Source organism: Oncorhynchus masou, chromosome 5 (assembly GCF_036934945.1).
Source record: "Oncorhynchus masou masou isolate Uvic2021 chromosome 5, UVic_Omas_1.1, whole genome shotgun sequence".
NCBI lineage: Eukaryota > Metazoa > Chordata > Actinopteri > Salmoniformes > Salmonidae > Oncorhynchus > Oncorhynchus masou.
In genome coordinates, this window is record NC_088216.1 from 29,445,706 (window position 1) to 29,706,023 (window position 260,318).

The window sequence follows — 260,318 nt, forward strand, 5'->3', positions numbered from 1 at the left end:
GAGATTAGTCTGTATAATGAAAAGCGCTTTACAAATGTCATGAATTATTATTAAACCAACTGGATAGACAGACCCCTGCCTCAGGAAGCCTATCATATTGTGGTATGATTCTGAAAAGTACTGCCCACTTTCACACTATTGACACAATGTTGTGAATAATTCACACTAAATTAATATATTTATTAAGTTCCTTTCCTGAGCTTGAAATGTGAACACCACTTATAGTGCCTTGAGAAAGTATTCATACCACTGGACTTATTCCATTGATTAAATATATTATTTAATACCCCATATATTTTTAAATATTTTTGAACCTTTATTTAACTATGCTGGGACAATTGTGCATTGCCCAATCACAGCCAGTTGTGATACAGCCTGGAGTTGAACCAGGGTCCATAGTGACGCATCTAGCACTGAGATACAGTGCTTTAAAGTGCTGCGCCACTCAGGAGCCCACTAAATATATTTTTTTTCACTCTGCATTCAGGTTAATATTGTACAGTAACTACAATGTTGTTGATCCATCCTTGATCCAGCCAATAAACTCTGTAGCTGTTTTAAAGTCTCCATTGGCACATGGTGAAATCCCTGAACGGTTTCCTTCCACTCCGGCAACTGAGTTGGGAAGGACGCCTATCTTTGTAGTGACTGGGTGTATTGATACACCATCCAAAGTGTAATTAATAACTTCACCATGCTCAAAGGGATACCCAATGTCTTCTTCTTCTTTTTTTACACATCTACCAATAGGTGCCCTTCTTTGCAATGCATTGGAAAACCTCCCTGGTCTTTGTGGTTGAATCTGTGGTTGAAATTCACTGCTCGACTGAGGGACCTTACAGATAATTGTATATGTGAGGTACAGAGATGAGGTAGTGATTGAAAAATCATGTTAATCACTATTATTGCAGTCCATGCAACTTGCTATTTCCACCATTGGTGTGCCAGGACAGAGAAAATCTTTGACTGGGCTCTACGTGAGCTGACCCCCATAGGAGTGGGAGGGCCAAGAGACCAGAGGTGGCATAATGGAGTGCTCGTGTTGAGGTGTAGGGTTTGAGCATTGGCTGAAAGTGGGGAGGGGCAGTTCCACTTGCTGCTCCATAGGCAAGTAAAGAAAGGGGTCTTGAAGTGGATGCAAGATTCTACTGGGGTTTGATGGCAAAAGCGGGGAGCCCAGCCAACAGAGATTTGCAGTAGTCCATACAGGAGATGACAAGTGCCTGGATTAGGACCTTGGATTTGAATGGTGAACAAAGAATTTAGCAGCATGTTGCTGCTGACAACTAGGCTGAAACAATGAATGAATTGGGTAGGCCTAATCTCCATGTATTGACTCTAGTTTACCAGCAGATGTCACTAGGACATTACTGTTCAATATTTGGTTTCATTCCCACAGTTCATTGCTTTGAAAGATTTCCCTGAGAAATACATACAACTCATGTAGGTCAGTGATTTTCCTGCTCCGGGGAGAGGCTGCCACTAAGCGCTGGCCTAGGATCAGATTACCCCAACACAGTCTAAACCTTAACAGCTTGAAAATTAAACATGGCCTGTATCAGCTCAGAGAGGAGACCAAGTATGAAATAATGAAAATAATAATGAATAAAACAGGGTTGAAGAGGCATCCAAGAATTTACAGGATCCTAAAGTACTCATTCAAGTAATGTAGGGCAAATATCAACAGTACTGATCAAGCCTCCATCAATAACAACCTTGTCATCTTTATGATGAAGCTGTGTCTCCAATAAACTGCCTACGAAGAGACTGCCTGAGAACTCATTTGATCACTTTTATAAGCATGAGGTTTAAAGTTATATGGAGAATGAGAAATCAATTGTGAGTGTGACCATGCAAATCGTAATGAATCCACTCTTTGTCACCCTGAACTGAAATGATCTGAGATCCACAGACAGACTGAAGATGAAACCACGTCCAGCACTCTCATCAAACACACAGGTGAGAGCTTGAGTCCAACCCATGCCCATTGTCCACTGTGGGCCACAAGTATTGCGTAACATGACTTCATGTGAGAATGTGCTGTTCTGAGCTGGATCTTTATGTAGCCATAGTCCTACATACAGGGCTATTGTGTGTGTTGAGAAGGTCATATATCTGACATAGAGCCTAATACCCTTTCTAATAAAAAACAGACATTATTCGAATGTTGGAGTTACATCATTATTGTAATGTTGGTCAAACTACAGACTAGATCACATGAAAAGCTATTCTGTGTCCCAAATGGCATCCTGTCCCCTGTATAGTGCACTACTTTTGACCAGGGCCCATAGGGCTCTTGTCAAAAGTTGTGCAGTATGTAGGGAATGGGGTGCCATTTGCGACACAGGCATTGTTCTTGTCCATTGAACCAAATTGTCACGAAGCCCTTTTGACATTGGAACTTGGAATAAAATCCTAAAAGATTCATAAAACCAAGTCATATTTAATGAAACATGCAACTGGTTCATTTATTTCAATTCTTATTGCTTGATCAGTTTGCCCTCTATTTTAAAATGTTTATTTATCCTTTATTTAACTAGGCAAGTCAGTTAAGAACAAATTTGTATTTACAATGACGGCCTACCAAAAGTTCAAAGGTCTCCTTTGGGGACAGGGGCTGGGATTAAAAATAAATTAAATAAAAATATAGGACAAAACACACATCACGACAAGAGAGACAACACAACACTACATAAAGAGAGACGTAAGACAACAACATAGCATGGCAGCAACACATAACAACACAGCATGGTAGCAACACAACATGACAACAACATGGTAGCAACACAACATGGCAGCAGACAACATGGTAGCAGCACAAAACAGGGTACAAACATTATTGGGCACAGACAACAGAGACAACAATACATCACGCAAAGCAGCCACAACTGTCAGTAAGAGTGTACATGATTGAGTCTTTGAATGAAGAGATTGAGATAAAACTGTCCAGCTTGAGTGTTTGTGACAGCTTGTTCCAGTCGCTAGCTGCAGTGAACTGAAGAGACGAGCGACCCAGGGATGTGTGTGCTTTGGGGACCTTTAACAGAATGTGACTGGCAGAACGGGTGTTGTATGTGAAGGATGAGGGCTGCAGTAAATATCTCAGATAGGGGGGAGTGAGGCCTAAGAGGGTTTTATAAATAAGCATAAACCAGTGGGTCTTGCGATGGGTATAAGGAGATGACCAGTTTACAGAATAATATAGAGTGCAGTGATGTGTCCTTTAAGGAGCATTGGTGGCAAATCTGATGGCCGAATGGTAAAGAATATCTAGCCGCTCGAGTGCACCCTTACCTGTCGATCTATAAATTAGGTCTCCATAATCTAGCATGGGTAGGATGGTCATCTGAATCAGGGTTAGTTGGCAGCTGGGGTGAAAGAGGAGCGATTACGATAGAGGAAACCAAGTCTAGATTTAACTTTAGCCTACAGCTTTGATGTGTGCTGAGAGAAGGACAGTGTATTGTCTAGCCATACTCCCAAATACTCCTCAAGCACTAAACCCTCAGAGATAGTAATCACACCTGTGGGGAGAGGGGCATTCTTCTTACCAAACCATATATCTTTTGTTTTGGAGGTGTTCAGAACAAGGTTAAGGGCAGAGAAATCTTGTTGTAGAGCGTTTAACACAAAATCCGGGGAGGGGCCAGCTGTGTATAAGACTATCATCTGCATATTTGTATCGGATAGAACTGCCAAAGGGGGAGGAGTTGCAGTCTACTGCAGAGATAGCCTGCAAAGTAATGTCATACTTTCCAGGTCCATACCCAAACAGTTCGAACTACTAATTCTGAAAATTACTCTCTCCAGAAATAAGTCGCTCACTGTTGCCGCCTGCTACCGACCCCCCTCAGCTCCCAGCTGTGCCCTGGACACCATTTGTGAATTGATTGCCCCCCATCTAGCTTCAGAGTTTGTTCTGTTAGGTGACCTAAACTGGGATATGCTTAACACCCCGGCAGTCCTACAATCTAAGCTAGATGCCCTCAATCTCACACAAATCATCAAGGAACCCACCAGGTACAACCCTAACTCTGTAAGCAAGGGCACCCTCATAGACGTCATCCTGACCAACTGGCCCTCCAAATACACCTCCGCTGTCTTCAATCAGGATCTCAGCGACCACTGCCTCATTGCCTGTATCCGCTACGGAGCCGCAGTCAAACGACCACCCCTCATCACTGTCAAACGCTCCCTAAAACACTTCTGTGAGCAGGCCTTTCTAATCGACCTGGAAGGACATTGACCTCATCCCGTCAGTTGAGGATGCCTGGTCATTCTTTAAGAGTAACTTCCTCACCATTTTAGATAAGCACGCTCCGTTCAAAAAATGCAGAACTAAGAACAGATATAGCCCTTGGTTCACTCCAGACCTGACTGCCCTCGACCAGCACAAAAACATCCTGTGGCGGACTGCAATAGCATCGAACAGTCCCCGCGATATGCAACTGTTCAGGGAAGTCCGGAACCAATACACGCAGTCAGTCAGGAAAGCTAAGGCCAGCTTCTTCAGGCAGAAGTTTGCATCCTGTAGCTCCAACTCCAAAAAGTTCTGGGACACTGTGAAGTATATGGAGAACAAGAGCACCTCCTCCCAGCTGCCCACTGCACTGAGGCTAGGGAACACGGTCACCACCGACAAATCCATGATTATTGAAAACTTCAACAAGCATTTCTCAACGGCTGGCCATGCCTTCCGCCTGGCTACTCCAACCTCGACCAACAGCTCCTGCCACCCCGCAGCTCCTCGCCCAAGCCTCTCCAGGTTCTCCTTTACCCAAATCCAGATAGCAGATGTTCTGAAAGAGCTGCAAAACCTGGACCCGTATAAATCAGCTGGGCTTGACAATCTGGACCCTCTATTTCTGAAACCATCCGCCGCCATTGTCGCAACCCCTATTACCAGCCTGTTCAACCTCTCTTTCATATCGTCTGAGATCCCCAAGGATTGGAAAGCTGCCGCAGTCATCCCCCTCTTCAAAGGGGGAGACACCCTGGACCCAAACTGTTACAGACCTATATCCATTCTGCCTTGCCTATCTAAGGTCTTCGAAAGCCAAGTCAACAAACAGGTCACTGACCATCTCGAATCCCACCGTACCTTCTCCGCTATGCAATCTGGTTTCCGAGCCGGTCACGGGTGCACCTCAGCCACACTCAAGGTACTAAACGACATCATAACCGCCATCGATAAAAGACAGTACTGTGCAGCCGTCTTCATCGACCTTGCCAAGGCTTTCGACTCTGTCAATCACCATATTCTTATCGGCAGACTCAGTAGCCTCTGTTTTTCGGATGACTGCCTTGCCTGGTTCACCAATTACTTTGCAGACAGAGTTCAGTGTGTCAAATTGGAGGGCATGCTGCCCGGTCCTCTGGCAGTCTCTATGGGGGTGCCACAGTGTTCAATTCTCGGGCCGACTCTTTTCTCTGTATATATCAATGATGTTGCTCTTGCTGCGGGCGATTCCCTGATCCACCTCTACGCAGACGACACCATTCTATATACTTTCGGCCCGTCATTGGACACTGTGCTATCCAACCTCCAAATGAGCTTCAATGCCATACAACACTCCTTCCGTGGCCTCCAACTGCTCTTAAACGCTAGTAAAACCAAATGCATGCTTTTCAACCGATCGCTGCCTGCACCCGCTTGCCCGACTAGCATCACCACACTGGATGGTTCTGACCTTGAATATGTGGACACCTATAAGTACCTAGGTGTCTGGCTAGACTGCAAACTCTCCTTCCAGACCCATATCAAACATCTCCAATCGAAAATCAAATCAAGAGTCGGCTTTCTATTCCGTAACAAAGCCTCCTTCACTCACGCTGCCAAGCTTACCCTAGTAAAACTGACTATCCTACCGATCCTCGACTTCGGCGATGTCATCTACAAAATTGCTTCCAACACTCTTCTCAGCAAACTGGATGCAGTTTATCACAGTGCCATCCGTTTTGTCACTAAAGCACCTTATACTACCCACCACTGCGACTTGTATGCTCTAGTCGGCTAGCCCTCGCTACATATTCGTCGCAAGACCCACTGGCTCCAGGTCGTCTACAAGGCCATGCTAGGTAAAGCTCCGCCTTATGTCAGTTCACTGGTCACGATGGCAACACCCATCCGTAGCACGCGCTCCAGCAGGTGTATCTCACTGATCATCCCTAAAGCCAACACCTCATTCGGCCGCCTTTTGTTCCAGTACTCTGCTGCCTGTGACTGGAACGAATTGCAAAAATCGCTGAAGTTGGAGACCTTTGTCTCCCTCACCAACTTCAAACATCAGCTATCTGAGCAGCTAACCGATCGCTGCAGCTGTACATAATCTATTGGTAAATAGCCCACCCTTTTTCACCTACCTCATCCCCACAGTTTTTATTTATTTACTTTTCTGCTCTTTTGCACACCAATATCTCTACCTGTACATGATCATTTATCAATCCAGTGTTAATCTGCAATATTGTAATTATTCGCCTACCTCCTCATGCCTTTTGCACACATTGTATATAGACTCCCCTTTTTTTCTACTGTGTTATTGACTTGTTAATTGTTTACTCCATGTGTAACTCTGTGTTGTCTGTTCACACTGCTATGCTTTATCTTGGCCAGGTCGCAGTTGTAAATGAGAACTTGTTCTTAACTAGCCTACCTGGTTAAATAAAGGTGAAATAAAATAAAATAAAAATAAATAAATGGATGAGAGAGCTTCCAACTGCCTGAGCTATATTGTTGATGTAAATTGAGAAGAGCGTGGGGCCTATGATCAAGCCTTGGGGTACACCCTTGGTGACAGGCAGTGGCTGACACAGCAGATGTTCTGACTTTATGCACTGCACTCTTTGAGAGAGGTACCAAGCCAAAGACCCCTCATGGTCTACCGTATCAAAAGATTTGGCCAAGTCAATAAATTGCTTAGAATCAAGTGCAATGGCGACATCATCATCATCATCACAGCATCGTTGCGGTGACACATCCATAACCTGAGCGGAAACCAAATTGCACACCAGAGAAAATACTATAGACATTATTATTGGTAATTCTGTCACCATAGTTTTGTTGGAGAATAGCCTGTAGGCTAAGTAAATTATTTGTATCGGTTATTATTATTTATTTAATTCCAATTTAACCTAGGTTTTTAAGAAAAGCATTTGATTTGATCTGTATTTTTTTGTGCCTACATCTCTGTCATAAGGCTTATAACACTGTTATGGCCAAGTCAGGGCAAAGAGCTATGAACAGGCAGTCTATGGATGATGGACACAAGAGTAATCAAAAACCGCTATTTGGGCCTAGGTAAAATAACACATGCTACTCAGGCTGCATAGTCGACTCATGTAGCCCAGTCTCTTGACGTGGTTGCATGCACTTTCTAGGCAAGAGAATAGTTCAGGGTTGAATAGAACCCGAGACAATGCAAGGGAGAGTGAACTCTGTGGTGCTTGCTTTCACGCTCCTTGTTTCCTGTCCGCGTGGTTTGTGTTGGCTGCATGTTTCCGTGGCAGCGACAAAGTAGCTCGTCGTTGCATTGAGTGAGAAACGACAGTCAAAGGGAGAGCCCGTAGCATTTGCTTACATTTTTTTCACATCCTAAGAGAGGACACCGCAACATTAAGCTAAGCCTTATTAAAGGAGACTGGTATGTGTAGGAACACAGAAGCGTGAGGAACAGCACATTTTCGCCTAGTAGCCTAAGCAAGGACAGACTTGACCCTCGCTTCTTTTTTTTTGTATAGATAAACCTCGTTTTTTTGTTTGTTTTGGTTTGAGAAAGCTGCAGTTTAAGCAATTTCACCGTTTTGTTACCGCCCACTCCTGAAAGCAACATCTGGTTGGCAGATTTTCAATCGAATCTCACGTATTTCGGTGAGGGCATATCCTAGTTAGGTCCTGTTTTATGCTTTTCTTTTACCCACGTCCTGTCCCAAATAAAAAAGGAGCGGCTAGTTTTTGAACGCTGCTCGTGAGAAATTCCTAGTTAAGATTCCATTCGTTCCGATGTGACAAGACAACTCACAGTAGTCATCTGTTTTCAAGGCAATCCACATGCATTTCCAAATTCTGCGTTTTTATTAGCTAAAGCTTTGGCGGTCATACATTGTTAGACAGGCTACATTGTAAACAAAGAAGAAGAAGAGACTTATCAAAGATGTTGCTTAAGGAGTACAGGATATGCATGCCGCTGACTGTTGAGGAGGTAAGTGTATAAACATTTTTGTCTAACATTGTAACGTTAGCATGTAGTTATCTATCATTGCCATTGTTTGATGATGTTTAATATTTATTTAGACTTAATGAGATCTTGTCAAACAACATGCAACTTGACTGTCAGCTAACTTTCTCGTGTGAGAAAAGAACAGATGGGAAGGGCAGGGTGTAACATTTTAGAAAAAAATATATGTTTTGTCTTACTGTAAGCCCGCCTAACCGATCCACCCATAGCCTTTATCGTCAGTCTATTTGGAAGTAAATTCCATGTCCATATGTCATAGGTGCCATGTGTGATGAACACCCACAAATATCTTCTTATTAGACGGACACCTGAGAAAAACGATAGCCTTTAAATGCATCACTTATAATCTGCGATGAACATATAAACACCTACTTGTGTTTTCAGGAATCCAAAGGCAATTGACTCAAACTTTATATTAAATAGTATATGAGTTTTGAGAGACGACTGTTATTTGTCAATAGCTTTGATACTGTACCACTGGATGGGGCTGTTGTAACTACCGTTTTATAGCGTATAGCCTAGTAATGTGTGGTGAATTAAAATCAATAAATCAAGAATGATGACACTGTAATATTGCACCATAACCATAATCTTATAGGCCACTGTTATGAACATTCTTAATAATAGGTTGCTATCATTTGTGAACTATTTTGTAGGCCTAATGCTGTTTTAGGTTGCTGGTCTAGCATCATTCTGCTCCTCCTCGAGCACTGTTTGGTGCACAATGCTCGTCTTTATTCAAAGGAATGAGCAGCACCTCCCCTAAGAATCTGTTCAGTTACACTTAATTCTCAGCCAGTCATCCCTGCATGCTTGTAGGTCTCGGTGACATGGGGGAATCATTCATCTCTGATCGGTCAATGTGCCAGTTTGTCCCCCACTCCCACCGTTGCCAAGATAATATAGTTCTAGGCCTGCATAGCTGTCATGCCCGTGAGGTCTTCAATGTAAATTGTGGTCATAACACCTTATGTTGTTGTCACTCATGTTGATTGCATTTCTGCATTCCTCCTGGCTTCATCATTGCCACATTGTCCGTTAGAAATGCTTGAGTGTTGATCGGTTTTCTTAGAACACTGCTATTCCATTGCCTTTTTAGTTCAACACAATACAAGCCTCCGGTCTTCTCAGAATTACAACCCAATGGAACTCGGGCCTCATAAAAAAACATGTACTTTCAATAAACTCCCTCAACATTTAATTACGAGTATCTGCCAAAACACTTTATTTGGTATCAGCAGTTTCATAACAGAAGGACAGGTTCATAGGTTCATTGACTGAGGGCTCAATTTCTCAGTTTGGCGTTAAGCAAGACTTTGTCTTCCAGCATGGGTTCAAATCAGCACCCACTTAGTCATTTCAACAGTCACTTTGACCTAGAGTATGGTCAAAGTTAAGACAGTGACTGAATCTTTTTTTGTGTGTGTGAGTCTGGGAAGAGATTAAAAAGATAGGCTTGTGTGTTTTCTCTTCAATGATCTATTTATTACATCAGACACTAATAGCTTGCTGACTAATGTGCAAAATAGTGTCACTGAAGGCACTCAAGGTATGAAGGAGTACCTATTCCTAATAGGCCATTAGGACACGGAGCAGCACAACCGCAAGGTGTAAAAAAGTAACATATTTTTTTATACTTGCTTCTGAACTTTGTGTGTATGGCTCAACTAACATTGAGCCTGTCTATGATATGTAAGGGCAGAGATAATATAAAGAGAGAGCTATCTTTGTCTCGTGAAGTTTTCTTGTCCCAGAGTCAACACATGTGAAGGAGTCATTTGGAAGGGCACATAACGTTGTCAACAATGACAGTTGGCACCCATTGTTACTACCATTCAGTTCTCACCTTGGCGTCAAGAAGATTGCTTTCTTTCCTTCTCTCATTCAAATAAAATGTGCTTATCGTGACTGCGTATTGAGTTTGGAGTCGTCCGTGTCCCCGATAACATGAATGGCTGCTTCCTGACCGGGGGAGGGGTGTATTCGCTTGGGGAGGAAGTGTCTTCAGGCCAGATATCTTCTCCGGCCAAGTCTGTTTTGTCTGAAAACCCCAGGGCCACTGGGTTAATGAAGTGTGTGTGTGTGTGTGTGTGTGTGTGTGTGGGGGGGGGGGGGGGGGTGTAATGGGGACATGCGAGATCACCCCTCTCTTTGCATTGTCTCTTTCTGGGATGTGATTGGCCTGGCTCTGGCCTCTAGTGACATGTTACCTCAGCATAATGCAAATGGTAACACTGGAAATGTGACAAATTATTATTGTGGAATTTTACAACTTGTTTTTACAGCATGTTTCAATTCACGAAAGCATGTATGTCCATGTGTTACTACTGTGGGTTGAAAATGTTTGGATAACATATAAGAAAAGTTCTGTGAACCCCAACTCCTATCTTATCCCCCATACCAATCAGCTCCTGTCATCCATAGACACAGATCTTGGATCAGCTTACCCACCCCAAATCCTAACTTTAACCATTAGGGAGGAAATGTAAAATTGACCTTGGCTCATATTCTAGGCCGTTCACGTCATGCTTTGCCATTTCCCATAGTAATTTATCAGCAACCACGCCTGTTTATTCCAGTCAGAGGATGGAATAGTGATTCATTTCAGAGAACACAGACCGACTAATGAACTATCTCTCAAGATGTCACTCCTCCCATCTAGTTCCTACAGATCTGTTGGCATTTAAAAGGGTGATGATTCATTCATCATTATTACCTAGGGCAACACACCTGATTTTCACCATTACTCAACACTTGCTAATGTTGCAGATATGTGATACTTGTGGGTGTATGATCTTAGGCATTTAGGCAAAATTCACCAAACGGTGTCTCTTATTTCCTGAATCATTAGGAAATAAGATTAACTGACCTTAGAGCAGTGTCTAGGGCCAACTTCCACCTACGCCAGAAACCTGTTTCCTTTACCCTGAACAGTGATTTAGGATCATGGACAGCTTTAGAAAGACATGCTATGCACCCCAAACAGTATAGGGAATAGGATGCCATTTGTGATGCATCCGCAGTGAATCATTCAAACACACCTTGTGACCTCATAGCAGCCTGTTTCCTCTCCCGTTGTGAAGGTTTTAAAATAGCCGAGATGCAGTGTTCTCTATCCATTTCGGGGGGGGTGAAAAATTAAATACGTTTTGCCGTGCTTGAAATTTCTCTGCTTTCCAGCTTCGGCAATAACTGAAGGGATTATAGCGCTGGTCTGACGGAAAAGCTTATAATCCTTACTAATGCTAAGGCTGTGGATGGTATTCATTGCAACAACAAAAAATAGAATCCAATTCCCTTTTTCTGGTTTTGGGACATAAGCTCGTATTCAGGACCATCTGTGTGAGTAGATGTGAGTAAAGCCCAAAGGTGTAACAACTGTCTATTTCTACCCCCAAGTGTCTATTTCTTCCCCCAACTGTCTATTTCTACCCCCAACTGTCTATTTCTACCCCCAACTGTCTATTTCTTCCCCCAACTGTCTATTTCTACCCCCAACTGTCTATTTCTTCCCCCAACTGTCTATTTCTACCCCCAACTGTCTATTTCTTCCCCCAACTGTCTATTTCTACCCCCAACTGTCTATTTCTTCCCCCAACTGTCTATTTCTACCCCCAACTGTCTATTTCTACCCCCAACTGTCTATTTCTTCTGTCTATTTCTTCCCCCAACTGTCTATTTCTTCCCCCAACTGTCTATTTCTTCCCCCAACTGTCTATTTCTACCCCCAAATGTCTATTTCTACCCCCAACTGTCTATTTCTACTCTTTGGCAGAGAAGGCTATTTCAGGTCGTGGACTATATCTGTTGGAATTTGAATATGGATGGCTGCTAGCCATCACAGGGAATGTACTCTATAGAAGTGGATGATAGAAGCTCATTTGTTTTTGTGTATGTTATGTTATGTTAGTTGATGTGATATTCCCGAAACAGTGATATAGAACGCATCTGTGCCTGTCAATTAGCAAAGGCAATTGTAATGTTGATGAAATTCTCTGCTGACCCTTTGAGAGGTCATCTGTCTTTCTGCTTTAGTGACACACACACACGCACGCGTTCACAATCGCTCACTCCGTCAGTGTTGTGGGTAGGGCTGTGTGATCAAACATCATCCACGCGTGTTAGCTTGTCTTCCGACGATTCATCATTAGCAGTCATTTATGCAAAGTGATTTACAGTTCACACATCAAGTAAATATGTGACCCATGTGGGAATCAAACCTCGTAACTTCTGGAAGAGCTACAGTCCAATCTTCAGAGCCAACAGAACCAATGCATTCCCGCTATGCATTTCCGTATGCCCTAATGAACATGACCCTGGCTTCATTTAAACTAACATCCCCTGAAATTAGCAAGGGGATTTCAGCTGGCTCCCAGTCGGTGTGTCAAACGCTGCTCTCTGTGCCCCATCTGCTGTCTACGTTGAGTTCATCAGTCGCTCCTTTATCTGCTGTCTGAATTGGGATTTAGCCTCCCTCTCGGCAAGCTGCTGCATTTGCCTGATTGCGGTCTTGTCCCAGCGTGGCGTAGAATACTACTCCCCTGGGCATTGCCAATCAGCCCTGTGCTGATAACTAGCCACCACCGTTGCGGTAATGTGAAACAAGTGTTATGTGTTCCAATGGTGCAATGTTACTGAACAAATTAAAAAGGAGTGTATTGTAGGCATACAGTATTTTTATACAGTTACCTCAAGGGACTACTTTGTCCAATGAGGCCCATGAGGGGGGGGGGGGGTTAATGTCTGGAAAGTAGTTCCGTGGCCTCAAGTTGCCTCATCATGATGTGCCTCCCTCCACATCAAGTTTCTGTAAAGACTTTGTTCAACTTCCTTTAAAGGCTCGTTAACTCGATGGCTTGCCATTGTTAGATCCCCCAGCCTGTTTCCATGACGCCGGGAGTTCATTTCACATCTTGCTGCGATGCTGCCGCTCCAAAGAGGCAAACAATAATAGAAACAGACATGAGGAGAGAGAGAGAGCGAGACAGGGATAAGGAGACAATGGTCGACAGAGAGCGACAGCAAGAGGCAGAGAGAGAGGATCGTATTGAAATGGAAGTCAGTCTCTTTCATGGCTGTCGTCAGTTTACGGCTCAAACTTGAAAAATATTATTCCCGTGGGTGTTTACTTTCAGGGTGAGATGAGAATAGCGAGGTGTTGTCAAGCGTGTTCAGAAGTGTAAGAACCAAATTACCCCACCCCCCACTACTCAAAATAGGTTGTCTGTCTTTCTCGCTGCTTTTTGGGAGTGTTTTATTTTTTTATTTAACCTTTATTTAACCAAGTAGGAAGTTGAGAACAAGTTCTCATTTACAACTGTGACCTGGAGAAGATAAAGCAAAGCAGTGCGACAAAAACAACAATACAGAGTTACACATAAGCAAATGTACACAACACAATAGCAGAATCTATGTACAGTGTGTGCAAATGTACAAACGTAGAAGATTAAGGAGGTAGGAAATAAATAGGCCATAGAGGTTAAATAATTACAATTTAGCATTAACACTGGAGTGATAGATGTGCAGATGATGATGAGCACATAGAGATACTGGGGTGCAAAAAAGCAATAGGATAAATAATATGAGGATGAGGAAGTTGGGTGTGCTAGTTACAGATTCGCTGTGTACAGGTACAGTGATCGGTAAGCTGCTCTGATAGCTGATGCTTAATGTTAGAGAGGGAGATATAAGACTCCAGCTTCAGTGATTTTTGCTATTCGTTCCAGTCATTGGCAGCAGAGAACTGGAAGGAAAGGCAGCCAAAGGAAGTGTTGGCTTTTCAGTGAAATATACCTGCTGGAGTGCGTGCTACAGGTGGGTGTTGCAATGAAACCATTGTATGTCCACTCTGATGTTGCCCTTCTCTTGACCTAGTATATGACCTATAGGCTCACTCCACTCCGTGAGTTTGTCCACGAGGGGGTGTATTTGAGATGGGAGTATCTAGAATTGACAATTGATATATGCCATTGGATGAGGTAATGTTTTGGTACTATGAAGTACCAAGAAGGAGATTAGTACCTCGTTTAGGAGACCAAACTGAACGATAATTTATAGCGAATGCTGTCTGGCTATGGGATACTCCTCTCTCAAGTAAAATTATTTCTTTGTGAACAGTTCCTATTATCTGTGGTTTGTCATGTCGACTAGGGGGTGGATCTTTGCTATAAAAGATCTCAGTTGCCATTATGTTGACCACTCTCAACTTTTCATTAGAGATACTGAAATGTTGAAAGTCAAATGCTATTGTGTGGCGGCAGGGTAGCCTAGTGGTTAGAGCGTTGGACTAGTAACTGGAAGGTTGCAAGTTCAAACCCCTGAGCTGACAAGGTACAAATCTGTCGTTCTGCCCCTGAACAGGCAGTTAACGCACTGTTCCTAGGCTGTCATTGAAAATAAGAATTTGTTATAGATATATTTTTCAACCATTTTTCATTCCTGAAAATGTGGCATCAGCAAAGACTTTGATTTCTGGTCACACAGATGGAAAAAGGGTCTTAAAAGACTTAAACTAGATTAAGTCTTAAGGTATACTGAATAAAAATATGAACGCAACATGCACCAATTTCAAAGGTTTTACTGAGTTACAGTTCATAGAAGGAAATCAGTCAATTGAAATACACGCATTAGGCATTAATCTATGGATTCCACATGACTGGGTAGGGGTGCAGCCATGGGTGGGCCTGGGAGGGCATAGGCCCACCCACTGGGGAGCCGGGCCCAGACAATCAGAATTATTATTTTTCCCCACAAAAGGGCTTTATTACAGACAGAAATAATCCTCAGCACCCCCCCCCTCCTCAGACGACCCCGAAGGTGAAGAAGCCAGATGTGGAAGTCCTGGGCTGGCGTGGTTAAACGTGGTCTGTGTTTGTGAAGCAGGTTGGATGTACTGCCAAATATTCAAATTCTTATTAAATTCTCTGTTGGAGATTCCTGCAGTCGGCATGCCAATTGCATGCTCCCCAAAAACCTGAGACATCTGTGGCGTATTGTTGTTACAAAACTGCACATTTTAGAGTGGCCTTTTATTGTCCCCAGCACACGGTGCACCTATGTAATGATCATGCTGTTTCATCAGCATTAATTATCTTGGCGAAGGAGAAATGCTCACTAACAGGGATGTAAACAAATTTGTTGACAAAATCTGAGAGAAATAAGCTTTTTGTGAGTATGGACCATTTCTGGGATCTTTTATTTCAGCTCATGTTGTGTTTTTATATTTTTGTTCTGTATAGAAATACATCAAAACTCAATAATGTTGATAAAGGCTCCTGCCAACATTTTATATTTAATTTTGCAGAAATAGTTTGCTTTCTGTAAGTTGGAGAAATATTGCCTCGTATCTTGTCATTCTGTTACCAAAAACCCACACATCTTTAAGATATTTTCTAATCCTTCTCCCTCATGAGGAGGGAGGATGATGAAAGTTCACAGAAGTAACAAGGAAAGGTAGACCTACCCATTAATTATAGTGTTATATACTGATATAATTATGTTTATGAATTATTAAGTGTTTAAAACACATCACTCCAAATCGGTAACAGTGAACGAAAATCTGTAACAGAATGACTGCAATTGAATTAACCACAATGGAGAAATCATAGTAGTCACAAACCACAGTTGCAGTAGAGTACAGTAGAGCAAGTAGAGTACAGTAGAGTAGTTTTGTAGAGGTGTGGGAGGCTGCCACACTGGGTGCCTGGAGAGATGTTCTTGTGGAAGGATACGTGCATTTCTCAAGGGCACAATGACAGGCAACGGCATCTAGGATTTGAACTGGCAAACCATCCGGTTGCTGGCTCGCCTCTCGAACCGCTAGGCTACCTGCTGCCCCCTGTACTGGGCTGTGCGGAACTGTACCCCCCGGTGCTCTACTGTGAAGTCCAAACTTGTGAAACATAGACGTCTATGATTGGTACAGATTTGGTCTTGTCTGAACCAAACAAATTTGGACTTGTTTGGGTCAGAGCTCATTAGAATAAGGAGGATATTGCATTTTTCTACCTTTTGTGTACATAATTAGGATACATCACCATGAAGAGAGTGACATTCATAATTGTGCATTTCTGTTTAGTACAGATCAAGGACCCATGTCATTCTGTTACCGGGTGTTGATCCACTTCACTGACTGTAGTTCAACTCAAGTCATAGAGGACACCACATTCTGCAGACATTTTATTTTATTTTTATTTCACCTTTATTTAACCAGGTAGGCTAGTTGAGAACAAGTTCTCATTTGCAACTGCGACCTGGTCAAGATAAAGCATAGCAGTGTGAACAGACAACACAGAGTTACACACAGAGTAAACAATAAACAAGTCAATAACACAGTAGAAAAAAAAGAGTCTATATACATTGTGTGCAGAAGGCATGAGGAGGTAGGCAAATAATTACAATTTTGCAGATTAACACTGGAGTGATAAATGATCAGATGGTCATGTACAGGTATTGGTGTGCAAGAGAGCAGAAAAGTAAATAAATAAAAACAGTGTGGGGATGAGGTAGGTAAAATTGGGTGGGCTATTTACCAATAAGACTATGTACAGCTGCAGCGATCGGTTAGCTGCTCAGATAGCAGATGTTTGAAGTTGGTGAGGGAGATATAAGTCTCCAACTTCAGCGATTTTTGCAATTCGTTCCAGTCACTGGCAGCAGAGAACTGGAAGGAAAGGCGGCCAAATGAGGTGTTGGCTTTAGGGATGATCAGTGAGATACACCTGCTGGAGCGCGTGCTACGGGTGGGTGTTGCCATCGTGACCAGTGAACTGAGATAAGGCGGAGCTTTACCAAGCATGGACTTGTAGATGACCTGGAACCAGTGGGTTTGGCGACGAATATGTAGCGAGGGCCTGCCGACTAGAGCATACAAGTCGCAGTGGTGGGTGGTATAAGGTGCTTTCGTGACAAAACGGATGGCACTGTGATAAACTGCATCCAGTTTGCTGAGTAGAGTGTTGGAAGCTATTTTGTAGATGACGTCGCCGAAGTCGAGGATCGGTAGGATAGTCAGTTTTACTAGGGTAAGTTTGGAGGCGTGAGTGAAGGAGGCTTTGTTGCCGACTCTGGATTTGATTTTCGATTGGAGATGTTTGATATGAGTCTGGAAGGAGAGTTTACAGTCTAGCCAGACACCTAGGTACTTATAGATGTCCACATATTCAAGGTCGGAACCATCCAGGGTGGTGATACTAGTCAGGGAAAAGGCAGCGAACGGTTGAAAAGCATGCATTTGGTTTTTACTAGCGTTTAAGAGCAGTTGGAGGCCACGGAAGGAGTGTTGTATGGCATTGAAGCTTGTTTGGAGATTAGATAGCAGAGTGTCCAAGGACAGGCCGGAAGTATATAGAATGGTGTCGTCTGCATAGAGGTGGATCAGGGAATCGCCTGCAGCAAGAGCAACATCATTGATATATACAGAGAAAAGAGTCGGCCCGAGAATTAAACCCTGTCTTTGAATCATAATTCAAAGTAGATATTTAACAGAGTTTTTGGAAAACGTGGTCACACAAAAAACTGAGGTAGATTTGGTGTTTTATTGACATTTTCAGTGGCAATTGTTAAAAGTAGACTTCTGCATTTAAGTGTTCAACTTTGTAATCAATGGTGTTTCCTTGGCATACATTTTAAAGTGAAAAAGTGAGTTTCACTATCACTCCGTTACCATGGAATTGCCCTGATTTTAAGATCAGTTTGGCCTTTTAGATCATAATGAATAAGATTAAATGGACAGGGAGGGACCTGATCCTAGATCAGCACTCCTACTCTGAGACGCTTGACACATACAGCGCCTAGTTTGAAATTGTCCATTAATAGTTAATTGTGGATACTCAATGTTGTGTTGATGATGAGGAAATGGACCTAACATTTTTCCATGGGTGGATTGGTGCAAGACACAGCTGTCATCTGGTGTAGATGACAGTGTTGTGATTTGATAAGATGGCATTTGTTGCTATTTGCTGCTCCAGCAGCAGTACCATCATGGCTTTTGATAGACCGTTATCCACGGATGAGGCCTCCTCTCATTTCTTCGATGGTGTGTGTGAGCGTAGCCTACGGAAGGCTGTTCCATAACCCCACTGCAACATGAGTTCTTCACATATTGCTGACAGTCACTCTATCTTCCTTGGACAGAAGCCATTTCAATTAACTGGAGAGCGAACACACACACACACACACACACACACACACACACACACACACACACACACACACACACACACACACACACACACACACACACACACACACGCATACTATCACGAATGTATGCAATCTGTACACATGTGAATGCACGAGTGGCCATACTATAACGTAGCAGACACACTGCACACACACATGTGCACACACACACACACATTCCATAACCCCACTGAAACATGAGATCGTCACGCATTGCTGACAGTCACTCTCTCTTCCTTGGACAGAAGCCATTTAAATTAACTGGAGAGCGAACACACTCTCACACACACAGTCTCTCACACACACACTCTTTCACACACACCCTCTCTCTCTCTCTCTCTCTCTCTCACACACACACACACACACACACACACACACACACACACACACACACACACACACACACACACACACACACACACACACACACACGCACGTATATTTGTACTTCAGTTTATTTAGTAAATACTTTCTTAACACTTATTTTTCTTAAAACTGCCTTGTTGGTTAAGGGATTGTAAGTAAGCTTTTCACTGTAAGGTTGTATTCGGCGCATGTGACAAATTCGATTTGATTTGATTCTCACAGATGCACATTATTGTGGTTTCCCTACTCTGCACATTCATCCTACAGTAGCTGTGGTCTGTCTTTAGTGTTTCCCTACTCTGTCCATTCATCCTACAGTAGCTGTGGTCTGTCTTTAGCGTTTCCCTACATTCATCCTACAGTAGCTGTCCTTTAGATTCTACTCTGCATTCATCCTACAGTAGCTGTGGTCTGTCTTTAGTTTCCCTACTCTGCCCATTCATCCTACAGTAGCTGTGGTCTGTCTTTAGCGTTTCCCTACTCTGCCCATTCATCCTACAGTAGCTGTGGTCTGTCTTTAGCGTTTCCCTACTCTGCCCATTCATCCTACAGTAGCTGTGGTCTGTCTTTAGCGTTTCCCTACTCTGCCCATTCATCCTACAGTAGCTGTGGTCTGTCTTTAGCGTTTCCCTACTCTGCCCATTCATCCTACAGTAGCTGTGGTCTGTCTTTAGCGTTTCCCTACTCTGCCCATTCATCCTACAGTAGCTGTGGTCTGTCTTTAGCGTTTCCCTACTCTGTCCATTCATCCTACAGTAGCTGTGGTCTGTCTTTAGCGTTTCCCTCTGCCCATTCTGTAGCCTGTCATTCATCTGCTTCATCCTACAGTAGCTGTGGTCTGTCTTTATCATTTCCCTACTCTGCCCATTCATCCTACAGTAGCTGTGGTCTGTCTTTAGCTTTCCCTACTCTGCCCATTCATCCTACAGTAGCTGTGGTCTGTCTTTACAGTAGCGTTTCCCTACTCTGCCCAATCATCCTACAGTAGCTGTGGTCTGTCTTTAGCGTTTCCCTACTCTGCCCAATCATCCTACAGTAGCTGTCGTCTGTCTTTAGCGTTTCCCTACTCTGCCCAATCATCCTACAGTAGCTGTGGTCTGTCTTTAGCGTTTCCCTACTCTGCCCAATCATCCTACAGTAGCTGTCCTGTCTTTAGCGTTTCCCTACTCTGCCCATTCATCCTACAGTAGCTGTGGTCTGTCTTTAGCGTTTCCCTACTCTGCCCATTCATCCTACAGTAGCTGTGGTCTGTCTTTAGCGTTTCCCTACTCTGCCCATTCATCCTACAGTAGCTGTGGTCTGTCTTTAGCGTTTCCCTACTCTGCCCATTCATCCTACAGTAGCTGTGGTCTGTCTTTAGCGTTTCCCTACTCTGCCCATTCATCCTACAGTAGCTGTGGTCTGTCTTTAGCGTTTCCCTACTCTGCCCATTCATCCTACAGTAGCTGTGGTCTGTCTTTAGGTCTGTCCATTCATCCTACAGTAGCTGTGGTCTGTCTTTAGCCCCTACTCTGCCCATTCATCCTACAGTAGCTGTGGTCTGTCTTTAGCGTTTCCCTACTCTGCCCATTCATCCTACAGTAGCTGTGGTCTGTCTTTAGCGTTTCCCTACTCTGCCCATTCATCCTACAGTAGCTGTGGTCTGTCTTTAGCGTTTCCATTACAGGTCTCCCTTTCACTCCCGCAGCCTTTCCTGTCAGACTTTCATATAAAAATGACTTTATTATCAACCCCAATACAAATATCACATCATTCACATTTATAATTCAGCACTCTTGTATTGCCTAAAGACAATCAAGCAGCAAACCAAGCTGTTATTTTACTTTACCTAAAATAACAGTCCACTTTGACGAGCCATCTGATTTCCTTGTAATATTAAATGGGTCATACCATGCCCAATTTCATTATTTGTGCACCATGGTGAATTTTAACTGCCAACTTTCCCTAATGAATTATTGAGAAGAGTTTATAAGGGAGCTGGGAACTGAACAAGTAAACACACAGACACACAGACACACACACACCCCCCACACACACACACACACACACACACACACACAGGTTGAATCCGTTGCTTTGGGATTGAAATGAATAGAATTTGAGAAGACAAATGTATAAACATGTCCTCGTTCTGAGAAATGTTGGCCCCAACTCGTAGCCATTGGCAGTGTAATTACAGTCGGGTTAAAGCCACATCTTCAAAGAGTATTTAGGACAGGAGGGATGGGCCCTTTGGCTTGATGAGTTCATTTGGAGCTTCCATTTTGCCATTGTTGCCTCTCTGTTCACTTGTTTTTCTTCCTGTTCTCTCTCTCTGTCTGTCTGTCTCTTCTCGCTCATTTCTCCTTTTCTCCCTGTCTTTCTCTGCTCTTCTTTTAGGGCTGAACCCCATTTAGTCTATTTTTTTGGTCGATATGCTGATGGTCGACCAAGATGTTAAAAGAATTGGTACGCTAGACTCCTGTCTGATTTGCGCCTATCTAATGATTTGCGTCTATCTAGTGAACTAATCAATTGCGGAGGCCGAGACTAATCCGTGGAGATTGCACAGTCCAAGAAGGAGTGGAGTGTGGCTGTTAGGCACAATGCATCTCTCTCTCCAGGATGCGCTCTCTCCCGCCAATTTGGGCACATTCATTGTTTCATAACTTCATAGTGTGAATTGTTTGATTGTTAGTGTCTATCAATTCCCCATTACATATATCACCAGTATTTTTTTAACATTTAAGTTAACCTTTTATTTAACTAGACAAGTCAGTTAAGAACAAATTCTTATTTACAATGACTGCCTACCTCGGCCAAACCCGGACGACGCTGGGACAATTGTGTGCCGCCCTATGGGACTCCGAATCACAGCCGGATGTGATACAACCTGGAATCAAACCAGTGACTGTAGTGATGCCACTTGCACAGAGATGCAGCGCCTTAGACCGTTGTGCCACTTGGGAGCCCAGTAGTACATTTACCGTGAATTCATATAATTTCTAATGTACAATATTTGTTTGGTTCATATCAATGTTGAGTAAGGACACACGCATGATTACTTATAGAAGTAGGACTATAGGCTACCTGGCCTGCACGCAAATGTAGGCATATAAATATGCCCATATGGGGATCTGATAGCATTTCTGGTAAAACAGACTCTGCACCACCAGTAACGAGAAGTGGAGCTTCTCCAAGTAATGTTTTCTTCATCTCAAACAACAAGCAAACAGAGTCTATTTTACTTCTGTTGAAAATGACAATAGATCCTCAATGTATTTGAAAAATCTTTCCAGCTCTTTCCCTTTTGATAACCACTCAGAGTGAAAGGGGAAAAAATGTCATGCTCTGATCTAGTGGAAACGTCATAAAATACCTGATGATCTCACATCTCTTGCACAAATAGCCGACAGCTGTGTATGTCCTGAGCTCATATATAAATATAGGATATTTATTTATTTTTCTCATGGTATTTTGTACCTGCAGGCTGCAATGTTTTTATTTGTTGCCTTTTGTAGGCTATTTTTGCATAGTTGGCAAAGGTAATAGAAGTGTACTTTTTAGGTTTGTATCATTTTCATTTAGATTTGGATAGAATTTTGATTAACCACAGCACAATAATCTTGAGATATGAAGACATTGTTATAAAAATAAATGAAACTGTTCCACGAAAATGTGCATATGAAAACCATAACTGGCACGCAGATCGGTAGAAATGGGAAGATAAATTCCCATTCCACATGAGAAAGGTGTCAGACTCCTCGTGTAGCCTATTACAGGCAACTTCAGGAGAGTGATGGCAGAATCTGCCGAAGCCAGCAGGGGCGGAAGGAGGATGGTCGGGTCAGGTTGTCTTCTTTTGTCTGGTTATCTTGATCTCTGGGTCCCTCTTGAGTCATGTGTGTTTTATTTCATCACACAGTGAGCTTAACATCAGACAGGCTCGATGCATATAGTTGATTTTATTAAACAGACGACTTCCGGTCGACCAATATTATTTTTTTCGGTGACATCCCTATTTTCTTTTCCCTCCCTTTCTCTATCACCCACTTTCTATCACTCTCAATTTGCTTTTTCTCTCACACACTTTCTACATCACATCTCTCGTCTTTCTTATTCTCTCTCTCTCTCTCGCTTTCTCTCACTCACTTCCCCATCTTTCCCTCCACCTGAGCTCTCTCCATATCCATTGTCCCCTTCCTGTGTCCCAATCACACACATACACACAAGGTGACCCATGGCTCCAGAGAGGCTGAATCCCCAAGGCTTGGTTTGGAGGACTGCTCTCCTGCTGCTGTATTGTCCTGGTTAAGCTTCTCCCCACCGTTTCTCGAGGACTGTACTTGTATCTAGACCTAAGGACAGAGGGGTTATTGTTCCCCAGCTCTGGTGGAACTCAGCCCAGACCCAACCCCCCACCCCTCCTCTGGATCTTGAAGGCTAAACCCTTTAGAGTCAAGCACGGGGCTGTGTATTGTCATTGAGGCATCTTCTGGGAGATAGCCTCGCTACCCTTTCCCGTGTCGGGCTTTCATCGTGCGCGCGTGTGGTGTGTGTAAGCTTTGTCACAGTCATCCAGTGTTCGACCTTCAGTTGGGGGCGGTGAGAAATTGTTATCACGCTGCCCACTTGAACGAAACAAAACTTGGCGTAGACTGTAGCATAATACCACCATTATTCAACAACAAATGTCACATTGATCATTCGATTGCCTCAGTCAACCCGAACCCATGCTTGGTCTTCTCTTCTATTTTGACACGGTGTTGACGTCAGGCTACTTGTTATGGAGTGAAGGCTACTGACTCCATTTGGTCCCCTGTTCTATCATCACCTTTATTACCCAGTCGATTTAAAATCCCGTGGTGATGGGTGTTTTGAAAGTGAAATGGGCGTGTGTTCCCCAGACTTAATGGGATTGAGAGAATCGTTGGTGTTTTTGTAAGCCTCGCTGATAGCTGTTGGTCTCTCGTTTAACCTATGGAGGGAGGGAGAGAGCGCGAGGTTGTCACACCCTGACCATAGTTTGCTTTGTACGTTTCTATGTTTTGGTTGGTCAGGGTGTGAGCTGAGTGGGCGTTCTATGTTACATGTCTAGTTTGTCTAGTTCTATGTTTGGCCTGATATGGTTCTCAATCAGAGGCAGGTGTTAGTCATTGTCTCTGATTGGGAACCATATTTAGGTAGCCTGTTTGGTGTTGGGTTTTGGTGGGTGATTGTCCTTGTCCCTGTTCCTGTGTTAGTTTGCACCAGTATAGGCTGTTTCGGTTTTCATGTTACGTTTATTGTATTGATTCGTGTTTCCTTTGTTTCATTAAAACATGAATCTAAATAGCCACGCCACATTTTGGTCCGACTCTCCTTCGCATGAAGAAAACCGTTACAGAATCACCCACCACAACAGGACCAAGCGGCGTGACAACAAGCAGCGGCAGCGGGAGAGGCTGCATTATTTGGAAGACTGGACATGGGAGGATGAGTTGGACGGTAAAGGACCCTGGGTACAGCCTGAAGAATATCACCGCTCCAAAGAAGAGCTGGAGGCAGAGAAGGCGGAGAGGCGCTGGTATGAGGAGGCAGCACGGCGGCGTGGATGGAAGCCCGAGAGTCAGCCCCAAAAATGTATTGGGGGGGGCTCACAGGAAGTATGGCAAAGCCAGGTAGGAGACCTGCGTCAACTTCCTGTGGTTACCAGGGGGCTAGAGAGACCGGGCAGGCACCGTGTTATGCTGTGAAGGGCACGGTGTCCCCAGTGCGGGTGCATAGCCCGGTGCGATACATTCCAGCTCCGCGTATCGGCCGGGCTAGAGTGGACATCGAGCCAAGTGCCATGAAGCCGGCTCTATGCATCTGGTCTCCAGTGCTTCTCCTTGGGCCAGCTTACATGGCACCAGCCTTGCGCATGGTGTCCCCGGTTCGCCTGCATAGCCCAGTGCGGGCTATTCCACCTTGCCGCACTGGCAGGGCGACCGGGAGCATGCAACCAGGTAGGGTTGGGCAGGCTCGGTGCTCAAGAGCTCCAGTGTGCCTGCACGGTCCGGTCTATCCGTCACCACCTCCACGCACCAGCCCTCCGGTGGCAGCCCCCCGCACCAGGCTGTCTCTCCGGCTCATCCGTACAGGTGCTCCCGTCTGTCCAGTGCTGCCTGAGTCTCCCTCCTCTCCAGTGCTGCTGGAGCCTCCCGCCTGTCCGGCGCTGCTGCCGGAGCCTCCCGCCTGTCCGGCGCTGCTGCCGGAGTCTCCCGCCTGTCCGGCGCTGCTGCCGGAGCCTCCCGCCTGTCCGGCGCTGCTGCCGGAGCCTCCCGCCTGTCCGGCGCTGCTGCCGGAGCCTCCCGCCTGTCCGGCGCTGCTGCCGGAGCCTCCCGCCTGTCCGGCGCTGCTGCCGGAGCCTCCCGCCTGTCCGGTGCTGCTGCCGGAGCCTCTGTCCCGAGCAGCTGTCCCTCTGTCCCGAGCTGCCCCTCTGTCCCAAGCTGCCCCTCTGTCCCAAGCTGCCCCTCTGCCCCAAGCTGCCCCTCAGTCCAGTGGGGTCATTAAGTAGGGTCGATGTGGTTTGGAGACCACGGAAGCGGACAAGGTGGGGGACTAAAACTAAGGTGAAGTGGGGGCCACGTCCAGCACCAGAGCCGCCACCGCGGACAGATGCCCACCCAGACCCTCCCCAATAGGTTCAGGTTTTGCGGCCGGAGTCCGCACCTTGGGGAAGGGGGGTACTGTCACACCCTGACCATAGTTTGCTTTGTAAGTTTCTATGTTTTGGTTGGTCAGGGTGTGAGCTGAGTGTGCATTCTATGTTACATGTCTAGTTTGTCTAGGTCTATGTTTGGCCTGATATGGTTCTCAATCAGAGGCAGATGTTAGTCATTGTCTCTGATTGGGAACCATATTTAGGTAGCCTGTTTGGTGTTGGGTTTTGGTGGGTGATTGTCCTTGTCCTTGTTCCTGTGTTAGTTTGCACCAGTATAGGCTGTTTCGGTTTTCGTGTTACGTTTATTGTTTTTTGTTTTTGTATTGATTTGTGTTTCCTTTGATTCATTAAAACATGAATCTAAATAGCCACGCCGCATTTTGGTCCGATTCTCCTTCGCATGAAGAAAACCGTTAGAGGTAGAGGGGAAGGGGATTGGTTGCCTGCATTTCAGCTACCCTCTGTGGCTTTTCCTGCTTTCTAATCTCGCTGTCGAGAGAGGAAAATGGAGGGATTTAAGCAGATGCTCTCTAGTCTATAGAGAGACTGACAGAAGAAGGGAGGACGAGAGGGGGAGAGACAGATTGAGAGAGAATTTTGCAGATGCTGTCATAAATGTCGATTTACACAGAGAGAGAGAGAAAAGGAGAGTGAGAGAGAGAAAGAGGGTGAGAGAGAGGAAGATGCAGAGAATAAGCAGCAGTAAAAGGAGGTATTGAGCCCCAGAGCTTGGAGTGGAATGTTTGACGTATTCACCTGCCCACAGGCCCCGTATCAGCTGTAAAGAACATCATCTGGCCTCTACTAGCAGCAGATGGGTCTGGCAGAGTGGCCATTAAACCAAATTGAAGCATAATTGCGAGAATGTTTCTCTGCACTCCGCTAGTGTGATGTTAACAACTGTAATGGACTCTGAGACGGTCTGTGTTTGCATGTGCCGTTGGTGCATGTTTGCGTGTGTGCGCCTGTGCAGGTTTGGGCCCTGGTCAAAAGTAGTACACTATATGGGGAAAAGGGTACCGTTTGGGTCGCAGTCAGAGTCAAGCACACACAAACATACGTATGAACACGCATACACACACATGACATGCTACTCTGATATGCTTCAAACCAATATCTACAGTTGAAGTCGGAAGTTTACATACACTTCGGTTGGAGTCATTAAAACCCGTTTTTGAACCACTCCACAAATGTATTGTTAATAAACTATAGTTTTGGCAAGTCGGTTAGGATATCTACTTTGTGCATGACACAAGTAATTTTTCCAACAATTGTTTACAGACAGATTATTACACTGAAAATTCACTGCATCACAATTCCAGTGGGTCTGAAGTTCACATACACTAAGTTGACTTTGCCATTAAACAGCTTGGAAAATTCCATAAAATTATGTAATGGCTTTAGAAGCTTCTGATAGGCTAATTGAGATCATTTGAGTCAATTGAAGGTGTACCTGTGGATGTATTTCAAGGCCTACCTTCATACTCCGTATCTCCTTGCGTGACATCAGGTGGAAATCCAAAGAAATCAGCCAACATTTTTTTGTAGTCCTCCACAAGTCTGGTTCATCCTTGGGAGCAATTTCCAAATGCCTGAAGGTACCACGTTCATCTGTACAAACATAGTACGCGAGTATAAACACCATGAGACCACGCAGCTGTCATACCGCTCAGGAAGGAGACACGTTCTGTCTCCTAGAGATGAACGGACTTGGGTGCAAAAAGTGCAAATCAATCTCAGAACAACAAAGGACCTTGTGAAGATGCTGGAGGAAACAGGTACAAAAGTATCTACATCCACAGTAAAACTAGTCCTATATTGACATAACCTGAAAGGCCGCTCAGCAAGGAAGAAGCCACTGCTCCAAAACCGCCATAAAAAAGCCTGACTACTGTTTACAATTGCACATGGGGACGAAGATCGTACTTTTTTGGAGAAATGTCCTCTGGTCTGATGAAACAAAAATAGAACTGTTTGGCCATAATTATCATCGTTGTGTTTGGAGGAGAAAAGGGGAGGCTTGCGAGCCGAAGATCACCATTCCAACCGGGAAACACAGGGGTTGGCAGCATCATGTTGTTGGGGGTGCTTTGCTGCAGGAGGGACTGGTGCACTTCACAAAATAGATGGCATCATGCAGAAGGAAAATTATGTGGCTATATTGAAGCAACATCAAGACATCAGTCAGGAAGTTAAAGCTTGGTCGCAAAAGGGTCTTCAAAATGGACAATGGCCCCCAAGCATACTTCCAAAGTTCTGGCAAAATAGCTTAAAGACAACAAAGCCAAGATATTGGCCATCACAAAGCCCTTGACCTCAATCCAGGTCTGAAAAAGCATGTGCGAGCAAGGAGGCCTACAATCCTGACTCAGTTACTCCTGCTCTGTCAGGAGGAATGGGCCAAAATTCACCCAACTTATTGTGGGAAGCTTGTGGAAGGCTACCCGAAACGTTTGACCCAAGTTAAACAATTGAAAGGCAATGCTACCAAATACTATTTGAGTGTATTTAAACCTCTGACCCACTGGGAATGTGTTTAAAGAAATCAAAGCTGAAATAAGTAATTCTCTCTACTATTATTCTGACATTACACATTCTTAAAATAAAGGGGTGATCCTAACTGACCTAAGATAGGGAATTTTTATTAGGATTTAATGTCAGGAATTGTGAAAAACTGAGTTTAAATGTATTTGGCAAATGTAACTTCCAATTTCAACTGTAGGTGCATTTGGACAGCAACATTAGGTCAACCCACACCACAGACAGACGGGCTATACATAGCTACTGTCTATGTTGCCTGGATCTGTTACCATCATTGCCGTTTCTATGGCAACCATCAGACGTTTATCCATTCCAAGAGTAGATGATAGGATTACACAGTTGATCATTTAAGACCATTTCAGGGCTGTCAAATAATGAGATATTTAATAGTCTTACATTCCCCAAAGGCCAGGATTTAGTAGGGAGCTCTACTCTCCAGTGGGGAGACTTGGATACAGAGTGAAATCCAACACTGTACCAGGTGGATCATGGAAGAGAACAGTGTTACTTATGGGTAAATTGTTGTTCACATACAGAGTTTTTGGCTCCTTCCACTCACGTTCTACAAAATATACATTTGTTAAAAAAAAAAAATATGTATGAATTTGTCAGTATCCCCAAATACCCCATATGCTATCCAGTTTCATGATTGCCCCATGTGTATGTGTGCTTTTTAAATAAAACAGTACAATTTAGTTGAAGTGTTTCATTAACTTCATCCGTTTGTGTTTGCTCTACGGGATGTTAGCGATAATATCATACTGCTAGCACTATGATTCCCTATCCTTCCAAGAAAAGTCCTTCCTAGAAAAGTCCTTGCATTTCCGATTACAGCCCCATTCCTTTCAAGCGACTGTAATCCCACAGTAGCCCAGAGGTTGATGGGTAAAATGGACATCGCCACTGCAATCCCAAGTCCCTGGTTGGCTGGAGTCGTTGCCGTGTCCTGGACCCCTCTCCTGATAGGAGGGCATGTATAGGAGCTTGTTAGTGCCACTGCCTGCCTTCACAGCAGGGGCCAGCGAACCGTGTGTGTGTATGTGTGTGTGTGTGTGTGTGTGTGTGTGTGTGTGTGTCGTCACCCAGTCCCTAATGTCTTTGACAGCCAAGTGGTAGATTTTAGCTTCGTATCTTACACCTGAACTGCTACTGCAAGTAGTCCATGATGGAGGTCTTGAGAATGAAATGCATCCATGCCACATCTCATCCTTTAAAAAATATCAATCTTATAACATTTGAACAGTGAATGTTACGTAAAAAATGCTCCCAGTCCCAAATATATGCTACTTTGTCACAAACAAAAAATGACTGAGATTGGTTAGGACTAGAAATCATTCCATCAATAGCTACAATTCATATTCCAATTCATACTCAACCCCTCATCTCCTAAAATAATGCACACTAGCTTTCTGAACAGACGGGAGCTACAGGGGACCACTCCCACTTGTGCTTTTCAGTCAGGCTTCCTACAGAGAAATCAAGCCAAATTGAGTCTTACAATAACGTCAAAAGGAAAAAGTTATGCCTTTTGCTCTCGCTCTCGCCCACCTACTGTGTAGCAATTAGCGTCACAGCAGTGGTACATTTATTTAGTGCGACGCTACAAAGCCGCCCAAAGCTCAATCGGTAAACAACTTTTGAGGACATGAGCAGTTGATGTGCTTGGATGTTTGTTGGCTCTGGGGGTAGTTTGTCAGGGTAAATATTTCCATTAGTCAGCTTATGGATGTCCTGATTTGTTCGCGGCAAAGATTGATGTATTTCGCTACACTGCCAAGCGTTTGGCTTAGATTCTTTCACAAGGTCGCGGGGTAAAGCATTAGATAGAGATAGATAGAGATCTCTGTAGCTGTGATAGACGCTTGGAAGGACATTTGATACAGACTGGAAGGAGAATTGGAAATGAATGGGAAAAATACGCAGGCACTGACTAAAATGATTACATTAGACAGTCCCTATCTTTCCCATTCATTTGTGATTGAAACATATAGCTCGATATACATATGGCTGGGACATGGACTCATCTCAGTATAACCACCTTTTAAGGTCTGGGCACGTTTGTCAAACGTTGATTTTGGAGTTAACTATCCCTTTTGACTTAGCTGTGGTTCATTAGCTGTGGTTCATTCAACTTAGGAGCGTTAACAACATCATCATCTTCCTACATCCGTCCTGTCAGCCTCCTCAAATGGAGCTAATAGACTGTTAGTCTTAATTACTGCATAGCCAGGGTCACTGCATAGCCGGTCTCTGTGTGTGTGTGTGTGTGTGTGTGTGTGTGTGTGTGTGTGTGTGTGTGTGTGTGTGTGTGTGTGTGTGTGTGGTGTGCTCTCCCCTTAAGTGTCTGTGTGCATGTTTTCATGCTTGTCGGTCCATGTCCTCTCTGGCTGACTCAGCTGAATCCTTGTCTGATTGGGAGTGTGATTTAGAGGATTAGGGAGTGAAAACGCCTGCTAAGATTTATCGACTGGGAGGGAAGCAGAGAGCAAGGGAGCAGTGCCTGTTTATTTATTCAGAAAAGAGGGGGATAGAGGTCTCGCTAAGAAAGGTTAACTGTAAACTCTGTAGTGATCCTCTCCTTTAGAATAGTAATTAACTATTTGTTTTGTATTTTGTACTTTATTAGGATCCCCGATCCTTGCGAAAGTAGCAGCTACTCTTTGTGGGGCAAAACACGAAACATGACGTAATACAGAACGTTAATAGACAACAACAGTACAGGGACAGAACTACATCAGTTTAAAAATGGCACACGCGTAGCTTCGATATCAATACAGACACACAAACTATCTAGGTCAAATAGGGGAGAGGCGGTGTGCCACGAGGTGTTGTTTTATCGATTCTTTGAAACCCAGGTTTACTGTTAATTTGCGCAATATGAGCTGAAAGGGGGACTTGTCCGAGCCAGAACGGCCAATAGGACTGGAGCATTTCTCCTATTTCTGTAGCACGAGGCAGCTTGCTGTACAAGAACCAACCCCTGGACGCTGGTCCTGAGTATAGTCCATTTAAAAAGAGCACAGTCTTCTATTGAGAACGGTTGTGTGATAAATGTTTCAAGTCCTTGATTGGTTCAATGAGGTGCCATTCCAAAGTCTTTACAACACCTTAATAAAGGCTACCTTTAAATAAAGTGGTACCCAATTGTCTCAAGTACTGACTGAGGCAGTTACTCTCTGGGGGCTTCGCTTTGAAATGGGAAGGTCAATGTCATTCCCCTGAAAGGCTTGGTAACCAGGTTCCCATGGTAATGAAGCCCCCAAAAAAGTGGCTTGGGTGAATGTTTCCAGGAATTGGTCCATGTTTCAAAGACATAATCAACTTTGCGTGAGTGTGTATGCGTGCATGTTTCTGACGAATGTGGAAGAGGGCTGACGTTGTCCTATCTGGTCACGCTTGTTTGGGTTTGATGGATCCTTGTTGGTTCGTGGAGGAAGGATGTGCAGGCAGGAACACACACTGTAGGGGAGAATGGGGTAAGTTGAGCCTCCCTTCTTTCTAGGAAACCGTACACAAAATGTATCATTTGACCAAATATTTAGGAAAAAGGCATGATTTCATGGAGTCTGTGAAGGGTCAAACTACATGTAAAAAGTGGTAAGAAAGTTAAGTCCAAAAAACAGATTTAAGATTGTTATGTGCTTCAGTTGGGTTCTCTATAAGCTTCAATATGAGGTCCTAAAGCCAACATGAAAGTGCATCCTTGTAGCTGTGTGGGATAATATATAGTCAGAATGTTTGCCTTGTGCAAAGCCACTGTGCAAAGTTGTCATTAAGGCAAAGGGTGGCTAGTTTGAAGAATCTCAAATCTCAAATATATTTTGGTTTGACTTTTTTGGTTACTACATGATTCCATATGTGTTATTTCATAGTGTTGACGTCTTCACTATTATTCCACAATGTAGAAAATAGTCAAAATAAAGAAAAACCATTGAATGAGTAGATGTGTCCAAACTTTTGACTGGTACTGTAGATATCTTTGTTAGAAAGAAAACTATATTTCCCTTGATGGAGTGATGCTGATTGTAAAAAACAAAATGGCTCAACTTACCCCACTCTCCCCTACTGTAGAACATGCCTGGGGTGTCTATTATTCCATCCCACTTGAGTCAGTTCAGACCAGATGAACTGCAGTACATCAGACAGGAGAAGAAGACTTGAATCGGTATTAGTAAACTTAGTTAACTGACAAACTGGTCAGCATACAATAGACCTATCCCATCCACTGGTAGGTCCCAGTCTGTATAGAAGGTCAGAAGCAAAGAGGGAGCCTTAAGCATTGCCCAGATGGCATTGGGCCTAGATTGTGCCTTGATTGAGCCTTTCATTGTGCTTCCCATTGATCCTCTCGTTGAGGCTTTTTACAAAGCTAATGAATGAAGATCCCCTATTAGTATGATGTGTGTATCATGGCTTGTTAGGAGTGAATGAGACCATGGATGACAGGAGGTGGGGGTTGGTTGATTAGTTGGTGGGCAGCTTTGAGTGGAATCATGATTGACAGGTAGAACATGCTTGGGTAGAACATGCTCATTAAAACCCAAACCCAATTAAAACCCAATTCATTCGGTCAGTCTAATTCAGGACACATGCACGTATGCACATGCATACACTTGCTTGCTCGTACACACACACGCACACACACACACGCAGACAAGAGAGACAATGGCCCGGACTGACAACATTGGGGTTAGAGAGTTTGACCTCTTAACTCTCTACGGCCCTGGAAAGGCAAACAGGTGCCGCAACTGCTTAAATAGACTGCGAGAGGTCATCAATGAGGAGCATTCAACTCAAATTAGAGTCATGCTGCCCCTCGCAATGCCCTCACACAATAGGGCCGCTTCAGACTGGGCTGGAGAAGAGACAAGGGGACATAATGCCAGACAGGACAGGCAGCCTTATCGTACCGACAAACAGGCAGAGACACACACAGACAGACACTCACTGAACACACCCACCAGACATACGGGACGGTGATGATTGTGACGTGGATGGGTTGTAGTTATAGAGTAAAGATTGTTGCCCTCACATGTTTTTTTATGTGGTCACTGATATTGTTTGAGCAGAGGTTGAACGTGCCTCAGCAAACCTGCTCTTAACTCCGTCTGAGATCACAGTGAATGGCCAAAGACGACAGTTAAAAACTCTTGTTGCTGCTATCACGACGCAGACCGGTCTTTAGACTTTCAAACCCACTGGATTTGTTACCTCATTCCAGTTGACCTCAGGTAAACGCACGCGTACGCCCGCATATAAGCACTCTCACGCTATCTCTCTCACACACCAGCACGCACACTCACTCACTCACTCACTCACTCACACACACACACTCACTCACTCACTCTCTCACACAGTCACACACACACACTGATAAGACTGTAATCTGTGGTGTGCGGTTCCCTGCTCGATAGCATTTGAGATCCAAATCACTCGACAAACATTCACAGAGCTACGGGAAAAGGCCTCAATGCTTTGTGACGCACAAGTTAAGCCTTCTAAAGCGCCTCTCAGCTCCTCTCTCTACGTGGGCCGTCTTGATTTGAGCTGCTTTGTGTTCCGATTCCGATTTACTACTGTCTGTATGTATAAGAATTATATGTTATGTTATATTATATGACAGATGCAGGGTTGCGGGTTGGAATGATAATGTGATCCAATATAGAGGTCCTGATGTACCAGTGTATTGACACAGCATGATGACTCATTAAACATTGATTATTCGGTGCGGTTTCCCGGTGCTCTCTGACCCCAAATGTATAGTTTTTGGACAATTTATTCCCTCCAGGGAGACGCTGGTATTTAAAGCCCTTGGCTCCCTGCCCAGCATGCTCTGGGGGCGTTGACCCCTCCCCCTTCTGCTTGATTACAGCCCAGCTCTCCGCTGTGTGAGCGTCGTCGTGACTACCTCAGTGACAGGCTAGCTAGCCTCCCTCCCAGACTCTCTCTCTGCAGATGTCAGCTGGGTCTTGCCACCCCCCCCCACCTGCTTTGTGGCAAGTGTGTGTGGGCAGTGGGTGCACACACAGGCACGCACATATACATGTACGGACACACACAGGGCTGTAATTATGATCCAATGGAGGGGTTTGGACACATCTCTCGCTGCCCACTTCACTCCCTCTTATTAGGGGTTGCAGGGTGGCATTGGGTACACAGCTGTGGAGCCCATCAACACCCTCAGCCTTCCAACTGAGCCCCCACACCCATTTAACTTGTACAGAGGAGCCAATCCGCCCATTCTAACCCTTCATTTTGTGTGGCTGCTAGACGTCCTCAATGGATCTCAGCCATTGGGCCCTCTGGAGAAGAGTAGGTAGACGATGCCCCTAACCAGTAACCACAGAGCCTAGATCAGATTACCCTGGTTTGATCCTTGTGTACATCCTTATGGTTCACATGTAAGCACTTTTATGGACTTTGATCTACCAGACATCAGTGTCCATGTGTCTGTGTTCTGCAGTATGTCTGTGTGTCTGGGATGTGTGTCTATTTAAACCTGGCGAATAAAACACATGAGTCAGCGCTATAGAAAACATCCCCTATGATCAATGGCCGGCTTTAGAGGATCTCATCCTTTGTCAATATTTACTACACTCTCCCATTGTCTCTGTCGTAGCGTGTGTTTGTTTGTGTGTGTGCTAGCTCCACTCAACTTTGCCCCTCTCAAATTTATCAGTCCTGACGTCCTGTCTAGTTCTGTCTGTTTCCGTCTTGTCCTTGGAAATTGTTGCTGAGAGAGAGAGAGAGAGAGAGAGAGAGAGAGAGAGAGAGAGAGAAAGAAGAGAGAGAGAGAGAGAAAGAGAGAGAGAGACAGAGAGACAGGGAGAGAAAGAGAGAGAGAGAGAGATAAAATAATGGTGTTCCAAAAAAGGTCCAGTCACCAGGACCACAAATACAAATTCCATCTAGACACTGTTGCCCTAGAGCACACAAAAAACTATACATACCTTGGCCTAAACATCAGCGCCACAGGTAACTTCCACAAAGCTGTGAACGATCTGAGAGACAAGGCAAGAAGGGCATTCTATGCCATCAAAAGGAACATAAATTTCAACATACCAATTAGGATTTGGCTAAAAATACTTGAATCAGTCATAGAGCCCATTGCCCTTTATGGTTGTGAGGTCTGGGGTCCGCTCACCAACCAAGACTTCACAAAATGGGACAAACACCAAATTGAGACTCTGCACGCAGAATTCTGCAAAAATATCCTCAGTGTACAACGTAGAACACCAAATAATGCATGCAGAGCAGAATTAGGCCGATACCCACTAATTATCAAAATCCAGAAAAGAGCTGTTAAATTCTATAACCACCTAAAAGGAAGCGATTCCCAAACCTTCCACAACAAAGCCATCACCTACAGAGAGATGAACCTGGAGAAGAGTCCCCTAACGAAGCTGGTCCTGGGGCTCTGTTGACAAACACACCCTACAGAGCCCCATGACAGCAGCACAATTAGACCCAACCAAATCATGAGAAAACAAAAAGATAATTACTTGACACATTGGAAAGAATTAACAAAAAAACAGAGCAAACTAGAATGCTATTTGGCCCTACACAGAGAGTACACAGCGGCAGAATACCTGACCACTGTGACTGACCCAAAATTAAGGAAAGCTTTGACTATGTACAGACTCAGCGAGCATAGCCTTGCTATTGAGAAAGGCCGCCGTAGGCAGACATGGCTCTCAAGAGAAGACAGGCTATGTGCTCACTGCCCACAAAATGAGGTGGAAACTGAGCTGCACTTCCTAACCTCCTGCCCAATGTATGACCATATTAGAGAGACATATTTCCCTCAGATTACACAGATCCACAAAGAATTCGAATACAACTCCAATTTTGAAAAACTCCCATATCTACTGGGTGAAATACCACAGTGTGCCATCAGAGCAGCAAGATTTGTGACCTGTTGCCACGAGAAAAGGGCAACCAGTGAAGAACACGCACCATTGTAAATACAACCCATATCTATGCTTATTTATTTTATCTTGTGTCCTTTACCATTTGCACATTGTAAAAACACTGTATATATATATATATATAATACGACATTTGTAATGTCTTTATTGTTTTGAAACTTCTGTATGTGTGATGTCTACTGTTAATTTTTATTGTTTATTTCACTTTATATATTATATACCTTACTTGCTTTGGCAATGTTAACACATGTTTCCCATGCCAATAAAGCCCCTTGAATTGAATTGTATTGAGATAGAGAGAGTGAAAGAGAGAGAGAGAGAGAGAGGGAAGAGAGAGAGAGAGGAGAGAGAGAGAGAGAGAGAGAGAGAGAGAGAGAGAAGAGAGAGCGAGAGAGAGAGAGAGAGATAGGAGAGAAGAGAGAGAGCTCAGGGCTTTGACTGTTGACTTCATAACTGCCGGGTTCTTTTCTCCCTGACCGTTTCCAAACCAGGAATGTTTTGCTTGGTAATTAATAAGAGCTGGCTTGCTCTCCAAACAGACTCTCCCCCGCTTCCTTCCCCTGCGAACGCCGTGACGCCATCACTCCCGAGCCCGTCCAAGAAAAGCACACACCCGCGCACACAAACTCACATGTGGCGACACACAGATACACACACGTAGGGACACACAGACACACACAGGGATTGTGGACAAGAGTTAACCTTCTCAGAGGACGTTTAAGTAGGGTGTTCTACTCATGTGTGGTCAGTCTGGGTTTTGACGTCAGAGACAAACGAGACTGGACTGAAAAACCCTTCTTGGAGCCGTGTGTGTGTGCGTGTGTGTGCCTGCATACTTGGAGGGTTTCTATGTGTTTTTGGCTGGTTTGAGTTGAAGGTGAAGGGCCAGAGGGTATTTGACTGGCGTGACTGAATGAGTGAATTGTGAATCCCTCGCCTTTTAAATGCCAACACGGTCGGTTTGTGTAAGGCCCAGCTGTTGTTTGCGTAGACTGGCATTCCATTGGACATACCTGACCTAATGCAGAAAACGTGTGTGTGTGTCTGTGTGCGTGCCTATATGTATGTGCATGCCTGTGTGTGTTCTTGGATTTGTGTGTATGTGCGTCTGTCCCTGACCCGGTCAAGATGTGCGAAAAGCACACTTGGCTCGGTGTTTGCGATCGATGACGCAAGCAACCGGTTTAGGAAGTGGGAACTGGAGCTGTGAGCAGAGCCTTGTGTTACTAGTGGACATTAGTTTATGTTCTCCTGTGTGACATCACTGTTCCAAAGGGGAGTTTGTTGTTTTAAGTTATTCTTCCTGCTATTTTGATGACGAAGATTGTTAATTTGATGACGATGAACAAATAGGAGAGAGGGCACTGAAGATGGAGTCTCTCTCTCTCTGTGTGTGTGTGTGTGTGTGTGTGTGTGTGTGTGTGTGTGTGTGTGCCCAGTCATTCCACTTTTAATACTTTCCATTATTCTTGGCCAAAGACCCTACAGCAGCTACAGTAACTGTAACCAGGCCCATCATATCACCTTGTTGACCACTGGGAAGGGAACCAGGCCTGCATTCCAAATGGCACCCTATTCCGTATATAGTGCACTGCTTTTGACTAGGGCCCACCAAGGCTTTGCTCAAATGTAGTGCTTTAAATAAGGAATAGGGTGCCATTTGGGACACACTTCAGGACTAGACAACCAAGACCACGTAAAACACCATAGACACAGAGACTCAACACCAAGGCCAGACTCCTCTTGGCTTATAGGCTCTATTTTAGAGTGAAGGGTACAGTTGGCTTGTTTTTATGCACAAAGTTAACCGCGTAGTGGGTGAATTTCCGCAACAACTAATAGCTTTGAAGTGCGAAGCTAAACTTCCCTGCTGTTTTGGTCCCGTACCTAGCACACCGTAACAGCGTGAAGTGAACCCGTGCACATGCGCAGATACTGTGTGTGACTGAGAGCGGAGCCTTGCATCACTTGCTCATCACAATATCTGCGGTGCGCCTCGTGGTAAAGTCATTTCGCTGAGTCTACCTTTTAAAAGTTTAGTACCATTGTCAGTTTTTTTTCATGCTCGAGGCTTTAACATCAATCTTAAGCAAACATTAGTGGTCATACAGATTTATTTCAAATCTGGCCATTAAACAGAACTCCCATATAGCCTATCTGTTTGTGCTAGCGCAGCATGGCTAGCCTCCTTTGAAGCTCTATTTGTTTAGCTTAATGACGCACCATAAAGCGCTGAATTGGCTCCCCATCATGGAAAATGAGCAGACTGCTTTGTACATCTGGCTGCCTCTGTCTCACCCACGTTACCTCAGCTTTTGGATACTTAGGTATTGAGTTATTGTACTGCACTGCGCATTTGCCCTAAAACACAGATCTAGGATCAGATTACCTCACCCCCGAGTTTACCTTTACACATTGGGTGGACGAAAAAATATCTGACCCTGTATCAGTATCCTGACTTCCTTTCTCAGCATGGTTGCCATTTTGTTTTAGATGTATTTTTTCCCCACAGTAAACCCAGTTAGCTCTAAAGTGGGGTTGGATCTAAGATGTTATACATTTTTCGTCTCAAAATAAATGTTTACCTTTTATATCCATCGGTAATGCATCATTGACACATGCCACAGCGATAGTGATGAGCGAATAACCCGAAGTCGCCACGGTTATATCCCCGGGGCGGGCGGGTTTAGGGTCATGAAATATTGTGTGGATGAAGAGCGAGTTGAAAAAAGAGAAAACAGTGCATTAAAAAAAGGACGTATTCTTGTGCAATTCATATCTATAGGCTACAGGTTTTTCATTGTGTTTATCTGTCATTAGTGCATAAGCCTAAACGTTAGGGCCTAACTGTGCGCGAGTCCACTGAAACGTGATGCTACTCTGTGCTGCGAAAGAAAGGAAGACAAAGTAGGCAATTATAGCCTCAAAGCTGGACAGTGGGTACTTTGATTTTAAAAATGTTATTTTGATTTATATGCTGGTATAGGCGGTCTGCCTACAAGAGGTCCATTTTATTGTTTCACATTTTCTTTAGTTTCAGCTAAACTTGAGGCTTCTGTTCAATAGGCCTAAATATTTTTTTATTTATTTTACTAGGCAAGTCAGTTAAGAACATAATCTTATTTTCAATGACAGCCTAGGAACAGTGGGTTAACTGCCTGTTCAGGGGCAGAACAACAGATTTGTACCTTGTCAGCTCGGGGATTCAAACTTGCAACCTTTCGGTTACTAGTCCAACACTCTAACCATTAGGCTACCCTGCCGCCACAATCAATAAGTGAATAAATGTCAAAGATAAACGTCATTGTTCAATAAATGTTCAAGAGAGAAAAGGGAAGTGTTCGGCACATTTAGGGTCGGGTGCGGTCCTCAGATGTTCACTTCATCACACATCTAGTCGGACAGTTGCGGATGGGCTATTAGCAATTGCGGGTGGGTGCGGGTGAACCCACCCTGCAGCACGACACAGCGAGTCTAAAACAGGCTACAAACGTCCAGGATGCTAAACTGGAGCCAGCGGTCTCTTTTATTGTTTACTTGTCTAGAAGTATGCAAGGGAAATAGGTCCAGTGTACTTGGGCTTGCAGTAAACAGACTTTCCTCCCCTCCGGTTGATCCATTGTTTTATCTTAGAGGGCGATGACAGCGTCCTGGCTTGATGATGCAGCAGGCTTGTGGCGTGTTTGTGGAAGGGGGTGCAAATCATGGCGTGTGTGTGTTGCGTGGGCGGCTGTTTAGAGTTGCAGTCGTCTGCGGCGGTTGTTGTTTTGAATAAAAGTACATATTTCAAGGTCACTAATCTAAAAAGGCATGTGTTGTTATGGTAAAATGCATCAAACCGGTCTTGAAAGCAGAGTCGGACAATTGTGTTTCATTCAAAACACTTTTGAAATATTTTTTACTACATCCACTTACTTTACCTGCTTGCCGCCTGACCTTTTCAGAGAATCTGTTTTGCCTTTGCTTAACGGTAGCTCTCATCTGGAGTGTTTTGGAAACATTCTTGCCTATTCTGCCGTTTAGCCCTAGACAGAAGCCCTTTCAGTCTTATTTGGTCTGTCAACACGGCAGGGGCAGAGGTTGGACTGTTTCATGTTTAGATGGTCCACAGTAGAGGGGTAAAGGGCAGGTGACTCGGCTGTACAGTGCTTGTAGCGCCAACACAGCTGGCTAACTCAGGTGGAGGTGCTTGAAGCATAGTGCTCGTCATTCAGAAGTAAATAGAGGGTAGACTCTCTCCCTCTGGCTCTGCCTCTCTCCATCTCTCTCCCTCCTCTCTTTCTCCCTGTGCAGCTCCCGGCTTTCTCTCTCTCTCTTTCTCTCTATCTCTCTCCTCTCTTCCTTCCCTCTTCTCTCTCTCTTCCTCTCTGAAAGGGCCACAGAGACAAAGCTGATATTTGCATTTGATCTCAGTGCACATTTATTAATAGTTTTATTTTGTTTCCTGTAACTTGAATTGCGCCATGATGTTATTTTAAATTCTTAATTCGACAGTACAAGCAGAAAATCAATGAAAAGATGTTAAGATTCTGAACAGCGTACACACCCGGTGCAGCATGGACTGTTATTCACGTGTTAAAATACTTCAACCCTAAATGTACCTTTGGCAATGTATACTAATGTCTTGTAAGCATCTTATATAAAACAACCCAAAAGCAAGCGAGGATTGAGTAATGTCTAGTACTGTACTTCAGTTTGTCGTGTGCAGCATTCGACAGGCAGACATATTAGTTAGAACGCCATGGCAGCTCCGAGCCGTAGCGGGTCACGACAGAGCATGGTTCACCTGTGTTTCTGGTAATCACAAACAGGAAAAGGAAACTGATGAAACGTGACGTTAACCCGGAGAGACGAGTGTGACTGCTACTGTGTACGTGTGCTTGTGTCCTACAGAAAATAGCATTTCATTGACAGCTGTAGAGCAACAGGAAATGTATTGTAAAGCTTTGTGGGTGACAGTTACAAGGTACAACCAGTGCCAATACCATGTTTAGAATATTTACAATGTGCAGGGGGATACTGGAGTGGTAGGGTTAGATATGTATAGGAGTAAGGTGACTAGGCATCAGGATATATGATCAACAGAGTATATGTGGGCTCCCGAGTGGCGCAGTGATCTAAGGTACTGCTTCTCAGTGCATGTGTTGTCACTACAGTCCCAGGTTCAAATCTAGGCTGAATCACATATGGCTGTGATTGGGATTCCCATAGGGTTACGTCCAGGTTTGGCCAGGGTAGGCCGTCATTGTAAATAAGAATTTGTTCTTAACTGACTTGATTAGTTTAATAGAGGTTAAAAAAAAGGGATTGTAAATGTGTGTGTGTGAGAGCCTAGAGTCAGTGCCAAAATCTAAAATGAAATAGAAGGGTCAATGCAAATAGTCTGTGTAGCTATTTAGCAGTCTGAAAGAAGAAGCTGTTCAGAATCCTGTTGGTGTCAGACTTGCCGTGCGGAAGCAGAGAGAACAGTCTGTGGCTGGAGTCTTTAACTATTTTCACACCACGTGATATAGAGGTCATGGATGGCAGGGAGCTCGGGCCCCAGTGATGTACTGCATGCAGGGCAGTGGACCGCCTGGCTACGAGGTTAATATGGGTTAGATGTAGTCAGTCACACAGGCAAGGCCAAAACATACACGTTTGTATACACACACACACACACACACACAGTGTAAAGGTGAAAGAAAATGGCTGTGTGAGAATGGAACTCCACGAATCTGTGAGGAAAGGAGGAGGAAGAAAGAGAGGAAGAGGGGGATTGAGCTAGAAGAGGAGAGAATCGGTGGTTTCAGATCATTGGCCATGGAGGAAAGGAGGCAAGGAGAGGATGCTCTACAATACTTTTTCAGAGTGAATGGTCCACTTGTGTCAGTCATGCTGTGTGGCCAGTCTTCTCAAGAGGAAACAGCGGAGATTATTGAGGATCTCTCATCAGTTTTCACTCTGGGCAGCTGAGGGATCTGTGTACAAAATACACCCTGCACACACACACTCAATCCCACCCAAATGTTACCGCACACACGCATGGAAGCACGCACGCACACACACTCAATCCCACCCAAATGTTACACCATGCATGCACGCATGCACACACACACACACACACACTGAAAGCCTAAATGATACCCAACCCGGCCCAATTGAATACAATAAATTGTGACTCGGCTCACTGTCAGGCCTCCCACAGTGTTACATGCCCCATAGTGGACGTACTAACATGTTGTTAACCGAGACCACAGCCAAAATCAATGAGTCATAGTCCTTCCACAGAGGCAACTGATGTCCTAGGAGAAAACGCACGTCATGTAAGCATGTAAGGTGGCTCGTTCGAATCCTCCGTGTCCTTGAGCAATGCACTTATTCCTCCCGGGTTGCCATTGTTAATGGTAGATCCTGGCCATGACCACACACTCTGAGGATGTCTCAGAGAGAGTGGGATATGCAACAACAACAAAACATTTACAATTCACAATGCGTAATGAAGGTAGACTCAGCGATATGACACGGATGCAGAAAGTAAACATCATAGTGAGTGAATTTACACAACAACTAAGAGCGCTGAGGCTAAACTTCTCCGCTGTTTTGGGTCCCGTGGCTTCCACGGTGTGAACGGCGTGAAGCGGAACCTGTGCACATGCGAGGATACTGTGTGAGAGCGAGGTCTTGCATCTCACTTATCTCATTATCTGGGTGCTGAACGTGGCACACACACACCGCCTGTTCCAGATTTATCAGAGGTCTGACAGTTCTACCACCATAGTTTCCTCTACTCCAGGCTCCTTAGGGCAGCTGTGATTGAGGCTGAGGTGGTGTATCGATTGGTGCAGGTAGAGCTGGAAGAGTAGTATTACTCCACTAACCAACTCCTCTCCGCAGCCATTCTGGCTCTGCAGCTGGCCAGTTGCACAGACGGGGTGGCCCACAGAATGCATGTGACTGAAACTGACAGAGAGCACATGAGGAATTTCACAAGGGAATCCAGCTGCTTGGCATTCTTGACACACTCAAGCTCACTGTCACGAATTTGCTGGCTGGGGGGGTGTATGGTTCTAGTGCTGTGCGTGCATGCGTGCGTGTGTGTGCACTTGCATGTGCGTGATTGCATGTATGCCTGTACATGTTTGTGTGTGTGTGCACGGAGCTGAATGTGTGTGAATGTGAATGGTGGTATTGTTTGATAATGGGCTGGGCAAGGTAATGGGGCCTGAAATGAGATGACACTGGATGTCTATCACATCCCTCATCTGTCTCCAGCACTGAAGTCATTGTATCAATTTTCCATCCCTTAACTTCACACACGTGGTCGATTTGGGAAAAGGAAATTGACTGTTAGATGGTATTTCATTCCTTTCATGTGGTTCTTGTCGTTTTCGGCTGAGGAACTCTCTCTAATTCTCTCTCTGTCTTTCTTTCTCTGTCTGTTGTCGAAGGACAGATGAATAAGGAACTATTTTCAGTCTGGGCACAACACATTTTGAGAGCCATGTGTTTTTTGCTCGGATGTGGAAATTGATGATTGCATTTAAACCGTATGGATCCTCTCAGTCTAGGCCGGTGGCTTATTTTGTTTAGATTGTTGCTATTGAGTCAGTCCTTGGCTTTTCAGGAGAACAATTTCCTCTCTGCATCAGTAACATTATACTCCAGAGATTAATTTAATGACCATATGCGCTAATTGGCAAATTAGCCTTAGCTTCATTTGTGGCCCTGCGATGATAGATTTGCCGTGTCAGAGAGAGGTACAGGCTTAAACGTGTCGTCCATTGACTGAACTCAGACCTGTTCTTAGAATCACCTAAGAGTGACTCCATCGGAACCATTCTGAACTCAGAACAGTTATACGTGTCCCTTTTTAGTGTCACTTGTGTATTCAGGGTCGGTTTCAATTGTACTTAAAGTAGCACTTGTTTTCTGTTCTGACACTCCGGTCCGTATTTTGATTAAAAAGGGGATTTCAGACAATACGGAATCTAGACATCTAAAACCATAGAATGACAAAGAGGTTATGGCAAAAAATGGGCCGACTCTCGCTATCATAGCCATGCCACCCGGGATTGACTTTTTTATGTTCTTCCCAAGGGAAGAATGCTCCAGTGACGGGAAAGTTGACATATTTGTTCTGTCTCTGTTCTTCCCAGCGTGAGTTCCCAGATGGGGAGGTGAACTCTTGCCCTTTGACCAGTTCCCCTCTAAAGACCTCACCTATTTCTGGTTTCACCCATTCTCAGCGAAGGGAAACTGCTGGGATTTCCCTGCACATCCGTAGGGAATGGCAGAGGCACTAAAGAAAGACTGGGCACTTTTTGATGCATTAGGATAAGACCTATTCTGAACAAGCCTACCACACACACACACACACACACACACACACACACACACACACACACACACACACACACACACACACACACACACACACACACACACACACACACACACACACACACACACACACACACACACAGTGTCTGTGAGCCAATGAGTGAGTGTCCCACCCCTTGTTTCCTGTTTAATGGAAAGCATCCAACGGCCACATGACCCAGCCCATCATCACTGTGCAGGGAAGCACTGTCAGAGGATAACCCCAACATTCACACAGATACACACACGCCGGCCAACCATCATGGTCACCAACATGTCACCGCTCTCTACCACAAACTCTCAATGGTTGGCCTAAACCAGGAAGTGAAAATGGCTAATGATTTTAGCAGTTAGCGGCCAACACGCTAACTCCTAGCGTCAAAGAGAGGCTAAGTAAGGCCGAACTCTCGGCTACCTGACCAAAAGTTACTAAAGTATTTAATTCTCTCTGCTCTTTAATTCATTGCTATTTTCCTTACCTCACCTTTAAAATAATCATTATCTAGTCATTAGCATGAGTCAAGGTCGCACACTTGTTAGCTGTAATGACCACGGCTTATTAATTTAATCTCTTGGCTTTTCAATCAAATCCAGGTTGTAAAACGGCAGGATGCCATTACGAGGGAAAGAGAGACAGGGAAAGAGAGGGAAAGGTAAATAATAATAATAATTGAGGCTTTTTATGTCAGTGATCTTGGCCTTGGTCCACAGGACAGCTCACCCTGGCTCAGGCCATTTTATTGTTGTGGTATATATTGAGCTGCATAAAATGGCCTCCAGTATAGCTGCTTGCAGTGATAGGGGGGAAGAATGAAGTTGGCCTGAGACCTAAGGTCAGGTTTAAGATTTTCCCTGCCAATGGTCAGGATTGTGACTATAAGCAATGTCTATCTGGAGCAGGGTTATGACGACTAGCTTAGTTTATGCTTATCCAAGGCAAAGTTATGTTAATAGAAGCAAAGTACAGCTCATTGTACAGTGTAAAATGTCACTGCAGGGGTTTGGGATGGGGGGGGAGTGAAAATGCGATGAAGTGAGGCTTGGAAGAAGGTATTGTATGTAGAGGGATGAAGTGAGACAGTGAAGTAGTGGGTGAGAGAGAGAGTCAGTAAGGGAAAGGAGGAGAGAAATAAAGGAGGATGGTGAAAGGGAGGGTGACAGTAGCGTAACAAGCCAGAGTCTAGCGCAACAACGCTCGAACATAAGACAGCCTAGACTCAGCAATAATGAATGAGTTCTATGGTGTTCCAGCATCAGTGGTACACACACACCTATCTATTAAAGGGATACTTCAGGATTTTGACAATGAGGACCTTTATCTACTTCCCCAGAGTTAGATACCATTGTTTGTGGATACCATTTTTATGTCTCTGTGTCCAGTATCAAAGAGAGGAAGTTTGAGCTAATTTTGTGAGCCAGTGCTAACTAGCGTTAGCACAATGACTGGAATTCTATGGGTATCTGCAGCAATTGCGCTAGCTAGCAACTTCCTTCAAACTGAATGCCGAGACATAAAAATAGTATCCATGAGTTAATCTGACTCGGGGGAAGTAGATAAAGGGACATCCCAAAGAATCCCTTTAAAAGTTTTACACGTACCAACCACGGGTGTGATCATTCCACAGTGGTCCCTGCATGCTCAAACAGTGTGATTAGAACGCTGATTTAGAACGTCCAGTTTTGATCCACGCAACAGTCAGTGTTTTGATCTGGTCACACTTTTTTTTCACAGAAACATTTTGCACAAACACAGTCCTTACAATGTCATGTTCTGTGACCAGTGTTCAGACATTCACAGAAGTAGAGATGGCATAACACAATTATCCAAACTGGAAAATGTAGGCTACATTAGACATATCAGCTAATAGCAATTACTATTTACAATTCATCGCATCACGGGTGAGCTCACCATTGGTTGAGATAATTGAGTAAAACACTTTCTAAAAATGGAACGTAATCCGATGATGGGTAGTCTGTGTGCTCCGCCATGTTTTTTTGTTTGTTGTTGTTGCGTCAAACATAAGAAGAGGAGACAAGATGACTTAGGTCTGTTTGCAGTGTGCAGGTTGAAGGGTATGTCTTCTACCATCATTCACTTCCTTTCATTCACTTCCAGAAGTTTACTCGAAAGATGAGGGAACCATCCCTTCACCTCTTTTTGTTATAACATCTTTGGTCTGACAGACGTTTACGTGATACCCAGAATGCATTTTACACTGTCAACAAACACGGTGCCACACATAGTTCAAAAAAGTATTTTACACACATCATATGTAATGCATGATTTGTCACCAGCACTTGAAAACGTGAATAAAACAGTAAATATATTACCGTCCATGCTACAGTAGAAACGACAACACGATATACAGAAAATAAGGCACTTACTTTATTAGGAACGCGCACATTTCTCCAAAGTTATTAGCTATTTGTAAGAAAAACAACAATGAAGGTAATGAAAGCGCCATGCAGAAAATGTGCCAGGGGAAAAACATTTGTGCAAGACCGCGCAAATGTCTGCATACTTGATCTGCAGAAACACTAGGGAAGTGCTTGGGCTCTCCTCGAAGAGAGAAGTTTGTCAGGCTCAGTAAAGCCTCAAACATAAATTGTCCACAACAGTGAAATGGGCTACTTCTATGTGAATTAATGAGGAGGCGGAACACAACAACAACAACCCCATTTTAGAACAGCGAGTGCATTCGGACATCCCACTCATAAAAAATCTGGCGCTGGGCCAACCATTGGAGATATTTAGAACTCACACGTGAATAGGTTAAGAATCCCAAGGTACATGCCTGCGTGCCAGAGCCCTTTCTCATGTATCACATATCTCTTAGTATCATTAGAGACCCAAGGTGAGTTATCACTGCCTAATCATGTTGCCATACACACACACGCGCACACACACACACACACACACACACCATAAGAGGTAACCACCAGTCACAGCTCTGACTGAGTTCAATGTGTTGCTATCTAAATGGCCCGTTCGTACAATACACAATGTTTTTTTGTTGATGTTTTTTTTGTGGGGGGGGAAGTATTATTGGGTGTACAGTATGTGAATGCTGTGTTTGTACATCAAAGAAGATAGAACAAGGTAGAATTGAATAGAGAGGATTACACTACGTAAGAGGAGGAATGTAGGCTGTGCGCCGTTGGACATGATCATTTGTTGAGAAACCTGTTGACCTCTTGTAAAATGTGTAAGAAATGTGTTCATTACAAGTGTGTAGTCGCTAGCATGTAATATTCACAGCTTGCTAGTAAAACAATATAAATATTCTATCTGTAAATGTTTAATGAAAGGTATAAAAACACACATTGACATGTAATTATTTGATAAATCATTAGTAGATATGTAAATAATATACAGTTACAGTATGTTTCAAACATTTTGTACATTACTGTACCAGTGACCGCAATTACTGTAATGTTACGACCATATACCATGTCTGCTGGGTGGAGATCTCGTTGGGAGATGTTAATGTCAACAGACCATAAATCATGTTCGCTGGGTGGAGATCATGTTGGGAGATGTTAATGTCAACAGACCATAGGCCATGTCTGCTGGGTGGAGATCACGTTGGGAGACGTTAATGTCAACAGACCATAAATCATGTTCGCTGGGTGGAGATCATGTTGGGAGATGTTAATGTCAACAGACCATAGGCCATGTCTGCTGGGTGGAGATCACGTTGGGAGACGTTAATGTCAACAGACCATAAATCATGTTCGCTGGGTGGAGATCATGTTGGGAGATGTTAATGTCAACAGACCATAGGCCATGTCTGCTGGGTGGAGATCACGTTGGGAGATGTTAATGTCAACAGACCATAAATCATGTTCGCTGGGCGGAAAACACGTTGGGAGATGTTAATGTCAACAGACCATAAATCATGTCCGCTGGGCGGAGATCACGTTGGGAGACGTTAATGTCAACAGACCATAAATCATGTCCGCTGGGCGGAAAACACGTTGGGAGACGTTAATGTCAACAGACCATAAATCATGTCCGCTGGGCGGAAAACACGTCCTGGAGATAGTTGTATTGTAGGGTCGTTTCTGGTCATGGTCAAGAGTGTTGACCGTAGTTGGCGGGAACTCTGCCACCACACCTGTCTGTATTTTAGACCTACACCACCTCATAGGGTAAGGCAGAGTGGGTCGTGGGAAAGAGGAGACAGGAGTGTGTGTGTGTGTGTGTGAGAGAGAGAGAGAGAGAGTGTGTGTGTGTGTGTGTGTGTGTGTGTGTGTGTGTGTGTGTGTGTGTGTGTGTGTGTGTGTGTGTGTGTGTGTGTGTGTGTGTGTGTGTGTGTGTGTGACGGAATACACTTTAATGTCCGTGTGTAGAGGGAGTCTTGTGACTGTCCGTGCCATCTTATGATGGAGAGACAGTTAAACGTCGCCCACCAGGCTAAAAATAGCATCAGCCCCTGACCTCTCCTTGATTAATACAGCCCTTTGAGTCACACACACACACACACACACACACCCTTGGGGATTTCCATCAAAGCTGCCTTCATTGACCTTTCCCTTATACTTATGCATACACAATTTATAGCACTGACACACAAACACACACACTGTCAAATACATTCATACACACAGACTCTTACACAGCCTCGTAAACACACATTCTCAGTCAAAGTCAAACACATACACCTACGCACAATATAAGCAATCTTTAGTGTTGAGGATGAGCCTTCTCCACCATGTCGGGACGTTCCCAATGTGAGAATCTTCACTACTTAAGTAATATTTATTGTTTTATTTATTTAATGATGTCATGTTTTTCCATTCGCCAGCACCGAGCATGCCCTCAGGGTTAGGACAGAGTTCTTTAGTGTTGCTCCCTCCCTACCAGCCACTTAAGCCTGCGTCCCAAATATCACCCTATTCCCTATATAGGACACTACTTTTGACCAGGGCTCATAGGGTTCTGGTCAAAAGTTGTCCACTATGTAGGGAAAAGTTTGCCATTTGGCATGCAACCCCCTAAATGAAGTCCAGAGTGGTGTTATGAAGATGTTATGGGACGCTGCGGATTGTGATGTTTCTGACGTCTCTGTCTGTAAAGTACTGGCAAACCTAATGGAAACAGTTCAAGAATTGTGTGAGTGTGTGGAGAGGGAGGGAGGGAGAGAGGGAGGGTAGGAGAAAGAGTTAAGGCTAAAGGGGCAGGGGCAGGGGAACAAGAGAAAGTGGTGGAGCTCTGTGGGTGCAAAGTGAGACCTATGATTTTGACAAGATCTCTTGCAGTATGCCGTCACTGTTTCTTTACTGCCTTATGGTACTTTGTGTGTGGCTGTTGTCTGTAAGCGGCATGAATTTGACACAACACCAGGGTATCTCAGGTTGCTGTCGTGGTGTACTTTCATCACTGTTTTCTGTGGCTGTTTGTGCTAACATTTTCACTGCCTCATTGGTGACACCTCTGAATCCAATAGCAGGGGTGAATTCTGTAGCTTAGTGCTGACCACAGTGACACATAGGGGCGTTAAAATAGCAGTTTGGTCACTTGTTTGTTTCGGCTCTGTATTCCGCTCTCACAACAGAGATAGTGGAGAGAGAGAGCGAAAGCGAGAGAGAACATGCAAGGTGAGATATACGAATGCTTCCTTACATCTATGTCCTTGACTAACTTTGGCCCGCTCTTGAAAAGACTCACATGATATTTCCCTTATGTTGTGGTGTCCAAGCCCCGATCACGATGTTTCCCTTATGTTGTGGTGTCCAAGCCCCATCACGATGTTTCCCTTATGTTGTGTTGTCCAAGCCCCTATTACGATGTTTCCCTTATGTTGTGGTGTCCAAGCCCCATCACAATGTTTCCCTTATGTTGTGGTGTCCAAGCCCCATCATGATGTTTCCTTTATGTTGTGTTGTCCAAGCCCCTATCACAATGTTTCCTTTATGTTGTGGTGTCCAAGCCCCATCATGATGTTTCCTTTATGTTGTGGTGTCCAAGCCCCATCATGATGTTTCCTTTATGTTGTGGTGTCCAAGCCCCATGTTTCCTGGGAATTGATGGGAAAGGATGTAAAATATATCACTAGCCACTTTAAACAATGCTACCTAATATAATGTTTACATACCCTACATTATTCATCTCATATGTATACGTATATACTGTACTCTATCATCTACTGCATCCTTATGTAATACATGTATCACTAGCCAATTTAACTATGCCACTTTGTTTACATACTCATCTCATATGTATATACTGTACTCGATACCATCTACTGTATCTTGCCTATGCTGCTCTGCACCATCACTCATTCATATCTTTATGTACATATTATTTATCCCCTTACACTTGTGTATAAGATATTAGTTTTGGAATTGTTAGTTAGATTACTTGTTGGTTATTACTGCATTGTCGGAACTGGAAGCACAAGCATTTCGCTACACTCGCATTAACATCTGCTAACCATGTGTATGTGACAAATAAAATTTGATTTGATTTGATGTTGTGGTGTCCAATGCCCCTATCACAATGTTTCCCTTATGTTGTGATGTCCAAGCCCCATCCTGATGTTTCCTTTATGTTGTGGTGTCCAAGCCCCATCATGATGTTTCCTTTATGTTGTGGTGTCCAAGCCCCATCATGATGTTTCCTTTATGTTGTGGTGTCCAAGCCCCATCATGATGTTTCCTTTATGTTGTGGTGCCCAAGCCCCATCATGATGTTTCCTTTATGTTGTGGTGTCCAAGCCCCATCCTGATGTTTCATTTATGTTGTGATGTCCAAGCCCCATCCTGATGTTTCCTTTATGTTGTGATGTCCAAGCCCCATCCTGATGTTTCCTTTATGTTGTGATGTCCAAGCCCCATCCTGATGTTTCCTTTATGTTGTGGTGTCCAAGCCCCATCATGATGTTTCCTTTATGTTGTGGTGTCCAAGCCCCATCATGATGTTTCCTTTATGTTGTGGTGTCCAAGCCCCATCACGCTATGTTTGCAGTAGTGCACAGTACATGGGATTTCAAGGTATGGCTTAAACCCTGTGGGAAAAGTGCTATGGACTCACACACACATATAAACCACTTTACAGTCCACACAAAAACACACACATACAAACATACACACTCCCCCACCCCCTCGTTCTCTATTCTCTATTCTTTCTCTTTCTTTCTTTCAAACACACACAAACCATGTTTTTCTCTCTAGCGAGGAAAGATGGCTGGGTCTCAGGTGTGAAACAGGAGACTCGCGCGAGTGTCCCACTGTCCCCCTCTCTCCTCTGGGGAACACAGAGCTGCTATTCAGCAGCCATTATCCTCCATGATGAGAGATAAAAATGAGCTTCCTGATGACAATTGCCAGAGGAGCAAACTAGAGGGAAAGAGTGGCTGAGAAAGAAAGAGGGAATGGATGTGAGAATGAGAATAAATGAGAGTGTAGGAGGAGAGAGAAAGAGAATGAAATAAGGAGAGAATGTGAGAGGCAGAGAATTCCGAATGAATCAACGGTGAAGGAGGATGAGGGGAAAGCGAGATAATGGTAGAGAGTGGAAGCGGGGGAGAAGAAAAGAATGAAAGAACCAGAGGACAAGAGAAGGGAAAAGAGACAGTGAATAGGTTTGAAGGAAAAATGAACGAGGAAGAGAGAGAGATGGTGAAAGACAGTGGAGGGAAGGAAAGTGAGACTGAGAAGACAGGACAGCCCTGTCTAGTGTAATCCCAATGCAACAGGTATTAGAGTGTCCCTGTGACACAGTGGACACGCTGGTCCTCACAATGCTTTAGGGCTTTTTAATGGGACTTTGTGTCCCACTAAGCGACCGGAGCATTGTCCTCGTAAATCAACCGCTTTTTGTTTAAAGATGCAGAGGCAGTCAGCGACAGGAATGTGTTGCTACTACATTTCTGTGAGGTGAATGGGTTTAGCAGCGTTTGCGTCATTGAGTAGAAAGTCAAACAGAATGTCCTTTCCGTTTTAATAAATTCACTCATTCTATTTTTACTTTTAGCGGATTTCATTGTCAATGACATCATTGGGCTTCATCGTGTGCTACCTGATCCGACTGCAAGATGCATTGACCGACTGGTCCGTTTTGACAAAGCTCTTGAAAGAAAATGAGAGTGAAAAGGAGAATGGAATGGACTGAATCTACATGTCTATTTATCCTACTTTTTTTTTTTTACAAAGAAATGGCAATGATTTTGCAGAATGAATAAGCTCATAAACTTACTTAACGACAGTAATATATTTTCAAAGCCTTAGCTACTTATTTTGTTAATTCACTCGTTGCCTAATGCAGAGTATTTCGGTCATGTTTTGGCTAACACAGATCAAGCCTAGTCATGGATTCAAAAGCATGCCCAATGGAGAATCGCAATTGAGTTTGCTTTTTAGTCCAGGACTAGACTTAGTCTAATCTGAATCCGGGAACCCAGCCCTTAGAGTTTAATTGTATGACTAAATATGAAGAGAGTTGTGTGCATGACAGTTGTACCTTCAAAATATTCCAACTTCCACAATGATTAAATCTCTCTACAGCATAGCAGCATAGTAAACAACAATAATTTTGTGACCCAGTTGGCTTTAGTCCCTTTTGGCTCCTAGGTTCATGCTGAGGTCACCGCCATAGGTTCATGCTGAGGTCACTGCCGCTAACTAGGTTCATGTATTTTTCATCCTTCCAAATAAGTAATGTTTTGAAGCAACGTTTCATTTGTTGTTTTCATGCACGGGATAGACTTTAGGATGTAAGAATATTTAAATATATCCAGAAAGTCTATATTATATAAATTAAATAATATTATGTTAATGCCTCTTAATCTCTTTTGAAAGAATATTGAAATGTGTATGTGCAGTATTAGGTATTAAGTTAGTTTGTACAATTAGTATTACAGTACAGTTAGTGGTACAGTTAGTGGTACAGTGCAGTTAGTGGTACAGTACAGTTAGTGGTACAGTACAGTTAATGGTACAGTTAGTGGTACAGTACAGTTAGTGGTACAGTTAGTGGTACAGTGCAGTTAGTGGTACAGTTAGTGTTACAGTGCAATTAGTGGTACATTACAGTACAGTTGGTGTTACAGTACAGTTAGTGGTACAGTACAGTTTGTGTTACAGTACAGTTAGTGGTACAGTAGAGTTAGTGGTACAGTTAGTAGTACATTTAGTGTTACAGTACAGTTAGTGGTACAGTTAGTGGTACAGTACAGTTAGTGGTACAGTACAGTTAGTGGTACAGTTAGTGGTACAGTACAGTTAGTGGTACAGTACAGTTAGTGGTACAGTGCAGTACAGTTAGGTTTACAGTACAGTTAGTTGTACAATACAGTTAGTGGTACAGTTAGTGTTACAGTACAGTTAGTGGTACAGTATAGTTAGTGGTACAGTACAGTTAGTGTTACAGTACAGTTAGTGTTACAGTACAGTTAGTGGTACAGTAGAGTTAGTGGTACAGTTAGTAGTACATTTAGTGTTACAGTACAGTTAGTGGTACAGTTAGTGGTACAGTACAGTTAGTGGTACAGTACAGTTAGTGGTACAGTTAGTGTTACAGTACAGTTAGTGGTACAGTACAGTTAGTGGTACAGTGCAGTACAGTTAGGTTTACAGTACAGTTAGTTGTACAATACAGTTAGTGGTACAGTTAGTGTTACAGTACAGTTAGTGGTACAGTATAGTTAGTGGTACAGTACAGTTAGTGTTACAGTACAGATAGTGGTACAGTACAGTTAGTGGTACAGTGCAGTTAGCATTACAGTACAGTTTGTGGTACAGTACAGTTAGGGGTGCAGTTAGTATTACAGTGCAGTTAGTGGTATAGCACAGTTAGTGGTACAGTTAGTGGTACGGAACAGTTTGGTATGGTACAGTTCGTGGTACAGTGCAGTTAGTGTTGCAGTGCAGTTAGTGTTACAGTTAGGGGTAGAGTTAGTGGTGCAGCTAGTATTACAGTGCAGTTAGTATTACAGTTAGTATTATAGTACAGTTAGTGGTACAGTTAGGGGCACAGTACAGTTAGTGGTGCAGTTAGTATTACAGTACTTTGTTTACCTCCTCTCAGGTTTCTGGGGATTTACAGTCCCAGGGCCAGCTCCCTCCCCCAGTCCTTTACTCAGTCCTAGCCGTGTCTGAAATCTGGCTTAAAAAGGCCACCAAAAATTCTGAAATTTCAATCCCCCATTACAACATTTTCCGTTAAGATAGAACTGCCAAAAGGGGCGGCCCTCGCTACACATTCGTTGCCATTCCCACTGGCTCCAGGTCATCTATAAGTCTTTGCTAGGTAAAGCCTCGCCTTATCTCAGCTCACTGGTCACCATAGCAACACCCACCCGTAGCACGCGCTCCAGCAAGTATATTTCACTGGTCATCCCCAAAGCCAACACCTAATTTGGCCTCCTTTCCTTCCAGTTCTTTGCTGCATCTCCCTCACTAACTTCAAGCATTGGCTGTCAGAGCAGCTTACCGATCACTGCAGTTATACACAGCCCATCTGTAAATAGCCCATCCAACCAACTACGTACCTCATCCCCATATTTGTTTTTTTCTGTTCTTTTGCACACCAGTATTTATACTTGCACATCCACATCTGCACATCACTCCAGTGTTAATTGCTAAATTGTAAATACTTTGCCACTTGTTGTTTATGGCCTATTTATTGCCTTACCTTACTTGATTTGCACACACTGTATACCGATTTGCTATTGTGTTATTGACTGTACGTTTGTTTATCCAATGTGTTGTTGTTTTTGTCGCACTGCTTTGCTTAATCTTGGCCAAGTTGCAGTTGTAAAAGAGAACTTGTTCTCAACTGGCCTACCTGGTTAAATATTACAGTACAGTTAGTGGTACAGTACAGTTAGTATTACAGTACAGTACAGTTAGGTTTACAGTGCAGTTAGTGGTACAGTTAGTATTACAGTTATTGGTACAGTGCAGTTAGTGGTACAGTGCAGTTAGTGGCACAGTGCAGTTAGTATTACAGTACAGTACAGTTAGGTTTACAGTGCAGTTAGTGTTACAGTACAGTTAGTTTTACAGCGTGGGTAGTGGTACAGTTAGTATTACAGTACAGTTAGTTGTACAGTGCAGTTGGTGGTACAGTGCAGTTAGTTTTACAGTGCAGTTAGTGTTACAGTGCAGTTAGTGGTACAGGCCGTTAGTGGTACAGTTAGTATTACAGTGCAGCTAGTGGTACAGTTAGTATTAAAGTGCAGTTAGTGGTACAGTTAGCATTAGAGTGCAGTTAGTAATACAGTATACAGTGCAGTTAGTGGTACAGTTAGTTGTATAGTGCAGTTAGTTGTACAGTTAGTGGTACAGTGCAGTTAGTGGTACAGTTAGCATTACAGTGCAGTCAGTGGTACAGTTAGCATTACAGTGCAGTCAGTGGTACAGTTAGCATTACAGTGCAGTCAGTGGTACAGTTAGTGGTACCGTGCAGTTAGTGGTACAGTGAGTATTACAGTGCAGTTAGTGTCACAGTGCAATTAGTAACACAGTGGAGTTAGTATTACAGTACAGTTAGGTTTACAGTGCAGTTAGTGATACAGTTAGCATTAGAGTGCAGTTACATTTACATTACATTTAAGTCATTTAGTTAGTGATACAGTGCAGTTAGTGATACAGTGCAGTTAGTAATACAGTTTTACAGTGCAGTTAGTGGTACAGTGTAGTTAGTTGTACAGTTAGTATTAAAGTGCAATCAGTGGTACAGTTAGCATTACAGTGCAGTCAGTGGCACAGTTAGCATTACAGTGCAGTCAGTGGTATAGTTAGTGGTATAGTGCAGTTAGTGGTACAGTGAGTATTACAGTGCAATTAGTGGCACAGTGCAGTTAGTGGCACAGTGCAATTAGTGGTACAGATAGTATTACTGTTAGTGGTACAGGCTGTTAGTGGTACAGTTAGCATTAGAGTGCAGTTAGTGATACAGTGCAGTTAGTAATACAATTTTACAGTGCAGTTAGTGGTACAGTTAGTTGTATAGTGCAGTTAGTGGTACAGTTAGCATTACAATGCAGTCAGTGGCACAGTTAGCATTACAGTGCGGTCAGTGGTACAGTTAGTGGTACAGTGCAGTTAGTGGTTTAGTGAGTATTACAGTGCAGTTAGTGGCACAGTGCAGTTAGTATTACAGTACAGTTAGTGTTACAGTTAGTTTTACAGTACAGATAGTTTTACAGTGTAGTTAGTGGTACAGTTGGTATTACAGTGCGGTTAGTGGCACAGTGCGGTTAGTGGTACAGTACAGTTAGTATTACAGTGCAGTTAGTGGTACAGTACAGTTAGTGGTACAGTTGGTTTTACAGTGCAGTTAGTGGCACAGTGCAGTTAGTGGTACAGTGCAGTTAGTGGTATAGTTAGTATTACAGTACATTTAGTATTATAGTGCAGTTAGTGGTACAGTGTAGTTAGTGGTACAGTTTGTATTACAGTTCAGTTAGTGGTACAGTGCAGTTAGTGGTACAGTTAGCATTAGAGTGCAGTTAGTGATACAGTGCAGTTAGTAATACAGTTTACAGTGCAGTTAGTGGTACAGTTAGTTGTACAGTTAGTGGTACAGTTAGTATTACAGTTAGTGGTACAGTGCAGTTAGTGGTACAGTTAGCATCACAGTGCAGTCAGTGGTACAGTTAGCATTACAGTGCAGTCAGTGGTACAGTTAGTGGTACAGTGACTATGACATTGCAGTTAGTGGCACAGTGCAGTTAGTATTACAGTACAGTTAGTGTTACAGTTAGTGTTACAGTACAGTTAGTTTTACAGTGCAAGTAGTAGTACAGTTAGTTTTACAGTGCAGTTAGTTTTACAGTGCAGTTAGTGGCACAGTGCAGTTAGTGTTACAGTTAGCATTAGAGTGCAATTAGTGATACAGTGCAGTTAGTAATACAGTTTTACAGTGCAGTTAGTGGTACAGTTAGTTATACAGTGCAGTTAGTGTTACAGTGCAATTAGTGGTACAGATAGTATTACTGTTAATGGTACAGGCCGTTAATGGTACAGTTAGTATTACAGTGCAGTTAGTGGTACAGTTAGCATTAGAGTGCAGTTAGTGAACAGTGAAGTTAGTAATACAGTTTTACAATGCAGTTAGTGGTACAGTTAGTTGTATAGTGCAGTTAGTTGTACAGTTAGTGGTACAGATAGTGGTACAGTGCAGTTAGTGGTACAGTTAGCATTACAGTGCAGTCAGTGGTACAGTTAGCATTACAGTGCAGTCAGTGGTACAGTTAGTGGTACAGTGCAGTTAGTGGTATAGTTAGTATTACAGTACAGTTAGTATTACAGTGCAGTTAGTAGTACAGTTTGTATTACAGTTCAGTTAGTTGTACAGTGCAGTTAGTGGTACAGTTAGCATTAGAGTGCAGTTAGTGATACAGTGCAGTTAGTAATACAGCTTTACAGTGCAGTTAGTTGTACAGTTAGTTGTATAGTGCAGCTAGTTGTTCAGTTAGTGGTACAGTTAGTGGTACAGTGCAGTTAGTGGTACAGTTAGCATTACAGTGCAGTCAGTGGTACAGTGAGTATTACAGTGCATTTAGTGGCACCGTGCAGTTAGTGGCACAGTGCAGTTAGAATTACAGTACAGTTAGTGTTACAGTACCGTTAGTTTTACAATGTAGTTAGTGGTACAGTTGGTATTACAGTGCAGTTAGTGGCACAGTGCAGTTAGTGGTACAGTACAGTTAGTATTACAGTGCAGTTAGTGGTACAGTACAGTTAGTGGTACAGTTGGTATTACAGTGCAGTTAGTGGCACAGTGCAGTTAGTGGTACAGTGCAGTTAGTGGTATAGTTAGTATTACAGTGCAGTTAGTGGTACAGTGTAGTTAGTAATATAGTTTTACAGTGCAGTTAGTGGTACAGTTGGTATTACAGTGCAGTTAGTGGCACAGTGCAGTTAGTGGTACAGTGCATTTAGTGGTATAGTTAGTATTACAGTGCAGTTAGTGGTACAGTGTAGTTAGTAATATAGTTTTACAGTGCAGTTAGTGGTACAGTTGGTATTACAGTGCAGTTAGTGGCACAGTGCAGTTAGTGGTACAGTGCATTTAGTGGTATAGTTAGTATTACAGTGCAGTTAGTGGTACAGTGTAGTTAGTAATATAGTTTTACAGTGCAGTTAGTGGTACAGTGAGTATTACAGTGCAGTTAGTGGCACAGTGCAGTTAGTGGTACAGTACAGTTCGTGGTACAGTTGGTATTACAGTGCAGTTAGTTGCACAGTGCAGTTAGTGGTATAGTTAGTATTACTGTACAGTTAGTGGTACAGTTAGTATTACAGTGCAGTTAGTGGTACAGTGCAGTTAGGGGTACAGTACAGTTAGTGGTACAGTTAGTATTACAGGGCAGTTAGTATTACAGGGCAGTTAGTGGTGCAGTTAGTGGTACAGTGCAGTTAGTGGTACAGTACAGTTAGTATTACAGTGCAGTTAGTGGTACAGTGCAGTTCGTGTTACAGTGCAGTTAGTGTTACAATACATTACAGTTAGTATTACTGTCCAGTTAGTGGTACAGTGCAGTTAGTATTATAGTGCAGTTAGTGGTCCAGTTGGTGTTACTGTGCAGGTGGTGTTACTTTGCAGTTGGTGTTACTGTGCTGTTGGTGGTACTGTACAGTTACTGCCTCATCCTCCTGCTGTGTGTAATGGATGGATGCCACAATGGGAGGCGAGGTGAGGAGAGCAGGGCCTGCTAATGCTTTGTTTACCTCCTCTCAGGTTTCTGGGGATTTACAGTTCCAGGGCCAGCTCCCATCCCCAGTCCATTACTCTCTTGTTCTTTCTCTCTTTCGTTCTAGAACTCTGTCTCTCACTCACTCTCATTCTCCTCATCCCTCTCTTGTTCTCCCTGTTCTCGGTTTCAATTTGGTTCCCTCTCCCCTTCCGGCCCTCCACCCAAGTCTCTCTCTCCCTTTCTCCCTCGCTAAGAGTGATGGGCTTTTTATTGCCGTCTATCCACCTCCACTGTTGCTCTCCAAGCAAACATAACTTCTCCTGCTTCCCTCCATCCCCAGTCCTATTTCTTCCTTTAATGTGCTCTGGGCTCAGCTCTCCTTCTTTCTCCTGCTTCCCTCACTCTCCTCCTGTGTTGTTAAACTTCAACCCAGCACAAAATTAGGCCCCTCTTTTCACGTCTTGTAATCTTTCGAGAGGTTATGAATAATTTTGACACCCCTCGTTCCTTCCCTGGGTGTGTCAACTTGTGTAGCGGTGTGTGTAATTAAGTTTCGTGTGACGGTGTTACAACAAAATGTGTCCCCTGTCCTTTCCTGTCTGTCTGCCCTTTTTAAAAGGGTAATGTTAAGGCATTTATGAGGATGTGAGCTCACGAACACAAAGCATAATTGGATGTTGAGACGTCTATTCAGCTTCGACATTAGGCAGATTCTTTTAATAGTGCTCTTAAGATTTATAAGGCCTGACAGTTTCAAAAGAAAGGAATGGAAAGTATGCATTTGCTCTTCATGAAATGGTTCTGAAATATCAATAAACAGTGAATAAATGTGAGGACAAAAGTACAAAGAGAGGAATGGTGGAGGTTGAACACATTCCTGTCAGAGAGGTGCATTAGGGGTCATTGACTGATTCAAATCCAAAGCACTGAGGTAAAACCACACCGAGGTATTGATTTAGACATTGTTGTGACAAGTGCCATGTGGACGTGTGTGTTCTGAGGCAGAACGAAGGAGTGTGTGTTAAACAATGAATGAACAAGACCATTAGAGGAAGACACTTTCTGACACAGATACACACACACACTCCCCACCTCTCAACACACATCCAAGAGAAAGAGAATAGACTGAGTGCATGTGTCAGGGCCTCTCCCGCAGTGCGGCGCCATGTTTCAGATTGCTCTTCACACTGCTCCTGTGCGCCCAACACACCGGCCTCAACAGCTGTGGGCGTGAATTTGCAATTCATATACGCTCACTGTGACCTTCTCCTCAATGTCGACATGACAGCCACTGCTGAGAAATATGCTTCTGATGCCTATCTGTAGAGGGTGCGTACCAAATAGCCCCTATTCACTATGTAGTGCACTACTTTTGACCAGATCTCTATGGGCCTGGTTCTAGTCAAAAGTAGTGCACTATAATGGGAATAGGGTTCCATTTGAAACGTATCCCGTGATGGGCTGCCTGGATGTATCCTCACCTTCCCTCCTGTCATTCACGTACGTAGTAATCTCCCTTCACAGGGTGCTTATCTAATGCAGCAATAGGTTTATGGCTAAGTGGAGGCTATGCTGGTTTGATGAATGGAGTTTTTACAACCTTTGTTTTGCACTCTCTCTCTCGCTCTCTTAACTACATAATTCTATCCCTCCATCTCTTCCCCCTGTTCCATCATCCCATTAGAATGACCATGGCCTTCGTCACAGGAAGTCATCCATCCCAGAATGCCCCTCTCCACTGACTCAGGACGGGCTCAGCCGCTGGCGTCCCCTGGGCGCACGTATGATGACGAATAGTCAACGCTGTGACGATGAATAGTGATTACGGTGGTGATATGTGTTCTGGGCGTGCGATTCAGCTGGGATGCTTGCCACTTAATCAGATTTAGGCCAATTAAGCGTGTGGAAAGTGTCAAGGCTTAGGCCCGGGGCGGATCCTAGGCAGCAGGTAGACAAGTTCGGCCCTGTTTGTCTCACTCCAGCCCAGACAAGGCCATAGCCTGGTCCCACTCCACTTCTATCCTCCATATTCCTGGGGGTATCAGCTGTCGTCAATTTCATGGACTGTCGGTAAGGCCTGACCAAAGTGCATGTACTGGTGTCAGAAACTGTGTGTGTGCATGTGTGCGTGCGTGCATCCGTCCATCTGGTGGGTTAACCCATATAAATAACCATGTCAAAGAACATGAAGCATGTCTGGAAAGGACACTATTGGCCCGCTGAGCCAGAGGGATGAATTATGGGTAGTGGAGTCATTATAGCATTCAGTGACACTGATGTATAATGATGTCAATCCACCTTCTGTGAAGCATCTGTTGAGGCAGACTTCAGAGCCGGGTAGACTGTAAATCCATATGAAGAGAACTACAGGTAATACATGCTAAATGCTCTTTTCAAACATGGGTGCTACCGTGATGTGTGATTCAGGTGATTTGCTTGCTGTTCCTATCCGGCTCGAAGGACCATGAAAAAGAGCTATAGAGTCGGAGTGGCCGACTGAGTGGGTTGTATACACAGGAAGTGAATTTGGGGTGGTTGTACTCTTGCAACACCAGGGTTGTGGGTTCGATTCTCATGTGTGCCATTATGTTCCATTGGATATGCTAACTGTGAGTGGCTTTGGATAAAAGTGCCTCGTTATGTTGTATGCTAATGGCTGCTTTGGCTTCCGAAACAGAGACCAAAGGCATATTCAAAACCCCATTTTAATAATTAATATTGGTTTCTCTGTGTTTGCATTCATCATAGACCAATTATCATCTCTCTCTCTCTCCTCTGTATTTCCTCACTCATTCTCTCTCTCCTCTCTCCCTCTGTATCCATCCCCCCCTCCTCTCTATCTCTCTTTCTTTGAGAGGAGAGCAGGCAGCCCAGTGGTGGTAGTGTTACATGAACTGCTGGCTCAGGCCCTAATCTTGTCCGGTCATTGTGTCTGTGCTGAGGCTCATGGGATGTGTGGGCAGAGAAACCATGGAGAACGACTCTCAGTGCAGTTATGTTGAGTACATGAGAAAAGGGAAATGCTGTACTTCTTTCTCTCTCTCATTCACTCCCTTCCTCACAAACTTAATCAAGCCTTCATCTGGCTCAGAGCCCCCTCCCTACCGACATGTTATCACACTAATGATACCCTGATTTACACACACACACACTAATTGAGCCCCCTGCACCTATTGACTCAGAAGCACACAGGGATAATCGTATCTTGAGAGAGCAGGACCCCCTGCGCGCTGCACAATTGATTAAATGTGCACATCAATGGGGAAGTGTATGGAATATATTGCCCATCTGAGTGAATGAGGCTGTTAGGGAGTGATGGGGCCATAGCTGAGACAGCAGTATCAGGAGGCGGAGGGTGGGAGGTGGGAGGAGGGGGGGGTTACGGTATAGCATGTCGTAAAGGGACTATCAGTGTAATCCTAGCCAGGCATTCTCCACAGAGAATAATGGGTATTTGATGCAAGCCACGCCGGTTCAATGGTGTGTTGATCTCTGTGGTCAGCATGATCTATACTGTGTGTATGGAAGGGGAGGGTGTGTGTTGGGGGGGTACATGTGTGTGTTGTTCCAATCTGTGAGAGTGTATAGATGTGTGTGCTCTGCCACTGCCTCTCCCTCTGCAGTGGGAGCTGAGAACAGATCTCTATCAGGTTAGGGTTATCTTCCCTGAGCCGGCTATATTCTCACCATGCCTTCTTTTTTCAACGGAGGTAGGCTATTACAGGCAATCTGATCTAAACATGTAGCCTATCCCCCCTCTTATGGTGTCTCCCATTATGGCTTTGCTAATCCATCAGTTTAATTGTTGGCAGTGCTCATTGTTGTCTTTTGGAGGGGGGTTTAAGAGGCCCATAAAGAATAAAATGAGCCGTACATTGTTTGTAGATTATCTCTTGGCAGTGTTAGACTACTCTGAAAGAGAACACAAGGATTGAACTGGTTCTGATGCCTACCTTTTGGAATGTACGCTGCACCTGGAATCTCCTACACTCTCATATTCTCTCTCTCTCTCTACCTGCTCTCCCTCTTGCGAACAGAGACCCATTCAAGCCTTAATGGAGATGAGAAAACTTGAGAAATGGGAAAACAGAAATGAATAAGGAGCTAATTCATATGAACTGTCTGCCTTTGGGGCAGGGGAGAGATTTCTTTTGACATTCTCTCTCTTTTGTCGAAGCAAATTCTCTGGTTGGGAGCGTGTCTTTTTTGCTACCTGCCAGGGCGTAGCGGTCGCGGTAATGGATTCTCCCCGTGGTTGCTATGGAGCTCCTCGGGGGTCGACACTAATGTCTGGTTCAGGAGGTGGAACAGCACAATTAGCGTAGCTATTAGCGTAGCTATTAGCGTTAGCGTGAACCAGAGGGGCGCAGACTAGAGGTGTAGGTAGCGTGAGGATAATTGGGTTAGAGGCGAGAAGGTTCACTGATCGTCTACTTTGTAGTCTAGGCTAGCCTTCCAGTGCTTTCCGTGACTTTCGGCAATGTACACACACAGACAGATACATATTCATTGGTATTCAGCAACTGTATGACGCCATCTTTTGCTATGTCAACAATGACACAAGCAACTCTTTATTGCCTTCTTGTGTAGGCTATTCTAGATGCATCACAAATGTGCCTTACAGCTATTGTGTTGTTTAAACATATTGGTGCACAATGTCGCCCTTTCATCTTGAGCCCCAATATGAATCTCACTCGGTGTTTATTTTTATCCATTAAAACAACTAGATTTTCAGAAACGGGCAAGAAGACGAGTTTGGCTCTGGGCCAAGCGTCGGTTTCTACACCCAATTAAAAACAAGCCGCTAGCGCTTTTAGCACGTCTATTTGTGAAGAAGCATTAGACCTGGAGGCCCGTGTGTTTGATGAGCAACGTCCAAATAGAATAACGAGTGGAAATAATCTCTGGGTAGAATTCCATCCCTCTTTTACCGCCCTCAGCCTCTCATTTCCCTCTCTCCGAACGAGGCGAAGGGAAGGACAGATGGAGGGGCTTGCACAGTGATATACGCACCATTCCGTCTGCCTCCGGGCTCATCATAAATCGCCTCCCTTTCACTTCCTTGGCGATGCGTGTCGCATCGACCGTACATCATCGCCCGGGGAAGTCGGACACTAGCCACCATCGATTGTTGAGGCTTTAATGCAGCTTTTGTTTATTCATATCTTCTCTGTCCACTCGGACTGTGGTTGTCTGAGAAGTAGTATAGGCCACACGACCAGACAGTTTTTCCTGGTCAAGTTGTCAGGAACACTTCTGGTTAGCCCTTAGCCCGATGGCTAACGTCATACTGTACTCCATAACCCGATCCCATAGTTTTTCCTATTCGGGTCACCCTGAACATAACCTGACCTCTACTAACACACTGTCTATACCAAGGTATGGTCTAGGCCTAGAGATATTGCCCAGCTGGTTGTTTTTGAATCCATGGTATTGACCGAGCAGCTGCGTTTTAATCTGTAGTCATATTGATAAAGTTGTTGTTCAGTGACAGAGACTAATGGGCCCAGTGCTCTCAGTTGCATTGTCATCAGGCAAATTGCATAAGCAGGGTTGCTGGTTGTGGCTCTTCTGCTTATTGAAGCTTTGATTCATCTTTATTGTTTACATCTCCTAAGACTGCACAGATGCCACAGAAACTAGGGTTGAATTCCAAATGACAACCTATTCCCTATATAGTGCACTACCTGTGACCATGACCCATTGGGTACACTATAGGGAAAAGGGTGCCATTTGGGATGCATCCTAGATGAAGTTGGTTTGATCAAGTAGCATATGTTTTCACACAGATTCTGTAGACTATTGAAGCGCTCCATTTTTATTGACAGACAGAATGATGATATTCAAATGATCAACGCCAAACGTTGTTTGTCCTGGAAACAGTTCCAACTAGCCTGCGAACACCACTGCTTTTCTCAGTTAATAATTCAAACCAGTGGTGGCTGGTGGGCGGAGATATCGCAGGAGCGGTATCAAACATATGGAAGCCACGTGTTTTATGTTTTTGACACCTTTCCATCTATTCCCTTCCAGACTGTCCTACTGTAGCTCTCCCACCAGCCTCCTCTGGTGCAACATTGATCCCCTGCCCCTCATCACTGTTTCAAATGAGAACGTGGACAATGGCTTATTCAACCAATACAGATACTGTATGCTCACTCTCTCCATATTTAGAAACTGCTGCCCCTCGTCAACAAAGATTATGAGGAAGTGAATGAAAGAGGCTGTGTCATTTCCAAAACACGACACATTTGTTTTCAGACCCTTTGTGACTCTCTGTCATCACTAGGACTGTTGCGGTGACCTTATTACCGTCACACCAGTCATGACTGCAGTAAAATTCCACGTGACCGTTGAATCACGGTAATATCCTCTTATGCACTCTGGACATGCCTAGGTAGTACCCAACTTGCTAATGATCATCAGGTCACTGATGGGCTGGTTCTCAGGGCTCTGTTGTCCCTCTAACCACTTCATGAAATGGGTTTCCATGGCCAAGCAGCCGCACACAAGCCTAGGATCACCATGTGCAATGCCAAGCGTTGGCTAGAGCAGTGGAAACCCCTTCTCTGGAGTGATGAATCATGCTTCACCATCTGGCAATCCGACAGACAAATCTGGGTTTGGTGGATGGAAGGAGAACACTGCCTGACCAATGCATAGTGCCAACTGTAAAGCTCGGTGGAGGAGGAATAATGGTCTGTGCATACAGAAAAGGTTTGTCAAGATCGGTGTAGATGAACTTGACTGGCCTGTACAGAGCCTTGACCTCAACCCCATCGGACACCTTTGGGATGAATTGGAACGCTGAGTGCGAGTCAGGCCTAATCGCCCAACATCAGTGCCCGACGTGATTAATCCTCTTGTGGCTGATTGGAAGCAAGTCCCCGCAGCAATGTTCCAAAATCTAGTGGAAAGCCTTCCCGGAAGAGTGGAGACTGTTATAGCATCAAAGGGGGGGACTAACTCCATTTTAATGCCCATGATTTTGGAATGAGATGTTCAACGAGCAGGTGAGAGAGAGAGAGAGAGAGAGAGAGAGACCACACTTAATGCCCCATAGATTGCAGTATATACACTGCTAAAAAAAAGGGAACACTAAAATAACACATCCTAGATCTGAATGAATGGAATATTCTTATTAAATACTTTTGTCTTTACATAGTTGAATGTGCTGACAACAAAATCACACAAAAATGATCAATGGAAATCAAATTTATCAACCCTTGGAGGTCTGGATTTAGAGTCAAAATTAAAGTGGAACACCACAATACAGGCTGATCCAACTTTGATGTAATGTCCTTAAAACAAGTCAAAATGAGGCTCAGTAGTGTGTGTGGCCTCCACGTGCCTGTATGACCTCCCTACAACGCCTGGGCATGCTCCTCATGAGGTGGCGGATGGTCTCCTGAGGGATCTCCTCCCAGACCTGGACTAAAGCATCTGCCAACTCCTGCACAGTCTGTGGTTCAACGTGGCGTTGGTGGATGGAGCGAGACATGATGTCCCAGATGTGCTCAATTGGATTCAGGTCTGGGGAACGGGCGGGCCAGTCCATAGCATCAATGCCTTCCTCTTGCAGGAACTGCTGACACACTCCAGCCACATGAGGTCTAGCATTGTCTTGCATTAGGAGGAACCCAGGGCCAAGCGCCCCAGCATATGGTCTCACAAGGGGTCTGAGGATCTCATCTCGGTACCTAATGGCAGTCAGGCTACCTCTGGCGAGCACATGGAGGGCTGTGCGGACCCCAAAGAAATGCCACCCCACACCATGACTGACCCACCGCCAAACCGGTCATGCTGGAGGGTGTTGCAGGCAGCAGAACGTTCTCCACAGCGTCTCCAGACTCTGTCACATCTGTCACATGTGCTCAGTGTGAACCTGCTTTCATCTGTGAAGAGCACAGGGCGCCAGTGGCGAATTTGCCAATCTTGGTGTTCTCTGGCAAATGCCAAATGTCCTGCACAGTTTTGGGCTGTAAGCACAACCCCCACCTGTGGACGTCGGGCCCTCATACCACCCTCATGGAGTCTGTTTCTGATCGTTTGAGCAGACACATGCACATTTGTGGCCTGCTGGAGGTCATTTTGCAAGGCTCCGGCAGTGCTCCTCCTTGCACAAAGGCAGAGGTAGCGGTTCTGCTGCTGGGTTGTTGCCCTCCAATGGCCTCCTCCACGTCTCCTGATGTACTGGCCTGTCTCCTGGTAGCGCCTCCATGCTCTGGACACTACGCTGACAGACACAGCAAACCTTCTTGCCACAGCTCGCATTGATGTGCCATCCTGGATGAGCTGCACTACCTGAGCCACTTGTGTTGGTTGTAGACTCCGTCTCATGCTACCACTAGAGTGAAAGCACCGCCAGCATTCAAAAGTGACCAAAACATCAGCCAGGAAGCATAGGAACTGAGAGGTGGTCTGTGGTCACCACCTGCAGAACCACTCTTTTATTGGGGGTGTCTTGCTAATTGCCTATAATTTCCACCTGTTGTATATTAAAATCACAGAAGTGTGATTGACTTCGAGTTACATTGTGTTGTTTAAGTGTTCCCTTTATTTGTTTGAGCGGTGTACTAAGCTTACAAATGGAATTGTTTTAAGACGGTCATTTAATGAATCATTTGTCCATTTGATTTTGAATTTTAAGGCCCCTGGAGCCTTTACTGCTATAGCCCATAGAAGCATATTGAATATAGCACATTTGTACAAAACAGACAATCCAAAAAATAAATAATAAGGAATAAGATGTTGAAGTGTCTGTCCTATATCTGAGAGATATAAGAACTCAGAGATTTTATTCTTTACCCATGTTTGGTCACGTTTTTCATGGCACATTTGACCCCTTATTCACTTTTTGCCATTTTTCCAGCCAGGTACTGAGTTACCTTCAGAGGACTCCCCTGATACTTGTCTACGTCGTAAAGCAGAACAACCGACACATTGGTGTTCGTGAGACTCTTCCCCTTTCGATGGTGGTGACTACTATTAGTTTAGCTCACACGGTTTGATTTTTACAGCCAATTTCGTGATGGTTTTCTTGTCCGGATCTTCTCGTGTGTAGAAAAAGACCGCTTTCACAAGCCCCGTGTTATGGAATAAGCGCAAACTTTATATTGGCAGAAAGAGGGGATTGAACTAAAGCCATAACGGTACGTCTGTAACTTAAACACGCGGGAAACTCTTCAATATTCAAAATGATGTCACCATGTGATGCAGGGGTGTGTCGGTCGACTCATTCAGATGAAGGACAGCCTCTCCGAGGATTCTCTCTGTTCCTGTCAGACATCCAGCCAGGACTGCTTCCCTGCTTCCCACCCCGCCGAAGGGACACTCCTGGCCCTGGATGATGACATTGCAGTGTCTCTTTCCGCCCCGTCCGCCCTGTCTGTGTGACAAGTCTCGCCCACGCGGGCACACCGTTCTTAATAATTGATTGCGTCTCGGGCTGCAATGTGCAGAAATGTGCTACTCTAGGTGGTTCCTGGGTGCACTTTTGTGCTGAGGCATACATTTCTGACACAAGCCCATTCTCCAAAGCCCTGGGAGACATTGGGTTCCGGCTGGTGAGGAATGACTGAGTCACTCAGTGAGTGAGTCACTCAAAAAAGGCAGTTTCCATTTTTTGTAAGTTTAAAGGAGCAATCAGCTGACTGTGGAGGACACGGAATGGAGGGTGGGAAGTGGTTGTAGTTTAAAGAGCTGTACAAAGTGGCCTCTACAACTCAATGTAACAAACTTTCAGATTATTCCTATTGGGCAGTGTGTGTCCTGAAATCTGTGACACTCGAGGACCCTTGCAGATCCTTGACACCATTTTGGGCTTTGGGGGTCAACATGAGGTCAATCCTTCACAGTTTCCCCCGAAGTCACTTAAAATCTTAAGAGCCAAGGCTGATGGAAAAGTTAGAAACATCAACCCCCCCCCCCACACTTCTTCCACTGCACCCCCACCCCCTCTCCTCCTCTTCCATTTCCCCTTCTTCCCCCACTCCTCTCCTCTTCTCCAAAGCTTTATTTTGCAGCAGCCTGGCAGGTCATGCGTGGAGGATGAGTGGAGAGAGGGGTGCGGTAGAGGAGTGACTCAGCAGGGGATGAGTAGAGGGCTTCACTTGTTCTCAGCTGGCCAGGGATAAGAAGATTAGCGTCGTTCAGTATCATTGCAGCATGACCTCTACCTCTCCCCCTCTTTTTCTCGTGCTACCGCTCTCCAGCTTCTCCCTCACTTTTCCCTTGCTCTCCTGAATAATGTTCTCTTATCTCTCTTTCCCTCCATTTCTCATCCTCTCTCTGCCTATCCTGGTTCTACATTGATCCTCTCTCTGCTTATCCTGGTTCTACATTGATCCTCTCTCTCTGCCGATCCTGGTTCTACATTGATCTTCTCTCTCTGCCTATCGTGGTTCTACATTGATCCTCTCTCTCTGCTTATCCTGGTTCTACATTGATCCTCTCTCTCTGCCGATCCTAGTTCTACATTGATCTTCTCTCTCTGCCTATCCTGGTTCTACATTGATTCTCTCTCTCTACCTATCCTGGTTCTTCATTCATCCTCTCTCTCTCTCTCTCTCTGCCTATCCTGGTTCTACATTCATCCTCTCTCTCTCTCTGCCTATCCTGGTTCTTCATTCATCCTCTCTCTCTTACTCTCCCAGCTCTCTTTTTCTCAATCCTCTCTCCCTCTTTATCTTTCCCCTCTGGCTTTCTAATGCATTCCCTCTTCTCCCAACCTCTCTCTGCCCCCTCTCTTTCCCTCTGTATCTTTCCACTCTTTTTCCCAGCCCCACCCTCCCTCTCGCTCTCTCTGGCTGTCCTTTCGATCTCTCCCCTCTCTCTCTGCCTCTCTCTCTCTCCCTACCTCCTCCCACCTCCTCTTCTCTTTCCATCCTTTGTCTCTTGCTCTGGGACAGCAGCTTAACTCTGGTCAAAAGCCAGTCTGTGTGGATTAACCTTGAATGATTAAAGCCTCAATAGATTGGTCAGGAAGTCTCAGAAGCACTTCCCTGGTGGTCTTTCTTTCTAGTCGTCTTCAAAGGAAAGGGCAAGAGCCCTGAAAACAGTGACTTCAAAATGTTGGTGGTGACATCCTGTAGGGTGAAATGAAATCTACCTCAAACTCAACTGTTTAATCAAGCATTTGTGACAGATAAAGCTCATACAAAATAATCTGTCATTTATCTGGTGTTGACGTGTCATAGGAGATGACTGTGGTTCACTTTTGCATTGCTGTGTGGTTGTCGTTTGAACTCTTTTTGCTTCCGCTGCGGGCTAACCCATCTCTGGTCTGGTCCCCCTTTCTGTTCCCTCCAGACAAATCCACTTTTCAGCAGGACAATAACATAAAACTCAAGGCCAAATATACACTGGAGTTGCTCACCAAGTGGCCTAGTTACAGTTTTGACTTAAATCGCCTTAAAAATATATGGCTCGACTTGAAAATGGCTTGAATGTTGTTGTTTTTTAAAGAATAATGGCCAAATATTGTACAATCCAGGTTTACAAAACTCTCGCAGACTTACTCAGCAAGAAACAACTGTATCGCTGAAAAAAGGTGATTCTCACATGCATTGACTCGGGGGTTGAATACTTATCTAATCAAAATATATCCGTGTTTATGTATTTTTATTAAACAGTATTTTGTGTAGATCGTTGACACACAAAAAAAGAAAGACAATTAAATCAGTGTTAATCCCACTTTACAACACAAACCAACGTGGGAAAAGTAAAGGGGTGTGAATGATTTGTGAAGGTGCTGTACATAGAGTCATATGTGTTCTTCCTGTTCTTCCTGTGCTTGTTAATGTTTGGGTTCATGTTGCAGTCATGGTCGGGTCCACCTCTCTGTTCCCTCCACCTCTCTGTTCCCTCCATTACAGGACTGATCAGTGTTCAGTTCCCTCCATTACAGATGTTGCGGTCTGTTCCCCATCCATCAGGACCTGTTGATCAGTGTTCATGTTGCGGTCATGGTCGGGTCCACCTCTCTGTTCCCTCCATTACAGGACTGATCAGTGTTCATGTTGCGGTCATGGTCGGGTCCACCTCTCTGTTTCCTCCATTACAGGACTGATCAGTGTTCATGTTGCGGTCATCATGTTGGACTGATCAGTGTTCATGTTGCGGTCATGGTCGGGTCCACCTCTCTGTTCCCTCCATTACAGGACTGATCAGTGTTCATGTTGCGGTCATGGTCGGGTCCACCTCTCTGTTCCCTCCATTACAGGACTGATCAGTGTTCATGTTGCGGTCATGGTCGGGTCCACCTATTACAGGACTGATCAGTGTTCATGTTGCGGTCATGGTCTCCACCTGTTTCCTCCATTACAGGACTGATCAGTGTTCATGTTGCGGTCATGTTCCACCTCTCTGTTCAGGACTGACAGTGTTCATGTTGGCCAGCTCCATTACAGGACTATCATGTTCATGTTGCATGGTCGGGTCAAGGACTGATCAGTGTTCCATGGTCGGGTCCACCTCTCTGTTCATTACAGGACTGTGACCGCGGTGATCAGTGTTCATGTTGCGGTCATGGGGGACTGTGGAGGTGGTCCACCTCTCTGTTTCCTCCATTACAGGACTGATCAGTGTTCATGTTGCAGTCATGGTCGGGTCCACCTTGTTCCCTCCATTACAGGACTGATCCATGTTGCGCTCAAACATCCTGGTCTTGTCTCTCTCTGTTCTCTCCAGTACAGGATTGGCCAGTTCACAAGCACAGCCATGAGCAGAGTGACGTGTGGAGGTGGTCTGAACCTTTGAGGACCCCGCTCACGGTCAGGGCCAGTTCACCGAGAAACGTGTCTACCTCAACAGGTGAGTGAGTGACCATCATCCACCCATGTTAAAGGTACAATCTGGGATCTGTCCAATGGTTGTACACCAAAACAAGATGCTGGGCTGCTGTTTTACTGAATATAAAATCCCAGATTGTAGATTTAACTCTTCCACTTTTACATTATCTGTAGGTTTAGTGCACTATATAGGGAATAGGGTGCCTTTTGGAACGCAGGCAAAGGGTTGTTCCTCACACACTCGACGCTTCGCATGGCAGACTGCTGCTGTCATGTTGCCCCGAGTTACTTCGCCCTCACAGCTGTGCAACACACAATACTCCACCCCCTCACGTCTTGGCTCTCAGCCGTGGGTGTGTGTGTGTGACCTCTCCCAGCGCATCTCTGAGCATCCAAGGACAGAAACTTCCTAAGTCGGCAATATCTAGAGAGAGAGGGACAGAGAGAGCTAGATTTCATCACAAATGCTTGCGTCAGCGATCGGGATGCCCGGGACCTAAAGGTGCTGAGTCAGCAGGGTCTGCCCTGCCGTATCGCTAATCATTGAGAGAGAGAGAGACAGAGAGAGAGAGCCGGGAGGAAGGAGGGGAACAGAGGAGAGAGTGAATGGGAGGGAGGGAGTGCAAGAGGGAGCGAGAGAGAGCCGAGGGGAACAGAGGGACACAGAGGAGAGAGTGAAGGGGAAGGAGGGAGTGCGAGAAAGAGAGCAAAAGAGGGAAAGAGAGACAGGCATATTCAGAAGGAGACATAGTTTCACATTATCAAAAAAACCTGCTGCGGGCTCTTCAAAACAACAGATCTTGGATCAGGTTTTATCACAGTCCCTTCCACTTGAATCTGTCATGGAATACATTATGTTTTTTTTGAATAAGGACTGGCTATATAATAACAAATGTCACTACCCAACTCCCATTAGGGAAACTGTCACCATTCATTATTGTAAGAGAAGATGTGGACACAGTTCATCAGAGGACACAGTATGACGATGAGGGAATTATATAGTGAGGTTGAGCAACAGCAGGGACACTGTGTTTTTGCAAATGTGCGTGTGTGTTTGTGTGCATATGTTAACTCGCCACTCGTTGTGCAACCACGGCTACAGTCACCTAAGCCCCTACCACCTCTTAAACACACTCCCGCTGCTCTAGTTCTTCACAGCAGATGGGTGCCTCTCAGCCGTGTGTGTGTGTGTGTGTGTGTGTGTGTGTGTGTGTGTGTGTGTGTGTGTGTGTGTGTGTGTGTGTGTGTGTGTGTGTGTGTGTGTGTGTGTGTGTGTGTGTGTGTGTGTGTGTGTGTGTGTGTGTGTGTCCATCTGACTACTACAAGTACAACCTCTCCATAAACATCCATCTCAGGTTTAGTGAACCTGGTGTCTGCCTTATGTAAGGATTGAGAGGGGGCAGAAAATAAAGAGAGGGGGAGGAGGAGAGAGGGAGACTACTCCAAGACACAGTGAATCCGCCAGCTCTTCTCAACCTTCCGTGTAAACCAAGGCCTTTCTGTCGTGAAAATATAAATGTCATGAAAATAATGAGAAGAACATTGTTAATGTAATAGAATAGATGTAGTTTGGGGCCAGTTATGTATCATGCGTCACAACAGAACAGGACAAATAGGATTTATTTAATACAAATACATTGGCCGTAATATTCCAAAGCAAGCAGGAAATTGAAGCCAGTGAGCATTGTGTCATGGTCCCCAGCACTCAATCACCTTTCTGATTCACTGGATTATTGTTCTAGTGCTGAATAGCTTGAATAACCTCTGAATTTAAACATTCATTAGGAATTCATTATTTCAAGGGTCTTCATGACACATCGACTCGGATGGTTTATTTTGTGATGGAATAAAGTACTTTGCGGACACGCAAACACCACACACACATACTAGTCCACACTTTCAGAACTTTAGCGCAGATGAATGGTTTCTCTGCCAGAGTCTTTTATTGCTTTAGGAATTTGTGAGGTGTGAAAAGTGTGGGATGGAGAAACCTTACCACCGCCTACAGAGCTTGGCGGGTGCAGTGTGAAGTCCTTTAGTGTATCAATGCGTACCACAGTGTGTCAATGCGTACCACAGTGTGTCAATGCGTACCACAGTGTGTCAATGCATACCACAGTGTGTCAATGCGTACCACAGTGTGGCAATGCGTACCACAGTGTGGCAATGCGTACCACTGTGTGTCAATGCGTACCACAGTGTGTCAATGCGTGCCACAGTGTGTCAATGCTTGCCACAGGGTGTCAATGCGTGCCACAGGGTGTCAATGTGTACCACAGTGTGTCAATGCGTACCACAGTGTGTCAATGCGTACCACAGTGTGTCAATGCGTACCACAGTGTGTCAATGCGTACCACAGTGTGTCAATGCGTACCACAGTGTTTCAATGCGTACCACTGTGTGTCAATGCGTACCACAGTGTGTCAATGCGTACCACAGTGTGTCAATGTGTACCACAGTGTGTCAATGCGTACCACAGTGTGTCAATGCGTACCACAGTGTTTCAATGCGTACCACTGTGTGTCAATGCGTACCACAGTGTGTCAATGCGTGCCACAGGGTGTCAATGCGTACCACAGGGTGTCAATGTGTACCACAGTATGTCAATGCGTGCCACAGTGTGTCAATGCGTACCGATGTGTTGACGAGCATGAAGGATTGATTGAAAGAAGAATGAGAGATGTTGAGCAGATGGAGGAGTGTCTGTCATTTGCTTTTTGGGGGATAGGCTGTGAAAAGTTGGCCTGTCAACATTTTCACAAGGTTTCTTTGGCGTATCGGTTTATTTGTATATCAGCTGTCACCATGCGTTCACAGTCATGTAGCTAACTTCTTTATCAATGTGTGATCAAAGAAAATTGAATATCTAAACGTGTATCAGATATTAGAGACTTACATGCACGCACACACACACACACACCAATCTCTATGCTACACTGCAGACACGCACACGTTTATATGCACTGTTATACTCACTAGAGCCTTTGAGTAAATGTCCCTTCAGCTTTCTCTGCCAAGGCTAGTGTGTATCTGTTTCGGTGCACCTGTGTGTAGAAGAGCTCTCAACCTCTCCAACAAAACCTTGCGGTTGTAATCAAAAACACAAACCCATTGAGGTCGTGTTGCGAGGCTACAGACGGCTCTTTTAAGTGCTGCTCTCTCTTATCTTTTTCAGTGTTCTTTATTTCATTTTCAAGTTTATTTTTTAACCGCCTTCAATGGCCAGGACTTTTAAACATGCCCACTCACCTTGAGAAGGAAGGAAGGAAGGAAGGAAGGAAGGAAGGAAGGAAGGAAGGAAGGAAGGAAGGAAGGAAGGAAGGAAGGAAGGAAGGAAGGAAGGAAGGAAGGAAGGAAGGAAGGAAGGAAGGAAGGAAAATGACTCAAACTTTAGAAATTATTAATCAGACCAATTACTCAGACATGATGTATCTCTTTCATCTCCCTTCTTCCTTTTCATTTCTCCTCTTTCTCTCTCTCCATCTCTCTCTCTCTCTCTCTCTCTCTCTCTCTCTCTCTCTCTGTTTCCTCTCTCTCACCCTCTCTCTTTTTACAGTAAATTGCCCAGCTGGGCTCGAGCAGTGGTGCCCAACATCTTCTACGTAACAGAGAAGGCCTGGAACTACTACCCTTATACCATAACAGGTGAACACACACACACACACACACACACTCACCGATGTGTTATTGTAGAACCAGGATCCATTCATACCAGGCACCACAGATGGTTGTGTGCGGTCAGAAATGAGCTCTGTCCACGTATCGACCATAACCCTAGTGGAAAAGTACCAGGCTAACCTCAACCTAATCTAGTTACTGTGACACAGTTCATAGCATAGCCATGCTAGCTGAGTCACGTTATGCTATAGTGCACATAGCTGACCAAAACAAAACGTTCCGAGAACATTCTGGCAACGTTTCTGTCTGTTTATGTAAGACTATCAGTTCAGTCAGCATCAGTTCCCAGAAATGCTTCTTCAAAAGTCAATGGAAAATGTTCAGCAACATTCCGGATGTGGGAGCTGTGTTGTTTCTCGTGTCACGTTGTGCTCCTTCCCGTTGTATCACACCGTAACCTGTTTCTGTTTCTTCTGTGTTGTTGCGTTATTGAAGCCCTAACTGTGGTGTGTTTTCTCCCCTCTGCTCCGAACGCGTCCCCCTGGGCCTGCCTCTGTAGAGTACACCGTAAGTATCTCTTCCATTTCCTTTATCGATCACAGAGCTGTGAAGAGAGCCACCGCAGTTCAACAATCTACAGGGTGTCAGGATGCATTTAGTGCAGCAACACGGAAGGACCAGGAAAGGACCACTGGTTGTTTTAGTTAGACGTTACCTAAGGAGTCAGTGTTTTGGGAAATGTGTGTATAGAAGGCTTTGGGTTGTGTCGTTTTTTTTTTGTGCATATTTATTGTGTCATTTTGGATTTATATCAAATGTAAGTGGCTCTGTTAGAATGACGCTTCCCCCTATGGCTATCCATAGCAACAGCTTAGCGTCAGTGTGGTGGCGCGCTTGTGCATTTCCGTGTGTGTCTTCTGAATGGCAGCTCTCTTCATGCTGGTGTATGTCTGTAGCTAGGCATGCGCTCTCCAGAGATAAAGACATATCCATTCCCTTGTTTCACGCACGAGAAGCGTCATACATTTTTACTGCCCTGAGGATTCAACTGCCTTTGAGGTGTCAAATGATGTCTGGAGCTGTCTTAAATACTTTCCTCTGGAACTTTCTTAAATACTTTCCTCTGGAACTTTCTTAAATACTTTCCTCTGGAACTTTCTTAAATACTTTTCTCTGGAGCTGTCTTAAATACTTTCCTCTGGAACTTTCTTAAATACTTTCCTCTGGAACTTTCTTAAATACTTTTCTCTGGAGCTGTCTTAAATACTTTCCTCTGGAACTTTCTTAAATACTTTTCTCTGGAGCTGTCTTAAATACTTTTCTCTGGAGCTGTCTTAAATACTTTTCTCTGGAGCTGTCTTAAATACTTTTCTCTGGAGCTGTCTAAAATACTTTTCTCTTGAGCTGTCTAAAATACTTTTCTCTGGAGCTTTCTTAAATACTTTTCTTATGAGCTTTCTTAAATACTTTTCTCTGGAGCTTTCTTAAATACTTTTCTCTGGAGCTGTCTTAAATACTTTTCTCTGGAGCTGTCTTAAATACTTTTCTCTGGAACTTTCTTAAATACTTTTCTTTGGAGCTGTCTTATACTTTTCTCTGGAGCTGTCTTATACTTTTCTCTGGAGCTGTCTTATACTTTTCTCTGGAGCTGTCTTAAATATTTTTTACTTAGTATTAAATGCTTTTAAAGCTGCAATGTGTCACTTTTTGGGCGACCCGACCAAATTCACATAGAAATGTGAGTTATACATCTGTCATTCTCATTGAAAGCAAGTCTAAGTAGCGGTGCTTGTTTTGTCACATAAACTGAAATTAGGATAACTATTGGAATTTTAGCAACCAGGAAATGGTGGAGCGATTTCTGCCTAGTTCACCTTTAAGTAAGGTATTTTCACATGTCCATATCTTTTTTAGGTTTAGGTTCTGTAATGAATGCATTTGTAATGTTTTTTTCTTAAATTGTATAACTGTATAATTTTGCCAGACCCCAGGAGAGTAGCTGCTGCCTTTGGGATCCATAATATATACAAATACAAATAATGCTTTATACACTGGTAGTTCACAGCAAGTGTTTCCAATAACTCTTTACAACCGGCATCAGTCTCAACGCCATTATCAAAACATTACTGTAGCAGTGTTTTATGCCAAAGGGTTCAAGATTGATGACAGTCTTGGAAACCTGCCGGTGCCCCCTGTAACATACTGTCTGAATCTTCTAAAGCCCTTTGAGCTGTGGCATTTTGAAATTCTCCGAAAGTGATAAATGCCACCACAGTGAGTCATATGGCTTTATATAGAGAGGAGCAGCGAGGAGCGGATGGAGGAGAGGAGGGAAAGGGGGATGAGGGGGAGACATGGCTTTGACAGTGACAGAGTTTCGGGCTCGATAAAAGGCTGTGTGTGAGTCATAGGAGGGGTACATGCACGCACGTGCGCACACACACACACAGGACGCAGACACACACAGACCACACACACACACAGACACGAGCACACGGACATGCATACAGAGCATACTCCCATTCATTCATCTCCCCTTTCTGAACAAAGCCCCAAACACATCAGTTGGTGGGTATACTGGTACAAGAAGTCTAGAGACTAAATGTCTCGATGACACAACAATTACAATTATAAAACTAAACACCCGTTTCAGGTGAAAGAGGTTGTTTTTCCACCATTTTCAAATGTCTCACCTGATACATCTCACCTGTTTTTGTTTTGCAGTGTTCTTTCTTGCCCAAGTTCTCCATTCACATAGAGACGAAATACGAGGACAACAAAGGCAGCAATGACAACGTGAGTAAAGACCGTGTGTGTGTGTGTGTGTGTGTGTGTGTGTGTGTGTGTGTGTGTGTGTGTGTGTGTGTGTGTGTGTGTGTGTGTGTGTGTTGCACTGAGGCCTTCAGTATGATAAAGTAATTCCATAATAGGGGCCTTATGGCCCCTCAGTGTCAGCCAAGTGCAGCTCTGCTAATTGAAGAGCCCATTTAATTTATACTCTGGCCTTCTCTCTCTCCCAATTCACAAACTCGTTTCTCTACAGAATAATAGTTCTACTACTGTGTTAGCATAATAATATGTTAGGATGAAGGGTGTGTGTGTGAGGAGTTGTCAGTCTTTGTCTTAGAAAAGTCCACTCTCTCTTAATGTCGTAAGAGAGAGTAGATGGGCATCAACCTGTCTGGTCATTATCATGGTGTGTGTGTGTGAGAGACTGGCTTCCATGGCCAGACAATGTTAGTGAAAGTCCTGCAGATGTAAAAAGAGAGGTTGTTATATCAGACTGAATATAAAGGAGAGGATATTATATGAGACTGAATATAAAGGAGAGGATATTATATCAGACTGAATATAAAGGAGAGGATATTATATCAGACTGAATATAAAGGAGAGGATATTATATCAGACTGAATATAAAGGAGAGGATATTATATCAGACTGAATATAAAGGAGAGGATATTATATCAGACTGAATGTAAAGGAGAGGATATTATATCAGACTGAATATAAAGGAGAGGATATTATATCAGACTGAATGTAAAGGAGAGGATATTATATCAGACTGAATGTAAAGGAGAGGATGTTATATCAGACTGAATATAAAGGAGAGGATGTTATATCAGACTGAATATAAAGGAGAGGATATTATATCAGACTGAATGTAAAGAGAGGATGTTATATCAGACTGAATATAAAGAGAGGATATTATATCAGACTGAATGTAAAGGAGAGGATATTATATCAGACTGAATGTAAAGGAGAGGATATTATATCAGACTGAATGTAAAGGAGAGGATGTTATATCAGACTGAATATAAAGGAGAGGATATTATATCAGACTGAATGTAAAGAGAGGATATTATATCAGACTGAATATAAAGGAGAGGATGTTATATCAGACTGAATATAAAGGAGAGGATGTTATATCAGACTGAATGTAAAGGAGAGGATGTTATATCAGACTGAATATAAAGGAGAGGATGTTATATCAGACTGAATATAAAGGAGAGGATATTATATCAGACTGAATTTAAAGGAGAGGATATTATATCAGACTGAATATAAAGGAGAGGATATTATATCAGACTGAATTTAAAGGAGAGGATATTATATCAGACTGAATTTAAAGGAGAGGATATTATATCAGACTGAATATAAAGGAGAGGATATTATATCAGACTGAATTTAAAGGAGAGGATGTTATATCAGACTGAATATAAAGGAGAGGATGTTATATCAGACTGAATATAAAGGAGAGGATATTATATCAGACTGAATTTAAAGGAGAGGATATTATATCAGACTGAATATAAAGGAGAGGATATTATATCAGACTGAATTTAAAGGAGAGGATATTATATCAGACTGAATTTAAAGGAGAGGATATTATATCAGACTGAATATAAAGGAGAGGATATTATATCAGACTGAATTTAAAGGAGAGGATATTATATCAGACTGAATGTAAAGGAGAGGTTGTTATATCAGACTGAATGTAAAGGAGAGGTTGTTATATCAGACTGAATGTAAAGGAGAGGATATTATATCAGACTGAATGTAAAGGAGAGGATATTATATCAGACTGAATGTAAAGGAGAGGATGTTATATCAGACTGAATATAAAGGAGAGGATATTATATCAGACTGAATATAAAGGAGAGGATATTATATCAGACTGAATATAAAGGAGAGGATATTATATCAGACTGAATTTAAAGGAGAGGATATTATATCAGACTGAATATAAAGGAGAGGATATTATATCAGACTGAATATAAAGGAGAGGATATTATATCAGACTGAATATAAAGGAGAGGATATTATATCAGACTGAATTTAAAGGAGAGGATATTATATCAGACTGAATATAAAGGAGAGGATATTATATCAGACTGAATATAAAGGAGAGGATATTATATCAGACTGAATATAAAGGAGAGGATATTATATCAGACTGAATATAAAGGAGAGGATATTATATCAGACTGAATTTAAAGGAGAGGATATTATATCAGACTGAATGTAAAGGAGAGGATATTATATCAGACTGAATGTAAAGGAGAGGATGTTATATCAGACTGAATATAAAGGAGAGGATATTATATCAGACTGAATTTAAAGGAGAGGATATTATATCAGACTGAATTTAAAGGAGAGGATATTATATCAGACTGAATATAAAGGAGAGGATATTATATCAGACTGAATATAAAGGAGAGGATATTATATCAGACTGAATGTAAAGGAGAGGATATTATATCAGACTGAATTTAAAGGAGAGGATATTATATCAGACTGAATATAAAGGAGAGGATATTATATCAGACTGAATGTAAAGGAGAGGATGTTATATCAGACTGAATATAAAGGAGAGGATATTATATCAGACTGAATATAAAGGAGAGGATATTATATCAGACTGAATGTAAAGGAGAGGATGTTAAATCAGACTGAATATAAAAGGCAGCCTCACTCTGGTCTCTACATCTGTAATCCAACTCCAGCCCATCTCTCTTTTCTAACAACTGCTGTGGCCAGTGTCCCTGTGCATGCACACACACAACACACACATGCGCGCTTGGAGTCATATCACACACACACACACACACACACACACACACACACACACACACACATATCACATACACATTTGTTGTTGCGTACAGACACCAGGATGCAGACACACAAGTTCCACTAAAAAGCTCCCATGTGAATCTATCCGCCGACACTGCAGCTTCAGGGCTGACCAGCACAAGCTCTGGTCTTTTACAGCCCTGTATAATCTGGTCCAAATTTCAGAGTCTCCTTTGCCAAGATACTGTACGTTGTGAAGTAATATGCAGCCCAGTGTTTCTGTGCTCACCATGATATGAAAGATAATGTCAGGTTGTAAAAACGTGTTTTCACGCTCGCAGTCCTGTTTCCTGACAGAGAAGGGGTTAAATGTCTGAATGTAATGTGTGTGTCTGCCTGTGTGTACATCCATACAATGAAGTGTGTGTGTGTGTGTGTGTGTGTGTGTGTGTGTGTGTGTGTGTGTGTGTGTGTGTGTGTGTGTGTGTGTGTGTGTGTGTGTGTGTGTGTGTGTGTGTGTGTGTGTGTGTGTGTGTGTGTGTGTGTGTGTGTGTGTGTGTGTGTGTGTGTGTGTGAGCAGACTACATATTCTGTCTGAATGAATGGGTGGAGGGTGTGGTTAGATGATGTGATTGACAATTCCACAGTCGTATCAGGTAGCAGACCATGACAGGGCAGACCTGCTGTTAGGTTTGGAGAAGAGCCAAATCCTGTCCCAAATGGTTCATGATTGTCATAATCTCTCTCGCTCTCTCTCGTTCTCTCTCTCTCTCTCTCTCTCTCTCTCTCTCTCTCTCTCTATCTGTGTCTCCTTTAGACCTCACCATTAGACAGTTGCAAAGTTTCTTTCTCTCCCTCTGCCTCTTACTTGCTCGTTTTCGTTCTCCCTCTCTCATTCTTGCACGCTCTCTTTCTTCTTCCCTCCATCTTCCTTGTCCTTTCTCCTTCTCTCTCTTTCTTCTCCCCTCTTCCTAATGTTCATACTCTCTCCCCTCATTATTTATTACACAACTCTCATTCTCTCTCCTCTTTCCTCATTATTTATGACACGTTCTCCCTCTCTCATTCTCTCTCTTCCCTCATTATTTATGACACGTTCTCCCTCTCTCATTCTCTCTCCTCTTCCCTCATTATTTCTGACATGTTCTCCCTCTCTCATTCTCTCTCCTCTTCCCTCATTATTTATTACACTTTCTCCCTCTCTCATTCTCTCTCCTCTTCCCTCAATATTTATGACACTTTCTCCCTCTCTCATTCTCTCTCCTCTTCCCTCATTATTTATGACACGTTCTCCCTCTCTCATTTTCTCTCCTCTCCCCTCATTATTTATGGCACGTCCTCCCTCTCCCATTCTCTCTCCTCTTCCCTCATTATTCATGACACGTTCTCTCTCTCTCATTCTCTCTCTTCTTCCCTCATTATTTATGGCATGTTCTCCCTCTCTCATTCTCTCTCTTCTTCCCTCATTATTTATGGCACGTTCTCCCTCTCTTTCTCTCTCCTCTTCCCTCATTATTTATGTCATGTTCTCCCTCTCATTCTTTCTCCTCTTCCCTCATTATTTATGGCATGTTCTCCCTCTCTCATTCTCTCTCTTCTTCCCTCATTATTTATGGCATGTTCTCCCTCTCTTTCTCTCTCCTCTTCCCTCATTATTTATGACATGTTCTCCCTCTCTCATTCTCTCTCCTCTTCCTTCATTATTCATGACATGTTCTCCCTCTCTCATTCTCTCTCCTCTTCCCTCATTATTTACGGCACGTTCTCCCTCTCTCATTCTCTCTCTTCTTCCCTCATTATTTATGACATGTTCTCCCTCTCTCATATTCTCTCCTCTTTCCTCATTATTTATGACTTGTTCTCCCTCTCGTTCTCTCTCCTCTTCCCTCATTATTTATGACATGTTCTCCCTCTCTCATTCTCTCTCCTCTCCCCTCATTATTTATGACATGTTCTCCCTCTCATTCTTTCTCCTCTTCCCTCATTATTTATGACACGTTCTCCCTCTCGTTCTCTCTCCTCTTCCCTCATTATTCATGACACGTTCTCCCTCTCTCATTCTCCCTGCTCTTCCCTCATTATTTATGGCACGTTCTCCCTCTCTCATTCTCTCTCTTCTTCCCTCATTATTTATGACATGTTCTCCCTCTCTCATATTCTCTCCTCTTTCCTCATTATTTTTGACACATTCTCCCTCTCGTTCTCTCTCCTCTTCCCTCATTATTTATGACATGTTCTCCCTCTCTCATTCTCTCTCCTCTTCCCTCATTACTTATGACATGTTCTCCCTCTCATTCTTTCTCCTCTTCCCTCATTATTTATGACACGTTCTCCCTCTCGTTCTCTCTCCTCTTCCCTCATTATTCATGACACGTTCTCCCTCTCTCATTCTCCCTGCTCTTCCCTCATTATTTATGGCACGTTCTCCCTCTCTCATTCTCTCTCTTCTTCCCTCATTATTTATGACATGTTGTCCCTCTCTCATATTCTCTCCTCTTTCCTCATTATTTATGACATGTTCTCCCTCTCGTTCTCTCTCCTCTTCCCTCATTATTTATGACATGTTCTCCCTCTACCTTTCTCTCTCTTCTTCCCACATTATGTTCTCCTCCCTTCTCCCTCTCTCATTATTTATGACATCTCCCTCCTTCTCCCTCATTATTTATGACATGTTCTCCCTCTCTCATTCTCTCTCCTCTTCCCTCATTATTTATGACATGTTCTCCCTCTCTCATTCTCTCTCTTCTTCCCTCATTATTTATGACACGTTCTCCCTCTCTCATTCTCTCTCCTCTTCCCTCATTATTTCTGACATGTTCTCCCTCTCTCATTCTCTCTCCTCTTCCCTCATTATTTATTACACTTTCTCCCTCTCTCATTCTCTCTCCCCTTCCCTCATTATTTATGGCACATCCTCCCTCTTCCATTCTCTCCTCTTCCCTCATTATTTATGACACGTTCTCCCTCTCTCTCATTCTCTCTCTTCTTCCCTCATTATTTATGGCATGTTCTCCCTCTCTCATTCTCTCCTTTTCTTCCCTCATTATTTTTATGACACGTTCTCCCTTCTCTCTTCTTCTCTCCTCTTCCCTCATTATTTATGACATGTTCTCCCTCTCTCATTCTTTTTCTCCTCTTCCCTCATTATTTATGACACGTTCTCCCTCTCTCATTCTCTCTCCTCTTCCCTCATTATTTATGACACGTTCTCCCTCTCTCATTCTCTCTCCCCTCTCCCCTCATTATTTATGACATGTTCTCCTCTCTCATTCTCTCTCTTCTTCCCTCATTATTTATGGCACGTTCTCCCTCTTTCATTCTCTCTCCTCTTCCCTCATTATTTATGACACGTTCTCCCTCTCATTCTTTCTCCTCTTCCCTCATTATTTATGACATGTTCTCCCTCTCGTTCTCTCTCCTCTTCCCTCATTATTTATGACATGTTCTCCCTCTCCCTTTCTCTCTCTTCTTCCCTCATTATTCATGACACGTTCTCCCTCTCTCATTCTCTCTCCTCTTCCCTCATTATTTACGGTACGTTCTCCCTCTCTCATTCTCTCTCTTCTTCCCTCATTATTTATGACATGTTCTCCCTCTCTCATATTCTCTCTCCTCTTTCCTCATTATTTATGACATGTTCTCCCTCTCGTTCTCTCTCCTCTTCCCTCATTATTTATGACACGTTCTCCCTCTCTCATTCTCTCTCCTCTTCCCTCATTATTTATGACATGTTCTCCCTCTCATTCTTTCTCCTCTTCCCTCATTATTTATGACACGTTCTCCCTCTCTTCATGACACATTCTCTCTCTCCTCTTCCCTCATTATTTATGACACATTCTCCCTCTCTCATTCTCTCTCTCTTCCCTCATTATTTATGACATGTTCTCCCTCTCTCATTCTCTCTCTCTCTTCCCTCATTATTTATGACATGTTCTCCCTCTCTCATATTCTCTCCTCTTTCCTCATTATTTATGACACGTTCTCCCTCTCGTTCTCTCTCCTCTTCCCTCATTATTTATGACACGTTCTCCCTCTCTCATTCTCTCCCTCCCTCATTATTTATGACATGTTCTCCCTCTCATTCTTTCTCCTCTTCCCTCATTATTTATGACACGTTCTCCCTCTCGTTCTCTCTCCTCTTCCCTCATTATTTATGACACGTTCTCCCTCTCTCATTCTCCCTGCTCTTCCCTCATTATTTATGGCACGTTCTCCCTCTCTCATTCTCTCTCTTCTTCCCTCATTATTTATGACATGTTCTCCCTCTCTCATATTCTCTCCTCTTTCCTCATTATTTATGACATGTTCTCCCTCTCGTTCTCTCTCCTCTTCCCTCATTATTTATGACATGTTCTCCCTCTCCCTTTCTCTCTCTTCTTCCCTCATTATTTATGACACGTTCTCCCTCTCTCATTCTCTCTCCTCTTCCCTCATTATTTATGACACGTTCTCCCTCTCTCATTCTCTCTCTTCTTCCCTCATTATTTATGACACGTTCTCCCTCTCTCATTATTTATGACACGTTCTCCCTCTTTCCTCATTATTTATGACACGTTCTCCCTCTCTTCTCCCTCTCTCATTTCTCTCCTCTCCCTCATTATTTATGACATGTTCTCCCTCTCTCATTCCTCATTATTTATGACACGTTCTCCCTCTCTCATTCTCTCTCCTCTTCCCTCATTATTTATGACACGTTCTCCCTCTCTCATTCTCTCTCTTCCCCTCATTATTTATGACATGTTCTCCCTCTCTCATTTTCTCTCCTCTCCCCTCATTATTTATGGCACGTTCTCCCTCTCTTTCTCCTCTCATTATTTATGACATTCTCCCTCTCCCTCTCCTCTTCCTCATTATTTATGGCACATCCTCCCTCTCCCTCTCTCCCTCTTCTCTCTCATTATTTATGACCTCCCTCTCATTATTTATGACACTCCCTCTCTCATTCTCTCTCCTCTTCCCTCATTATTTATGACATGTTCTCCCTCTCATTCATTCTCTCTCCTCTTCCCTCATTATTTATGACATGTTCTCCCTCTCTCATTCTCTCTCCCTCATCCCCTCATTATTTATGACATTCTTTCTCCTCTTCCCCTCATTATTTATGTTCTCCCTCTCTCATTCTCTCTCTTCTTCCCTCATTATTTATGACACGTTCTCCCTCTCCCTCATTATTTATGACACGTTCTCTCTCCTCTCCCTCATTATTTATGACACGTTCTCCCTCTCTCATTCTCTCCTCTTCTCCCCCTCATTATTTATGACATGTTCTCCCTCTCATTTCTCTCCTCTTTCCTCATTATTTATGACACGTTCTCCCTCTCTTTCTCTCTCTTCCCTCATTATTTATGACATGTTCTCCCTCTCTCTTTCCTCTCATTATTTATGACACGTTCTCCCTCTCATTCTCTCTCCTCTTCCCTCATTATTTATGACATGTTCTCCCTCTCTCATTCTCTCTCTTCTTCCCTCATTATTTATGGCACGTTCTCCCTCTCATCTCTCCTCTTCCCTCATTATTTATGACATTATTTATGACATGTTCTCCCTCTCTTCATATTCTCTCCTCTTTCCTCATTATTTATGACACGTTCTCCCTCTCGTTCTCTCTCCTCTTCCCTCATTATTTATGACATGTTCTCCCTCTCATTCTCTCTCTTCTTCCCTCATTATTTATGACACGTTCTCCCTCTCGTTCTCTCTCCTCTTTCCTCATTATTTATGACACATTCTCCCTCTCTCGTTCTCTCTCTTCTTCCCTCATTATTTATGACACGTTCTCCCTCTCTCGTTCTCTCTCTTCTTCCCTCATTATTTATGACACGTTCTCCCTCTCGTTTTGTCTCCTCTTCCCTCATTATTTATGACAAGTTCTGCCTCTCTCATTCTCCCTCCTCTTCCCTCATTATTTACGGCACGTTCTCCCTCTTTCATTCTCTCTCTTCTTCCCTCATTATTTACGGCACGTTCTCCCTCTTTCATTCTCTATCTTCTCCCCTCATTATTTATGGCACGTTCTCCCTCTTTCATTCTCTCTCTTCTTCCCTCATTATTTATGACACATTTTCCCTCTCGTTCTCTCTCCCCTTCCCTCATTATTTATGACATGTTCTCCCTCTCTCATTCTCTCTCCTCTTCCCTCATTATTTATGACATGTTCTCCCTCTCTCATTCTCTCTCTTCTTCCCTCATTATTTATGACATGTTCTCCCTCTCTCATATTCTCTCCTCTTTCCTCATTATTTATGACACGTTCTCCCTCTCGTTCTCTCTCCTCTTCCCTCATTATTTATGACATGTTCTCCCTCTCTCATTCTCTCTCCTCTTCCCTCATTATTTATGACAAGTTCTCCCTCTCTCATTCTCCCTCCTCTTCCCTCATTATTTATGACGTTCTCCCTCTCTCATTCTCCCTCCTCTTCCCTCATTATTTACGGCACGTTCTCCCTCTCTCATTCTCTCTCTTCTTCCCTCATTATTTATGGCACGTTCTCCCTCTTTCATTCTCTCTCTTCTTCCCTCATTATTTATGACACGTTCTCCCTCTCGTTCTCTCTCCCCTTCCCTCATTATTTATGACACGTTCTCCCTCTCTCATTTTCTCTCCTCTCCCCTCATTATTTATGGCACGTTCTCCCTCTCTCATTCACTCTCTTCTTCCCTCATTATTTATGGCACGTTCTCCCTCTCATTCTCTCTCTTCTTCTCTCATTATTTATGACACGTTCTCCCTCTCGTTCTCTCTCCTCTTCCCTCATTATTTATGACACGTTCTCCCTCTCTCTTCTCTCCCTCTTCCCTCATTATTCTCTCTCCTCTTCCCTCTTCCCTCATTATTTATGACACGTTCTCCCTCTCATTCTTCTCTCCTCTTCCCTCATTATTTATGACACGTTCTCCCTCTCTCCTTCTTCATTATTTATGACCTCTTCCCTCCTCATTATTTATGACACGTTCTCCCTCTCTCATATTCTCTCCTCTCCCCTCATTATTTATAGCACGTTCTCCGTCTTTCATTCTCTCTCTTCTTCCCTCATTATTTATGACATGTTCTCCCTCTCGTTCTCTCTCCCCTTCCCTCATTATTTATGACATGTTCTCCCTCTCTCATTCTCTCTCCTCTTCCCTCATTATTTCTGATATGTTCTCCCTCTTTCATTCTCTCTCTTCTTCCCTCATTATTTATGACACGTTCTCCGTCTCGTTCTCTCTCCTCTTCCCTCATTATTTATGACATGTTCTCCCTCTCCCGTTCTCTCTCTTCTTCCCTCATTATTCATGACACGTTCTCCCTCTCTCATTCTCTCTCCTCTTCCCTCATTATTTGTGGCATGTTCTCCCTCTCTCATTCTCTCTCTTCTACCCTCATTATTTATGACATGTTCTCCCTCTCGTTCTTTCTCCTCTTCCCTCATTATTTATGACATGTTCTCCCTCTCCCGTTCTCTCTCTTCTTCCCTCATTATTTATGACATGTTCTCCCTCTCGTTCTCTCTCCTCTTCCCTCATTATTTATGACATGTTCTCCCTCTCCCGTTCTCTCTCTTCTTCCCTCATTATTCATGACACGTTCTCCCTCTCTCATTCTCTCTCCTCTTCCCTCATTATTTACGGCACGTTCTCCCTCTCTCATTCTCTCTCTTCTTCCCTCATTATTTATGACATGTTCTCCCTCTCTCATATTCTCTACTCTTTCCTCATTATTTATGACATGTTCTCCCTCTCTCATATTCTCTCATCTTCCCTCATTATTACACTTTCTTCTTCTTACTACTCCCTCCCTCTTTTCTCTGTCCCTTGGCTGCACTCATCCATGATGGCATGTCACCCCCAATGTGCCAGCAGGACTATTTCACACAGCTTGTGGCAGAAGGGCCCCTTGGAGGGAGAGGGAGAGAGGTGAGAAGAAGAGAGAGGTGAGGAAGTAAAAGAGAGGACACGGAAGGAAGAGATGAGGGGGTGATGAAGATAGGAGATGGAGAGAAGAAAGGAAGATGAGAGTGAAAAAGAGAACAGAGATGGACAAGAAGATGGAGAAAAAGAGAAAGACGACAGGAGACAGATTGAAAGGGGGAGCAAATTTGCATGTCCATGTCTCTCTGTCTGTAATCACTGAACCTGAGGATGTCGACCTCCCACCTCTTGACATTGAGCACAGCACTGCAGCTTCACACCCTGCTATATGTCACAGAGGGCAACCAGGCAGCAGTCAGAGTCCACACCTCAGTCGACTGTATTGATTGGAGAAACGTGTGTCTGGCCCCAAGGGAGGGAAGGAGGGAGGGAGAGGGGGGGGGGCACTTTACCAACCCATAAGGCATCTTGATGTTTTGGCATTTGAGACTAGTCCAAATATAGCACATGAGCTGAACAATCTACGGTTCATATTGCTTCCTAATATGATTTTTAATTTACGTTGTCATACAACATCATTTGACATTTTTCTTAATGTAGATATTATACATCAATAAATAAGTTGGAAATATATTATAAATGTGGCACCATCACAGCCACTTTGCTCTCGTTGGACTCCTTTTCATAATCATATTTGGCAGCAAGGCATACAATATTAATCCATCGCTACGAGCACGAAGCCTTACATATCTCTCTTAGGTTGTGGTCCGTGGTGTGGAGTGCTCTTTTTAATGTTACTTCTTGACATTCGTGCAATATTTATCCGTACGCTGCAGTTTCAATACATCCGCCGGTAGCTCGAAGCATGATGTGTAACGTAGACGTTAAAACACACTTTGAAATGTTGCACTCTGCCCTGGCTGAGGATTCGTTCACTCATCTACTGAGGCCTAGCGTAATGGAGTATTCCTCTCTATAACCGAGCCTATCTCTCACTCACACACACACACACACACACACACACACACACACACACACACACACACACACACACACACACACACACACACACACACACACACCTCTAGCTCCTTAGATGGAAACAGAGAGTGGCTAATGCTATTGGTGTCTGTTTGCCCTACGGCTATATATGAGGTCTGTCTGTCTGCCTGTCTGTGAGTGTGAATGGGAGATTATGACAGTGAGAGTACTGTACAGTGGAAGTCAATCAACACAAGCTTAGAGCTCTCCCTTCTGGCTGCATTGCGCAATGACGTGTCTCTGCAGTAGCCTCATGGAGTAGCTAAGTCTAAGTGGTCCATAATCAAAGATCTAAGATCAGGGCCTGTATGTATCAAGCGTCTCAGAGTAGGAGTGCTGATCTAGGATCAGACCCCCTCTGTCCAAGTAATCGTACACATTATGATCTAAAAGGCTAAACTGATCCTGGATCATCACTATGGTTATGAGCTGCTTAGTGACTACAGGCCCTGCTAAATCAAATCAAATATATGACCCTGTGGATATTCTGACCACTCTGGCTGAAATAGAAAGGACATTGACTAGCTTCTGTCAAATATCAAACAGTTGACAAATGTCTGTAAATGAAGGGCCTCGAATTATAACACAAAGAAGATACTTTGGGAGGCCCAATCAATATCATTGAGCTGTGTAGTTTTGTAAAGAGAGGATATTGTTGATGCCTGAAGTGATAGATGACTAACTGCACCTTTGGGAATTTTTGTTTGTTTTCAGATCTTCTCAGACAGTGAAAATAAAGACCAGGAAAGGGAAGTGTGTTTTGTGGATATCGCCTACGACGAGATCCCTGAGAGATACTATAAAGAGTCTGAGGTGAGTGAGTGCGTGCGTGCATGTATCTGCATCTCTGTGCATGTGTGTGTGTGTGTGTGTGTGTGTGTGTGTGTGTGTGTGTGTGTGTGTGTGTGTGTGTGTGTGTGTGTGTCTGTTGTTTCATTAAAGCTAATGGGGCCCAGGGGTTAATGTTGGGGTTATTGTAGCCACAGGCTGTCTCTGTAGTCGAACACTGGTGATTAGAGTCTTATTATTAGTCTAAAAATAGAACCAGCAACATGGTTCAGACATAACAATGACAGTGGATACAAGGACATTCACCGATACTGATTGATACTCAGCGATACTCAGTGATACTTATTGATACTCAGCGATACTCAGTGATACTTATTGATACTCAGCGATACTCAGTGATACTTAGTGATACTCAGCGATACTCAGCGATGCTCAGCGATACTCAGCGATACTCATTGATACTCAGTGATACTCAGTGATACTTAGTGATACTCAGCGATACTCAGCGATACTCAGTGATACTCAGTGATACTCAGTGATACTCAACGATACTCATTGATACAATCATACAACAGACGGACACCATTTCAGTCTATTGGTTTTGCCCTAAGCATCATAGTCATCCAAAATATTTCATTGGGTTGGAATTTTATTCAATTAAGTTTACGTTTAGTTATATTCCCGAATTGAGTTTGTATTGCAGATAAACCCACAAAACACTCTGCAATTACAGCTCTGACCAGATAATGCTAGCTAAGCTAACTCTAGCATCACCTTCTGATTCTCTCCCCATACACCTCTTCCTTATCTAACTTTCAGTGTTAGAAATTAGCATGTTAGCATATAGGGTCTGTGTAAGTATAGTTAGACTGTTAAGTATAGCAGATGCAGTAAGCGGTGGTTGAATGATAAATTGCCTCAGCCCCTGAGATTTAGCAAAGAGTCTCTGGAGGGAAAGATTCCTATTTAACGTTAGTGTTCCATTTTTAGCTTTCCCGTAATGCATTTCTCTCAGGGCACGGAGGTTTGGATTAATTACTGAGATCTACGTGTGTGTGTGTGTGTGTGTGTGTGTGTGTGTGTGTGTGTGTGTGTGTGTGTGTGTGTGTGTGTGTGTGTGTGTGTGTGTGTGTGTGTGTGTGTGTGTGTGTGTGTGTGTGTGTGTGTGTGTGTGCGTGCATGTGCGTGTGCATGTGCGTGTGTGTGTGTTCACCCCAACAGGACCTGCGGTACTTCAAGTCAGAGAAGACGTCAAGGGGCATGCTGCAGGAGGGCTGGAGGGACACCCAGGAGCCCATCATGTGCTCCTACAAGCTGGTCACCGTCAAGTTTGAAGTGTGGGGCCTGCAGACGCGCGTAGAGCAGTTTGTACACAAGGTCAGAGGTCACTCACACACGTACACACAGCCATTCTGTCCTCCACTAAACCCGCAAAAGGCTTTATACGCAGTGCGTGAGTAGTATGTGACTTAGTGTTCACTATTTAAATCGCAAATAGCAGCCACTTACTCTATAGAAAGTGCTGGTACATTTTTGTAGATCTGCTCTGAGATCAGTGTTCTCTGACCCCCTCTACTGTCTCTCCCAATAGGTGGTGCGTGACGTGCTGCTCCTGGGCCACAGGCAGGCTTTTGCCTGGGTGGATGAGTGGATCGGTAGGTCGACAAGCATTGCTCTATTGGTCCTCTCACTAACTAATCACTGGGTAGTGTTCAGTAGGGCAATTTTTTTATGCGTTGAAGGTTATAATGAGTGTTTATTATTGGACAAGTATAGGTAGTCCCTCCCAGTTTATTCTGTACCTAATGAACACTCCCCAAGTTTAACACTGGGACCTATGAAGTCACTCTTTCCTTAGAATGGTATCAATAAGAAAGGACTTCCATTTCGATTTTACTCCTTTTGTGAGTTAAGTAGTTACTGTTGATGCTGTCTCTAATCTACTGTCTGTATCATTGTGTGTAATAGAACTAAATAAGGCATGTGAACCCCTAAACACCATCCAATTCCCCATCACTGCATCTAACCCCGCTCTATCTTATACGCTGGGTGACCTCTCAGACATCAATAATCCGACTTAGAACACGTAACCAAGGGGGCAGATTCTAAGCCCAGTTCTGGAGAATCTCCATTGAAAGTCCCTTTTAGTCCAGCAATAGGCATAATCTGTGTCTGGGAAAATCTCCCCCTAGAAGTACTGTCATGTCCAGGGTTGGTCTGTGTTCACTAGTTCACTAATTCAGTCATACACAGACAGCAGCCCCTGGACTGCAGTTCCTTCCATGTTTATCTGTAAAACCAATTCCTGCAATTCTGTGTTGGCGTTCAATCAAACAATATCCCTCCTGTACACTGGTCTGTTTCTTCTTGTGTCAGCAATATTTGTCATTCTTTTTGGCATCAAGGCTTGTAAGATGTTGGCATCAATGGCTCTATTTGCAACAATTTCCTAACAAAGGAATTGCAATTGCTGAAATATCAGGAGATATTACACAGAAGATATTGCACTCATTGGATCATGAAAGCTGTGTGTATGTGGGTCGTGAATGCATGGCAATAAGAGCAGCAGCAGTAGCAGTAATACTAGCAGGACTCTTATTAGCACTCAGCTTTTTCCATGGCTGCAGGGTAAGTCCATAACAAGCCATTACTGCTGTAATGGGACACCGCTACTCACTCTCTCCCTTCTCCTCTACCTCTGGGGGGAAAAAAATAACTTTCCCTCCTATGCACTATTTGGATGATTCCCCTTCACCCAACTCCTCCTGACGTATTTGGGATGACCTTGCCTAAGACTGTTCTTTGGGAATGTATTTTTTTCCGGCGATGCTCCCAACCCTTCCCGTCTGACTTGGAGGGTTCTGGATCATTTGTTCTCTCTCTCTTCTCCTTTCCCTTCTCCCTCTATCCCTCCCTTTCTTCCTCTTCCTAACCCAGCTTTGGCCTGACTAGCTCTCTCCTCTCGACACCAACTCTTTTCGGTCGTGGTGAAGCTAGCTCTGCCCTCTCCACCTCCTATTGATTGTGCTTGAACTTTGACCTTTCAGCCCCTCCCAAAAGCACTAATCACCACCCAGCGCTCTCTACTCACCCACGGCGTGCCCCTCCTCACTTAACCCCTCCTCTACCTTCGTCTTGAGTGTCCTAACGGGAAGACGCCAACATCTCCACCTCCCTCCTCCCCTCTTTGCAGATATGAACTTGGATGACGTGCGGGAATACGAGAAAAGTATGCATGAACAAACCAACATTAAAGTTTGCCATGAGCAGCAAGAGCATTCCACGAACTCCCCATCACTGGATGACATAGAGATTCATGACAAAGTCAGCGTATGTCTCGTTTCATTTCCTCTTGTTCTGTTTCATATTGACGTGTTCTGTTGTTCATGTCGACATGACTCAGGAGGGAACCAATCACTCTTTTTCTATGCAAAATGTTTTCTGAAATAAGTGGTTCCTGCAAGCTTTAGTTGTTTCTATATATCGGGGAAACATGAAGTACAAAAATATTCACATCTTGAGAAAATATCAAATGACTTTTGATTTGAAAATGTTTGATAATTTTGATTATGACATAACTAGTAGTGATGCCAGGCTAAGATTAGAAAGAAGCATTAGAATGCTTTGGAGTGCTGTCTCCCCCCTCATTCTCTCTCTCCGTGCAGACATGACGATGGATGAGGTGAGAGAGTATGAGCGCACCATCCAGGAAGCCACCAACGAGAAGATTGGGATTTTCCCCCCGTCGATCTCCATCAGCGAGATGCCCCTGTCCTCCTGCACCCTCTCCGGACCCGCCAGTGCCCCCACCACCCCCCTCTGCACTGATGCGCCCGAGTTCCTCTCCGTCCCCAAGGACCGAGCCCGCAAGAAGTCCGCCCCTGAGACCCTCACCCTGCCCGACTCCGCTACCCAGAACCAGAGTGGAGTCCCCCAGGGCTCTATGCTGGTGCCAGTTCCAAATCAAAATCACTCCCCCTGGCCCTCCTCTGACTCTGACCAGGCTGAGTTAGGGGGGGAATAGGAGGGACGGGATGTTCTTTTCCCCCATATGCCCCACCACCTCACTGTCTTAGTAGCCCAGCAAGACTAGCCTCTACGCCCCAGTGCCCAGTCCTCCAGGCCCAACTAACCATATCCCAGAGTTCAGTGCTTCTTACACATATCACCAGAGGTCAAAGGTCTAACCACCAGTTTCCAATCTCCTACATCCTCAACACAAGTCGGTTTTGTCAGCCTTCAATGGATGGCTTCCTCTTCCTGAGATCTAGCCAATCAGATGTCTGACCGACTGTGACAACCACCTAAGCTGTCCATCAAGAGAACATATCCACAAGGGTTTTTGTGTCCTGTCCTCAATTAGCGATCCCTGTGTTCGTCTTAAAATACATTATTGATAAAATGCCAGATGGATTCTCTTTTTTTTATATATATCAGGTCAGCTGATGATCCTTATGTAATGTAAATGTAGTTGCCATAACACCACGAAATTAGAGATACAATGATATTAATATTGTTTTGTGAACATCTTTCCATGGACTTCTCAGCCTACAAATATATCGAAATATAATTTGGACCTTGAAATAAATACACTTTTTAAATTAACAAAATGGAAGTAGGAGTACTGTAGTATAGTTAGATTTTATAAATACATTGACACCACCTTTCACCTGGACAGAGGACAGACCATTCAAAACTGAACCCAGATCTGTGTATGTTCACGTCTCCACTCCACACTCCTACTGAAACAGATGCAAGATCAGTACAATCACAGAAAGAGATCCCTTCTCAGGTCTCCAGAGCTCTGCCTCAGCCCTCTTTAGGAAGGGCAGGGAACGTAACCATTCTCTCCTTGCTTTAAAACACCATTTTTATACCTGCACAGATATATCTATATACTATATCTATACTCACCTGTCTACTTAACTAACCTTTGGAACGTTTACACAACATTAGATAAGCCATGATAAAATACATATTGGGTATCAAGTTTGACATTGAGGAGTGATGCAGTCCGTTTAATCAAATTGGTATAGCAACAGAACAGATATGACGAGGGAAAAGGACATTTGGGGGATATGCTGTAAATGTAAGTGAACATTGAGCACAGTGGAGTTGATAAGAAATTCCATGCTTTCGCAGGGCACTCGCTTCAAGCTGGCCTTATTCTATGTACTTGGTTATCTTTGCGTTGTGCGCATTGTGTTTTTAGGAATACCGATAATGTTGCTTGCCAATGTTGATTCTGTACCAGTTTTGGTGGGATCGGAAAGTTATTTTGACGCAACAACGTTAGCGGCGGCCATCTTTTTTCCCCTGCGCTAGCCTCACCACTGTGTCATCAGAAACTTTTGGAGGGGGGGGAGAGAAACATTGAAGGTTTCTCTTTATGTAATGCCCTAGCTACTGTTTTATACAATCACATAAATGCATAAAGGGGTCTCATATGCCGCATGAAATGTTCACAAACATGTATACATATGTGAAGTATATGTGTATATAAATGGCAGGATATATTGTTGATGCGAAATTGTGGAGAAAGCGAATGTGCCGTTGTCCTAGGCTCTGTAGTGTAACCATTGTAGCGGCGTTTTAGCAGAGACTGAAACGGAGCATGTTCTGAGAAGACAACTCTCTACTCAGTGCCTCTGCATGCAAAAGTCTCTAATGTCTCGACTGAATACAAATCCAAAACATTTCAATGAAGAAAAAACATCCCCTTTTGTTGTGATGTTAAAGGGCAATTGCACCACTTTTCAACCTCATTTTCATTATCTCCAGCACAATACCAGTGTCTGCATATGTGAAAATGGCGCAGTTCTACATTTTGTAGAAAGAAATATAAAGTTACAAAAGTTCTACCCAATGACATCATCAACCATTTTTTTTTAAACAGATTTTCAAACACTATGAGATTCACGGTGACGTGGAGCAATAAAATACCCTCCCTCTGGCTTGAAACTTGTTTCAGGTTTTGAAAATCACAGTTTTTCATCCTTTTAATCCTACCTTGTAATGTCATTGAGAAGCATTTAGAACCTTATCTTTGCAACCACAGATCATAGAAACACACCTTTTCACATATCTAGAGACCCGTATGGTGCTGGAGATAATGAAAATGAGGTTGAAAAGTGGCGGAATGGCCCTTTTAAGCCTACTATTCAATTTATTGCAATTTCAAAACATTGATTTGAAATACAGATTCATGTTAGTTGCTTTCATCATCAAAATGTATAAGATTTTGAGAGAAATAGCTGAAGTTTGTAGTACCTGTTGACCATTGTTTTGTCCTGAAGACGTCACATTACATTACATATGTGGGCATTTGCACTTTGTGATGAGAAAGCGAAATTAGCCGTTAACAAACATACTGACTGTTATATCTCTGTTTTTCGGGTTTTGTTGGACCGAAGTTATACAAGCCGACTTGTTGGTCAGATATAGACCACTCTACACTATAGACCACTCTACACTATAGACCACTATAGACCACACTACACTATAGACCACTCTACACTATAGACCACTATAGACCACTCTACACTATAGACCACTATAGACCACTCTACACTATAGACCACTATAGACCACTCTACACTATAGACCACCATAGACCACTCTACACTATAGACCACTGTAGACCACTCTACACTATAGACCACCATAGACCACTCTACACTATAGACCACCATAGACCACTCTACACTATAGACCACTATAGACCCCTCTACACTATAGACCACCATAGACCACTCTACAGTGTCTAACCCCAAAATGCCTCATCTTTACACAAGATGCTCACTATCATTCTAAACTGTACTCGTCTTTGCTGTTCAATTTCCTGTGGGATACATGTGTTAAATGATATTGACTATCAGGAATAAAAAAAGTTCCAGGGATATGTTTGAGTGCCAGTAAACTAATGGCTATATCAAAACGAACGCAACATGAAAATGCATAACATCCAGGGTCAGTTAATTTTCGGAGAGAAGGTCGAGGTTTTATAAATAGTCAACTCTTTCACTGTCGGTTGCATGCTCCACGTAAGTTCATGAAGCCTTTTTGAGTGAGCTTATCTGGAGCATGGAACCGAAAGTGAATGAGTTTACTATTTACGGAACCTAGTCCTTCACTCTGGAAAAATAACCAACCCTTGAGATTATACTTGTCATTTTCCGTTTCGTTTAGAGAGTGCAAAAGTTTGGTTTGAATCTACAACATTGAAGGTGCAACGTCCCATTTGTTAGTTCTCTTTATCAAGCTGTTGAAAAATCCACAGTAGAAAAGACCATTGTAACTACATACTGTACGTTACAACCCTATGTGCAAAATACATTTCAATTTTTTATTTTTGGTTGAAAGGACATTGAAAATAGGTATTTTTCAACATATTTTGCTCACTGTGAAAAGATTTACTTTGAATTTGCAACCTCCCCATTGTAGTGTGCATCATCGACGCTCTTTGACATAATGACACATGATCTATGAAAACAATATTTGAATCCATCTTTTTTTAATTTCTATTGGGGGGGACTGTGTTTACTTTTGAATCTTTACAATATACCTTGACTCGGAGGTTGGTTTTCTGTTATAAGTTTCACAAGTGCTGTAGTTTGATTTTGTGGTTTGCTGTATTTCAAATGGCATCTGTTCATTCTAAGAAAAGGACCAAGCTTTCGTTGTGTCCCTCCTGGTGCGGCTTGCCAGGCTGTCGTGCTGTCTCCCTAGCTCTGGTCCAGGTTGTCACTGCTGCTTCCTGACCCTGAGCCTCTTAAGCAGGACGAGCGTTAGCAATCCACACTAACACCCTGGACCAGAGCTACTGTCTCCCTATCTGAAGTGCCATCCTTGTTCGGCTACTGGAAGTCGCTCTGGGTTCTTCCACTGATTATACTTGTTATATTTTTACTGCCCTCCTTGAGGTACATTTTGGTTCTCTGTTGTAATTATTGTTTCACTTTTTTCTTAATTCTTGTAGTAAATAAAGTTTACTTGCTACTGCATTTTGCCATTGTTGGTTGTCAGATGTGGTGCCTCTGAAAGTTTGTGTGTGTGTGTGTGTGTGTGTGTGTGTGTGCATGCGCATGTTGGTGTGTGATTGCATGGGGGTTTGTGTGTGTGAGAGAGAGTGAAAGATAAAGAGCAAGGGGAATGAACATTTTGCTCTATACACTACATGACCAAAGGTCTGTGGACACCTGCTCGTTGAACATCTCATTCCAAAATCATGGGTATTAATATTATGTTGGTCTCCCCTTTGCTGCTATAACAGCCTCCACTCTTCTGAGAGGGCTTTCCACTAGATGTTGGAACATTGATGCGGGGACTTGCTTCCATTCAGCCACAAGAGCATTAGTGAGGTCATGCAGTGATGTTGGACGATTAGGCCTGGCTCACACTCTGCATTCCAATTCATCCCAAAGGTGTTCTATGGGGTTGAGTTCAGGTCTCTGTGCAGGCCAGTCAAATTCTTTCACACCGATCTCGACAAACCATTTATTTATGGGCCTTGCTTTATGCATGGGGGCATTGTTATGCTGAAACGGGAAAGGACCTTCCCCAAACTGTTGCCACGAAGTTGGAAGCAGAGAATCGTCTAAAATGTAATTGTATGCTGTAGTGTTACGATTTCCCTTCACTGGAACTAAGGGGCCTAGCCGAACCATGAAAATAGTCCCAGAACATTATTCCTCCACCACCAAACATTACAGTTGGCGCTATTCATTAGGGAAGATAGCGTGCTCCTGACATCCACCAAACCCAGATTCGTCTGCCGGACTGCCAGATGGTGAAGCTTAGTTCATTACTCCAGAGAACGCGTTTCCACTCCGCTCCAGAGTCCAATGGTGATGAGCTTTACACAACTCCAGCCGACACTTGGCATTGTGCATGGTGATCTTAGGCTTGTGTGCGACTGCTCGGCCATGGAAACCCATTTCATGAAGCTCCACTAAACAGTTATTGTGCTGACGTTGCTTCCAGAGGCAATTTGGAGCTCAGTAGTGAGTGTTGCAACTGAGGACAGACAATCGGTCTCGTTCTGTGAGTTTGTGTCGCCTACCATTTCGCGGCTGAGCCGTTGTTGCTCCTAGATATTTCCACTTCGCAATAAAAGCACTTACAGTTGACCGGGGCAGTTCTAGAAGGGCAATTATTTTACGAACTGACTCGTTGGAAAGGTGGCACCCTATGACGGTGCCACTTTGAAAGTCACTGAGCTCTTCAGTAAGGCCATTCTACTGCCAATGTTTTCCTATGGAGATTGCATGGCTGTGTGCTCGATTTTATACATGTGGCTGAAATAGCTGAATCCACTCATTTGAAGGGGTGTCCACATCCTTTGTATAAATAGTGTATATTGAATACAACCACAGGGGCACACACCGCTACAGGCATCACACAACATTACCACAACTCAATATGAAATACCATAAACTAGTCACAGGGGGGCGCTGTCTGATCTTACCGAAGTTGTTCATCTTTAAACCAGACACTGAATACTCTATGGTAGCCATGCGTAAGTCTCGCGAGGTTTGCACTTCCTATTTTCTTCATCCAGCATGGCCACGCTGTTTGAGGGATTCACGTTGTGCGGACTTGTACAAACGCCAAGTGCTTCAGATTCGGCAATTCAGGGAATTGAACTGGATGGAGACAGTGACCATGTCATCGTCACCGATTCTACGAGAGCTGTCACTTTATACAAGGTAATGTTGACCAAAACAAGTGGCTGGAATGATGAACCAGCTCAGCCGATGGGATGATGGCACACTCGTGTCCATTGACATTGCAGTAGGGGATCCGACGCGTTTCAAAATATAGCTACATATAAAAATAGAAATTGCTCACTTTTACTAGTATTGCAATGGTGTTCATCAACGATCTAGCTAGAAGTCTGCGTATTCATAAGGTTTACTTGAATCAATCGACGTGCACATTATCACACGTACTGTTTCAATGAGAACAGTAACGTTACTACTAGATAGCTGCTTGGCGTGGGTTTGTTTGGTTACTGACGTTGGTGCCACTGTCAAAAAGGTAGTCACACTCGTCTTCTTCTTGAATATGAACTTAACGTACCTTTTTAATATGACCATGGTTGTGTTTCTGTTGAAAAAAAGGCATGTGGTGTTTACGTATGAGGTGCTGTGTTGACAGGTTTCAGACCAGAAGCCTCTGGGTAGCTGGACGGTGAAACAGGGACAGTTGTTGACTTGTCCTGCAGTGTTCAACTTTCAGACCAAGGAATATGTAGTGGTCTCTGACAACAAGGTAAAACTTGTGGATAAGTCCCACAAACATATAAACTAAACACATTTAAAACATCTGGATTTGACAGTTGGACTTGATTCTTAAAATAAAGTTTTTGTCTTCATGTTGTTCATGGTCAATAAATGTTTACTCACTAGGTCATCAGAGTTTGGAAAGAAGACGACCTCAATTTAGACAAAGCATTTAAAGCAACTGTAAGAATGAGCTCTCTCTTGCTGCTTCTCACACACATACAATTTCAATCTCATCTGCTTTGACTTTGTCAATTATGGTGACATACTCTGCAAATTAACATGACCTGTGCCAGCGAAGTCATTGTACCATAATTGAAAACAATTATGCCATATACATAAATCTTAGGCTTCCCTCTGACTTTGCAGTCATTTTGCGAAGTCTCACAGTTATTGGTCTGAACTACTTCTGTGTCTGCGTGTCTCTTAGGTATCTGCTGATTTATGGAGGGTCCACTCTGCCCCAGGGGGAGAGCCTGTGGTGCTGTTTCAGAGAGGGGCAGTCAGACTCCTGGACTCCCTCCTGTCTGCCCCCCAGCAGCCCATAGAGGACATCCTGTCAGTGGAGGAGAAAGAGGTCATAAGGTCAGACAATGGACACTAGTCTGGATTAGCGATCCATAACCTTCGGGTTGGTTGGCTTTAGTTCCATCACTATAGAGGCCGGTTGGCTTATTCTCTTACAGAGCCATGGATATATAAAAAAATGTAAATGTAGTCTAAAAAAAACTTGCTACCATATTAATTTACAGTGAGTCAGAGGCAATGATAATGCTGTCAGTACTTGGCTCTTTTGGGTAACAATAGTTTGTGTGAGAAGCACACAGTTGACAAATGTCTTCATGTTACCTCATAGGTGGAGCACCAACATCGTGGCTGAGAAACAACACTTTGTACTCTTCACGACAGAGCAGGTAGAATATCCTTTCCTTGCGGTACACCAGTACACTGAATAGCCGTGTGCTCAATGACCTGCCAATGAGCAGGCATAAACCTGGTGCCATTTGCAACGTGCTATATTTTGTGCAAGTATGAATTCGGTGCCACATTGTCGTGCTTAACATGGCTTCCCTGTTGTCCGTCACAGAAAGGGGAGCACTTCCTGTATGTGCAGAGGCTCAACCCCAACACCCTACAGAAGTATAGACTTGAGAGAGAAGACTCTGGAGCTCCCCCATTGAGTTTCTCTGCCTCTCTCCGGGACAAACACATCAACTTGCTCTACCTGTGTGAGTACGGCCGTCACTTCCCTGCCGAAGTAGTATGTTATAAATGTTAGTGATGTTAATTCAGATTTTAAGATGCATTATGCAGAAATTGTTCTGGCATTTCCTGGTTGTTAAAATTCTAATAGTTATTTTCAGTTTGTGACAAAACAAACAATGTATCGTGTAGAGAATCAATGTACCATGTCAAATGCTGTGAAATGTATTTTAAATAACCACAAATATTGTATTTTCAGCTGTTTGAAGCTGGTGTACAAAACCAAAAGTAAAAGACGCAAAAACGAACCTTAAGAACGGAGAGCATAGAAATATCACACACAGAACATATGTACCACTTCTTAGACTTGTTTTCAATGAGTGACAGATCTATAACTCACATTTCTGTGTGAATTTGGTCATGTCGCCCAAAACGTTATATATTTCAGCTTTAATCGTGTGTCGTCGTTCCTCCCCCCCCCAGATAAGCAAAATACTGTTGAAATGGTAGTGCATTCGATATCAATTAAGCACTTCACAAACAATGAAAAACGGTTGTTGATCATCTTAGCTCCAGTCTCATGATAGCACTTACGGTTTTCCTGAGAAACTTGCTCTCTCAATTATGTGATGGTGTCATAAGGCTATGATTGACCTGACTTGCGTCTCTGTCTTCTATCTCACTCTCTTTTCTCCAGACCCTAACGGCTGTGTGTACCAGAGTGTGGTGGCAGTGCGGGGGCCTGTGGGGCTGGAAGGGGTGCAGGCCCTGCCTCGTAGCCTGCGCCTGAGGCTGCCCGTTGGGGAGGGGGAGCTGGGCGCTGCCTCGGCCGTGGCCCTGGATGAAGCTCATGTGGCTGTGGTGGGGATGCCCCATCCCTCCGCCAGGACTGGCAAAGGTAAATATCAGGGTTGGGATCAATGCCATGTCAATTCAGGAGCGAAACTCAAATGTCGATTTTCCTCATGTGGGAAATTGGAAGTGTAGTTTACTTCATGAATTTGATTGAATTATGATTCTCACAAACATTCACACAATCCAACATTAACACTTTTCGAAGTTCAGATTTGATGCATGTAAACAACGTGGGATATCTTCCCCTTGTATGCTTGGGAGCTTTCACCATATTGCTGACATCCATCCAATCCTTTTTTTATTTCAGATTTCCTCTGCATCTGGAATACTAATTTCCAGACTCTTCAGGCTGGCAAGGAGATGGTGGGAAGAATCTGTGGACAGGTAGGAATACTCAGAATTTTGAATTTTTGCCTCACAACTCTATACTTGTATCTTGCACTAAATAAGACCCGCTTCACTCCTATTTATATCAATGATCATTCCTTCGTTTCCCCTCAGGTCTGGTGTTATTTAGGGAAGCTGTTTGTCCCTCATGGCAAGGCCCTCTCGGTCATTCCCTACGAGTGTCAGAAGTCCTCCCTGGCCTCGGCCCTGGGGAAACTACGACACCCTGGGATCGCAGGTCACATGGCATCTTCTCAGTAAAACAGTCACCAGAGAGGCGTTAGTCGTCCTTGACAGTGTCTAAAATGGCACACTATTCCCTATATAGTGCACTGCTTTTAATACCATCCCTAGTGTCCCAGGTCAAAAGTAGTGAATAGGAAATAGGAAGCCATTTTGGATGAAGCTATGTCATTCCTGTTATACTTTATTGCATATTTTTCCCTCGCCTATCTAATGTACTTAATCTGTCAATTACTGTTGAAATTATCTGAATTGCATCCCTTGAAATGTTATTATAAACTAACAGTTTAGTGACTAGGATTTTTATTTCATTTGCGTTTTTTTAGTGTCCAAATCATCAGTGGCTATCCCCTCTTGGAACACCCTACTCCATGGGGATCAGCCACAGGGGCCCACCAAAATAGTGGATACCAGGAAGAGTGTAAGTTAACCTGACTTCCAGAATTGATTGACCCTAACCCTAATACTTTACTACCAGAATGGATTCATGTTAATTTCACCTGTTCGGATTGGTCCTCCCTTGTACAGAAGCTGAGACGGAAGAGCCAATCAGCGCCTGCCCTCACAGTGGACCAAGTACTGGAGCTTATCAAGGTATCTTAGATCAACTGTTCATTTTGCTCTTCTGTTTTAGTCTCAAACAGGTTTTGATGTTGTACATTGTGAGTGACTCACAAATGACCAGTCCCTTTCATAGTATATTTATATCAACTATAATTGTCCTCGAGGAAATGTTAAGTTAGGTGTTGACTGTGGTCCATCTCCAACCCCTCCAGACTTGTCCAGTGGAGGAGGTCCAGAGGGAGGTGGAGGCCCTGGTCTCCAGAGGCGATGCCCAGGACCTGCAGCTCTCAGTGGGCCGGCTGGCCTGCCAGCTGGTGGCCCGAAGCCAGGTCGAGACGGCCTTCTACGCTCCCGGGGCCTTGGCACGGCTAGTGCAAACACAGTGCCTTTGCCACAGGTGAGGGTGGCATTGGGTTGACTGGACCTCCTATGGCACGGGAGTATTGGTCCTTTGGACAGGGAGGTTATCAGAATGATGGGCGTGACAGGTTAATGATGCTGAAAGGACAACAATCGTAATACCAGCACACGTAGGAGAGTGGCCCTTTTCCAAAAAGTACAGTGGTGTAGTAGGTGTTGCGTATACTCCCTTAATCCCCACTGATGCAAAGTAGTGTAGTGGATCTACTTATGACGTATCAATTATGTAGTACAATAGAGAAATCATGCACAAAGTAGCCTACACAATCGCGAAGCACGCAAAAAATATTAATATGTGCACCCATAGCCTAGTTTCAGCAGAATATCATTGGCAGGCAGCGAGAGCACACAGTTCTCAACTGGTTTTGGCATGGAGCAGCTCAGAAGAATGACGCCGGTAGGGTAGGTAGGAAGGATGTTTCAAAGTATGATCTATACCAGTAAATGGCAACACTGGGGATGCAAACCATGTATTGGTCTAAAGTCTTGGTTAGTAGGCTATTTGTGATGCGCAGTTCAATCATCATGCCCTGTTTGCCTCGGGAGTGTGGGCCTGGGTGGACACAGGCCCACCCAATCAGATTGAACACAAAAATAATACATTATTTTTACAAATATATACTCCTCAGTACCCCCCACAAATATAAATAAATACAGTTGAAGTCGAACGTTTACAGACACTTATGTGGAGTGGTGACTCTAACCTATTTCTTGTTAACACACTTTAGTTTTGACATCTACTCTGCAGGACACAAGTAATTATTCCAACAATTGTTTACAGACAGTGAATTATCAGTGAAATAATCATCTGTATTACAATTCCAGTGGGATAGAAGTTTACATACACTAAGTTGACTGTGCCTTCAAAAAGCTTAGAAAATTCCAGAAAATTCTGTCATGGCTTTAGAAGTTTCTGATAGGCTAATTGACATAATTTGAGTCAATTGGAGGTGTACCTGTGGATGTATTTCAAGGCCTACCTTCAAACTCAGTGCCTCTTTGCGTGACATGGGAGAATCAAAAGAAATCAGCCAAGACCTCCACAAGTCTGGTTCATCCTTGGGAGGAATTTCCAAACGCCTGAAGGTACCATGTTCATCTGTACAAACAATAGTATGCAAATATAAACACCATGGGACCACGCAGCCGTCATACCGCTCAGGAAGGAGACGCGTTCTGTCTCCTAGAGATGAACGTACTTTGGTGCGAAAAGTGCAAATCAATCCCAGAACAACAGCAAAGGACCTTGTGAAGATGGAGGAAACCGGTACAAAATGATCTATATCTGCAGTAAAATGAGTCATATCGACATAACCTGAAAGGCCACTCAGCAATGAAGAAGCCACTGCTCCAAAACCGCCATAAAAAAGCCAGACTGCGGTTTTCAACTGCACTTGGGGACAAAGGTCATACTTTTCAGTGGACAAATGTCCTCTGGTCTGATGAAACAAAAATAGAACTGTTTGACCATAATGACCGTCGTTATGTGTGGAGGAAAAGGGTGGAGGCTTGCAAGCCGAAGATCACCATCCCAACCATGAAGCACGGGGGTGGCAGCATCATGTTGTGGCAATGCTCCCAAATACTAATTGAGTGCATGTAATCTTCTGACCCACTGGGAATGTGATGAAAGAAATTAAAGCTAAAATTAATCATTCTCTCTACTTTTATTCTGACATTTCACATTCTTAAAATAATATGGTGATCCTAACTGACCTAAGACAGGGAATGTTTACTAGGATTAAATGTCAGGAATTGTGAAACTATTTGGCTAAGGTGTATGTAAACTTCCGACTTCAACTGTGTGTGTGTGTATATATTTTTTTGTATTTCTCCCAAACCTCCAAAATGGTAATTTTATAACATTTTATAATAGAAAAACAAAAATGTGATGTTCAGGAGACCATTTTGGAGGTCTGGGAGAAATACAAAAAAATATATAATTGTTTTTTGTTTTGTTTTTTTGGTTCTCATCTGAAAAATATATAGGAAAACAGGATTTTTCACACAGGGTACCTTTCCTTCGCTGGGCAGGCCCCTTGGGCTTTTTCTTTAGCAAAATGTGAGTATACCCACTACCAGGCACCACTACACCACTGCATAGGGCCGATGGAAAGACGGCATAATGTTAAAGGATAAGCCGTCTATAAACTTGGACAGAATAAGCCAGTAGGTCCCAATCATGAGAATAGGAAAAACACAACCATTACGCTAATGTACAACTATTACTCCCCATTGCATTAAATATTTCATGTTTAGCACACAAAGTAACCGGTGACCAAATGTTTAAATGCAACAATATTTCACACCTTATTTTGAAAGAGATTGCTAACAGCAATAGTGGTGCAATAAAAAAAAAAACTAATTTCCACTCACCAGATGATCATTTGAAACTTAACCTCTTGTTGAAAGTTATTCTTGAAAAGGGAGAAGCTAACAGCCTCTGCAAACTGGTCTGCAACAAAAGATGTTACCATGTGTTTTTTAGTTTTTTTAGCATAAATGTCCCAGCTATTACACAAGTCAATTTGATTGGTTGATTAGGGTTACCCTAACCCAACTGTCACTCCAAAATGTTACCCTAATACAGTTGAATGACAAATGCCTTCTATCTAGCTTATGATGGCCTAGCCAATGGCTGTCTTAGCTATCTAGATTTCTCTCCCAACAGACCACCCAAAAAAATCTTGATTGCATCTTTTTTTCTCTTCAGTGTTCACCTTTCCTTACCAACAAAATCGGAAGAGATTCAATCAGAACATAATTGAAAAGAACAATGTAATTTATTAAATAATTATAACAATAATTATAAATTATCTGAAGTTGTAGAAGGCCCTCATTGTTCTCCACTGACTTGGGTTTAGTAATAATTTGTCGTGTCTCTATTTTCTCTCAGGTTGCATTTTTTTTCACTATTCTGAAAGTCTAAAGAATCCATATGTTGTTCTGAGATATGAATACTGAAATGCTGGATATGTTGAACTCATTATTATGGTAGCCTTATGACAAAATTACAATCATGGTCTTGAATTGGACTTTTTCGGGGCTCGGTCTTGACTCTGTCTCAGACCTCCCACCCCATCTGGTTTTGGTCTTGAGTTTGACACTCTTTTCTCCGGTCTTGAATTGGTCTCAAACACTGCCAGACATCATAGGTGAAGACATGTTGGGTGGGTACCTATCCTATTTCTTTGGCTATCAGTAGCAATGAAGGAAAGGAGACTGGGAAAGGAAGCTTTTTGTTCTAGTATTTTCACACAGACTGTTGTTGAGACCCTTGGTTTGGTTCTGACCTGTTCTGTCTTTCTGCAGCATGTGTCCCGACCTCCTGCTGCTGGCTCTGGAGCACAAGGACTACTTCCTGTGTCAGCTCTGCCTGCAGCTCTTCCCAGACATCCCTGAGGTGGTCACGTGTGCCTGCCTCAAAACCTTCATCGGGTCAGTCTAACTCGATGGTTGTATGGGGCGTCTTTTGTAACGAGCTATACGTTGTGGATAAGATCCATTCTGGTGAAGTTCAGGATAGTGTTTCCTGCCAGTGCTGGAGCTTGATTATGTATTTGTTGGCCTAATTGTTTTGATGGTTGAAGTTTCTACTCATTGTGTACAATGCATATTCTTTCCACCACATTGTAAACCAAGCGGTCTCTTTGTGGCTGTGTATTGCTTTTTAAATGGTTTATTTTGAAGTTCTTTATTTCTAGAACTTGTTTTGTTTGAACCATTTCCAATGCTTCCAAGTGTTGTTACGGCAAATACATAGTTTGTCAATTCATATAAATAGCCTGAAATCAGGATCGTTGTTGTAACGGCTGTGTGTCGCTCTCCCTCCTCCAAGTGTGCCAGACGGCGATGTGGAGATGGTGAGCCTGGAGCCGGACAGCGTGTCCTTCATGGAGGGCCTGGTGGCGGCAGGGGCCCGGGGGGGCCAACAGAACGGCTTCAGCCCCCCTCTGTTTGAGGAGGACAGCTGTGACCCCCACCACCAGCCCAAACCTCCCCAGCACCAGGATAAGAAGAACCCCACACTGCAGCTGGAGGTCTGCCCCGTGGGTCTACACAAGGCTGTGCTACTGTATCCTTGTGTGTAGTCTGGACAACCAATACCCTAAACACTGTTCCATTGCAAGACTACAGTAATATCTGATAATGTCATTGATGATTAAACAGTCTATTTGATAGAATTATCAATAGTCAGATGGATTGAACCAACACAAGGCTGTGTCACTGTATCCTCTCGCTATAGGTTTGTTGAATTGGTTGATTTGTTCATTAATAGGGATAGATACAATGACACATTTCATTGTCAACAGTCTGCTGCAATGCACCATAATGTTTACCTTGCGCTAATATCAGTCCATAGAAATGACTCTTAGACATGTGTGGAGGTGTTATAACTTAACTGTGCTGCCATAGTAATGAGGTCCTGCAGACACCGTACAGTGACAACCTCCTCGTCCCCCACCTGAAGGACCTCAATGCTCCACAGGTTATTGTGAGTAGCTACCTGTCTCTCATCTCCTTGACAATATGCCATAGTTGGGATCAATTCCATTTCATTCAAGTCGATTCAGGAAGTAAATTCCAATCTTCGTCATTGAAGAACAATAACATTTTGTTTACTTCCTGAATTGAATTGGAATTGACTGTAATCCTGCAATATACCATAGTGGGATTTATCTATTGACTTCCAATTTATAAACTGCAGTTAGCTATGAGGATATGTTGAAAGACTGGTTGCATCCTTCTATTTCCTTTCCTCTCCTAGCTCTTTCTTCAGTACCTCCAGTTCATCTATTTGAAATATTCCCAAGACGTCTACACACAAACGCCAGTTTTGAGATCGCCCACAATGACACAGGTTGGTACATGGAAGCATTAAAGTTATACAAAATGTGAATGCATGTAATTATATTGCATAGCATTAACTTAATGTGTGTGTTCTGAATTTCCATTTTCTTTTCTAGATCATTGACTGGGTGTGCTTGTTGTTGGATGCTCATTTCACAGTCTTGGTCATGGCTCCTGATGCCAAAGGATTGCTGTCAAATCTCCAAAGCTTTGTCAAGTCCCAGGTATGTGCTTTCTCTTTGGTCCTCACTGCAAATGATAGTTGAGCATTTTTGTCATAATGGTTCCCTTGATAACAACTAGTGTCATTTGTTTTTATTGCTGTGATAATGAAACTCATTTGAGGCACCCAGGGGGGAATGTTTACCTCTTCAGTGGTTCAAACAGGAAAAGCAAGTGGTGTTGCCATTATAAATGCTAGCCGTTATCTGTCACGAGCAGCATCAACAATATTAGGATGAACACGATGCACGACTGTGCTCTCACACAGTCACACAGGGTGTCTGCGGATGTGCAGTGGTTCGCTCCACTCTGCTAAACCGTGCCTGCTACTGAACCAACCCAGCGGAGGAGTTTAGCCAAACGCTTCAACACTCTTTTTGTTGTGTAAATTGGCACACTACTGCTATTTACTTTGCATCTCTTTCATCTCGCTGATGCACATACTGTATGTATATGGCTCTTTGTTGTACGGGTTGATTTAACATCTCCCCGTCTACCCATTCCAGGTGAAACTATTTTCTGAACTGGGGAAGATCGAGGGCAGCCTTCAAGAGCTCCACAAAATGAAACCGTCGAAGGACATCAGCCAGTACTCCATAGAAGTCATTGAGCTTTTTTAGACCATATTTACAGATTATTTCTAATAAAACTCTGCCATTGACCTTTTCCTCATTATTCTCTTGGTCAGTTGCATCGTTGTTCCACTTTGTATTTGGTATGCTACCGAAAGGTTCATGGTTCAACTGCTATATCATACCAATCTACTGTAGATGCATACGCTGGTCCCAGGTCTGCTTGTGCTTTCAACGATGAGTGCCCAAACAGATCTGGGATCAGTCAAGTTGATTCCCAGATGTGTAGAGAAAATGATTCTCAAGTTCTGAATACTGAGGCCGAGGTCCCTATAGCCATGTGATTTGTATTTCTCTGTATAATCTGAGGGCGTGTGTAGTAGAAATATTTGCTCATATGAATTATGTAGAAAACTATAGTCCCATGATATTTCATCGTGGCATACTTTTAACCTATGGAACATACTGCCCCTTTTTTATAGGAATATACTGACATGTCTAAAAATAGAAATGGGTCTCAACCTTCCATAAGGTTGACAATCTTGTGGTTGAATGTTGTATTTCATGAAGGCGATTTGGACAGTGAATAACGTCTCCCAATCACATTAGTCGCACATGTTTTCTATAGTTACATTTTGCGTTGCATTCTAACAAAGTCAATTCTGAATTCATATGACAGTATTTGTATTAAAAATAGCCTATGCACAAAATGAAACTGGCCTTTGTCCCATCATGATGAGTTGTATGGTTATCATATGTATGTTTAAGTTAAGATTACATGGGACCATATACAAAAGTATGTGGACACCCCTTCAAAGTAGTGGATTTGGTTATTTCAGCCACACCTGTTGCTGATGGGCACGGGCACAAGTTAGGTTTTAAAAGTAGGTGGGGATCATATATTTTTTTTTTTATCCAGTCAGACTCCAAACGGCCTACCCAACCACTGAAGCGTGTAAAAATCCTCTGTCCTCTGTTTTAACATTATCAAGTTCCAAACTGCCTCTGGGAGCAACGTCAGCACAAGAACTGTTCGTTGGGAGCTTCATGAAATGGGGTTCCATTAACAAGCAGCCGTGCACATAAGCCTAAAATCACCATGCTCAATGCCAAGTTTCGGCTGGAGTGGTGTACAGCTCGCTGCCATTGGTCTCTGGAGCAGTGGAAACGTATTCTCTGGAGTGATGAATCACACATCACCATCTGGCAGTCCATGGACAAATATGGGCTTTGGTGGATGTCAGAACGCTACCTGCCCCAATGCGTAGTGTCAACTGTAAAGTTTGGTGGATGAGGAATAATGGCCTGGGGCTGTTTTTCATGGTTCGGGCTTGGCCCCAAAGTTCAAGTGAAGGAATATCTTAATGCTACATAAATTGTATTTGTCACATGCGCAGAATACAACCTTACAGTGAAATGCTTACTTACAAACCCTAACCAACAAGGCAGTTTTAAGAGAAAATGTGTTAAGTAAAAAATAGGTCAATTCAAAATAAATGTAACAAATAGTTAAAGAGCAGCAGTAAAATAGCAATAGCGAGGGGGTACCGGTTAGTTGAGGTAATTGAGGTAATATGTACATGTAGGTAGAGTTAAAGTGACTATACATAGATAATAAATAGAGGGTAGCAGTAGCATCAAAGTCTGGGTAGCCATTTGATTAGCTGTTCAGGAGTCTTATGGCTTGGGGGTAGAAGTCTTTTGGACATAGACTTGGTGCTCGGGCTCCGCTTGCCGTGCGGTAGCAGAGATAACAGTCTATGAATACAATGACATTCTAGACGATTCTGTGCTTTTCACTTTGTGGCAACAGTTTGGGGAATGCCCTTTCCTTTTTCAGCACGAAAATTCCGCCGTGCACAAAACGAGGTCCATGCAGAAATGGTTTGTCGAGATCGGTGTGGAAGATCTTGACTGACTTCAAGCCCATCGAACACCTTTGGGATGAATTGGGACGCAGTTGGAAACCAGGCCTAATCTCCCAACATCAGTGCCCAACCTCATTTGTTGGATATTCGCGCTTTCAAACCACTTGAGCCACAGACTTGAAAATAAGTGTCATGATGTTGGGAAAAATTGCTCACAACATTGCATATCATTTTTTCACGATTTGGACATGAATTCACTTTCCAAAGCTGATAAACTTGTGGAAGTGTGAGCAGCATTTTGGATTCGTAGTTGAATTAGTTAGGGAGCGTAAACAAAGTACAAATGTCAATAGCTCCTTGGTCATCAAACCTACTTGACTCAAACAAGGTTCAGAATGTCCACTCAGTGGGCCTACAAATTGTATACATTTCAGTTTGCCATTTTCATCTCACATGTTTTTACATAAAATTTTCAAACTTTAACGTTTCAATAGCTCCTTGGTCATATGTGACCTACTGACTTCAAACAAGGTTCAGAATGTACGCTCAGTGGCCCTACACAATTAGCTAGAACCACTTTTGAACATTTTAGGAGAAATTTAAATTTGAAAAATTGTATTTGTCACTATGTTAACGGTCCCTAACTGCTGTTGGTGGACGTAAAGAAAACTACAGGGGAATATCCGTCGAATATCCAACCTGAAACTGTTTTTACCTCGGTGAGTGGAGGCTGTTATAGCAGCAAAGGGGGGGACAAGCTCCATATTAATGCTCATGATTTTGGAATGAGATGTTCGACGAGAAGCTGTCCACATACATTTGGTCATGTAGTGTATGTAATGTAGATATCTACATCAATATTTTTTGCAATACCGCTAAAGGCTACATGGAACATGCAACCAGTAATTAAGTATTTATTTTTTAACACTTGGAGGTGCCCTTTTCCATTGTGTTGGACCACCTTTTGCATGAAGACTGTAGGTAATATCAAGACATTAACTACATTCGAATTTACGTAACAAATGTATAGTTGAATGATTTTGGGATTAGAAGGACTACCCTTTAAAGTGAAAATTCACATGATATTATTACGTCGTCAAAAGATATCGTTGTCGGCAGGATTCGAACCTGCGCGGGAAGATCCCAATGGATTTCTAGTCCATCGCCTTAACCACTCGGCCACGACAACTTGATATTTAAAGATGAAATTATTCTCAATTTAACCTATGTCCAATGAAACCTGCTGCTATTTATCATTTTGAAGACTATTAGCTATTTCTTCAACTACCATTCACTATGCTGGCTGCTTCTATTGAGAATGTAGCTATAACATCGAAATAATTAGACTTCTGCCTGCTAGACTTAATAACCTCAAACTGTTCCACTAAACACCGGAAATAATCATAGGGAGCTGTGTTGTGCTTGCTTTAAAGAGAAAAGCCTTGGCATAGACATACTGCAGAGAGCAGGCATCAACCAGTAGTATACTAGACATAGTAGGCCTTGTCTAAATAGGCTACATTTGAGAACATAAACCACAGACTGTAATTAAACATCATGTAGCTAGGCCCTATCATAAGATTGGGATTTAGGCAACATTGTAGCAACAAAGAGAAAAAAAAGAAACAGTATTGCACCACAACTGCTGCATTGGTAGGTTTTGTCACCATCATTCATTCCATGGTGATGGAACTGTTCTGATGTTTAACGTTCTGATCGAGAATGTTGAATGATCTCTTCATAATATCGACTGTGTGCATCAATAAGTAAACACAATGTTTGAATGTATAAATGCATACAATTTTCCAATGCAATACACAATGAGTATTTTTTGCCATTAAAATAAGTTAATCGAATAACTGCATCAAAATTACAAACGGAGTCTCTTTGATAACAACAAATCAACTACCAATAGCTACATGATTTAAATGTTGACATATAGTGAACTCCTGCCTAATATGTGATAATATTTGCTCTAACTCTGAAACAACAACTTGGTTTCATGATTCTGAGCTTTCCTGTGTCCGACTACGTATTGCTTGCTTACATTCTGGCTAGAATGACGACGTCAGCTGCAAATTGACAATGCTGTTACATTGTAATAAATCGATATGTTCTTGATTTATGTGAATTGGCATGACAAGTGAACGTAAATAAACAATCGTGGGGGCATCACGTTTGCATGGATAACACATTTTATGAACTAAATGCGTCTACTGTAGAATAGTGGTCACGTGACCTCCATACAGGGCCTGCTGTCTGTTTTCAGTGGAGGGAGATATCCGAAGAAAAATGGCGACTGCAGGCGACCTAAAGCGGGACGCCGGCCATTCTATTTGAACATTCTACAAAAAATTGAGCCCGGGGCTTGGTGGGGCTAATTGTGACTATCGCAACGTTGGTTAGGGTTTCCGAGGTTGCCCGGTTTCTCGGGTTTGTGTGGACTAGTCGCGCGCTAAAATTGAAATTAAAAATAATACATCTGCTACAATGCGAGGGAGAAGAGGAAGGCCGCCCAAACAGGCAGCGGAGATGCAGGAGGTTTCCCCTGGGCCAGTTCGCGGTTCAAGAGGGAGAGGGAGAGGTAACCGTGGTAGGGGAAGGGGCCGAGGACGTGGCCGCGGACGGGGTTCGGTGGTGGATACCAGCGATACAGAAATTAATCGGAGAGAAAACTACCATTCGTCCAGGGGCCGGAGGAAAGTTGGAGCAGCGACGACATCGCGGGGCAGAGGAAGAGGCAGGGGTTCGAGAGGTGGTCGCGGCAGCAGGGGGAGACGGCCACTGTGCAAGGTGGTCTACGATGACAACAGCGACGAGGAAGAGGATAATATTAGTTTGAGGTCGGAGGAAGACGAACTTTTACACGAGAATCCTTCCTCAGACTACGAAGAGGAGGCCGTGGGCAATGAGTCCGATTTTCTGGAAGAATTACCAGATGAGGATGATGCTAGCTTCTGTACAGATAGCAGCTTTCGGAGCCATGATAGCACGCAGGGCAGCACTCCAGGTACGTTTGCTTGCAAATGCAATTTAGAAGCATTTTTCAAATGCACGCCAAAGTGTTAGTTTTATTTAGCACATTTGGGAAGTAAGCTGCATTGTTCAAAATGGAGATTGCACTCATAAACAGGCCTTTGTTTAGGAGCTCTGGTGATCGTTTGCTAGTTCGCGCACAGTGAACAATACTGTCACCTCGCATGTTTTCTGTTATAAAAAATCAGCAACTATTGGCAAAAATTAACACGAATTTGACGATGGGGATTATTGTAATGTGGAATTGTTCATTTGCATAATTGCACCATTTTGCATGCAACATATTAGACGTTAGTTCCAGATAAACATTTAGCTACTTTCCATTCATTCATTTAGCAATTATCGTCAACAAGCTTGCCATGCTGCATCTGGCTACAAAATATCACGATAAGATTTATACCTTTTTTGTTTTAGAACTGCGCGTGCGTTTTTGATACTTTGTCGCCTTGCATGGTATGAATATACTGTTATATAGTTCCTGTAGTAGATGTAAACAATAAAGGGTCAGTTTCATCAACTAGTTGTAATTTATCCCCCTCCTCCTCCTCCTCCTCCTCCCTCAGTTTAAACATTTTTTTCCTTCAGAAAATCAAGTGTTGCGATGGATTTCGTGAGATTGTGGTCAAATCAGCTTGACAGGACATCATCGCGCGGCCCTTTGTTTTGAAAAGAGGCGCTCTAATTTCACCTGTTGCAGCTTGAACTCATTATAATATCACGTACTAAATTGTGCGGTAACCATAGCAAAGCCAATCTGTCAATGTAAACGAACAAGAGCAAAGGTAACCTTCTTTGAAAAATAATTGTTGAACTGTAAATTCAATAGTTTTGATCTTGTATAATGTCAAAACATGAGTGAAAGTGACATTGATGTCATTCATGTCCTTTGGACTTCATGTAGTCAATTTTTAAGACATTTATGCAATATTAAGGAACCATTTTGTATTTTTCAGGATTATGCATAATATTAGTATACATTATAGTACATTTTCTGATATCTTTTGGTGTTCAGTAAAATCTTAAATTATCATAATTCCACATGTTCCTGTAGACCTGGAATGGATCTGCTGATTCATAATGCAATGCAGAATAATATTTCCATGAAATTACAGATTTATTCATATGTTATGTGTCCTAAAATGGCTGTGAATGTGTTTCATAACTTGCCCCACATCTCATAAGCACAGATGTGTACAGCTGAGACAACATGGTATTTCTTGATTCATAATTCTATCTCTCCATTGCACCCCAGTGACTGACTACGCAAATAACCTCCTACCCCAAACAGGCCCGTTTAACAAGTGAATATGGCTGAATTGTTCAAGGAGTGGTTTATGTGCCATTCATATGACCTATAATCACATACACACTCATTTTATCACACTGAGTCACAAATACATGCTTACACATACACAGAGACTCTGTGCATAGGGTGGGAGGAATGAAGGCAGAGGTTTTTGTACACAGCCCTCACCGGGGGCACACGCTCAGGGGAGAGGTGCTTGTTGGTCATTTTTAATCTCACCTCATCTATGTCTACTCTTAATGTCTAATGTTTGAAATCTAATTTATAACTATAGTATTTCAGTTGTTATACCTACCTACTCTAGCTGATATCAGAGGGTGTGGATCCCTGGCTTTATGTTTCAGATTCTGAACTTGATCAGGGTCCATATTCATAAAAAGTGCTGATCTAGGATCAGTTAAGCCTTTTTGATCATAATGAATAAGATTACATGGACAAGGGGAGCTGACCCTAGATCAGCACCCCATACTCTGGCCCAGGGTAGAGTGAGTGAAGGAAGGCCAAATTCTCCACTGCACAGTGAATACTCAAGTACCAGGTGCTAGGTCGGCTTATTTAAATTTAAGACTTTTTTTATTTTTTTTATTTTTTTACGTACTGAGTAAATCAAAAGTTCTCTTTCCAAAGGGAGAAATTCTGTTTATGGAAGAGATTCAGACTTTATATACGCCATGGATTTATGGAAGGGTAAAAAAATACAAGTTGGTTATAACCAATACGCTGTACTTAAAAGTTGATACAGCGAAAGTAATGCATACATTCACAGAGCTGTTATCCAGAAACAGTAACAAAATAGTTAGACACTCAAATGTGTTGAATAAGAAGCCCTGCCTGTTTGATAGAAACATCGACAGCTGTTATGGTTGATGCAAATTGCGCTGCCTGCTTTGGCTCATTCACTATGTATCTAGTTTTGTCTTTGTTTCTTCACCTGTTTTTGTTGTGTTTCTCAAGAGTCCAGCACTCAGTATTAAAGGGACTTTTTTTCCTGACCCCATTTTATGTCTCCTGATTGATTTGAATTATTTACATCATTTATAGCCCTCTCTCTCTCTTCATCCCTCTCTGTCTCAGGCCGGAGGGGCAGACACCCGCACCGGCCCCGCTCGCCCATCTTCGAGGCCAAGGAGGTGCCCTCCCTGGAGCTGCCCAAGTCCTCAGAGGACTTGCTGGTGCCGGCCAATCAGCTCCTCAACGTCTCGGCCGTCTATGAGGTGCTGCGCAACTTCGGCTCGGTCCTGCGCCTCTCGCCGTTCCGCTTCGAGGACTTTTGTGCGGCGCTGGCAGGCCAGGAGCAGTGCACCCTGCTGGCTGAGACCCACACCGCCCTGCTCAAGGCCATCCTGCGCGAGGAGGACACGTCCAACACTACGTTCGGTCCTGCCGACCTCAAGGACAGCGTCAACTCCACACTCTACTTCATCGACGGCATGACCTGGCCCGAGATGGTGCGCGCCTACTGCGAGAGTGACCCAGAGTACCGGCAGGTGCTCCCTTTACTGGAGGGCGAGGAGTACCCCTACGATCCCCTCGAGAGCAAAATTAAGGTCCTTCAATTCCTTGTGGACCAGTTCCTGGCCACCAACTTGGCTAGAGAAGAGTTAATGTCGGAGGGGGTGGTGGCGTACGACGACCACTGCAGGGTGTGCCACCGGCTGGGAGACCTCCTCTGCTGCGAGACGTGCTCTGCCGTCTACCACCTGGAGTGCGTGAAACCGCCGCTGGTGGAGGTACCCGAGGACGAGTGGCAATGCGAGGTGTGCGTGGCACACAAGGTGCCTGGCGTGGTGGACTGTGTGACGGAGGCGCAGAAGAGCAGGCCATATATCCGCCAGCTGCCAATCGGCTATGACCGCCACCGCCGCAAGTACTGGTTCCTGGACCGTCGAGTCGTGGTGTAAGTAGACAACAACAAACAAACGTTCACTCACTCCAAAATTATACTCAACAAAAATATAAACGCAACATGCAATAATTTGAAAGATTTTACTGAGTTACAGTTCATATAAGGAAATCAGTCATTTTAAAAAAGGTCATTAGACCCTAATCTATTGATTTCACATGATTGGGCAGGGGACATTCCTGCAGTTAGCATGACAATTGCATGCTCCCTCAAAACTGGAGACATCTGTTGCTCCCTCAAAACATCTGTTGCATTGTGTTGTGTGACACAACTTCACATTTTAGAGGCCTTTTATTGTCCCCAGCCCAAGGTGCACCTGTGTAATTACCATCCTGTTTAATCAGCTTCTTGATATGCCACATCTGTCAGGTGGATCGATTATCATGGCAAAGGAGAAATGCTCACTAATAGAGATGTAAACAAATTTCTGTTCAACATTTGATAGAAATAAGCTTTTTGTGCTTATGTAACATTTCTGGGATCTTTTATTTCAGCTCATGAAACATGAAACTAACACTTTACATATGGGAGATTTAGTTCCCGGTTTCAACTGTACAGGGCAAATGGCAGACAGTGTGTATGTTTCAGCATGATAATGCACGGCCTCATGTCGCAAGGATCTGTACACAATTCCTGGAAGCTGAAAATGTCCCAGCCTGCATACACATCAGACATATTTTGGATACTCTGGATCTACATGTACGTCATTGTGTTCCACTTCCCACCAATATGAAGAGGAGTGATGATCACACCAGATACTGACTGGCTTTCTGATCCACGCCTCTACCTTTTTTTTGAAGGTATTTGTGACCAACAGATGCATATCTGTATTCCCAGTCATGTGAAATCTATAGATTAGGGCCTTTCAACTGCCCGAGAGGAATCCCTTTGACAGTTATATCTGCCCTACAATCAATAAGGCCTTTCAATTCACTGATTTCCTTATGTAACGCAGTAAAATCTTTGAAATTGTTGCATATTGCGTTTATATCTTTGTTCAGTGGAATAAATAGTTATTTCAACTTCCTATTCTACCTGGCAGATAATTGTGTCTGTTCTAGACAATATATTTATATCTGAGTGTTCTGTAATGTTATATCCCCCTGGACATCCCTTTTCAAGCAATTGATTAGTTGGATCAGGTGTGATAGGACAAAAAATTGCTAGGGGCCTTGGAGGAACGGATTGGGAAACACAGGGTTATGGGTTAGGTTGGGGGGATGGGATGGGATGATGGGCCAGGGCTGTTGTCTCACCTGGGGCTGTTGTGCAGGATTGGGCCTGGTCTATCATGTCCCTGCCTAAAACACCTCAGTCTTTGAAGGGATGCTGTTGTGTTAAACGTTTGCTGTCCTGACACTCGGAGGAACATGAAAACCATTGTCATCACAATGTGAAATGAAGACTAAACTGAACTATACTAAACTGAGTATAGTGTCCAAACTCCTTTTTAAAAGGAAAGGATGAGTGTTGAAGGCAACTGCTAATGGCTACCTCAGTCTTTCCATAGAAAGGTCCTTTGGAGGAAGAATGTGGGGCATATATTTGACACTTTTGTCTAAACCAGTGTTTCTTAGGTAGCCTAGCAGTTAGGGGGTTGGACCACTAACTGAAGGGTCCCTGGTTTGAATACCTGAGCCGATAAGGTGAAAAATCTGTCTGTGCCCTTTGAGCAAGGCACTAAACTCTAATCTGCTCCAGGGGTGATGTACTACTATGGTTGACCTTTTACCTGGTCCTGGGGACATTTTTGTTTTTGGCCTTGCACTACACAGCTGAGTCAAAGGATCAACTCATCAAGCTTTGGTGATTTCAATCAGATGTGTAGTGCTTAGGCAAAAACAAAAATGTGCACCCCTTTGGGCCCCCAGGAACAGGGTTAAGAAACACTGATCTTAACATTATTTACAAATTACACATGTTGGTGTTTACCTTCGGGGTATCTCAGCCTGTCACATTTTCAACAGTGTACTTAGGTCAGCTACAAGATACAAAATAAAAAATAAACATTTTTGGAGAGAAGACGTGCAACATGTACATGTATAATGGCAATATGAAGACTAATACATTTGGCAGTGCTGACAAAGATTGGGCCAGGATTGATTCGCCTTGCTACCCTATAGGCATGCAACAGGGATTTGAATTTGATGCACACTGCTAATGGGAGCCAGTGGAGAGTGTGAAGGAGTTTTATACAGTCTGGTAAGGGGCCATAATGGAGTTGTTAACTGTGACAGAGGTATTTGAGCAGGCAGGCTTTGCCGGGGAGGAAGAGCAGCTTCTCTTGTCAATGTTAAGCTTTGAGTTGGTGGGCTAGAATCTAATAACTCTGTGTGATTGGGAAAGTCGAGTCTCAAACCATTCCCTAACCCTCCCCTTGGCCCTAACCATTTGTTTCTGCAGATCTGTAAGGTGTGAGATCCATCATTGCACTGCTTATAGCCTACCTTCCCAGACCATACAGGTCTGCAAACATCGAGGGGTTAGGGCTATCCGGGGGACAGAGCAATTTAGCACTGGCCTTTTTACCAAGCATTTAGATCGAACTTTCTTGCCTGGTCTTTGAGATATCTTGGGTTTTTAATCCAGTGGACAATGATATAATGCACATTGCTCTGACATAACCAGAAAGTACATGTTAGGACTAGTCCACAAAATATGTTGACATGTAATAAATTAACTGCCAGTTGGTAGATGCAAAGATGATCTTTAGCTGACTCAAAGGTGTCTCCATTTTAGGAAATAAATCTCCCACTGACAAATGTAGGTGGCTAGCTAGCTAGGATCATTCTATTATTTTAGCTAACATCGCATTAATGAAATAAGCATTCGTTATCCAACTTGCTAGCTAGCAAGCTAGGTGAAAGAGTTGTTTTATACATTGGCTAAAAACTAGCTTTTACATTTCATTTAGCTATACAAGCAAGCTAAAACTGCACAGCTCTGTGAAGAAGCTATGTCGACCAGCTGACAGCTTATTATGCTAGCTAGCTGATTCAAGGGTGAGTGAGGGTGAGCCGAGAGACATCCGCAAGAGTGCAGCCATCTCCACAGGCGTGTTCACAACTAGCTAACAGGCTCTCGGCTAATGCAGCAATCGCTATGCTAACATATAAACAGCTAACTCTTGCCGTTCCACCCTGTTGCTAAAGCTACCCCACACTGACTAGCTAGCCAGCCCCGACAGAAGCGTCAAACAATCAGTAATATATTATTATAAGTGATCATTACTTATTTATTCATGTGTACAGTGTCAATTTCAATCAGGCACTGAGGTTATCCACGCAAGAAACACTGTTAACCCAGAATCAAAATTGAAGCAGAAGTGCAAGCAATTGACCCGTGATCATGTTCAAACTGTGAGCTTTTTTTACATGACAGATGGCACTCTTCAATCTTCGCTTTTATCCAGAGCGGCTTACATCACTTTTGTAGCTTCTCTGGTAAGGTACAGAAAGGCCAATGCCTCACTTGTTTGAAGGATAATGACAATGTAAACACATAAATATTAGTAAGCGATAGCATATACGCCAGCTATTAAGCACAAGTCACAGATGGTGTGGAAGCAGACTCCTTTAACCTGAGAGGAGAGTGTCACACACTCATGTACACGAGCACAGACACACACCTGAACAGAGGGATTCGGGGGGTCGCCTTCACTGTCTCATTGCCGCTCCCACTCAAGAAGGTGGCCTTCACTGGTTGCAGTGTAATCGATCTTCACCATCCCCATAAGAGAGAGAGAGAAAGAGTGTGTGTGTGTCTCGAGTGGGTGGTTGCATCCTGAGAGGATGCTGACTAGATTGCTGGAATACTGCCTAAGGCTAGTGAGACTCAGGCCTAGACCCTGCTGTGCACAAAGCTGTCCATTTGTTGATATTTGATGTGGGCCTATGTGTTATGCATGCCTAGAGCGCTCAAAGGTCTTACAACTTTAATTTCCCAATAATCATGTTTTCCTTGATTGCAGCTAAGGCCATGTTAAAACGTAAAGGTGCAATTCCACCGCTTCTCAACTTCATTTTCATTCTCTCCAGCAATGGGGCAGCAGGGTAGCCTAGTGGTTAGAGCGTTGGACGAGTAACCGGAAGGTTGCAAGTTCAAATCCCCGAGCTGACAATGTACAAATCTGTCGTTCTGCCCCTGAACAGGCAGTTAAACCCACTGTTCCTAGGCTGTCATTGAAAATAAGATTTTTTTCTGGTTAAATAAAGGTAAAATAAAATAAAAAATACCAGTGTCTACATACAGTGTATGTGAAAACGGCGCATTTTCTGCGTTCTACCCGATGACGTAATCAAAAGTTAAAACATTTTAAAAACTGTGATTTTTCAAACACATTGAGATTCACGGTGATGTGGAGCAATAAAATACCCTCCCTCTGGCTTGAAACTTTTTTTCAGGTTTTGAAAATCACAGTTTTTCTTCCTTTTAATCCTACCTTGTAATGTCATAGAGAAGCATTTAGAACCTTATATTTGCAACCACAGATCATAGAAACACACCTTTTTCACATATCTAGACACCCGTATGGTGCTAGAGATAATGAATATGAGTTTGTAAAGTGGCGGAATGGCTTTTAAGGAAAACTTGCACCATAGAAGACACATGTATTAAATAGTTGTCAGTACTATGTCCTTACAATGGACAATTTACAATGGCAGGTGTCTGCTTAAATGTTCTTCATTCTACTGCTCGTCATTTGATGATGGCATCAATTAATCAAAGACATTGATCTCTTTCTCCCTTATACTATCCTTCTCCGTCTCCCATATTCTCTCCTTCCATGTCCCTTCCATCTCCCTCTTATCTCTCTCCCCTCCTCTTTTTCTCTCCACCCCCTCCACCGGTGTCTCGCTCACTTCCTCCACCCCAGTGAGGAGGACGGCGAGCAGGAGGACAAGACCATCTGGTACTACAGCACCAAGGTGCAGCTGGCTGAGCTGATTGACTGCCTGGACAAGGGCTACTGGGAGGCCGACCTGTACGCCACGCTGGAGGAGATCAGGGACGAGGTGCACACGCACATGGACATCACCGAGGAGCTCACCAACAAGGCCCGCGGCGTCAACAAGTGCTTCCTCACCGCTGCCAACGGTAAGAGATGTGGACACGTTCAGATGGATGTAGGTTATGTAGAACAAACATGCCCTATCTGACGTGTTGAATAAAAATCTCTATTAATGACATTTCTGCAACGTTTACCTACTGAACGAGGCCTAGGGAACACACACAGGTTTTGGGATTTTTTTTCTTATTTATTATAGGTAGAGGTTGACCGATTATGATTTTTTTTTTTTTTTTTCCGCCAATACCGATTATTGGAGGACCAAAAAAGCCGATACCGATTAATCGGACGGGTTTTTTTGTGTGTGTTTTTTTTAAACATTTATTTATAATAATGACAATTACAACAATACTGAATGAACACTTATTTTAACTTAATATAATACATCAATAAAATCAATTTGGCCTCAAGTAAATAATGATCAATTTCAATTTGGTTTAAATAATGCAAAAACAAAGTGTTGGAGAAGAAAGTAAAGTGCAATATGTGCTATGTAAGAAAGCTAACGTTTCAGTTCCTTGCTCAGAACATGAGAACATATGAAAGCTGGTGGTTCCTTTTAACATGAGTCTTCAATATTCCCAAGTAAGAGGTTTTAGGTTGTTGTTATTATAGGAATTATAGGACTATTTCCCTCTATACCATTTGTATTTCATTAACCTTTGACTATTGGATGTTCCTATAGGTACTGCCAGTGTAACAGTATAGCTTCCGTCCCTGTAGTTAGTGCGAGCTAACTAGCTAGCCATTTTACTTCGGTTACACCAGCCTCGTCTCGGGAGTTGATAGGCTTGAAGTCAAAAACAGCGCAATGCTTAACGCACAACGAAGAGCTGCTGGCAAAACGCACGAAAGTGCTGTTTGAATGAATGTTTTACACGCCTGCTTCTGCCTGCCACCGCTCAGTCAGATTATATGCAACGCAGGACACGCTAGATAATATCTAGTAATATGATCAACCATGTGTAGTTAACTAGTGATTATGATTGATTGTTTTTTATAAGATAAGTTTAATGCTAGCTAGCAACTTACCTTGGCTTACTGCATTTGCATAACAGGCAGTCTCCTTGTGGAGTGCAATGAGAGAGAGGCAGGTCGTTATTGCATTAGTTAACTGTAAGGTTGCAAGATTGGATCCCCTGAGCTGACAAGGTGAAAATCTGTCGTTCTGCCCCTGAACAAGGCAGTTAACCCACCGTTCCAAGGCCATAATTGAAAATGAGAATGTGTTCTTAACTGACTTGCCTAGTTAAATAAAGTTTTTTTTTTTTTTTTAAATCAGAGCCCTAAAATACCGATTTCCGATTGTTATGAAAACTTAAAATCAGGCCTAATTAATCGGCCATTCCGATTAATCGGTTGACCTCTAATTCTAGGACTAGTATTGTCATTTACAGTCATTTCACAAGAAGGTTTTACCAGTTCTTTGCGTAGTTGTTTACTATTAAACTACCGGTATTACATACTGACAACGTGTCTATTGAATGCAGCTCTCTGTACGTTGTTAGATAACTAACCTTACATTCCCCATAGTACACATCCTATTGTTTCCTTCCTTTTGAAGTCTATCATTGTGTTACTATCATTGGATGGGTGAAAGCTTTACATTGAATCTATTGAGACCCCAGTGAATTTTCAGCACAGTTTAGTAGGGTAAAGTATGTATTTGTTTTTACATTATAAAGTAAGTTTGGGCTTTTTATTCAAATAAGACTGTTTGGTTGTGTCCTAAATGACACCCTATTCCCTATGTAGTGCACTACTTTTGACCAGGCCCCATAGGACTCTGGTCAAAGAAGTGCACTATAAAGATAATAGGATGCCATTTGGGATGCACACTTAGTCAAGAGCGACTACCTCCAGTAATTAGCGTTTGACTCTGACAAATAAAATCAATGATTGGTTGTTTGACTGTTGCCCGTCTGAGGGAAAGGAGCACAATTACAGCAATGCCTGCCTTAATGGAATAGATTATCAATCTCTCTGAATTGGGCCACTCTGTCATTTCCATCAGTCATTGGTTTTGCCTCTTGACAATGCTCAGTGGTTTGGAGAGAACTACTAGTCTATTACTCTATTCCCCTTTCAGTTCTTCCCCTATGGTGAATGAATGGTGTTAAGTGATGAGCAAACACTTACTCTGACTGTGTCCCAAAATGGCAAATGTAGTGCACTACTTTTGACCGGGTACCTTTTGGGACGCAGATACGCTCTGTCTTTTGTTGATATTCATTTTTGGCATCATTTCCTCTGTTCGGTTTGTTCTAACGAGGCTGCAGATTGCCTCCTGCCCACGTCTGCACCTCTCAATATCTCTGTGTTGGTGATGTGACGGCACTGATCAGCACGGCAGCATACACACACACACACACACACACACACACACACACACACACACACACACACACACACACACTCTTACTCAGTTCAAATCCATGGTATTGGGTGTGTGTATGGGTTTTACAATTATGACTCATGAAAGTTGTGCACATTAGCATTGTGTGTGTGTGCATGTTAGGAGGGACGTGCACATGCACATCGTGTAAGGCTCTAGATATAGTAGTCCATGTATGGTAGTCTTGTGGGTAATTTTTCACCATGTCAGTTCCATTATTTGAATTCCAATTTGTTCAGTTTTTTTCTGTGAGCTCAAATTGCACATTGCGTTTCAGTTTCTCTAGAGATAAATCACATCATGAGCAAACTGCGATGAAGATGGGAGTTGTAGATTCCAATAGGCCAATGTTCAACATAGTTTAGCGCAGACAAAATTGTAATGAACTACGATGGCCATAATCCATTGCACAACTACTTGTCCTGTCTGTTCCTTTTACCACATGCTACAGAAGAGACGGAAGAAAATACATGATCTAAGTGATTGATAGTTGGTATTCAGCAGTCATAAAACTTATGCCTTATTTACTTTGAAGAACTACTAAAATAATTATTTTGTCAGACCGCATAGGTAGCAGTTTTATAGAGATGAGATGATAACTGAATTAAATAATAAAGTTGTAATATACACAATATAAATATTTTATTAATGTAATGTGAACAGCTGATGGTTAATAAGTAATTGGCAGTCACTTTCATCGTGGGACTTTATTCATTGTTTTATTCTGTTACAGCATTCAACACACATGCATTTAATGTTTTAAAAAATAATTGAAAGGAAAAAATCTTTTTAAAAATGTGCTAATCGAACCGACCTCAAAAAGCACTAATCGCTCAGCACTAATGTATGTGACTAGCATACTGCTGTCCCTCTCCCACCCGCCTCTTGTCAGATTATCATAGTGGATTTACCACTGCCACCCCAAAGCAATATCCTAAATATTTCCAAACCCCTCCTATTTGGGTAAGTAGGCCTTAATCAGTGGGGCAGTAGCAGGTTGGCTGGCTGGTTGTGTTTGAGTGCCTCTATCTCCTCCTGTGCTGGCTTGGCCTGGCTGTAGGCTCTGGGGGCTGTGGCACTGCACTAGCAGGCTTCACTGGGAGGAGGTCCAAGATGGCAGGACTGAATGCCTCTGAGGCAGAGAGAGGGGGTAAGGGGGGGGGGTCAGATAGAGAGGCAATAGTCATTGGTGGGGTGGGGTTGAGGAACAGTGGAAGAATATGGAGGCGAAAGGGGACGAAAGAGGTGGAGAAAGTGGCGGAGATAGAGGATAGAGAAATGTAAGAAAGAGAGAGAGATGGAAGACGAGGGGGGGCATGGCTGTGCTGGGTGTCCTCCTGTCTTCTATACATAGCCAAGATAGTCCAGCTGAGCCAAAGGTCCCTGGCTCTGAGAGTGTGAGGCGCTCCATTGTCTAACACCAGAGAGCCTGCCAATGACTCCTCCTCTGCCCAGTCCGTCTCCCTCTCCGTCTATCTCTCTTTATCCTGCTTGCTCTCTTTCTCTCTGCCCTTCTTTCTCTCATCTCTTATTCTCCCTCGATCTCTCTTGCTCGCTTGCTCTCCCTCTCTCGCTCTCTTTCCCCCTTCCTCCCTCTCGCCCTCCCCCCAGTTAAGTGAATACTACTCAGTCATGTTGAAGGGCCATAGGAACCAGTACAGCCATTCCATGGTAACTTTAATCTCCAGTCCCAGTTTGGCTGGGCTCCAAACAGTTTCCTTCTCTCCTTCATGACAACTGATCAGATGAAAGAACAAATGGGAGGGTTGAATGTGATAGGGTGTTAAGGCTATCCGATCCTTTTACCTATCAGTGGTCTTGAGGTGACGACAATAATAGGAAGCTGTTCTAACAGCTATTCGGCTATGTATGCTATTGCTGAGGCTTTTTAGATTGGGACTTGTATCTGTAGCCTGGTCCAAGATCTGTTTGTTTGACATGGCAATGACTGTAGGACTGTGTTAGAGAGTATAAACAGATCTGGGACCAGGCTATTGTAACTGTGCAATTGTGATGGACTCGGATACAGGCTGAGATCCAGTTCTCTGTTGGCGTGCCCCCCATTGAGAATGAATGGTTTGAAATCTCACCAGTGAGTCTACTTACGACCGGCTCCTGCACTGTGGAAGTCGCATTATGTCTGAAAGAGCATTTTACACACTTTCTCTCTCACATGCACATAGACAAACACACCACACACACACACACACACTCCATAAGACACTGACATTGGGAGCGCAATCCCAGACTGGGCCCCCTACGAAGACACTTTAGGCTGCTGTCAAGGTTTCTCCACCACCCACACATACATGCTGTCAAGTGACAAATGACAGAGGAAGTAGGCTATTTCTGATGCCTGCAACAACCTGTTTTTCTTTGTCACCATTCCATCCTTCCCCCCGAAATATTAAATAACCTGCTTCATTACAGAGTACGACTGAAATTTCTCCGCATGTGGTCCTGCCATAGAGTGGAAGTCACACATTAATACAGGCTAATTTCTTTGTTTTTACCGCATTGAGCAGTTGTATTAAGACGTGACAATTTCTCGCTATGCGGCTATCACTTCAGATAAGTCTCATTTTGAGGCGGTGTTCAATACAAAGCACAGCTGGGTGCTAATGTGCTCATTCCCAGACAGACTATACAGTGCCTTGCGAAAGTATTCGGCCCCCTTGAACTTTGCGACCTTTTGCCACATTTCAGGCTTGACCTAAATGACTAATGATGATAAATACAATCCACCTGTGTGTAATCAAGTCTCCGTATAAATGCACCTGCACTGTGATAGTCTCAGAGGTCCGTTAAAAGCGCAGAGAGCATCATGAAGAACAAGGAACACACCAGGCAGGTCCGAGATACTGTTGTGAAGAAGTTTAAAGCCGGATTTGGATACAAAAAGACTTCCCAAGCTGTAAACATCCCAAGGAGCACTGTGCAAGCGATAATATTGAAATGGAAGGAATATCAGACCACTGCAAATCTACCAAGACCTGGCCGTGCCTCTAAACTTTCAGCTCATACAAGGAGAAGACTGATCAGAGATGCAGCCAAGAGGCCCATGATCACTCTGGATGAACTGCAGAGATCTACAGCTGAGGTGGGAGACTCTGTCCATAGGACAACAATCAGTCGTATATTGCACAAATCTGGCCTTTATGGAAGAGTGGCAAAAGGAAGCCATTTCTTAAAGATATCCATAAAAAGTGTCGTTTAAAGTTTGCCACAAGCCACCTGGGAGACACACCAAACATGTGGAAGAAGGTGCTCTGGTCAGATGAAACCAAAATTAAACTTTTTGGCAACAATGCAAAACGTTATGTTTGGCGTAAAAGCAACACAGCTCATCACCCTGAACACACCATACCCACTGTCAAACATGGTGGTGGCAGCATCATGGTTTGGGCCTGCTTTTCTTCAGCAGGGACGGGGAAAAATTGATGGGAAGATGGATGGAGCCAAATACAGGACCATTCTGGAAGAAAACCTGATGGAGTCTGCAAAAGACCTGAGACTGGGACGGAGATTTGTCTTCCAACAAGACAATGATCCAAAACATAAAGCACAATCTACAATGGAATGGTTCAAAAATAAACATATCCAGGTGTTAGAATGGCAAAGTCAAAGTCCAGACCTGAATCCAATCGAGAATCTGTGGGAAGAACTGAAAACTGCTGTTCACAAATGCTCTCCATCCAACCTCACTGAGCTCGAGCTGTTTTGCAAGGAGGAATGGGAAAAAATTTCAGTCTCTCGATGTGCAAAACTGATAGAGACATACCCCAAGCGACTTACAGCTGTAATCGCAGCAAAAGGTGGCGCTACAAAGTATTAACTTAAGGGGGCTGAATAATTTTGCACGCCCAATTTTTCAGTTTTTGATTTGTTAAAAGAGTTTGAAATATCCAATAAATGTCGTTCCACTTCATGATTGTAAAGTGGCTGTTCCACTGGATGTCATAAGGTGAATTCACCAATTTGTAAGTCGCTCTGGATAAGAGCGTCTGCCAAATGACTTAAATGTAAATGTAAATGATTGTGTCCCACTTGTTGTTGATTCTTCACAAAATAATACAGTTTTATATCTTTATGTTTGAAGCCTGAAATGTGGCAAAAGGTCGCAAAGTTCAAGGGGGCCGAATACTTTCGCAAGGCACTGTATGACCATTCCTATAGTATAACCCAGAGAAACGCACAGTCAATAGCAAGCTAACAAGCACAGGTTTGAGTGTTTGATTTAGAAGTCGACCGATTAATCGGAATGGCCGATTTAATTAGGTCATAACAATCGGTAATCTGCATTTTTGGACACCGAATATGGCCGACTACATTGCACTCCATGAGGAGACTGCGTGGCAGGCTGACTACCTGTTACATGAGTGCAGCAAGGAGCCAAGGTAAGGTGCTAGCTAGCATTAAACGTATCTTATAAAAAACAATCCATCTTAACATAATCACTCGTTAACTACATATGGTTGATAATACTAGTTCATCTAGCTTGTCCTGCGTTGCATATAATCGATGCAGTACCTGTTAATTTATCATCGAATCACACCCTACTTCGCCAAATGGGTGATGATTTAACAAGCGCATTCATGAAAAAAGCACTGCCGTTGCACCAATGTGTACCTAACCATAAACATCAATGCCTTTCTTAAAATCAATACACAAATATATATATTTTTAAACCTGCATATTTAGTTAATATTGCCTGCCAACATGAATTTCTTTAAACTAGGGAAATTGTGTCACTTCTCTTGCGTTCTGTGCAAGCAGAGTCATGGTATATTAAGCAATTTGGGCCGCCCGGCTCGTTGCGAACTGTGTGAAGACCATTTCTTTCTAACCAAGACCGTTATTAATTTGCCAGATTTGTACATAATTATGACATAACATTGAAGGTAGTGCAATGTAACAGCATATTTAGACTTAGGGATGCCACCCGTTAGATAAAATATGGAACAGTTCCGTATTTCACTGAAAGAATAAACCTTTTTGTTTTCTGGATTCGACCATATTAATGACCAATGGCTCGTATTTCTGTGTGTTATTATATTATTATTATTATTATTATATGATTTGATAGAGCAGTCTGACTGAGCGGTGGTAGACAGCAGCAGGCTCGTAGGCATTCAAACAGCACTTTCCTGCATTTGCCAGCAGTTCTTCGCTGTGCTTCAAGCATTGCGCTGTTTATGACTTCAAGCCTATCAACTCCCGAGATTAGGCTGGCAATACTAACGTGCCTATAAGAACATCCAATAGTCCAAGGTATATGAAATACAAATGGTATAGAGAAAAATAGTTCTATAATTACTACAACCTAAAACTTCTTACCTGGAAATATTGAAGACTCATGTTAAAAGGAACCACCAGCTTTCATATGTTCTGATTAAGGAACTTAAACGTTAGCTTTTTTACATGGCAAATATTGCACTTTTACTTTCTTTTCCAACACTTTGTTTTTGCATTATTTAAACCAAATTGAACATGTTTCATTATTTATTTGAGACTAAATCAATTTTATTGATGTATTATATTAAGTTAAAATAAGTGTTCATTCAGTATTGTTGTAATTGTCATTATTACAAATATATATATATAAATATATATATATATATATATATAAAACATTGTCCGATTAATCGGTATCGGCATTTTTTGGTCCTCCAATAATCTGTATCGGGGTTGAAAAATCATAATCGGTCGACCTCTAGTTTGATTCTTCTGGCAGAATTGCGTCGTGGTCAATTCAGAAGATGTATTGATTTTAGCGTTCTCTGTCATTGTGGGATGAAGCTATAGCGAATGCATACGCTGACTGACTCTACTCACTATCGCTTGCTGGCGAGAATACGAAAAATGCTTTGAGTTATAACTGTTTTATAGGCTAGTCAATAAAACGGTAGTTTATGCTCAGACCGTATATGAGACCATCAAGGTGTAGCTCAGGGGTGCATAACTCAGCACCTTGATTTTCTGCTGTCCCGTTGGTTTCAAATTCTACCTGACTGATCACCATTCTCTAATAACTCAGATTTTATTGTGTTGTCCTTGATAGTGTTTAGTTTATATACTGCTAGTTATTTTATATTTTTGGCTAAATGTTTTAAAGATGTTTAGTTTTCCCACAATTTTTTTTAGACATACATAATATGTATTTTAATTGTAATTATCTAATCAATCAATCTGTGTCCTCTCCCTTCTCCAGAGGAGATCCTGGACCGGCTGAGGGCCAAGCAGGAGGAGGTGAAGCGCCGGGCGGCCGAGGAGAGGGAGAAGGCGGAGGCGCAGAAAACTCTCCGGAAGGAGGAGGAGACGGAGGGGGGAGAGCCCAAGGAGAAAACTGATGAACTCGAGAAGAAGGGAGATGAGGGAGCAGGGGAGGGTAAGGCTGAGAAGGACAATGACCATGCGACCAAGGAGGGGACCACCGTTACAGGTAAGAGACACACACACACACACCATCTAACTACAGCTACTGCTACATCGTGGTCCTACAGGCTCTACGGCCTGTTTGATATTACTGTGTCTTGATATAGAGCGATGAAGGCCTAATTAATTATTGATCCGTTTCCCACAGCTCTCTTCTCTTTCTGAGCCAATTAGAAATCTCTTGTGTTGCTTGTCAACACATCGGAGACCACTTTGTCATCTTAAAAACAATGACTTCAGCAATACTGCTGATAACTCCTCTGTAATAAGCGTACTCACAAGTTTTACACAATGCCTGCTAGTCTTTATTACAATACAGCATCTTCTATATACACAAGCTGGAAGTGCTTGTTGTGCGTATTCCACACAGTCTGATACATACACTTTGACCAACTCTGTTTGAAATGTGTAATTTTATTGGCTGCCATCTTGGCACCAAAAGTTCCAAGATAATTACATTCTGGTGAGAATGCACATTTGAATGGAGTTAGAATGTTTTCAAAATGTAGCATAGTTTGCCAAATTCTGAATATCTGCGACTCTGGTTGTAGCTGAGCTGGCTCCCTCTACTGGTGATGGCTCCATCCCTGAGGGAAGTAAGCCTGATCTTCTGGCTCCACAACCCACCCTCCCCGCAACAGAGGCCCCCAGCCCTGCCGTGGGGGGGCAAGACCTCCCTACCGGGGCCCGAGAGTCTGGGGACGAGGCCCTAACCAACATGGAGGGAAGGCAGGAGGCTGAAGGTACCAAGGGGGTGGTGTCACTGTGAACTTTGAACCCCATTCATCAATCCCCTCCTTTAACTCCCTGTGCTTGGGTTGTTCCTCTCCTCACATCCTGCCTTACCCTTGTCGGACCGCTCTACCATTGGTCGCTGTCCCTCCTGCATCCATCATTTCATTGGCTGTCAAGCACCTCAATAATTTAATCCCTTTCAAACACCTGAATTTCAGCCTCGTTACTGAACGCTTGTCGCAACTCTGCTGAATACCTGCTTTTATTTCATTCCAAAATAACGCTTAAAGCTAATTGCTTTGATATGCAATCAGACTGAATAGCTTGGCATGAATCACAATGACTTTCAGAGATAGCGTTTGATTCTGAGCCTTGCGGGCGCTATTTAACCAGTCAGCAGAAGTGCTTCACTTCTGGCTTGCCGGCTTGTTATCATTATCATCACTGTTGGATGCTTACCCTTAGAGAACATGTCTCATTGTGAAGGCAGTCATGATGGTTAAACATGATTCAATATCCATCTTCATGTGTTGCATTTTAATAAAGAGCTTTACCTTTACTGTACTACTGGTATAAAACAAGGTGTGTTGGGTTTGGCCATATGTTGCATTCCTGTCATGTTGACACTGTACCTTCAATCTTTCATTGGATTGGTGTTTTATCTGTGGACATCCATATTCACAGCTGGGTAGACGTTGACCTTAAGCTCAGATCTACAATCAGCCTTACCCCTCTCTCACCATTTTTGGAGGGAAACTCAGAACTGACCTTGGATCAATGTCTAGGGGTGATTGGTCATGCCTTTAATGCATGGGTCCAGATCATTACTATGAATCATCATACCTCTATTGGCTGTGTAAAAGGCTGTGTGGGCGCTACAGGAATGACACGCATGCTGATTCATGACACCAGAGGGAGCTATTTCATGTCATTTGAACTTTGAAGGGACTGCCTGTTGGGTCTTCTCTTGAGAAGTCCACGTCCCAGGCAAACAAAAATATGTATATTTGATTACATGCCACAATCCAAAATGAATGAAAAGGGTAGGCACCGTATAATTTCCTAATTCCCTGGTGGTTATTCGTTCGTTTGGGTCGAGGCATATAGTTGGATCTACATACATGATTGCGTACCAGCAGATAGGATGTGGACTCATCTTGACATATGACTAACTTTGACGTCTGGAAAATATGTGTCAAACTTGGATTTTGCCGTATAACATCCCTTTAAAGCATGATTTTAAATAGAGACTTATGTTGTGATTTTTTTTGTGGTTGGCAGATAAGGCAGGTTCTGTGTCTAGCTCTCCCAGGGGAGAGGGGGTCCCCAGCCTGAGCCAGCTCTCTCAGCCCGGTGGTGAGGAGAACAGCAACAGCAGCACCATTGCCAGGGAGGCCCCCAGGGTCCCGGAGGAGCCCGACCTAGCCGACAGATCCTCTCAGTCTTCTATCAACAGCCAGGACGACCAGGGGGTGAACGGCGAGACTAGTGGCAAGAGGACGGTTGTCACTCCGGGCGGCCGCATGGTGACCCGCCTGCGTAACCCGGAGAGTAAGCTGAGCCAGCTGAAGAGCAAGAAGGTGGAGGAAGCCGTTCACGAGGCCAACAAGGGCTACAAGGAGGGCAAAGAGGTGATCACTATTCATATACAAAAAAAATACTGATTAGCCATTGCATTCCTAGCTATCCTTATGTTGTTGCCCGGTGTACCAAACTTTGTTTGAGATGACTTTATATTTTTCGTTATCGTGGATCACATTCTTTTCTTCTAAGAATATCATGCATTTATTTCAAGTGTCTCTCGTCTGTTATCGAAATATAATGTATTTGATTTACCTTTGATTTGACCCCCCTCTCCTCACTCAAGGTGCTGGTGGTGACCCCGGCGGGCGATGTGTCGCGCCTCAGCACGCGCAGCCTAACAAGCAAGGAGGTGGTGATGAAGGGCACAAACAGCCACTGCTTCAAGCTGGGCCAGGAGGGCAAGTTCCGCGTCTACCACAACCAATACAGCGGAAATACGCTGGCCCTCAACAAGCCCCAGCACCGGGAGGACCTGGACAAGCGGCGACACCTCTCGCACAAGGTAGACTTTAAGATAACTTTAGCTTGTGCACAACTGAAGCAGTCAACAGAAACTTGAGCAGATAGACACTTGCGATAAGTTTTAAGTTCAACTGTTTAAAGGGATACTTTGAGATTTTGGCTATGAAGCCCTTTATCTACTTCCCTAGAGTCCGATGAACTCGTGGATACCGTTTATGCCTCTGCGTTCAATATAAAGGAAGTTAGAGGTAGTTTTGCGAGCCAATGCTGACTAGCGCAATGACTGGAAGTCTACAGGATAGCAATTGCGCTAGTTAGCAACTTTCTTCAAACCGCACGCAGAGACATAAGAATGGTATCCATGAGTTGTCTGACTGTAGGGGAAGTAGATATAGGGCTTCATTGCCAAAAACTCTGAAGTATCCCTTTAAGTCTATGATGCCTCCTTTCAATCGTGTTTATATCTTGTACGGTACTGGTCCTACATCCCTTGTTTAATTTTAGCTGGTGTTTTTTCCATCTATTTTTCTAATTGTTGCTCCTGAACACATTTTTAATTTAGTTTTAGATGTATAGTGCTTTGTGATTTCCCCGTGTAATGAAAAGCTCTCTATATATAAAACTGTTATTTTATTACTCAGTTTTGCATGACGCCGGCAGGCGACTTCAAGTGGAACGGCTCCATCCACGGCTCTAAAGTGCTGACCATCTCCACGCTGCGTCTCACCATCATCCAGCTGGAGACCAACGTGCCCGCACCCTTCATGCACCCCAACTGGGCCTCACACAGGTACGGATGGAATGGGTGAATGTGAGATCCTAGTTGGTTGATTTGTATGTTTTGAAAAAATAATATCAAAATGTTCTTAACCCGTAAGAGTCTAAGCCAGGGGAGGGGGTTCTACTAAGTTATATGGAATTGTTTTAAGAAGGTCATATCAAGGATCATTTAGCTATTTGATTTAGAATTTTAAGACCCCTTGAAGTATACATATTTTTGGGGGGAATGATTAAAAAATGTTGCTTTACTGCTGTAGGCCCATACAAATGTGTTGAATAACATATTCGCTACATTGAACAACAGTCCCCCCAAACTATCAAAGGGAAGTTTGTTTTGAAGTGTCTGTCCTATATCTGAGAGATATAAGAAAGATCAGGAACATACCATTTTTTTTTGCATTTATTTAACCCCTTATTTTTGGCATTAAACAGTCTCCATATAAACTTCCATAAATGTTTTCAACTGGTACCGGGGGACCTTCAAACAAATCTTGTGAGGCCTGTGGATGTCCTAGAACAATACAACCGACATGTATATGTTCGTGAGAGTCTCACCTTTCCACAGAGGCCTCATGAGTTTTGTTGCCCAAACTGTTCCGACGCTACAGACAGAAGTTGAAGATCTGCTGTACCGACTTCAGACGAGTCCCAAGATGCTTGTGGGGGTCGTAGAGCAAAACGAAGAACGCCATCGTGTTTTTGGGAGTCATCTTTCCATAGTTTTGTAGGTCAAACTGTTTAGATGCTACAGAGGATTTTGTGAAAAGACCGATTTTCGGGATGTCTCATGGTCTGACAAACACCGCTCTAGCTCTTTCACTGCAGATGCAAAGGTGCGACATAGGCGGATGAGGTCGATTTGAGGCGGGTTGATTGCAAAAAACTCTAGCTTAAACTGTTTTTTTTTTTTTTTGTATTTTTTATTATGCTAATTAGATTCATGCAGGGTGCGTGGACCTCGACCTTAGGGGGTTAAGTGTTCGTTTAACCATTGTGTGCTCTTCCTCGTGAGGGGAGGGGGGCACAGGCTATTATTCAGAAACGAATTTGTGACATTATTTGGTGATAACATATTTGTTTTTACATGTTCATTGACATTAGCGTGCTCTGCTCTTGTTCAGTTCTGACCCCAGCAGTCCCAGGTGACAAATAGTCGCACTGTCATGATTTACGTGTTGTTGTCTGTTCACACTGCTATGCTTTATCTTGGCCAGGTCGCAGTTGTAAATGAGAACTTGTTCTCAACTAGCCTACCTGGTTAAATAAAGGTGAAATAAATAAAAATGTGATGTCACCATACTTCCATATGATGGATAACACCATTGTCTGACTCCCTTTGGCTTTGTTTTGGTTTTCATCAGGAACAACTGGATTAAGGCGGTGCAGATGTGCAGTAAGGCCAGGGAGTTTGCCCTAGCCATGGCCATCTTGGAGTGTGCCATCAAACCTGTGGCCCTGCTCCCTGTCTGGAAGGACTCTCTGGGACACACCAGGCGAGTAGACTCAAAGCGCACACACACACACAGCCACACCTTTCACTTGAAATTGCATCGTCTTCAAGAGAACCTATTTTACCGTGTTATGTCATCCTTACATGTCATTACCACTTCAAATAACACCTTAATACCATTTAATCATACAAGTCTGCAGCCACTTCCAAGTCTGACTTCTTAGAACAAGTGTAAACCCTAGACCAGTGGCGGCTGCTGACTACCCGGGGCGCTGGGTGGTTGGAGATGTCAACAAAGCAGAGTGACAGAAATATAATGGCAAGTTTTTTGAACGAACGGTCGTTTCTTTGAGAAGATGCTGTATATCTGTGTGTTTTGAACAGCAGCAGAAATACACCTATTTCACTTTTTCATGTAAAAAACAAAAACAAATGACTACTGCTGAACATGCTGCCACTGTTTTGAACAAATCAGATTATACTATTTATAATCAGCAGCCGGCTCACAAACAAAGTGCACCAGGAAGAACGCAACAAGCATGCAGATGCAATAAGTGAAAACACATTATCTAACTGGGGATAACTAGCTAACTGGGGATAACTAGCTACCATAATGTTACAAAGAAATAAGTGAAGACATATTGTCGATAGTTACCGGAGTTGTAACTCCAGTTCTATGAGTGGAGCTCCGCCCCATAAGGGAGCTCTGCTCCTAGTGGTTTGCCTGGGCAGCGAATAGCCTGAGAAAAAATGATGCACACACCTGCAGCCAATAGGAGTACAGGTTCCCCCTCAATCAGCCACCCGAGAAATGATCTTCAGCGAGACTGGGGGATCGGAAGGGCCTTAAGTCCTATGGGGCTTCGCTCCACTCATAGAACTGGAGTTACAACTCTGGTAACTAATTGTTCTATATCGTGAAGCTCTGCTCCTAGTGGTTTAAGGCGGAGCGTAACACTCTAAAATGTACTCCCTGCCTAACCTAACATTTCCCAACTTAATGAAAAGGCCTGTTCCATCAATGGCTGCGACCAAATCCTGCAGTACTGTAACACACTGTGAAAATAGACTGTCACAATGTACTGCGTCATCGGTCTAATCCGCCCTACTCAGTCCCGAGGCACCGGCAATGACTAGTGGGCAGATAATACAGAACTAATCTGTACAAGCAGATAATGAACTCAACACTCTGTCGGTATTAAAGATGGGTCAAATAGTACTGTAACACAAGTTATAGAAACTATATCCCTAATCCTTCCGCCCAAACACAGCCATAGACCTGTGGGCAGGATAAAATACATGATTCTACTGTGCCACCCCAGCCAGGAGTCATGTCATGTAGTCCTTCTAATAGGAGAAAGCGGACCTAATGGAAACCCTGTCCATTGATCCTGCATTTCCCTCCTTGATTCTAGCCTTCCCATCAGCAAAGCTGAGTACAGGCTGAACCAATTTAGAAGGCCTACTCACTGATTCCTCAGTGTAACTCGCCACACTTAATCCATAGGCAAAGCCAATGATTTGTGGGCAGATTAACAGAATATGGGCCAGCTACTCTACCTCAGCAGATAGATAGATACCTCAATATTCCATCAATTTCAGTGATCGGTCTAATAGTAAAGCAACACTAGTTACAGCACTATTTCCCTCATCACGCCGCCCCTACACAGTGATACACTGGTGGGCGGTCTAGACATTCCCTGCTGTACTGACAGTGTCAAACAAAGGTCATGTCACACGTGTCTTACTCTCTGACAACTAAGAGAGCGGACCTAATGGGAACCCTGCCCAATAGTCCTGCATCTCTTATTAACTCAAGTTCTCCCTTCAGCCAAGCCGAGTACAGAACGTGCTAGAGAGTTAGACGACATGTCTAACAGGTAGAATCAGATAAAAGCAGATGGTGATGACCAAGACGCTGCTGCACAAGTATCCTCTACCCCTGTTCCTCTGAAAAGGACCGTAGACGCCACTACTCCACGAGTGCGGTCGCCCTGCCGCCTCATAAGCCGCCTCAATGCCTTCGCAAAAAAAACAATGAGACAGCTGCTGTTTTGAAAGTTGTCTACCAAGTGTGCTAGCGCCGTGACACACAAACAACTGAGGCGATGACCTAACCATTGCCGTGCGCTGCACCGGGCACAGGCAATGAAGCCTCTCCGCATGAGGAGGGGGGGAGAAAGCCCACAGCACAGCGGTCTGTGACCTATATGAGCTCTTATTAAACTTCGGCATAACTGCCGGGTTAAGACACCGCCCTGCTCAAGTCGCCATTGATGGCAAGGCAGCCGGGTCTCGTCGAAAGAGCACACAAATCACTGATGCGCTTGGCTGTAGTCAAGGCAAGCAACAGTGCCGCCTTCAGAGACAAGATCTTGAATGGTATGGTATGATCGAATGGTATGATTTACTGCCCTCCTGATCTCACGCTGGCTAGCAGTGGGAGAATGCAGCACAGCGGTGGAAATGTGTACAGGAGAACATCTGGCCACTGGTGCGTAAAGGCGTCTATCCCTCGTGGAGGTTCATCCTGGGCTCGTAGGGAAAACCATTGGCGACAGTGCGTTCACGCGTGACGCGAACAGGTCTACCTACCTCTGCTCTCCCATATCGTTACCATATTTGGAGAACAATGTCGGGGTGCAGCTGCCAGTCGTTGTCTCGGGACCCCCTCGAGACACGAGGACTGGTCCGACAGTCTGACAGCCTGGAATGTGTGCAGCTGTCAACGAGCGGAGGTGATCGTGAGCCCACAGCCACAATTCCTCTGCCAGCCGGTGGAGTGCAGGAGACCTGACTCCTCTTTAGCGATTTATGTAGGATACTGTGGTTCGGTTGTCCGACCAGACCAATACGCAGTGTCCCCGTAGGGTAGACACGAAGTGGGTCAGAACCAGTAGAACTGTCTCCAAATCCAGGAGGTTGATGTGGCGCCCGAGCCTGACATGTCCTTCCCCATCCAGTCAAACAAGTGTCTGTGAACACTGGAATGTAGGAGGACACTCTGCCCATTGGGACCCCTTGTGTCAGAATGCACGGGTCTCTCCAATAGTTCAGGTCCGCTCTGAGCAAGAGGGGAACTACCAACGTTGGTGCCATAGTTGGGAAAACCATCGCTTTGTTCTGCGCATTTGCAGAAGTCCCAGCGGAACCACAGAGTGGGAGGACGACATGAGTCCCAAGAGTGTCATGATGGAATGCGCTATCCATGTGATTCAGATGAAACCTTCGTAAGGCTAGCAACAAGGCAGCCCGCCGAGGGTCCGAAATTTGAGCCTTCATAGTCAGTGTCTAGCTGTAATCCCAGGTAGACAATTAGATGACTGGGCCAGGGTGTGCTCTTTTCCCAATTCACAGCGAATCACTGTCTGTGTTGTGTGTGTGTGAGATCGCCAGCTCTGCTGACGGGGCAAGAACCAGTAGGTAGGCTAGTAGCCTTATCCCTTATTTGGAAAAGGTGCCAGGGCGTACCCAAATGGCATCCTCATATACTCGTACGCCACCCCTTGGAAGGCGAAACGGAGAAACTTCCTGTGACGCGGATGCATTTGCACATGAAAGTATGCGTCCTTTAGGTCTAGGCTTACACAAAAGTCCTTGTTGTGGATACATTCCATTAGATGTTTTATCATAAGCATTCGAAAGGGCGATTTGCTACGCTCTCGTTGAGAGTGAGTAAATCCAATATCGGCCTCCTTCCCCCATCTTCTTTGGCACTCGGAAGTAGGGCGAATATAGCCCGCTGTTCCTTTGCTCTTGGGGAACGACTGTGACCGCCTCCTTCGCCCAAAGTTCCGTAATCTCTTTAACAAGAGTGGCTACATTCTCTGGCGTCTTCATCACCGAAAACGGGGGAGGAGTTCGGTGAAATTGGATGGCAAAACCCTTCTCCAGCTTCCAACTTAGCCAGGAAGAGAGGGTGCAGCTTTGCTGAGTAATGCCCTGAAAGGGGGAGAGCGCCAAGCTGTGGTACAGTCAGAAGGAAGGACCTGTATTCCTCTATGGCCCAAGCCCCGCTGTCCCTTGACACTGAAGTGGTGGGACAGCCCAGGGTGGACCCCCCTCGAAAGGGGGAGTAAATATTGGCCCGTTCTGTGAGAAACGGGGGCACCAACACTTTGGTAATATGTGTAACCTAGTGATTCCAGCCCTCTGTGAACACAGCACGGGTCTGAGCTGCACTGACTGAGACTCCTGCCTGAGTCGGTGCACCGTCCCCCAACAGCGATTCTGTCATCGGCCCAACATGGGGCTGTGTACGCAAGATGTTCCTCAAACCCTTATCCACATTACTCCTCAGTGTGTGTGTGGTGTAGCGTTGGGATTATTAGCGCATTCTGTGAGAAACGGGGGAGACGCCACTTTGGTTATACATGAAACCTTGTGGTTCCAGCCCTCCATGAACGCAGCACAGGTCTGAGCTACACTAACTGAGGTGCTCGCCTGTGTTAGTGTGCCCTCTCCCAATAGTGATTGCATCATTTGCCCAACATGAGTCTGTGTACGCTAGTTGTTCTTTAAACCCTTAACCACATTACTCCTGTGAGTGTGTGGTACAGGTTTCTTATGAGGTATAGCATGGTGGCTCATCAAGAGCATCCGCTTTGCTGCCCTCATGTCATTTTCCTTCAACATCCTTGTGTGTGCTCAGATTCGCACCCCTGGTGGGCTGTGCTACACACAGGTTGGTGAGCGATGGAGAGAAGGAACATAAACGGTCTCGAGTTTGTTATGGAAAAGAGGTTCTCTTGTGACAAAGTCAGATGGAACACATTCTTTATGAACAAAGGACACATTAGCTCCTCCAACCATTTGCAGGGGTGGAGGATGAACAGTGGGCGATGTCATGCGAGGTGCTGCGCTCTCTCCCGTCATGGTCTTCGTCTCTTCTGGCAGCCCCTAGGCCACCAGGGCGACGAGATGAAGACCTCTCCTGCCGGTGAGGCAGCTGTCTTCTAAGGTGCTGCCAGAGGGGCAGGTCCCGCTCTTGGTGCACCAGATGCTCTGCGACCACCAAAGTGGCCATGGACCTCCCCGCCGCATACAGCCGACGCCTGTATGAGATGGAGGATGGCGCCGGAAATTCTCAACGCTTCCTCTATCTCCTCTCCCAATAGCTCAGTCTTACCCGTGTTGAGACGGGAGGGCAATATTGTTAGCTGCTGCTACAGCTTGCACTCCTAGAGTGAATGACTTCCCTGCCAGCTGGACTGTAATTCTGTCCTTCGTCCTGGGTAATGTGGGTTTCTTGGATGACGGCCAGGAGCTCGAACCTGGGACCAGGTACACAGCCAGGACGTCCTCGAGCCTAGGGATCTCCTGAGGTGGTTCACCATCCATTCTGGTGAATGGGATGTACGCCTTCATCAGCGCTCTGGCTGTTAAAGGCGATTCCCATGCACCTTCCGCAGACTTCGGACTAGATTAATGGCCTCCTCCGGGTTGGGGGGAATGGGGGGCAGTACAATCTCTAGGCTACTCGCGGCCTGCTCAATGAGGCTTGTAAAATCAGAGCGCAGAGAGGCCGTTGCGTAGGAGGGGGCTGCTGAAAACTCAGAGTCCGTCTCTTCCTCACCCACAGATGTGAAATTCCCCTTGCTCTTCTTAGGGAGGGGGGTCATCTCAGCATTGGTCGGTAGACTGGGCTTTTCCCAGCATCCTCGCCATCTCCGGAGACGCCATCGTCATATGCTGCCTCAGAATCTGAGGCTAGCACAGACATGGCGTCTTCCAGAGGGAGATCTCCCTTGAAAAATGCCCACCGCTGTTTCCTTTCCTTGAAAGAAAGCAGGATGCATCTATGGCATTCCGGGGGATCTGTGAAGCCGCCCTAGCGTGCTGCGAACCCAAACACACAAACCATAAGTTTGTGTGGGTCCGTAGCCACCATAGTGGAGCAACGACCCTGAGCTCCTAAAAAGAGATTTGGGGGGTGGAAAATGCGTGCTCAGTGAAGCATGACGTCGAGACCAGGAAATCTACGGCCTATGTCGCTCTGTCGTTGCTCATCCATATATTTACATATACATATTCTCTTTCACCCCTTTTAGATTTGTGTGTATCAGTTAGTTGTTGTGGAATTGTTAGATATTGCTGCACTGTCGGAAACAGAAATACAAGCATTTCGCTACACTCGCAATAACTTCTGCTAACCATGTGTATGTAACCGATTTGACATTATCTAACTGGGGATAACTAGCTAACATGTCACAAAGCATAGTGCGCAAGGCAATAAACTTTCATTCTGAAATAACCTCATATTTTCCGAGTTAGTCAAATATTAGTTTTGAAAGACTTGAAATTGGCGTCGGAGCTAGCTAGCTGCTTATCATACTGATTAATTTGACTGATTAAACCGTCTGGTGCGAGACATTTGAACCGTGTATCGGTGAATCGTTACATCCATGGTGGGCTTCCAGAGTGGCGCAGCGGTCTAAGGCACTGCATTGCCGTGCTAGAGGCGTCACTACAGACCCGGGTTCGATCCCTAGCTGTATCTCAACGAGCTGTGATCAGGAGTCCCATAGGGTGGCACACAATTGGCCCAGCGTCGTCCGGTTTGGGGTGGGGGGGCTTTACAAGTAGGCCGTCTTGGTAAATAAGAATTTGTTCTTAGCTGACTTGCCTAGTTAAATAAAAAGTAAAAAATCGTATGAAGCAATGCATTCAGTATGCACTCAAAGGGATATGCTTGTATAAACATTGGAATATAGTGCCTTCCAAATGGAATCCTATTCCCTATATAGTGTACTACAAAAGCAGTGCACTACATAGGGTATAGTGTGCCATATGGAACGTTACCCCACTCTAGCAGCTCCTCTGGCCCCTCCCGTCCCACTAAGACCAGTTTACCCAGAGGTGATCAGCAGCAGACCCAATGGCCCACCCCCGGCGTGTAGCGCAATATTTATATGCTGCTCTACTGATGGGTAAAGACCGCAAATCTCCTCCTCTTTAAAAGACTTGATTATGTTATAGTAAGGGTGGGTATGTGGGTGTGCAGAGTCAGTCAAGGGGCTCACATCGTTTGTGTGTGTGTTGCTCGGAGCCTTGCCAAGAGCAACGAGGGAGTTACCCTCCTCTACTTTATGATCCGGGCTACCCCAGACCTTTCACTCACACCAGAGTGCATCGAAGGAAGCCGCTTTCGAACTGACTGTGTTTTGACTTTCTCTCTCTCTCATCCCCCTTTCTGTGCCACCATGCAGGCTACACCGTATGACGTCCATGGAGCGGGAGGAGAAAGAGAAGGTGAAGAAGAGGGAGAAGAAGCTGGAGGACGAGGAGACCATGCAGCAGGCCACCTGGGTCAAGTACACCTTCCCCATCAAGCACCAGGTATTACACACAATCACACCCATACACACACACACCTGCACACACACACAGTTAATTAAGGGCTGTTCCACATGCACAGACACATACACCCTTTTCATTTGGCCCTTTTTACTGAGCGAACTCAGGCCCTTTTAAGTCGAAGCTCTACCACTCTATTTATGACCGGGCCGTTCACCACCACCGCTAATCGCTAAGACGTGTTTAATTGCAACTTCCTGCCTGCCAGAATGGCGACCGGTGCTAAAAAGCCCTTTGATGAGGCGTGAGTGTCAGAGTTCCGGTGCGAGTGTCATCTTTCACATAGTGGCCCTGCTAGATGTGTTTACTTAATGGTGGGTGTGAATACCCTCAGGCCCTCTCATTTCTCTCTCTCTCTCCCGTCCCTTCTCTCACTCCTGTCCGCTTCCTTTATCTCTCTCTTTCTCTCTCTGCCTGCTTTCTTCATCCCATACCCTCTCTCTCTTCCATCATTCCGCTCTTTCCATCTCTCTCATGTGAAGGTGTGGAAGCAGAAGGGAGAGGAGTATCGTGTGACGGGCTGGGGCGGCTGGAGCTGGATCAGCAAGACCCACGTGCACTGCTTCCTGACCAAGCTGCCCGGCAACACCAACGCCAACTACCGCGCTGAGCTGGAAGGTCAGCAGGAGCGTTATAGTTTGTGTCCTCTTCATAGAGATGGATAGAGCTCTCATCTTTGTATCTGTGCCTTTATTGCATCTGTGACAGCACTGGCAATGTCAATGCAAAATATTTATTATATCCAAATAGAGATCTTTATCCATCTCTGATTTGGTTTGAAGGAAATCAAGGAATTCAGTGGACAAATGTACACGTAGCTGTCAAACTCCTCCTCTTCCTTCTTAATTGCCGAAAGTTGTGAGAAATGTGCGATCAATTGTTAAGTCACATGGGATAATGTCCCCTGTGAAATTGACTCAACTAATGTAAATGTGTCAATGGTAACTCAAACCTGTATGTTTTCTTCTTTCACAGCTGCCAGACGTGGTGAGAAATGCAACTTGCTGGACTTGGGTCCGAGGCCAAGGTTGTTCAAAACAACTGTAGCTGCAGAACCCCAGGGAAGCAGAAGACCCGTAGAGAAAGATGGGGGTGCTGCCACCACCACCACGACCACCCCAGAGCCCTCAGCAGACCGCCTGTCGGGAGAGAAGACGAAGGAAAAGCTAGAGGAGGGAAAGAAAGATGAGAGTGATGGGCGAGCGAAAGTGAAGTTGCAAGACTCCACTGCAGAGGAGGCTGCTGACAAGATGGAGGTGGACCCTAGCCTCTCAGACTCAGGACAAGATGATGAAAAAGGTTAGCGCTTTTATAGACTGTCATTGACTCCCTTATTGATTGTTAGCTTTAACTTCGCTAAATAACACATGCAGTATCAGTCACACGTATTATTGAATCCATCAGATCTTATACTGCTCTACAATGCCAATGTGAATGGTGTCTCATATACTTCCATACTTGGGCACTAAGCTTCTTTACCATTGTTCTGATGAGAGAGAATAAGAATAATGATCCAGTAACTTGTGTCCATTTTGTTTTTCTCTCAGGAACCAGCAGCAGCCCAGGGACCGAGACGACGGAGACGACGTGCGTGAAGCAGGAGCCCGGTGAGGGGAACGCAAGGCCCTTTAACTACGACGTGGTGGACGTGGCCCAGGGCTTCCTGACGCGTGTGGCCTACAAGAAGAAGGTCAAGGCCTCCAAGCTGGATGGTCTGCTGGAGCGCCGCGTCAGGCAGCACGCCCTGGAGGAGAAGCAGAGAGCTCAGGGCGCCCTGGCCAAGCCTACCCCAGTAAAGACCACCGCGGTCCTGCCACAGACCCCACTCCAGACCCAGAGTCCCACAGTGAAATTGGAGTTCAGCACCCCTTCGGTGCCACCTGCACTTGCTCCATTGTCAGTCAAAGGGGAGGTGCAGGCGGACCCTTCAAAGACCGCTGAGGGGGTCCCTCAACCAGCCCCAGCGACCCCAGCTGAAGCATCCCCACGAACACAAAACCAAATGACCCCCCAGAAACAGGAGGGAGACCTCCCTGAGAGGACTATAAGACCCACAGGGGTTGGTTCAGGGCAGGAGGGCTACACTGGCAGACCATCAGAGTCTACCAGTGCCAAGCCCGCTTCCACCGAGGGTGCAGGACCTGAAGTTGCCATTTTTAAATCCCACTCCAAAATGATACCTCCAAGCACTATAACCCAGGAGAGCAGCCATAGTGCAGCTACCGTTCCTAAACCCCCCCAGCAAAGCACAGGGAAGAACGGGAAGGGGCCTGAGGAGAGGCAGGACAACGGACAGTGCAGCATCGAGGCCATCGCCACTGGGTCCCAGCCCTCCTCTCTACCTCAGATCAATGGAAATGACAGTGTGGAGGCTAAAGCCTTGACCAACTCTTTACCAACTCCAAATGAGGCCTCCAATACTCTCACTAACAGCTCTGAGGTCAAAGTGAACAGCCTAGGCAAGGCGGAGGGAGAGGGTCAAGTAGTCTTGCCCCTAAAGCCCCTGCTCAACGGCAATGTGGCCCCTGTAGCCGAGAGGACCGAGCCGGACAGCGCGGAACCAAGACCAGCTCCAAGGGTAGAGTTGGAGAGCAAGATCATAGTGTCGGAGCAGGACTACCAGCCCCCGGTGAAGGTGGCCAGGTTGGAAAACAACGTGGAGGCGCTCGGGTCTACGACCACTCAAAGCACCCAGCAGCTCATCAACACCCAGCCCATGGAAGTTAAGCCCGATGCTACCACGACCAACAAAATGCCCCCCTTGTCGGTGTGCTCTGCAGAGAAGAGCAGCAACAGTGGGGTGGGATCTCTCTGTAACACCATACTCACCCAGGTAACCACCACAACAACCACCACCACGGTATCCTCAGAGTCTCGGCTAACGGCGGGCGTATCAAGCTCTTCGGGGACGACGGCCGCGCCCATTGTCTCAACCACCGAGAGCAGCGCGGTGTCCACACTCACCACCATGACCAAAACCACTGTGACCAAAATGCGCTCACCCACGCCCGACAGCCAATCGGACGAGAGCCAGAGCGAAACGGTGACCGAGTACAAGACTGCACTCCTCGCCACCTGCAAGGAGTCCTCTCGTTCAACCTCCTCTGTTTCGGGGGACATTACCTCGTCGACCTCCACCAAGGGCCGCGTTCACCTCCTCAAGTTCTCGCGCACCAAGAAGACGCGCTCAGGAACCGCCTTGCCATCCTATCGCAAGTTTGTTACTAAGAGCCAGCGTAAGAGCATCTTTGTCCTGCCCAACAATGACCTGAAGAAGCTGGCACGGCGGGGTGGCATCCGTGAGGTGTCCATCTTCAGCTACAACGCCAAGCCGGCCCAGGACATCTGGCCCTACCCCTCGCCCAGGCCCACCTATGGCATCACATGGAGGTGAGAACACAGTTTTTAAGATTTCTCATTGGCGCCCCTGTTTTCAACGGGCTAGCGCCTTAGCTAGCTGCATTATTTGATATGATTAGGGCCCTGAGTTTTTCCAGACTACCTGGCTAGAGAAAAGTCAGGGCTTTAAATATATGTGTTTTCTAATGCTTCATCTGATTTATGATTAGCGTAAGTTTCAGCCTTGCACTCCATCAAATCTGAGCTATGATACAGTCACTGCACCACAATAACTGAAACCTCTCGAGCATTAATGCTCCGGCGAACAATATTCACGTCTTGTCCCGGTGATTTGTTGGTTATGCCTTCTGTTTACCGTTAGTGGGTTTGGTTTGGCCCCTGTGGCTCTCAGACCTCAGGCTATTTTGACCACTGCCTTTTACTGCCTTTTTACTGCTAGACATGAATCATATTGGCGGTCTGCAAGTGTCAGGATATTCGCGTTGTGCTTTAACCGCTCCGAGGATGTTTTCCCTGCCTGTGGTTAAGTCAGTCACTCTGGGAAAGGGGGAATGGCTTTCTCTGTTTGTATCCCAAATGGCACCCTGTTCCCTACTACTTTTGACCACGGCCCTATGGTATAGTAGTGCACTCTATTGGGATTTGAGTGCCATTTGGGACAGACACCTAGACTGTCCCCTTTTTAAATGGCCAATAGAGCCATTTAATGCTGTGGAAGCATACCAAAGAGTCAGGTTCATAGCCAACCTCGGAAACTAGGAAGTAACACGGTCATTTTACCAGGCTGCCAGGGTTGACTTATAAACTTCCTGAACTCTCTGTATGTGTGTGCGTGCGTGCGTCGTCTATTTTCCATCGGTGACCCCAGACACTAGTGTGCGGATGTCAATATGTGTGTGTGTGTGTGTGTGTGTGTGTGTGTGTGTGTGTGTGTGTGTGCGCGCTTGTGCTCCTGCGTGTGTGTGGTAACCTATTTGTCTGTCTCTGCAGGTACCGTCTCCAGACAGTGAAGTCCCTGGCAGGGGTCAGTCTGATGCTGAGGCTACTGTGGGCCTGTCTGAGGTGGGACGACATGGCCGTCAAGCCCTCCACCGCTGTAGGCACCACACGCACAGGTAGACCATCCTTTCTCTTCAAGTATCTCTTCACCCACACACCCATACACACTGTAGGGGAAGTGTACCAGTTTGATGTAGTCATTGCGTGCTGAGAATATGGAATCAAATACTAAACGTTTTACCACACATATGAGGGCATTTGTCCAAATAGTTATGACACATTTTAATTGGGGGACAAGATACATAGTGTTTGAATTTCTAAACCGTAAAATGGATACAGTACCTTCTGAAAGTATTTACACCCCTTGACTTTTCCCACATTTTGTTGTGTTACAGCCTGAATTTAAAATTGATTCAATTGAGATTTTTGTGTCACTGGCCTACACACAATACCCCATAGTGTCAAAGTGAAATTGTGTTTTTCAACATTTTTACAAATTAAACAAAAAAAATAGTTGAAATGTCTTGAGTCTGCCGCAGTGTTCTAGGGCACTGCATCGCAGCGCTAGCTGTGCCACCAGAGACTCTGGGTTCGCGCCCAGGCTCTGCAACCGGGGCGTCCTTGGGGCGACGCACAATTGGCCTAGCGTCGTCCGGGTTGGGGAGGGTTTGGCCGGGAGGGATATCCTTGTCTCATCACGCACTAGCGACTCCTGTGGTGGGCCGGGCGCAGTGCACGCTAACCAGGTCGCCAGGTGCACGGTGTTTCCTCCGACACATTGGTGCGGCTGGCTTCCAGGTTGGATGCGCGCTTGGTTGTTTCGGAGGACGCATGACTTTCGACCTTTGTCTCTCCCGATCCTGTACGGGAGTTGAAGCGATGAGACAAGATAGTAACTACTAACGGTTGGATGCTGCGAAATTGGGGAGAACAGGGGATAAAATAAATAAATAAAAGGCACTTTTTAAAATATTTTTTATCATTTTTATTTATTTATTTATTTTATCCCCTGTTATCTTTGTTATTTATTTTTTTCTCTCCCCAATTTCGTGGTATCCAATTGTTGTAGTAGCTACTATCTTGTCTCATTGCTACAACTTCTGCATGGGCTCAGGAGAGACGAAGGTTGAAAGTCATGCGTCTCCGATACATAACCCAACCAGCTTCTTAACACCGCGCACATCCAACCCAGAAGCACCAATGTGCCGGAGGAAACACCGTGAACCTGGCAACCTTGGTTGGCGCGCACTGCGCCCGTCCCACCACAGGAGTTGCTGGTGCACGATGAGACAAGGACATCCCTACCGACCAAGCCCTCCTTAACTCGGACGACCTACCGGTCGCGGCCGGTTATGACAGAGCCTGGGCGTGAACCCAGAGTCTCTGATGGCACAGCTGATGCTGCAGTACAGTGCCCTTAACCACTGCGCCACCCGGGATGCCCCATCCTCTTTGTTATTATAAGCCTAAATAAGTTCAGGAGTAAAAATGTGTTGCCCATTCGTTTGTAGCTCGAACGGTTCAGTTGCTACCAAACAAATCACATCTACGGTACCGATTTCCCAAACCTTTCGGACGCTACAGACGTTTACATAAGAAGAATGATTTTCTGGATGTCTCATGGTCTGACAAACACTGCTCTAGTTCGGCCACCTTTCACCTCCAATGTGGAAGTGAGACACTGGCAGGAAAAAAAAGCAGACATTGAATATCCCTTTGAACATGGTGAAGTTATTAATTACACTTTGGATGGTATATCAAGACACCCAGTCACTAAAAAGATACAGGCGTCCTTCCTAACTCAGTTGCCGGAGAGGAAGGAAACTGCTCAGGGATTTCACCATAAAGCCAATAGTGATTTTAAAACAGTTGAAGAATTTAATGGTCGCGATAAGATATAACTGAGGATGGATCAACAACATTGTAGTTACTCCACAATACTAACCTGTACAGAATAAAACATATTCCAAAGCATGCATCCTGTTTGGTAACCAGGCACACAAGTAAAACTGCAAAAAAATGAGGCAAAGTAAGGAACTTTGTTAATGTTAAGTTTGGGGCAAATGCATTACATGGTGGCTGCATCATGTTATGGGTATGCTTGTAATCATTAAGGACTGGGGAGTTTTTCAGGATAAAAAAAATAACGGATTGAGGCTAAGCACCGGCAAAATCCAAGAGGAGAACCTGATTTTCTGCTTTCCATCAGACACTGGGGGATGAATTCACCTTTCAGCAAGGCAATAGCCCAAAACACAAGGCCAAATCTACACTGGGGGTGGCTTATCAAGAAGACTGTGAATGTTCCTGAGTGGCCGAGTTACAGTTTTGACTTAAATCTGCTTAGAAATCTATGGCAAGACCTGAAACGTGTTGTTTATCAATGATCAACAACCAATTTGACAGAGCTTGCGTGGAAGCTCTTAGAGACTTACCTAGAAACACTCACAGCTGTAATCGCTGCCAAAGGTGCTTCTACAAGGTATTGACTCAAGGGTGTGAGTATATATATTTTCAGTTTTTTTAAATTCAGGCTGTAACACAACAAAATGTAGAATAAGTTTTAGTTTTACTGTTGAAATAAATACGTAGGGGAGTGTATATACTTAAATATCCACTATGAAGCCTATTTCCTCTGCTACTCTTTTTTTGAATGGCAGCGTATTAAGTCGTTACTGTGTCATGTCTTGGGAGTTGTTCTCTGCATCTTCCTCCTCCTTCATCCTACACCAACCCAGCCCTATCCCCACTCATTGCCACAGAGACCTCCGAGACGGAGATCACTACCACAGAGATTATCAAGCGCCGCGACGTGGGGCCCTACGGCATCCGCTCGGAATACTGCATCCGCAAGATCATCTGCCCCCTCGGGGCTCCCGAGACCCCGAAAGGTGAGGGAGCAGCAGCCGGCTAGAATAAAACTTCACATGGAATGTAAAAGAGAGGATAGTGTTATTTTTTTGTCACGGTGGTTCATTTTATGCCATTGTTGACTCAGTCTCTTTCTCTCTTATTCTTCTCACTCCTTCACCCTCTACTTTTGTTTTCTTGCTCGACCCTTACCCCCCTTATCTCTTGGATCCATTCCACACACACACATACAGAGACCCACACGCCACAGAGGAAAGGCCTGCGCTCCAGCAACCTGCGGCCCAAGAAGCCAGAGCCCAAGAAGGAAACTGGGCCGGTGGTGATTGAGTCCTGGGTTGCCGAGGAGGAATTGGACCTCTGGGAGATCAGGGCCTTCTCTGAGAGGTCAGAGTGCAAAGGGCACGAGTTCTAGGGGGCATAGTAACTGCTTACTCCATGCTATTGGATTGAACTGTCAATATATTATGTTATGAACCCACTTCGACTCTCTTAGACTAATTATTTTTTTAAACAATTCCCTAAATTTGCTTTACTATACTTTTTGTATAGCTAATTGCATTCATTTGGGGGGGAAAATAGTTATGTTCTAACTCTTTTCTCTGGTTTGTGTATGATGCATCTTCTTTTGTCTTCAAAGGGTTGAGAAAGAGAAAGCCCAGGCGGTGGAACAGGCCAAGGTGAGTAGGACCACCAGCTGTGTGAAAAATAGGGATATTTTGTTGTGTTTCCAAATTATTTCACGGTTTCTCTTGTTCTAGAAGCGTCTGGACCAGAAAACTGGTGCTGGCTCTATCATCGTCACCACCCCGGGGAGCCCAGCCACCCCCGCTTCCACCCCCAAGGTAGTGACCCTATCGGGCCAGGCCACCCCCGGAACCAAAGTGGTACTGGCCACCAAGATGGGCACCCCCGTCACCTTCCAACAGAACAAGAACTTCCAGCAGTCATTTGCTTCCTGGGTCAAGCAGGGGCAGCCCAGTGGAGGTATGTCAAAGGTCGTATGTCCTTTTCTATGTTCACAAGCCAGGAGATTGGTAAAGAGAATAACCTCATTGAATCTCAATAAAATGTGTCCTGATTTAATTTATACTCAAGTGATGTTATTTTTTACTTAGTAGGGAATTCTTGCAAATAGAAAGTAGTAGTGGTTGGTGTATGAATCAACCCCTATCAAACTAAATGTAATGTTTGAGTCACCGCTAGCAACTGTGCTTGTTTAGCAGCGGTTGTTGTTTGACTCTCGAGCGGAGCCTCATTTGCATATTTCCCTGTAGCCTCGCCGGGCACGGTAGCCACGTCAGCCGGACAGACTTTCCAGATCACGGGCACGTCCATGGGGGGCAAGGTCCTCACCGCCAAGCTGCCGCTGCCCGCCAACAGCAAGATTGTCACTGTCAACGTGCCAACCACTCAAGGAGGTACAGTAACTCCCCTGTGCCCACACCTGAGACACAGCGAGTGAGAGGTTTCGCTTGAAAAATATATATTTTGACTTCAATGGGACAACCTGGTAAAATAAGGTTAAATTAAACGAGAGAGGTCCTGTTTTAATGCTGTTCAAATGCATCCTTCATTCCTCCCTTTTTTCCATGATGACAAGGAATGATGACTGAAAGAAAAATGTTTCTATACCAACCGCCGTCTTCTCCAACCACTAACTTAACTTACCGCTATTGACAGAAGCACTGTCTCACACAACTGATGTGGCACAACACTGTGGTAAGGTCTGTCCTCTTGACCAGGCTAGTGGTGCGGTGCCCACTCGATGCCAACCCCATTGTGGTGCTCCGTCACCCGCCAACCCGTGAGTCAGTGGCTCAGTCTGGAGTGGCACATGCACATCACGTCTAGTTGTGCCCTGTCGGCATGGTAATGGAATAGAACGTTGTTATTTTAGGTGGGACAGAACGGTAGACTGTGTAGTCTAAGAAGTAGCATGCTAGCTAATTTAGAAGTCAATATTGACCCATCGGATGAGGTGATGAATCATATTTTTAGCACCACCGTCCCGTTTGATTTCACCTTTAATAGTGGGTTGATGACGAGTGTACAACACTGTTTAAAGACACAAACCTTCATTTGTTTATTCAGCCAAATGGCAATTCATTGAAATTCCAATTGGATATCTGTAAGTGTTAGATGCTTCGCGATGACGGACCTATACTAATACTTGGTTGTTAGTGTGTGAGTGATTGTAGGTGAGGTAGTTTTCTAGTGTCTAAAAAGGTCAGATACCGAAGATAAGCTTGTAGACTTATCTGTGCCCAAACGTTGTCTTACTTCAATAAGGCTTAGCTTTTTCACCATTATTACTAGAACATATACAATGCAAAAACATGACCTTGTCCTGAACCCGTTTGTGCCTCCCAAATTTCACAAAATCTTTCCTGTTTCCAGTTATCTATATAAAAGGGTGGTCAGGCTCATGCCTACACTCCTTGAATACATATCTCTCTATATATATATATCCACACACACACACACATGCTCTCTCATTCACACACACAACACATCCATGTTTCAAGCGGGTAGGCTAAATTACTCAACAAACAAACAGCGCTCCTGTCTAGTGACACCAGTGTTTCATCCTGTCGACCAGGGAGGGAGAGAGAGAGAGCTGGTATTAAGGGGCAGTAGTATATTTTTCCAGCGTGACTGTTTCAATGCCTGTTTGTTTTGGAGCGTGCTAAGGAAGCAGAGCAGGAAAACAAGTTTACCTTGAGGTCTGCTTCATCAGACAGGGAACCCGCTATAGAGAGGTGGAGGATGGAAGGATTTCCACCCCCCTACTTCTTTCAGTTTCGCTTACTCGCTAGCTCACCGACTCTCCAAACAGCTACACTTATGAAGTGGGCGTTTGATGTCGGTGCCAGAACTGAAACTCCCCAGTCTTCTACTGTAGCTGGTTTAACCTCCGCTTTTTGAAGAGGGAAACCATTGATGTTGAGCTTTACCTGATCGGTTTTGTGGTCAGATAAAAGGCACAAAAAAATACACAGAGAGAGATGGTGAAGAGAGAGAAAAAGACGACAATTTAACATCGTTTGAGGAAACGCGTTTTCATTTGGGTTGCCGTCCTGTGTCCAAAATATTGAAGCGCGACCAAAGTAACAAATATGAAACACTCGCTTTGTCGGAGGAAAATAAAAATGTATGAATTCAAGGAAAATACATACATAATTTATGAGTGGGTCATACGTGATGGATTCAAACCAACATACCCCGTTTGAAGATAGTTTTGATGTTGTTTACTTGCTGGGTTAATATTTACTGTGGTCAAGATCAGAGAGGTAATTTATAGAGTGACATATTGATACATCATGAACCGTGCAGAATGGATAGTTTGTTTCTATACCTGATGAAGTGAAACTGGTAGCATTGAGGGGACATTTCAGTTTTCTTCATTGCCAAAAGACAAAAGTGAATAACTAGATTAGGGATATCGATTTTTCCAGATGTTGGTGAATTTTGAGTGGATTCATTTCTGTCTTTAAAAGTCAAGCATTTGATAATCAAAAGTCAGAATAACACACAAGTATAGTATTCTGAATATTGAATATTCTGAATATAGATTTTCTCCTTAATGCTAATGTTATGGTGATATAAATCAAATCACATTTTAGTTGTCACATGCATCATAAACAACAGGAGTAATCTAACAGTGAAATGCTTACTTACAGGTCCTTTTTCAACAATGCAGAGTATTAGATAAGTACCAATCCTGTCTGTTCACAGTAATACTATGTCCTCTCCTCTCCCCAGGTATGATTCAGAAGCAGGTGCTGGGCATCATTCCCACAAGCCAAGCTGGCGGCGCCCAGACCTTCGCCTCGTTCCAGCCTCGCACCACAACCATCAACATCAGGCCAGGCATGCCTGGCTCACCACAGCAGGTAACACCCCATGGAACATCTTTCCCCATCTGTCAGTCAATCAATCACATCTATTCATAAAACCCTATTTACACCATCAGTTGTCACAAAGGGCTTTACGGTAACCCCGCCTTGATCTTCAGATTCCCCCTTCCTTACCGACATCCACCCTTCCCCCTTGTCACTTCTTCTCCCCACAGCCCTCTAAAACAGGTCATTAGCAGGAACACGTGATTGACACGTTATTGAAAGAATTCCCCATGAACTATTAACAGCAACCCTTCACTGGAGTCAGTGTCGTCCCTGTGGTATAAGGGGAAGTCCCAGTGTTTCTGATCTTGGCTGTGTTTCTAGGTGCTCACCGCTGGAGGCCAGATCCGTCCGGGGATGACCGTGATCCGCACGCCCATCCATCAGACAGGCACCATGGGTAAGACCCTCCTCCAGACACCCCTCATGGTGCAGCAAGGTAGGGTGTTTCAATTTACCCACTCAATTTTAGCTTGATAGGCCAGTTAGAATAGTCTCTCACTAACATGTGGGTTCATGCAAGTTCTGATCCTCTGTGTGTGTGTGTGTGTGTGTGTGTGTGTGTGTGTGTGTGTGTGTGTGTGTGTACACACGTGTGTGCGTCCACTTATGTGTGTGTGTTTTCCTCCTCCAGGTCAGGCTGGCCAGCAGGTGGTGACCCAGATCATCCGTGGGCAGGCTGTGTCCACAGCCATCTCAGGTGCCAGCCCCGTCACCACCGTGGCCGGGCAGAGGGTGGGCAGTGCCCCCAAAACCCCGGGCCAGCCCAACACGGCCCAGACACCCCAGCAGCGGGCACAGCAGGGCCAGGTCAAACTCACCCTGGCACAACTCACCCAGCTCACCCAGGTAACATCAGCTACCTCATAATAACCCTTCTACTGATGTTAGGCAACAGTAGGACTACAGGCTTCTGCTCTGCCCACCTAGTGTATCATAATTCTGCAGCTTTCAAAACAACTTTGTTTTGATTTTAGTCCTATTCAACCAGAATAACTCCCTTTCATGTCCCTGTTAGTATATCTATATGTGCTAGTTTCAACACGGTCTGTTTTTTTTTTTTTTTTTAAAGTAGTGCACCCTTGCCTAATCCAGATCAGTTTGTTGAGCCAACTCCTATGGTCGTTGTAATATATTGCATGACAAACCGATCTGGGACCAGGCTACCGTTGTACTTCTAAACTACCTCCAAAGACATCACCCCTCCCTCATCTCTCTGTCTCTCCCCCCATCAGAAGCAGCAGAGCCAGGCAGTAGAGCGGCCAGGCGGCGGGGCCCAGGGCCTGACGGTGATGATCCAGGGCCAGGGCCAGGCCACGGGCCAGCTGCAGGTCATCCCCCAGGGGGTCACGGTCATCCCCGGGCCCGGTCAGCAGCTCATGCAGGCGGCCATGCCCAACGGCCAGGTCCAACGCTTCCTCTTCACCCCCATGGCCCCTGCCGCTACCCCAACCTCCACAGGTAGTCAAAGGAGCTGACAATCGTGTGTATTATTAACACGGATACGGACACACACGGTCGCCATCATCCACTGCAGGGTTGTGTTCAGTTGACACAAAAGGGGGAAATGTTTTCAAACAAACCGTGAGAGGTTACGGCCGTACGTCAAAAGTGTTTTATCCTGTTTAGTGCCCACTGAACAGGACCCAGAACCCACCAGCAGTCACACACACACTCGCAGATCATTGTTTTACCTTTCAAATATTTACCTGTATAAACTATTCATAGCCTGTGTGTCTTCTAAAGGTCTGCCCATCCTCTTTCTCTGCTCCCTTCAGCCCCCACCGCCCCGGGTCAGACCACCAAGGCCCCTGCCCAGCCCGCCCAGCAGGCTGCAGCTCCCATCCAGGCCGGGGCCGCCCTGGCCACCAGCACCCCCCCATCCGCCACCCCCCAGAGCCAACTCCCCTCCCAGACCCAGGCCCACATGCCCATCCAATCCCCAACCCCCCTCCAGGTCAAGTCCCTCAAACACCCCCCCGGCACCCCCATGGGCCGGCCCCAGCAGACCCTCCAGCTCCAGGGCTCCCCCCACCAGCTCATCACCGTCCCGGGCCTCCAGCAACAGGTCCAGGTCCTGGCTCAGCTCCAGGCCCAACAGGGGACCTCCGGAGGCGCTCTCCCCCAGCAGATCAAGCTCCAGCTTCCCATCCAGATACAGCAACCCGGGGTCGGTGGAGCCCAGCCTGGAGGTTCGATCCAGAACGTGGTGACCATCCAGACAGCCAGCGTGCAGGAGCAGCTCCAGAGGATCCAGCAGCTGAGGGAGCAGCAGCAGCAGAAGAAGAGGCTGGCGGCCGAGGCCAAGCGGGAGCAGGCGCTGGCGGCAGCCAGTCAGAGCCACATCATCCAGAAACAGGTGGTCAATATCAGAAATGTGTACTTACGTGTGTGCGTATGTCTGTGTGTTTGGATGATGGGGAGGTGTGTGTGTGTTCAGGCAGCCAGCCAGACACAGATGGTGTAACACTATAATAGCCCCGTCTCTCTCTGACATCGGCACATAAACAGTCCTCTCATAAAGCCTGCTCCCACGACGGGTTTATTTTCCAAGCTGTCCCCCGCCACCGTCTTTGTCTATTTTAAATGCTACCTCTGTGTGTGTGTGTGTGTGTGTGTGTGTGGGGGGGTGTAAATCTGCATGTGTGTGTGTACGTTTGTGGCTTGCATGCGCCCCTAGTCTAGTGCATACACACTATTGTACCTCTGAAATGGCACCCTATTCCCTATATAGTGCACTACTTTTGACCAGAGCCCTATGAGGCCGTGTCAAAAGTAGTGGGATAGGATGCCATTTGGGAAGTAACCAATGTATATGTGTCTGCGTTCTACAATTCGTGTATTTTACCTGTGGTGTAAGAAACACCTGCTTCCTGTATATTTCACGTCTTTGACATTTCTCTGTTCTTTCTCTGTGTGAGGCCTGAGATGGAATGCTCCCTAAATGGTACCCTATGCCCTATATAGTAAACTACATTTGACCAGAACTCTATGGAACCTGGTCCAAAGTAGTGCACGACAGAGGGAATCGGGTGCCATTTGGGACAGAAACGTGTGAGTTGACCTCTGTCTCCTCTGTGACAGGTGGTGATGAAGCAGAACGCAGTGATCGAGCACCTCAAGCAGAAGAAGCCCATGTCCCCCGCCGAGAGAGAGGAGAACCAGAGGTGAGGGACAAGGAGCTAGCTAGCGCTGTTGCCATGACGATCAGACCTTGTGTTGACCTGCCGTGTGTGTGGAGGTGTCATCCTCTCCCTCCCTATGGAGAAAGCCAGGGGTTATATTTAACGTGTCTGGGTCATGGGAAAGGTTACCACAGACAGACCATGTGTTGTGTCCTCCTCACTGGGTTTAAACCAGACCTACAGTCCTGGAGCAGGGCAAATCCGGGCACTGTGGCTGTGTGTCCCAAATGGCATCCTGTTGTAGGGTACCACTTTTGACCAGAGCTCCCCAGTGTCTGGGAACCATGGTTGACCGTGACCTCCAGCTTGTGTGTGTGTGTGTGTGAGAAAGAGAGAGAGAGCAGACTAGCAATAGGAAGCCACTATCTTTCCATCGCTCTCTGGCCCCACCTCTAAATAAACACGGGGAACTAAAACACTCTTGACATCTGTCACATGTGACCTTGTGGCATGGCTACCGATTGGCTTACAGTGTTTTGTTTCGTAGTGTGAGGTAGCGGGTGATGGAAGGGTTTATGATGTATGGAAACATTATACATTACATTTCCTTCAAGTCAGTTTATATTTGATCATTTGAATAACCCCCCAAAATATATTCACTTCAAAATGTCCTTAAATGGATGAAAATGAGCTTCATAGCTAACTATCCTGTTACATCGATGGGAACACTGAAAAGAAGACTGTACATTGTCCCTTCCCTCGGGATGATTGGGTTCCTGTTGGTATTCATCTTTATAAATGGCTATAAGCATGTATGAGTCTTTACAATATCTCATAACAAGTATTACGTCTATCCCCCTCCCCCCAGGATGTTGTGTGGCTGGCAGTATAATGCTAAACTTGTTATAAGCGTATAGGAGCCTTTATAATGTCTTATAAGGCTTATAACATGTTGTCTCTCTCCCCTTCCACCCAGGATGATTGTGTGCAACCAGGTGATGAAGTTCATCCTGGACAAGATCGACAAGGACGAGAAGCAGGCGGTCAAGAAGAGGAAGAAGGAGGAAGCAGGCGAGCAGAAGAGGACCAAGGCCAATGCCACCAAGCTGTCGTCGCTGCTCTGCCGGCACAAGGAGACACTCAAGGCCGAGATCCTCAAGAAGAGAGCCCTACTGGACAAGGAGCTGCAGCTGGAGACGCAGGTCAGACACACACACACACACACACACACACACACGGCGTTTTCCCATGAAGATACTGTACTCACGATGGACACATGGTAGCAGAGCTGCGCACAGATGTCCAACTCTCACACATACACTTTTTGATCTTACTTTCTACCCTTATCTCCTTCCACAGGATGAGCTGAGGAGGGACCTCGCCAAGCTGCGGCGGGACAAGGAAAGGGCCCAGGCCGCCGCCCACCAGGCGGCCGCCGCCGCGCACACGCATCATGCCCTCGCACACACCTCCCAACTCAACCCGGCGGCCTTCGTCCACAAGCGGAAGCGAGAGGAGGAGAGGGACGCGGCGTCAACGGCTAACGCCAAGAAGAAGAAGATGATCACCACCACTACCTCAGACAGCAAGAAGGAGATCAAGCTGTACTGTGTCTGCAGAACGCCCTACGACGAGTCCAAGTAAGAGACCAGCTGTGTTTTAAATGGCACCCTATTCCCCAACCAGGGCCCTGGTGAAAAGCAGTACACTATACTGGAATTAGGGTGTCCATTGGGTTGTAGTCAAAAGTAGTGCACTAGGGAATATGCGCCATTTGGGACATACATAGAGCCTCAATACATGTTCAAACACGTTAAATGTATAGTAAGCTACCGCCGATGCCTCTCTGAAGAGACGGTCAAAATGTATACCATTAACCATTTACTCGGAAGCTCAAACATTATCAGAAGTGAAGATCAATTTCACCTGAAACTATTGCGGTGTGTTGGGAATTTAACAGGTGACTCTCCATTATTTATCTTCCTGAAATGTCATCAACCAGGAAGTTGAAACACTATGGCAACACACAAATGGCATTCAACACATTCCTAACAAACGCACCTGAAACCATGGTGGTTACGATGACCTCACATGACCCCATAGTGATTTGGCATTCTTTCACGTCCTGTGTTCTCCCAGGTTCTACATTGGCTGTGACCTGTGCACCAACTGGTACCACGGCGAGTGTGTGGGCGTCACCGAGAAGGACGCCAAGAAGATGGACGACTACATCTGCAGCGAGTGCAAGCGGGCCCAGGAGGGAAAGACCGAGGAGCTCTACTGCATCTGCCGAACGCCCTACGACGAAGCACAGTAAGTGCATAGGACTGTGTGTGTGTGTTTTTGTCTGTATGGTTCCTCATGGGCGAAAACGTATAATAGTGTCTATTAGATGGTGATATCGGTTGAGCTTTTGTTTAGTTTCAGTTATAGATTGTATTGTTTCATATTTCCTTTGATGTCTAAGGTTGAAGGTTGTTCTATGTAACAGCTTGAATTCCTTCTGTCTAGGCGTTGGCCGTGTCCGAAATCTGTCTTGCCCACCACTGATTGAAACTACTTACTGTGTGCTAATCGTACTACGTGCGATTTGCAATGCACTGTTTACTAAAAACAACCTTCCAAGCAACAAATATCAGCATTCCAGGCTCATCCATACTGAGACTGCATCTAATGCAAATGCGTCGATTCCCGACATTTGTTAATTTTGGTAGAGCTCATTCCCTATTCCACTATACACATGGGACTCGAAAGACTATCCTCTCCTCCAATAGTGTGCAGTGAATTCTACTAGATGTAAACCTGAAATGAGTATGTCTACATCACCCTGGCTTTGAAAGCATACACATTTTCTGAAATGTTACTTACTATAACAATGTATTAATTTCACATACCCAAAATGCCACCTATTTAGAATGCGACTAGGGTATTCAGACACGCCAGAGTCTATTTCTTCAATCAGACTTGGAACAGAAACCAGGGTCCTGTTCATCAAGCACAATGAACGTGACCCACCCCTGCCACCCTCCTCCTCGCCCCCGCTCAGGTTCTACATTGGCTGCGACCGCTGCCAGAACTGGTACCACGGCCGTTGCGTGGGCATCCTGCAGAGCGAAGCCAACCACATCGACCAGTACGTGTGTCCGCAGTGCCAGTCCACAGAGGACGCCATGACAGTGCTCACGCCGCTCACCGACAAGGATAACGAGGGGTTAAGGAGAATCCTGCGCTCCTTACAGGTATGCCACCCCTTCCTTCCCTCCTCCCTTCCCTCTCTACCTAGCGTAGCATCGGGACGGTACAAAACAAAGCCTTCCTCTGTTCTCATCTCTTATCTGATCTGTACGCTGGTCCCCTGGGCGGCACTTGGACAACTGCCCTGGCTACAGGGGTTTTTCCACCCTCTTCCTTCTCTCTTCTCTCTTCTTCCCCTCCTCCTCTGTGTCCGCATGGCACGGACATAGACGGAGCACATCTGTGTTGAACCAGCTGCTTCCAATGCAATTTTCAAACTCTGTTTGTTTTCCTTCTTTTTCTGCACGTCTCTCAAGTGTCTCCTCTCTCTTTCTCCCTCTCTCTCCCTACCTCTCTCAGGCTCACAAAATGGCGTGGCCGTTCCTGGAGCCGGTGGACCCGAACGACGCCCCAGACTACTACGGAGTCATTAAGGAACCAATGGGTGAGTGGGGGGAGAGTTCTGCTGGTTTGCATTGATTCAACATTGTAAAAAGATGTGCTGTTGTCATAAGTGGAATAGTCATCACAAGGGACTCCTAAGTTGTTACACACAAACATACACACACACCCCATCGCCCTGCTCGAGAGGAAAGGCCTCCAACTCAGATCAAACTGCCCATGAAAAAGGCGGACTTGTGTCAACAGGACCTTTTTGAACTTCCACACAAACAAACCATTAATGAGCTGGCGGAAAAACCCCAGAGACTTCTACACTTGGACACTACAGTAGCCCCCTTCTACACTACAGTGCATTCTACTTGGGCCTGGAAACTCTAGTCCACCGCCCGCAAAAAAGAAACCTTTTCACCCTGCAGAAAGAAAAGCCAAATCTAGCCACGACGGTCCGGGCGGCGTAAGTTTGGGGTTTGTAGATGAAGTCTGATGACGGAGAAGAAGGCCCTCTTTGATATGGGCACGGGGGGGTCGGTCTGCTGACTGGGTGGGGGGTGAGGGAAGGTTAAGAATCGGATATGTTTGTTTAAAATGGAGCCCTGGGGCGCGACACGGAGAAAACCACTGCTGCCCTTTGGGGATTTATGAAGGACCAGGCTTGTTGCTAGCTTACCTCGCTACCTATCGTAATAATTGAGGGTCAACTTTCAACTTCTTTCAAAGGCAAATGTCATAACGATGACAGCATGTTGCTAGAATTGACTGGTCGGCCGCTCGGTTACATCCCGTGTAATTCACTTTGAAAGGGCCGAGCCAGAGTTTGAGGCTTGAATCTGGCGTTGAGCTGGGATTTCTGACAGTCAAGTTGATGTACAAGTGATGTATTGCGCTTTCAGACTCATACTTGAATATCTATCAAACATTCACACCACAAAAACTGCAATTACTTTTGAAGCAACTATGCGAGATGCTGGAGAAGAGTCGTCCGAGGTGATTCATGTTCTGTTGTCTTCCTCCCTTCTAGATCTTTCTACGATGGAGGAGCGGTTGCAGAAGCGCTACTACATCAAGCTGACAGAATTCGTGGCGGACATGACCAAAGTCTTTGACAACTGCCGTTACTACAACCCCAGCGACTCGCCGTTCTACCAGAGCGCCGAGGTCCTTGAGAACTTCTTCGTCCAGAAGCTCAAAGGGTTCAAAGCCAGCAGGTAAGACCTCGTCAGTCAACTCTGACCTTTTTAACTCTGAGCTCATCCCACCCTTTTCACTTTAGAGCTGTCCAATCCATGCTCAATGTCCTTAGCATCCCATCTCCTGTCTTTTGCACGTAGTTTTGCATCTATACCTCCTCCCCACCGCCTGCATTGTGTGTTTGTGTGCTTATGGTCATGTGCTTCCACCTGCATGTGTTTATGTCATCCATTCTCTCTCCCTCTCTTACAGATTGTGATGTCATAAGTCTGGCCTTGTAGTTGGAATCTGAGCTGGGTGCCGGGGTCACTCTAAAAAAAAAAAAAAAAACATTAGGCTATCCTGGACCTTGCTGTTTTTATGTCTTTAAAAACAGCATCAAACTATTTGTAAGAAAGTATATTTACAGTATAAACCACACCGTAGGTGTGTTTTTTTGTATTTTTTAGAAGGAAAGACACTTTAAAAATATTTATCCATTTTGATAATGGCAGCCATGTTGGTCACAAACAGCAATCAAGGGAAACATCTGTTAGGTTTTTTTACATTCATTTCAAAGACGACAGATATTCGATGGAAGTTGAGTTCATTTCTGTTTATCTCAATCTGGTGATGTGTGAGGCACAATATCAAGTATCGAAAAGGTTAGTTCACAAAATGGTTGTGATTAGATTTTGCTAAAATGTTAAGTCATTTCTCACACATGTAATGTTGTATTCAACTCAGTTCCACATGTGCAGATGACCTATCATTTAATTGAATGGAGTACATTTATTGTGTCGATGAAGTGCAAAGATTGTATCTCCTCTTAGCTGGCCATTTTTAAAAGATTAACAACATTTATCAGTTAGTCTTTTATCTGAATTATTAATGTATAATGTTATTGTTTTATGTGCATATTATATCCTTTTGTGAAGGAGTATTGTATGTTCAAAAAGAAAAATAATGGTATTTGGGTCATAGTTTTTTGTGTAGCTTTGCAGTTCATTTCTGGTGAACTCGACTGTCCCATATTTACATGGTATGTTTTCACTGTATATACAAGCCATATAGAACATTAAACGAACATTACACCAACATGGCTGCTCTCTCTGCTCAAACGTCTGACCCCACTGGCATCCAATAACTGTTTTTGTATTCCCTCGTGCATATTTTGTGATTTGTCAAGCTTTTAATAAAAAAAAAAACACGTCAATCGATCACATCAACTGTTTCCCCTTCTCTCTGCGTTCTGTAGGTCTCATAACAACAAACTGCAGTCTACAGCATCTTAGAATACACAGTCGGCACTCCTTCTAAAGCTTACTGTCAAAATGGCTGCCGATGTGGTTCCCCCTGAACACTCATACTCCAATGGGGAAGCCAGGCTACTTCTTACGTGTCCACACACATACCACCACACCTGTCGGACTTGGGAGTGGGAGTTACACCCCCGTTTAAAACCAGCACACACTCCTCGAAGATCGTAGCCGACGCATGCTTCAGGCCGAACGGCCTTGTTACCAAACCGTATGAGCCCTCGCCACTCCTCAACCACCTCTAAGGCCGTGGAAAGAGAAGAGACTGGCAGTGGAAGGTTCCATTATCCAAACCCTTAGTATTCATGATGGGAGATACCACATCTCCAACAGACGGGGGGAGGGAGGCTCAGACTTTCAGTTCACAGCCTGTTTCCTTCCTTCAAAGCACTTCCGATCTGGTGGATGAAATGGAGGGATGGCGGGAGAAAACCCCCCTGAAGTCAATAAGCTAATGGGCCGTTCAAGGGCAGTACGAAACAAGGCAGCAGTAGACTCTTTTCAAGTTGTTTATTCCGTAACTAATCTCACATCTCTTTTGTATCAGCTATTCTTCCTTCCCTGGGGGTCAACTCCCATTTCAGACTGTGTATGTCCCAAATGTTACCATATTCCCTATATAGTGCACTACTTTTGACCAGAGCCATATGGGCCCTGGTTCAAAAGTAGTGCTCTATAAAGGGAATAGGGTTCCATTTGGGATGACAACCACTGACACTTTCCAGCTGTCTCTGCTTTCTCATCTCGTGATCCCTCATTCGAAATGGGTCTAAATGGCACACACCTGTTTGGCTGCTTGTGTTTGGAACGAGCTGATCCTAGATCATCGTGAACTCACTTGGTGCCACCTTGAAGATGTATGTGCCCTGACCTCCAAACAGGCCATGGAGAGTCCCAAGTGACCATTTCTATGTCATGTCTCACTGTGGAAATGCTATCCTGTTTGTAAAAAAATCTTTTTTTCTGACGTTGAACCTCTGTTTTCCTTTTTCTTTGTTACCACCTAAGATGGGAATATTGGTGTATATAAAACAGCCGACAGAGAAAACAAGCTCTATTTCTTGCCATGTAGAGGCTTCTCTAACATTTTTAATTGAAGACATTCATCCGATGAAAACAAGAAAAGCACTCCGAAGTCCTTCCACAGGAAAATAACCGAGGATGGACTTGGAGAATGTGAAAACCGTTAAAGGGCATATTTAACCTAAGTGTACTGACCATCCACACCGCAACCTCCCCTCTCTCCCCCAATGTTTTGTCAAGAAGGTTGGATCACATGCATCTCGCAACTCATAGGCCCCCTATAAAGGATTAAGTCAAATGCTTTTGAGTTTTCCACTGCATCAAGTAAACATGTTGTGGTCTAGAACAGTAAATCAGAAAGTCAAAGTTGAGGAATCTTTATTTTAAATTGGGGTTTGTATGAAGATTTTTTTTAGGAACTTGCATTTTTATCATATTTGGAACTCTTCTAAACTGTAATAATTGTGTCGAGGCAGTACTGTTTGTTGGGGGGGGAGAACATTTTTAGAGTTGTCACTGGTGCTCTTAGTTAATATCTCTTAAAGATCAACTTAATAGTAGGGGGAGCCTTAGGTTTGAAGAGGGGTTGGGGTAAATTTCATTTCAGTTTTGGAAGTGAACTGAAATTTCCATTTTCAATGGAGTTTTAGTTTACTTCCTGAATTGAAATGGGGATAACCGAAACCCTGGTTTGAAGTGCCAACAACTTTTTCGGAGGTGGACTGAGTTGAGAGATGAGGTGACCGAAGCCTGTTTGTCAGTCCTATTCACAGACCTGTTTGCATTTCAAACCATGCACTCCAGTTTCTATTCTTACATGCATCGTCCACCATTTGTATTTCATATTGTATAATATGGCTGTCAATATACAAAGAGATTTTAGAGGTTTTTAGAGCATTAGTACTTTTATTTTTGTCCATTTTTAACCAGCAACTAAGCCTACCTGTACATTCAATAGATATTCTCTATCTTTTGTCAAAGTGAACTCTACATTTAGGTAAAATTGCCCTTTATATTAAAAGTGCTGCATATTGTGTGCATATTGATTTAAAACGGGGTGGAGAATGTTGACTCTTCTTGAAGATTTTCTTTTTTAAAGAACCAACCAGTTCTACACATCTCTTAATAACTTCATCACAATATCTGTTTTTATTTATTCATATTGCTGAAAATATTACATTTTTTAGTAAATGTAAGAGGAAACATAACTGGGGAAAAATACTATGTTTTTAACAGATTGTGGCAACTCTTAAGAGATCCTTTTTTGTACTTGATAGGACATTTCATCCAAGATAATAAAGTCATGTTTTTGACATTGATTGTCCAATGTGCTGTCTTCTTTGGTTTTGTGTACTTATGTTGTCATTCATTTGTGTTTAAGGGCCAGGAGTTTTGTCCGGACTTGTTCATCCTGTCAGGACACGTGGTCAGGAACGTATAATATAATGAATACTAAGTAGTTTGTACCTTTTTCATCCCTTTCCACGGTGGAGTTGAATTAAGTTGCCTCAGACACTGTTCTAGAGTCAGCTTCCCTGCATTTCCCCCTGTAATGTTTCAGGTATTTTGGTATTTATTAGGATCCCCATTAGCCTCTGAAAAAGCAGCAACTACTCTTCCTGGAGTCCACAAAAGGTAAGACATTTGTGGAGGATTAGCTGACCCAAGATCTGTGCCTAGATGCAACTTCTACCCAGACCAGAGCAGGGGTTGATGCCTGAGGGCAGCACTTATACTTTGGGTACCCCCACACACACATTGTATTTCCCCTGTATAGAGGAGTGTTGAACACAAGTCACCGCTGTCATTAAATAAAACACCCCAAAAAATTTTGGGGGGTATTTGTTTCATTCGTTCATTGTTGATATAGTCCCGTATCATGCATTTTGCGTCATATGATTCTGCGTTTTTTATCATGTGATGCAAAATGCATCATACGGGCCACATTTCTGTATTTTCAGTTACATATCTTAAACTTTATTGCTGACATGAAAAACCTTTTGGGACTATATCAACAATGGACTAATGAAACAAATACCAAGAGAGTTTTCCTTTAACCTTCCCCTCTCACCGAAGACACACACACCCCTCCCTCTCTCTCCTTCACGCTCCCCCTTCACTCCAAACCCCTAACTGAATCCAGAGCTTTGCATGGACACCAAATGGACTACAGATGACCACAAGTCCCATCAATTCCTCTCACTGTGGCTTGGGGGCTGGAACTCTCTCTCTCTCTCTCTCTGTCACACAGGAAGGAACTAGGACAAATTCCCACCTCTTCCCCCATCCCAACCCACTATCCCTATTCCTCTCCATAAGGAATGTTGTCCCACTGTGATGGTAGCCGAGATGCGAGCGAGCTCCCGTTTCCTGCCCGACTGCATCTGTTCTCTCCAGCTCTGTTCCCAGATGGACTTCAAAGCATGGGAACGGCTTGGTTCGAAAATCATTCCCGGGCCCCTATTACACCCCAATTATGACCCTGTTTTTGGGCACTTTATCGCCAGGGGTTATCATCAGGATTGAAACAGTATTTTTAACTATACACTCCAGTTCAAATCTGTGTGCACCATACATAGAGATCCTATAATTCACTGGAGAGGCTGATGTCATAGACCCTCATAATTCCAGAATGCGTTCATTATGGCGGCCATCTTGGTCAGGAATGAATCCAAAAGTGATTATATATGTAATTCTGTGGTGCCATTCAAGAATGTGTGTTTGCAAGGCTTCGGCTGAGTGTTAGCCCCCACCGATAACACATGAATAAGACCCACAGACCACACCGACACCCAATGAGTAAAAAAACAAATACATCTTTATTAGTTCCATGTAGTATGAGATGAGATATGCGCAGTGCAAACCTTTGGCTTTTCTCTCATTTTAAGTATGATCATAGTCAAAGATGACATGCCAGACCAAAGGTCTGTGGTCTGGATGTCTATCTTATCATCCATTCAAAGTTTTCCCTCAGGAATGGAGAGCCCAGGATCTCTCTTTCTCTCCCAGGGTCTCTCTCTTTCTTGATGTATGTACATACAGTGCCTTCAGAAAATATTCACATCCCTTGACTTTTTCCACATTTTGCTGTGTTACAGCCTGAATTTAAAATGGATTAAATTAAGATTTTGTGTCACTGATCTACACACAATACCCCATAATGTAAAAGTGTAATTTTGTTTGTAGAACTTTTTTTTTTAATTCATAAAAAATGAAAAGATGAAATGTCTTGAGTCAATAAGTATTCAACCCCTTTGTTATGACAAGCATAAATAAGTTCAGGAGTAAAAATGTGTTTTACAAATCACATAAATTGCATGGACTCATTCAGTGTTCAATAATAGTGGTTAACATTCTTTTTGAATGACTACCCAACCTCTGTACCCCGCACATACAATTATCTGTAAGGAACCTCAATTGAGTAGTGAATTTCAAGCATGGATTCAACCACAAAAACCAGGGAGGTTTTCCAATGTCTCTCAAAGAAGGCCACCGATTGGTAGATGTGTAAAAAATAATACAAAATAAAGCAGATGCTGAATATCCCTTTGAGCATGGTGAAGTTATTCATTAGGTTTTGGATGATGCACCAATACACCCAATCACTACAAAGATGCAGGTGTCCTTCCAAACTCAGTTGCAAGAGAGGAAGAAAACTGCTCAGGGATTTCACCATGAGGCCAATGGTGACTTTAAAACAGTTACAGAGTTTAATTGTTGTGATATGAGAAAACTGAGGATGGATCAACAACTTTTTTGTCCTGAATGTTTGGGGCAAATCCAAAGCAACACATATTTTCAAGCATGGTGGTGGCGGCATCATTTTATGGGTTTGTTTGTCATCAGCTAGGACTCAGGAGTTTTTTAGGACAAAAATAAACAGACTACAGCTAAGCACAGGCAAAATCCTAGAGGAAAACCTGGTACAGTCTACTTTCCAACCGACACTGGGAGACATATTCACCATTCAAAAGGGACAATAACCTAAAACACAAGGCCAGATATACACTGGGAGTTGCCTAGCAAGACAACATTGAATATTCCTGAAGGGCCTAGTTACAGTTTTGACTTAAATCGGCTTGAAAATTTATGGCAAGACTTGAAAATGGCTTTCTAACAATGATCAACAACCAACTTGACAGAGCTTGAAGAATGTTACCAAGAATAATGTGCAAATATTGTACAATCCAGGTGTGCAAAGCTCTTAGACTCACCTACAGACTCACAGCTGTAACCTCTTCCAAATGTGTTTCTAACATGTATTGTCTATGGGGCAGTGAATACTTACCTAATCAAGATATATATTATTTTTCATAACTTTGTAATAAATATTCACATTTTTCTTCCACATTAGAGTATTTTGTGTTGATCGTTGACCAAAAACTACAAATAAATCCATTTTAATCCCACTTTGTAACACAACAAAATGAGGAAAAGGTCAAGGGGTGTGAATACTTTCTGAAGGCACTACAACCTTTCTCTTCTTTCTTTTTTGCCTTCCCTCTTCCTCCTTCCCTCCTCCCTCTCTCCATCTCTCCTTCCCTTGGCCACTCTCAAATGTCTCCTTTGAACTTTGTCCGGATCGGTTGTGGTTGTGGGTGTCTGTGTGTGTGTGTATGAGCAAATAAGGGTCAGAGGTGGCATTAGCTTTCACCTCACCATCTCCAAAGAGAGCCGGCAAGGAGAGCCGCACTTTTCTGAATCCGTGTGTCCAGGTGCCCTGGGGGGGGGGGAATCAGATTCCCGTGATTAGATTTACAAAAACACCCACTAATACCACCAGGTTCCCTTATGAAGTCTGTCTTCGCCGTCGGATGTTTCAACGTGTAAACTTCTTTAACATTAGAAAACTAGGTTAAGTTTTGTTTCTTTTCTCAACTTATCCCTCCTCTGGGGTTTGTTGTTGTTGATGCTGCTTTTCCAGTCTTACATCCCACCCCCCTCTTCTCTTTCACATACAGTAAAAGTGCATTTCCTGCAATCAAATGACAGGAACAAAACAGTGTGAAGATGCGACCGCTTTTCTTACAGGCATAAATAGGAGATTGCTGATATTGTACATTCAGTTAATAGGAAATCCTTTAAAGTTTCCTACCAAGTTCGAAAGGCGAAATGTAATTGGACTCTTGCCATTGGAGAAGCACCCGTGTGCAACTAGATCTGAACAGATAAGTCTTTCCCATGGATGATTGGGATAACCTGGAACAAGCCAATTGGAGAGATGTGTGTGTTCGCATGAATAGTGGAGCTGGAGTTGGCAGTCTTCATCCCTCAGGGCAATTATGGGCTTCTTTCACATGCTCGGACAACATCTTCAAATGTGGACACAGGACAACCAAAACATTCTGATGAAAAGTTGTGTTACATCGAATTAGCCAATGAAAATGTCCCCTACCTAAATTATTCCATTGAAACAGAACTCTGGGTTCGCTGGCAGAATATTGAAATCGTAAAAGAAACCAATAAGAGGGAGGCACTGATCTGACCGATTCATGTACCAGACATGAAAAAAATGATCATTTGAAGTACTACGACATCTTAATAAATGAGTATAGAAGACTTATGAACAAAGAGATATACTAGAGAGCTCATCTTTTACCTTTGTTAAGTGTGCCCTCTATCCAACTAAATGCTCATGCACAATAACAGAGAGCAACAGTGTGAGGAAATCTGATGGGGCAACACTTCAAGCAGAGGTTTGAAGATGAGAACCTTTGATATAGACTCCACTTGTGTCTTCTATCGAAGAGGACGCAAAGCTACAAGGCATAGACTGTACAGACAGACAAGCAAAAACATTACCACTCAACCTGGATTATGACAAACAAGTGCAGGAGGTCCATGCAGTAAAAAAACAACAACACCTTGGCCTCGTCCATCTACATCTCGGCTGAAATGTTGTAGGGTTATAGGTCACAGTCACTTCATGTTGACGGCTGCAATGTCTTTCCCACCGCTGCAGGGGGCGATAGTGTGTTTTGGTTTCACCTACACTTGGAGCGGGTAGCCTCCAGGGCTTTCTGGTGTCTCCTCTTGTTGAAGCGCTTGACGTAGTTGTTGCTGCGCAGGAGGCCGTCGCCTGGCTTCAGTTTGCCCCCCAGCAGGGCCAGAAGGTCATTGGGAAGGTGGCGCCTCCGGTGGTAGATCTGGCCCATTACAATGTACCGGCTACCTATAGAATAGCATTGGGGTAAGAGAAGGTGTCAGTGAATTTATTAGCAGTATTTGGTCTCTCTGCTCAACTGGTAGACATGAGTTCAGTACCATTGAATATACTAGCATAACACATAGCATGGAGAAATGTATTGGGAATCGATTAGAAGTAATATGCTCGTGTTGATATCGGAACATAGCCATGGTGGAACCTTATATCCCTCAAATTCAAAACTTGACCGCAAAGCCAGTTCCACTGCTTTTTTGTCATTGTTCTCCTCTAATCAGGGACTGATTTAGACCTGAGACACCAGTTGTGTGCTATTAATGATCACATAGAAAACCAGCAGTACTTCAGACAACCAGGACGGGATTTGAATACTCTTGCCCTATATGGTCTACTACTGCACCATATAGGGCAGGAGAGCTACCATCCTGTTGGTTTTCACTCCAACCCTGCTCCTGGAGAGCCATCCTGTTGGTTCTCCAACCCTCTCCTGGAGAGCTCCAACCCTGCTCCTGGAGAGCTACCGTCCTGTAGGTTCTCACTCCAACCCTGCTCCTGGAGAGCTACCGTCCTGTAGGTTCTCACTCCAACCCTGCTCCTGGAGAGCTACCATGTCCTGTAGGTTCTCACTCCAACCCTGTTGGAGAGCTACCGTCCTGTAGGTTTTCACTCCAACCCTGCTCCTGGAGAGCTACCTCCAACCCTGCTCCTGGAGAGCTAGGTTCTCACTCCAACCCTGCTCCTGGAGAGCTACCATCCTGTAGGTTCACACTCCAACCCTGCTCCTGGAGAGCTACCATCCTGTAGGTTTTCACTCCAGCCCTAATCTAGCGCACCTGATTCTAATAATTAGCTGGTTGATGAACTGAATCAGGTTAGTTATGTAACCTTTATTTAACTATGCAAGTCAGTTAAGGACAAATTCTTATTTACAATGATGGCCTACCAATGACAGCCTACTGTCGCTCTGCCCCTGTTCAGGGGAAGAACGACAGATTTTTACCTTGGAGATTCTGCAACCTTTTGGTTACATCCCCTACGATCTAACCACTATCCTACCTGCCGCCCCAATTACCACTGGGTTGGAGGGAAGCTCTCCAGGAACAGGGTTGGAGAGCCTTGATTTAGGGGATAGGGTGCTATTTGGGATGCGTTTATTGGTTCCTTAAGTTGACACTTACCTAGTTTGATGTCAGGACAAGGCTTGCTACATTTGTAGGTGTCCAGGACTAGGAGACGCACTTTGAGAAAGAAGCTGTCTGGAGTGACGTAGAGGCGGCTCATCTTGTAGAAGCCATCGCTGCTCACCATCAGTGTGATGAGTCTAATCCCCTTACGCACCATGTCTATGTCATGAACGATCCCATTGACGGCTGAAATGTCAAAGGTAAATGGTCAAATTAAAGGTCATTGTTTTTTAACTCTAAAGTGGATAGCAGCAGAGAGCACTCATAGGTACAGATCTAGGATCAGCAAAATTGACCCAAGATCAGCGTTTTGGGGCAACTTCACCCTGCAGCATGGTGAGAAGACTCTACATGACCAAAGGGAATGTCTGTCAATCCAGTCTAAACTACAGCATGATTGGCAGGTTGCAAATAGACTACACCAGACATTGTGTCATGCCCTTATTTTGTCCCATTTTCCCATCCCTCCACTTCACTTACAGTCTTTATGGAGAGATCCCTGGAAGATGGTGGCCAGGCCATCCATCTCACTCTCATACAATAGTCTAACCATCGTTCACACACACACACACTCACCAAATTCACTGTAGCAGTAGTGGTCTCTCTCCTCCTTCTCCTTCCTGCACTCACTCATGCAGACGGCCTCGTGAGTGAAGTCAGACTCTGCGAGACAGGGAGACAAAGAGAAAGGAAGAGAGAGACGGAGATGAGAAGAAGGAGAGCGAGTGACCGACCGTGCCTTGCCTGCTTTGTGTGGAGCCAGACTTCATTCCAGTGTCATTCGAAGGACCAGGGTTGTCATTACAGAACCCAGGCATCGCATTCCACAGGAGGGGGCTCCACGTTCCCCCATCCTCCCCGCTCGGGTCTCACCCCTTAATTACTGCATCCTAACTGATCTCACTTAGGCATATTTAGCATTGCTATCATGACCTCTCACCCCCCCAAGACTTCACACAAAGGGACATATTCAATCCAGATGTAGGCAGCAACTTGAGGCTGGAGAGGTAATTAGCTAACTATCCCGAAATCGCAGCAGTCTCACTGTCACGACTCCCTTTGTACCATACATAGTGTGGGGGTGCAGTGTCACTTTCCGTACCTCGTTTCAGGATGTCGAAGTGGTAGAGCAGGCTGGAGGAGCGACGGTTGAGGAGCACAGATGAGCGGCTGTTATTCCGGTTGGCGCCGCCAGACTGGTACAGACTGGACTTCCCTCCAGGGCGATTCTCCTCCGGGTCCAGCTTTCTGGTTGGGGGGTCCCTGCGAGGGGAGGTGGCTGGGTGAATTTGGGGGTGGCCCCTGGGTCTGGAGTTGGGGTGACTGTCCGGGTCAATCTGTGGGGGGTTGTTGAAGTAAGTGTGGGGGTCTCGGTAAGGGTCCACGTTTACTTTTTGTGTGCGGTTGGTAGCAGCGGTAAGTGGCGTTTTGGGAAGTGCTAGACTGGCCTCACCGCGGTTCTTCTCGCTGTTGTGCTCGATCAGGCGGTCATTTTTAGGGCCCTTCTTGCTCTTGTTGTGGGGGCCGGAGCGAGGGTCACTGTGCTTGGGCCAGACCCCAGAGGGAAGGGGGTGGAGGGCGTACTTGGGGTCCCCAGCTTTGCTGCTCTTTTCCAGGGGCTCGTTGATGGTGAGAGAGGGGTCTTTGGCCCCAAGCCTTGTGCTCTGGTTCTGGCCAGGGTCGGGTAAAACACTCTGGCCCTTTTCAGGGGGGGTGCTTATCACGGAGAACAGCTCTGGATAAAGCAGGCAAGGACAGTTACACCCAGCAGTATATTATAACTGTATCATATCAATGGCCCCTATATCATACCACCATCATATAAGGTTCTGAGTACAGTTGACTGCTTCTTAATATAAGCAATAGCTTGAGACTATCAATATTTTTTTAACTGTCAGAGCTGGGTAAAAAAAAATAATAATTCCAGTTCTCTGCCCCGTCCACTTAGAAGAAACTACAAAAGGGCATGAAATTACAAGAGCTTGTCTCCTTGAATGTGTTTAAAGCAAGGGTAAAAACTATGGTGAACAATGAAGTGGGGGCTGTCAATATTCTGACCCCAGGATGCACCACACCTCCCCTAAGTATCTTGCCTGCTCAATCTTTAAATTGCTGTTTTTCAAACTGTAATGCTCTGTGTTTTATTATGCTGTAAATGTGTGGTGATATTTGGCCAGGTCTCTTGTAGAATAGATATTTCATCTCAATAAGACTAACCTGGTAACATCAAATAAATAAAAAGAGTGTGGGCACTTAACTAAAGCATGCAAAGTGCACTGCACATATTCTATTCAATTGTGTTTTCTTTGTGTCACTATATAATCTAATATATTGATATTACATTGTCATTTATAAAGCCATTTTCATCCAGATGTTATAAGTATGTCTGTATAGTTTTACTGTCAGCACACAAGCCAAACACCCAAAAGTAAAGTAAAACATTCACAGGATCAAATCATTGTAGACTCAATGATCAACATCGACATTATGGGGTGGCAGATTGACAGGAGGTAGCAGTTAAGAGCGTTGGTCCAGTAATTGAAAGATCACTGATTCGAATCCTCGAGCCTACTATGTGAAAAATCTGTTGATGTGCCCTTGAGTAAGGCACTTAACCCTAACTGCTCCGGTAAATCACTCTGGATTAGAGCGTGTGCTAAATTACGTAAATGTCTAGTGGCAGTATGCTTTGTAATTCGAACTAGCTGTAACTGCCTGACACCGATAGTTGTCAGATTAGGAGAATGTCACCCTTTTTGTGAACTCCAGTTTTATGATATGCACATTTCAGATTATTATATTGTTGCAAAGTAGCATATACAAATATTTAATTAGATATGTCAGAGATTTAATTATAGGTTTATATTCGTGTAAGAGACTTTAAATATCAATCATAAAATGTACTTTAATTCCAAACATAAATATACATAAAGTCCTGCCATCCAGAAACTCATATCAAGCTGTGTCAAAGGAAGGCGCGAAAAATTGCCAAAGACTCCAACCACTCAAGCCATAGACTGTTCATTATGCTACCGTCCGGCAAACGGTACCGGAGCATTAGCTCTCAGACCAACAGGCCCCGAGACAGCTTCTGCCCTACGCCATAAGACTGCTAAATAGCCAGACTGTTAAAAGGTAAATTAAGGGTACCCAAACTACCTGCACTGACTGACCCTATGCACACTCGCTAGATGTTATATACACACAAACACACACACTACACTGTCACTCCCACACAAAACCCTAACATACACTCACAGACACTTTTACACTCATAATTTGCTGCTGCTATTCTTTTCCTTATTTTACTCTAATTATCTATCCGGATGCCTAGTCACTTCACCTTGACTTCATGTGCAGACTGTATCTACCTCAAATACCTCGTACCTCTCTCTGCACATTGATCTGGTAGGTTACTGGTACTCACTGTATATAGCTCCATTCTTGTGTATTTTATTCCTCGTGTTAATATTTGTTATTATTATTATTTGTAAACTGCATCATTTGGGAAAGGTTCGTAAGCAAGCATGTAGTCATGTCTATTACTAAAGATGTATTCGGCGCATGTGATAAATAAATAAAATGTCGATTTGATAAGCAAATATATCTATTTCTTTATTGCACCTCTGAGAAAATGCTTTATAAATCACCATGTTATCACATTCACAATAGATACAAAAAAAGTTTCAAAGTATATTAGTTTTAAAACTTGCTATTTCCTAATGGATCTTCTGATCTACAATAATACTGTCACCATTCTTCTCCTTAAAATGTAACATGTAAATGTAATAAGACATAGTTGGAAAGCAGCAAGAATTGTTACCCGACTTACCATTGTCCTCCGCTTCAGAAAAACTAAACGCAAGTACCAGCAGGAGTAGAATAATCACTGTCATCCTGAAAAGTACTACTGGACCAACTTCGAAGTCTGCTGGAGTGTCTCTGAATTCCTGAGGTTTATATGCCTCGAGCCTGGAATGGGAGGCGTGTCACTCCGAGGTAAATAGAGTGACATCAGAGACACTTCATTCATGAAGCCATAGAGGTCCTATTAAATTCCCAATTCTATGCATGAAACGCCCTTCGGTCTTTAGTAGGCTACTGTGTGTGGAGGCATTTACAAAAAAAAAAAACGTGGCCCAGATTTTAGCCTTTAATTCCACTAATTACTGATTACTGATGATAATGATTATTAGTGATTACGGATTGTGATAGGCTGTTGCATTTGACCAGTCATTTAAAAAAAAGTAACATGGTGTTAAAATTCACGGTTAGCAATTGTTATGTAAATTACATCTGAAAAGTACCAGTGGCCTGGCTTTGGTCCTCAACACAGATTATCCACTATATTGACCAGATACTCTAGACCCGCTCTAACAGTGAAAATAAATGTCTTCAAAAATGGGAGGCAGTCAGGAGGCGGCAAGATCAGGTGGGACAGATTCGCTTGTGAACGTTTCCACTAGTTACTTCAGCCCCAAAGTCAAAATATGTCTATAGTAAATATTAATGAAAACAAAAATGAGCTTTTTGGTCTTAATTTAAGATTAGAGTTAGGCATAAGGTTAGCAGTGTTGTTATGGTTAGACATTGTGAGACATTGTAATAATTGCCGTGTTATGACGTTGTGGCTGGAGTAACTAGTGACGACCATGCACAACTCCGATATAAAGTGTTTTTTTCTCAAAGTTGCCGGGATGTCACGTGTCCTACTTATATCAGTACACTCGTAACAACGCAATCATTACGAAACGTATATTCGATCAAATAATCCACACGTAGCAAATAAGGACATTACATTTTTTGTAACCGAATTCGATACGCTCATTGATCTCCATACAAAAACTCCTCGCTTGGTGAGTGAAAAACAACGCCACCTGCTGGAGAAGACAGATTTTGGGCCCAATTATCCCTCTCGCTTCGCATCTTCCTCTCTGCCAAAAATGAGAGCAGGTCCGCAACAAGCTTTCCCTGCCCTTAACCTTGTTCTGAACACCTCCAAAACAAAGGTCATGTGGTTTGGTAAGGAGAATGCCCCTCTCCCCACAGGTGTGATTACTACCGCTGAGGGTTTAGAGCTTGAAGTAGTCACCTCATACAAGTACTTGGGAGTATGGACAGACGGTGCACTGTCCTTCTCTCAGCACATATCAAAGCTGCAGGCTAAAGTTACATCTAGACTTGGTTTCCTCTATCATAATCGCTCCTCTTTCACCCCAGCTGTCAAACTAACTCTGATTTAGATGACCATCCTACCCATGCTAGATTACGCAGACGTAATTTATAGATCGGCAGGTAAGAGTGCTCTCGAGCGGCTAGATGTTCTTTACCATTCGGCCATCAGATGTGCCACCAATTCTCCTTATAGGACACATCACTGCACTCTGCTGCAGCTAGCGACTGGAACGAGCTGCAACAGACACTCAAACTGGACAACTTTATCGCAATCTCTTCATTCAAAGACTCAATTATGGACACTCTTACTGACAGTTGTGCCTGCTTTGCGTGATGTATTGTTGTCTCTACCTTCTTGCCCTTTGTGCTGTTGTCTGTGCCCAATAATGTTTGTACCATGTTTTGTGCTGCTATCATGTTGTGTTGCTACCATGCGGTGTTGTCATATGTTGCTGCCTTGCTATGTCTCTCTTTATGTAGTGCTATGTTGTCTCTCTTGTTGTGATGTGTTTTGTCCTATATTTATATTGTATTTATTTTGTATTTTTAATCCCAGGCCCCCGTCTCCACAGGAGGCCTTTTGGTAGGCCGTCATTGTAAATAAGAATTTGTTCTTAATTAACTGACTTGCCTAGGTTAAATAAATAAATACAATTCTGTTTGCCACTGTGAATGTGTAGCCTATACCGGTAAAAGTCATACGCGTAGAACCACTGCCCCCTTTTGGACACAATGTTACAAACCGTGAGGCGACGCTTGGATGCTCGTGGTATTGCAAAATTCAAACATTTGTATTAAAGTCGTGATTAAACCTTATTGCTATGTATGTGATTGATTTGTATGGTACATTTTCGTGGGTCAAGGCTCCATAGCCTAGTTGTGACGTTTGCAAATGCAATCACATTTATATGAGACAAATTGTTGTCGGAGTGCATTCATCCGGTTATATTATCAATGTAGCTATTATCAAATATCTATTATTTTCTATGTCATTTCACGTAAAACGGAAACTAAATACGACCCAGATGGGACTCGAACCCACAATCCCCAGCTCCGGAGGCTGATGCCTTATCCATTAGGCCACTGGGTCATCACGTTCCGAGTAAGCACAGGCACAATTTATAACATTGAAAACATGACGCCAAATGCATGAAAAGTTCCATAGAATGTGTATATTTTATTTCATGATGAACATATTTGCTACCAGGTTTAACCAAACTACTGTGCTCTGCGAAATGTCGCAGGCAAATTTAGTCACACTTTGTGAAAAACTGTAGAATCGTCTCGCGATAACAGCGCATCACCATCAGTGACTCTTTCCGACTTTTTCAAAAAGGGGCCAATGAAGAGGTGCTTTGACTCGAATGGGCCAATCACAGATCGAGAAAGCCGGAAATTTAAAATCGGTCTCACGTTTGACGTCATTGCCAGTAAGAACAAGAACAAGGTGAGTTCGGTCCCTTATGCTTTTGTTAGTTCTGGTTTATTTTAATGGTTAAAATATTATAGTTACTGGGTGCATTCGATATAAATGATATGCGTTGATATAGTGTTAAATTATGACTGGTTTTCTGGTGTACTGGTTATGACTAAATGTTACAATTAAGCGGTTTCAACCGGCCACATGGTGGTCTACGTCAGATTATAGTTCGCCGGGCAGCAGGAAAGCGGAACTGTCTTGCTCGCTAGGAGAACGTTGGTTATTTTATTTAAAACAGGCACAGAGCTAACATTTAAATTTCCCCCCATTACCTTAGTGATCAACACTACAGTGAAGTCATCGCCTTGTTCAATAAGCAACGAAAACAATGTCGACAACTGCGAACGACGCCGATCGTATCACCCAATTCAAAAACAAGGGAAAAGATACCAATGTAAGTTGATATCGCCATTGATGCCTATCTCTTGATTGACTAGTCAATCATTAACACCTAGTTTACAGTATTGCCATTTGTCTAGAACCATGCTTACTTGACTGTTCATCTGCAGGAATTGAGGCGCAGAAGAGTCGAGGTCAATGTCGAACTTCGAAAGGCAAAGAAAGATGACCAGCTTCTCAAAAGAAGGAACGTCAGTATCTGCCCAGATGAGCCTACATCTCCACTCCAAGAGAAGGACCAAAATGCACAGGTAATATTTTGTATCCTTATTTGAAACTAAAACGGGCAATGGCAAGTTTTGGATTATGACTTTGTACAGGCCATCAACAAAGGGTGAGACAGCCAAAGATGTCCCTCTTCCCAATAGATTGATTTGGTGCCTTTCTGTCCTGTACTCGATCAGAGGCCTGTTAGCTAGTGCCTATGTTCTGTCACTTTTTCCATTGACATGCATGCAGACGCTCCACAGATGGCGTGCCAGGTCATGTAATTAATGTGTAATCCTGCCATGTTTCCATAGCCTGCACAGCACTGGACGGTTGAGGAGATTGTGGCTGGTGTAAATAGCCAAAGCCTAGATCATCAGGTGCAGGCTACCCAGGCAGCCAGGTAAGTCACTAAGCTTTCCATTGGAAACCGGTGTTGGGTAATCACTGTTTCCGTTCTGACTGTAGGCCTTGTCCGCCCCCTAACCAAGACTTTCGATCTGGCCTTCTTCCACCACAGGAAGCTGCTGTCCAGAGAGAGGCACCCTCCCATTGATCGCATCATCGACGCCGGGCTCATCTCAAACTTTGTCCGCTTCCTGGGCCTGGCTGAGTGTCCTCCCATACAGTTCGAGGCGGCCTGGGCCCTGACCAACATCGCCTCTGGCAACTCGGACCAAACCACTGCAGTGGTGGACGGAGGAGCCATCTCTGCCTTCATCAGCCTGGTGATGTCCCCGCACCCCCACATCAGCGAGCAGGCCGTCTGGGCCCTGGGCAACATCGCTGGTATGAGAGGGTACACTTTCACCTGTATCGAAAGTGACTATGGCATGACTGTTGCCATTGTCATTGATAGTACAGGAACAGTGATCTGAAAGCTTTTCCCGTGTTTGTTGGAATAACTGTTCCTGTCAAACCCTGTGTCTTTCGAACATCTTTAGGCCGGCGCAACTTTAGTGTGAAACTTCATGTTACACCAGAAATGCTGATAAAGATTGATATTGCTACCAGGCAGGTAACAATATCAATTTATATCAGTGTTTCTCTTTTGAAAATACTACTACTTGAACATATGTTACTTCAATATACCTTTTGCAATAAGCCTCCTTACTCTGGTTGTATGCCAGGTCAACAGTCTTCTGTGACCATGTATTTGAAATGGCCCGATTCCTCCTTAGGTGATGGCTCCACCTACAGGGACTTGGTTATCAAACACGGTGCCATCGAGCCCCTCCTGACTCTGCTGGCCGCCCCTGACCTGTCTGTGTTTTCTGTAAGTTTACATATAATGATTAAAAGCTCTGGGTTGTTGTGGAATTTGTAAAATAGGTGTGGTTGATTTATGATGTTGCGCTATAATAAAGTTGACTGCTTTAGCTTTCTCATCTTCACCTTTGCTCATTACCTCAATTTGATGCCTCCAATAAATCTAGGTATAGCTGGTAACGGTGTGGCATATTGATCTCTAACAACATCTGCCTGCTCCTTCCAGTCTGGTTACCTTAGGAACGTGACATGGACCCTGTCTAACCTCTGTCGGAACAAGAACCCTGCCCCGCCATTGTCGGCCGTGCAGCTGTTGCTGCCCACGCTGGTGCGCCTGCTCCACCACGACGACAAGGAGGTGCTGGCCGACACCTGCTGGGCCGTGTCCTACCTGACGGACGGTCCTAACGAGCGCATCGAAGTGGTGGTGCAGGCCGGCCTGGTACCCCGCCTCGTCCAGCTGCTCGGCTCTGGGGAGCTCACCATTGTGGTATGTCCCTTTTCCACGGTTACTAGGCTTCACATTTTTGATTGCACCTGTACAGTTGTCTGCCTTGTGGTTCCTAGAGACGGCTGATCTGTGGGTTTTGATTGACGGGCTAATATTAACAATTTAATTAACAATTATCTGCAATTTATTCATGGGAGCTTCCACTCCAAGTAACTTCCTTAGCCCGGTTGTTGAGACATTCCAAGTTAGTGAGGAAAGCCTGTGGTCACAGACATGAGTCAACTGTGTAGCTTGCATCCAAATCCTGACACCCCCCCCCTTGTTTTTTTTACAATTATTTTACATTTCCCCTTTTCCCAGACTCCCTCTCTGCGGTCGCTGGGCAACATCGTGACTGGCACAGATGAGCAGACGCAGTGTGTGCTGAACTCAGGCGCTCTGACAATGTTCCCCGCACTGCTCCGCCACCACAAGTCCAACATCCAAAAAGAGGCGGCCTGGACCCTGTCCAACGTCACGGCTGGCAAGGACACCCAGATCCAGGAAGTCCTCAACGCCGGCCTCGTTCCATTGCTGGTGGATATCCTCAAAAAGGTACGACAAGGGTTCTTCATTAGGGGGCAAAACATTCAGGGGCTAGTATGCATCGAGGGCTGATCGACTAGATTAATTTGTCTCTTTAGGACCTGCGCCTAGACGATTGCTTCATGCAGCCCCAGATTTGACCTCCACCGTTCGACTGTTTTGCTCAGTTTCGTGCCTACTGATCTTATGCCTTGTTTCTGTTGTGCTGCTCCACAAACATCTGCACTCCTTGTCTGAGGGTGCCAACAGCAGAAATGCAACCCGTGAATGAGTCTTTGCATATGAAGTGATCCCTACCCATAGAGATTGATAGAGGCCTCTAGTGGCCAAAATGTTGTTAGCATGGGCATTGCCATATGAATGTACTCAACTGTTGGGACCTCACTGGCTGATCTCTCCTGGTTAACTTGTTGGAGTCATGTCCAACTGGGACATCAGGAGAGATCAGCCAATCATGAAGGAAATTGACTGCTCCAAAATTGATATGGCCTCAATGATGTTGATTGTGCCATTGTTGTCATCGATGACAATGGCACAAAGATGAGTCCCCTAGCTAGCTCTATGGCCTTGCCTCATTTGCCTTTCTTCAACCAGGGAGACTACAAGACGCAGAAGGAGGCGGTGTGGGCCATCACCAACTACACCAGCGGGGGGACAGTGGATCAGGTGATCTATTTGGTACAGGCCAATGTGCTGGAGCCCCTGCTCAACCTGCTCTCTGCCAAGGACAGCAAGACCATCCTGGTCATTCTGGACGCCATAACCAACATCTTCCTGGTAAGTTCATCTCTGGTCTGTTAGAAAAACCAATGGGTAGAGCTTAAGTGATGACACAATATTTATGAAGGTCAAGATGTCCCTCTTACAACCCAGAATTCTACCAGTAACACATTATGGTTAATGAGCACCCTATAACACTGACAGTTTGCCGAGTGGTTCCTAGAGACAGCTGGACCGTGCTGATCTGTGGGTTTTGATTGATCGGCAAATATGAATCTCTGCGATTTATGCATGGGAGCTACCACTCCAAGTAACTTCTATAGCCCGGTTGTTGAGACATTTATGTTTTAGCGTTGATTTTCAACTTAGAAATTGGTACTGTGGATTCGCGTGTGTGTAAAAACCCATACTAAACGTTTTAGGCAGGAGAGAAAATCGGCGAGGTGGAGAAGCTGTGCGAGATGATCGAGGAGTGTGGCGGCCTGGATAAGATTGAGGCGCTGCAGTCTCACGAGAACGAGATGGTCTACAAGGCCTCTCTCAACCTCATCGAGAAGTACTTCTCTGGCGAGGTGAGACCTTCACCAAGCAATGACTACGTCCAAATACACTTATGTCCTCTTTAGCTTGTCTCACGTCTTTCAGGTCCATTCATGGGCGACGCGGCTGATTGTTATCAAAAGGAGACATTGACCATGGGCTGGGTTTTATTCCCCAAGCTTCAGGTGTTATTGGTAGAGAACAGCTCTTTTGAGTGAAACTCTGCCAATTTTAAAACTATTCTGGTTGACACCATCTGTCTTGCTTTCAGGACGAGGAGGACGAGTCTGTTGCTCCAGAAATCACCACTGACGGCTACGCCTTCCAAATTCCTGAGAACCAAAGCACTTTCAACTTTTAAATGTTCTTGTTCCCTGTATGTCTTTTTGTATGTGCTGTAGTCCTTCACAATTTCACAAGTGTACATAAGTACATATACTTCCTTGTTCTACAACCTGTAAATAAACTTTATTACACAATGTGGTGTCAAATTGGGTGGTTTTTGGTAAGCATAAAGCTTGATGCTTCCCAGTACAAAAGAGGAATTCATTTTAAAATGGAGGTTCCGGTGGTCTACACCACAATGACCCGTGGGGGGGGGACACCAGGCAGAGCCATGATTGGCTGATGCGGATTGAGAAGTTACATCGTGGCATTAACCTACAGTCGTGGTGTCATTCAGAGTACATGCTAATATTATTGACACCCTTGGGAGGACCCACAGTCTGTTTCTCCCATTGGTGAAGGGGTGTACATCCTCTGTAAAATGGGATATCATTGTTTTTAAATTGCAATTGGAACACGTGTTACATGCTCACAAAATACAATGACTGCTCTGATTTTTAAAATGACAGCCTCTGACTGTGGTGCGCTTCTATCCTCCCATCTATTTAGTGTCTGATCCCCGATGACCTGTGTAAGATGACAATCAATCTTTGACCATGTCACTTTACCTATCACTCGTCAACCATTGGCAAGCAAAATGATTCCGTACCGGGGCTGATCTTCTGTTCCTGGCCTAGTATGTTCATGTCTGCTGCATGGATCTGTGACTGGTAGGAAAGGACAACCTCTAGTGCAGAACACCAGTGCAAGTAAAGCCTCAGCCTCATGTTTGTTACTCTCACCCTTTACACTGGCCAGGCCTCTAGACTCACTGCTGTTATTCTTTATTTCCCTATTCCATGTGTGTAGAAGGTTGTTGGGTCAGGTGGAGGACCACAGTGATATTTGGCCTTATGAAGGGTGGAGGTGATAGGTCTGTAATACACCAAACAACCAAAATAACACTGTTTCAAGAATATCTTGATGATATGCTTGTGTGAAGGTACAGTATGCACTTCAAGAATGAGCTTAAAGGCCCAGTGCAGTAAACTTGGTTTTCTATAAATTCAGCAAAAAAAGAAACATCCTCTCACTGTCAATTTTATTTTCAGCAAACTTAACATGTAAATATTTGTATGAACATAAGATTTGACAACTGAGACATAAACTGAACAAATTCCACAGACACGTGACTTATATGGAATAATGTGTCCCTGAACAAAAGGGAGGTCAAAAGTAACAGTCAGTATCTGGTGTGGCCACCAGCTGCATTAAGAACTGCAGTTCATCTCCTCATGGACTGCAACAGATTTGCCAGTTCTTGCTGTGAGATGTTACCCCACTCTTCCACCAAGGCACCTGCAAGTTCCCAGACATTTCTGGGGGGAATGGCCCTCACCCTCCGATCTAACAGGTCCCAGACGTGCTCAATGGGATTGAGATCCGGGCTGTTCGCTGGCCATGGCAGAACACTTACATTCCTGTCTTGCAGGAACTCATGCACAGAACGAGCAGTATGGCTGGTGGCATTGTCATGCTGGAGGGTCATGTCAGGATGAGCCAGCAGGAAGGGTACCACATGAGGGAGGAGGATGTCTTCCCTGTAACGCACAGCGCTGAGATTGTCTGTAACGACAACAAGCTCAGTCCGATGATGCTGTAACACACCGCCCCAGGCCATGACGGACCCTCCACCTCCAATTCGATCCTGCTCCAGAGTACAGGCCTCAGTGTAACACTCATTCATTTGACAAACGCTGGCGAGGACCTTCCTTACAACAGGCCTAAAATACCTCAGTCCAGCCTCTCTCAGCCTATTGTGCACAGTCTGAGCACTGATGGAGGGATTGTGCATTCCTGGTGTAACTCGGGCAGTTGTTGTTGCCATCCTGTACCTGTCCCGCAGATGTGATGTTCAGATGTACCGATCCTGTGCAGGTGTTGTTACACGTGGTTTGCCACTACGAGGATCAGCTGTCCTCCCTGTCTCCCTGTAGCGCTGTCTTAGGCGTCTCACAGTACGGACATTGCAATTTATTACCCTGGCCACATCTGCAGGCCTCATGCCTCATTGCAGCATGCCTGAGGCACGTTCATGCAGATGAGCAGGGACCCTGGGCATCTTTCTTCGTGTTTTTCAGAGTCAGTAGAAAGACCTCTTTAGTGTCCTAAGTTTTCATTACTGTGACCTTAATTACCTTCTGTCTGTAAGCTGTTAGTGTCTTAACGACCATTCCACAGGTGCATGCTCATTAATTGTTTATGGTTAATTGAACAAGCATGTGAAACAGTGTTTAAACCCTTTACAATGGAGATCTGTGAAGGTATTTGGATTTTTGCTAATTATCTTTGAAAGACAGGGTCCTGAAAAAGGGACTTTTCTTTTTTTGCTGAGTTTATATATTTATGTTGGAATAATTATGATAATGCCATTTTAATGTAAGAGCTGTTTGAAAAGATCGCCTGAAATGTCAGCCTGTTTTGGTGGGATGGAGTTTTGGCCTGCCTGTCACCAGGCGGTAAATTGCTTAATAAACCAATAACAAAGAGAGTTCCAAACCTCTGCCAATAACAGATCGTTTTCAGTTTTCCCCTCCCCACTCAAACTGCTCCTAGACAGTCCAAGCAAATTCTTTCTAGAAAAATTGCTCTTTGCTAAGAAGCTATTTTGTTTATTTTTGTCAGTTTTAATTGAAAACAATCACAGTAAGGTTACCCAGAAATTATTTGATATAAGAAAAAGCAAACATTAAAATTCCCATTACAAAGGAATCCATCTTTTCACTCTAAATCATTGCCAATACTTCACATTGTGGTTTACGAGAGGTTCTTATACACCCACAAACGATAAGTCTACAGCACATTTCTCCAGCAAAACATATAATTCTACCAACTTAGCTATTATACCCACACCAGACCATAACATATTTAGGAAGTGGTAAGAGATAAGTGAATTTTATGAAGTCATACACCGACCATGATCTTCAACAATAATTAAGAACAGAGCACATGCTTTTTTCAGTAGCCTCCTACATGGGTTTGGGAAGTAGGGAGGCCGGCGGTGCTGCGGCACCCTCTGATAAATTGAAATAAAAAGTATTTTGCCTAAAATTATTTTAGGCTACCGTTGTCTGAACAGACATAGGCCTAAATAAAAGCCTTCAAAATACTACACCAGAGAGCATCATTTAGCCACCGAGGAGCCTCTAAAAAATAGCTGTGGATTCAGCAAGCGTAGTAAATATACAGTAGAACAGCTTGTTCTGTTGTGGCCATAGACATGTAATTCATAGAAGTGTTATGGAATCTCTAACCCTGGGAATTGACCGTTAAACTCATGGGTACATTGGCAATGGCTGCCAGTCCTGACATGAATGGAAACTTCTATCTATGGATTATATTTCTATGGTTGGTTGCTGCTGTCAGTTTGCCTTTTGCAAATTTCAAAATACAATAGCGGGTAAAACATACAGTTTGGAAAGCAAATACTTACTGCTGAAAAGAGAAGACTAATCTCACTGGGCACAGATGTAAATTCAACGTCTATTTTCATCTAATGTGAATTCATCATGATATCAACAAAACATGTCACCATGTTATTGGATTTATGTGAAAAGGGGTGAAAAGAAGACAAAATGCCCTTAAGTTGATGACTTTTTGCAAATCCAGTCAGTTTTCCCACATTGATTCAACATCATCACATTGATTTGTTTTGGTTGAAATGTTGATTCAACCAGTTTCTCTAAGTGGGATCTGTCTGTAGACGCTGACAATTTGTCTTTCTCAACAACTCCTAATTTTGAGTGAACAGCAGTGTTTTCAAAGTATCTTATTTGCCATCACCGGTGATTAGCCTAGGCTTCATCTTCACTGAATGGTTTGATAAGCATGAAAACGATGTAAACCATATGCCATGACGGACTTACCAGTAGACAGAAGAGGCATTTGCCTCAGGCCTCACATCATCAAGGGGCCATATGAGCTGGGCATAAAATAATATAAAATTAATATTAATTTCTCTGTTTGAGGCCACCCCACCATGCTCTGCTCGAGGCACAATAAAACAAAATCCAGTCAAAATCCGTTTGTTTACTCTAGAGATGCATGGACTGTGTCTCAATCCACCACATTTGCAGATGTCCGGCCTTACGCATCTGCAGTGGAAGGGGACTTCACTAGTTACCACAGCCACAAAGTAGAAATAATGGATAAACCCCGCCTATTTAAAACTGTATCTTAAAATCCGATTTCAGACCTAACCTTAACCAAATTGCTAACCTAATGCCTAACCCTAACCTTCAATAAAAAATGTTTTCATGAATTATTACGATAAAGCCAATTTGTACTTTGTGGCTGTGGTAACTGGTGGAAGGTGGCAGAGCTACAGCGTTTTTTTCTTTCAAACCAGAAGACATCCCAAAAGTTGATCTTCCCTTGATAATGTCTGTAGCATCCGAACGGGTTGTTCTACACACACTGATATGACCCTTCTATGGAGTGATGAGACTCTCACGAACACAATGGTGTTCTCCGTTTTGCTCTAAGAGAAGTTTCACGGGACTCGTCTGAGAAGGTAACCTGATTACATGCCCAAAACAATTGTGCAATAGTGCATTTCCCCGTAAAGGTATACGGGTAATTCCACTGTAAAAAAATCATGTTTATTTTCCAGATTTTCCTTATATTTCCCAGATATATGACAGACACTTCAAAACATAGTTCCAAATTCAATGTTTCATAAAACAATGTGATACCTACAGGGGTAATAAAAGACACAATCAAATAGCTAAATTATCCTTGGTATGGCCATCTTAAAACAATTCCATGTTAGCTTACTAGAACCCAGCCCCGGGCTCTCAGACTCTAAGAGGATACAATACGCATTTATTTCCTAAAAAGACAGGACCTGCTATTAATACTTCCATCATCGTTGAGGCAGAGGAGATGTATTTGAAGTCCGCGTATCTGATGCTTTCTGGACGAGAAAAGTGAGGCATGTCACTAAGTTCTCTTTGGACGAGAGCGTCTGCTATATCAGGCGTTTCTAAACCTTTTCACTCAGGCCCCCCTTCTGGTATTGGGGAACATAATTTCTATGGGCACAAGCACTGTTCATGACACAAACTGTTCACACCCCTCTTGTTGGTGGAGAGAACATTTTGCAGGTTTAAAACGTATTTCCTGCAATTGTACACAATTTGTCATAGGGTGCAGATAACATTTTGCTGTTTTAAAGCTCATTGTCTGGCAATTCTACCCATTTTGCCATGTCTAATGGGTATTCGTGTGATATTTGAGTGATTCAAACAAAATCTATGGGCTAGAAAAAACCTAGCTAAAAAACGTACGCTGACTAGTTGATCTGGACATTTCAAGTTAAAATAGCTCTCTAAGGTATACAATGACTGACATGACAAGAGGAACAGATGATGATACGCAACCCAATTTCGAAATTGCACTCTACTATTCTAACTTTCAATAATAGTAAGTTAAAAGCAGGACTGTCGCCCCCCCTTGCCGACCCCACTGTGCTAATATTCTATAATGTAAAAAATAACAAACCTGGGATACGTACAGGCTTAGTAAGACAAAGGGGCACTGTTTTGCTTGCTCGGGATGCTTTATCCGGTCAGATAGTTTCAGCCACTTGCGAATTTAAGGAAAGTTGGCGGGTGCACAGTGCACTGTTCGAATGCTGGAATTATTTGGATGAACGTACGAAGGTAACCTACTTTTTAAAGTAATTTATCGCCGAAGTCTCTGCGAGATCTTGCCAATGTGCAAACACTCTCCATACAACATCTGCCGGATGTATCATGTATACATCGGGCCGATGTCGGTGCGATATACAGTACCAGTCAAAAGTTTGGACACACCTACTCATTCAAGGGTTTTTCTTTATTTTTACTATTTTGTACATTGTAGAATAATAGTGAAGACATCAAAACTATGAAATAACACATATGGAATGATGTAGGAACATAACAAGTGTCAAATAAATCAAAATAGATTTTATATTTGAGATTCTTCAACGTAGCCACCCTTTGCTTTGATGACAGCTGTGCACACTCTTGGCATTCTCTCAATTAGCTTCATGAGGTAGTCACCTGGAATGCATTTCAAATAACAGCTGTGCCTTGTTAAAAGTTCATTTGTGGAATTTATTTCGTTTTTAATCTGTTTGAGCAAATCAGTTGTGTTGTGACAAGGTAGGGTTGGTATACAGAAGATAGCTCTATTTGGTGAAAGACCAAAGACCATATTACGGCAAGAACAGCTCAAATAAGTAAAGAGAAACGACTGTCCATCATTACTTTAAGACATGAAGGTCAGTCAATAGGGAAAATTTCAAGAACGTTGAAAGTTTCTTAAAGTGCAGTCGCAAAAACCATCAAGTGCTATGATGAAACTGGCTGTCATGAGGACCGCCACTGGAAAGGAAGACGCAGAGTTCCCTCTGCTGCAGAGGGTGAGTTCATTAGTTACCAGCCTCAGAAATTGCAGCCCGAATAAATGCTTCAGAGAATTCAAGTAGCAGACACATCTCAACAGCAACTGTTCAGAGGAGACTGCGAGAATCATGCCTGGTCGAATTGCTCCAAAGAAACCACTACTAAAGGACAGCAGGAAGAAGAAGAGACTTGCTTTGGCCATGAAACACAAGCAATTAGACTGGTGGAAATCTGTCCTTTGGTCTGATGAGTCCAAATTTGAGATTTTTGGTTCCAGCCGCTGTGTCTTTATGAGACACAAAGTAGGTGAATGGAGGTGTGGTTCCCACCGTGAAGCATGGAGGAGGAAGTGTGATGGTGTGGGGGTGCTTTGCTGGTGACACTGTCTGTGATTTATCTAGAATTCAAGGCACACCTAACCTGCATGGCTACCACAGCATTCTGCAGAGATACGCCATCCCATCTGGTTTGCGCTTAGTGGGATTATCATTTGTTTTTCAACAGGACAATGACCCAACACACCTCCAGGCTGTGTAAGGGCTATTTCACCAAGAAGGAGAGTGATGAAGGCTGCATAAAATGATCTGGCCTCCGGAATCACTCGACCTCAACCCAATTGAGTTGTTTTGGGATGAGTTGGATCGCAGAGTGAAGGAAAAGCAGCCAACAAGTGCTCAGCATATGTGGGAACTCCTTCAAGACGGTTGGAAAAGCATTCCAGGTGAAGCTGGTTGAGAGAATGCCAAGCATTTGCAAAGCTGTCATCAAGGCAAAGGGTGGCTATTTTGAGGAATCTAAAATATATTTTGATTTATTTAACACTTGTTTGGTTACTACATGATTCCATATGTGTTATTTCATAGTTTTGATGTCTTCACTATTATTCTACAATGTAGAAAATAGTAAAAATAAACAAAAACCAATGAATAAGTAGGTGTGTCCAAACTTTTGACTGGTACTGTATGTGTACTTTCTGGGTAGGGTTTGGAAGCCATGGTGAGCTTTGATTGGTCACTCGAGTCATGATTACTCAAAATTTCCATCCCTAACATTTTCCGACAAGATAGAACTGCCAAAGGGAGCGGAGTTAGCCTGCAGAGTTCTGTAATACTATCCAGGTCTGTGCCCAAACAGTTCGAGCTTCTACTTTTAAAAATCCACCTTTCCAGCAACACGTCTCTCACTGTTGCCGCTTGTTGTAGACCCCCTTCAGCCCCCAGCTGTGCCCTGGACACCATATGTGAATTGATTGTCCCCTATCTATCTTCATTGTTCATACTGTTAGGTGACCTAAACTGGGACATGCTTAACACCCCGGCCATCCTACAATCTAAGATAGATTCCCTCAATCTCACACAAATTATCAAGGAACAACCCTAAATCTGTAACCATGGGCAACCTCTTAGATATCATCCTGAACAACTTGCCCTCTAAATACACCTCTGCTGTCTTCAACCAGGATCTCAGAGATCACTGCCTCATTGCCTGCGTGCGTAATGTGTCCGCAGTCAAACAACCACCCCTCATCACTGTCAAACACTCCCTAAAACACTTCAGCGAGCAGGCCTTTCTAATCGACCTGGCCCGGGTATCCTGGAAGGATATTGACCTCATCCCGTCAGTAGAGGATGCCTGGTTGCTCTTTGAAAGTGCTTTCCTTACCATCTTAAATAAGCAAGCCCCATTCAAAAAATGTAGACCTAAGAACAGATACAGCCCTTGGTTCACCCCAGACTTGACTGCCCTTGACCAGCACAAAAACATCCTGTGTCGTTCTGCATTAGCATCGAATAGCCCCCGCAATATGCAACTTTTCAGGGAAGTCAGGAACCAATATACTGAGTCAGTTAGAAAAGCTAAGGCTAGCTTTTTCAAACAGAAATGTGCATCCTATAGCACTAATTACAAAAAGTTTTGCGACACTGTAAAGTCAATGGAGAATAAGAACACCTCCTCCCAGCTGCCCACTGCACTGAGGCTAGGAAACACTGTCATGACTGATAAATTTACGATAATCGAGAATTTCAATAACCATTATTCTACGGCTGGCCATGCTTTCCACCTGGCTACCCTTACCCCGACCAACAGCTCTGTACCCTCTGCAGCAACTTCCTTCCCCCCTTTCTCCTTCACCCAAATCCAGACATCTGATATTCTGAAAGAGCTGCAAAATCTGGATCCCTACAAATCAGCTGGGCTAGACAATCTGGACCCACTCTTTCTAAAATGATCTGCTGAAATTGTTGCAACCCCTATTACTAGCCTGTTTAACCTCTCGTTCGTATCGTCTGAGATCCCCAAAGATTGGAAAGCTGCCGTGGTCATCCCCCTCTTCAAAGGGGGAGACACTCTAGACCCTAACTGTTATAAACCTTTATCCATTCTGCCCTGCCTTTCTAAAATCTTCGAAAGCCAAGTTAACAAACAGATCACAGACCATTTCTAATCCCACCGTACCTTCTCCACTATGCAATCTGGTTTCCGAGCTGGTCATGGGTGCACCTCAGCCACGCTCAAGGTTCTAAACAATATCATAACCGCCATAGATAAAAGACAGTATTGTGCAGCTATCTTCATCGACCTGGCCAAGGCTTTTGACTCTGTCAATCACCAAAATTCTTATCGGCAGAGTCGATAGCCTTGGCTTCTCAAATGACTGCCTTGCCTGGTTCACCAACTACTTCTCAGATAGAGTTCAGTGTGTCAAATCGGAGGGCCTGTTGTCCGGACTTCTGGCAGTCTCTATGGGGGTGCCACAGGGCTCAAATCTCAGGCCGACTCTTTTCTCTGTATATATCAATGATGTCGCTCTTGCTGCTGGTGATTCTCTGATCCACCTCTACACAGAAAACAATATTCTGTACACATCTGGCCCTTCTTTGGACACTGTGATAACAAACCTCCAAACGAGCTTCAATGTCATACAACACTCCTTCTGTGGCCTCCAACTGCTCCACCCGCCAGCCTTGCATCACAACTCTGGACTGTTTTGACTTAGAATATGTGGACAACTACAAATACCTAGGTGTCTGGTTAGACTGTAAACTCTCCTTCCAGACTCACATTAAGCATCTCCAATCCAAAATTAAATCTAGAATCGGCTTCCTATTTCGCAACAAAGCCTTCACTCATCCTGTCAAACATACCGCCGTAAAACTGACTATCCTACCGATCCTTGACTTCGGCAATATCATTTACAAAATAGCCTCCAACACTCTACTCAGCAAATTGGATGTAGTCTATCACAGTGCCATCCATTTTGTCTCCAAAGTCCCATATACTACCCACCACTGCTACCTGTATGCTCTCGTTGGCTGGCCCGCGCTACATATTCGTCGCCAAACCCACTGGCTCAAGGTCATCTATAAGTCTTTGCTAGGTAAAGCCCCGCCTTATCTCGGCTCACTGGTCACCATAGCAACACCCACCCGTAGCACGTGCTCCAGCAGGTATATTTCACTGGTCATCCCCAAAGCCAAACCTACATTGGCCGCCTTTCCTTCCAGTTCTCTGCTACCAATGACTGGAACGAATTGCAAAAATCACTGAAGCTGGAGACTTATATCTCCATCACTAACTTTAAGCATCAGCTGTCAGAGCAGCTTACCAATCACTGTACCTGTACACAGCCCATCTGTAAATAGCACACCCAACTACCTTATCCCCATATATTTAATTTTTTGCACCCCAGTATCTCTACGTGCACATCATCATCTGCACATCTATCACTCCAGTGTTAATGCTAAATTGAAATTATTTCACCTCTATGGCCTATTTATTGCCTTACCTCCCTACTCTTCTACATTTCCACACACTGTACATAGATTTTTCTATTGTGCTATTGTGTTATTGACTGTACCTTGTACCATCCGTTTTGTCACCAAAACCCCATATACTACCCACCACTGCGACCTATATGCTCTCGTTGGCTGGCTCGCGCTACATATTCGTTGCCAGTCCCACTGGCTCCAGGTCATCTATAAGTCTTTGCTAGGTAAAGCCCCGCCTTATCTCGGCTCACTGGTCACCATAGCAACACCCACCCATAGCACGTGCTCCAGCAGGTATATTTCACTGGTCATCCCCAAAGCCAAAACCTTCTTTGGCCGCCTTTCCTTCCAGTTCTCTGCTACCAATGACTGGAACGAATTGCAAAAATCACTGAAGCTGGAGACTTATATCTCCTTCACTAACTTTAAGCATCAGTTGTCAGAGCAGCTTACCGATCACTGTACCTGTACACAGCCCATCTGTAAATAGCACACCCAACTACCTCATCCCCATATTGTTATTTATCCTATTGCTCTTTTGCACCCCAGTATCTCTACTCGCACATCATCATCTGCACATCTATCACTCCAGTGTTAATGCTAAATTTTAATTATGTCACCTCTATGGCCTATTTATTGTCTTACCTCCCTACTCATCTACATTTTCACACGCTGTACATAGATTTTTCTTTTGTGTTATTGACTGTACTGTTGTTTGTGTGTAACTCTGTGGTGTTGTTTTTGTCACACTGCTTTGCTTTTTCTTGGCCAGGTCGCAGATGTAAATGAGAGCTTGTTCTCATCTGGCCTACCTGGTTAAATAAAGGTGAAATAAAAAAATATCGTAGAGGATTTTAATAAAGTTCAGCTTTCTCCAACTTTATTCCCGCCCTGTTCAGCTCCCTCGTCCATGCTCATAATGCTCAATGGTCCCACTGCCCACTCTGCTTCTCTCGCTTTCCTTGAGGAGAGTGCATAGTTATGAACTTGAAAATGTATTAAGAAACCAATTAGGCACATTTGAGCAGTCTTGATGCAACATTTTGAACAGAAATGCAACGGTTCATTGAATCAGTTTCAAACATTGCACCTACACTGCTGCCACCTAGTGGCCAAAATCTAAATTGTGCCTAACCTGGAATATTACATTTTGGCCTTTCTCTTGCATTTCAAGATGATGGGAGGAAAAACGCATGTATTATCTTTTGCCAGATCTAATGTGTTATATTCTCCTACATTACTTTCACATTTTCACAAACTTCAAAGGGTTTCCTTTCAAATGGTATCAAGAATATGCATATCCTTGCTTCAGGTCCTGAGCAACAGACAGTTAGATTTGGGTATGTCATTTTAGGCGAAAATTGAAAAAAAAAGGGTCCGATCTTTAATTAAAACTATAGAGTGTTCAGAACAAACAGAAATGTAAATTGTGGACTTGCAACACATTTACCTGGTTCACAGCAAACCGGGAACATTCCCAGGACATTAAATAACATTCCCATTAAGTTTTAGTTTGGGTTTTATCTAACATTAGGATGATAACATCCCATAAACATGTTTTTGATAAACAATTACAGTTTATTCTTTTCAGAAAATGTTTTAAATTAAATATCCTTAGAATGTTCTAACATTCCCTCAAATGTTGTACACAACATCTGTAAAAAACACCACAGAACATTCCCCTAATGTTCTTATTGGGTTTCCAAGTAATGTAATAAGCCATGTCATTGCAGTTGCTCCCATTCTCCAGTACCCCAGCCCAAGCACTCAATACCAGCAACAGTGTGTGAAAACCTTGTGAAGACTGACAGAAAACGTTTGACCTCTGTTATTGCCAACAAAGGGTATATAACAAAGTATTGAGATAAACCTTTGTTATTGACCAAATACTTATTTACCACCATAATTTGCAAATAAATTCATTAAAAATCCTACAATGTAATTTACTGGATTTTTTTCTCTCATTTTGTCTGTCATAGTTGAAGTGTACCTATGATGAAAATTACAGGCCTCTCTCATCTTTTTAAGTGGGAGAACTTGCACAATTGGTGGCTGACTAAATACTTTTTTGCCCCACTGTATATTTTTGACTACTTTTACTTCACCAAAGAAACTAAGGCGCTCTTTACTCCATACATTTTTCCCTTAAACCCAAAAGTGCATTTTGAATGCTTAGCAGGACAGGAAAATTGTCAAATTTACACACTTATCAAGAGAACATCCCTGGTCATCTCTACTGCCTCTGATCTGCCAGACTCACTAAACACACATGCTTTATTTGTAAATTATGTCTAAATGTTGGAGTGTGCTGCTGGCTATCTGTTAAAAAAAACATTTAAAAAATGAAAATGGTGTCTTCTGTTGTGCTTAAAATAAGGAATTTGAAATTATTTTCACTTTTACTTTTGATTGTTAAGTAAATTTGAGCAATTACATTTACTTTGGATACTTAAGTACTTAAGTATATTTAAAACCAAATACTTTTAGACTTTTGTTTTTTCACATTGACTTGAGTCATTTTCTATTAAAGTATCTTTACTTTTACTCAAGTATGACTATTGGGTACTTATTCCACCACGTCGTTGAATTGATGTCTGTACCCAGTTGGTAGCTTCTATACTACATATCTCATTTCATACCATGATCATCCCTCCATATAATGACAACTTAATAATACATGTTGGGTTTCAGTTCTTTGAGATTAAAATGGAATGCTTAATTTAATAGAATTGTGTTTATTTAATACACACATGCAATGTACAGACATTCAGATATTGGCATATAGGAAATAATACACTGGAAACCAAAAGTCTTTATGATCATTTTATGTATTTTGGTTTTTCAAAGAAGGAAATGTTACCAAGCAACAAAGGAGACATTTTCAACAAAATGGCATCTGTTCAATTGAACTTCCTTACTGGTGGTAGTTGGACAGTTGGAGGAGAGAACGAGAATGGGATATTGTTGCCTAATGTCTATAGGAGGCACTTGGTTGTCCCAAGGAAAACGGGCTCAAATCCTTCCTAGCACGCCATCTAGAAGTGATGGAAAGTAGCATATTTGCTAAGTGGCGCTTTTAGCAGAAGATAAGAATTCAGAGAAGGAAGGAAAATGCCCTGTTGTTGTTTGCAAAGTACTCATAGTACTGTTAAATGGTTGGTCACACTCAAAGTACTCAGAGGCTTGCAGCTTGGCACATTTCCATGGGAACCTCAGAGCTTTCCTGGAATACACAAATGAAAATGGTGATGATTATTTTCTTATTGTATATTCTTGCTTCAAAGTTGTACAATGGTTTAAAAGACGATTACCGTACAAAAGTAACCATTTATGTTATTGCATTTTGAAAGTCAAATTTCTATTGAATAAGATTGCAGTAATTCAGGCCCACACCTCTTTTGTGCTGTCAGGGGGCTGATTCACTCTAATTCATGTTTTATGGATAAAGATCAGTGTGGCATCAATGTCATTGTCCTAACTATTCACTAATATTGGCAGTCGTTAACTTACATCCAGGCATGAGACTTCACAAAGCAGGCAATGTCGTCACGGATGTCATCATCAACGAAGGCTGGAAGGGCAGAAACACAGTCATACAGTCAGTACAGTTCCCGTCAATTACCTAAGGCCTTTGTGTGCACGTTGCAGGTATCTTAGCCCTGCACCTTAAAATGGTTCGCTAATGTAGTACTAAACGGAGTGAGTGTGATTACAGGGAAGTGAGGTTGATTACGAAACCCACTAGTTCTATTCTCTTGTCTTGTCTTTGTTCATGACACAAGAACAATCCATCTGTTTGTTCGTTCGTTCATTCATTCGCACAGGACAAGGTTGGTCCCAAGGCTGGTGTTTAAGCCAGACTTTAGGTCCAAACTGCAGATAACTGGACCAAACTGGACCAACCAAGTCACAGTGAGAGGTCGAAGGGAATTGAGAGAAATTATGTATTTGGACGTTTTTAAACAGCAGTACCTGGAGGTGTGTTGTTGAACGCCAAAGAAAGGGTTTGACATGATCAAAAGCCTGGCGTTTATTATTTCATTCATTTTTTCATACATACATGTACTGCACTTACATACATGTACTGTACATACATATATGCAGGCATTTGATGACATTCTGCTAAACAGGTTGTGGACAGAAAGATGTTTGTACTCACAGCTGCACTCTGTCTTACAGAGATTGAGAGAGCGAGTGGTGTTGGAGGCGACGCAGGCGAGGCGATTGCTCAGCTGGAAGAGACCAAAAAAGCTGAAGGACAGGGTCTTGATCGGCTTGAATGGCTTGCGCATCGGCTTACGTGGCGGTGGCTTGTGGCTGTGTCCGTGACCTCTGAACTGCTTTGGGATGTGTCTCTTCCTCCTGTTCCCCTTTCTTTCATTCAGTTCCTCTCCTTCTTGCTCGTCCAGCTCCGCCTCTAACTTTTCCAGGTCCTCCTCGTCCAGCTCATCCTCGTCAACCTCATCTTCATCACCCTCGTCCTCATAGCCGCCAAACTCTTCCTCCTTAGCCGCTTTGCTTTCTTGCGCCTCAACTTTGTCATGTTCTTCCTCATCACCAGTGGACTCCTCGGCCTCACGCTTGTTCCTTCCTCTCGCAGGACTCCCTGGTCTCGGTCTCGGTCCCGGTCTCGGTCTCTTCCCCTCAGTCTTCTCTGATCTTGGGCTCACTCCCTCTGTTTCCCCAATAGGTTTTGGTTGCATTCCCCCGCGCTTTCCTATAGGTCTTGGGCTCATTCCCCCAGGCTTCCCATTAGGTCTAGGCTTGTCCTCTTCTCCCTCAGAACTGACTCCATCTTCATTCGACTCAACATCTCTACCTGGACGTTTGCACCCGAACAGTCTCACAGGTCTCCTGCTGATGGGGTGCCTTTTGGGTTTATGCAGGATAGGTTTGCGCAGGACAAGGTTGGTCACAAGGCTGGTGTTTAAGCTAGACTTTAGGTCCAAACTGCAGATAACTGAACCAACCAAGTCACAGTGAGAGCAGGAAGGGAATAGAGAGAGATTATATATTTGGAAGTTTTAAAACAACAGTACCTGGAGATAGGGTAGCCTAGTGGTAAGAGCATTGGACTAGTAACCAGAAGGTTACTAGTCCAACGGAAGGTTGCAAGTTCAAATCCCCGAGCTGACAAGGTACAAATCTGGCATTCTGCCCCTGAACAGGCAGTTAACCCACTGTTCCTAGGCCGTCATTGGAAATAAGAATTTGTTCTTAACTGACTTGCCTAGTTAAATAAAGGTAAAAAATAAAGGGTTTGACGTGATCAAAAGCCTGACATGATCCTCAGGGTGCCAACATTAAAGGGGAAGTTCAGTATTTTACAACTTGATGTTGGATGGTTCCTCATCCTGAAAGTAGTCTATAAAATAAACTGTAATCCATGTTTTTTCTCTCTCTTTAAACAGCCACTACAAACTTCAGCTAACCTTAGCTAGCTAGGGGCAACCGTGCAATGTTTTTTTTTCATGGCCAAATCACCTTTAATGAACTTTAATCAAATATTGAGTTTATTTCACTTGATTTGGCCATTCAATTTTGTAAATTGCCCTTATCATTCCAATTGATTTAGGCTGAAGTTCACTGAAGTTTGTAGTGGCTCTTTAAAGAAAAAGTCTCCAGGCCCATAGACTTCTAGGTTGATGACCGCTTTAACATTAAGTTGTTAAATATTGAACATCCCCTTTAACTAAATTTGAGACGTTGTGCAGTAACATTGACATTTTTATGCTATCTCACACCACCTTCAAGTAATCTCTCGAAACTCGCAGAAATACAATAGGCCTACATAGAATTCACAACCCACTTTTGGCCAAGATGTCGTCCAGTTCGACACCCTTTGCTGAATTTTTCTCATTCATATTGAATTGGTCAGCAGCCTCTGCCAGTTTGTTCTTCAGCTCACATTTGGAGAGCAGCAGCCCCTCAGACAGGCTGGGAACCAGGGCTGCTACAGCCAACACCACCAGCAGCTCCAGCTTCATGTTGTCTCTGGGTGATCTGTTTAGAATGATATGGAAAGATATAGGATAACAAAATACATGATTGTCCTACAAAGAGAAGCTGTAAGGCTGTTCTACACAAAGGGCACAATTGAAGAGTTTCATTCCAAAACGCTATACTATCAGGAATCAAGGTAAGATCCAGATGCAGACCTCGTCGAAGAAACAATGTTTATTACAGCAACGGGGCAAAGGAACAGGACGGCAGGTAGGGTCAGGTCAGGCAGAGGTCTGTAATCCAGAGGTGGGGCAAAGGTACAGGACGGCAGGTAGGGTCAGGTCAGGCAGAGGTCTGTAATCCAGAGGTGGGGCAAAGGTACAGGACGGCAGGTAGGGTCAGGTCAGGCAGAGGTCTGTAATCCAGAGGTGGGGCAAAGGTACAGGACGGCAGGTAGGGTCAGGTCAGGCAGAGGTCTGTAATCCAGAGGTGGGGCAAAGGTACAGGACGGCAGGTAGGGTCAGGTCAGGCAGAGGTCTGTAATCCAGAGGTGGGGCAAAGGTACAGGACGGCAGGTAGGGTCAGGTCAGGCAGAGGTCTGTAATCCAGAGGTGGGGCAAAGGTACAGGACGGCAGGCAGTCTCAGGGTCAAGGGCAGGCAGAGTGGTCAGGCGGGTGGGTACAAGGTCAGGACAGGCAAGGGTCAAAAACCAGGAGGACGAGAAAAGAGAGACTGGGGAAAAGCAGGAGCTGACACAAAAACACTGGTTGGCTTGAAAAACAAGACAAACTGGCAACAGACAAACAGAGAACACTTGATTGGAGTCCACCTGTGGTAAATTCAATTGATTGGACATGATTTGGAAAGGCACACACCTGTCTATATAAGGTCTCACAGTTGACAGTGCATGTCAGAGCAAAAACCAAACCATGAGGTTGAAGGGATTGTCCGTAGAGCTCCGAGACAGGATTGTGTCGAGGCACGGATCTGGGAAAGGGTACCAAAAAATGTCTGCAGCATTGAAGGTCCCCAAGAACACAGTGGACTCCATCATTCTTACATCGAAAAAGTTTGGAAACACCAAGACATTTCCTAGAGCTGGCCACCTGGCCAAACTGAGCAATCGGGGGAGAAGAGCCTTGGTCAGGGATGTGACCAATAACCTGTTGGTCACTCATACAGAGCCCCAGAGTTCCTCTGTGGAGATGGGAGAACCTTAGAGAAGGACAACCGTCTCTGCAGCACACCATCCATCAGGCCTTCATGGTAGAGTGGCCAGACAGAAGCCACTCCTCAGTTAAAGGTACATGACAGCCCTGCTTGAAGTTTGCCAAAAGGCACCTAAAGGACTCTCAGACCATGAGAAACAACATTATCTGGTGTGATTAAACCAAGATTGAACTTTTTAGCCTGAATGCCAAGCATCACGTCTGGAGGAAACCTGGCACCGGTCATCACCTGGCCAATATCATCCTTACGGTGAAGCTTGTGGTGGAAGCATCATGCTGTTTTTTAGCGGCAGGGACTGGTGGATCAGTCAGGATCGAGGGAAAGATGAACAGAGCAAAGTACAGAGAGATCCTTGTACACCTGCTCCAGAGCGCTCAGGAACTCAGACTGGGGTGAAGGTTCCCCTTACAACAGGACAAGGACCCTAAGTACACAGCCAAGACAACGTGGCTCCAGGACAAGTCTCTGAATGTCCTTGAGTGGCCCAGCCAGAGCCCGGACTCGAACCCGATTGAACAACCCGATTGGAGAGACCTGAAAATAGCTGTGCAGTGACGCTCCCCATCCAGCCTGATAGAGCTTTAGAGGATCTGCAGAGAAGAAGCTTGTGCCAAGCTTGTAGCGTCATACCCAAGAAGACTCAAGGCTGTAATTGCTGCCAAAGGTGCTTCAACAAAGTACTGAGAAAAATGGTCTGAATACTTATGTAAATGTGATATTTCAGTTAAAAAAATATATACATTTGCAACAATTTCTATAAACCTGTGTTTGCTTCGTCATTAAAGTAAGGCTGTAACGTAACAAAATGTGGACAAAGTCAAGGTTTCTGAATACTTTCAGAATGCACTGTACACCACAATTCTTCACATGTTTTTTCATCAGAAATGATCGTTTACAGTATATCCATCGTTTGAAATGTTGGTAAATTAGCTTTTATTGTTTAAAGAACTTATGAAAGAGATGGATGTTTTTTTTCACCATCTAATCGTGGCATGGTGTTCAATGACAGACATGTATTTGTTTGAAATCTATCACCTAATGGTTTAATTTCAGAGAGACAAATAATAATGTTTTGAGGAATAAGTAGCACTACTGGGTTTTACACAGTCAAATGTGATAAGTGACTACATTTTTAATAGAGAACTTATTAAACATTTGTGACGTCAATATATAAATCAAATTAATCAATACAGTAATATGAGATCTGTATGTAAAATATTTACATTTGACATTTTAGTCAATCAGCAGACGTCCTTATCCAGATCGACTTACAGTAAGTGCATTCATCTTAAGATAACTAGGTGAGACAACCACATATCACAGTCAAATATACAGGATACGGACATTCCATTCCATCTAAACAATATATATAATTTTGCAACAAAACCCATTTTAATACACATCTAAAATATATGAATTAAGAATCTGAGAACAGTAATATTTTACACACATGAAGGCACCTAAAGAATATCATTTTGGAATCAAACTCTTCAATTTAAGTTCATGAGAGGCTTTACATTATTGTTGTAGGCAAAAAATATGAAACCTGAGCAGGTAATTGAAGGATTTTTCAACCAACACTTTCATGTATGTTTTAAAATGTATTGTCAAGTGTACCAATATATTTCAAAGCTATCACCGTAAGGGATGAATAAACATCAACTTTTTTTATTTATTCTTGTATTTAAATATAAACAATATATACAATTTTAAAATTTACATTTATTTATGTATTTATATTTGTATATTCCTAAGCTAGCAAATCGGTGATGTTGTGAAACCTCAATTATCAAAACACGCATTTTCTCAAAGTACATCACATTTCTCAAAGTACCTATACGACCATAACATTAACTTTTTCACTGAACATTCAACATACAATAATTCAACGCAGGTCAAAACAATGAGTCCGTTAAATAAAAAGGTCCTTACCAGTCGTTCAGTTCAGGTCAGCGATGAACAGTGTTCAGTGTAAAACAGCCCAGCTGATTGAGCTGTACCTATTCCTCTGTGTCTGACAGACAACACATCAGGGTTATTATACGGGAAAGATGGGTAGCCAGACGGGTAGCCAGACGGGTAGCCAGGTGTGCCAATTCTTCACATTTTGTTCTCAGGCCACTGGGTGACAACCCATCCCTTCAGCAAAGTAATGGAAAGTTCAGTATGTACACAGACACTGTAGATCTTAATTGCAAAGGTGGGAGTGAAGCTCAGGTGTTAATGGGCAAGTCTGCATTAGCATAATGTAGCATGAGAACAACGGTATGAAGATGACAACTCTAACCATCACTTTAAACCAGGATTGGGCAATCTGGTCACCTGCCAGGGCTGGTGTTGGTGCAGTTTTTTGTTAAAGCCAAGCAGTAATGGGCTACACCTGACAGGATTCTTATCTAAAGGACCTCAGTGGCAGTCATAATTGACTCCTCATTTTATCGTCACTTTAATCTGTGTTTGTGGTTTAGGTTACTAACACGTTGGTCCATCCAAGACCAACACCTGTTCAAATGGACTTCACTTTATCCCAAAATCAAACATTCTACAAACACATGATCCCATGATATTACTGTGTATTACCCAACTGAACACAATGAACACAATGAAAACACATGTTTGCAAGGTGTACAGCACCATGCATACATGGTTGACCGGTAAGCTGGCATTTATTCTTTATTTTTGCCTAGTCACTGTGATCACCGGATTATGTCAATTACTGTGGGTGTTTTAAGATGAGAACTCAAGACTGAAGCTATAACAATGTGTAATATGAGCCCCATCCTGCCTACCATTCAACTCACAATACCTTGAATAGAAACCATAACCAATCAAGCAAGAACTTAAGATGCCATCATGTTTTCTTTGTCTTTCTTTGCATTTTCGGAACAAAGCGTTCAGAAATGTGGTTCTGTATTCAATAACCGAACACTATGTCCCCCTACACACTCAGGTTGTACAAATGATGTATAAATCACTTGAGACAACGGTTGTGTAAACATTTTTGTGCAGACAAACTCCCCTTTGTGTCACAAATGTGTTGTACAACCCATGTGTACACTGCCTATTTTTCAGACAATCCAGGCTCATGTCTTCCTATCAGGTTCACTGGGTTTGCGTAATGTCCCGAGCTGTTCAGAAAATGTGGGTACTGTCACTTGGTAAAAGCATATACAGTTGAAGTCGGAAGTTTACATACACGTTAGCCAACTACATTTAAACACAGTCTTTCACAATTCCTGACATTTAATCCTAGTAAGAATTCCCTGTTTTAGGTCATTTAGGATCACCACTTTATTTTAAGAATGTGAAATGTCAGAATAATAGTAGAGAATTATTTATTTCAGCTTTTATTTCTTTCATCACATTCCCAGTGGGTCAGAAGTTTACATACACTCAATTAGTATTTGGTAGTAACTTGGGTCAAACATTTCAGGTAGCCTTCCACAAGCTTCCCACAATAAGTTGGGTGAATTTTGGCCCATTCCTCCTGACATAGCTGGTGTAACTGAGTCAGGTTTGTAGACCTCCTTGGTCGCACACGCCTTTTTAGTTCTGCCCACATATTTTCTATAGGATTGAGGTCAGGGCTTTGTGATGGCCACTCCAATACCTTGACTTTGTTGTCCTTAAGCTGTTTTGCCACAACTTTGGAAGTATGCTTGGGGTCATTGTCCATTTGGAAGACCCATTTGCAACCAAGCTTTAACTTCCTGACTGATGTCTTGAGATGTTGCTTCAATATGTCCACATAATTTTCCTTCCTCATGATGCCATCTATTTTGTGAAGTGCACCAGTCCCCACCACCCCCACAACATGATGCTGCCACCCCCGTGCTCTGCGGTTGGGATGGTGATCTTCAGCTTGCAAGCCTCCCCTTTTTTTCCTCCAAACATAATGATGGTCATTATGGCCAAACAGTTCTATTTTTGTTTTATCAGACCAGAGGACATTTCTCCAAAAAGTACGATATTTGTCTCCATGTGCAGTTGCAAACCGTAGTCTGGCTTTTTTTATGGCGGTTTTGGAGCAGTGGCATCTTCCTTGTTGAGCGGCCTTTCAGGTTATGTCGATATAGGACACGTTTAACTGTGGATATAGATACTTTTGTCCCTGCTTCCTCCAGCATCTTCACAAGGTCCTTTGCTGTTGTTCTGGGATTGATTTGCACTTTTCGCACCAAAGTACGTTCATCTCTAGGAGACAGAGCGCGTCTCCTTCCTGAGCGGTATGACGGCTGCGTGGTCCCATGGTGTTTATACTTGTGTACAATTGTTTGTACAGATGAACGCCATACAGGCATTTGGAAATTTCTCCCAAGGATGATCCAGACTTGTGGAGGTCTACAATTTTTTTCTGAGGTCTTGGCTGATTTCTTTTGATTTTCCCATGATGTCAAGCAAAGAGGCACTGACCCTGAAGAAACTTTGCAACGACAGGAATGTTTCCTTTTGTGACAACTTTGATTTGCAGTGGGAGCAACCAGCACTTTTTAAAGACATGGGATACACCCAAACCACAGGGGTTCCAGGAGTATTTCCGGCAACTTTGTAAACTGTTTTAGAGACTGACAGACAGGGTCTGGTAATGATCCAAGCAAAGAGGAAGAATAAGCAACAGAGGACTTGGAAACCATATTAACTTCCGTAGAAATGCCTCTATGGTTTTTGTGAGGAAACTTTAAATTATCTTCCTCTAAATCCGCCTTCTACTGAGTTTATAAAAACTGTCATCTCCTACCATTCTGATAGACTGGAGACTTTCAGAAAACGTGGTTGTAACATGATTCATTTATTTGTTATTCCATTGGTTACCTCAAGATTGATGCCCCAGGGGCAGAGTGGCCAACACATTGAATATGGCACTTTTAAATGTTAGAGCAATCCGTAGAAAACCATTCTCGTGAATGACCTCATTACTGAGTGCAAAGTTCATTGCATGTTTCTCACTGAAACATGTCTGTCTTCAGATTGTAGTGCCGCCCTTATTGAAGCCTCCCCTCAGACTACAGCTTTTCATACACTATCAGAAAAGGGGAAAAGGGTGGGGAGACCGCCTCTATTTTTACTAATGTTCTCAGCTGTAAGGACATTTCTTTGGCGACTTTGAGTCTTTTGAGTATCATGCTATACTGTTTAAAAAATGTAATCTACATAATTATTTATCATGAGGGCCATAAACAATAACTAGTAATGCTGCATACTCCAGCAACGGTTAAAATCTCACTTTTCTGGTAATTTCATTGCTGAGGTGTAGTCACTTTGAGGAAACAAGCTCAAATACACAGTACAAATATGATAAAAATATGAACATCTGAAAGATTTTATATTATGTATTTCCTATTCAACAAACCTGATTAAGGCATGAAATTACTTAAATGCTTTCTAAATATAGTATAATCAAATGATAAAATAATTTACTATAAAATTCCACCTTCCTTAAAAGTGTAAAATACATATTTGTATGTTTAGTGTTAGAGAAAATTTGGATATTTTTTAAAGCTCACTTGATCAAAACATCTGCCCCCATCGCTGTGAACGTCTCACGAGCCTACCAGACGAGCTAAACGCCTTTTATGCTCGCTTCGAGGCAAGCAACACTGAAGCATGCATGAGAGCAACAGCTGTTCTGAATGACTCTGTGATAATGCTCTCGGGAAGCCGATTAGAGCAAGACCTTTAAACAGGTCAACATTCACAAAGCCGCGGGGTCAGACGGATTACCAGGACGTGTACTCAAAGCATGAGCGGACCAACTGGCAAGTGTCTTCACTGACATTTTAACCTCTCTCTGACCGAGTCTGTAATACCTACATGTTTCAAGCAGACCACCATAGTCCCTGTGCCCAAGGAAACGAAAGTAACCTGCTTAAATGATTACCAACCCGTGGCACTCACGTCGGTAGCCATGAAGTGCTTTGAAAGGCTGGTCATGGCTCACATCAACAGCACCCTCCCGGATACACTAGACCCACTCCAATTTGCATACCGCCACAACAGATCCACAGATGACGCAATCTCAATCGCACTCCACACTGCTCTTTCCCACCTGGACAAAAGGAACACCTATGTGAGAATGCTGTTCATTGACTACAGCTCAACGTTCAACAGCATAGTGCCCACAAAGCTCATCACTAAGCTAAGGACCCTGAGACTAAACACCTCTCTCTGCAACTGAATCCTGGACATCCAGATAGGCCGCCCCCAGGTGTTAAGGGTAGGCAACAACACGTCTGCCACACTGATCCTCAACACTGGGGCCCCTCAGGGGTGTGTGCTTAGTCCCCTCCTGTTCCTGTTACTCCCTGTTCACCCATGACTGTGTGGCCAAACATGACTACAACACCATCATTAAGTTTGCTGACAACACAACAGTGGTAGACCTGATCACCAACAACGCTGAGACAGCCTATAGGGAGTGACAAATAAAGTTTATGACAAATAAAGTTTGATTTGATATCCAATCCTACGTCACACAGACTCAGGAGAAGCATGGAGAGGCAAGCCATTTCAATCTACGGCGTCCAAAGATCGATCTATAAGCCAAAATGTTGCTCATATCCGGTACCAGAACCATGCAGGTCCCCTAAACAGGGGACTTTACATCTAAGAGGTTTTAATGTCAGCCACCAGTGCTGGCTATAACCCTGTGTAGGCCACCAAAGCACTGCCCCACTTTCTTTATGGATTTCTTAGAACTATTGTCTAATGTCCTTGAGAACTATGATAAAATTACTGTGTTGGGCGATTTTCATTTTCATGTTGACAAAGAGACTGATTCCAAAGCCATTGGTTTCATGAATCTTTTGAGCTCTTTGGACTTTATCCAACATGTTACCGCAGTCATACTCAGGACCTGGTCATTACCAAGGGGCTTTCTACTGACATATCCTCTATTTTAGATGTTGTTCTGCAAGGTTTGATTTTGGGTCCATTAGTGTTCAATTTATATATGTTACCCCTTGGCAGCGTTATCAGAAAGCATAGCATTGATTTTCACTGCTATGCAGACGGTAAACCTTTTCCATTTCTATGTCACTGGAGAATGTTAGCTCCACGGATAAATGATTAGACTGTATTTGTGATTTAAATACTTGGATGGCTAGAACTTCCTCCAACTAAATCAAGACAAGACCGGGGTGCTTATTGTTGGAGTCAAAGCACAGAGTCAAAGCACAGAGACAGACTCCGGCTGCACATTTTTATTCACGGGCAATAAAGATAAAACACCAGGTAAAAACCCTAGGTGTCATTTTAGTTTCTGAACTCAATTTCGAATCACACATTAGGAATGTGACCCAAATAGGTTTTTACCACCTGATGAACATTGCCAAGGTGCGGCCGTACCTCTCTCAGGCTGATACAGAGAGACTCATCCATGCTTTTATCACAAGTAAGCTTGACTACTGTAATGCTCTCATGTCTGGTCTACCCAAGAAAGCCATAGGTCAACTGTAAAACATACAGGATACTGCAGCGCGGGTACTGACCAAGACCAGACATTACACCTGGTTTAAAGTCTCTGCACTGGCTGCCTGTGTGTTTTTATAATTAATTTAAAGATTATTCTTTTGGTTTTGAAATCAATCCACGGGGCGGCAGCCTGCCAGAGAACCTGAGTGGGCAGAAACTGTGGACATATTTAAAAGCGATCTTATTAAAACCCATCTTTTTGGCTCTGCTTTTCCTTAGGGTGCTTTTCATTTTTTATTGTTATTCTTTAGTTTTTTTAATCCTCTGAGGTTTGTTGTTTAGTAAATATTTCTGTTTTTATTTATATTTATTTCATTTGTTTTTTTCCCCTTGTGCTTCCATGTCTGAAATGTGCTATAGAAATAAATAAAGACTGATTTGATTTGATTTGTGTTTGCTGACATTTTTTAATGTAATTACACTTTTTGTGCCAATGGACTTTCATAGAAATATACAGTACCAGTCGAAAGTTTGAAATGGCACATATGGACCAAATGGCCCCTTTTGCCTTGATGACAGCTTTGCACACTCTTGGCACTTTTGTTAGCTACTTCGTGATTCCACATGTGTTGTGACGTCTTCACCATTATTCACCAATGTCAAAAATAGTCCAAATAAAGAGAAACCCTTGAATGAGTAGATGTGTCCAAACTTTTGACTGGTACTGTATATATATAATAAACACATTATATATTAGCGTTACTTGAGATGAAATGCTTCTAGAGTCATATATATGATTGCAATGCAAGATTTTACAACCTGTCATTCAAACAAAAATACATTCAATGCACCATTTTCATTGGTTACTTTTCATGGATGGAGTTCAGTTTGATTGCCATGGTGTTGTAAAATGTTCCTCTTCACTCCCTGTCTCCAACTGTTGCATAGGCTCAGGGTGAGAGTACAGGGTAAACTTAGTGTTATCCGGAGCTGAAATAACACATATTAAACACATTATTTTACATGTAACAACATATACTTCTTATGCTGTGTTAGGCCTTTATAAATGATTAGAGTTTAAAGTTAGTAGATTTACTATTTTTTTTAGACATACACGTTAGCAAAATGATTCCTCACAAACCAGGATAAGAAAAGACCATTGATTTGGGGATTTCCACAAAATTGTATCCATAGAAGGGTATTTATAGGAAGGAGTGTTGACATACACTGAGTATACCAAACATTAGGAACACCTTCCTAATATTGAGTGGCACCCTCCCCCTTTTGCCCTCAGAACAGCCTCAATTAGTCGAGGTATGGACCCTACAAGGTGTCGAAAGCGTTCTTCAGGAATGCTGGCCCATGTTGACTCCAATGCTTCCCACAGTTGTGTCAAGTTGGCTGGATGTCCTTTGGGTGGTGGACCATTCTTGATACACATGGGAAACTGTTGAGTGTGAAAACTCCAGCAGCGTTGCAGTTCTTGACCCAAACCGGTGCACCTGGCACCAACTACCATACCCCGTTCAAAGGCACTTAAATCATGTCTTGCCCATTCACCCTCTGAATGACACACATACACAATCCATGTCTCAGTTGTCTCGAGGCTTAGAAATCCTTATTTAAATTGTGTCCTTATGAAATATCTACACTGATTGAAGTGGATTTAACAAGTGACAATAATATTTTGTACACTTTGTGTATATTTGACATTTGTATCTAAAAGCCCAATTGAGAAATAATGAATAAAAGTTGGCATCTTTATGACATTTTGGCCTTACCCAGGCCTCCTTTAAGACTCCATTATGTTTGTATGTGCTCCAAAGCAAACATTGGTGACATATGAAGCTTTATCACTTGTTCTGCAAATTTGAACTTAATATACTCATATGCGCATATCAACGTTCCTGAGTGGCATCTCTGCTCGTTTTAAATAATGGTCCATTTTATACAGAGAAATTGGCGTAGCAGGCAATGTAACCAATCACATTCCTACTTTAGCTTGTATCGTTGCACATCCTGCATATCACCAGCAGGGGGAGACCATTTTGAAAAGCATTTTCACATTCAGTCTGTTGGTAATGCTTACCAATTGAATCATAACTCCAAAAGTAGCAGATCCCACTCTGGAACTTTGCTATGGCTGTAGAGTTTTTTACGTTCAACAATATATAGAACATTTTCAATTAAAAAAAACATGTTTTCAATATTCATGTTTACGTTTGTCAATAGTCATAAATGAATGTAAAACATGTTTTATTGAAATCCAATTACTACTCATAATACAGAGCAAGCGGTAAAGCGTCATATGAAACCAATGTTTGCTTTGTAGCTCACAGATAAAACATTATGGAGTCTTAAAGAGGCCTGGCAGGCTATTCATTATTTCTCAAGTATGCTTTTATATACGCTTTTATATACAAATGTCAAATATATGTTAACAATCCTTCTTCCAAACATTTCGTGAAAATTCCCCAATTTGTTTTATTTTGTTGTTGCCCTGGTATCGTGAGGAATCACTCTATACCAGGGATACCAGGGATATTTAATTTAACCGACCTGGAAGACCAGGTGTGTTGAATTTAGGCAATCACTGAACTGATCAATTAACTCAGTTGATCCGGTGTGGTGCCTAGTTGGAACAAAATCCAGGAACAGGGTTGCCTACCCCTGCATTACACTCTTCGGATGTATTAATGGAGCAGATCAATAGATGAAAAGAGAGATGGTAGTGAAGTAGCTCTAGTCTAGGGCGTTACATGTGACTTGCTGATTATGAGCTTTCCTCAATCATCAGCAAACCGCAAGTAACACTCTGGACCAGAGCTAGTAGTGAAGTAGCACTGACGGTTGAGGTGGGACTGCAGGCCAAACTCCTCTTGGTAAGCCGTCTCAGTGGCACATTGAGAGGCGCTGGTGGTCTGGCGTAGAACGTCCAGGGCGTGGAATGTCTGGAGGTCGAAACTCCTCGGGTAGTCTTCATAGTGTTCACGGTAAGGTCCCGGAGAGTAATCCAAGGATGCGAACCTCACTCTGCGGGATAAAAACAGATGTTACAGAATGGAATAGAGTAACAGAGTTCAACAGTGTTTTGAATAAGACATCTCTCTAGTTGCTTTACACATAACCATATACAGTGCCTTCAGAAAGTACTCACACCCCTTGACTTTTTCACACAGTAGATGCTCTAACGGAGTAGGGTTGGTCCGAGCGTTCCGACCACACAACCGCACCCAAGCTAACTGTCGAACGTTGGCTACTTTGGTAGCTACTTCCAGACACAAATGCGAGAACACCTCATTCTGACCACTTTACTCGCCCTAGCAGAGCTGGTTATGCTGTTTTCATTTTATCTAGAGCATTGGTGACAAACTGTGCTGCTGACAACTTAATTACATTTTTTTTTTGCCGACGTTTATCAGCACAGGCCATATTCAACCGGTGTTGCGCGTTCGTAAATTGATCAGTTATTCTGCACTCTGGCACACTTAGACAAGAGTCCTCTGAAATCGGAGTAGATTTCAGAGTGAATTTACGAAAGCACCGTTTGTGTCACTGTCTTACGCACAATACCCCATAATATCAAAGTGAAATTGTTTTTTCAAAGTTTTACAAATGAATAAAAAACTGAAAAGTCTTGAGTCAATAAGTATTCAACCCTTTTGATATGGCAAGCCTAAATAAGTTCAGGAGTAAAAATGTGATCAACAAGTCAAATAATATGTTGCATGGACTCATTATGTGTGCAATAATAGTGTTTAACGTCATTTTTGAATGACTACCTAATTTCTGTACCCCACACATACAATTATCTGTAAGGTCCCTCATTCCAGCACTGAATTTCAAACACAGATTCAACGACAAAGACTGTGAATGGCTGTGATAGGAGAAAACTGAGGATGGATCAACACCATTGCATTTACTCCACAATACTAACCTAAATGACAGAGTGAAAAGAAGGAAGCCTGTACAGAATACAAATATTCCGAAATATGCATCCTGTTTGCAATAAGGCACTATACAATTGGCAAGACTTGAAAATGGCTGTCTAGCAATGATCAACATCCAACTTGACAAAGCTTGAAGGATTTACGGTGTTTCCTCCTACACATTGTTGCGGCTGGCTTCCGCGTTGGATGGGCATTGTGTCAAGAAGCAGTGCGGCTTGGTTGGGCTGTGTTTCGGAGGACGCATGGCTCTCGACCTTCGCCTCTCCCGAGTCGGTACGGGAGTTGCAGCGATGAGACAAGGCTATAACTACTACCAATTGGATCCCACGAAATTGGGATGAAAAATAAATTAAATATATATATATATTTAACGGAAATCTTTACACAGTGTCTTTGTTTATAAACCTAACCCTGAGCCCATACACTTGTTATTCTGAAAAGTGATGAATGCATATCTGCGAGGAGAGTCTACCTGGTAGTAGGCTAGTTGTAGATGTCCATAGAGTACCACGACCCACTAACAGTCTGCGTTAATAGCCCTTTCCCCAATGGCATCCCTTCCCCCTATTGGGCCCTGGTCAAAAGTAGTGCACTATGTAGGGAATAGGGTTGCTTTTGGGCCGTACTTATGTGACCATGGGTAAAAGAGCTACTGAAAGAGCTGCTACGTAAATACCGCAGTGTTATTTTGATTGACTGCATGATTCTACCTGTGATCCTGAGAGTGAACAACGTGGATTCTACCCAGCTGACCAGGGTACAGACCTCGCACATCCTTCCCCTGACGTTGTACTCTGCAATTACAATGACAATAGTTTATTTTAGAGTTAGAGTAAAAGTAAGAATTACTAAGAGCAGAGTTAAGGTCAAAGACCATATTCATACATGCAAATCGGATATATAGGCTTACATATTGCATTTAAGGTAGCAAGTTAAGATCAATGTCAACATGTGCATATGCACACCGCAAGATATTCAGCTCATGACTCAACAGGGAAGAAACCTCTGAACTAAATACAGTGTGGTAGCTAGCAGCAACAGCACACAGTAGGTGTTTTCGAGTGGACATAACTTCCTCATAACTACAGTATCATAGTGAGAGTTAGTTACTACTTCCTTCACACACTTCCATGCAGGTACCCTTATGAAGAACTTTAAAAAAAAGCCTACTTGTTAGAAGTTGTATCAAATATGGAATATAAATTAAAATGAATAAATATTTTTCTATACAACTTGGGGCGGTATTGTTTCTACATCTCAAAGCAATGTAGCTTATTGCTGCCAGTTGTACAACAGTAAAACCTTTTCATTCTCTCTTTCTCTCACCTCAGTGTTGCTTTGGGTTGTCTTTTAAATGAGCCAGAGTCCCGTCTTTCCTGGTACTCCTTGAACTCATGCAGTCTCAAAGCCGCCCCTGATCCGGCCATCCTGGAGGCTTCAGCTGCAGAAAATATGCTACATTGTGTTGCCTGTCCACCACCCTCAACCCTGCTATCCAAGAGATGTTGTTTAAGCATAAGGACAGTAGCTATAGCGATTGATTGTAATTAACTAAAATCAGCTACTAGGCATATTAGAACTTTGGCTACAGCTCTTGAATCAATACAATTCTAAACACAGTCAATGGAATTTTGAAACCAACAGTAAGAAGTAGATGGTCAAAATGGAGACAAAAAACAAGGTCTTCTAAATCGACCGGAAAACAAATATTCATTTTTTTCCGCAACTGTTTTAACATAATTTGAATCAATCTAAATGTATATGCTCAATACAGGTTAGGTCTCTATCAACTGGTTATGTTCAATACCGGTTAGGCCTATATTAATTTGAATTCTCTCCTATTAAACAGTATCAGTCTTACCTGTGGCTTTAGGGTTCAGAGAGAGAGAGGAGATGTGCTGCTCACTCTGTTGTGTTCACATCAGAGCCCTCAGTCATTGTCATATGGAGAGAGAGGACTATGTCCCAAATGGCGCTCTATTCCCTATAAAGTGCTTTTGACCAAGGTCCATAGGGCTCTGGTCAAAAGTTGTGTGCATAGTAGTGTGCTTTATAGGGAATAGGGTGCCATTGGGATGCAACCCATACATACTATCTAATGACTCGGCAGGGGACCCACATCCTGCTTTAGTTACCAGGAGAGAGAAACCCAACCCTTCTATCTCTACAGCAAACCAATGGAACTCAGCAAACTGACACTGGGAGAAAAGGTCAACTCATTCACCACTTTAATCAAGAGGTTTCAGGGAAACCAGTACAACTCGTAACCTACAAGTAATTTGATGAAAACTCATCAAGGCTGGCCTGCTTCCAAACTGGCACCCAATTCCCTATATACTGTAGTGCTCTATAAAACCATCTTTCTGTATTTTATTATTATTAAATATTTTGCATGTCGGCTGTCAAATTTTCAAGATATTGGACTTTCAAGAAGCAGTGTCACTTGCCACATCATCATGTTGATGCGTTTTGCATCAAATGAAAGCAACTTTAAAATTCTACTTGTAATGAAAAGCGCTATATGAAAAATATATATACATTATTATATGACTGTATAGGGATTCTGGTCAAAATGTGTGTACCGTATGGGAATAGGACACTTGGCAGCTGTGTTGCATCAAAAAGTTGTATGGTTGACAATCTGAATGGCCAGATTGAGCAAATTAATCAAGTTGTTCAGTGTGACCATGACAAACTGCACTAATTTAAGCAGGATTAACCACGCCTTCAGAATTAAACGTGTTATTGTTAGGGTAGTGTAGTTAGTAGGCTATCTGGTGCTCAGTTGGGGGTGAGAGGGTTCTCTCGTGTTGGATCCCTTCAGTTTTCCTTTAATAACACTATAGGGTGGTGTTTCTCTCGAAACATCACCTCTGTCTGCTCTGTACAAGTAGCTGACTCTAAAGTCAATACTGTATCCTTTTTATTTGGGTGGAGGCACCACACCCTAAGTGCTATCACTCAGGCCAAATAAAAAAGTTTTGCTTATCTTAAAATGTTGGTAGAATAAAAACACACCCACAGTCCAACATCACTGCTACCCTAAATCAGATATGATCAGACAATGGCATATTATTTTCCAAACATGGGATGGAGATGGATATATATATATTTTTTTATATAGTTCAAATTGTTCCCAAATACAACAACCTATCTGAATGGATTTGTTGCAGGTTCTTGTGATCTTGCTGTACCAGGAGCTGCATGTGTGTTCCTTGTCATGCTCCGATGAAGTAGGCTAGACTGGTATGAGAATCTGTAAACAAAGCCCCCATTCAGATAGTGAAAGATATGACTTGAATAATAGGATTCCAAATTAATTCATTTGAAATAACAAATCTCTAATGTTTTACCAACAATAATCACCGATTAATCTCGCTGGTTTGAACAGTGTCGAATGTCTAAATGCCTTACCATTGTCATGACCAAGTGTAACCCTATACTGGATTGCATCTCTGATCATGCAAACATACAAGCCAAGGGGGAGAGGGACCAACAAAAGCCGGGGACCAACAAAAGCGAATGGATGCCGTGAGGAGAGGGAAGTTGTCCGAAATCTGGCTACATGTGACGTCACGAGATTTCCTTAGAACAAGCGGCAGCTGCTGAAGCTAGTCGCAGAGCCGGGGAGGACTATCGCCGCAATTTCTGTCGACAAAGTATTATTTTCGGGCATTATAATTGGCCGCAGCATCAGCAGCAATGGATAGATCACGGTCCTCCTTCTATTTTTATCACTGACTGACTGTTCTTTCCAAATATTTTGCTGCGTTGGAAGCACGCAAGCGCTCGAAGGGGGGTGTCCCAAGCTATCATTATTCGACTGCCAGGTAAGCTATGTCACTGTAATAAATACTCATTATAAAAATTAAAGCAGAACGGGTTTAAGAAGCCCTGTGTTTGGGGTTCATTATTTTGGGGCCTGTGGAAGCATATTTTCAACGTAAAATGGGTGGGAACAACCGTTAGCCTGTAGCGGGCTAGCTAGCATGAATGCACGTCATTTGCAAGTTTGGGATGTGATGCTGCTGGGATGCTGCAACGGGAGCGCTCGGGCATTCTCAAGCGTGAGCTACAATGATGGGGTGGTGTTACTGCTTGGCTTCAGCCCAGTTTTTGCGCCCTAAACAAATTGTCTTTATTAAAACATAAATCCACATGTTTCTATGGTCAATATATCTATTTTTTAAAACGATAACGACCTAGGAATAAATGTAGGAAGTCGTAAAAAGGGCAAAACGTCAAGAGGAGACAGCTAGCAGCTAGCTGACAAACGTTTGCTACGTTCGTTAGCCTCGTTCAGTGGCTAGCTAGCTCGGTTTTCAAATTATTCCCCCAAACACTTGACATTTTGTCTGTTTGGGCACGTGAACATTATTTAAAAATCACCCTTTACCCAGTAATGATTTTGTGCCTCTTATTATTGTTGTATAATTAAGTGTGTAACGTTATGGCAGGCGGATGTTATTATGTAATAGCAAATGACACCACACGCCCTTGAAACAAAAGCTGTTGTTTCAATATTTGCTTATTTCTATGTGGTGCAAGGCCTATCCATGTCTTGTACATTGATGGCAGAGACGATTATTGCGGAAAAGGTCTGCACATGTGACTTGTAATGGCTTCTAAAATGAAAGTCTGGTCATGTCAGCCATTGTTTTTGTTGTCATTGGATTGATATAATTTATTTTCCATCCCAGAGCCAGGTCTTTCACATCAGTCGGCTGCTTTTGACAGGTATCCAATCCCTGACAACAAAACACTGCAGTTTTCTCCTAGTACAGTAGTAGTGTTTCACTTTGAACAAAAATAAACTCATAGGTTGTCACAGGCAATTTGGCCTCTATTTTGGCACCTTGTATCACTGGTTACTCTCCACAAAGGACATGAATTGGACCACAGAAGCAGTTTCTGAATTTGAATATGATTGTGTACCCAGAATGAAATCCTTTTGTAGACTAAGCCTACATAATGCTTTTGACATGCTGGCTGCTTTTCCCATTGATCACCTATTGGGATTTAGACTGATTGACTGAGGTCCGTGCTAATGTTTTCATCGTTGTAGCCAATAGCCATCATACTTAGTCACATCTAAATATACGCAGTGAAAAGTAACTGAAGATAAATGCTTTTAGAGACATCAGACTGGCTAGGTTGGGATTCCAGTTATATACAGTACCAGTCAAAAGTTTGGACACACCTACTAATTTCAGGGATTTTCTTTATTTTTACTATTTTCTACATTGTAGAAAAATAGTGTAGACATCAAAACTATGAAATAACACATATGGAATCATGTAGTAACCCAAAAAGTGTTAAACAAATCAAAATATATTTTATATTTGAGATTCTTCAAATAGCCACCCTTTGCCCTGATGACAGCTTTGCACACTCTTGGCATTCTCTCAACCAGCTTCATGAGGAATGCTTTTCCAACACTCTTGAAGGAGTTCCCACATATGCTGAGAACTTGTTTGCTGCTTTTCCTTCCCTCTGCTGTCCAACTCATCCCAACCATCTCAATTGGGTTGAGGTCTGGTGATTGTGATTTGTTTTGTTTTTTAGACCAGGGGAAAGGTTCCTCCTACTGGCCCTCCAACACCACTTCCAGCAGCATCTGGTCTCCCATCCAGGGACCAAACGTGCCTAGCATCAGAGGTACGCCAGCAGTGGGATGCAGGGTGGTATACCCTGCTGCTAGATCGGGGCTATTTGGTTCTTTCATTGCCATCAAAGCACATATGTTGCTCAATCAAACAAAGTCTATGTAGAGTCCTCAAGGCACACATTATCTAACAGTGTCGTAGATACTCAGAACATCTAAGTTCAAAAGCGGCAAAGTCTTGCGTGGACCTTATACGCGGCTCTGACCTTGCCTCTGATGTTGTTTGTGTATTTCCTAACAGACCATTTAGAGTACTCCATCCGAACCAGAATAGACACAAGGTGGCCGTAAAGGATGTGTACCTTTTAAGAAAATCTGATCAATGGCGCTGCATAAGCAGTTTTAGGCCCGCCAAAGAGCAGGGAAAGAGAGGAAAGGGGACAAATCTGCCGGTGGGCAGGGACGGGACGGGAAGCACATTCTGGGTCTTAACAATGACTCCAGTTCTCACATAAGTGTTTGTAAAGGAACGGGAGGGGAGCTGGGATGTAGTGTGTGTGTGTGTGGAGAGCGATCCATGGACCTCCTCCCCCCCTTCTCTCTCCCCTGCTTCCTTCCAGGCTGAGTCACCGCTGGAGTGCCTTGAGAGAGCAAAGGAAGACGTGGAGAACAAGAGTGAAAGAGAGGCAGTGTGAGAGAGACGATTAGGGGAGTAAAGAGTGAGAGGAAAACAGGAGTAGAGAGGAGGTAGTGAGAAGAAAAAGAGAGGGCCAAGGGAGTTGGGGAAAAGACGGCCCGAGACAACACACAGAGACGGAGTGAGGAGAGGAGAGTGGGTGTGTGTCTGAGGAAGAGACAGCAAGGTCAGGACTGCTGACCCCCCACCCCCCTGGGTCTGAGCACTGGGCTGACGGTCAAGGCGAAGCCACTATGAGTGACCAAAACGTTGTCAAGGAAGGCTGGGTTCAGAAGAGAGGTGAGTCGATTGATTTGATGATCGGTGATGTTTACAGTCTTTGAAAATATATATATTTTTTCACAGTTCACATCAAGAAAACAAACACCCCTTTTCAAACACCCCCAGTTCCCACATACCTGTATATACATAAACATGGAAACAAACGGGGAAGGGAATAAATTGAATATTGTTTTATTATAACCAGGGGTTGGAACCAAAATCATTTTCCCAATCGTTTCGTTCTGAACAGAACCATTATTTTTTTTTGCTACGTTCCATTGTTCCAAACAGCAGAATAAAGTTCTGAACCAGTTTGAAACAAAAAAATTACTGTTTATATCGTTCCTTTTTAAACCTCTGAAAACAAACAAAAAAAACACAAACATTTTGTTCAACATTAAATTACTTCACCAATCAGTGTGGATAGAGCAGGGCGAGAGATGCGACTGAAATTTTGAGGCGAGAGAAGATTGAGGCTCATCTTGAAGCGCAGGGCATCTTGTTATGACATGCATTATCTGAATTAGGCCCACAGAATGATACCTACGGAGAAGCGGCTTCTGTCAATGAACTTTGAATTTCTTTGAACTTCCTAGAGTTGGCTTAATGTTGGACGAGCGCTAACGTTAGCTAGCTAGCTAACAAACTTGTGTGTGTGCAGAGCTGCACTAGAATTAAAAACACGTCTTAACTTTTGTTGTTAATTAATCCAATGTGAAACGTGATAACTATTGTATCCTTAACTAGCATTGAAAAAGTTAATCCATTCTTCTCTATTAAAACTGTCTCCCTAATTTCTGAATCACACTTGTAACGTCATCAGTAGCCTATGCTTCGGAGGGGCAGGTAGCCTACACACACTGGCAAAGATTTCCAGCTGGCAGGTCGACACGGGAATGCGTTTCCGAGTGACGAAGTAAGGGCTTTGCATAGGCGGTTTGTTGCCATTTTTTATGGGACCAGAAAAAAATGCCCAGAACATAAAATAACATTATTAACTGATTCCCATGATTTTAATATAACGGTTCTGTTCCAGAACAGTTTAGATCACTTTAGATTAATTTTGTTATTTTCCGGTTTTCGGTTCTGTTCCCTGAACCGGTTCCAACCCCCTGACTTATAGCTAGTATGCACAGCATGTGGTATGGAGGATTTTAAGCTGTGTTGACTGGTTGAACACATGGATTGTGTGTGCGTGCAGTGTGTGTGTGTGTCTATATATTGTTTAGCCTCAGGCTGTGACACTGCCACAGACAAATTTGAGCTCTTGGAGGATGGCTTAACTCTCCAGTTCCTTCCTTTCAGAGCCCGTGAGCCACTGAATTGTTTCAGGCACTTTTGTGCTTGTACAAAATTCAGTTACAGTCTTCTAAACACTGAAGGGTAGCAAGTGGTTTAGAGTTAAACTAGTAGCAAACAATCCGTTTTAGACTTGTATTTTTGCACACTGTCACTTGTGGTTAAAAAAAAAAAAAAAACTTCAATGATACCATATTGTAATTATTCGCCTACCTCCTCATGCCTTTTGCACACAATGTATATAGACTCCCCTTTTTTTCTACTGTGTTATTGACTTGTTAATTGTTTACTCCATGTGTAACTCTGTGTTGTCTGTTCACACTGCTATGCTTTATCTTGGCCAGGTCGCAGTTGCAAATGAGAACTTGTTCTCAACTAGCCTACCTGGTTAAATAAAGGTAAAATAAAATAAAAATAGCCTATTAGCAAGATGGAGCTCTTCTACAACAGTGTCCACATGGACATCTTGCAAGAAAACACCAGCATGGACCCTCGTGTATTAATTAATTATGTATTAACCTGCTTGAACCATAATGAATCGTGCCATACTGTTGAATGAAAATGCACTTACTTAAAGCCGTACATAAATTCCCTTTATAATACACTACTTTTGTCCAGGGCCCATAGCCCTGGCACTATAAAGGAAAGATTGCCATTTAGGATGCAGCGAAGGTCTGACCACTGCTGCAGCCAGTCAGTCAGTAACTATAAAAACTGATAAGCTAAGTTTCCAGTATGAACCAATCCCTGCTGGACTTGTTGCAGGTGAGTACATAAAGAACTGGAGGCCGCGTTACTTCCTGCTGAAGACCGACGGATCCTTCATCGGCTACAAAGACAAACCCCAGGATGCAGACCTGGCCTATCCCCTCAATAACTTCTCTGTAGCAAGTAGGTCCTCCTCGCCTTTGTCAGTCTCCATTTTTAGACCATTTGGAGACGGTTTCTCAGACACAGATTAAACCTAGTCTTGGAATAAAAAGCAAGCACAATGGAGAATCTACGTCTAAATTGATTGAGTCCAGGACTGGGTTTAATCTGTCCCGGGAAACCGCCCTTTGGTGTGTTGGGTGTATTGTATTACAATATACAGTGCCTTTGGAAAGTATTCAGACCTCTTGACTTTTTCCACATTTTATTCCAAAATTGATTAAATCAATAAAAAAATCTTACACAATACCCCTTAATGACAAAGCGAAATAGGTTGTTCAAATTATTTGCAAATGTATTAAATATAGGTCCCACAGTTGACTGCATGTCAGAGCAAAAACCAAGCCATGAGGTCGAATAATATATATAATAATAATAATAATATATCCCATTTAGCAGACGCTTTTGTCCAAAGCGACTTACAAGTCGGCTGGGGCCACTACTGCATATGGGTGGCCCCAGTGGGAATCGAACCCACGACGCTTGGCGTTGCAAGCGCCATGCTCTACCGACTGAGCCACACAGGTTTGTAGTGCTCCGAGAAAGGATTGTGTTGAGGCACAGATCTGGGAAGGGTACCAATGCATTTCTGCAGTATTGAAGGTCCCCAAGAACACAGTGCCCTCCCATCATTCTTAAATGGAACAAGTTTGGAACCACCAAGACTCTTCCTAGAGCTGGCCGCCCAGCCAAACTGATCGATCGGGGGAGAAGGGCCTTGGTCAGGGATGTGACCACGAACCTAATGGTCACTCTGACAGAGCGCAAGTTCCTCTCTGGAGATGGTTGTCCTTCTGAAAGGTTCTTCCATCTCTGCAGCACTCCACCAATCAGGCCTTTATGGTAGAGTGGCCAGACCAAAGCCACTCCTCAGTAAAAGGCACATGACAGCCTGCTTGAAGTTTTCCAAAAGGCACATAGACTGTCCATGAGAAACAAGATTCTCTGGTCTGATGAAGCCAAGATTGAACTCTTTGGCCTGAATGCCAAGCATCACATCTGGAGGAAACCTGGCACCATCCCTACGGTGAAGCATGATGATGGTGGCAGCATCATGCTGTGAAGATGTTTTTCAGCGGCAGGGACTGGGAGACTAGTCAGGAATCAGGATCGAAGGAAAGATGAAAGGAGCAAAGTACAAATAGATCCTTGATGAAAACCTGCTCAGGGCCTCCGACTGGGGCAAAGGTTCAACTTGCAACAGGACAACGTCCCTAAGCACACAGCCAAGACAACGCAGGAGTGACTTCGGGACAAGTCTCTGAATGTCCTTAAATGGCCCAGCCAGAGCCCAGACTTGAACTTGATCAAACATCTCTGGAGAGACCTGAAAATAGCTGTGCAGCAACGCTCCCTAACCAACCTGACACCAACCTGACAGAGCTTGAGAGCATCTGCAGAGAAGAATGCGATAAATTCCCAAATACAGGTGTGCTAAGCTTGTATACCCAAGAAGACTCGAGGCTGTAATTGCTGCCAAAAATGGTTTGAATACCTATGTAAATGTGATATTTCAGTTTGTATTTTTAATAAATTAGCAAAAATGTATAAAAACCTGTTTTTGCTTTGTCATTATGGGGTATTGTGTGTAGATTGAAGGGGGAAAAACTATTTAATACATTTTATAAAAGGCTGTATTTTAACAAAATGTGGGAAAAGTCAAGGGGTTTGAATACTTTCCAAATGCACTGTACTACATTTGACATTTCATTTAAAATATCAATGAAGGTTCCTATGTTGGGCAGTTTGCACACCCTAGAGCCAATGTCAAACGTTCAGAGCTAAGTAGTGGTACTTGAATATAGTACAACACTATATTCTGTGATGCTTGTGATGCTTTGTCGTCTATCTCTCACCTCACTCTCCCTCCTTATTTTCCCTCTCTCCTTCTCGACACCCTCTTACTCTCTCTCTCTCTCTCTCCTCAGAATGTCAGCTGATGAAGACGGAGCGGCCCAAGCCCAACACGTTCATCATCCGCTGTTTGCAGTGGACCACGGTTATTGAGAGGACATTCCACGTGGACACGCCTGATGAGAGGTGGGTCACCCTCTCTCTCATTCCCTCCTCTTTCCCTCTACTACAGCCTTGCCTCCTCAATATTTCGCTATTAGGGAAAACGCCATTGAAAAATGAAGTGAAATACCTAAACACTGTTTAGATGCTGCTAAAACGTGTTAATCTAAACATAAAACTTCCACAGCAGCAGTTGCATGTTTTGACGTAACTAGTTTTAGCAAACCACAGGAGCATCCAGACAGAATGGGGGGTATGTTTCTAGATTTCTCCATGGCATTTGTTTTGTACCCTGCACTTTTCTAAATGTCTGCTTTCCTCAGCGTGCATACATACATCTCTCTCTCTCATACATACACACACACACACACACACACACACACACAGTATAGCAGTGTATTAAAGTGAGCTGCTGTTGGTTGGTTCCAGGGATGAGTGGGCCGAGGCCATCCAGATGGTGGCTGACTCCCTGGCCAAGCAGGAGGAGGAGGGGAGCCTGTGCAGCCCCACGTCGCAGATCGAGAACGAGGTCAACGAGGAGGAGATGGACACCTCCACCAGCCAACACAAACGGAAGGTGAGCCGCCCTGGGGACTGAGCACAGGTCATACATTGGTAGATAGGCACGTAAACACCAACCAAGATTGTCTCTCTCATCTCAATGAAGGCTTCTTTTCTCCTGTACTTTCATCTTCTCTTCTCTCTGACAGACAATGAATGACTTTGACTATCTGAAACTACTGGGCAAAGGCACTTTTGGGAAAGTCATTCTGGTGAAGGAGAAGGCGAGCGGAACGTATTACGCCATGAAGATCCTGAAGAAGGAAGTCATCATCGCCAAGGTACTGGCTGGTGTAAAGCAGTTTTTCTCAACCTTTTTTATACTAGGGATCAAATTTTATTTGTCACATGCGCCAAATACAGCATGTGTAGTCCTTACAGTGAAATGCTTACTTAAAAGCCCTTAACCAACAATGCCTTTTTAAGAGAAATGCATGTTAAGTAAAAATTAAAGTAACAAATAATTAGAGCGGCAGTAAAATAACAGTATCGAGGCTATATACAGGGGGTACCGGTACAGAGTCAATATGCGTGGGCACGGATTTTTCAGTTGAGGTAATGTGTACATGTACATCTCCAAGCTCTAACAGTTTTTTTCCTGCTTGGAAGTACATTTGAACTCGCACTATAGAACTGGCTAAATGAGTGTCTGACCATCCCACAGACTGGAGATTGAGAAACACTGGTTGAAAGAACTGAGCCCTGTTGGAATGGATGCAGATATCGCCATTTGGCACCTTCTACATCCTAACATTCTGTCTTTCTCTCCTGTTCTCTATCGCTCCTTTTCCCTCTCTCTCTCTACCCCCATTTCTGGATTTTCCTCTCTTTCCTTGTAATGCAGGACGAAGTTGCTCACACCCTCACAGAAAGCAGAGTGTTAAAAAACACCCGGCATCCATTCCTAACCGTGGGTATTGTTTAGCCAAGACTTAAAGGCAAACTTTATACTGTCAGCCTGTATTATTCACTTGGAGGCAATGTCTCAAATGGCGCCCATAGGGCTCTGATAAAAAGTAGTGCACTATATAGGGAATAGGGTGCCACTTGGGATGCATCCACAGACTCAGTCAAAAGTCTGATTGAATAAACGTTTAAGCTGTTCTACTGTTGCACGTGCCATTAGATATGAACATCTGTTTGTGTGTAAAGAAACAAAACAGCGATGGTGCAACTCTTATTTTTCTCCAGTCTCTGAAGTACTCCTTTCAGACCAAGGACCGGTTGTGCTTCGTCATGGAGTATGTAAACGGAGGAGAGGTAAGGGATGCCTGTGCTACCTGAGATACCTGGGGAAAGATGAGCACTTTTTTCCCCAGACACTGTAGGTGTGTTGATGAGGATTCCCTGAGACAGTTGCACCTTCCTCGATGTAGAATTCTTTCCGGGAGCCGAAGTAATTATTTCCAGGGACCGTCTCAGATTAGGATTGCTGATCTAGGATCAAGTTCCCCTCCTATTCATTCTGATTTAAAAGGCTAAACTGATCTTATATCATCACTCCTACTCTGAGACGATATGTGAATACTGGCCCAGGACATCTTTTTTAGAGAGCTATTAGTGAATGGAACTATACCTTTATATGCAGATGTGTAAATATATTTTTGATTTTAACATAACTTTAAATAATTTTACATTTTGTTACATGTTTTTACCATTTATTCCTTTCTTTCCCGATTTTTTTTTATTTATTTTATTTTTTATTTTTCTCTCCCCGCAGCTGTTTTTCCATTTGTCAAGAGAGCGAGTGTTCTCTGAGGACCGCACGCGATTCTACGGAGCTGAGATCGTCTCTGCTTTAGACTACCTTCACTCTGCCAAGATAGTGTACCGCGATCTGAAGGTACATGCATTCATATGGACAGTCATCTCTATATCTATCATAACACCATTCTACAACTTCTCTTAGGATTGGAAGTAAGGATTCGCCTCTAACTAAGTCCAATGGGAGACTAAGTGAAAATTTGACTTAAACCATATAAAAAGAGCATGCTGTTGAGGATGGATATATTATTGGGGCATATATTCAACATATGATACGGTATTTATGCTCATTGGCAGCTGGAGAACTTGATGCTGGATAAAGACGGACACGTCAAGATCACGGACTTCGGCCTCTGCAAAGAGGGCATCACAGACACGGCCACCATGAAGACCTTCTGCGGCACGCCGGAGTACCTGGCTCCAGAGGTCAGAGCTCGCATTGATGTACACTACACTACCCAAAATGCCATGTTGTGAGATATATCCAGGTTTTCTTATGGGAGGAAATATTCTAGGTGTCTAATATATACTAACTACATACTAATACTGAGTAAAGCGGGGATTGACTGGCAAGAGTCAAAAGCCCTTGCACGGAAAAGAATGAGGTGGAGAGAAGAACGTTATGAATGATGTATGCTCCCGAGGGGGCCCCGATGGTGGACGGCCTATGCTCCCGAGGGGGCCCCGATGGTGGACGGCCTATGCTCAATGCTCCCAAAGTCACATACTAATAAAATGTAGTGTTATTGGTCACATACACCTATTTTTCACGTTATCGCAGGTGCAGCGAAATGCTTGTGTTCCTAACTCCATCAGTGTAGTAATACCGAACAATACACAGAAATCCCCCAAATGAAAAGAGGAAATATCAGAACAAGCAATGTCAGTCTGAAATGTGTATATATATATATATATGTGTGTGTGTGTGTATGTGTATATGTATATGTGTGTGTGTGTGTATATGTATATATGTGGTGGTGTGTATAAACATTATGGACAATATATATGCAGTTGTTTATATGGGATGAGCCTTGACTAGAGTACAGTATATACAGTGCCTTGCAAAAGTATTCGGCCCCCTTGAACTTTGCGACCTTTTGCCACATTTCAGGCTTCAAACATAAAGATATAAAACTGTATTTTTTTGTGAAGAATCAACAACAAGTGGGACACAATCAGGAAGTGGAACGACATTTATTGGATATTTCAAACTTTTTGAACAAATCAAAAACTGAAAAATTGGGCGTGCAAAATTATTCAGCCCCTTTACTTTCAGTGCAGCAAACTCTCTCCAGAAGTTCAGTGAGGATCTCTGAATGATCCAATGTTGACCTAAATGACTAATGATAAATACAATCCACCTGTGTGTAATCAAGTCTCCGTATAAATGCACCTGCACTGTGATAGTCTCAGAGGTCCGTTAAAAGCGCAGAGAGCATCATGAAGAACAAGGAACACACCATGGAGGTCCGAGATACTGTTGTGAAGAAGTTTAAAGCCGGATTTGGATACAAAAAGATTTCCCAAGCTTTAAACATCCCAAGGAGCACTGTGCAAGCGATAATATTGAAATGGAAGGAGTATCAGACCACTGCAAATTTACCAAGACCTGGCCGTCCCTCTAAACTTTCAGCTCATACAAGGAGAAGACTGATCAGAGATGCAGCCAAGATGCCCATGATCACTCTGGATGAACTGCAGAGATCTAGAGCTGAGGTGGGAGACTCTGTCCATAGGACAACAATCAGTCGTATATTGCACAAATCTGGCCTTTATGGAAGAGTGGCAAGAAGAAAGCGATTTCTTAAAGATATCCATAAAAAGTGTTGTTTAAAGTTTGCCACAAGCCACCTGGGAGACACACCAAACATGTGGAAGAAGGTGCTCTGGTCAGATGAAACCAAAATTGAACTTTTTGGCAACAATGCAAAACGTTATGTTTGGCGTAAAAGCAACACAGCTCATCACCCTGAACACACCATACCCACTGTCAAACATGGTGGTGGCAGCATCATGGTTTGGGCCTGCTTTTCTTCAGCAGGGACAAGGAAGATGGTTAAAATTGATGGGAAGATGGATGGAGCCAAATACAGGACCATTGTGGAAGACAACCTGATGGAGTCTGCAAAAGACCTGAGACTGGGACGGAGATTTGTCTTCCAACAAGACAATGATCCAAAACATAAAGCAAAATCTACAATGGAATGGTTCAAAAATAAACATATCCAGGTGTTAGAATGGCCAAGTCAAAGTCCAGACCTGAATCCAATCGAGAATCTGTGGAAAGAACTGAAAACTGCTGTTCACAAATGCTCTCCATCCAACCTCACTGAGCTCGAGCTGTTTTGCAAGGAGGAATGGGAAAAAATTTCAGTCTCTCGATGTGCAAAACTGATAGAGACATACCCCAAGCGACTTACAGCTGTAATCGCAGCAAAAGGTGGCGCTACAAAGTATTAACTTAAGGGGGCTGAATAATTTTGCACGCCCAATTTTTCAGTTTTTGATTTGTTAAAAAAGTTTGAAATATCCAATAAATGTCGTTCCACTTCATGATTGTGTCCCACTTGTTGTTGTTTCTTCACAAAAAAAATACAGTTTTATATCTTTATGTTTGAAGCCTGAAATGTGGCAAAAGGTCGCAAAGTTCAAGGGGGGCGAATACTTTCGCAAGGCACTGTACATATGAAGTGGGTAAAACGCACTGTGATGTCCCTATGTTAGGTGCTGGAGGACAATGACTACGGCCGGGCGGTGGACTGGTGGGGTCTGGGCGTGGTCATGTATGAGATGATGTGTGGCCGGCTGCCCTTCTACAACCAGGACCACGAGAAGCTGTTTGAGCTGATCCTCATGGAGGAGATCAAGTTTCCGCGCACGCTCTCCTCTGACTCCAAGTCTCTGCTCTCCGGCCTGCTCATCAAGGACCCCAACAAACGGTACAGACACACAGAGCGAGCTAGAAGCAGATGCTCAGACACACAGACAGTGCGTTGCATGCATGCACTGAAGCAAGAGAGATGTACACACAGAGGCACAGGTACACATACAGAACAACACACACACCAAGGCTCCAGTGGGGGATTATATGAAGCTGGGTCAGTGATCAGCCAACAAACTCTGCCAAATAGTTTTGACACAATGCATTTCCTACTTCATAACAGATCAACTTGAAATGGGTTATTGACTCATGCTAATCAGCTAACCAGCCCTCAACTGTAACTTCCCATAATTTAGTATTTTTTTGTATAGGAGTTACTGGCTCACACTGATCCTACTTTATGAAATACTACCTTTCCGCATTTTGTTTTCATTTGTTTATCGCTCTCATACAAAGCCGTTTGTCACTCAAAAGCTTGAGAGGCTGTTATGTTAGTGGAAAACCCAAGGGAGAACATTCTGTCATTCACCACATGATGCTATTCCAGGATTTGCACCTAGCTCATGTTCTTGTATTGTTTCACGATAGGCTTTCTAGAAAGTGTTCACATTTTTTTTTACATTTCCGACAGACTCGGTGGCGGTCCAGACGACGCAAAGGAGATCATGCGCCACAGTTTTTTTGTGGCAGTAGACTGGCAAGACGTCTACGACAAAAAGGTGAGTCTTCTTCACTTGACCACTTACATGTACGATTTCTGTGCCCTCCCACTGACTTTTGAACAAATTCGAACTATTCCATGCAGGTCAAAATGACTAGCGTTTTTCCAGTCAAATATGCAAATATTGACATGTCACACACGAGGCACGGACATTAGTATGTCACTGTGGTCCTGTGTGGCTCAGTTGATTAAGCATGTCGTCAAGATCTTTGGTTTGATTCTTGCTAATGTCACGGATACAAAAATGTATGCATGCACTAATGTCAGTGGCTTTGGATAAAAGCGTCTGCCCAGTGGCATATCAATTATATATTACATGTGTCAACGGTGTCCCCTCCCTCTCCCCTAGTTGGTCCCCCCCTTCATGCCCCAGGTCTCCTCAGAGACGGACACCCGGTATTTTGATGAGGAGTTCACGGCACAGACGATCACCATCACTCCCCCGGAAAAATGTAAGTGTCCGTCGGCTCCCTCAGCACGGGTCGGCCCACTATTTTTGAGTAGGGGTTTTCTGCCATAGACCCCACCGCAAACGGACAGGTCCATTCGTAGCATATTACCCTATGATACACAGCAATTACTATTTGAAAGGATGATTAGTCTGTTGACTTGTTGGGTGTTATTTAGTGATTATTCTAAGATAAAACTGTTACGAGTGCATCTAAGTAATGAAACTTAATTGCAGGTTATAACAGCCTTAACTTAATTAAGTTTGTTATTGAGCCCAGACGTACCTGTCATTCTCCCCCTCCCATTTCTCTCTTTCTGCAGACGATGAAGACGGGATGGGCGAGGGTGACAGCGAACGGAGGCCTCATTTCCCACAATTCTCATATTCGGCCAGCGGACGGGAGTGAAAGTCATTGCCAGTCAGCCAGTATCGCCCCCCCCCCCCGCCGTTTTGAGGAAAACACGTAGCCATTTTAGGAAAAGTCTCCCCTCTTTTCTCCTTCTCTGTATTCAAGTGCAGACTGGGAGAAGTCGTCTTTTTAGGGACTATAAAAGGGGTTTTGCACAGTGGGATAGACTCAAGCTGGTCTCTCCACACAAAAAAAAAAATTATCTTACATTTTCAACGCTATATACTGCAGAAGGCAATGTTTTTGTTATGTATTTTTATCCGTCAGTATTAGGTTGTCGACCTGTTACGTTCTTTGTCCGTTTTTTATTTTATTTTCAACTTTTTTGCACTTGGTTTGGAAGAGCCGTTCTAGGGAACAAAACCAAAAATGTTGCCTTACGTGTGCAGATGTTTCGTATCATACAGACAGGGTTTGGGTCGGGGGGCTTGTGGCTCATTCAAACTATTATTTTTTTCATATACAATGCCTTGGCGGCGCACATTCTCCAATCCCATGGCAACGAGAATCACTGTCTACTAAAAACAACAAAAAAGACAGAACTGACGGAGTTTCTTTCATTCCAATTTCATTGTTAGTGTTATTTCTTTTCATCCTTTTTGACCTTTTCTTTTTCAGCCAGAGATTTCTACTTGGTTATTGTTTGACAGAAACACTAAACTGCCAGATACTGCACGGTTCACTCAGGCAACACAGAGCACAACCGCATTCAACTCAGCTACCAGTTTAGCTTTACACACCCATCAGGGAAAAGCTACTATGAATATACAAGCCTTTTTTGCATCTTTTTCCACAGTCATTTGATTTAATAACTTATTTTCATAGCTATAGAAAGTGGTATGGATATTTACACAAGGAATGTGGCTTATACAGGTCCACCTTGTGCTGTCATCACACACACACTAACATCAGAGCCAGCTCTGAGCTCTGCTGATATGACTTGTGACTGACTACGAAATCTGTGTCTGTAAAAAAAAAAAAAAAAAAAAAAAATTTTTTTTTTTTTAAAAATCTCCCCATCAATCACACACACACACACACACCCTTGGTTTTCTTCCCAAATCGACAAGGTGGGCGGAAGGCAACAATAATTTCTAACCATGTTGGGCCACAGATCATGTGAAACTGAGCCATGAATATACTTGTGTATGATGATAGGATGAGAACTGTGTGAGAATGGAGAGCGAAAAGGAAAGCAGTTCCCCCCCCCCCCACACCTTTTGTGATGTAAATATGCAATGCCTTTTTTTGTTCTTAGTGGCGTCTTGGCCAGACATGAACTTATGTGTGTGACTGTACTTCAAGCTTGCTGACGAGAACCAAGACCGGAGGAAAAGAAAGACAGAGCTACGTTTTGGGTTAAAACAACGTAAACTACAATGTTAAAGACTGGCTGGAAGCTCCCATTTTATGGCTGTCATCGTCGCCTCGACCTGTCTGTTCAGAAGAGGTTTCCATGGAGATGAGACCTCTTTTCGCTGTTGGTCGACTGGATTGACACCCATTGTAATGTTTTATTTTTCCCTTTCAAATGGGACCATGGTCAATTCTGCAGTGATATGGTTACATCAGGTTGTTACCATTTCCCCCCCCCCCCTTTTTTTTTTGTACCATAGTACTAGTTTTATTTATGTTTGTCATTCTAGGCAGTGTTACCCAGTCTTGTTCAGAGTCAAAAAGGCACCTCTCTTTCAGTCGCTGAAGGATGATATTGTTGGATGCATTACTAAAGTCGGTTTTTTTATCCAATTGTTTTTTGATTGTTTGCCTGTTTGTTTTCTTACCAAAACATTAGGGCAAGAAACCAATAGTGGACTTGCATTGCCGTGGTAGTATTTATTTTGAATTAAATTAAAGAATACATTTCAGGGTTTTTCATGGTGTAACTATTTTTATTTTTACCCCCCTTCTGATATTTCAATGAGTGTGTTCCCTTTGGAAAGCAATTCCCTAAACAATGTTCAGCAAGGGTCTCATCCAGGGTCATGTTCATTAGGAACCAAACAAAATAAAACAAACCGGGAGGAAGAAACTACTGGCGCATTTCCACTGACAGATTTACCCGTGTTTTACCCAAAAGGCTCAGCCTTCTTTTTCCATCTACACGGGCCGTTACCAGTCTCACTGGGCCTAGCTTGCATTTACATAATGGCAAACTCTGAACTTAAACACCTCAAAAAGCACCAGTCTTGAACGATGCAAAGGTCTGTGACTCTGCTCACCACAAGTCTTTAGTGTCACTCTCCTGATGGAGACGGAGAGCTTACATTAAAGGGATACGTTGGAATTTTGCCAGAGGCCTTTATCTACTTTCCCAGAATCACATGAACTCATTGATACCATTTTTCTCTCTCTCCAGTATGAAGGAAGAAAGAAGTAGTTTCATAAACCAATACTAACTAGCGTTAGCACAGTGACTGGGAAACTATGGGTATCTGCTACCCATACACTTCCAGTCATTGTGCTAACGCTAGTTAGCAACTCCCTTCAAATGGCACAAAGGGACATAAAAATGTTATCCACGAGTTCCTGTGATTCCGGGGCAGTAGATCCTGAAGTTTCCCTTTAACATAAAACACTGTTGTGGACTTGATAAAAATGAAGCAACATTTTTGGTTTTCTGTTCCAAAAAGTATTCATTGTGTGCACAACAACATGACCCAGGCCTTTATTTGGATGGGATGTACAATGGGGAACATTATACTGATGGGAGACATCACAATCAAATATTCTCATTCATACAAAAAAGTATAGCATTACTTTTGCCTATGGGACAATCCATGGGTAAACAATAGATTTTAAGGCTGAACAAAAACCTCTAAATCAACAGAGGAAAATACACACAAAATACTGACCATATACTACCGCGATGCTCTATAAAAGGGCTGTTCAATGTCTGTCCTGGAGGGCTGAAACACTTCTGCTTTTCATCCTCTCCTAATAAGGGACTAATTCAGACTTGGGACACCAGGGTGCAATTAACTTGGATTGTAGTTATATCCATCAGCAGTGCCATTCACACCCAGTCCCTGCTATGGCTCTCAAATACATGTATATCTAAGATCAGTTCAAGGCCTCAGCTTAGTACACGTGCTGCACAGATTCAGTCATTTCAAAATCATCAGTATTGACCTCAAGAAAAACAAACAAATATATTGACACTATCCATATCATCTAGAGATCAGTGGAACTGAGCTAAACAGAGTTGGTGGTGGTCCAATTGGAAAAGGTATGGCCCATCAGAACTAGGGCTCCTTTTGGCATCCCCAACAGCATCAGTGAGACGAGGCTCACTCCGGGATGGAGGGTGGCCAGTCCACATCTACAGACTGAGGAACACACAGAGAGAGAACGACTAAACTCAGAAGAACCCTTTTGAGTCACCTGCATGTTCAATCATAATTCGGCAATTTCCTATATTTGTTTCCTTAGCTTGAAAGCACAGACTGCTTTCAATTTAAGGAAACCAATATCGAAATAAGTAAAATCGCTTTATCCCTTTAAATGATTCACTTTTCAACTGTCTCAATATTTTCAATACAAAAATCCCCGTGCACTGCGTCTTATTTAATATCCCACAAAAAGCTAGATACATTTGTCAACTTTCTAAAATGCCCACCTCAACGTCCAGCTCTAGGATATCAGTCTCAGTCTTCAGCAGATCACACAGATTGGGTTTGGTGCGACCAAAGTCTCCGTGGACAAACTCCTTGATGTAACTGGGAACAGCTAAGGTAAAAGACATCCGGTGAGTTGTTCAAGATAAAACAATCTAATGTGTTATTGTGTATGTGTATATAACTGTGAATGTGTCTCAACCTTAACACCTCCCTTGTGTGGGTTTGTGTATGACTATTGGTGTATCGCACTGTTTCGCTTCGTTCTGTGTAAAGGATACGTCCCTGCCTGCGTGCGCAGCTTCAGGTGGAAGTGATGCGCGTCCAGGAAACATGTACTCATGGTGTGGATGACGCGCTCTCTGACGGCCAGCGGCCTGCGATGCAACACTCTTAGTGGCGTCTTCTGAGCTAGCTTCAACTCCTATATGACCAAGCCAAAGAATATCAACACATACCGTAGGTAGGCAGAACTTTATTTTAAGGTACTGTTTACACTGAATGAGTAAACCAAAGATTATAGAACACATACCATAAAATAAACTACAACCAAGATGTTTAACCACTGATTTTATATGCAAATATAATGTCATTTAAAAATAGCATTTAACACTCACTTTGGTTTCCTCTAAGAACGTGATGTCGTCTTTGTTGATGGCTTTCTGGGTCCATATGAGGGCGGTGTACGACTTGGTCTTGTCCTCCTCACCCTCCTTCATGTGGCCCATAGCATCTCTACACACACGCACCCACACACAAACAGTATGACCTGTCAGCATCATTCTTAGGTCTCTGGACAGAAGTGAGACCCATTTTTCTACTGCGTCGCTCACCTGCTTACGATCTGTAGATCTCGTACTCGGATTTTGTCAGAGGACTGGTTGATGGTCTATCAGAAGAAAAGATAGGGCTGTGGTCAAGTCCTGTGTGTGTGTGACCCTGCAAGAGACGCTGTGTGTGTGTGACCCTGCAGAGACGCTGTGTGTGTGACCCTGCAAGAGACGCTGTGTGTGTGACCCTGCAGAGACGGTGTGTGTGACCCTGCAAGAGACGCTGTGTGTGTGTGACCCTGCAGAGACGCTGTGTGTGTGACCCTGCAAGAGACGCTGTGTGTGTGACCCTGCAGAGACGGTGTGTGTGACCCTGCAAGAGACGCTGTGTGTGTGACCCTGCAAGAGACGCTGTGTGTGTGACCCTGCAGAGACGGTGTGTGTGACCCTGCAAGAGACGCTGTGTGTGTGTGACCCTGCAGAGACGCTGTGTGTGTGTGACCCTGCAGAGACGCTGTGTGTGTGACCCTGCAGAGACGCTGTGTGTGTACCTCCTGCAGCTGTCGGACCTCTGCCTTATTGAACCTGGCTCTGTGAGGATTTAGCAGCTCCAGTGCAAACGGACGACCTGCAAAGCGGGAGACACCTCCGTTACACCCCACATTGACGGAAACAAGGACTGAGGATGTGTGGACATACATGTATGTTGTGTGTCTGACCATTTCCAAGTGTCCGCACATCCACATCCTCCCTTCCTGAGGAGGAGAAATTAAACCCTGCGAAGACCAGAAGGACAAGAGGAGAAAGACATTACTTGAGATACCAGATTCATTCACCAGTGTGTTCTTTTGGATCTGTCTTTCTCATTGACTTAGATAGACATTGGATCATTGCATCTGTCCCATTATGGCATCAGTGAGAGCATGGGCAGTGCCATTTAGGCCATCTCTTTTGAATTAGTCAATTTTCTTCTTCTACTACTTCTATGAATTGGCAAAAGAACTGAAAGGGTGCATACTGTTACCTGTAGTGTGTTTGAGCAGGTATGAAGCCAAGGTTGCTGATTGACTACCACCTGCAGCTATGGCATGTTTGCTCACCAGTATAATTCATTGGCTAATCCCTTCTGATGACCTGGATGGAATCATGTGATTCTTCATTAACCCATAGGAAGTCCCACCAGTTGACTACTTCAAAATGGTGAAAGTTCAATGGCGCTGCCCATGCTCAAACAGGCTTTTGTGCCCTCTACCTATCTCTATGGTCTGTCTATCACAATGTAATAATTTGTAGAGCCTACCAGGTTCCATAAGGAGAAAACAGAAACAGAGCGAAACAAGGAGGTTCTACTTGAACTCATCCAATAAGCACACATATTTTTGTTTCCTGTTGCAAGACATTTTGCTACGGTTTGGCCTTCTGAACACCACCCAGTATACGCTCACCCTCGGCCCGGAAAGAGGAGAGGAGGGGGGCAGCGATTAGCTCCTCCACCGAGGACTCCATCCTCCTCTCTCCGTCAATCACCCAGGGGGTCTGGGGCAGGGTGCGGGAGAACTTGTTGTACCTCCCTAAAAACACAGGGACAAACATAAAGGAGTCAATTCAAACCCTAAAATCCCAAGGCGCGAAGGGTTAATCCTAACTTTTCCTTACTTAGTCATGTATTGATGTCAATGGGGGACTAAGTGAAAATTTGACTTACCGAAGTGGATGTTAGGATTTGCCCCCAACTGAATACATTCCTGACGTGTAAAGTGAACGGACCCCACTCTTGATAATCTGAAAGCCCTCCTTTGGTTCAAATCATCCAAAAGGGATGTCATAAACAACCTTACCCGCCACAAATACAGAAACGTGAAGACACTGGACGTCTTGAGCGATGCATTTGCTCGCTGGCCTTGAAGGGGGACAGGGGAACTTTCTAGAGAGAGAAAATAAATATCATTAAGCAATACATGTAGTTAGATTGTGAGTTCCCTCAAAAGAGTGAAGACAGAGAAACAGTAAAAAAAGAAGAAGAAAAAAAAAAGCAAGAATAACGTGATTACTTACTTTAGAAACTTCTCATCAGAAACCTTCTCGAGGGCTTTGACCACAGCCATTCTAGTGAAGACATTCTGTTGTGAGACAATAAACTAGAGATCAGAGAAAAGACAATAACACAGAGAGATATGGAACGACAAAGAATGAGCAGTATGTCGCCATTGGTAACAAAACAATTGGACGAAGACATTTATAGAACTTATCAAAACCATTTATACCAACGACCCATTTTGCTCAAATGTCACGTGACATGGCTTCAATTGGCTTTTTCACTCACCTGTTTGTTCTTCGTTGGTCTGAAGCAGTCTGAACAGATGCCAGCCCTGATTGCAAGAATAAAGCAGAGAAGTAGAATGTAGTTTCATAAAAATGCTACATTACATTCAATATTACATGTATTTTGCTATCAGTCAGTCAATAATTCCCTCAGCAAGTCCGTCCATCCATCCATCCCTCCATCCACCTAGCTGTCTAGTCAATCTATTCATCTTTTCTATTCCCTGAGTAGTGTGATTGGAGGACTTACAGGAAGTGGCAGTCTGAGTCTGTCTCTGGGTGTGTAAACCCCACGCCCACCTCAAACTGTTCAGTTTGTCGATTGATCTGTGGGATGAAGAGGAAAATAAAATGTAATAAAAATAGAACAAAAAAAACCCAGAATAAAAATGAAATCCCTTCAGGAATTCATATAATTTTGTCACTTACATGTTATCTATTTGCCTTTATTTTACCAGGGTAAGTTTACTGAGAGAACACTTATCACAGTACTAGCCTGAGTGCAAGTCGGTTTGTGCCGCCATGTTAACTCCCGGTCATGTTTTTCTTGTCAATAGCAATTGACTTGACAAGGCCACAAACAGATCTGGTACCAGGCTAGCTCATTACAGGTTATTGCTATAGACACAAGTAATGCATTATATTGTAACTGTATGACAAGTCTTTTTCAACAGCGGTGTCTGACCCATCAGCAAGTGAGGCTACTGTATGGATACTTCCGGGTCATGGGTCACTGACCTTGGTCACCACAGGTATGCCCCCCAGCTCTTTGGACACCAGACCCTGCATGGTCCACTTGAAAGCCTCCTTCACCTGGATGACATCATCCATATCGAGGCACATAGACTTCTCCCTGTTTGGTAACAAATTCAACATAATTAATTAAAGTATTAAAAACACCCTCGAGGTCGATGTCCGTGCCCTGTCAGTTTAATCTAGAGATACTGTTTTTTTGCATTGGATGCGCCTTGATCCATCACTTCCGTATCGGAGGTGAAAGGTGACAGAACTAGAGCAGTGTTTGTCAGACCATGAGACTTCGGCCTACTCACAAAATTGTCTGTAGTGTCTGAACGGTTTATTACTCTGTGGAAAGATGAGACTCTCACGAACACAATGGTGTTCTCCGTTTTACTCTACGACCCCCACAAGCGTCTTGGGACTCGTCTGAAGTCGGTACAGCAGATCTTCAACTTCTGTCTGTAGCGTCCGAACAGTTTGGGCTACACACTAATTTTATTTATTATTTATTTTATTTTACCTTTATTTAACCAGGTAGGCCAGTTGAGAACAAGTTCTCATTTACCACTGCAACCTGGGGCCAAGATAAATCAAAGCAGTGTGACAAAAACAACAACACAGAGTTATACATGGGATAAACAAAGGTACAGTCAATAACACAATAGAAAAATCTATGTACAGTGTGTGGAAAAGTAGAAGAGTAGGGAGGTAAGGCAATAAATAGGCCATAGAGGTGAAATAATTTCAATTTAGCATTAACACTAGAGTGATAGATGTGCAGATGATGATGTGCAAGTAGAGATACTGGGGTGCAAAAAAAAAAATATGGGGATGAGGTAGTTGGGTGTGCTATTTACAGATGGGCTGTGTACAGGTACAGTGAATGGTAAGCTGCTCTGACAGCTGATGCTTAAAGTTAGTGAGGGAGATATAAGTCTGCAGCTTCAGTGATTTTTGCAATTCGTTCCAGTCATTGGTAGCAGAGAACTGGAAGAAAAGGCGGCCAAAGTAGGTTTTGGCTTTGGGGATGACCAGTGAAATATACCTGCTGGAGCACGTGCTACGGGTGGGTGTTGCTATGGTGACCAGTGAGCCGAGATAAGGCGGGGCTTTACCTAGCAAAGACTTATAGATGACCTGGAGCCAGTGGGTTTGGCGACGAATGCTAATGCAGAACGCCACAGGATGATTTTTGTGCTGGTCAAGGGGAATCAAGTTTGGAGTGATTCTCAGGAACACATACATGTCGGTTGTTTTGCTCTAGGACGTCCAGAGGCCTCACAAGACTTGTCGGATGGTCCCCCCCCGTACAAGTTGAAAAAAAATGAATGGAAGTATATATGGAGAATGTTTAGTGCCAAAAATAACAACAAATGTTTCTTGATCTTTCTTATATCTCTCAGATATTGGACAGACACTTCAGAACAAACTTCCTTTAGATTTATTTTGTGGGGAACTATCTGTTGTTCCATGTAGTGAATCTGTTATTCAATGTGTTTGTATGGGCTAATAGCAGTATGGCCAGATAGCATTTTTCATTTAAAAATGTTTTAAATATATTTTTGGGATACTTCCAGGGGTCTTACAATTCAAAATCAAATAGCTAAATGATCCTTGATATGACCTTCTTAAAACAATTCCATATAGCTTAGTAGAACCCAGCCCTCCCTCGACTTAGACTCTTACGGGTTAAGACATGACGTTATAAAAGGTAACGTGAAAGATGTGTGGTCATAATATAGTATAGCATACTGTAATATTTCAATGTGATGATACTTTGAGATTAGAATGATTTCTTGAACGGAGAGAAATTAGGCTAGATAGATGGATGGATGCCACTCTGGTGTAGCGAACTTACCTCACTTCCTTCTTTACATGCAGCCAACAAGAGTGCTGTAGGAGTGTGGCAGAGAGAGAGGAGGGTACATGTTCAGAAATGAGTAACCCCCTGTCTGTTTACAAGCATCCGTCATGCACACCCTAATGGGAGTGCTACATCTGTAGAAACAATGGCTCTTGCGATTGCACTTCAGTCTACTCTGGATGCAGTAACACTAACTTTGAGGTAACTATGCTCTCTAATGGCCAACCCAGGGACATGATACTGCATTATTGACTGTATCGAAGTCTCGCACTGCCACACATCACCCTGTATAGAACGACTCGGGTCCAGGCTTGACTGACAAGAGTAGCTATGACAGAATCAACTGAGGTTGAAATAATCATACTTTTCTATTGAATGGAAGTTGTTTTGAGACAAACCATTTGGATATACTGTAAGCTGATAGGTAGACAATTGCAGTACATCAGTTATCAGCCAAGGCCTACAATGTAACCACTAACCTCTCTGACAGACAGCTGGGCCGGTAGGGAGACGGACAGTACCATCGTGTCAAACTGGTAGTTTTTGGCCTTCACCACCTCCGATATCTGCACACACACACAAAAACAGTTTCATGAATCCCCCCCCCAAATTCCAGTGTTGGTTCTGGCCTCAAGCTGTGGTATTTGAGGCATATTCTGGTAGCCTGGAGCATTGATTGATGATGATGATGATGGGGTATTTGATCACTAGGCAGGTACTAAGGCCTTTCATTTCATTTTAATCTTCAAGGTTGTGTCCTAAAATGGTACCCTATTATCTATATAGTGCACTACTTTTGACCAGGGTGTCATTTGGGACACACATAAAGACATACATAGTCATAGGTGTAAAACAACAGTGGCTCCTAATGCAATAGGATTAATAGTGACCAAACACACCTTTATGGCATAGGCTTCATCACAGAACTGCTGTAGAACTCCCAGGCACACCACACACACGTCCGAGTCCGCTGGCTCGACGTCGCCTTCCTCCATCACTGTGGCAACCACAGCAGAGTTGCCTTCTGATTGGACGTCCGTCTCTGCGGCATCCATCTTCATTTTTTTACTAGGGGGGTCTTCTTTGTGCTGCTCCAGCACAGCTGCATCTTGGGATTCGTTATTCTCTGAATCATTGACGAAAGCACAAAGTTCCCTTGCTGTATCCTGAGCATGACAAACAGAAGAACATCATTCAGCAACAGAAAATATATTAAAATGTCTGCCAGCAGTTCAGTTCACCAAATATATGACAGCAAGTTAGATCATGGGTACAATTCTTCTAAAGGAGCACACCAAGGCTACCTACAAAAAGGAGAGCTACTTATAATTGTCTTTGCACTTGTATCTCTGGAATGTCTGTATGTCTGTCCCTGCTTTAAGTGCAAAGACAATACAATGCAGCAAGAGCACTGGCCTCATAAGACTGGCGGTAGGCCGACTGCACACCCAAGCAGCAGAACCTCAGGACACAGCGGGCGCAGCATCCTGCTTCCAGCAGCTTCTTCACTATTGGTCTATCTTTCTCCTTCAAGGGCAACATAATACTGCTGTAAAATGGACAGAGATCATAGATTAATGAGATCAGTAAGAAATTTGAATGGACAGTCATGTCTGGCAAACCCACTACAAGTTAGCTGACAGTAGAATCAGTACTACTGTAAGTTATCTAAGAGTATTATCATATGCACATCGCCATGCTCATAACATATCACACACTGTATGGTGAGGTTACAATCATTGGTAGCTGAAGCTAAACTTGCAAGCACACTTTGCACTACAAATATAGTTATGGGGGGCTATAATCTCTGTTAACCCAGAAGTAAAATGTAATGTGTACTACTGTACAATACTGGACAAGGCTGTTTGCTCTGAGACCTGTGTACACATTGCTAGCACTAGGTCACACTCGCAGCGCTGTGTGGATGTTGATGCATTTCATGTTATGATGTGCAGCTAGCCAATACAGCTAGCTCGCTACTGTAGTTTCTAAAATAGCTATAGCTTTATCTGAGAATACAAATAAGCACAAGCTTGCGAAGCAAAAAACAAGAAGTCATAAACCTACCTTGAATGGCAAATGAATTACAGCATTTGTAAGACAATCAAATGTTTATGTAGAGCGAGAACACAGTTCAGTCAAAGACAGTTTAGAAATTCTGTGGTTCAGTCATTTGGTTTCTCAGCATGCAGCTAACGTTACAGGAACAAGACTACATCAGAGGTAGACACAACTAGTCAAATTAGATAGATTAATCTGTTGATGAGGATGGATTTAATCATTTTGATCAACACCACCGGTCCCTTAATTGTATACAATATCTCTACCAGTATATTTACATGACTGTATATACATATTAATTCGTTAAAATGTACCCCCCAAAAATAGTTTGATGCGCACAGTGCTCTACTAGCCTAGTCTCATCCCACATATAAACCCGCATGGCAAATTGTCAGACAGCTAAATACGTCATATCAAGGCGCCTTCGACGTTGACAAGAGGGTCCTTTTTCTACTAGGGTCGTAATCGGTGGCTCTGGAAGCTTCTGGAAGGAACGAGAGATAAATTCGAATCTGGACCAATCTGAAGTCAAGCAGCCCTTTCTGTGTTTTTGGTTACATCTGTCCCCATCAAAAGTATTTTAATAACATATTCCGAATAAAATAAGTAAGGATGCCTGAAGCAATGGCTGGACCGAAGATGCCAAGTGGTGGGATGAAAAACAAAGGACGAGGGGCATATGTGGACCGTGACAAGCCAGCACAGATTCGGTTCAGTAACATCTCCGCAGGAAAGGGTAAACTACAAATACAGTATTCGTATTTCATTGTTGGACGAATAAATACCTACCCCTGACGCCTGTGTTTGCTCCAGACAGTTGCTGCGACACTCCCTTTGCGAATGAATGAATGGATGCTACTGCTGGCTCAATCTGGGCAGGGCCACCGTTAGCCACAAGTTGGTACCCAGTTAGCACGCTAGAATCTGTTACAGAGCAAATCATGAAGGATGCATGAAGGTTCTAAAGAACATTGGCATTAGTGCGCAATCTAGCTAACTAGCAACAGTGACCAGATCATTATTGTACCCTAGCTTTGTTAGGACCAGCACTTGACAAAATGAACTGTCCTGATGTCATGAGCATCCATTTATGTACTCTTTAACCAATGGAGTATGTTGGAGTCGTCTTGTCCCCCTCAGTAGTCAAGCAGTAAACATTGTCCGTATCCTAGTGCTAGAGGAGTGTCCCCTTTGTGGAAGTAACAGATTTGTTTTGTTTGACAGCTGTCGCTGAATGCATCAGAACCAGCCTTGGCCCTAAGGGCATGGACAAAATGGTAATTAAATGTAGTTATTTACATCGGTACTCTTGACTTCTCTTCACCATCTCTCAAGGTTTGGTCATTTTGTTTGTAACTTAAAGAGGAATTGATTCTTTCAGATTCAGGATGGGAAGGGTGATGTGACCATCACCAACGACGGGGCTACCATCCTGAAACAAATGCAGGTGCTGCACCCTGCGGCCAAGATGGTAAGGTTGAAGATAAGGGAGCTGGGGATATGTTCCCAAGTTTCTGCACTGTCATCAACAATTGTTGTGACATTTTTTGTTGAAATGTTAAATTACTGCTCTAACATCTGGCAAGGCACTGTCATTTTGAGTGATTATTCAAATTTTCTTAAAGGTTATTTCTTAAAGGCATGTTTGGGGAACTTTCCTCTCTAGCGTCTATGTCCCTTTGAAAGATCACCAATATCAGGAGTCTGAAGCTATGTTTGTCTTTCAGATGGTGGAGCTGTCCAAAGCCCAGGATATTGAGGCTGGCGACGGCACAACTTCAGTGGTGGTGATTGCTGGTGCCCTGCTTGACGCATGCGCCAAGTTGCTTCAGAAGGGTAAATGATGAGGAACCAATGGAATCGTTATCAAAAGGACAAATCCCACCCGTCTTGCAGACATAGTTTAAAAAATATATATATATATATTGTTTATGCCAGGCTGTGGCAAAAGCCTGAACAGCACCCTTGAAGCTCTCCTAGGACCAGACAACTGGTTTACACTATAAACTCCTAGACCCGAATCAGTTGTAATCTAACGGAGTCCCTGCATCCAAAAGCTTTAATATAAACTGCCTGTCCTCTCCTTCTCCACCAGGAATCCATCCCACCACAATCTCTGAGTCGTTCCAGAAGGCGGTGGATAAGGGCGTGGAGGTGCTGACAGGCATGAGCCAGCCGGTGCTCCTGAGCGATCGCGAGACACTGCTGAACAGCGCCACCACCTCTCTGTGCTCCAAGGTGGTGTCGCAGTACTCCAGCCTGCTAGCGCCCATGAGCGTGGACGCCGTGATGCGCGTCATCGACCCGGCCACCGCCACCGGCGTGGACCTGCACGATATCCACATTGTCAAGAAGCTGGGGTGAGGAGGGAGGGGAAGGGTGGTGGCACCAGATTATGCACTCACTACTGTAAATTGCTCTGGATAAGGGTGTCTGCTAAATGACAAAAATTACAAACAGGGTTGTTTACAGGATTGACTTCTGGGTCATGTTCATTAGGGCATGCAACAGGAAATGTTAATATGTTTTGCAATGGAAAATTAGCTTATTGATAAAGTCCAGGTAGTCCCTCCCCTTTTGCAGTTCCTTTTCTGCCATTTAGTGCCTAATGAAAACATGATCCAATAGTAATCCATGGGTTACTAATGTATTATCAGTGTCATACTGTTACCATCCCTTCCCTGAAGCTTCCGACAGTTAAAATTTCATTTTGGCTAGGCACATTTTCACTCCCCAGTTCTCTCTCTGTGGGGACATGGACATGTCTGATGTGCCAGATCAATCTCAGGCGGTCAATTAGCAGAATAGCTCCACTTTGCTTTCCCTGCCAGTCACCTTCTGACAATCTATCACATCAAAAACATAGTTGTGTAATCAGCAACACAACCACACTGATGTCCTACTTGAGTGTTTATCAATGGCTTGTGCATCAATAGACACACAATCCACTGATCTCAATCGACGATGCAAATTATTTTGTCATGCTTTCTTGTTAATTACTCAGCCGGGTAGACACTGCTGCCCTTAGACAGATGTTCCACCCATAATAATGTCCTGGGTGTTTCTCTGCAGTGGGACCATTGATGACTGTGAGCTGGTGGATGGCTTAGTGTTGACCCAGAAGGTGGTCAACTCCGGTGTGTCCCGTGTGGAGAAGGCCAAGATCGCCCTCATCCAGTTCTGCTTGTCCCCGCCCAAAACCGACGTAAGTCATCCCAATCACTGACTGTCTCGTTGAAATTGGCTTCCATGTTTGTCAGTCAATGTCCTTGACGTTATGGACTACGACAAGTATTTTATGTTACCTTTTTATCACCCCTCAATCTTCTAATTTTCTTAATTGTTTTGGTCCATCTCAATGTACTTTTTTTTTTTTTGGTTCCTCTTGTGTGTTGTATCCAGATGGACAACCAGATAGTAGTGTCAGACTATGCCCAGATGGACCGCGTGCTGCGCGAGGAGCGCGCCTACATCCTCAACCTCGTCAAACAGATCAAGAAGGCGGGCTGCAACGTCCTGCTCATCCAGAAGTCCATCCTCAGGTAACACCTGATGCATTACTGTCACATTATCACTGTCAAGTCATTATTTCATGTCACTAATGTAATCAATTCACTTTGTCCAATCACTCACAATATCTACAAATGTATTCAATAGAAGGGCAAGCATTAGCGTAATTGCTAGGTGTTCCACTGTGTGTTAGACTCTTCCCGTAGGTGGACCTCTGTCTGCTTCTCTGTTGATTCGATCACTGGATGATGTGCGGATGTAGACATGGTTAAAAAGTAGACCCTACTTCTTTCAGAGATGCTCTGAGCGATCTGGCCCTCCACTTCCTGAATAAGATGAAGATCATGGTGGTCAAGGAGATCGAGAGGGAGGACATTGAGTTCATCTGCAAGGTAAAACAAAAATAATGTTTGATTGGCTTTTACTTTGCTGGTCATGTTCTGTAACAGCCAAATGCTGGCTGACTGATGCTGAGCTAACCTTGCCCCCCCACCTTTCACACCTACAGACTATCGGCACCAAGCCCATCGCCCACATTGATCAGTTCCTTCCTGAGATGATGGGCACCGCCGAGCTGGCAGAGGAGGTCAGCCTGGATGGCTCTGGCAAGCTAGTCAAGGTATGCAAATTCACTTAAAGTAATCGCAATTTGGTTCAAGTAATCTCCCAGGCTTGGATACGGGACTGCTTTCATGCTTCCATCATAACTATGCATGTGGAAGAAAGACGTGTCAAAATACCTAGGTTTTATCCTAATGATAATACCCTTGGAACTAAATGGTCATCAAACAGGCTACATGCAATCCCTAAAATGGTCACTACGTGTATTCCAACCTTGAATGAAAATGTAAATTATTTGCTCTGAATGTTAAATGTAATAACGATTGAATGTTTCAGAAAAGCTTATTCTAACATGCTAACCACACGCGTCGCGTGTAAATGTATTTTGCAATGCTCACGCACATGCTTTTCAGTCATTGCACTCACAATGCTCGCGCTAAAATATAACTTTTTTTCTATTTGAGACCCTGCAAGTCCCACCTCTCCTTTCTCATTGGTTTATAGGGGTATATACCCACGTGGGTGACATAGATGAACTGAGGTCCACAGTCCAGTTAGTGGTGGTAATGCAGCTAAAGTTGGTTTCTAACTGCCACAAAGTCCAAAGAAGAAGCCTGAAGGAGGAGAGATTACTAGAAACCAACTCTGTTTACCCTTTTATCTGTGGATTAATTGTCGGAGTAGAGGACCTTGTGCATTTCAGAAATTACAACCCAATGTTTATCCCAGGACATGTTAGCTAAATTGACATAATTGTTTAATGCTTTTTGACCTGTCCCCAAATGAATATAGTTGGTTCAGAGTTTGTTTTGATATTTCAACCTGCGTATCCTGGTGTGGTCAGCATGTTGCATAATAACTTTGGCATGCTTCTGGTTTCAATTTCCAATTGAAAGTGAATTCATGCTGTTTCTCTCTGGCCTGTTCCTCTCCATAGATCACAGGCTGCACCAACCCCGGTAAGACTGTGAGCATCGTGGTGCGCGGCTCCAACAAGCTGGTGATCGAGGAGGCGGAGCGCTCCATCCACGACGCTCTGTGTGTCATCCGCTGCCTGGTGAAGAAGAGGTGCGTTACTGCAGCCGCTCTGTTCTGCTGTCTGAGCAACACTTGCCTCTGTAGATCCATGTAGATGCATGCAGTGACGTATGTGGAATTATTACATAGAAAAGTAAGCACCAGTCCCTTCAAGCTTTGCCCACTCGTGGCTGTCCGTGTCACAAGTGGCCATTTCCGGGGGACAGAGAGAACCCTCTCTTCAACCTTGGTCAGTGGCTTCACCCCTGGCTCTGGACCTGTTGAGAGGAACATACTCCTGAAAGACTGCAACTACACCTAAAATAGCTGTGACGGATGTGCACCTTTTTAAAGAGTTTAACAGATCTTGTGTTCGATCCCAATAGATCTTGAAACCAACCATAGATATTTATGTTTTGATATCATCCAGTTTTGTCAGATCTAATTCCTTTTTATTACAGACGAGGGGGGGGGGGCCCAAAGTATCTACCAGCTTAGTAATTTCCTAATAATCATTTTCTATACATTCATTAAATTCCTTCTTTGGTTAACTTCTATCAGTGGGGTTCATCCCCATATCCTTCACTCAATCTGATCTGAAAATGTAGTATATGTTAGCGCTTTAGCCTCGAGCTTTGACAATAAACCAATAACGATCGACTCTGACAATACCAACCACTTATCGTGGGCATTATGCAGTTCCTTACTGTAGGTAGCCTATACTGGACATGTGAATTTTGACATAAAATAAGTTTGATAATATGGGTGGCTGCTTAATGGGACTATTTATCTACAACATTTAAACTATAGGTTTTAAAGGGGTAATACAAACAGTGGTTCACAAGGTTGTAAATGTATCATTAACATATATTAATAAAGTTAATTTATTGATTTATGGATTTTTGTCCCTATCGCCCACTCTACTACAGCATATTTGCTTTCACCAGTTTATCAGAATGGGGGGGACACTTTTGTTCAATCTCTATACCTTGACTTTCTCTCCCTCCCAGGGCTCTGATCGCCGGTGGCGGCGCCCCTGAGATCGAGCTGGCTTTGCGTCTGGCTGAGTACTCCCGCACGCTGCCAGGCATGGAGGCGTACTGCGTGAGGGCCTACGCAGACGCTCTGGAGGTTGTTCCGTCCACACTGGCCGAGAACGCTGGCCTCAACCCCATCTCCACTGTTACAGAGCTCCGCAATAGGCACGCCCAAGGCGAGAAGACTGCCGGGATCAATGTCCGCAAGGTACGGCCCTACCACACTCTCCTGGATTCTGTTTTGTTTTATGCTTATTTTCACCCTGCCATAGTTTGTTCAGCGTTGCATCCTGAGAACCTTCAGATTTTGAACAAATGTGACTCTCCTGAGGCTAGAGGCACGCCTTGACAACACCACATTGTCCTGGTGTGCTCGCAGTAAACTTATTTGCCTATTCATTGACTGTAGTCTCTTGTGGCCCAGCCATTCACCAGCTCGATACAGAACCATCATTTGAGTGTCGTTCAGATTTACATTACTGCAGTTGCATACCAGATATGGGATTGTTTATCATGTAGAATGGTGATTTTACTTGTCTCCTCTAATTACATCTCTGCATTGTTTGAAATGTTTCACATCTGGTTAAACACCCCTGGGGTAATGATCTCCCCATTCCTCTCTCAGGGTGGTATCTCCAACATTCTAGAGGAGCTGGTGGTGCAGCCTCTGCTGGTGTCTGTCAGCGCTCTGACCCTCGCCACCGAGACGGTCCGCAGCATTCTTAAAATTGATGACGTGGTAAGAGACCAGACCACCCTCTTGTGCCACTGGTGGAGATCTCCACCAGATCTATCCCATTCAACCTGCATTATATCTTGTATGCCTTTTTTAAATTATGATTTTATTTTTTTAGTATGGAGCAGAAAAAACACACATTGCTCTAATTATTGAAAGACCCCCCCCTTCACTTAAATTGTTCTTTATATGGTAGTAATATTTTACCCTTGTCTTGCAGGTGAACACCCGATAAGGAGTTGTGAGAAGATTTGTCAATGTAGCAGTGTGTTACTGCACATGCTTGTGCCACAGGGAATCATAGGACTGGCTGTTTGCAAAGACCCGTATGTCCAGAAGTCCTCTGTAGTTGATGCATTCTGTAATTTAATAAAAGTTTTTTTTTTTGACACGCCATGTCTTGTCTTTGTGTTTTTTTTTGTGTACTTCCTTGGGCTCCCTCTGACTGACCCCACTGATGAGCAGTTCATATTTAAATCTCAGGCTCGTGTCACCAACGGCATGGTGTTAACGACAGGTGGCGTTGGCAGTCAACTACCAAAACCAGGGTTGACAGTTATCACCATTCTACATTTTTAATACATAAATCAATCTGTGGGTCATGATGTATTTTATGCCTATAAAAACTTGTGACTGAAAGTTATCAATTTAGAAATGGAATGAAGTGTTGACTATAGTTTTTAAATTCAATGTTTTTGGCATGAATAATCTGGGGGAGAAATTATGGGAGCATTTTAAAGCCACTGCTAAAACTTGAATTTGAGAGGTGTCATAGGGTCCAATTCTAAGATTAGGCCCATAATTGTTGGTGCAAAAGTAGGAGGTCCCTTACTGGGCAGAAAGGAATTTTGCTTTAATTTGACTTCAATGTTGCAATCATTATGCTGCCTATAGTAGGAAACAAGAGTTTCTTACTAATATGACACCTGTTATAACACATGGCAGAACCCCACAATTGTTACTATAAAAATAATACCTTTTGAAAATAATTCAATATTCCTGTAGAAGAGTGAGAACACTTGAGCTTTGGAAACGAAGTGTTTTCATAAATTCATGGCGGGCCTCGTTTCGCTGGAGCAGTGTAAAATAAGCTTTCTGTCAATGACCCAGCTTTAAAGAATTTTGTACATTTACATAATTTTCAGCATTTCATGGCCCACCTAGAGTGGCCTCTTTCCCCTGCTGTATTGCAGTCAGTGATGTCTTAGTAGCTGTTCATGGTCCTGAAATCAAAGATACCCAGCATTTCCAAACTTCAGAAAGTTCCCATTATTTGGCTCGTTCAGCCTGTCGGTGGTCCCACGTAACGCAATATTATGGGTGGCAGTTACGCGTATCAGGGCTATGAGCCTCTTCCTGATGTGGCTCAGCCTGCCATAACATATCCCGTAAATATGCATTTAAATCTTGTTTTTTGTTCCTGTTATTTGTCTGGGTCTCAGATATTAGGGTCTCCCCTGGCATTGTTAGGAGGCGTGACCACCTGTTCTTGTCCACCCAGAGAGCTGTCATCATCCGTGGAAGTGTAAGGCTCGGACTCCGGTTTGCCCTCTTCGCTGCTAGAACCAGCCAACGGGCTAGTCCGTCTCTGCGATTGAACGGCCTGTCCTTGGAGGCTGCTTGTTCTCCACACTGGCTGATGGACATTGCTGCCAGCAGATACATTTCATCAGCGAATCTCTTTAGTTTTTATATATTTTCGCATCCTGATAGTTTTTGTCTCTGAAAATTTCTGTAGTTTTGTTAGAGTTGCGTAAATTCGAATCTGGTATCAGGATAAATATAACGAGTCACCGATTGTATACTATGTATTTTTTATTAGCTAAGTAATAAATGGCAAATGCAACTTTCGTATATACGGGCGCACTGTAATACCACGCAGGGCAGAACAGAGAACTGACAGGATGTATGTAAACAGTGTTCTTATACTGTAATGGACATAGGCCAACAGACGGGTTGGAACTATCACAGTAGAAGCTGGGCGTGGTTTAAACTTGCTCAGCCTATTGCAGGCGCTCAGGCGGGTCCACTCCTCTTGGCGCTTTTTGGAGTCCTCCCTCCGTCGATGAATAGATTCTTAATCTTCTGGTATCGCAGCCTAGTTATAACAGTTGCTCAGTTCATGCTATTGTGTTGTTCAGTATTTTTCCATCTCAGTTAAACCTCGTGATCACCACCCCTCCCTATGCCTGCTTAACCGCAACTTTGTAAGATACAGCAAGTCACACCATGTGCTCAATATTGTTACATACAAACACAAGGACAAAGCATCTGCTGGGCTGTTATCTAGTTTTCAACATGCAGGCCACACCATGTTACTCAGTTACTGTCACACACACGGACAAGATGCAAGCAGTTGTTTAATCTCATAATGATGCTCCAGTGCACAAATGCAGATACCTCACACAACCAACATCAGATAATATTTAATCATATATATGGTAATGGATATAATGTAAAACACAGAATCCCACAGTTTACTTTCAGATAAAATGATTTCCTCTAGTAGCTAGCTAATGTTAGCAGGCTAGGTTAGCCTACTGCCCTAGTCATTAATCCTCTTCATCACACACAAACAAAAAAACAATACAATAATTTAATTGGCAGATAAAGAAATAAAAAAATGTTTCACAATTGGATAATCCTGTAAAAACACACGTATCACCATAGCGACCAAGGATAGTGGGAGTGAACTTCGGGAGAAGCAGGAATGGGGTGGGGGCGGGAACTGCAGCAACTGCTACCAGTAGGTGGCTGGGGCAAGGCACCCCTAATCTTGCCTAATGGGAGGGCCGGCCCTGGTGTCGGATGAGAGGAGTGAGAAGCAAACTGCTCCTGGTGGAGATACTTTAGCATGCAGTGCTGCTTATCCCGCCAGTTCAGCATTTTTATTTATTTTATTTAACAAATTCATATTCACAATGACGGCCTAGGAACAGTGGGTTAACTGCCTTGTTCAGCATCACCACCGGCACTTCCACTAGCTAGTAGGCCACCCCTTAAAATTAAAATCAGTCGATATTATCCAGAACTATCATCAGAAATCACGCAATATGAATCAAACAGTGGGGCGACGCCTGACCCACTAGCTGGGCCAGAAGGTTCAAATCAACGTTACATATGTGGAAAAAGTGAAGAGGTGTGAATACTTTCCAAATGCACTGTAACTAGAATGAGATCCAATTTCTATCATCTCTCTCCCTCTGCTCTGATAGACATGAGCCTGAATTCTTATCTCAAGCGTTATGCTTGATCATTTATTTACTCTATGCTGTAGGCCACCAAAATATTTGATCAACTTCCAGATATTATTGTACAAAAGAGAAAGAGGCTTTTGGCACGACTGCATCGGCCATCAACAGCGAGTGAGCTGCGCATCATTGGGTGAGTCAGTGAAACTGGAAAGCATTTTTAGGACTATAATTTCCACTTCATTTTGTAGCCTACAATATGTGTCTCCACACACCTAGGCCTGGGCTATTGATGGATTCAGGACAAGGTTGTTTTTTATTGATGTTTGATTCTTAGTTTGTCAGTGTCAAAGTAGCCTGCCATTTCCATCATTTGTGTGGTATTAAGAAAGCTCCTGCCAAAGTCTCCAATCTTGTTAAATTATGTAGAATTTTATGAAATGCGTTTATAAAAGGCCAACATTTTCCTGGACATTATGCTACAAAAAATGTACTCCATGTATGCAACTTTTGAAAGTGCCTCTACTCTAATGCTCTATGCCACTACACAAATGTGATTGGATGAATGCAATACTTTATTATAAAAAATGTTTCATCGTGCATTCTGTTACCTCCGAACTCCCCATGTCACCCACCTCTCATGCTCACTGTTTGTTCCGGCACCTCCCGATTTACAAATGAAGCACTGGGTGTTGCCAATGTTTTATGTTAAAGGTAAACTTCAGGATTTTGGCAATCTACTTCCCCGGAGTCACAGGAACTCGTGGATACCATTTTTATGTCTCTGCGTGTACTTTTAAGGAAGTTGCTAACTATCACTACCGCAATTACTAACTAGCGTTAGCGCAATGACTGGAAGTCTATGGGTAACGCTACTTAGCATTGGCTCGGGAATCTCTAGTTTACTTCATACTGGACACAGAGACATAAAAATGGTATCCACGAGTTCATGTGAATCTGGGAAAGTATATAAAGTGCCTCATTGGCAAAACCCGAAGTATCCTTTTAATGTAAGCTCTCGTGTTGTTTCCCAAACCTCTGCATCATTCAAGACTGTTGCTTTTTGAGGTGTTAATATTCAGTTTGCCATTGTTATGTAAATCCAAGCTAAAAAAAAGTACCTATGGCCTTGCCTTGGCTCCAAGTCAGAGCAGGCCCGTCGGAGCCAAAGCCCAGTCAGACACGGGTGCCGGCCCACGTAGATGGAAAAATACTAGTTTCTTCCTCCCTCTTTCAGTTTTATTTTGTTTGGTTCCTATTGAACATGACCCGGGATGAGACCCTTGCTGAACACTGTTTAGGGAGTTGCTTTCCAAAGGGAACTCATTGAAATATCAGAAGGGCGATAAAAATAAAAATATTTACACCATGAAAAACTCTGAAATGTATTCTTTAATTTAATTCAAAATAAATACTACCCTGCAAGTCCACTATTGGTTTCTTGCCCTAATGTTTTGGTAAGAAAACAAACAGGCAAACAATCAAAAAACAATGGATAAAAAAACGACTTTAGTAATGCATCCAACAATATCATCCTTCAGCGACTGAAAGAGAGGTGCCTTTTTGACTCTGAACAAGACTGGGTAACACTGCCTAGAATGACACAAACAAAACTAGTACTATGGTACAAAAAAGGAGGGGGACGGTAACAACCTGATGTAACCATATATCACTGAAGAATTGACTATGGTCCCACTTGAACGGGAAAAAGAAAACAGTGGTTCTGAGTCCAATGCCTAATGGACATCTAATGTTATTGGTCACGTACACATTTTTTTCATGTTATCGCAGGTGCAGCTAAATTCTTGTGTTCCTAGCTCCATCAGTGTAGTAATACCTAACAATACACAGAAATCCTCAAAAAAGAGAGGAAATATCAGAACAAGCAATGTCAGTCTGAAATATATACAGTTGAAATCAGAAGTTTACATACACCTTAACCAAATTTAAACTCAGTTTCACAATTCCTGACACTTGATCCTAGTAAAAATTCACTGTCACCACTTTATGTTAAGAATGTGAAATGTCAGAATAATAGTAGAGTGATTTATTTCAGCTTTAATTTCTTTCATCACATTCTCAGTGGGTCAGAAGTTTACATACACTCAAATAGTATTTGGTAGCATTGCCTTTAAATTGTTTAACTTGGGTCAAATGTTTTGGGTAGCCTTCCATAAGCTTCCCACAATAAGTTGGGTGAATTTTGTCCCATTCCTCCTGACAGAGCTGCTGTAACTGAGTCAGGTTTGTAGGCCTCCTTGCTTGCACACGCTTTTTCAGTTCTGACCACAAATGTTCTATAGAATTGAGGTCAAAGCTTTGTGATGGCCACTCCAATACCTTGACTTTGTTGTTCTTAAGCTATTTTGCCACAACTTTGGAAGTATGCTTGGGGCCATTGTCCATTTGGAACACCCATTTGCGACCAAGCTTTAACTTCCTGACTGATGTCTTGAGATGTTGCTTCAATATATACACATAATTTTTCTACCTCATGATGCCATCTATTTTGTGAAGTGCACCAGTCCCTCCTGCAGCAAAACACTCCCACAACATGTTGCTGCCACCCCCGTGCTTCATGGTTGGGATGTTGTTCTTCTGCTTGCAAGCCTCCTGGCTTTTTTATGGCAGTTTTGGAGCAGTGGCTTCTTCCTTGCTGAACGGCTTTCAGGTTATGACGATATAGGACTCGTTTTACTGTGGATATAGATACTTTTGTACCGGTTTCCTCCAGCATCTTCACAAGGTCATTTGCTGTTGTTCTGGGATTGATTTGCACTTTTCACACCAAAGTACGTTCATCTCTAGGAGACAGAACGCGTCTCCTTTCTGAGCAGTATGACGGCTGCTCTGGTCCCATGGTGTTCATACTTGCATACTATTGTTTGTACAGATGAACGTGGAACCTTCAGGCATTTGGAAATTGCTCCCAAGGATGAACCAGACTTGTGGAGGTCTACATTTTTTCTCTGAGGTCTTGGCTGATTTCTTTTGATATTCCCATGATGGCAAGCAAAGAGGCACTGAGTGTGAAGGTAGGCCTTAAAATACATCCACAGGTACACCTCCAATTGACTCAAATTATGTCAATTAGCCTATCAGAAGCTTCTAAAGACAGGACATCATTTTCTGGAATTTTCCAAGCTGTTTAAAGGCACAGTCAACTTAGTGTATGTAAACTTCTGACCCACTGGAATTGTGATACAGTGAAATAATCTGTCTGTAAACAATTGTTGGAAAAATGACTTGTGTCATGCACAAAGTAGATGTACTAACTGACTTGCCAAAACTATAGTTTGTTTACAAGAAATTTGTGGAGTGGTTGAAAAAATGAGTTTTAATGACTCCAACCTAAGTGTATGTAAACTTCTGACTTCAACTGTATGTATATGGTGGTGTGTATAGACATTATGGACAATATACACTACAGGTCAAAAGTTTTAGAACACTTATTAATTCAAGGGTTTTTCTTTACATTTACTATTTTCTACATTGTAGAATAATAGTGAAGACATCAAAACTATGAAATAACACATATGGAATCATGTAGTAACCAAAAAAGTACCCACCCTTTGCCTTGACAGCTTTGCACACTCTTGGCATTCTCTCAACCAGCTTAATGAGGTAGTTACCTGGAATGCATTTCAATTAACAGGCGTGCCTTGTTAAAAGTTAATTTGTGGAGTTTCTTTCCTTCTTAATGCGTTTGAGCCAATCAGCTGTGTTGTGACAAGGTAGTGGTGGTATACAGAAGATGGGCCTACTTAGTAAAAGACATAATATGGCAAGAACAGCTCAAATAATCAAAGAGAAATGACAGTCCATCATTACTTTTAAGACATGAAGGTCAGTCTATCTGGAACATTTTAAGACCTTTGAAAGTTTCTTCAAGTGCAGTCGCAAATACCAAATACCATACCGTCTCTTATGAGGACCGCCACAGGAAAGGAAGATCCAGAGTTACATCTGCTGCAGAGAATACGTTCATTAGAGTTACCAGCCTCAGAAATGGCAGCCCAAATAAATGCTTCACAGAGTTTAAGTAAAAGACACATCTCAACATAAATTGTTCAGAGTAGACTGAAGGAATCAGGCCTTCATGGTAGAATTGCTCCAAAGAAACCACTACTAAGGTACACCAATAAGAAGAAAAAATTTGCTTGGGCCAAGAAACCCAAGCAATGGATATTTAGACCGGTGGAAATCTGTTGTTTGGTCTGATGAGTCCAAATTAGAGATTTTTGGTTCCAACCACCGTGTCTTTGTGAGACGCAGAGTAGGTGAACAGATGATCTTTGCATGTGTGGTTCCGACCGTGAAGCATGGAGGTGGAGGTGTGATGGTGGGGGGGTGCTTTGCTGGTGACACTGTCAGTGATTTATTTAGAATTTAAGGCACACTTAACCAGCATGGCTTAAACAGAATTCTGCAGCGATACGCCATCCCATCTAATTTGCATTTAGTGGGACTGTCATTTGTTTTTCAACAGGACAATGACCCAACACACCTCCAGGCTGTGTAAGGGCTATTTGACCAAGTAGGAGAGTGATGGAGTGCTGCACCAGATGACCTGGCCTCCACAATCACCCGACCTCAACCCAATTGAAATGGTTTGGGATGAGTTGTACCACAGTGTGAAGGAAAAGTAGCCAACAAGTGCTCAACATATGTGGGAACTTCTTCAAGACTGTGGAAAAGCATTCCAGGTGAAACTGGTTGAGAGAATGCCATTAAGGCAAAGGGTGGCTACTTTGAAGAATCTAAAATACATTTAGATTTGTTTAACACTTTTTTGTTTACTACATGATTCCAATGTGTTATTTCACTATTATTCTACAATGTTGAAAATAGTAAAAATTAAGAAAAACCCTTGAATGAGTAGGTGTGTCCAAACTTTTGATTTGCACTAAAAATATATATAGTGCTCTTATTTTCATATGCACTTAAAATAGTAGGTACCCCTTTTATGTATTTGTATATACACTACCGTTCAAAAGTTTGGGGTCACTTTGAAATGTCCTTGATTTTGAAAGAAAAGCACAAAAAATAGATTAAAATAACATCAAATTAATCAGAAATACAGTATAGACACTGTTAATGTTGTAAATGACTCACAAGTCTTCAACTGGCAGCTTCATTAAATAGTACCCGCAAAACACCACTCTCAACGTCAACAGTGAAGAGGCGACTCCGGGATGTTGGCCTTCCAGGCAGAGTTGCAAAGAAAAAGCCATATCTCAGACTGGCCAATAAAAATAAAAGATGAAGATGGGCAAAAGAATACAGACATTGGACAAAGGAACTCTGCCTAGAAGGCCAGCATCCCGGAGTCGCCTCTTCACTGTTGACATAGAGACTGGTGTTTTGTGGGTACTATTTAATGAAGCTGCCAGTTGAGGACTTGTGAGGCGTCTGTTTCTCAGACTAGACACTCTAATGTACTTGTCCTCTTGCTCAGTTGTGCACCTTGGCATCCTACTCCTCTTTCTATACTGGTTAGAGCCAGTTTGAGCTGTTCTGTGAATGGAGTAGTACACAATTTCTCGCCTGGAATAGCCTTCATTTCTCAGAACAAGAATAGACTGACGAGTTTCAGAAAAAAGTGCTCTGTGCAGATCTCGGTTCCTTATAGTTTACGTTCACTGCTCCTACGTTTTTGACTCATCCTAGAGTTTATACTTTTATATTACCTTTTTCGTTTTGTCTTTGTCTATAGTGTATCTTAATTCTAGGGGGTTACGAAACAATGTGAAGCACAAGGCCTTATTTTATTTTCTAAACAACTTAAAACAGATGAAAAAAATATATAAATACAGTGCCTTGCGAAAGTATTCGGCCCCCTTGAACTTTGCGACCTTTTGCCACATTTCAGGCTTCAAACATAAAGATATAAAACTGTATTTTTTGTGAAGAATCAACAACAAGTGGGACACAATCATGAAGTGGAACGACATTTATTGGATATTTCAAACTTTTTTAACAAATCAAAACTGAAAAATTGGGCGTGCACAATTATTCAGCCCCTTTACTTTCAGTGCAGCAAACTCTCTCCAGAAGTTCAGTGAGGATCTCTGAATGATCCAATGTTGACCTAAATGACTAATGATAAATACAATCCACCTGTGTGTAATCAAGTCTCCGTATAAATGCACCTGCACTGTGATAGTCTCAGAGGTCCGTTAAAAGCGCAGAGAGCATCATGAAGAACAAGGAACACACCAGGCAGGTCCGAGATACTGTTATGAAGAAGTTTAAAGCCGGATTTGGATACAAAAAGATTTCCCAAGCTTTAAACATCCCAAGGAGCACTGTGCAAGCGATAATATGGAAATGGAAGGAGTATCAGACCACTGCAAATTTACCAAGACCTGGCCGTCCCTCTAAACTTTCAGCTCATACAAGGAGAAGGCTGATCAGAGATGCAGCCAAGAGGCCCATGAACACTCTGGATGAACTGCAGAGATCTACAGCTGAGGTGGGAGACTCTGTCCATAGGACAACAATCAGTCGTATATTGCAAATCTGGCCTTTATGGAAGAGTGGCAAGAAGAAAGCCATTTCTTAAAGATATCCATAAAAGTGTTGTTTAAAGTTTGCCACAAGCCACCTGGGAGACACACCAAACATGTGGAAGAAGGTGCTCTGGTCAGATGAGACCAAAATTGAACTTTTTGGCAACAATGCAAAACGTTATGTTTGGCGTAAAAGCAACACAGCTCATCACCCTGAACACACCATACCCACTGTCAAACATGGTGGTGGCAGCATCATGGTTTGGGCCTGCTTTTCTTCAGCAGGGACAGGGAAGATGGTTAAAATTGATGGGAAGATGGATGGAGCCAAATACAGGACCATTCTGGAAAAAAACCTGATGGAGTCTGCAAAAGACCTGAGACTGGGACGGAGATTTGTCTTCCAACAAGACAATGATCCAAAACATAAAGCAAAATCTACAATGGAATGGTTCAAAAATAAACATATCCAGGTGTTAGAATGGCCAAGTCAAATTCCAGACCTGAATCCAATCGAGAATCTGTGGAAAGAACTGAAAACTGCTGTTCACAAATGCTTTCCATCCAACCTCACTGAGCTCGAGCTGTTTTGCAAGGAGGAATGGGAAAAAATTTCAGTCTCTCGATGTGCAAAACTGATAGAGACATACCCCAAGCGACTTACAGCTGTAATCGCAGCAAAAGGTGGCGCTACAAAGTATTAACTTAAGGGGGCTGAATAATTTTGCACGCCCAATTTTTCAGTTTTTGATTTGTTAAAAAAGTTTGAAATATCCAATAAATGTCGTTCCACTTCATGATTGTGTCCCACTTGTTGTTGATTCTTCACAAAAAAATACAGTTTTATGTCTTTATGTTTGAAGCCTGAAATGTGGCAAAAGGTCGCAAAGTTCAAGGGGGCCGAATACTTTCGCAAGGCACTGTGTATATATATATATATATATATATATATATATATATATATATATGTATATGTATGTATATGTATATATATGTATATATATGTATATATGTGTAAAAGAGTCACACTCAATTTCTGCTGATGCCAACTTTTGGAAGTTAGGGCAACGATATTTGGCTTTCCCATGGCTCTGAACGCTCTGCTGGGGTCATTACAATAAAAAATACCTTTGGTGGTAATATTCTACACTCAGACTGTGACCCCAATGGTCACTTTATTTGTCTTGTGATCAGTTACAATGACATTACGCTCATTACTGTAAACTTCTACTGGTACAACACCAAACATGAGAATGATGAGTTGCTTGAACCTGTAGAGAAACATTAATTGGTTATCTAAATTTCCCAATTTGTTATTATTGATAGGAGGGGACTTTAATATTACTATAGATAATACAACTGATCGATGTCCCCCAGGTAGGCCAACCAATCAGAATTTGTGATTAATATTTTTTATGGAAAAGTTTGATTTTATGGAGAGAGAGGTTTCCGGTTGACAGATCATTCACTTGGAGTAACAAAGCAAGTTCCAGACAGTCCAGAATAGATTTTTGGTTTATATCGAAATGTATTGATAGTGAGTGTGTTATTACGAATATTTGT

General features: G+C 43.6%; 9 protein-coding genes, 1 long non-coding RNA gene and 4 other non-coding genes across 20 annotated transcripts; 8 read left to right on the forward strand and 6 right to left on the reverse strand.

Annotated features, from left to right (window-relative positions):
* Positions 1–78,042: 78,042 nt before the first annotated feature.
* On the forward strand, positions 78,043–98,591 carry LOC135528794 (cytoplasmic phosphatidylinositol transfer protein 1-like; the record flags this gene model as incomplete). The annotated part of the gene is made up of 5 exons (XM_064957856.1): positions 78,043–78,129; positions 90,514–90,612; positions 91,810–91,965; positions 92,180–92,243; positions 94,254–98,591. Coding segments are annotated over 5 exons (765 nt in total), but the record flags the coding sequence as incomplete, so codon positions are not given.
* A 1,547-nt stretch (positions 98,592–100,138) lies between these two features.
* On the forward strand, positions 100,139–110,277 carry LOC135539362 (nucleolar protein 11-like). The gene is made up of 18 exons (XM_064965192.1): positions 100,139–100,295; positions 100,747–100,860; positions 100,998–101,054; positions 101,302–101,456; positions 101,728–101,785; positions 101,959–102,100; positions 102,772–102,972; positions 103,237–103,313; positions 103,431–103,554; positions 103,886–103,980; positions 104,088–104,153; positions 104,336–104,520; positions 107,856–107,981; positions 108,382–108,618; positions 108,960–109,038; positions 109,312–109,404; positions 109,511–109,618; positions 110,123–110,277. The coding sequence occupies exons 1-18, from the start codon at positions 100,149–100,151 to the stop codon at positions 110,234–110,236; spliced, it is 2,178 nt and encodes a 725-aa protein (XP_064821264.1). The 5' UTR covers positions 100,139–100,148; the 3' UTR covers positions 110,237–110,277.
* A 2,886-nt stretch (positions 110,278–113,163) lies between these two features.
* Positions 113,164–113,245, reverse strand: trnas-aga (transfer RNA serine (anticodon AGA)). The gene has a single exon. It is a non-coding gene; the product is annotated as a tRNA-Ser (tRNA).
* Positions 113,246–114,295: 1,050 nt separating this feature from the next.
* On the forward strand, positions 114,296–167,287 carry LOC135539363 (nucleosome-remodeling factor subunit BPTF-like). Of its 4 annotated transcripts, none has more exons than XM_064965193.1 (32): positions 114,296–115,066; positions 117,473–118,295; positions 123,178–123,398; positions 131,976–132,206; positions 132,751–132,942; positions 134,216–134,565; positions 134,802–135,020; positions 135,622–135,770; positions 137,122–137,253; positions 144,419–144,548; positions 145,049–145,184; positions 145,542–145,865; positions 146,114–147,956; positions 148,917–149,041; positions 151,664–151,816; positions 152,030–152,180; positions 152,434–152,473; positions 152,555–152,780; positions 153,071–153,214; positions 155,559–155,689; positions 156,023–156,137; positions 156,333–156,547; positions 156,934–157,159; positions 157,477–158,057; positions 158,783–158,865; positions 159,800–160,025; positions 160,183–160,463; positions 160,963–161,136; positions 161,870–162,062; positions 162,418–162,502; positions 163,478–163,664; positions 164,885–167,287. In XM_064965193.1, the coding sequence occupies exons 1-32, from the start codon at positions 114,547–114,549 to the stop codon at positions 164,919–164,921; spliced, it is 8,643 nt and encodes a 2,880-aa protein (XP_064821265.1). In that variant the 5' UTR covers positions 114,296–114,546; the 3' UTR covers positions 164,922–167,287. The 4 variants fall into 4 exon arrangements, with proteins under 4 accessions (XP_064821265.1, XP_064821268.1, XP_064821266.1 ...); XM_064965196.1 differs by having other exon boundaries at positions 114,297–115,066; positions 156,023–156,098; XM_064965194.1 differs by having other exon boundaries at positions 114,297–115,066; positions 152,558–152,780.
* A 1,529-nt stretch (positions 167,288–168,816) lies between these two features.
* Positions 168,817–177,230, reverse strand: LOC135526553 (UPF0450 protein C17orf58 homolog). Its single transcript, XM_064955042.1, has 5 exons — positions 177,148–177,230; positions 174,418–175,050; positions 173,892–173,978; positions 173,310–173,501; positions 168,817–172,140 (listed from the first exon to the last, which is right to left on the reverse strand). The coding sequence occupies exons 1-5, from the start codon at positions 177,209–177,211 to the stop codon at positions 171,953–171,955; spliced, it is 1,164 nt and encodes a 387-aa protein (XP_064811114.1). The 5' UTR covers positions 177,212–177,230; the 3' UTR covers positions 168,817–171,952.
* Positions 177,231–179,507: 2,277 nt separating this feature from the next.
* On the reverse strand, positions 179,508–179,580 carry trnar-ccg (transfer RNA arginine (anticodon CCG)). Its single transcript has one exon. It is a non-coding gene; the product is annotated as a tRNA-Arg (tRNA).
* A 300-nt stretch (positions 179,581–179,880) lies between these two features.
* Positions 179,881–184,620, forward strand: LOC135539364 (importin subunit alpha-1-like). Its single transcript, XM_064965197.1, has 11 exons — positions 179,881–179,937; positions 180,248–180,364; positions 180,480–180,620; positions 180,891–180,979; positions 181,097–181,365; positions 181,758–181,852; positions 182,072–182,335; positions 182,657–182,890; positions 183,476–183,658; positions 184,024–184,173; positions 184,413–184,620. The coding sequence occupies exons 2-11, from the start codon at positions 180,299–180,301 to the stop codon at positions 184,500–184,502; spliced, it is 1,581 nt and encodes a 526-aa protein (XP_064821269.1). The 5' UTR covers positions 179,881–179,937; positions 180,248–180,298; the 3' UTR covers positions 184,503–184,620.
* Positions 181,386–181,513, forward strand: LOC135540526 (small nucleolar RNA SNORA71). Its single transcript, XR_010455818.1, has one exon. It is a non-coding gene; the product is annotated as a small nucleolar RNA SNORA71 (small nucleolar RNA).
* LOC135540560 (small nucleolar RNA SNORA84) lies at positions 183,809–183,943 on the forward strand. Its single transcript, XR_010455849.1, has one exon. It is a non-coding gene; the product is annotated as a small nucleolar RNA SNORA84 (small nucleolar RNA).
* Positions 184,621–197,496: 12,876 nt separating the features above from the next.
* LOC135526558 (mitotic apparatus protein p62-like) lies at positions 197,497–200,674 on the reverse strand. The gene is made up of 4 exons (XM_064955054.1): positions 200,497–200,674; positions 198,847–199,647; positions 198,198–198,258; positions 197,497–197,910 (listed from the first exon to the last, which is right to left on the reverse strand). The coding sequence occupies exons 1-4, from the start codon at positions 200,672–200,674 to the stop codon at positions 197,751–197,753; spliced, it is 1,200 nt and encodes a 399-aa protein (XP_064811126.1). The 3' UTR covers positions 197,497–197,750.
* Positions 200,675–209,719: 9,045 nt separating this feature from the next.
* LOC135526566 (uncharacterized) lies at positions 209,720–214,017 on the reverse strand. 3 transcript variants are annotated; one of them, XR_010453308.1, is made up of 3 exons: positions 213,932–214,017; positions 212,120–212,304; positions 209,720–210,261 (listed from the first exon to the last, which is right to left on the reverse strand). It is a non-coding gene; the product is annotated as an uncharacterized LOC135526566 (long non-coding RNA). The 3 variants fall into 3 exon arrangements; XR_010453319.1 differs by lacking the exon at positions 213,932–214,017 and adding an exon at positions 213,694–213,780; XR_010453302.1 differs by lacking the exon at positions 213,932–214,017 and adding an exon at positions 212,429–212,564.
* A 2,749-nt stretch (positions 214,018–216,766) lies between these two features.
* On the forward strand, positions 216,767–232,689 carry LOC135539368 (RAC-gamma serine/threonine-protein kinase-like). Of its 2 annotated transcripts, XM_064965200.1 has the most exons (15): positions 216,767–217,051; positions 218,787–218,879; positions 219,447–219,802; positions 221,849–221,974; positions 223,942–224,053; positions 224,459–224,606; positions 224,740–224,871; positions 225,435–225,500; positions 225,782–225,850; positions 226,311–226,433; positions 226,652–226,780; positions 229,079–229,293; positions 229,867–229,954; positions 230,306–230,408; positions 230,728–232,689. In XM_064965200.1, exons 3-15 carry the CDS (start codon positions 219,757–219,759, stop codon positions 230,811–230,813), a joined length of 1,443 nt encoding a protein of 480 aa, XP_064821272.1. In that variant the 5' UTR covers positions 216,767–217,051; positions 218,787–218,879; positions 219,447–219,756; the 3' UTR covers positions 230,814–232,689. The 2 variants fall into 2 exon arrangements, with proteins under 2 accessions (XP_064821272.1, XP_064821273.1); XM_064965201.1 differs by lacking the exon at positions 218,787–218,879.
* Positions 232,690–233,455: 766 nt separating this feature from the next.
* LOC135539366 (tRNA pseudouridine synthase Pus10-like) lies at positions 233,456–242,528 on the reverse strand. The gene is made up of 18 exons (XM_064965198.1): positions 242,198–242,528; positions 241,547–241,679; positions 241,030–241,296; positions 240,610–240,696; positions 240,125–240,159; positions 238,264–238,378; positions 237,776–237,852; positions 237,527–237,572; positions 237,259–237,323; positions 237,042–237,127; positions 236,649–236,774; positions 235,923–235,979; positions 235,755–235,831; positions 235,267–235,322; positions 235,051–235,168; positions 234,715–234,857; positions 234,436–234,535; positions 233,456–234,145 (listed from the first exon to the last, which is right to left on the reverse strand). Exons 2-18 carry the CDS (start codon positions 241,670–241,672, stop codon positions 234,107–234,109), a joined length of 1,620 nt encoding a protein of 539 aa, XP_064821270.1. The 5' UTR covers positions 241,673–241,679; positions 242,198–242,528; the 3' UTR covers positions 233,456–234,106.
* Positions 242,529–242,643: 115 nt separating this feature from the next.
* LOC135539367 (T-complex protein 1 subunit delta-like) lies at positions 242,644–249,446 on the forward strand. Its single transcript, XM_064965199.1, has 13 exons — positions 242,644–242,927; positions 243,416–243,468; positions 243,573–243,662; positions 243,919–244,027; positions 244,287–244,551; positions 245,264–245,396; positions 245,594–245,733; positions 245,997–246,093; positions 246,210–246,320; positions 247,200–247,330; positions 248,290–248,524; positions 248,942–249,055; positions 249,273–249,446. The coding sequence occupies exons 1-13, from the start codon at positions 242,804–242,806 to the stop codon at positions 249,285–249,287; spliced, it is 1,617 nt and encodes a 538-aa protein (XP_064821271.1). The 5' UTR covers positions 242,644–242,803; the 3' UTR covers positions 249,288–249,446.
* Positions 249,447–260,318: the final 10,872 nt, after the last annotated feature.

What these genes read in the sequence shown, in the direction of transcription:
- LOC135539362 (XM_064965192.1), top strand. Translation starts at nt 100,149, where the DNA reads ATGGCCACGCTGTTTGAGGGATTCACGTTGTGCGGACTTGTACAAACG. An exon ending in ACACAGTGCCTTTGCCACAG is followed by an intron (nt 104,521 to 107,855) that starts GTGAGGGTGGCA and finishes GTCTTTCTGCAG; the next exon opens with CATGTGTCCCGACCTCCTGC. An exon ending in TCAATGCTCCACAGGTTATT is followed by an intron (nt 109,039 to 109,311) that starts GTGAGTAGCTAC and finishes TTCCTCTCCTAG; the next exon opens with CTCTTTCTTCAGTACCTCCA.
- LOC135539363 (XM_064965193.1), top strand. Translation starts at nt 114,547, where the DNA reads ATGCGAGGGAGAAGAGGAAGGCCGCCCAAACAGGCAGCGGAGATGCAG. An exon ending in CACGCAGGGCAGCACTCCAG is followed by an intron (nt 115,067 to 117,472) that starts GTACGTTTGCTT and finishes TCTCTGTCTCAG; the next exon opens with GCCGGAGGGGCAGACACCCG. An exon ending in GAGAGAGAGGAGAACCAGAG is followed by an intron (nt 158,866 to 159,799) that starts GTGAGGGACAAG and finishes CCTTCCACCCAG; the next exon opens with GATGATTGTGTGCAACCAGG.
- LOC135526553 (XM_064955042.1), bottom strand. Translation starts at nt 177,211, where the DNA reads ATGACAGTGATTATTCTACTCCTGCTGGTACTTGCGTTTAGTTTTTCT. An exon ending in CTTCGACATCCTGAAACGAG is followed by an intron (nt 173,979 to 174,417) that starts GTACGGAAAGTG and finishes CCTGTCTCGCAG; the next exon opens with AGTCTGACTTCACTCACGAG. An exon ending in CTACTGCTACAGTGAATTTG is followed by an intron (nt 173,502 to 173,891) that starts GTGAGTGTGTGT and finishes TTGACATTTCAG; the next exon opens with CCGTCAATGGGATCGTTCAT.
- LOC135539364 (XM_064965197.1), top strand. Translation starts at nt 180,299, where the DNA reads ATGTCGACAACTGCGAACGACGCCGATCGTATCACCCAATTCAAAAAC. An exon ending in CTGACCTGTCTGTGTTTTCT is followed by an intron (nt 181,853 to 182,071) that starts GTAAGTTTACAT and finishes TGCTCCTTCCAG; the next exon opens with TCTGGTTACCTTAGGAACGT. An exon ending in TGGTGGATATCCTCAAAAAG is followed by an intron (nt 182,891 to 183,475) that starts GTACGACAAGGG and finishes TTCTTCAACCAG; the next exon opens with GGAGACTACAAGACGCAGAA.
- LOC135526558 (XM_064955054.1), bottom strand. Translation starts at nt 200,674, where the DNA reads ATGAAGCTGGAGCTGCTGGTGGTGTTGGCTGTAGCAGCCCTGGTTCCC. An exon ending in GGACGACATCTTGGCCAAAA is followed by an intron (nt 199,648 to 200,496) that starts GTGGGTTGTGAA and finishes TGGTTGGTTCAG; the next exon opens with TTATCTGCAGTTTGGACCTA. An exon ending in GTGAAGTCTCATGCCTGGAT is followed by an intron (nt 197,911 to 198,197) that starts GTAAGTTAACGA and finishes TGTGTATTCCAG; the next exon opens with GAAAGCTCTGAGGTTCCCAT.
- LOC135539368 (XM_064965200.1), top strand. Translation starts at nt 219,757, where the DNA reads ATGAGTGACCAAAACGTTGTCAAGGAAGGCTGGGTTCAGAAGAGAG. An exon ending in GTGGACACGCCTGATGAGAG is followed by an intron (nt 224,054 to 224,458) that starts GTGGGTCACCCT and finishes GGTTGGTTCCAG; the next exon opens with GGATGAGTGGGCCGAGGCCA. An exon ending in TAGTGTACCGCGATCTGAAG is followed by an intron (nt 226,434 to 226,651) that starts GTACATGCATTC and finishes GCTCATTGGCAG; the next exon opens with CTGGAGAACTTGATGCTGGA.
- LOC135539366 (XM_064965198.1), bottom strand. Translation starts at nt 241,672, where the DNA reads ATGTTGCCCTTGAAGGAGAAAGATAGACCAATAGTGAAGAAGCTGCTG. An exon ending in CTCCTCTTTCCGGGCCGAGG is followed by an intron (nt 235,980 to 236,648) that starts GTGAGCGTATAC and finishes TGGTCTTCGCAG; the next exon opens with GGTTTAATTTCTCCTCCTCA. An exon ending in CGTTCTTAGAGGAAACCAAA is followed by an intron (nt 234,858 to 235,050) that starts GTGAGTGTTAAA and finishes TTGGTCATATAG; the next exon opens with GAGTTGAAGCTAGCTCAGAA.
- LOC135539367 (XM_064965199.1), top strand. Translation starts at nt 242,804, where the DNA reads ATGCCTGAAGCAATGGCTGGACCGAAGATGCCAAGTGGTGGGATGAAA. An exon ending in ACATTGAGTTCATCTGCAAG is followed by an intron (nt 246,094 to 246,209) that starts GTAAAACAAAAA and finishes TCACACCTACAG; the next exon opens with ACTATCGGCACCAAGCCCAT. An exon ending in CGCTGCCTGGTGAAGAAGAG is followed by an intron (nt 247,331 to 248,289) that starts GTGCGTTACTGC and finishes TCTCCCTCCCAG; the next exon opens with GGCTCTGATCGCCGGTGGCG.